This window comes from Amphiura filiformis, chromosome 9 (assembly GCF_039555335.1).
Source record: "Amphiura filiformis chromosome 9, Afil_fr2py, whole genome shotgun sequence".
Lineage (NCBI taxonomy): Eukaryota > Metazoa > Echinodermata > Ophiuroidea > Amphilepidida > Amphiuridae > Amphiura > Amphiura filiformis.
In genome coordinates, this window is record NC_092636.1 from 668450 (window position 1) to 929580 (window position 261131).

At 37.1% G+C, this 261131-nt stretch overlaps 2 protein-coding genes, 3 long non-coding RNA genes and 1 pseudogene across 6 annotated transcripts; 2 read left to right on the plus strand and 4 right to left on the minus strand.

Annotated features, from left to right (window-relative positions):
• Positions 1-7665: 7665 nt before the first annotated feature.
• On the minus strand, positions 7666-117853 carry LOC140160496 (TBC1 domain family member 1-like). Its single transcript, XM_072183730.1, is given in 21 exon segments — positions 7666-8492; positions 11546-11773; positions 12979-13148; positions 14935-15094; positions 15791-15823; positions 15825-15884; positions 17105-17256; positions 18489-18647; positions 19810-19971; positions 20817-20993; positions 22205-22338; positions 26540-26847; positions 32721-32789; positions 43609-43725; positions 47408-47506; positions 51568-51639; positions 51797-51928; positions 71507-71598; positions 95406-95529; positions 99206-99304; positions 117689-117853. Coding segments are annotated over 21 exon segments (3009 nt in total). The 5' UTR covers positions 117791-117853; the 3' UTR covers positions 7666-8132.
• Positions 22980-26029, plus strand: LOC140160499 (uncharacterized). Of its 2 annotated transcripts, XR_011859986.1 has the most exons (4): positions 22980-23114; positions 24583-24658; positions 24758-24834; positions 24993-26029. It is a non-coding gene; the product is annotated as an uncharacterized lncRNA (long non-coding RNA). The 2 variants fall into 2 exon arrangements; XR_011859985.1 differs by lacking the exon at positions 22980-23114 and having other exon boundaries at positions 24362-24658.
• LOC140160493 (uncharacterized) lies at positions 105414-109353 on the plus strand. Its single transcript, XR_011859983.1, has 3 exons — positions 105414-105427; positions 108121-108179; positions 108860-109353. It is a non-coding gene; the product is annotated as an uncharacterized lncRNA (long non-coding RNA).
• A 20-nt stretch (positions 117854-117873) lies between the features above and the next one.
• On the minus strand, positions 117874-134389 carry LOC140160498 (TBC1 domain family member 4-like; annotated as a pseudogene).
• A 7434-nt stretch (positions 134390-141823) lies between these two features.
• Positions 141824-157634, minus strand: LOC140160494 (uncharacterized). Its single transcript, XR_011859984.1, has 10 exons — positions 157513-157634; positions 152640-152727; positions 150488-150660; positions 147574-149367; positions 146469-146638; positions 145408-145461; positions 144512-144751; positions 144089-144182; positions 143314-143378; positions 141824-142566 (listed from the first exon to the last, which is right to left on the minus strand). It is a non-coding gene; the product is annotated as an uncharacterized lncRNA (long non-coding RNA).
• A 62316-nt stretch (positions 157635-219950) lies between these two features.
• Positions 219951-237667, minus strand: LOC140160449 (uncharacterized). Its single transcript, XM_072183684.1, has 19 exons — positions 237663-237667; positions 237252-237404; positions 236841-236993; positions 236567-236719; positions 236156-236308; positions 235745-235897; positions 235471-235623; positions 235060-235212; positions 234510-234653; positions 234236-234388; positions 233424-233669; positions 231042-231265; positions 230250-230451; positions 227630-227721; positions 225993-226165; positions 225145-225296; positions 223196-223276; positions 222055-222294; positions 219951-220422 (listed from the first exon to the last, which is right to left on the minus strand). The coding sequence occupies exons 1-19, from the start codon at positions 237665-237667 to the stop codon at positions 220179-220181; spliced, it is 3027 nt and encodes a 1008-aa protein (XP_072039785.1). The 3' UTR covers positions 219951-220178.
• Between the last annotated feature and the right edge of the window lie 23464 nt (positions 237668-261131).

A 261131-nucleotide genomic window follows, 5' to 3' on the forward strand; every position in this document is an offset into this window, starting at 1 on the left:
ATTACACTAGCTTACAGAGAAGTACAGCAATCTTTTGCTCTGATTGATGCGAGCGCCCTGGTAATGAGCGACATATGCCGAGCTTTTATGAGCGCCGCTCTGCGCCAACCAATGCTTTGATGTGTAATTGCCCAATCATTCAGATTATCGCTTTGTTTTAATGAGTGTCCGGTGTTTGAATCGGCCAATCAAAACCCCACTTCCGTGGTTTACGCTGTGTTCCATCTAATAATGTAAACAAGTGTCGTTCTTCTCTGCCAGCAAGTGTATTACACTTTGTATGTAAGTGAAAATTATGCAATACCCCTACCACAGCTGTACCAGTCAATAATACATTGGGCTAATATACAGCCTCTGTATCTTCCCCCATCTTATAATATGATATTTACTTGTCTCAGCCTACATCAAAAGTTCTCTTTTTTCTAACCTGGAAGTACACTTGATCAATTGTTGATAATTTTCTCTTTCCTTTGTACAAATATATATATAATTGGTTACTCCTATACATAAAAATACACAAGGTCACTCATTGCTGTAACGGGATGACACTAATATGGGGTTTTTTTTATACAAAAGTTTGAAGTTGCTTTTCTCTTTTTGTTTATTTTCTTAGTCTTCCATAATAGAGAAGTAGGTAAATCATTCATTTAAAATACAGGATAATAAACATTTAACTTTCACAGAAAATGGTCCCAGCAGGCTAACAAAACTTTGGTCTGAGTGGATCATAACAGGTCACAAAATGATGTTTGATTATATTTGTGGTTACATTTAGGCCAAATAATATGCCAACATTTTTATCTTGCAACGTCCAGCACCTGTGTCACTTGTTTTTTATTCCCATAGCACTGAACCTTTGGACTACTGTTTAAACTAATAATAAAATAAATAATAATAAATCCTTTGTTAGCCTAAAGGCTTCTCTACAAGTGGCTTTGACAATCTATGTCTGCACAAAATCATTTCAGTTTGTTTCACATGGACATAATCATATCACACAGGCTTGTCATAACATAAGAAAACAAATATTACTCAATTCTTATACAATAATTACCTACCAGTACTGAACTTTAAGTACAAGTCACTTAAATGTATTGAATCCATAATGGATCAAACTTGTCGAAATAAGTATTATCAAAATATACAAAAATCATGCCTTGGTCTTTATTTAACAGGATGCTTGGCATCAACACACATAACATCCTAATTTTGAAATAGGTACTGCTACTCATTCATTGGTTTCATTCCTTAATTCACATTATGAACAGTTCAATATCATTTCCAACATGGTACATCTTCACCGGCAACATTGTGTTATATCAAAAGATACTGGATCAACATTCCATGCCAGAAACATTATAGAATAGAAACACTTTTGTTATAACAATAAATTAAAATAAAGAACACTATCAGAAGACAAAATAATGAAGCATTTGTTTCACCTAATTTGGGTGTACTGAATTTCCCGGTAACCAAATGTAATTGATAGTGTGGACCTCAAAATGACCATTGGGTTATAGAAATTAGGCCTAAACATTAATTTCACTCAAAAATAAATATATTTCTGCTGCTACAGATTACACTGAAAGGTCAATTTTCAGGTATATAATAAGCGAGGTCAACATTAAGTTTCTTCGATTGTTTTGGTCATTCTTAAGGTCACAGGGTCAAAACAGCTTGGGAAATTTGAGATTGAATTCGGTACACCTAAGTTAGGAAATATAGGGTGGTTCACAACTAGTATGCAAACCACATAACCTCTTTATCCAAGAAGAAGCTACTGGCTCAATACCTTATTGTCGACTAGAAAACCAAATTCATAAATTGTGACCAAACATGATTTCATGCCCAATTTAATATCAGAGTGAATAAATGATTTGCTAACATATATATATTGAAACTAAAATACAATAGATAATAATATTTTATAATAATAATAATAATAATGATACACAAATATACACTAGTTTACACAAAATGTACACAATTGCTTATAACAAGACCTACAATTAATACCAGTTTTGATCTACTATTATACGATAGACAAGACAAACAGCTTTCAAATATTGGGCTGTCTTAGAAATTCCTACGATCCTCCCATACAAAATAGTACATCCGCCAACTGAGATGTCCCGTATCATACTAGTAGTCGCAGCAAGTGACAGAAAAAAAACCTGCTAGTGATTAAACGCCAGTAGGGAGTGTACAAAGCCCAGCAATTCAGTCCTGGCTAGGGGTGACTGCGAGCTGCATGGCTAGAAAGCTGCCTAGAAGTCAACTGGGTCAAGCAATTTGGCGCTGGGCATGCTAGACTTCTCCATATACCGCAATAGGTTTTTCCAATCATGCAACAGATATTTTAAAAAATGTCTTCTGCGTCTGCTTAGTATGATTTGGGATATATACAGGAAAGAGGACTTCAGAACAATATCGGCATCTTTTGCTAGATTTGCATTTTGTTCAGAGAACCATTCACATAAGTTCCTTTGAAATCAAATTCCTGTGAAATGAAGTATTTCACCTTGTGATTAACCAACGGTATATGGTACCATGCACTGTACAAGTATTACATATCAGTTAGTACTGATAAAGTACTTTCAACATTTGGTTTACTATAGTTACTTTTTAAATTAGTACTTCTGTATATTTTTGAGGACACAATTTTCACCTATTTTTCTTGACACAAGACATGAAACATTAACATCACACACACAAAAAAAACATTAACATTCAGACAACATTGCAGCAAACAATGTAGTGATTTGAGATGTCATTCCAACTTTGGATCAAGAGCAGGGACAATACCTACTACTACCAGAAATATTTGATTTGGTCTTGCACACCACAAGACAAATAATGGGCTATTCCAGTTGAAATCAATACACCCCGTATGGACGACATGATCTTAATCTCCCACACAGGGGGTGTGAATTTTAAATGGAGCCACCCATTCAGTGTTGTCTGCTCCAATATGGGATGTTCCATTTGATATCCATACACCCCGTATGGAAGACATGACCTTAATCTCCCATACAGGGCGGTGTAGATTTCAAACGGAGTCATCCATCAGGTAACCCCATTTGAAATTCACACCCCTTGTATAGAATATTAAGGTCATATCTTCCATACAGGGTGTATGGAATTTAAATGGAACAGCCCAATCCCAATGACCAGCATCAATGTAAAAACACCACTCGCATTCTGTGGTTGTATTTAAACATTATGTGTTATCCACTTCTCACACAAATATAGTTACTCTTTAGAACCAAACATGAGCAACATATACAACACTGGATACAAAAACACCTTAATGTTGCAACAGAATTACAACTCATAATAACCTTGTGACAATTTACAGTACATTATTACCTATCCTTTCTTATCAATATAGTCACACTTTTTCCAAAAAGCACACACTTGACTTTCTTCCAAGGCAATGCGGTGCAAAATTTAGCCAGGACACTTGATTATTGTGAAGCTGCAGCACACTCTTATCAGCACCCATTTTATTGACCTTTGACCTCTTATACTTTACACATGAATTAGTTTGTAAATGGACTAATTTCACTTATGAATGCCCATCTTGTATATTCACATCGCCACCAAATATACGCATATATAACAACATAATGAAACACCAAAGAAACACAAGACAAATTGATGTTGTGTCTAAGGTCATGACATGACATGCCACAAAAGGGGGCGCTAGTCTTGTGTAGCTACTATCTTCAAACCTGTGATGTTGTCAAAACTGCAAATCCCTGGGAAGTTATCCACTTTCCGCGCAATACCTGCAAAATATGCTATTTTTTCGCTATTTTTAATGCAAATCATTGGGCCCTGGACCATATGAGTGGATACACTGTCAAATGTGCCCTTTTCCAATGGGTATTCAATGGGTATACATCTACATGAAATTCCCCGCTGAAATTATAACAAGTGGCACTGGATGCTATTGTATTATTGCTTGTAATAAGGCGCTCATGGTTTATACTCAAATCATAACTAATGCTAATACTAATAGTTATAAATGGAAATGGATTGGAAACTAAGGCAAACTGACATATAATAAATTGAAAGAGTAATCAATCAGAACTAGTCACATAGAACCAAAGCACTAGCAATATCCCAGTAAAGAACTATTCCACTAGGGCAGCGGTTCTCAACAACAAGCAGCCCACAGGCCAAATCCAGCCTGCCAGAAACACCTATATTTGGCCCTTGACCAACACTAAATTTTGAAGAATAACATAGAAAACAGGGGCATATATGGCCCTCAATCATGTGTTTGAAATGTGTCTGGCCTCCTTTTGGCCCTCGAACAAAATCGTTAGGATCCCGTGCACTACCTAGGAATTACAGCAAATTACCATGAAAGATTTTTCAAAGTAGACTCTTCTAGTGACTCTTCTACTGATTCTTCTTCTGCCACTTTGTTACTTTTCTGTGTTCCAAGCAGCCTTAGCAGTTAACCTTTTGGCTCTAAGCAGTCAAATTGTGAACTGACCAAAAATATCTCGAAAAATATTTTTCTGCAAGTAATAATTAGAGAATAAAGGTATTGTTTTTAGCTGCTGTCGTGCATCTATCGTCTTATAAAACACGGGAGACATCATTATTATCATCAACTCGGCTTCGCCTCATTGTTTTACGCCAAAAATAATGATGTCAGGTGTTGTATGAGACGATAGATGCACAACAGCGGCTAAAAACAATACCTTTATTCTCATTCTTAAACACTTCATAAGTATACTAACTTTTAATCAAATTAAATCCTACATTTTTCAAGGAATTACCTAGGGCTTAGAATCGATCAGTCCCGTTGTTGCTATGCACCTCCGATTGGTTCAAATAGCGTGTATGAGTATTGCTTCGACACGCACACGCTTAAGTGTATGATATTGTGTCATATCACACAACTAAGAACCAATAAGATTGCAGGAACTTTCCTTAAGTGTTTAAGAATTATTGTATATTTGCATCAATCTAAATCGAGCACCACATCAAGCACCAATACTACTACAAGGCTTTGACTATGACAATTACAGACAAATGTTACCATTAAAAATGACATAATTACTTACTATGCATTATTATGTAAAGTAGATGCAAGCACGAAAAAAGATACAAAAATTTTAAAGTTTTCCTTACAAAATTAATGGCCATTTTCGGTATTACCTTCATGTAAGCTTACTCTGAGTAAACCTATTATTATTATTAAAACTCATTTTCTTGATTACATCTCTGCACTACTGCCCCCACCTTATATACTTTGTTCAATCTATATATGGCAAGACTCATAACATCATGGATTGATATAGAATGGTATGCACCCAGTTGGGTGCAGTACCTGGGTGCAGATCCAACACTAAATGCTCTTTGCATAATGCATGATTGCACTGGAATGCTTTTATGTGAATTTACACTTCTCGGTATAACAAAAGTATACACATGTCATATCAGGTAGATACTGTATTTGTGAGGCAGATTCAATGCCTAATATGCAAAGAATTTCTGAAGTGAGTAGAATTAAGGTCGGTCTTAACCCTGGAATTGCGGACACTTTTGGGCCTCATAACAGACCAACAATTTAGCAGTTATGAGGACCAAAAGTTTCCATAATTCCAGGGTTAAGACCCACCTTAATTGGGCTATTCCATTTGAAATCCACACACCCCCTGTGGAAGATTTTACTAGCACCATCTCAATTCCAATTGTACCTTAGGCCAAAAAAAAAAAAATTGTTGTGTTGCCCTTAACCGCCCGACCCTAAATCCTGAAAAATCAGGGTCGGCATTATTTTTTTTATTTTTTTTAATGATGATTTTTACAGATTTGTTCAAAAAATCAATGTTTTTCACACATGTGAAAATTATATTTAAGTCGACCTGGCAAGTTCTGAGAAATAGACAAAGCTTGAAAATGTACGGAAAATATTGGCTAAATTCATCGTAACTTCAAAACCAAACCTTCAATTTGCAGAAGGAAGGTATCATTAGGGAGCTAATTTTTGTTCCTTCTTACATAATACTTATGACAAATACACATAAGTTATCTTTCGCTGGAACAAATCACATGTTGTGTCCTTTTATGCTTGTAGCATGTAACTATTTCCTTTCAAAAGGTAAGCATTATATGGGCAATTCCAAGCGCATCATTTCGCAACGGGAAGTTTGCGTATGAATTTCTATTTAATGCAGCAGCCAAATATGTAGGTGAATAGCATAATAGAAACTATTTTTGGTAAGTGAATGATTAAGGTAGGAGAAACTTTTCCAAACCACCCTAATTTCCTAATTTGCATATGCAAACTTCACGTTGCGGAATGATGCGCTTGGAATTGCCATGGACAAATGGCAAGAAAGAGTGGTATGTTATTCAATTAAAAATAACATCTTCTAATGCCACTTTAAATCAGGACACATTAATTGTTACTACTACATTTCAGTTTCTTCTTTGATCTACAACTTTTATAGTCAAAAGGACTATTCCAGTTGAAATCTATACATCCCCTATAGAAAATGTGGCCTTAATCATCCAGCTAATGTGAATTTCAAATGGGGTTACCTGAATGGGCGACTCCATTTGCTATCTATACACCCTGTGTGGGAGATTAAGTTCATGTCATCCACAGGGGGTGTATGGATTTCAAGTGGAATATGCCAATACCAGTATCCTTTTACCAGATAGATGCACTTCATCAGTGTTCGAAATATGCCTCAAAAAGTTACAGGCCAGCCGGGCTTGACCTTAAAAAGTTACCGGCCAGCCAGGCCGGCAACTAGATGCCAGTCAGAAAAGTTACCAGCCAGGCCAAAACCGGCCCTATTTCGAACGCTGCACTTCACCTATAGTGCAGATCACAGATTGGCTGCTATGGAGTCTACATACACCTTTTAATCATAGGACATGATGAAACAAAACTGATTGTTTTTGCACATTATCAACTTTCATTTTTTCACTTCATGTACTGTATCCGACCTAATTAACACCCCCCTAATACGCGCCCCTACATTATTTTCTAGTGATACCATCTCAGCGCCCTCTTTTCAATGCACCAATACAATGCAAAAAATGTGTAAATAAAATTATCTTGCCATATATCCTCGAATAGTCGCCCCTATGGGCTTTGCATTTTCCAAAAGGGGGCGTTTATTAGGTCATTTTTAGAACGATAATTCCTGTTAAAAGCCTGCTAAAATCGTTAGGTAAGCTTAAAACTCATGCTGAAACTATGAACTTAGGAACGATGGCTTCCGGTTCACTTCTGGGTTTACGATCAGACTTTCGCCAACTACCAGTGTCATTAGTGATCATGTGTGCACCTTAGCTTACTACACAAGACAGCATGGAAATATCGAAGGGCGGATATTCGAGGATATACTGTATAAACCTTCCGGATAATGAGGAATTTTATATCAAAGAAACAAATACTGTATTTTGAAGTATAAATTCCCATTTGTAACTTTCCATTCTTAATTTAAAAAACAAATAAATGATTGACTTAAGCACCCTGAATGCTAATTATATCAAACACAGCCAAGTTTCAGATGTCTTTCAAACACAAGCCAAGTTTCAGATGTCTTTCAACTGTATCTCAAAATCCAAATTGATTTAGCTGCAAACATTTCATCCAGCTTGATCCTGTCACATGTGTAATCGTACGCATCTCTGAAAAGCCACAGGGGGCTATTCCAGTTGAAATCCATACACCACCTGGTAGACATGACCTTAATTTTCCACACAAGGAGTGTGAATCTCAAATTTGCACAAACTGATTATAATGCAAGGTTGAAAAGGACATTTTGTTACCAGTGTGTCAGGTAAAACATTTCTCATTAGATAAAGGAATGGTTACATTTTTTCTTCATAAAGTCACATGTAAGCTTGAATCGCTGATTATAAATCCAACAAATAGTAGGTTGCTGACAGTGTTTTAAACAACTTATTTCTCATTACATTTAGGAATGGATGGTTCATGAAGTCGAATATTAGCTTAAATTGCCGATATCACATCCAACAAATAGCAGGTTGACTATTAAATCACATTAGATAAAACAAGGTAACGATAACACTGGTACAAATAATATTGCTTATCATATCCTAGTTGTTCCTCTTCATGTAATATCCTCTCAGTTTTTGTTGCCAAAGATCGGCGATTCTATATCACTACTAATATTGCTTATACTGCTATCACTACTCCTCTGTGATGCACGTTTACTGCTTCCGTTTACATCATCACCATCATGTTCATCACCTTTAGCCTCTTTGTTCAGCCGTTTTAAGTCGTCTAGGCCTATTCTATTATTGGAGTTGGTGGATGAAGTACTACTGGACGTTTTCTTGTGGTAGATGGGTGCCGTGAAGTTGATACCAGCTTCTTGGAGGACATTCTCCGGGATGAGAGTCCGTAATTTGCTCACAGTATTCAGCAGTGCATCTCGTTCAAGGTTAAGGTTACGAATTTCGCTCTTCAAGCTGCTCTCATTTTCCTGTACAGAAAGTAAACCATATCAATATCTGGTTAAATTAGGTAATGCTAGATATTATAATCCTCACTCAGAAACTTCCTTCAAATACTTGATTATCTAAATGGTCAAAATTTACTCTCCTCACACTTCAAATTTTTTGAATTTTTATTTTTTCAAATTATGCTATCTGTTGTAAATTTACCATAATGACTTTCATACCTAGAAAGTTTCAGTAAATTAAATGTGCACGATCAGGGAAAGCTTTATCAGTAGATACATGTCAAAGGGTATCCACAGGGTTGTTTTAGAATGCTGGGTTAGTGGGCCACATGCATAAAATATATATCCTGTCAACATATTTGAAAATAATATATTTAATTTCATATCATGCAGATGGTTGCATGGTATGAGCAGTTGGTCACATGGTATGAGCAGCGTACAGCCACTGGCGGTATAAAGGGGTGGCAATGGAGGCATTTACCCTTTATCCTCCCCCACCCCCACCCCAAGAAAAAACCCTTTGGCAAACCCCCTGTCAAAATAAAGCAACCATGGAAAATTTTGGGTAACATTGAGATTTGTGCCCTCCCACCTGTTTCAATAAAACACTACTGGCAAGAGGGTGTTGTTTGGATCAATTCTGTAGGAAGCTATTTCCATGTCCTGTAATGATGCAATATTTGGCATAACATTCATCAGCAAATGAGTCACATTAATAATGAGATGAATGACAAATGTACAGAATACTACCTCTACTACTACTAGTACTACAAGACAAAAAGATACAAAACAAGAACATGGATAATAATGAGATTGAAACAAATATTTTAAAAAGTTTATCCAACAGCTGGGCATATTTGGGCAATAATCATACAAGCGCTAGTACATAAAATAGCAATGATATAAAAACAGACATCTTCCCTGTGAAAGAAAACAATACCTTACTGGACTTTTATGTACATAAGGATATTGCAAATATTCATACAGTGCTTGTTTTTTGCATCTGTGCATACTGTACAAAATATAATGAATATAATATGTCATGCTTGGAATAAGTACATTCTTTCTGAAAGTTAAAGTTTACGTCAATAAGTTCTGATTTTCATATATAGGTGCCGATATGCATGGTTTTCAAAGTGATTTATAACATGATGGTAAATTTTATTGGTTGTGTACAAAAAAATCGATTAGTACATGAGTAAGTAAATAGATGACAAGCTTTCTCAAGGGCTTTGATGAATGAATGGCTGCAGTACAGGGAGAGCCAAAGCAGTACTGATTAAAAAAGTTGTACTTGACTGGTGATGAAATCACATCGTGACCTGCTTGGTAAGTGGTGGACGTGATACATGATGACCACGGATCACACGCACACGCAGACTTGATACCCGCTTGTGTTTAAGAAGACTGTCGCATTGACCGTTACCAACCATTTTGGACACAGGTCCTGTCTGAAAGTTTCAAGTGCAAGTATTAGATGTTATGGCTGGTGTTTTATGAGGAAGGATGATTCCCAGAGCCTTTCTCTTTTCGGTAAAACAAGAACAATCAGAGAGCTACTGCAGCTGACAGAGCAAAACAGCACTCTCTTGCACTGGTTGATGTGTGCGCTTGTTAATGAGCAACAGACGGGGCTGTGCTCCGTTTAGTACCCTTCATGAGCACAAATAGAAACTTTGGCGCGTAATTGCACTGGCCAATCAAATTACCAGTCTGTTGTTATGATTATGGGGTGATTGCTTTGAACACACACCATGGGCAAGAGAGTGCTGTTCTCCTGTAGCTGAATCCACGAACTCCAACCAAAAACGTCATCATGATAGACACACCCATTATTTGCTTCCAAATAACATAACGCAAGTTGTGATTTATGATGTATGGTATAAGAATTTCATTTGCTAAAGATCTGTTCAAATATAACATAAGACTTGTAGAATAAATTTATATTTGTGAGTGAGCAGTATGAACTTGCAAATTCCCTACTTTGTGTGTGTGGGAAAAAATCACATTTTTGAAAGATTTTGTTAACCATAAAAGAAACATGAATGATAAAAATCTCTTGAAAATTAGGGTATGGGAAAAATAAGCACTCCTGTAAAAATACAACAGCCTAAGGCCATCTTAATTAAATCCTGTGTCTGAAAGCTTATAAGAAATTCAAAACCTAATGCGAAATACGGTGTTTTTACTGTATTTTTATTTTTTTTTATTTTATTATATGTCAGTACAGGATAAGCATTTTGTGCCAATAATATCCAATATTGTAAAATGTTGGAATAGCAGACAAAAAAGTCACTGCTACAAACTACTATTCTTCTAGAGATAAAAAAATGAATTTCTTGATTTTCAAAGAGGACTACGCGCACGATTTTACTAACGCGCGCGGCAGCTTTGAGACACAGGATTTAATTAAGATGGCTTAATCTAATAAAATGTAATCTAATTTTACAGGGCTTTCATAGCACCATTACATGAGATCATCATGCTTTACAATAACAAGACAGTTCTCGTATCACAAGTCAGGTCAATTTCCCAATCACTTTGAGTAACTGAAATAGAATAAGGGTTTCTCAGGAAAATGCTGGTCCCTGGGGCTTTCTTGGTTTGTAAAAAAAAATTAAATATTGAAACAAACAAAAATTTGAAACAATTTTTATACAATTTTACCCACCATACACCACTTGGCCCACCCTATACCATTTGACCCACCCATACATACACAACTTGACCTACCCCGACACTCCCGAGACTCATTCTGACACCCCTTAACCTACCCTGACACCTCTTAATCCATCCTGACACCCCTTGTCCTACATTGACAATACCTGACCCACCTGACACTCCATTCACCCATCCTCACACCCCTTAACCCACTTGATACCACTTGACCCAACCTGACACCATTTGACCCACCCTGACACCACTTGATCCACCCTGACACCCCTTGCCCCACCCTGACACCCTTTGTCCCACCCTGACACCCCTTGCCCCACCCTGACACCCTTTGTCCCACCCCGACACCACTTGACCCAACATGACACCACTTGTTACAATTTTTTTTAAATAGGCCTTACCCGTAAGCTACTGATGGTTTCCTCATGGTTGTGTACAGTGTTATGTGCCGCCTGTAACTGCTCCAGCAATTGATTGTTATGTCTACGTAGATTGCGATTAGCTTTCTCCATACTATCCATATCTGCCGTTGCATTGTGTTGCATGGGAGTAGGGATCATCTCCTCTTGGAAGATGTGGTATTCTACCTCGTAAGAATGCAGCTCCTTAGAGATGTCCATGCTGCAAGCCTGTTGGAGATCAATGCAAGCAAAATATAATGGTGAGACATATGGTATGTAGGCCTATACTGTAAAGAATGAAATTTTGTGTGCATGAAAATTTCAAATTTTGCAAGTGACATGGATTTGTGAAATTTATACTCCTGCTAATATAACTATTTCCAAAAGGCCTATAAGAAAATGTATTAATTTTGTGACAATTACATGCCACAAAAATGAGTTCTTTCAAATTGCGAAAATTACGTGCCACAAAAATATTTAGCTTTACAGTGATTCATAGCATTTGATGTAATGATTAACCTCTCAACCACTTCAAATAGTAAACATATGGCCATCCCCACAAATGTGTAGGTTTATTTGCATAACCTTGCATAACTGGCAGCATACTCATGTCCAGACATCTATATTTAGACTATGTCAAGCAACTAGTGTATATATAACATGGACTGGACAGCCAAGAGTACCAACATGCAGAGTAGACAAGTTTAAGGAGTCATCTCAGGAGTCCCACTTGTAAGGTCACTCTAAAAGCAACAAGCCTAAAGCTGAATTTATACTCAATCACTTTGCAAAAAAGCCATTCTCAAGCATGCTCAGTGTTTTCTTTGGGTTTCAGAGCATCAAGCCAATCAATCGATACAATCACTGTGGCAAAAAACGATGACGCTTTTGCCAGTTGAAGAAATCTCAACTTCGAGCGATATCCCTTGACACGTGAATGCAACAACCAGTCATTTACAACCAACTAGAATTGTTCTTTTGCTAATTAATTTACCTTTCTCATCAAATATTAACTTTCGTTGATGAATTAATTCAAACCAATAATTATTGACAGCAAAGGATGTTCTAAAAATGTATTTTGTGGCATTTAAATATTTTAATTGTCATCTGCAATCACTATCGCCGTGAAAAGTATAAATGCAAAAATGATGAGCGATGTGTGAGGAAATTATAGCCTTATTGAATATTACACACAACAACCCTGCAGTTAAAGGTAGTATTAACATTGGAATTATTGAAAACATCTGGGCCTCATTACTGCTAAATTGTTAGTTTAAAGTATATATAACTATACATATCAGAATGAAAATAATCTGCACAATTCAACTGTGATGTCAAATTTATAAAAAAAATGTTCTGTTTTTTGGACAAAATTACAAAAGATCGTGATTTAGACGCACTCCACTACACAGCAGTATATTTTCTAATCTTACCTGATTAATGACTTTTTCCATCTGGACCACTCCAAAGGTTGGTAGGTTATTCTTCAGAAATTCAATGGTGGCCTCAAACCCATTGCAAGCTAGTAGAAGCTCCTCATGGATGCCAAGGATGAGAAGAGCTACTTTGAAGATGACATCAAAGCCTTGAAGGAAGATGAGGTCTGTCCGTGTGTAGATGATATTAAGAAAGTATTAGTATTATCAAGACAAAGTTTCTCGTCATATTAAACTTTCCAAACTTCTTTCAAAAATAAGGTGTTATAAAAAATATCACTCATCAATTCTAAACAACTGATTGGATGATTGCTTTCTCAATGTGTCATGTTAATTAGCAATAATGTACCTCTATTGCATCTGCAATGCAATTAAAGCGCGACACAGTCTACGCCATACCCGAGTATTATGCACGGCCATGCATCCAATTTTGCTGCAACACACGCTGTCACTAACGCTGTGCATGTGTACATACTCCACCTTGATGTAAACAACTTAAATATTTGGGCACTATGGTAATATATTCTCTTTAAATCCCAGTATAGTGTAATAAACTTAAATAAGCTTCAAAAACTTAAATAAGCTTCAAAAACTCCAAAACACGGCAATGCGAATTATACTAAGTGTACCATACAGAACTCATATAAGCGACATATTACGTACTTTAGGCTTCATGAATATAAGAGACCGTATTATTTTCTTAACTGGATGTATGATGTTTAAAGTTAAAAATGAAATTGCACCCTCCTACCTCAATGATCTGTTTTCGTCCAGTTAATATCATTCATTCTGTTAACACTAGAGGTAGTGTAAATGGCGATCTATATGTTCCAAAGTGCAATACAAATTATGGTAAAAGCTCTTTCCAATACAAAGGTAGCGTATTATGGAATGTTATTTGAAAGATATTAGTCAAGTCAACTCATTAATGCAATTCAAAAAGAAACTCAAAGAAGACCTGAAATTGTAGCACAACTAATTCTGCAGCTCATACATGTCATATGTTTTAAATACTTCGTGTAGCTCTTTGAATTATTTTTAATTACAAAACTTGGTTTTCATGCTGTATAATATTTATATAAGGTATTTTAATGCTGTGTAATATTTATGTAAGCTCAATTTTTATGGTTTTTAATAATGTATAATCTACGTGTATTTAATGCTTTTATATGTTTGTCTCAGGGCCCTACTGAAAATCAACATTGTAATATTTGTTGAGTAGGTTACCCTGTTTAAATATGGTTAATAAATAAATAAATAAATAAATAAATAAGTATTTGCAGTAATAGATCAGGAGTTTTCATCAGACGGCTTCTTGGCCAAATTCAGCCCACCGACTACTGATAATTGACACTTGTCCAACTCTAAAATGTAAAGGAATATGTATTTGACCCTTGTGGGCTGCAAATAAATACAGTTGCGAATCCATGGAATGCATATAAAAGAGTGTTGCAGCATCTTTTACACCCAAATGTGTCCTCAGGAGTAAAAACATATAATGTGTTTGGCTACGCCTCGTACATCATTTATGTTTTTACTGCCTCGGTCAAATTTTGATGCAAAAGATACTGCAGTACCCTTTATTTCTTGAAGATGGGTGACCTGATCGACAGCATCATTGCCCCCCCCACTTTTTCTTATCAAAATGGCATTAGCATTAGAAGAAATATATTCTGTTTAGATGTTATGAACGAAAAAGTGACAGCCTCATCCCCAATTGTGGTATACCACACAAACCATTCTATGGGCTGTTGCGAAACACGTTTTTACTTAACTAACATCAAACAAGGTAATGCAATTTACCTCAAAACTTGGGAACTAGATTATTGTGGTACAGGCCTCAATGTGTGGTACAAAACACAACACAAAAAATTCTGATCACCTACCTTTAACTGCCTAAAATTATTCTACCATTGAAAAGGCAACTATGCCTGTGTTTGTTTATTTACTCACCAAATACTTTGGATACAAAACCCAACGGGAATTGTGATGCGAATATGGTAAGAAACCATGGAGCTGCATAAAGAGAGGGCGCTATGTCGTTGATCTGTAGGTGATCGTGAAGGCGTCGGTGATGGTCGTGAAGAAGACGCTCTAATTGGTACATCTGGATCTGATGGAAAGAATCACGGTACTTGGTTGGTTAAAAGTCATTTTTATGATAAGTCACACATGTTTCTGTTTTGTTTTTATAAAGATGTTCTTGTCAAATTACTGTGTCAAGTAAAAATGTTCACAAGATTTTTATTTTTGCCCTTTTTCGCTGGTTAATTTCAGAACTGTGAATTTAACAGCCCAAGAAAATATTTTTGACCTATATACTTTAATGTGTACCTGTTTGAAACAGCGAGTAAAATATATGTGCAAACTGTTTGGAACAGTGGAAATCTCGAAAAATGAATACAACAAAATGTATTGTATCGTATTCCTGATAACATGTGCAAAGTAAGCATTTCAATAGCAAATTCACCAAAGTATATACAAGGTTTATGCTAAAAATGGCAAAGTTGCCTAAAGTGATGACACATCAAAACTACTGTAACATATGAAATATTTGCATACAAATATGTTCTGCATATCTTGAGAGTGACATGGATTTGGCAACATTTTCATGCTGGCATATATTTCTTTTTCCTACAGACACTTTGAAAATGTATCAAATTTGCAAAAATTACATGATGCAAAATGTCAGTGTTGGCCCTCATCAAATCATGAAAATTGTGTGACCCACAAATATTGTTCTTTATGGTATCAACAACTGGAAAAATAAAAATCTTGTTTTTTTGAATAAAATTTGAAGTGTAGTTACCTGTAATGAAGTCATATCTGGTCTATACTGTCTCACGGAAGCCCAAACCAAACATAAGGTATACTAGCATCTCAAAGGCATCCTCCTCATCCAACTAGAGCAACAAAAAAAGTATGACTCATTAAAACATAATGTGAGAGAAAGAGAGCAAAAGGGGTAGAACACAGATGGGACAGAATGAGGGGATAGAAAGGGGAAATCAAAGAGGGGGTAAGAGATAGGGGAAGGACTCAGGGCAAGGAACTAGAGAAGAGGGACAGAAAAGAACAGAAGACAGACACTGGACAAATATTAGTGTGCTTAGGCACAGCAGCTGAAACGAGTATACCATCATGCATTGCAGCATATCTGCATGCCTCATATAGCAAATGTATAAACAAGAGTCGCTTAGATATTGCGAGCTATGGCTAGTTTCACAATACTTTAGGGGTCATATTTTTTGCAAACAAAAGTCTAAGCTCCCCTGATTTAAGTGAGTTATTGAAAGTTGAAGAGAGGGATTCTGTGTGTACATTTTCTATGGCACATTCAGTTCTATTATGGTACCGCAAAGCATAATGGGACACTTCCTTCAGCTGTTGTGGTGCTTAAGTATGTGTGCATAGAGGTGTGGGCTGTGTTTGGCCATGCACATGTTTCCACACCCATAAAAGTTTTTGTTTTTCAGCTTATGGGAAAAGTACCAGTAATAATAAAAACAAATTAAAAAGTCCCAAGGGTTCATAAAGAGCATGCAACAAAAATGCTTTTCCAAAAGATATCTCTTGGCTCAATTCAAGCTTCATGCATAATGTTATAAATTTTGCAGTTCTAATAATTATCTTCAACATTGATAAAAGCTGCATCAAAATGATCATTACTCATCAGTTGTGATATAAAAACCTAAATTCTTCTAATTGCAGCATTAGGATCCTCCTGAACAAATTATGTGGATCTTATGTTACATTTTGATGTGGGAGTCTTTTACAAAAATCACTTGTAACTGTTGGGTAACAATCACGTTGATACATCCTGTATAAAGGCAGCTATTAGAGTTTCTTGCACTGCAATGGCAGTAACTGGCATGGAACAGCTGCCGCATGGAAAATGCCAGGGCATAGATTTTGTCTTGGTTTGCAAGAATCAAAATCCATCAAGTTGATTCTTGTAACCGAATCTTACGAGAATCTCTATGAGAATCGATTCTGTGATTCTTGTCGAAATCTAGGCCCTGAATGCCATAATGGCATCTGCAACTCTGGTTCAAAAGTATTCAATCCCGTAACAAAAAGATCTGTAAGGGAAATCATTGATAGAATTGAGGAGGCAACTTACATGCATAAGTAAGACCCCAGCAACAAAGCTGAGCCCCTGACAGTATCCGACCTCTTCATCCAGTAGTGAGAAAGCCTTGAGTAGATTAAACAAGGATAGCTGCCCTCTCCCTAATGGATTGGCAAAGTATGCATGCGTAGGAAACGTGCGACCTGTTGACATAATCAGAATGCACAAACTCTCAAACCTTGTCATGTGAGAATGGTAATAAACTTAAATGAAACATTCATTGAAATTGCTTTTAGTTGCAAGAGTAAATTGTGATCCATAGACAATCATGCACATAATATCATGTTGGGGATGAAAACAAAACTCGACCGACGTGGTTCCGGGTGGTTCCGTCCGGTTGGAGCTGGTTTCTATTGTTCTAAACAATGGAACACGGTTTAACCACCAGTAACCGCTGGTCAATGGGTGGTCAAGTTTTGATTTCATCCCTTACATTGTCATAAGTAGCTTTTTAGCAGAACTTTGGATTCTGCATCTTTTTTTTTCATGCAAAATGTCAGCAAGGCAATTGTAAGGCTATCGCCACACATGTGGTATTAAAATATTGAATTGGGCTTCTTTTTGCTATTCCATGATGAAAATTTGCCACACAGGTTTTGAGTTAAATGGTCTTCAAAAAAGGGGAGTTACTTTTGACGTATTTAGATGAGGATTATAACATTTTTTTTAAATAAGTCTGTGCAACATTCTATACCTCGCAATCAGTTTAATATCTACATGATACAGATATAACTTGTATTGTTTGATGTGGTAATCAAATTTTGACAATTTCATAACCAAGAACCATTCACATTCACAATCCGCTTGAACAAGATGCACCAACATACCTTGACATGGGAAATTCCAATTGAAATCCATACACCCCCTATGGCAGACATGACCTTAATCTTCCACACAAGGAGTGTGAATTTCTAATGGGGTCACCTGAATGGGTGACTCCATTTGAAATATACATACCTGTGTGGGAAATTAATGTCATGTCTTCCATAGGGGGTGTGTATGGATTTCAACTGGAAATGCCAAATATACATCTCAAATATATAACGTTCGTACAATTTTTTTGTGTTGTTGCTATCTTCAAAATACCGTAAAAACTTGATAGTTAGCATATGCGCTTACTATCGAGCGCTTTTGAAAACATGAAATTGTACCAAAGTCTGGCGCTTTACCAACTGAGCTAAAGGGGTTGAGACACACATTTGCAGGTTTACTTGTTCGTATATATATCCATGTGTATCGATGATTTGCTCAAACCCTGTACACTTTTGTGAATGGGGCACTTCATGTTTGCATGTTTTAAAAGCGCTCAATAGTAAGCACATACATGTATGCTAACTATTGAGTTTTTATTTACTGTAAATATTCCATATCTTACCTAAATCGATAAGAATAGAATGTTGATGTGTGGTGAGTCTCTTGAGGAGTTCTACGTATGAATCATGATGAGGTATTGCCATGGTAATAGATTGCTTTCTTAGCTTGTGTTGATCCACCAGGAATGTCCAGATCTCTCCTCGTTTGCTCCTTGGTATACCTGAATAACATAATATTACACAAGATGAGAATTGTTACAAATTCACATTATTATTGTTATGACCTGCAGTTAAAGGCATGAGGATGACAAAACAGGAACATTCTGAAAAAACAGGAAAAAGCGTGTAAAATGTGGCTAAAAATAAATAAAAATGCAGAAATTTGGACAACAAAAAGCAGGAATTCCTGCTTGGGCAGGAAAATTCTCATGCCTAAAAGGGTGAACTTGGGTATGGGCACAGAGTTGTAACTAGTCTTGACTTTTGGATGTAAATCAGATGACTGACTCAAGTTACATTCAGGGAGTCATGATGATGACTAGCTATGGTTTAGCAAAAAACTTCTCTTCAAAATGCATATAAGTGTTGTAAATAGAACTTGTTTTGCCAACAATCAACCCTTATGTAGCGATTTCACATGAAGGATAATGCATCTACTATGCATCCAATCATAGGTGGTTACCAGATCCGAGTCTGGTACACATGAATCGAGATCACTCTACATTCATAATGGAACATCTGAAATCTCTCAACATTGTGGGAGAGGTCCAGTTTCAATTTCCGACGCGACGGTGGCAACTTGCTGGGGTATTGACTAATGCGGCCCATACATGATCAATTTGATTGGGGACCCTAGATGCAGGACTGGATACAAAATAATATTTCTCTTCAATATTATTGAAGAGATCTAATCTAGTTTTATTGACGGTTGGACAATAAAATCACTATTATGTTCATGTGTACAGCGCACAATGGTAGATTTTGTATCCACTCTTGTATCTAGGGTCTTTGATATTGATTAATCAAATTGATCGTGTATGGGCCGCATTAGTAAAAAAGTTTTAATTTATTGACAAAATCTGTAGATTTAAATCACAGACTTCCGTTCTACCCAAATCAAAAGAGTATGCCATCCTTCGGAGGGGACATTATGCTGTGTGGTCCCATGTATAGAGAGTCATACCTATTATAATTATACAAATATATGACAGTCAGTTTAGAAAACAGTAGGATATCCCCTGTCTGTCCCAAATCCTTCATAGAGCTGTTTGAATATTCACAATTTCAGAACAGATCAGATGAGCGTTGATAGGTGGCGCTCTGTGCTTTGTAGAGCACCATATAAATGCTTGTAATAAATAAATAAATAAAGTTGAATCGTACCTTGCTTGAATAGGCGATTGATTTCATCCTCATCAACCTTGGCAGTAGACTTGTTAGGTTGTATTAGTAATCTCTCCCACTCCTTGGTGGCATGGATCAGACATGGGTTCAGCTCCTCGTAATTGAGTTTGATGCGTTTCTCATGAGCTGCATCTTGACGAGCTATGCAAACATACAAACCAAAGTCATTATGGCAAAATACAAGAAATATTAGATTTAAGCATATGCAATGAGTTTATTACTTGTAATGTTTCAATACATAGACTTTTCAAATGCGGAGACAACATTTTTATATTTCTTGGGTACAAATAAAATCGGAAATAAAAGTTTGAGTCTGACAATTCTGTCAACCAAACTCCAGCACAGTTTGTGATTGGATAGTATGGAACAACTCTGCGGTGCTTTACTTAGGTATGTGATACTAACAATCATGGCCTGTGAGTTATTTGGTACACAGGATCATCAGACATAAAATAGTATCTTTATTTCTGGTTTTTATTATAGCTATAATTGTCCATCTAATGTATCTTATTTCAAGCAGTTCCATAAAGCATTTAGCCACAACACAGGAACTTTGCAGCTTCAAGAGCGCACACCCTAGACATTCCACAATGACTATCACAACCAGGATCAGCTCCCGAGTTTTGTACAGGTTACAACGAGACAAGTAGCAGTAAGTTCCTTATCCAGGGGAATTTCAAGCTAACTCAATTTTTCCACGAGAGCGTACTAAACCACCGCCAGGGTTCGAACCCGCAACCTCTCGCACCATAGTCAAACGCCTTATCGACTGAGGTAACTTGACTGTTGACTTACCAAATCCCAGGCATCAAATAGTGAACTAATGCCACAGAAGTCGTCAACCTAGAATGTTGACAACTGAGAAATTCCAGGCAAATTTTGAGTCAGACTCAGAACCAGAATCTGGAGGAAAGATTCTGCGCAGTTGTGTCCCCGATAACCTTTTGACCTGCGTTTGAATTATTTGTCATGTTCTTAAAACCTACCTTTTAGATTAATGTTTTCCCTCTCCATTCGTATCAGTAGAATCTGCTCCATGATGGCTTTCCTCCACATTGCACGTATGGAGTTTTTCGATGTGAAGCGAGGAGGGGTCAAAACTCCCTTGGAACTTCCTTCTAATTGGTTTGGAAATACTCCTTCCTCTTCCTCTTCAACAATGCCTGGTGATTGAAACATATTCAAGTAAACTTAAAGCCATATTATAACATTTGCTGAGGAGAACACCCTCAAAAAATTTTTTAATTCTGGTTTTTACACGATTGTAATGTACTTTAGTCAATAAAGATACACTCTGCAAAAATCAAGACTTTAGGTGCTGTAGTTTTGTTAAAATCCGAGATTTTGAATAAAACGATGGAACCGGCGTTTTATTATTACGATGGAAATATTAATCGAAGACGTATGCACAGTACGTACACGGCGTGCGGGATACACATACACACACACCCCGAGGATCGTACCATATTACAACCGCGGAAGTAACATGCATAGGCGCTAGTAGTAAATTCCAATTTTCTATGCTTTACCTCACTTGTTCGGCTCAAAATTAAAAGGGGACATTATCTGACAGTAAAAGATAACATTTTATGGAAAATAAATACTAATCTATTTTTACAGAAATGTTATAATATGGCTTTAATCTTCATGTTTTACATTCTTGGTGAAACAACCTGGAAGTCAACAGAATTGACGTGAATAGACCTTCAAATTGTATGATACCTATTAAAATTAACTTACACAATACTTGAATCACTATAGGATAAATGTGCGAGTTAAGGGTAGACGAGGTATTGTTGGTCGAAGCAACCTAAAAATCGATTTTCATTATCTAGATCAATATATTATTGAAAATTAACACCTTGATGTTTTGCAACAGTTCATTCTACAAATCGTATACTCTGCAAACTTGCTTAATTTATAGTTGTTAATTAGTTATGTACGTTTTACAAAAGTGTTGTTGTTTCAGCCCTCTTCACAACGTAACTCAAGAACCGCAGCAGCTATAAAAGTATATCTGTGATATTTTAATTCTTCTACACGCTCGCTATGAATTGAGCAATGCAATTTTTGCCAAAGCTCACTACCATTCGTAAGATGCTGTGAACTACCAAATCACAACAATTTAAAATAATTAATAACCTTAATACAAGGAAAAGAAATAAAACCTAACCAAAATCCAAAAACCTAACCAAAAGGAACCCACATCATCTACACTATTGTATTATCTCATTTTTTACTTCAGCCAGGGGAATATGTGTGTTGTGATATCCTTTATCTTCATATAATTTGTTCTCGGCAGTTAAAATATTAAATAATGGGCAAGGCGGGATTGCCACAGTAAAGGATACTTCACAATTTCATAAATTCTTACCTGGAACTGGTTTGGATTCAGCCATCGGGGTGACGACTCGCTGAAAAATTGCTTGTCTCCATGACGACCTGCGAGATGGTGTCATAAAAGGAGTCCTGGGTGAACGAGGTGACCTCTCATCAAAACTCATGGCCCTGTATTGTGAGAAAACAACAAGAAGGGTGAATAGATGGATACCAAAAGATATGGAATTTCAAGGAATTGATTTGGTACTGAAATTTCAGAAAGGTACCTAGCAAAACTGATGATTCAGCAAAACATAGAATCGTTGGAATGTAAATTTGGGTACAATCACAGAATTCACTTGAACATTCAAAGTATACTACACAAATAGTACTGGATTTAAAATAACAATTCATTTTTACCTTAACATTTTCAGTTTACTACAAAAGCTATAACCTGGAACTGAATTTTAATCAAAATTCTAATCATTCATTTTCTGGAAGACTTGAACCTTTTCAACTTGGACATGTTCTGTTGTTTCATTTTCTCATGATTTTTTCTTCTGATGTTCAAACTGGCCATACAGTTCCAAGGGGATTTTTGAGCATTTGCCAATGGCCATTCAATTTTTATGAGTATACATCTACACCTTAGAATTAGACCATGGTCTAAGATCAAGACTGGGTTTGATCTTGATCACCTCTCAAAAATCCTTTTTTAAAACCTTAAGTATACATAAGGTAAAGGAGACGATCCTGTATAGACAGTGATCGGAGTGCCCAACTCTCTTTCATTGGCGATTGGGCCAGACTCCTCCATGTAATGTTGCTATAGGTAGACACGATCGCATCTCGAACGTTAGAGGGCTCACTGCCGCTTTCGTGAAGTGAGCATGAAGGGTCGACAAACTTTTCAACGAGTCACATTTCCGATCGCCGTGGGAAAATTGCTTGTGAATAAATTCAAGGTAAGTCATTTATTTCATCATAAATTTCGTATCCGATGCTTGTTTGTAGTAAAGTAGTAATCGAATGAGGTATAAATACTCACGTTTTGGTTATAACTTGCGTGTAAAAATCAAAATTCGGCGGCATTGGTACACGTTAATGCACGGCCGAAACTTCGATGATACAGCTTGATTTCGCCATTCTAAATTCATTAAAACATTCATTTAAGTCACTTGTAGCAGAAATTTTTTTAAACATGCACTTGCTTTGATGTTTTCTGAACTTGAAAATCGATATTGGTTGTTTGTTAGTGAGTGCGATCAGTGCGAAAACATGTGCGGTATGGACGTAGTGCAAAACGTAAATAACAAAATCATGAGGCTTGGGTGCTATATTGCATGTGTGTATGCTTTCAGCGTTGACCTGAATAACTGGCAACGTGAATGGCTTGCCTGGGAAATTACAATGCAACACGCATGCGCATCAAATCTGAACCAGCATTCAGGGGGTGTTAGTTGGGCGTTTAATTAGATTGCTTTTCTTTCCCACTTAAAAAAAAAATTTGATCCATGATTATTTTGATTATTTTATTTTTTATATGATATTTATTTATTCTTGCAATTTTCTGACTGATAGATTTATTATTTTTTCATGATATTTGGTTCTGGAGGATTTTTTTAGTTTTAGGCCTATTCTCAGGGTTGTAGCTAGAGTAGACCAGTTGAATGCCAGATTATTTTACTATCAAATTTCTGGCTCGGGGCACAATCTTTTTAGCGAACATGAGGGATCGGGGAATGGGATAGGGGTATGCCCAAAATTTTTTTTGGTTTTTACTCTTTTATAATTAATTTAAATTTTTTTAAATTTTTTTTAAAATTTTTTTTTTTTTTTTTTTTTTTTTTTTTTTTTTTTTAGCGAGTCGCCGCCGGTCCGTGCTAGCTACCCCCGACCGGTAGCGGCTACAACAACCCTGCCTATTATTTTTAATCTCATTTTATTTATAGACTGATGAAAGCCAGGTCTATTTGCAGATCAGTATGTTTATTTATTTATTTAAATATTTTCCAACATATTTATTTTGTGATTTATATTATTTTGTGATATTGATGAAAGGACTTTTTGTTTGCATATATTAGTTTTATTTATTTATTTTCCAACAAATTTATTTTGTGATTTATACTATTTTGTGATTTTTAATTTCAGTTTTATACTTATAAATTTGATGAAAGGACTGTTTGTTTGCAGTTTAATTTTATAAAATTAATTTATTCATTTAATTATTTTCCAACAAATTTATTTTGTAATGTATTTTATATATATTATTTTGTTACTAGATTCCTTAACTTAATAATTTATTTACGGTACATCTTTATTTATTTATTAGAGGTATGTAATATTTCATTTTTCATTTGTTATCTATATTAATCACATCTTATTGAAGAAGAAATAAAGCAGTAACTTTTTTGTACCAACTTACCATTTCAGTTTGCATATAGCACCTGACACTTGCCTGCCTGCCTGTTCCTCCCTCCCCCTTGATGATGATTGTAGACTCCAAGAGGTATGTAATATTTCATTTATCATTTGTTATCTATATTAATCACATCTTATTGAAGAAGAAATAAAGCAGTAACTTTTTTGTACCAACTTACCATTTCAGTTTGCATACAGCACCTGACACTTGCCTGCCTGCCTGTCCCCTCCCCTCCCCTTGATGATGATTGTAGACTCCAAGAGGTATGTAATATTTCATTGTTACAATTTAATTAAGAGTTCTCTACATGTTATTGTAAATGATAATTAAGTGCATTTCCAGTTTATATAATAAAGAATTACATTATTACATAATATGTATAACTTGTATAAGGTATCTCTTTTTCCCCTTCCAATCCCAGGATCTCTTCGTGAAATGGCATGATGCTGAAGTTAACGAATTGCAACATTTAATTATGCGCCTGTATACTGTGAAGCCTCTGTGACACATGGCAACATGGAACTTAGTTAAAGTAAATTAAATGCTTTTTAAGATATAAACAAGGTTAAAAGCCATCTTGCTTCTCACATAAAGTTCCAGGAGGAAAAAGGAATGGAATCGACAGTGATTTTCATAGAAAGTACATGGTAAAATGATACTGCATCTGTATTATTGTGTTAAATAATAAGTGACACATGGCAACATGGAAATGATTAAGCAGTATTTATACTAAATTAAATGTTATTTGAAGGTAAAAACCAGGTTAAAAGGTTTGTGGTATCTCCCATAAAATTCTGACAGAAAAAAAAAATGGGGGAAAAGTCATTTTAATGCGCATTCTACGCATTTTAACGGGATTTTGGGCGGAAAATTTCAGAAATTTGGGTGTTTTTCCTTGAGATTGGGTGCTTTTTGGGTGCCAAATTAGTATTTATACAAAATGAGACCCTCCGACTCCTAAAAATATCAAATTATCACAAGCAAATACCTCTTTGTCATATAGTTCCATTAAATATGTACTTTTTTCCTCAACAAATGATCATTTTGATAAATTACACTCAATTTTATGTGAGTATTATGTCCCTTATTGTACATTTTGGGCGGAAAATAATGGCGTTTTGGGTGCTAAATGACCTTTATACCAATAAAATACATATATTTGCCTTAAAAACGTGTTTTTGAGGTAAATATTGCACTGAAATCTACTGAAATAAATTGAATGACAATTGTTTGTGTGTATTTGTCTATATTTGTCAATATTTATCAGTATATTTGGTTTAAAATGGGATTTAATGACCAAAATTTATGTTAAAATGACTCAATTGTTGACACTTCCAGCCAAAATGGGTGTGGCATAAATGGGCGTGGTACGCATCTGGACATCTAGAGCTTTGATTGTCACAGTCAATCTAATGAACATGGTAGCTATTATTATATATAACCTGTTTTGAACCAATTATAAGTGATATTTAAGTAATAATTAGGTCCAATAAGTTGTAAAAACACCCATAACTTCATAAGGGCTTAAATTTGCCATAATATGTGCACATTTTTTAATACGAAGCCTGTGTTAAAGTATAGGGCTATTCCACGACACTAAATTTAAGATAACTCAGCTATTTTTAACCCTGGGAGGGTGGTTGACCCCTCATTTTAAAAGGAATTTCAATATCTTTCCAAATATAGTAGTTATGTAATAATCAAACAAAGTTGAAATTTTTGTGAACATGCCTACTATAGGGGGATCGCTACACCTCCTCTACAGCGAGTCTGTTACCTTCCCAGCATTTCAGAATGCCGGTACCCATTTCAACACCTGGGTGGAGAGGAGTAATCGAGATAAAGTGCCTTACTCAAGGGCACAACACGATGGCGTCACCGGGGCTCGAACCCGCAACCTTCCGATTATGAGTCAGTGCCCGTTCCGCTAGGCCACCGTGCTCCCGTAAAATTACATAAATATCTCACCTAGCCAAGGGTTTGTGTTTTGGTCCAACATCCGGCCTTCTAATTGGTGTCTTGAATATTTGGTCTACCACTGGTCCTTCCCGTGGAGATGGAAGATCTCCCAAGGTTTTACTCCTTGGTCTTGTCACAGGTGGACTTCCATGACCCATGGATGGGGATACCTCAGTAGACATTCGCAGCGGTCTTGGCGGCTTGGTGGTGTTGTTGGAGTTATGATTGTCGGTCAGACTGGACGGGCTGGTTGCTATTGAAGATGGAGTACTGGTGATGGGAACAGGGGAGTCACTGCGGCTAGGTCCTGGCGAGTCCTATGAGTAGATGGTACAGTGACTTGATTAATGCAAAAGGAAAACATCTCTGAATGATGAAGTTTGTTACTGACGAAAACTATAAAAATAGCTCAAATTTCTTGATTTATGAACCAAAATTGTTCTATATCTTTAGCAAAGTTCCCAATGTCCCCTTACCATGGAAACACCTTTGCCACTTTTATGTGAGAAAAGAAGTAATGCTGTAACAGCAAAATAAATTATACGGTTAGATTCGGTCAAATCCAACTACAATATTTCATAAAAATATGTGAACTTTGGTTTGCAAATTACATCACATCTATAATCAGATAAAGTTGTTACATGCAAATGCCATAAAGAGAATTTAGAAAATTTGAAAATTGATGTAACATTGCAACAATACAGAATAAAGTTAAGCATGTGCAAATACAAACTCATTTCTGCATTAATTATCCATTCTACATTATTCAAAGCTCGTTATTTCAAACATATAACCAGTTAAAGATCCAAGAAAGAAGCAAATTATGCAACATCAGTTATTAGTATATACCACTTGTTATATTAACAATCAAAGCTGTTTTGTTAATAATTAACCGGTATTATTATTATTATTTATAAGTAACAATTAGTGCTCCCAATTAAAAGGACTTCATCAAACAATTCAGAAAATCATGGTCACATGTAAGTTAAAAATATGTGGCATGCAATGAACCTCCTTCCAAGGCACTTTAACATTTTGATCATGGTTAAGGTTAGTGATACATTGCTGAGGACACAAGGGATAGCTCACTTGTGTTGGCTCACTTCCCTGGGGCTCACTTGGGTCACTTTTACTGGAAATGTTATTTGATCAAATAAAAGCCACTTATTATTCATGAAAGTTTTTTTATAGTTTTTATGTTGTTGTGGGTGTGTGTGTGTGTTTCTATATTATGTTTTGTCTTTTGACCCTTCAAAGGCAACTTTGATTTTAAATCATTTCATTTCCAATCATTATGTTTGAAAAGTTTTACTTCCAAACATGTAATTTGTCAGTAAGAGCAAGTCTGCACCAGGGTCGCAACCTTGCAACCTTTGACCTCATACAAGACCTGTTCATAAATGTTTGCAATACATCCAAAATAAATTGTGTGATCATGTAAGATAGCCAGGCTCACATCTCACACTATAGGTGGCGCTATTCGTCCATAGGGAAGTGGAATGTGCCTGTACGGTCCAAAAATGGCTTTACTGTGGGGGTCAATGGAAAAAATTACTAACAATTAATTTGGACAACCAAAACCTAAGTGATGTTGACTTATGTTGGTACTGGGATAATAATGGATTCATAAACTATCACATAGTGCAATCCATGTTCCACCAAGTCGACACTCGATTTAGCTCAAAAGCAATTTGTGTGTAAATCAAGACCATCCAAAACAGTTTTCTTACAGTAAAGAATAGGAGGTCATCTGGGGTCACATACAGTAGTGTACATTGTACATGTGCCTGATGTCACAATTTCACACACACAATTTTGGACAATTTGGTGACACTATTTTTGTCTGTAACTTCAAAAGTATATGCACTAGAAACATGATTGACCCCTTATTGTTTAGGTAATTTGATTCTCATTCAAATGAAAGAACTTTCAGCTAAAATATTGAACTTCAAAATTTTATGAACATACCTACGTAAGATTCTATCTCTTTCTAATTTTAAAGGGTTCATGTTATGAGAACTATATATATGTGGAGGTTCCGTAAGTCATTTACACAATTCCATTATTTGTCACCCACATTAAAGAGAGCAACTCATCACCCTTGTAAAGAATTTAAGGTGAGCCTGTTAAGGTGAGACACAAAGATTTCACATTGCCAAATAATGTTCCAATATGGCCTACCATCCCAATCAGCAGTGTTTTTACATTCTGATACTCTGACCTATAAATCAACATTAAAAACCAAACATATTTGACAAATGTTGTGAAACGTATTGTACCAGGTATTAAATATAGGCTTGAATCTAGGCACCTGCACAAGACTGAGGAAGATTCTGGGTTTTTTTTATTCAGATTTTTAACATGTTTCTCAAGCTGTCTGCTGCTTTGTTAAATCATGAGTGCTGCTATTCTGAAAATGAGGAGAACAAACTTTATAGTTTTTGCAGTCAGTAATTCAAAAAATAAATGGTCACCAATATATTTGTTTACCAGTTTGATTGTTTGTCTTTAACATGTTACTTTGAAAAACGGGGTCATTTTGTAAAATAGGTCATTTTGCACGCAGAGTATAGGGGAATTTATTACTATTGTGTTATCTAAAGTGCTCTTCTTAGAACTCAATTATCCAACATGACAATGTGTTGAGAGATTAGTCATGGACGAGGACAACAAAAAATCATTAATTGCGATTGCTGGGTATTGGGTTTTTTTGTGGGGGTGGGCATAGAAACCCCTATTAGAAACCCCTGTCATATGAAATCAGGGGTGTGATTCAATGCTTGTGAAATAGGCTAAAAGTAGTAGAAAATCCTGAAGAACAGTGTGAAACTGGACTAAAATACCCCAAAATGGACTGAAAATCAACACAATCTGGTAAATTTGGCCACAAAAAATCTTGAAATCAAGAAAATCTTGAAGAATCACACCCCTGATGAAATGCATGTTAACCACCTCATCCAATGACCTTTGTATAATTCAAGATTGATGGCTCATATTTCCTGCCACTATATATTGATTTTGTAGCAATTTTGCAATGATGTAAATGGACGGGATTTATCTGAAGAGTTCATCAACAAAATGCGACATATACAAAGCTGCCATGTGTACTTGTTTTGTTAATATTGTAATTTAGAATTACTAATTAAGATTTTGGATTAAAAAGTTTTGCGAAATGAAACTAAATCCTAATCCTTTAGTTGGTACAGACTGGCAATAAAAGTCAATTTTTAAATTTGAACATTTCACTAATTTGAGGGGAAAAGAACCAAAACTGTACAATTTTGCATTTTTCTTACAATTGCAGTCACAAAATTCAAAGACTTGGAACAATAAGCTTTGATCTGATTTGAAAATGTGTTTTCCAAAAATTAAAATATATAACCTGCAATTAGTCTTTGGGCTCAATTGTTACAGCATATAAAAAACACTTGTTTTTGTCCCTTATTTTCACAAATTAACCACATATTAACAATTTTTCCAAAAAAAAATGAAAACTAAAATATAAAATAACACTATGACACCTTTTCAAGTCAAAGTTTTCGAACACATCTGCCATATGGATATGGATGACCCAGTTTATAATTCCCGGTCATCAACGCTTAAACAAAGAAAACTAATCGAAAGACACAATCGAGCGCTGGGTATGTCTTGTGTAAGAGATTGCTGTTTATGTTACCACAAATCAATTTTTCCAAATCTAAAGTACCAAAATATGACGAACAAGTGCACTTTTCTTTCCATTAATGTCATATCGTAAAGTGCCAAATGGTGTTAGTTCAATACGTAACCTGATGACCACATGTTGACATTGGCTATAAGCTGTATTTTCGCTCAAAAGGGTACTGTGATTCATGACATTTCTTGTCCGCTATTTTGACTCCATAGCTTACTGAATAAATACCGCTCACTGCACCTAGTTTTCCGAACTTTTGCGATCTATATTAGACTTTATTTCAACACAGAAAGCCCAATTCAACAAAAGTTGTTCTTCCTTGGGGCCGTGATATGGTCTCTAACAATATTGATTTTAAGAAATAACAAATGGGGTAACAAGGCAGCAACAGAGTATATCATGTATTTTGTCTACACTCTTTCTCTCTTTCTGTCACACTCAATCCATTTAGTGTGACAAAATAAATATGCACAGAGATAAATCATCAACTACCTAAATCATTACACTCTACAAGAGTGTACATGCAGGTTTAATGGAAAGCATCAACCTATATTGAAAGTCTGATTTGATCACTACTTTCTGTATCATGCTTATTATACTCAAGCAAAATGAGTTTGATACTGACCAAGGCGATTTTTATATAAATTATACAAAGATTCTTGTTTGATTATTGAGCATTTTTGCTATTTTTAACAGCAGCTGCAGAAAACTACTGCACTCTGAGCAAGTGTAATAGTCAATTTTCCATTGGACTCTACTAATCTACCTTGGCAATGCTGACAAACGTGAAGGTCAGTGGTAACCACCTCAACTCGCCAGTTATTACACCAAATCTACTGTTTATAATTTATATCAATCAACTCTTTTCCTTTCGAAAAATGTATGCTATATATTTGACAGTCACATGAAGGGATCATATGTGTGTGAACTTTTTTTTTAAATTGTAGCTCTCTCAAGTGTCCTCAAAATGACAAACATTTGTAAGTTTAGAGCAGAAAGACTTTCAACCAAATAACAACAGGATTTATGATTTATGAGATATGCAATTCAAACATATCATCGCTTTGATTTTAAAAAAATGATTACATTATAATTGAGTTACTGTTTTTTGTGTTATGTTCTATAGCAGAATACAGACATGTGCAAAAATTAATTTTCACCAAACCCACGTCAACACCTCCAGCATTCATTTCTCTGACAGAAATCCAATTTCATTAGACCTTATTAGTAGTCCCAGTACATAATTTGCTTGTTAACATCGCATCCTAACTACATATAAGCCTAGATCTATTTTGCACATTTTCAATAAGTAACTGGGTGACCTAGATACAACAAAGAGCGTTTCTGGGTTTAGTGCTATACACAAGTTAAAGCATATTGATAAGTAGCTGAAATAAAAATGGGCTGTACTGCTAATATTTCCGCTCCAGTCCAAAATCACAATTTTTTATTTTAGCTGAAATAAAATTTGCAAGTTTTGTTAATATTAAGGATACACTCAATTATCAGAAATTGCTTTCTTATAATTTATGAATTTATCCTGAAAGCAACACTCGTTTTCAATAAAACCAAGTGGCTTAAATGTCATCCATGGTCAGAGATCTTTTGTAATGTGGGTACAAATTGAAATTGGGACTATTCCACATGAAATCCATAAACCCCTATGGAAGACATGACCTACATAGGGGGTATATATCTCTAATGGAATCACCCATTTAGGTAACCCCATTTGAAATTCACACTCCCTGTGAGATATTAAGGTCATGCCTTTCATAGAGGGTGTATGGATTTAAACTGGAATAGCCTAATTTGATACACCTAAGAAGTTATAAAAACAATCTGCTGAAAAATGTGATACTTTAACACAACACAGCTACAACTTTTTTAAGTGACACCGATCCACAATGACTTTAAATTTCAAGAAGCCAAGCACATCAGAAGGATCATGTTCTAAATCAATACAAGCAGGTCGCACACATGAGCTGTGGGTCTCAATTTGAAGAATTAATATTCGATATTTGTACCTGTTTTACTCAAGAATAAAAACTACAACACTTTTGATATGGAAACAAATTTCTGTTGTTCCATATTGTGTACAGTGTGCATAGAATCATTGCAAATAATGTTATTATTTGATAAAATAATCATAACTTTAACAGCAAAACCTTTCTTCCCCCAAATAATAACCTTTTTGAAAATGACATATTTGAAGAACTAAAATTTGAGACCTTTGCAAATAAATTTGACAATTTTTGCACTGTTAGAAGTCTTAAAAGGTGATGTGCCACATCACTTGTTCCCCCTTCTCTATTTCCCCTCATATAATTCACCACCACGTGTACACATATTTACTACACCTCTAAAGAAACCAAATACCCTTGGAAATTGAATTAACAATACTGAGTGTATCCTTAGTTATGTTCATGCATAATTCCCACCCATCACCACTATCTCCCTGCACCATCTTTTATACTGCTTTCATTATTTTGCTTGGACAATAGATTGACTCATACTCACTCCTACAGATTTCTCAGCAGATTTCTTAAGGAATTCTTTATTGAGTGCCTCTTTCAATAAATCTGCATCCTGGGGGAAGGATAAAATATACTATGGTATATTATCAATTCAAAGGTAGATGGGGACTCTTACTTTGAAAATGATTTTGACATATAAAAATGTAATCGTGTATGTGATCATATGCGTGATGGTATGTGATCATATATGAACGTATGATCATATGTGCGCCGTATGATCATATGTGCGCCGTTCGGCAGCAACCTAGTTGATGTGATCTGATTGTGATGATTCACCATTGCAGCGAAATTACAGCGCTTTGAGTCCTCTTTATAAATCCAAAATGTATTTATTTATTTATATGTGTGATCGTATATGATCATGTGTGATCATAATTTATGTGATCATATGTGGATCATATCTGAATATATGTGAACATGGGTGATCAAATGTGACCATCCACGACGAACCCAGTGTAAAGTTGCAATTTTGAATTTCTAAGATTAAACAGTTGAAATCTCTTCAAAACATCACTGTCATAATCACTTGAGAAATAGGTGTTCAAAAAGCCTAGTTTGCTCTTGAAATTCCTTTGTTTCCTATTGATTTTTGTAAGCTTTATTTGTCAATATATCTGAATACGCACTGGCTACTTTATACTGGGTTCGTGGTGGATGGTCACATATGTTTTATGAACGTGTTAACATTTGTGATCATATGTGATCTCATGTGTGATCATTATGTGATCGTATGTGATCGTATGTGTGATCATACAATGTATGTGATCATATGTGTAAACTCTATATATCTATTCACCACTTGATATATGCCGATCACTTGCATGATAGAAGAGGCGAGGCATCAAACCACATGTCTATGACCTCATGTGATTATATATAGCATGATTCTTGACTTAATAAATCAGTCAATTGGCTGGTTCAAAATGTTCTGGTAAAAAAATGAACAAATGTATATCACCACCATGGAAACAATGCTTTAAATTAAATTAATTAATTAATCAATTAAGGGGGTACTACACCCCTGGCCAATTTTGTGCCTATTTTTGCATTTTTCTCAAAAATTATGGTGCATTGGTGACAAGTAAGATATGTATATTATAGGGGCAAGGACTACAATAACTGCACCGAAAATTCAGCAACTCAAGGCAAGTAGTTATTGATTTATTGATCAAATAGTGGTTTTCCCTTATTTTTTACTGTAACCCCACAACTGTTGTCTGTGTTGAAATAAACATTTCCAGTGCAGTAATTGTAGTCCTTGCCCCTATAATATACATATCTTACTTGTCACCAATGCGCTATAATTTTTGAGAAAACTGCAAAAATAAGCACAAAATTGGGCAGGGTGTTAGTACCCCCTTAAATTAAACAAAATTAATTTTGTGCACACAATGCAATTTGAAAACATGTGAAAAGCAAATTGAAAGAATTGACAAAAATGATCAACTATTATAACATCAACATTAAGGGGGTACTACACCCCAGTGTTAAATTTGTGACTATCTTTGCATTTTTCTCAAAACATAATAACACAGCTGGTAACAAAAGTTATGTATATTATAGGGGCATGGAATCCAGTTACTACACTAAAATTGCAGTGAACCAAGATAAGCGGTTCATTTTATATGATAGGAAATGAGGTACATCCTAGGCGTACCTCATTTCTTATCACAAATAACAAACAACTTGTCTTGGGTCACTGAAATTCCAGTGTAGTAATTGGATTCCTTGCCCCTATGATATACATATCTTTTGTTATCAGTGTATAATTAGTTTTTGAGAAAAATGCAAAAATAGTCACAAATTTATCGAGGGGTGTAGTACCCCCTTAAAAGAACATAACATTTCAAAATCAAATTGAACAGAAAATGAACTGCTAGTTATTTTGATTTATTTATTACTTTGTTTTAAAAAACAAATAATTCAATATGTCACCATTGAAATGTATGAAAGTGAGTAAACCTAAATGAAAGGCAATACATGTGTTGATTTTTTTTTCTTGAATAATTATAATAATTACTGTCTCACCTTGGAAAATGTTCGGGGTCGAATATGCTAAAATGAAATGTGATTGTATATTTCATTCAATTAATATCACAAAATTATTGCATTCATGATCAAAAATAGTCCCAAACAAAAATGTTTGGTAGACTCATAACCGGTGCGATCTTACCTTTCCGATGTTGATTAAGATACTTCTTGCATCGATCCCGAGATGCGGAAAAAACCAATAGTCATTTTGTCCCACATAAATGAATAAATAACAAAAACCCCGATCCCCGGTGGACTCACCCAAAAGGTGACGTCACACCATATGATAAATCCCTTATCCGACTTGGGATCCCCTACTCGGACCAAACTTGTAGGGGTGGCGGGGTCGGGATAATCAACATCGGAAAGGTAAGATCGCACGGTTATGAGTCTACCAAACATTTTTGTTTGGGACTAGACTCAGTACACCGGTCGATCTCACCGTTCGATGTTGATTAAGATACTTCTTGCATCAACATCTGAAAGATCGATCTAGCAAGTAACCGACGGATGGAGGTACAAGATTGGTCAGCATCTGATCAGGGATCGGGAGCGGTAGCGATGGTTTTCGCGAGGTCAGAAAATATTTTCCCCAGCGGTCGGGAAACAAAAAGACCACGCGATCACAGACATAAACCTCCTTACTTAATAAGTTTGGTGGTTAAGAATAGCGACACTGGTTCTTACCATGCTGAGTATTCTGTATAGTCTGAAAACCTGGTACCCGTACACCACCGTATTATGATCGCCGAACAATGTCCCGGTAAACCTCCGCCCGTCTCTGATTACTAACGTAAGCGGAAGTATCGTAGAGAAGGCGAAGGTGGCTTCGGGACACCGCCTGCTAGATCTCCTCAAGGGACAACCGAGCGGTATACCCAAGATGATGAGATAGCTCGTGTCGAGTGGGTCGTGGGACGCGAAACCTTCGCGATCCCCGGACCCCACCAACACCTGGACCAGCCATTGCGACAGCGGCTGGACCGAAAGGCTCTGTAAGGGTGATGAATGCGGTCGTGAGTCCCTCGCAAGGCTTGTGTTCGGAAGAAATAGTGCTGCAGCGCCTTATCGGACACCCCAGCCTATCTTTGGCTTCAGCGAACCTTGCCCAACCCTGGGGATTGGAGAGGGACGAATGTCGGTATGCACCGCGCCCGTTCAGTAGTCACGAGAACAGAGCGCCCGAAACAGTGTCGCTCCAGTGTTTGTGAACACGGAAGCTAACCTCGAGACCGTGTGCAACTCAGCACCGCCGGCCCGAAGCCAACGCCAAACCGGAAAGCCATCTTGAGAGTTACGTATTTAAGCGGCGCTTTTGGCGGAAGGTCAAAAGGGTGACCCTTAAAGTAATCTAAGACTGTGTTGGGATCCCTAGGAGGATCACTTTCCGTTTTAGTAGACACTCGTTGAACATACCGTCGGCGTAGACTAATAAGGTAACCATCGGCTATGATAGTCGACCCGTCTCGAAACCTCGGTGAATGGAGAGGACAGCTGACTTATAGCTGGCCCCAGTGGCCCGCTGAAGTCTTGCTTGGAACTTTTCTGTCAGAAACTCCGGAACTAGCAGCACAGAGGCTCTAGCGGGAGAGCTATTTGTCTCATTGCACCAAGCGTAGTATGGAGCCAGACTCTGGCTATATCGTGCGGAGGGTAGACTTCCGTCTAGCCCGGCGATGAGAAAAACAGCTTCTGATGAAAAGTATCCCTCCGCTGCGTGTTCCCTGGTAAGGGCCATGCAGCTGCAGGTGCTCTAGTGATAGACTGGTACCTCCGCTCCGGGCATCCGGAGTAGATCTGGTACCTCGGGGAGTGCCAGCGGCCTTGCCGCTAGCAGAATGACAATGCAGTCTTCCCACCCGATCTTGGCCACCACCCTCATGAGTAGTGAGATCGGAGGGACTGCATAAGCTGTCATCCCTCCCCAGTCTATGGACAGAGCGTCCACGGTGAATGCTTGGGGGTCCGCGACCCTTGAGCAGTACACCGGCAGTGGATGATTGCGATGAGATGCGAACAGATCTTTCGAGGGGTGGTACATACCCTTGAAGATCGTCTGAGCGAACCGCGGAGCAAGGCACCATTCTGCTGGTCCCGACACCCTTCCTCGTGACAGATTGTGCGCGAGGATGCTGGTGACGCCAGCGATGTGTATCGCTCTCATCGTAATCTGCCTGAACTTGCACCACCCTATCAGGTGTCGTGCATGCAGGCTCAATCGTGGTGGCCCGGAGTCCCCTTGTCTGTTGGGGTAGGCTACCACGGTTGTGTTATCCGTCAGGACAACGGTATGTGATTCCACGATCACCTCCTCGTAAGCGAGGAGGTTGATGTGAAACTCTGTCTCTATGGCCCCCATAGGCCCGAGACGGAGTCTCCGTGGCTGTGGCCCCCCAGCCCCGTTTTGACGCCATGGTAGTCACTACGTGACATACCGGGGGTGCAGGAACCTGACACCCTGGGTCAAATTGGGCTGATGGGTCCACCACCAGAGATCCTCCCGCGCGATCTCCGACAACGGAACCGCGAGGGATATTGGTGACGACTGGGCCTGCAAGCAGGCTAGAAGGTGTAGTTGGGTAAGCCCTAACGTAGAAGCGGCAGTACAGTACGAGGTCTACCATACTGGCCATTAGGCCTACCACCTTCATCCATGCCACAGCGGGTTTTGCCGAGACTCGGCCAAGAGTCAGGCACACCGCACCATGTTAAATCACCCGCTCGGGTGAGAGCACGCCGAACCCCTCCGTGAGGGTGATCTGGGCCCCTACAAATAGTGGTGTCTGCGTCGGGACCACGCTGGACTTTTTTTGAGCTGATCAAAAATCCAGGGTCCCGCACCCACGGACTATCAACCCCATGAGACCCGTAGTCTTCAGTGGAGTGCGTCCGTATATGAGCCAAGCGTCCAGGTAGCAACTGATGTTGACACCCCTGTGCTTCAGGTACGCTGCCACCGCTCTGACCAAGAGTGTTAAACACCCTGGGAGAGATGGACAGGCCGGATGGCCGGTATCAAAACTGGTAATTTTGATCCTGTACCTAGAAGCGCAGATGCCTCCGATCTTGAGAGGCGATTGGCATATGCAGATAGGCGTCCGAGAGATCTAGCGATGCTGTTCCCATGCCCCTGATGGGGCAGGCTAGCACCGAGGCGAGAGTCCCCATTCTGAACCTCTTGGGCCTGAAGAACGTGTTCAACGGCCTGCGGTTCCGGATGGGGCTCCCGTCGCCAGTCTTCCTTGGAGCCAATTGCTTCTAGATCCCCCGTAGAACGGGTGGGTAGACCGGGACAATCGCCCGCCGTGAGAAGCTGTGTGATCCCTGTCAGTAGTGCCCGGACGCTGGGGGCCGTCTGACGGCACTACTGTGGACCTCTGAAATGTGCAGGCGAATGTGGGGAGACTGGGTTGCCAGTCTGTAACCCCCACTCACCACTGACCATACCCAGGCGCTCAAAGAGATGGTTTCCCACCTCTGGGTGAAAGCCATAAGCGGTCGCCCACTGGGAGATCCCCTGTGGAAAAACCGCTGAGCCCCCAGGAATGCTCTGCCTAGCTTCCCTTGGAAGAGCGCTTGCTCTTCTTCGGGCTTGCCAGCTGTTCCTGTGCTACCCTTGCGCCTCCCAGAAATGGGTGCTGCAGAGGTAGTGGGCTCGGGTACTGTTGGTGGTGCACGGCCTGCTGAAGTCGGAGCTCCTACCCATGGTAAGGGCAGTTTCCGACCTCTTCAGAGTGCTCCGTTGGTAGCTTCTTTGCACGGTCCTCCACCGTAGCGCAGAAGCATCCAAAGAGAAAAAGGACCCTGCCTTTCCATCGCGTTGAGCGATTGGAGTGGCAGGCCCCATCCCCGGCGCTGAGTGGACACCCTATGGGCTAGGCCCATGGAGCTCTCGTTGAGGCTAGCTGTTAGCACCGCTAATAGGCTCACCTCGCGGAAGAGCTCAGATGTTGTCTGGCGTGATACGCCAGCGACATCTGGGTCCTCTCGGATCCCCTCAGGTAGGTCTCGTGGTCCTCCGCGTTACACGCAGAGGAAGCGTGCAAGCACGCGGCGTCATAGCTCTACTGAGCTCGACAGCCCACGATATCTACCCGTGAGGTTTGCCGGGAATGAGAGTGCAGGCGCCCCTGTGAGGAAGCAGCAGCTGAGCATCCTACTGAAAGGATCCCTGGTCCTCCTCCATGGACTCCCCCTTAGGGGTGTCCGGAGGAAGATCAGTGCTGTTGCTCCCCTCGCGGGGCAGCGGGGAAGGAGACTGTAGTGATGTCACTACCGGACTCAGCTTCCGACTCCTTTCCTCGCCCACAGTATCCGTATCATGCTCTGATGATGACGGTAACTGAGGACGGGCATCTGAAAGCGGGTAAGAAGGCATAACCACTGTGTGGCTCGCCGACTACCTGCCAGCAGAAGAGGGAGTACTCCCGCAAGACCCTGAGGTATCCGCCATGGCACCACTGGGTCCGCATGCTCTCGCAGCCGTCGTCCTAGCGCTAGCAGCACGGGGCCTACCCTGATCAAGATCTGGGTTAGCCCCATGCCGGCTGGCCTGGTCAACAGCTGATGATGGTACTGCGTGGCCATCGCTGGCGACACTTGCCACGGTGCTGGGCCGTGGAAGAAACACCCTGCGGCGGGTACCACGGGCATACCCGCCGGCAGCTGACCCTGAAAGGATCCGCCACCAGGGTAACCCCCTGGGACTGCAGGACCAGGCCCCGCCCCCCCCCTTGTTGCCACAGAGACTGTGGCGACTAAAGCGAGTGCTGCGGTACCGGTCGCGGTATCAGCGTGGGTACCGTGAGGGTTCCCAACTGTGGACCGCTGTACCCTCGCCACACTGCGTTCCCTGTTTGGGGATCAAGCTGTGTGCTGGCGTGGTACCGGGCGCGGTACTAGCGTAGGTGCCCGTGAGGGCTCCCGGCTGTGTACCACTGTACCCATGCCTCACTGCGTTCCCCGCAAAGGATCAAGCCGTGTGTATGGGTACCCGCTTATACCGGCTGTCCCTTGGCTAGAGGGAGCTTGCCTAGTACCACGGGTAGCTGAGCGTGGATACCCCCGGTCGATCACATCGCCACCTGAATAGGCAGCGTCAATCAATGGAGCTATGCCCTGTTGATTTGACAGTGATCGATCAAGAGAGGGTAATTGACCCATTGACGGTAATGGATCACCCACGCTCCGCTGGCTCTCGAGGACATAAGTGGGTTGTTGATCAGCTAGGCTGTTCAAGCTACTTACTGTACCCTCTAGAGCTTCGCCCAATGTCGCTGTGTGTGGCGGACCACTCACGGCAGCTATGGGCGGGTGCATAGCGGCTACCACTGAAGTCAAGCCGTAGCTCGTCTTTGTAGCTGCCACCGAATGCACCTGGGTCGCTGTCCCGTGAGAGACTGCGAGCCCAACCCCTGAATAATCGCCAGCCAGTCCCTGTGGACAGCCAGCAGCTATTCTAGGGCCCAGGGTATCACTCGGCGGTCCCGCCATGGAACGCTGCCGTGTGACAACCCCAGTTGGTTCTGCTAAGACTACACCCACAGCGTTAGCAGCGGTATCGTCTCTGCTGAACCCATGCATGCTAGGGTTCAACCCAGGCAAGCCCGGGTACCCTTGCATGCTGCCCGTCGCTGGCTACTACTGTGGCTGTTTGAGCCCGTAGACAGGCCTGCAACAGACGGGTGTCCTCCTGCTAAAAACCCGTGAGGATTTTCGCTAGAGGGCTGGTATCCTCCTGCTACAAAACCGCTAGGGTTTTCGCTGGTGGTTACCGCTCTGCTGCCTGCTACTTTGCTCCGACGTATAGTCAGTGCTTTCGCTGGCTGCTGAGCCTTTGGACGCGCTTAGCAGTCCCGAAGGAACCGCCTGCTTGTCCGGGACCGGAGCCCCTTAAGCAGACCTGCCATGACCCATAGGGGCTGTCACAGCAGAATCTACCGTGATCGACTGGTATCCTCCTGCTGCAAAACCCGCTAGGGTTTCCGCTGGTGGTTACCGCTCTGCTGCCTGCTACTTTGCTCCGACGTATAGTCAGTGCTTTCGCTGGCTGCTGAGCCTTTGGACGCGCTTAGCAGTCCCGAAGGAACCGCCTGCTTGTCCGGGGACCGGAGCCCCTTAAGCAGACCTGCCATGACACATAGGGGCTGTCACAGCAGAATCCACGGTATCGACCTTACCAGTGCCCTTGGTAGATTTCTTCTTCGTCTTATGGCGATGACGGAGCCTATCCCAATCGTCAAGCTGGAACTCGGAGAGTCCTAAGCAAAAGAAAGACATCTAGAAGAGCGTGGGCACTCCCTGTGGGTGAAACCGTGCGGGTGTGGGTCCCGCTCCGTCACCAGGGAAGGGCAAGCCCGACAGGGCGAGGCGAGCGAGGAGAAAAAGGGAGGGGGGCTACCCCCCAACACGCGACTCAAGCCCAGTAAGCAAACCTGAGCACGGAGGCTGGTCGCTAACGTTAGTGGTAAAAGTAAGGACTGGCTAACTTTATTACTAAAATGTCAGGCGGGTCCCTACCAATCCCCACCGTATGAATATCTGATTAACTCGTCTTTATTGGACGGTAATGAAGACATAACGATAGAGTAATCACCCTAACATAGCAACAATAACCTACCGTACATGAAATACAATGTGTATGTACAAACATCTATTGTAACTTACAGGCTGCAATGGTTGTTTTACGTGGGAAACAAAATGAATGGCGTCAACGAGCGGCCATTTTGAATTGCTTTCGTGTGTCCCGTATATAAGCGGAGGCACGATATGTAGCTAAGTTTTGGATCGTTTTTTGTCACTTTTTCGCCAGAAAATGCCGTCAAAACTATCCTCAGCCGAACAATACCGGTTTGGTTTTACCTAAGGTGTGAAACTACAACCGTATATCTCGCCTTGGTCGAGAAATTGATACACAGTGCTATGAACAATCGATAGGCACGTCTGTGTCAGTCGGAGACCAAGGAGGATAAGGGACGATCATATGGTGTGACGTCACCTTTTGGGTGAGTCCACCGGGGATCGGGGTTTTTGTTATTTATTCATTTATGTGGGACAAAATGACTATTGGTTTTTTCCGCATCTCGGGATCGATGCAAGAAGTATCTTAATCAACATCGGAAACGGTGAGATCGACCGGTGTACTGAGTCTACTACATATTTCAAATGGAGTCACCCATTCAGGTAACCCCATTGAAATTCACACTCCCTGTGGAAGATTAAGGTGATGACTTCCTGAGTGGGAAATGGATTCCATGGATGCACCAGGAAATCAATCCTTTACTGTGGGAGACCTCTGTTTCATTTCAAATAGGCATGGTCAATATTTTAAAGCATTATCCAAATCCAAGAGGAGAGCCAACTCGAGTCATTTGGATCCAAAATATTGACTGTTGTCTTGCTGATATAAATGTCTTGATGTGTACAGTTTCCCATCGGATCACCAGATGCTGTTTTACAACCAAGGTCAAATGTCTTACTCTCCATATTTGGTGTCGTTCTGGACTGAATAAAAAGTGCCATAGACTATAATTCAAGACCGAATTAAAAAGACTAGTTTGCGTCCTGTCAATCAGACCAAAAATGCTGTACTGCACAGGTTAGCAACCAATCATGTCACGTCTTTGCCCTGACGTCAGACGCAAACTAGTCTTTTTAATTCGGTCTTAAATTATAGTACAGACCATTTTCCAACAGTCGAAGTCCCTGTGCATTGTATGCTGTGAATTCTCGCATATTCATGAGGGCCGATCATTCGTGTCTTATAATCATGCCAGCGTTGCATGCCTTCGCATACACGCAATAGAGCTTTGCGTGCCATCGTGATTATGCAATAGACCGTAAAAATATGTGATTTAGGGATTCAATCATGTTTCACCGTTGTTCATCACCGTTTAACAACGATGCGGGACGCGTCGTCTGCGTGGTTTACTTCGCGAGGGTAGCTTAAGTAAACCACGCAGACGCGCCGGACGCGAGTTGTTAAACGGTGATGAACAACGATGAAACATGATTGAACTTTCAACAACGAAAAGAAGCTAAATATCGTATAATTCACGATTATTTTACGAAGAATGTCAGTTAATCATTGCCACTCAGCCTTACAAAAACTTCGATGATTTTTCTTTTGATATCAGCAATAAAACTACAGAATAAAACGGCAATGTTTAGCCGCTACCTGAAAAATACTGAATTCAAATTGTAAGCTGGCATACGCACAAAGGTTCCAGGCATGACGAATTTCTGGCGCTCTCGCGTAACGCGTAGTCTCGCTTCGCGTCAGCGTATACGCTTACAGTAAAAGTGTGGGTTCATCACGGTTTAACAACGGTTGGCTCCTGTACAAAGGTATAGGAAGAGTTGTTGAAAAGTGCATAGCAGTTTTGTCTGTCACACCTCATGGAAAGATCGGCCCTCATTATCGGGTGATGCTGAGACTTTGTCTGTTTGGAGTTAAAGATCGGCCCTCATTATCGGGTGATGCTGAGACTTTGTCTGTTTGGAGTTCATCTGTTTCTCTTTAGTCCATGAAAAGAGCCATGATTTTGACAAACCCCCATACATAAGACCACACTCTGTTTCAGATTTTCAGGAAATGAAAATACCTGCGTTCACTTTCATAGTACAGCAAACACCACCAATTCAAGTCACACAACACAGTCCAATTGAAATGTACAGAGTGGAGGGTGCAAATGATGTTTTAAACACTCATACCGTAGTCAGTTACTGACACTCACTATGGCTAAATAGACACTTCAATTTTACATTCACAAATTTGACAAGCAACATCAACACATACTGTAATGTCACTTGTTTCAAGGTGAAGTGATGACGTAACCTACCGATTCTGTCATTGTGTTTCTTCTGCTGGTGTATCCTGTGTTGGCAAAGCCTGTCTCCTCTGGTATCGTCTCATCTTCTTCATCTAGGCTCTTCTCTGTGCTGGTCCGACTTTTACTCTACATATAAAAGAAAAGTTTGGTAGGCATGTGTTAAAACAGTAGTTGAATTTTCACATTTTGCATTCTTGGAACAGTCATCTTGCAAAGCTAAAAATTATAATCATGCTGTTGTAAGAATAAATTAAACATTGGGTCAAGTTATCTGAAAATGGACCTAAGACAGGGGGAAAGGAATACTTTACAGATTATGATTTCTTACAACAACACAGTGGAAACTTCTACCCAAACACCAGTAAAATCTGTTGAAATTCAGTCACAGTAGTGTGATTTTGAATTGAGTTGGCACCTGTGGCAGGGTCAAGATAGCATGGGGCATTTACCCTATAAACTTGGTATTTTCTTCTCCATCAGAACCAAAAATCACAGAATAGTCCACTATTTTTGGCAAAAATGCCAAATTTTAGGTAAATTTCAGATTTTTGCCCTCCCCCACTTCACTTTGCCCCTCCCCCACCATTGCCCAAAACCCTGGGGAAAATCCTCATGCCACCACTGGTTAGCATTGTCATGAGAAATTGCAATCTCTGAATCAACTCAACTCCATCCTCCCTCCCTGACACAATGAAGAGACAATTTAGACAAGCAGCACAGCAATGTGTTGTCCTACATAGATACATGGTCATGTACCTTATACAGCAGCTATCCACAGAAATTATTGGATGCACTCAGCTGATAAAATGAATCCAATCAGAAAGATTACTCACCCAATTTCACAATGCTAACCACTGTCTCGCTGATTTCTAATAAGTACCTTCTCCAAGCAATATGCATGGAATAATACAGAATTACACCAACAAACCGCTTTTTGCGTTGTTGTCTTCCATATCGCATTGGACATGCTTAACTAGGGCAATATGTGTTTTCCTGGCTTAAATGGAATTATGTCGCAATGCACATCCACTACTTAATCTGTATAAACTGTCTGTGCATGATTAGAATTTTAATTACTTTCTGATGCTTACCCAGGATCACGACCCCTATAGGGAATATATTATTAGCCATGACACTATGAGCCAAAATGAACTCATCCCCAGTCGCACAGTTCAATAACCCCATTCATCAATCATAGCTCAAGAGTTGAACTCATGTTGTCCAGTATGAATTTTTGTACCCATCACATTCAGAGGTCATTCTAGGAGTGTATAAGTATATTGGAGTTGTAGAACAGTGCCCTGACATATGAGCATATGGTCGAATCCAACCAAAAGTGTCCACGGGCCAAAAATAAAAGTCCGAAATAAAAATGTCTCCACAATTTTTTCCTTAAGCCCATTGATTGATGACATATTGGCCTTATAGGAACCAAAAGTGCCATTACTAATCTTGAAAAATAAATCCAGGACGTGTGATAGTAAATGTGATATCAAAACCCAATGTTACCTACGAATACCACTAGGATGCTTTCACTATCGCAATACTAATCAACCTAAAACAAATGGAATATTCCCATTAACGCTTTTTTTCGTGTAATGTAGACCACAGGGTGTCAGGAAAATGCTAACTCAACCAGAAAATATTTGTTTTTATTTTTATAACGTGATCAATATGATCTTAGTCAATTTATGCTAGTTTATTTTTGAAAATGAAGTTTAGGTCAGTTTCTGTATTTTATTTATCAAATGAGGATGAATCAATTTACACATTGTATAAGAACGAGTATGATATATGTTTTCAAGAATATTAGGAATTATACGCATACACCTAACGCTTTATACAATGAAAAGGTGAATAAACCCGGTATTCGTAGGTAACATGAGCGATTTAACAATATCTATATTGAGTTTATAGGTTTAAATTTTGCTATTATGGTAATGAATTAATAAAATGGTAGTTTTAGATCCCTTTCAGATGGTACGTCCAAATGAATAAATGCTATTACCTTGGATCAAAAATTTTTTGATGCTTTTAGCAAGATTTTGACCACTTCATTTTGATATATAAGTAGTTAATCAGCAATTTTACATAATAAATAATTGTTGAATGAATCCGTATATGGGTAATAATAGTGTCCTGGGGTACCGCTTAAAGTTTTTGACAATTAATTTCCATTGGTAGGGACACTTCATTACACATGTCATGTATTATGCTGTATTCGTAAGTAACATTTCAGTATTTGTAGGTAAGAATTAGACTTTTGGTGGATATCACAATCAAAACTTCATTTTATAAAGCACTTTGAATGTATTATTTTCTTTATGTGCGTTTATTGATACTTTAAACCCTATCATGTATTAATAATGTCGGTTCACAACGGTTGAAAGAGGATTGAAGTAAGAAACAAAGGCACTAAAGTGACTTTAATTTGCTTAATTGCACACAAATCGCTTAAAACCGTTATTGCAGACTTGTGAAGTCCATCTTGGAGTCAGTTACGTCTTGTGGCCTTTCGTTTGAGGGCAACTACAATTAGCTTTATACCAGGGTCCATCAATGTGTTGTCTAGATCATGAGACAATGAGAACAGTCGTTTTTTCCATGGTATTCAGTAGGTAACCTTAGCGAAACGCGTCAAAAGTTACCTTCGAATAAATCAATTTGGACACAAATTACTAAGAAACCAGAAGGTCGGTAACCATTTAAAATGAAGCACACATGACAGCTGTCAAATCTTAGTTTTTATCCCCTTCTAATCTTCTTTGAATCTGATTTTTCTTTCAAATGAGCAGACCGTCGTCTATTTCAGTACATATTTTTCACCAATTAAGCCGTATTCAGTTTTGCATGGTGGGCATGTATGTGAATTCGCAACTTTCATTGACATATGATTTGATAGCAAACATACAGGCCTTCGTTATGTACCAATATGGGCATTGGCATGAATGGCGGTGTTTCACAATACTGTCATGATGTCAAACTGTATTCGTAGGTAACATTCGGTTACCGAAATTTACCTACGAATACTTGCTTTTATTGTTGACATCTCAGAAATATTTAAACGCAGGTGATTGAAACTTGGTAGAAATAAAGAGTGTATTACCCTGCACCTATTGCTTAACTATTGTTTACTATTCTCTCACTTTGTGGAAATGGCACAGCTTTTAACATGTATTCGGAGGTAATGCATATTTTTACCAAACCTACCTTTGTGCCATTTAGAATTTCTGGCAGCTAAACACAATAATAAAGATGTCCGAATGCAATGCATTTCAGTATTGGACATATCAAAGCTTGTATCAATTGCGCATTTATTAGTGATTTCCATTTTTAAAGATATATCTAGTGCTATGAAAAATTGTATTCAGTAGGTAATGTAAAAAATACCACTCAAAGAATTATCACAAAAAATTCATAATTATGTACAAATATGTGAAAAATTGAACAGGCAATCTTTGAATACACACCTTTCAGGAAATCAATTTAGATTCAATCCAATGACTTCTTTTCATAACTGATTTAGATGTTTTTAAAAATACTTTAAGAAATATTTTGAAAAAATGGGTAAAAATAGCATGTTTTGGGGTCTCTGTGTCTAAGTTTTTCACAGAAGGGGTCTTATTATATATGGCGCTAAGCGTATGATCAAAGCGAATAAACACAATACAAAAACTAATGCCAATTGATTAATACTTTTAAGTTATGGCCCTGAACATGCCGTGTACACTTTTCGTTGGATTCGACCATATATACGACCCTAGTGTAATATTCTGTTTTGTCCAGGAGCACCGCACACACAACTTACTCTGTTCAGCAGATTTTCAAATGATGTTGTTAGCGATTTCTTTGCCTTCTTGAATCTTGATTCAGGTTCCTTGGCTGCTTTCTCTCCACTCTTTCTTCCCTGGTTAATAAAAAAACCCCATTAAAGTGTTACTTGATCACATATTAAACTATATTATTCCTAGATAAACCAAAAAAACATGTCTAGCATGGGCTAGACAGTTCTTGATGTTAAAGGGGCAGTTTGTGATTCTAGTATCCTCTTTTTAGGATATAAGAATAAAGCTGATTTCCAAAATTTCAGTTGATTTGGACATTGAATTTGCCAGTTAGGCATAATTACATGTATCACAGTGCCCCATTATTCGCTGATCACACGGTCATCTCAAAATACGGTTTTACCCGCGCAAAGTGTGTGCTGTTAGTGCGACGCCTGACAAGCGTGTGCTTTAACTGTCGCGTATGCTTTGCAAAAGCCTTCTAGTGCGTTGCCAGAAAAGCACGAAAAACAAAAATGCACTTTTTGCACATGCGTTTGCAGGGATAACCTCGTTTTGGTAGCAAAATGGCGGATCTGTGCAAAGGGCGAATAGGCCACTGTGTTGTAATTTCTGTCTGTAGAAACACAGAAAATACAAATTGGATAATGTCTTTGTCAAACAACTGAATCTGTAAAAGAGGTTATGCACAAAAACAACAGTCATAAACAAACAAGTCATAGATTTCTGACCAAATCTGCAAAAGAGGTTATGCACACAAACAGTCATAAACAAAACAAAACACGGTTTCTGATGGCATCAAAATGTAAACTATTTTGGAATAAGTGTGGGGGAGATGAGGCTGTGGATCATGAAGTGCCTCTTTATGAATTGTTTTCTTTATCACCATTTACTACAATCCTGTTACAATTGTATTGCAACATAAGTAGCGTATGTCTGCTCTATCTCTAGACTATGGCATGTCATCATTTGTGAGTTTCATCATTCAGTCAATTCGGAGCATAATAAAAATAAATAAATAAATGTCGGTGATTTAACGTGCGCTACACCTAAGTACCAGCACACTTCAACAATTATTCCGCTGCCATTAGGGTATATCAGAATCATTTCCGCTTCCACAAGTCCGCAACTGATGCGCAGGTACTCTCAGCGACTTAGATTGTGATTACCCCCAGCAGCTCCCCAATTTACACCTGGGTGGAGTGAAGCAGTTGGGAATTAAGCCGTCTTGCTTAAGGACGCAACACACTGGCCGTGGTGGGGCTCGAACCCGCAACCTTTCGATTATGAAGCTCGCGCTCTAACCATTAGGCCACCGTGCTTCCCTGTTATTCAAGTGTACATGAAATTACTGAATTACTGTACGACCCAATTTCAGCATTATCAAGTTTACTCAATGAATGATGTTGGCAGTGATGAACTTATATAAGCCTTTTTGAAGAATGTCGGACATAATAGGAAGGCGATGTTCAGTTTAATAGGCTACATGTACAGCATTTTGAATTTTGCTTATGGTTTGTGTGACCAGAAATATTCACAACATAATGATGACATATACAATGTAACAGCTACCTTCTTTTATTTGTTGCAATGGGTAATTCAATTTAAAATCCAAACATCCCAGTAGAAGCACTTACACAGCCATTTCAACTCACAGTTGCAGCTGATGTTCATCCAGCCAGATATATTTGTTAAATTGCAGTAACTGCTGAAATTGATCAAATTCAGTTGGATTTGACACAATTTGGCCTCAAATGAGACATTTTTGTTTGCAATTCCAAAATCTGCCATACCTTTTCTACTATTTTGTGCATAAAAATTGTTGGATCTAGAAATAGTTCAAATGGATTCACCACACTGTGTCAGCTTGGCATTATACATATTGATTGTGCTGATGGGTTATTACAGATAGTGGTTAACCTCATCTTTGAAGATGTGTCTGGAATGTTTTGATAAAGTATCCAAAATATCTACCAGAGATATTTAAAAATTACAAGAAATGCATGGTGAGCTTCAATTTTCTATACCATTTTTCGTCCCGATGTGGTAGTGACGTCAACGCGTTGAGGCAGCTGTTTTGTTCACGCATCTTTGCAGCGTCTTTGAGCATGTGCGTGTGTATACAGTACTTTGAGCGAACACTAGCTATTGGAAGCTGCGCCCAATGAAATGCGCACCAACATCACTGCCATGTCAGGGTGAAAATGGTACAGTGCACATTTATATATATGATCATAAAATACATGCATAGAGCAAATATCTTTTTATTATCATGATTATTTAATATCATATTATTCCGATTCTATTATACCCTGTTAATGAATACCTTTTCCATTATTCTATATTAATAAAACCATATACTATAAAATAATTAGTTATCTTATATGCGTAAGTTTGGGATATGCTTTATTTGACCACTTTCTCACATTATTATGTTTTGATGAAATCCCTGTGTGAAAATATGATAATGATAAAATTGGATGCCTTAAGCCCAATATTTATTGGTTTCAAAACGCTTGGACCTGACTACATCTCGCCCAATTTTTTCAAACTCATAGCTAAATAAATATGGGTTAAATCGACCCGATTTTATATCAAAATTGTACTAGTTTTTGTTTAATAGAAGCACCCAACCATTAACATGAAGCAAAGTAATGTGCAAGAATAATTCAAGAGAGAGAGAGAGATTAAAAAAGTCCAAGAATCTTCAAAGTAAAGTCTAAAATAGATTGACATTTCAGGATGCTAGCCTCTCTATTGATAGTCTCACCCTTCATGCTGACCCCATCAAACTTTGGTACAAATCATGCAATATCATTGACATGTTCAGGATGCATTACATATCCTGTTTCTGTTCACAGAAAACAAGCAGTCTTGGAAGCAACTATATAGAACATCAGATATTCTTTAGGATTTTTTCATCAAATTTACCAAAATATGTGTTAGCCAAAATATTAGAATGTGTGAAATTGGAGGAGGGTGGATAAATTAAGCCAAATCTTGCCAGTGCATTAGATAGAAAACAACAAATTTGTTTGTTGCTTAATTGTTAAGTACAAAAACTTACTCATCATGTTTTGGGACACTTTGAATATAGTAATGTAAATAAGCCTCCTTCCTCCATATCACTGATAAATCGTGCAATTTTGCTCATGTACCCATAGGAAGCGGGAGGTCTGCGAGGTTAGGGAAGGGTTTAGGGTTGACACTCAAAAATAACAAAAACAAGGGCATAGTATTGTACAACCTTTCCATAGGTGTTCCAACATTGTAGCATGAAAACTACTGCTCTCAGGGATGGTCCTTAGTGTTGCTCAGAATCCTGCCTGAAATTCCTTTATAATGCTGAACATGATCTATCTATATATTTCTCACATAATAAACCTTGAAATTATCATACAATCAGATATTTCCGGAAATCTCCAAGGGTCTTTCCAATAAACATTCAATTTCTTCTTAGATTTCATAACCAATGACTGTGAAAATCTATAATACTAGTAGTATTCTTATATGCTACAAATAAACAGATGCTGCAAGCGGTAGCTAGAGAAAACATCTTCCTCCCTCAGGTACACACATTTCCATACAAAATCCCTAGATTTTAACCAAATAAATATTTGCAATCTTTCCAAAGTGAGTGAATCAGTCTGCAAAACACAGCAAGTGAGGTAAAAAGCCATTCCAAATTCCCTTTTAGATCAAATAGCAATCATAAAAATACAAAGAGGAAAGCGAAAAATACACCACAAACCCAAAGCCATAAACAGGCAAAGAAGCTGCTTAGAGTAAATTTCCCAATTGTTCAGAGTTCCAGGTACGCAATGGTGATCATGGAGCGTGTAGAACAGGTGTAGTATCCGCCCCCTCTACACGCACGGTGATCACCATTAACCAATTTCTTGTTGTCAGAATTGTTGATCAGCCAGTAAATGTTGATTAGTTTGCTATCTGCATTCAGGTTTATAAACGCTTGAACCACACATAACTCTGAAGAAGCAGGATACTTACTTTTGTAAAAACATGAATTGAACTTAAATGATTACTTAGGAAAGAAGTGGATTTTGACACGAATCGAGTCAGAAAGTGCATAATTTTGCTCCTTGTATGTTAATTTAAGTTACGTGTTCCATCACCAACCAATCTGCTCTATAAGTACCAACAATTGTTTATGCATAATACTCACTCCTGCCGGTTTGTCAGGCAATTTCTTAACAAGCAATTCTTTATTGAGTTCCAATTTCAATTTATTTGCTTCCTGTGTGAGTGCATGTGGACAAAAGCATGGGGAAAATAAAATATTGGTAGTAGCATCAATTTATGAGAACTCAGACTTGAAGATTTCATCTTTTTTACTTTAAACCATGCAATTATAATTATATATGAAATTTTGCATTTCACATCAAAACACTTACAGAATTAGGACTGTTACTGGCGCTGTCACCTTCTCCAATATGTCTGTGTGTTTTCTGTTGTTCTTCGCAGACAGCTCGTAGCATACTCATCACCAACTCGTTCATTTCTTGCTGTGAAGTCGGCTTCAGAAGCTGTATGGAAAATAAAACAAAATAGGGGCAATATTAAAACTAATGTATGCAATTAGCAATTTTCTAAAGTTGCAACCTAGCATTTTGCATTAATCTAAATATATAAACAACACAAAATTTATGTAAAAACAACCATTTTGAATAAAATCACACACAAAAACGTTATTGGCCCATTTTTGTTTGGTTTACCACTTAACATACATATGAATAAGTTATTTTATCAAATTCTAAGTCAAAACAACCTGATTGGGAGACAGGTACAGTTGTATACATTCAGTATGAAATATTAAAGAGCATATATTTCCCTTGATACATCAAGTATTACTATCTATCTTTCTGTACATGGATTGCTTGGTATTCAGATAAACATCTCCAAAAAAGTATCTAACCCCCCTTAAATAATGGCCATTATTAAAAAATGGGCTATTGTATTACAAATCTGTAAAATGTGTTGGAAGCAGAATTTATTTCTCCGCATTTTGACACCTCATTAGACACGATAGCCCAGAAAGAAATAAAACACCGGTCAATTTAATGTAGTGAGGTCCAGATTTGAAAGTTGCACTAACAACAATACAAAAACACTCAGATAACATTACACAGATTTCCTTCCATTCTTCTGAATACAAATCAATAGAATTTACTGAAACTTTCAAATCTTGGGTTACATTGATTTAAATGTACGCTGCGGCATCAATATTTAGACAATTGCTACAAATGAGGTGTCAAAATGCGCAGAAATAAATTCTACTTTCAACGCATTTTACAGATTTGTAATACAATCGCCCGTTTTTTTTGAATAATGGCCATTATTTATGGGGGGTTAGTTACTTTTTTTGAGATGTTTATATTATCATATATTAAAGGTGAAAAAGTTTTCCAAAAACAGGTGCCGTTTGTTTTTGATGGCCCTGTTTATAATAAAATTCCAGGTTATCACGCAGCTATTGGGCGCAGGACTTAAGCTAGTTGCACTTTGCATAATATGTGTCACAGACGAGTGCTTAAATGTGAATTTACGCGAGGGTAAGGATGCTCATGTACGCTTAATATTAAAGTGCGTAAGCATCTGCTGCTCGTGACCTGGTTTTCCAAATGTTTCTGATGTTGATTTGAAAAGTTCAATTGAAATGTGAATTGCTATCAAGTAAAATGGGTTAACACTATGCTATATATTGCTGAAAATCCTGAATCATTGTCTCTGAAAAAACATTGCTTTAAAACAATAGCAAATGAAAGAAAGTTCAACAGTATAAATTTATTGCAAACATTTTATTCCCATTCCATACTTAAGAAATTGTTAAAGTTAGAAAGATCAATATCATTCAAAATAATTAAACCAAGCAACAATATGCACACTTATGTGGAAAGAAATCAGTCACTCATCACTGTGGAGTTGAATTAACACCTGTTCGCATTCGCATGCACCAGTACATATTACATTTTCTTGGGTCTTTATAACATTTCCTCTGTGCATTACAAATTGTATCTTTCAGTCCTTCTCTATCATAGAAGTAGAAAAATATCTTAGGACTTAAAATTTTACTGGGGTAATGAAAAAAAATAGGAGCTTTCTTCATTTGCAGAAATCACATTTTTGATGAAATAAAAGTTTTTGGGCTGAGGTTTTTTACAGGATTTCAATGGATAACAGATATCCATTTCCTGAAAATTGATCTGGCCCTTAGCCAGGTAGCTGTCCGCTTGTGTGCACTGTGCAGCATTGAACATTCATGAGGACTCATCTGGAGAATAGGCTATGGCAGGGTTTAAAGAGTTATCACCCCATTTAACAAATAAAAATTGTTCTTGTAATGCTGAAATACAATACCAATTTCATCATCCAATTCCAGAAATTTAAAAAAAAAACCTTTTATGATCCCATTTCCAGAATCCAGAAATTTCCAGAAGATGTACATCCCTATTTCAATCGGGTCACGTACCTTTAATAGTAAATAAATATTGTGATCTACTTCACACTGCCCATTAAGCACCGACAAAATTGATTCCTGTGTTTCTTAACATACATTATGTACACACAGGCTACATAAAAAGATGCCTAGATTTGAATTCTTTAAGAGCATGTAAGATAGCGCAAGCACTCATCATCCATCGCAATTGCCTATTACGGTATACTGACTTTACTTAAAAGCAAGAACCTTTGAGCGAAACCATTACTTAAATGTCACATAGCCTTTTGGATAAAGGTTGTATTTACAGAGGAATGAAATGCAATTACAATAACATGATAGACTGTGTTAATTAAAGCAAGATCTAATGTTAGCTTTATTGTCGGCACATACTGAGGATTACATTGAGCACATACTCTTCATCCTGGCTTTACCATGGCATTTTCTAACCCGCTACAGCTATTAAAATATCAACCTGTGTAATGAGCCTGACCTAATGTGACTGAATAATGTTCTCTCAGCAGTAGTCAAGTTAGCTCAATGGATAAGGTGTTCGACTATGGTGCGAGAGGTTGCGGGTTCGAACAGTGGTGGTGGTTAGTATACACTCACATGTAATATTTGTGTTTGTCTACTTATTGCCGGGACTAAAATTCTTGTTGTAATAATTATAATCGATCAATCAATCGATTATAACATAACTTTTGAAGAAATCAATAAAAATGTTGAACTTAATAACTACCAATTTACCTGTCTGTAAACATGGTTCATTTTGAACAATTCCAGTGAAAATGATATTGACTACTCACATTTTTAGTGATGTTTCACCACTACACTAGTGGTTTCATCAGACTGGCAACTCATCATACCTGACTGCTTCCTTTTATAGGCAACAGGAACCGTTGAGGGCGTGATGAGTTGGTCAAAGATGTTGTTGAGTTAATAGGCCCCCTCGTCCTTGTTTAGAGTGTCTTTTCCTTTTCGGCGTATCCTGATGGCTTCTTTTAGCCATCTAGTGGTCTTGTCAGCTTCTCTGTCAATAACTTTTTAGTCCTCCCAATTGAGTTGCCAGTCGGATGAAACCACTAGTGTAGTGGTGAAACGTCACAAATAATGTGAGTAGTCAACATCATTTTTCACTGGAATTGTTCAAAATAACCATGTTTACAGTTGAATCCAACATTCCAAATGAACTACCTCATTACCCATCTAAGGTTGCCAGACTACTGGTCTCAAGCATGCAATCGGTCATCAGTTTATTTTGAACAATGCCCTCGCCTTATATTATGTTGGCCTCAATAACCTATTCGTCCTATTGTAACATGAAATATTGTATTTAGGGTGCAAGGAAACCGTCATTGTCATCCACACCAGGTAAAATTATACAACATAGAAACAGCATGTGATGATATTGGATACATTTTACAAAACAGTAATTTTTGTTTTCACCCAAACCTCAGATTCATCAAAAGATAGGACACATATAATAACAATGCAGTATTATTGTGGTATAACTGCCCGTAAGTGAGACAGATGTAAAAACCACTAAAATACACACGTTGGGAAACATTTGTTGCACCACAAAACACAACATGATACGTCATCATCAAAGTTCATGATTCAACCGGTCAAAAGTTGAATTATAAATGCAAAAGCTGTTTGTTAACAAGCTGTCAATAATTACTCAGAAAACATTGCAAAACACAACATGTATACAACTGTAGGGTATGATGTACATCCACATAAAGACAGTAAGCTAGTGGATAGTGCATTAATAGGCCATAAGGTGACGAAAAAAGAAAACCCTGTTCTACGGGCCTGACCGACCCAGATTTTGAACAAATTGGGAAAAAAAAATTCCTGTACAAATGAATGCCGAAGCAAATTTCGAAAATTTCAGAAACAAAATTTTTTTTTTTTGTATTTTCCCAAATCGCAAAATATTTCAGAGTTTGGGTGCTTTTTTTGGGTCATTTAAAAAAAAAAATTTTTAAAGAGCCCGACCGACCGACCCTACTTGAAAGGTCCATCCGCCCGTAGAACAGGGTTTCTTTTTTTCTTCACCTAATGGCTAATTGTCAATTAATGAACTATATGACATATCTTGTTTGTCAATAAAAATTGATTTTGAGTAATGCCAAAACAAGTCATGAAATATTCCTATACTTTCAGCATTGTGAAAGGTGGCCATATCTCAATTTCAATATTGATGGAATCTGCAGCATTTTGTCATGTATCAACTGGGCATGTAACATGATGAAATGAAATTCATTATGTGTCGATCACAAAATGACATCATTTTTATTTGGATTGCTTGGTTGGCTATTACACAATCAGTACAAGTAAATTTAGTTTAACTTTTTACCTCTTTTGCCTTTGCTAGCATCTACTTCTCACAATGGGCAATTTCAGTTGAAATCCATACACCCCATATGGAAGAAATGACCTTAAGGGTGGTCTTAACCCTGGAATTATGGAAACTTTCGGGCTTCATAACTGCTAAATTATTAGGCTAAAGAATATAAAAGTATACCTTTTTAGACTGGAAATGACTTGCTGAATTCATCTGTGAGGGCCGATTTGGGCCAAGATGCTCATTTTTGGAGAAAAGCCCAGAAAGCGGGTTTTTTGGCCCAAATTTTAGTAATTGCAACGTAACAAAAAAATTGTTTGGCCAAATTTTTTTTTTTATTAATTTTTAAAAACTAGATAAAAATATCTAGGAAGGTTTTTTATTTTTTGAATTTTGACCAACTTTGAGAAATTTGCACCAAAAATGGTCAAAAATGCAAAATTTTCAAAAAATCATAAAAAGCCTGATTTTCTACCCAAATTTCAAATATTTTTGGTGAAGTTGGTCAAAATTTAAAAAATGAAAAAACGGTCCCTAGATATTTTTATCTAGTTTTTAAAATTAATAAAAAAAATTTTGGCCAAACAATTTTTTTGTTACGCTGTACTAAAATTTGGGCCAAAAACCCGCTTTTTGGGATTTTTCCAAAATGAGCATTTTGGCCCAAATTGGACCTCACAGATGAATTCATCAAGTCATTTCCATTCTAAAAATGTATACTTTTATATTCATTAGACTAGTAATTTAGCAGTTATGAGGCCCGAAAGTTTTCATAATTCCAGGGTTCAGACCAACCTTAATCTCCCACACAGGGGATGTAGATTTAAAATAGAGCCACCCAGTCAGCTAACCCCATTTGAAATTCACACTCCCTGTGGAAGATTAAGGTCTTGTCTTCCATATTATGTTATGTATGTTATGTTATATAGGGAGTGTGGATTTCATCTAGAATAGCCCAAATATTGGAGCTGCCTATCTTCTAAAACCTAATATTGGATAATCAAAACAAAAAGTCCTCTCTTCCCTCAAAGTGATAGTTCACAACTGGTCATGTTTTTTAAACTGGGACCCTAAAAAAGGTGGTGCTGTCACATTTTGCTAAATCATTTTGTCTTCTTATTCCTATATTTTTGCTAAAATTCATCATGAACAAATGGTTTTGGTCTTATTTTGAAGATAAATTATTAATCTAATGAATTAATAACAAATATAATTAAACAAATGTATTAATTAATTACAACAGCTTATTTAAGTTAATTAGTCAGGGGTGGTTCCGAAGTGGAGGAGCCGAAGCGGAGGAGCTCTGTGTAATTCCAATGGGAAGTTGGTGTTCATTAATAAAATTTATGCACTTTGTTGCCTTGTAGAAGTGAAAATGCATTTGCATAATGTTAATCTTATTTTTTAACTTTCTATAACTATAATTGCCTAGTTAATCTTAATAAACTTAGTAATTACGGATTTAATAAGCTTTTAATTAATGCAGTGGAATGTGGGTCATGCAATAGAATGGGCTTTAAATTTTGCATGCATATGAAATAAATTTCAATATGTTTTATATTTGAAATATAAAATAAATCTTCTCAAAGGAGATTATTACAGTCAAAGGATTTAATCTGATGACATATTGATCTCTGGTTATTGTTAAAAGTTTATTGATGTAGGCTATTTGTGCATGTATATGCCTACATGTACATGTACCTTTGTTACTAATTATTCACTGTATATTGATTTTTGGAACACCCTATATAGGAATTGGATATTTAAATTTGATATTATAGCAATTCTTTAAACTATATTGAATATATTTTCCAAATTTAATGGCACTTAGTGAAATTTTACATAAATTAACAAATTTAAAATACAACTTTTTTCACACCCTGTATAACACAATGGGCTTAACAAATATAGTGCAAACTATATATTTAATGAAAGGACTAACTGTGTACATTGCAAATATCAAGTTCATTTTCCAATTTAATATACTATGTAGAAATATTGAAGTGGTAAAGAAATTTAATTTTTTTCGGTATTTTTCAATGGAATCACCCTGTATATTTTTTGGTACACCTTGTATATATCCACTCAAACTTTACAGATTTGCAATCATGACAATATATGCTTTCTAAAAATGTATACTTTTACTAGTTTGGGTGAAAAGTTTTTGAAATATAATCAGAAATACAAAAAAGGAGTTCATTTTTGACAAATTGCAAGATGTGACACAATTGGGTCCCACCTCAAAAAACATGACCAACTATCAATGTCACAATGTTCATACTCTCTAAATGTAAAAGAGTGAAAAACCACTCTGAATTACAGAGTGAATTTAAGTTAGCTCTAAAAGAGTGGGTTTTAGCTCTAAAAGAGTGAAAACAGTACACATAATTTCACTCACGATTTCGAGTGAGCCTCACTCGCTCAAAAGTGGCGCAAAATCTCACTCTTTCTTGGAGTGAACTGTCAATAATCAGAAGCGCCGAAAATCGGCCAATGTTTGTTGAACTTGTGTAACAAAATGGCGAACAGTGTGTGAATGAATGGCGAAAAGAAAGCGGATTTGATGAAGAAATAGACAGCATACTCAATAGTGATTACATTTATGTGTAGGTCATAACTCGTAGCAAGTATACACTTGGTCTGGAGACAACGGCGGCAGTAAGCTTAAGTCATATGTGAGCAGTTTGTTACCGGCCCAGTGCCGGTTTACATGTACGCATATGTAAGCTTATGTAGGTTACGCCGCATCACGCTTCTCCAGACTGTGACCGTAAACATGGTATTTGCCAAGTGTTATGTCCTACACCTAAGTGTACTCACCATTGAACAGTTTGACTATTAGCTTCACTAAATCCATAGTTTTTCATCATTCATCCCACACTGAAGTTCGACACATTGTAATGCGTGCTTAAGCTTTAGACCAGTTCAATATTCCTAGACCGGCCCTACCCTAACCTGGGGCCTAGCCTCACAACAATTTAAAGCACATAGTAGCTGTTATGAACTGCTGTGATATTCTTGTATATAAAATAGGCCTAAATGAATAAATAAATAAATAAATGCTCTTTTCTGATTCACTCTTTTCCGGAGTGAATTTTTTCACTCTTTCTTGAGAGTGAGCTTCACTCTAAAAGAGTTGTCACTCAGATGGCTCTTTGAAAGAGTGAGATTTCACTCTTTTTGAGTGATTTTTCACTCTGTCACATTTAGAGAGTAACTAGTTCGCAACAAGCACGTACATGTAAATATGCACATAATTTTCATATAAGGGATGCTTTATGACATGGCCATGAGTGTGAATGTATGATATTCATACTTGATTTTCACCCTTATGTTCCTTATTCAGTAGATATTGCACCTACAAGATGACACGTGTAGATCAGTAAAGATCACACCCGGGATCACACCCCTAAGTATGTCAGAAGTCATGTACATGAATCAACACTACAGGCTATCTCAAAATAGTTCATGCCACTGAACATCACGAGACACTGTTTTGAAAGAAAGAATACTCTACGTAATATAGCATTTAAAGAATTTCCATTTTCTGTAACCTGATTGGCACTGAAGTATTACATATTTAATGGCCTGCCCGGGTCTTGAAATAAACAATTTTAACACCTTCCTCTTTTTCAAAGATGTTTATTGTTTATCAAGTTTCAATAACAGGATGAAGAAACGATAGATGTTGATGGGCGGGGTTTTCAAATAACGAAACAAAAGCGTGTGTAGATTGAAGAGGAGTTCATTATGAAATACATCAAGTGATGAGTACTACATTGTTTTGAATCTGTTACCAAAATCTATTTCTGCAATTGATATCATTATTTTTATCGTATGGTCAAGTAAAACCAACAAAAAAGAGGCACAACCACTACTCCACAAGCAATCTGACGCAGTTAGCCGAAACAAGTGCCTCATGCTGACTGCTCGCTGTTCGGGCATCACAATCTGAGGGAACCGAGTAAGTTGTAAAATGGAAACTGTCACAAGGATGAGTACTATTTGGGGACACCCCCTCATTCAATATACTTCCTATATGGAAGTGATTTACAAGAAAGGTTATTGTACAATGTAACAACATGCATAGCACAAATGCCAGAGGATATTTGCACTACCTGGTGGAATCATTAAATTTGGTAGCATGCTTCTATGGTGCAAACTACATGTATGATATATTGGTAAAGATTATCCAGTAAATTATAATTTTAAGACCGAATTAAAAAGACAAGTTTGCGTATGACTTCATGTCAACCAATCACACCGTGCCTTTGCCCTGATGTTAGACGCAAACTAGTCTTTTTAATTTAATTTGGTCTTAGATTTAGGGAAGGTGACCAATCAGATGGCTGACAAAGTTTGGAGCTACCAGACGCAACTGTATTACAGGTAAATTAAGTCATTCTTGGCAGATTCCATTTAGGTGCAAGTTGGGACATGTGTAAACATTACAAATATAAAAAAAAATCAAGTTTGAAAAAAAATGAACCAATTTCATATTATAAGATCGTACATTATTGTTATAGGATCAGATATTGCCCAGTCCTGATAGTTGAGTATCGTATTAATAAAAGTACCGCCCATCCTTGGGTCTCATAATGGCGATATATCAGACAACATACAACTGAGTTTGCCTCCTTAATTAATGTATAATTAAGCCAGTAGTCAGCTTGCAACATGGTGTCAGAAGTGAAAGTCTGATACTCGAGAGACCCCCGCCCGTTTTGAGATGACTCCGATCGCCGTGGAAGTCGAAAGCAGAGAGATATGATCATTTTTAGTTTGGTCACCGGGCGTAAAACAACGACATTGAAAATGTGAACAGAAAACTTTCCACGAATCCGAAATAGCTAATGGGTGACGTGCTGTGTTGCCTAATGGACTGCAAGCTGAAATTAGCAGAACAGTGGATGGAAAAGAAAGAAAAATCGGCGAGATCGCGAGATGCTTTGAACTGAGGAACTTTGAAAGAATCTGATAAAACTAGTTTGCAGAATATTAATCAAGAAAGCTGAGCAGAGTCAGATATGACAGCAAGAATACAAAACTGGCAAACTAAGACTAAGTGAATTGACAGTGAATGATCCAAATGATAGCAAGTCATGCAAGTACAACTACAAGTTGACAAAGCTTAAAAAGGACTTGTGACTTTTGCTGATACACAATGAGATATGTGTTTACAATGTGATGCCATTGGACGCGATTATAAAATGATTATGAACCATGTTAGCAATGTAGAAGCCATTCGCATGCAGGATGCAAGTCATTTGTCATAGAGATGATTCCAGAAGAGAATCACCATGAGGATGTTTGCAAGCAATAATCTGAGGTGAAGTGGACTGCAACGTTGCACCTCACCGGGTGTAAGCCATTCAACATGCGACGCAGATGTGATGCCATCGGTGTGTTCAGGATGTAAGGCACCCAACTTTGTGTATTATCGAGATTGACAGATCAAAATGACAAGAAGATCTGCAGAAAGAAAACTGGAACTCACTGGTCAAGACTGAATCCTCAACGCGATTACTTGTTCACAGTTTAACAACAACAATACCTTTAAACCATTTTGAATTATAAAGTTTCTTGAAATTAACCTCATTTAAAATAAAAAAATGCTGTATGTCGCGAAAAGACTTTGGACATTTTCGTCAATTGGTGCATCTGGACAATCGTAGTTTCCAGCAATTTTCTTCACATTTACAGAGAGGAAGAGAAGACAGCACAGCAACTTAGTAATTTTAGGCACTTGTGTTAATAGGTTTTTCTTAGGCCATTCATACTGGGCAACCAAAATTTAAACTTTCCAAATTAACTAATTATGTTCACAGATAAATGACTTTTGAAATCTGTCAAGTCAAGACTCGAGTAAACTTTCATGGAATTGACAATGGTCAATGGACACTAACATTCTTGTTTAAATAAAGAAAGGGAGATGTTATAGGATCAGATATTGCCCAGTCCTGATAGTTGAGTATCGTATTAATAAAAGTACCGCCCATCCTTGGGTCTCATAATGGCGATATATCAGACAACATACAACTGAGTTTGCCTCCTTAATTAATGTATAATTAAGCCAGTAGTCAGCTTGCAACAATTATATGGCTTTAATTTACCTGTTGGTAGCTCTGAAAGTTGTGAACTCATTTCCAGTATTCAATTTAACCAGATACAGCAAAAATCAGACCAATTTGAAAATTATCAATTTGAAAAGATATGCAACCTATTTCAGTACAGTATAGCTTTCTTAGTCAACAACCAAGTTTTGCTTTTTGTATGCACAAGCAATGAATATTGGGTTTCAGTTGATACGAAACCTAATGTAAATGAAATCCTATCCTTTTATCAGAATAACATACAAATAGACTTGATTATAAGGTAGAATGGTCAGTTTTCAAATATTGGTAAATTAGGTGAGATGTAACAAGATCAGGCAAACAGGACTGTAGACTACTCCGTAGTCCACTTGCCCATTGTGTATACTCTGGATATTGTATTTAAGCTTAAAACTCTGATTTAATTAATGTGTGCACAATTGATAGATTTTCACAACCTCTGTTTGTTAGCTTCCCAAGTGGACTACTGACTTTGACTTGCGGTTAACATTTTTAACACAGGACTCTGTGGAGAGTTAGGCCAATTTCTGGCCTAACTAAAATTGGCCATGATGTAATGCATCTTTAATTGGATCTGGCTTGTGATTGGTCGCCCAGATCTTGTTATGGTTTAAATCCTCCGGGCACCTGCCTTTACCATTAATAACTACATGGTACACAACTATGCGGCCTTTGTGTTGGCGGGAACATTGAGCTCTAAGTAAGTACATGAGTGTGTCTTATATTTGCTTGCGGTTTAATTGGATTGATAAACAAGTATGATTGACAGTGCATGTGTTAGGGACTTTGCCCGTTCAAAGTCCCGTTTTAAAATCATGAAAATGCAATGTCCATAGTCGATTTTTAACTCGTAGATTCTAAAATCAGAATTGTTCAGTATCAATCAATCAATCAATCAATCTTTATTTCATTCAAAATACAACAATACAATAACAGCAAAACAACACATTTGAATGAGGAGATGCTCAGAAGGCCAAAAAGGCCCGAACAAGCACCCCCTTAACCTTAGCCTAAGTTGAAGTGCCAATATAATTATGACATTATGATATGTTGCATTCAATAATATAAGCCTACGTACACTTTACTTTTACTGTTACTAATATAATTATATAAACTTTTTCTTCACAATTTTATACTAGTATTTTGATGTAATAAATATCAGTATAATTTCGAGTTCAACTGAATGCTTTCATCATGATTAATAACATGCTTTTATTTATCAAAAATCGACAATGGCATAGTCTAACAGGGCTGTAGCAAGTTGAAAAATGTGAGGCAGCCATCATAATTATGGGCGGCAAAAATACAAATTGGCGCCAAAATTAGAATAAAGGTGTGAAGAAAAACGTAGCAAATTTCTCATAGAGTGGGGTGGCCATGGCCTACTTGGTCGCCCGCTTTGCTACGGCCCTGCAGGCGAAAAGTGTGCCGAATATTACAAAATAAATTGATTTATCCAAACCTAGATGGGGCTGATGGCGCTTAGTTACAGCAGAGAAGATGAGAAGCTGGTTACAGCGTTTTATTAAGGCCAATGGCAGTAGGGTCTATTGTTTGTGGTAGCTAATGGAAGGTATCAAGAAATTTCCAGCATGGACCAAATTTTTGGGCATTGAGCACATTGCAATATATAGCTCAAGAGAAGTAGGTGGATTTTAGTAGCAACACACATGGGTGTCAAACCTGGGGGCATCGGGGGGCATAGGGATGTGTCCACACACACACACACAGTTTGGGAGTACCTTTAATATCAGTGCATAATACACATGAATTCAAACATGGAAACACTTCAGTTGAACAATCATAAGATCAAATGTTAAATAGGAGTTGAAAGCTTTTAAGGGGTGGGGTATGAACGTTTGGACAGTATTTATTTTGGGACATTAGAGCACATCAGACATATCGAATTGCTTTCTGAATACGAAGAATGTCCTTCTGATATCAAATAATTTTGATTTTTTGAAATTCGCAACGTAATACACATTTTATGGGAAATCATTAAAAATTGATATTTAACAGTACTCGAAGTCAACTTTATAAATCTGATGATTTATACTTAAAGTGTATGTAGGTGGGATGAAAAGCCGACGATCAATTGAAAATTTGGACCTTTCGTATTGAAGATATGGATTTTTTTCCCAAAACACCAAAATATATTAGGTCTTTTTGGGAAAAAAATCCATATTTTCAATATGAAATATCAAAATTTTCAATTGATCGTCGGCTTTTCCTCCCAGCTACATGCACTTTAAGAATATATCATTAGATTTATAAAATTTACTTCAAGGACTGTTATATATCAAAAATGTAAAAAATATCAAATTTTAATAATTTGTCATAAAATTTGTATTATATCGTGAATTTCAAAAATGAAAATTATTTGATATCAGAAAGACATTCTTCGTATTCAGAATGCAATTCGATATGTCTGATGTGCTCTCATGTCCCACTAAAAAATCATGTCGAAACGCTCAAAACGCTCATTCTAGATCCCTTAAGCTTTCAAAAAATTGAGACTGTAGGAAAAGACAATGACTTTCATGTTTGTAGACACAACACTTGTGCTGACTTGCACTTCAAATCATAAACTGTGTACAAAATACAATCTTGGTTTGACATTTTATATTGTTTTGTTTTTTGATGTGAAATTTACCAATTAAACACTGGGCCCCGTGTTGGCTGAGTACTGCAAACACTCAACAAACAGGTGAAAATATACGGGCTACAGGCCTGTCTACAGTAGACTGTTGAAAATAAAAATCACAATACCGAACTACATTTTTTATCCTGTCCCCATTATAACAGCCTATAGCCTACATATTCAGATTCACAGGAAATAGTGAAGTAACATGGAGTTTCTCTGCAATTTGAGCTATTTTTGTTGAAAGGAAGCTATTTAACTAATGCCATTACATATTAGACCATTTTGGCTTTTAAAAATACAGAATGTTTCTAAAAAACTGAGTCCTGTTTAGAGCTTAAAATGAGTCATGGTCTAGACTGCATGTAAATTCAGGTGAACTAGGCCTCACTTTTTTCTCAAACTGTACATGTCCTGGTAGAAAAGCTCTTATTATCACCCTTGACTATCATGCAGAAAACAGGATCAGGTAGATAACAGCACTTCACATCCTAAATAAGCTACATGCTAGTATGCTATATATTGCAAATGCCAAATTGAAGCAGGAACAAGATGATGCTGACAGTTTTGTAGTCTTGTCAACAATTTTTGACATTTTTTTCCAATTCACAATACTTAGGGAACTGCAAAGTAACAAATTGACTTCTTTGCTGATATCGCAAATATTGGGCTATTGTAGCTTAAATCCATATCCCTTACAGAAGACATGGCCTTAATCTTCCACACAGTGAGTGTGAATTTCAAATGGGGTTACTTGACTGGGCAATTTCATTTCAAATCTACACCTCCTGTGTAAGAGATTAAAGTCATTCTAAGGGTGTGTATGGATTTTAAACTGGAATAGCCCAACTCTCTTAACTCATCTATAAAGAGTCAATCCCGGTGGGGTCACTCCCTGGCAGGGGGGACACGTAGGACCGTTACCACAAGTACAAATTACCCCCTTTCGCAGTCGATTTCAAGGACAAATCATGAAATTTTACCCCCTTTTTTACTCTAAAACAAGGACAAAATGGTACTCTGAAACACCCCTATTTTTTAGATTTCGAGGACACATTTCCTATTTTGACCCTATTTCAACATTTCAAGGACAAGGACAATGTTTTTTTTCAGTAATTAACAGGGCATCACTGAATTCAAGTACATGTAGTACCCCTTGCATATAAATTGGCTATTGCAAAATTTCTGTGAATCTATGCTAAGGCTACGCACGAACCGAGAACAATATTGATCATGGGATGAGTACGAAGTAGGAAACCAAATTATTCCTTATTTATCTGGCCAGCTATCCACGGGATCGGGAGAAAATAATAAGAACCCCTTTTTTCAATTTCGTGGAGATTTGTGCGATAAAACATCCCTATTTTTCCAATTTCACGGACAATTTTGTCCGCGGGCAAGCCCTAAAAATTACCCCTTTTTCCGTGATTTTGGTAACGATCGTGCGGTCAGTATTGCAAGTTGAGTGACCCCACCGGGGAGTCAATATGCACACTGACATGATTATTGCCGATCAGTTGATTTTGCTCTCAAAATATCTGAAAATGTTTGTATTTAAGTCCTGCCTGGAGTTTTGCAAATATGAACTGTTCAATATCTGAAAGTTTATGTAGGGCCCTCTTGATTTAGTTTGCATTTCAGTGAGCTTGCCGGTTCCATGTGTACATAATTAAAAATCTGTGCCTAGGATACCAGTAATCTTCCCATAAAGATGTCACATTATATGATAAAATTAATATGCTCCATAATGAACCATTATTGGTAATAGTAGAACCTATATGTGTGTATCTAATGGGTGTACCTTTAACTGCTCAATTGACTTTCAAGAAGGTCTGTATTTATATCAGTGTACATAGTAAAAGAAAACACTCAAAACAGACAACTATGGAAAATTGAATATAAGTAATGTACAAACTGCACACTTCTCGATGACATAAGTATTATGTTATTATATGAATTATTTGTACATAATTTTTGCAAGGCTTTACTGCTAATCAGCACACATCTAGGTTGAGTAGTCTAGTCTAGTCTTGTTCTCTGCTTAACCCTCTTATTATAAACACTCTTGAATCTAGCCTATCAAGTACCGCTACATCGCACATCATCATCTAAATGCATCTCATGAAAACTGGGATTTCAACTAAAGCTGCCCCAGTTCATTTTGATTACTTCAAGTTCACTAATAAAAGACTTGTGAGTGCATCTGAATTTGCTTGTTTATTGAACATGTTTTTCCTAGATTTAGGCCTTGTTAACCCTAACCCAACCAGAGCTCACTAAAGCTCACTATTAAAACCACTGCTTGGGCATGCATTCCACGTGATGCGATGATGCAATCAGCCTAATCATATATACCCAGGGAATTGCTGGCCGGGCCAGCATAACCCCAGTGGCTAGAGGCCTGTGATCTTCTGCGTGGCATTCGAGGTTTGAATCCCGGGGGTACCAAGTGACTTCTTTGTTCATCTTCTCTCTTACTTAGTTTCTTCTTTCTCTTCCAATAGCAAAAACAAAACTATGGACACGGTTAGGGTTAATACATTTACAGTAAGAATTTCAAACACCCAGGTTCCCACAACTCAACCACAACAACGCACCCACAGGAAGTTACTGGACGCAGCTGACGATGCAAATTATATGCACATCTAAAATGGCAAACATGATCAAGTAAAGCAAAGATTTCATTCTACTTGAATGGCGATATCCTAGGAATATACCATACATCCTACAAACAAGCTGGCATCTATGATGTCGCATACAAATGTGATGGATAAACACATATAATGCCACTAAGCAGCTATTACCTGTTACAACCACCATTGCAACTTGAAAATAAACCCATTTCCCAGTAGCTCAGGTCTGCAAGCTATTCACAATACCCAGTCTGTTGAGCATGAATATGTGGAATAAAAATTGAACAGCTAATGAAGCCCAAGCTCAACGCAGGTGAAGTACTCACAGTATTTTTTTTTTTTTATCGTCTGCTGTAACGGAAGTTGTCGGGGTTGTGAATTTTTTATTGCTCAAATACTACTACGAGTTTGGTGGTATTTTTTTGTGAAATTACTTTACTAATATAATCAAACTAGAAGGAGTGTGTGGATTGTAATGGATCTTGAAAGTTACCAGACACCATTAGAATACTCATCCCATGATAAAAGAACTAAAAGCCACTCACAGAAAACGAATAAGTTTCTCTTTCACATGAAAAGCAAAAGGTGGGGAAATCTACCTTTGCGGTAGTGTGCAATACTGAATAGCCTATCCACTAGTTCAAATATATTTTCAGAGTTAATAAATAATAATGATAATACACTCCTCAAAAGAATTAAAGGATCAGTTGAAAATAATCAGCATTTTTGAAAACATTGGATATGATGATAATATTATTGATAATTGTGCTTGATCTTTCATCACATAACTTGTTCCCTAAGTTGTAAACAAAATTCACTCATTATAAATATCCGCTATCAACCACATCTTGAGGGAGGGGGAAATGGAGGCTAAAATTTGATTTTGAAGCCATTTTTCAAAAGCGTCACCAGTCAAGGTCAAGTCACATATTGAGATGGGTTTGTGTATGTGATGTGTGTTTGGGTCTATACGTCACATTAGACAGCATAAGATGCCCTCAATGTATCCCGGGGTGGGAAAAGTCATTAATGTAACCGCACAAAAGATGATCTCCCGGCCCCCTCCTCACATTATCTGAGGGTAGGGGTCAAAATTGAGCTGCCTTAACAGTGCAACGTAATGCATAAATGAATACTCTATATCTTCTGTCATTCTGTACCATTTAATGATCACGATTAAGACCCCTACCCTCAGAGAAATGAGGAGGGGGGCCGGGTGGTCATCTTTTGTACAGTTACATTGATGAGTTTCCCCACCCCCAGGGATACATTGAAGACATCTTATACCCACTAATGTGACGTATAGACCCACACACACGTCACATACACACCCCTACCCCAATATGTGACTTGACCTTGACCGTGGTGATGTTTGAAAAATGGCTTCAAAATCCCATTTTCCTCCCTCCCCCTCACGATGTTGGTGATAGCGGATATTTGTAATGAGTGAATTTTGTTTGCAGCTTAGGGAATAAGTGATGTAATGAAAGATCAAGTACTATTATCAATAATATTATCATCATATCCAATGTTTTCAAAAATGCTGATTATATTCAACTGATCCTTTAATTCTTTTGAGGAGTGTAGGAGCACAGTGGCAGTGATCAGACTCATGGTCATAAGATTGTGGGTTTGAGTCACATCGTGGCCAACATGTTGTGTCCTTGCGCAAGGCACTTAATCCTGCTTGCTTCCAGTGGGGGGGCATGAGGGGCAAATCCCCCAGTCATAACTCTTTCCCCCAGTAAAAACCCGAAATGAGTTCCACTTTTGTTGATTTTGCCCCCCCCCTGAAATTCACTTTGCCCCCTCAATGGCCCCGAAAAAAATTTCCTGGCGCCGCCACTGCTTGCTTCACTTTATTTACCCAGGAGTGTATTTCACTAAACTTGTGTCCCTTCGTAACTCAAGTAATAACCATTCATAAGTTTGAATACCTTGGTAGCAAATCCCTATTACTTATGAAGCGTAACAATCATAAGTCACTTTAGTGAATTGGATTTTACGATGTCTCGTTAAGTTACAAACAATTTTGTCTTGTCTCAAGTTGAGAGTGTCGTCAGTGCTTTTAGATGGTTGCGTATGGAGACACAGCACTTCTATGTGTGTGTAAACTGTGTATACGCCCCATGAGATTAGGTTAGCACGCACAATTCAAAACTACCACTAAGACATTCAACATGACATTACTCTCAACTTGAGACAAGACACACTATACCCCCCAGTAGGAGATAATAACTCAAAATCTATGCATCAAATGTTTAAAACTGAACTAGAAAAATAGAAGCCCAGTTATGTTCTGCAAATCTCATTTGTTTTAATACCCCAAACTATGTTGCAATGGTGACCCTTTAAATGAAAAAGATGCATTTTCTGAAGTTGTGCTGATGAAATGTTGCTCAAGCCAGTGTAACATTGTATCCTCTACATGACTGGCCAAGGAGAGCACTCTCTAGCAAGGCTGACCAGTGATGACCAAGCACTCTAGCAACAAAAGCAACATTTTCAATGGGTAGGCCTATAGGTGCAACTTTTGAATCAGCATCTTTTTCAGTCAAAGGTTCACCATGGCAATATTTCAAGGGGCTAATGACACAATATGGTATCAAAATATAGGGCTTCTTTATGCTGCTCAGTTTTACATTTGATGCATATATTGGAGCTCAAATCTACTACTCTGCTCTTTCCTGAATGGTTACTGGGCTTCCGTAGCCTGTGCATTAAGTTTAGCTCCATTTCATTCTATTATAGAAACTTCTTTGCATGACATATGTGACCCCTCAGCACAACTGAGCCCGGATGTCGCCAGTGCCACTATTGAGATATGCTCCATCGAACTTAACAATAAACAATAGGAAACAAAGGATTTATTGACTGTTTTATTGATTTTTCACTACTTAAATGTCAAGTACTATAGACATGATATACATCATTTTAAAGCTAATTTCAAGCAGAATATTTTGGTTGAATATCTCAAAAATGATGATTGGCAACTTCAGGGCTCAGTTGTGCTGAGGGGTCACATATGGGTTTTTTTTTGACAAGATAGCCATTATAAACCTCATGCTTAAAGCTATGCCAATCCTGATTTGAAGCTATACACTGTGCACAACTTCTAAGTTCCCCCTAATACTTTTATGAATAATATTTTATGAAATGTAAAAATGTAAAAAGATATGAATAGCCCTATTTGTTTTACCCCTGTGGACCAATTTTTAGCGTCACACATCATTGCGTTCAGTCACAACAGTCAATTATTAACAAAAGAGGCTGTTTTAAAAGTTGCACCTGAGCCCATAGCAGTCAGGTTTTCTTTAACAAACACATGAATACCCCTGGCCTGCTGTATTGTTTGAGAATTGACTCCTATGGACTCAGATGCAACTTTTAACACAGTTTAAAACGGTATCTTTTTTTACATAATGAACTATTGTGACTGAACGCAATGACGCGTGACGCTATAATTTGTTCCATAGGTGTAAAACAAATAAGGCTACACATGTTTTTTTACAAGTTTGCATTTCGTCACATATCTTTTATTTATTTAAAAAAGTATTTAGGGGGAACTTATAAGTTGTGCACCCTGTATGTGCTGGTAGGGCATTCCACATGCCTGCAAAGAGCAATGCAGAGTATTGGAGAAATGATCTTCTGTGAAAAACTTAAGTTGGAGACTTGCTCAATGGCCTTTAAAAATAAGTGCCTTTATAATTTGGTTCACCTCAAGTTCGGTATAGTACAGTGACATCAATGCTTTTTCGCGGTTGTGCCGACAAACCACCCCTGTATGCGTGAGTGTACACTCAGCGCGTTTAACCTTACGCGTGCGATTCGATACTGCGGAGAGTGTAATACGCACATACATCACTATCGAACTTGAGGTGAACCAAATTATAGATGTTCAAGCCACCGTTCCCATTCATCTTACCTTGAGCTTGTTGTGAATCATGTCTCTCTGAATCTCTGTTAGCGTCTGAAGCTGCTTGTTGAGTATGATGTGAACTTTGTCGGGAGGTTGACCTGTGTCACAAAAAATAATGAAAAACAGGTAGATAGAAAAAAAGAAAAGAATGTCAATTAGTATAGTAAACATTTCAATGAACATGCCAGAAAAAATATGGAAATCAAGAAGCTCCTTCCAGAGAAATTTTGGTGTTTGGACAGAAATTTCGCCTTTTAAGGGAAATATGCTTCCTCAAAATTAAGAAATACATAGAAATTATGGTTAATATTGCACTCTGTTCACGAGAAATTTGATTTATCTTCCATGGAAATAAACATTTTTATCGAGGCCCAGTAATGAACCAGGGTAGTGGATGAAGACCATTTCCCCCATCAATCAATTATGTTACAACATATGTAGCCTTGTGACTGCTCTTACTGCAGTTGGTCATTGTAAAATGATAGCTCCATGAAGTGCATTATACAATTAAAGATGACAGCCAGCTTTTTAATATGAAAGATAGATGTAAGTTTGGGAGCTGAGTACCTGTGTATAGAACTAGTCAAGTAATAATCGATAAGGTGTTCAACTATGCTGTGAGAGGTTGTAGGTCCGAAAAATTGAGTTAGCTTGAAATTCCCCTGGACTAGGAACTTACTGCTTATTGTCTTGTAACCTGTATGAAACTTGGGGAGCTGATCCTGGTTGGTTCCGATGGTCATTTGTGATGTGTCTAGGGTGTGCGCTCTTGAAGCTGCTAACTCCCTGTGTTGTTGTTAAATTGTTTATGGAATTATGTAGGGCCATAGTGGTCATCAGCGACAACCTGTAAAGTGTGCCGAGGCTTGAAGATCAACATCTAGGCATTGTGCCTGTACGTAGCAGTAGCACACTATAAATCACTGTGCTTTTTTTTAATATCTTTGCAATTTCTAGTTATCCTGACATGACCATAACAAACTTCCCCTCCCCCAACCTTCTCCTGACACTTCAGAACATCTCTGATGCAATGTTGTTTCAATGGTTACCATTATATCCATCATCATCATCATAAAGGCATTTAGATAAAATTGATAATTGCAGAAATATCCTTGAAAAATCACAATAAAATAAAATCAGGATGATAAAAAAAATAATCGACCAAAGTGACAGAAATATCAATCGACCTTGACCATCATGATACAATCTGTTGAAGATGATTTTTTAACATACACATTGTATGGCTTAAAACACATCCAAATGTCATGCATTTCTGGAATTAAAATCATTTCACCATGAATACAGAATCTGTTATAGAGGCCAGAGGTGTATATTTTTCTATAAATAACAATCTAGTCTTCACTAGATGAAAGATTGCTCGCTTCAATCAAAATTTGCAAAAACAAGATTACGCATTTTTATCTAGTTTTCTTCTTTAAAATTTATTCATACGTGAGAGGAAAGGCAGATGGTGCCACACAAACAAGTTTTCACTGGTTTCTGATTAAAATTTGGCATTTCATGACATTTATTTGCAAAGGGCATCACTACATTTTTGACAGGCAATGTTGACATAAATGACACAGAATTAATTTTATCATGTCATCTTTACGAACATTTAACCCTTCTGCCTTTGTAGCTTTGTAGGTAAAACTCTGACAGTGTTTCACCATTCACAGTTCCTCCCTCTTAGAAAAAGTTCATCATTGTAATATCCAATGTCAAATTTACTTATAATCTGAAAAACGCAACTGCTACATTTCAGTAGAAACATGCTCAAAGCATCTTTCAAACATTAGAGGGACTATAGAGGCCTTGCATGTGACGTATCATCCCGTAAATATGGCGGACTACTCAAATGCATTCAACAAAAGCATGATTGCAATCTACCGTGACAGTTCGTCTCACACACATAACCCTGCACTACGATCAAATAGGTTGATAACAACATTTGATTGAATGGACTGCACTCCACCATAACTACGGTGAAGGACACTGGCAATCTACCGTGACAGTTCGTCTCACACACATAACCCTGCACTACGATCAAATAGGTTGATAACAACATTTGATTGAATGGACTGCACTCCACCATAACTACGGTGAAGGACACTGGCTCAAATCCTTTGTTTGGAGCCAATCGATAATTTCATGTAGGGCCTCTATAAGTGGCTTGCCCAAGCAGATCACCCTAAAATTCATCAAAATACAGATGTTTGCAGTTTCAAGGATGCAAGTAGCTGTTGAAAAGCAATAAACCCTGAAATGGTCGCAGCACTATATTTTCAGTGAATATTAGGGATTGGGGAATAGGCTATGAGGTATCACCCCCTCCCCTAATTTTTTTTTATTTTTCGCTCTTTTTATGATGAAATATCATCATCCAATTCTGGAAATATACAAAAATCCAGGAAAATCCGGACCAGAAAAAGAATGGAAATCTGTTTAAAAACTAGAGCGATAACCGCACCATAGCTGAACCATGTGGCTTCGGCAGTATATTGTGGTAGGCCTATACCTACAATTGAAGCATTTTGAAAACTTGACCTTTGACCCCTTTATTGCCCCTTAATGACCTTAAATGAATTTTAAAATATTTGCAACATGTTTAGAATGTCATAAGAATCATTGCGTTTAAATTTCAGCTCAATCGGAGCATTTTGTAAAACTTGACCTTTGACCCTTTATGACCCCTCAATGACCTTAAATGATTCTTAAAATGTTTTTAAAATGTTTAGCATGTCATAAGGATCATTGCATATAAATTTCAGCTCAATTGGAGCATTTTGAAAAACTTGACCTTTGACCCCTTAATGACCTTAAATGAATTTTACAATATTTGCAACATGTTTAGAATGTCATAAGGATCATTGCGTTTAAATTTCAGCTCAATTTGAGCATTTTGAACAACTTGACCTTTGACCCCTTTATGACCCCTTAATGACCTTAAATGAATTTTACACTATTTGCAACATGTTTAGGATGTCATAAGGATCATTGCATTTAAATTTAAGCTCAATCGGAGCATTTTTGGTTTAAATGACCTTTTTTGACCCCTGTGACCCCTGGATGACCTCAGACGTTTGGAAATATTTTTATTATATTCCTTATGTTTTCCTCTTTCATATGACACCACTCATGGGGTCATACCTTCGTGGCATTTAGAGATATGTCCATTTCAGACCAAATGGTTAGTTAGTAACCTAGTAACATACACACTTATAGGCTGATACCATTTCATGGTTCAGCAAAAACCAGAAAACTTTCATCCCTGATTTTAGAACGAGCATTAATAAAATGTGCTACTGAAGCGGACAAATGGCAACCCTGAAAACAATCTGATTAAGATAAAATTGGAGATGAAAAATGAAGATAGAATAAAAGTATACATTCATTTTTTTCTAAACTTCCATATTTTTCTTATCACATGCATTCAGTGACACTGATAAATTCAGCATGTTCCAGCACAGACATTTATGCTAGCAATTTACATACATTACAGAATGGGTTATGAAATAGACAAATGATATATAATCAAACCAGCCTGTATGTATATAATGATATACATAATTGTTTGTCAGTTGGTGGTGCAGTAAGTCAAAATAAATTTGGCACCGCACGCAAAATCTCTGAAAAAAATTCCTTTAAAGTTTCTTCTGGTCAATGTGACCAACTATATTGATTATCCATACATGTGACATAGAGGAGGGAGGTCAATAACTCGCTCTCGGGACATATTCGCCCACAAACAAACAAACCCTACTACTAACTTGATAAGGCACTTTATTTTACAATTTACATTGATTTCCCATTCGGATTAGCTCCCAAGGTAGAGTATTGAGACAGCATCACTAAGGTATACCAATACTAACAGAGTCAGGCAAGTATTGCAAATTGATGAAAAAAAGACTTGAATATTTGAAAAGCTTGATTTAATAAAACAGCTTCAAACAAGACTATACTTGAAGATTCTTTTAAATTGTTGATATGTTATACAAGGTAATGCTATCTAGGAATAGAATAATGGAATAAAGAAGTTGTTAGATTCAATTCAAAGGTGTTACACATCTATACATATTCCTATGTAAGGACACAAGAAACATGATTAGATGTTCACCTCTTCTTTGAATGCATGTGAACAACCACTGTACTGCAACCATTCTTGAGGCCTCAAAATAAACCAGAATTTCTGAACACCATTCGGGCCCATGATCTTAAATATTTTTGGGCCCTCGCAAATTTTGACAAGCCCAAATATATAATCCACATCAAGCTGTTGAATGGTGTACTCCAGGCCTCGAAATAAGCCAGAATCATTTCTGAGGGCTATTCAGGCCCTTGCTCTTAAATTTTTAGAGCTCTCACAAACTTATTTTGAGCCCTGAGCATTCACATACTACAATCTATGTGCAAAAATCTAATCCTGTCGAATGATCACAATTCACAGCAAAAATATGCAACAAGGTCTACTCTTATCATGCATTATAATAACTCAACACATTCTGTGTGCCAAATAATTGATCCTGAGATTTGTGTGCCTATTTATTTCATCCAAAACAGTCCTGTCATACACCTTCCCCAATCAAACACATTTCTCTTGCATTTGATCATCTTCTACTCTTCCCTAGAAAAAATCATTATAAAGCTGGTTTCATACTTTCTGCCGTTTGCCGCTTCATCATCCCGCTTGTACTTTTATGCAAGCGGAGCGGCACACCGCTAAGCGGCAGCGGCATGACTCTGAAAGCTACTCTTGCCGCTCAGCACCGCTCCAAAATCGTAGTTTGTTCTCATACGTCAGAGCGGCACCGCTCCAAGTTGACTTGAATTCAACTCCCAGCGGTGCTGCCGCCGCGGCAAAGCGGTGGAGTAATCGATATATCGGCTTGCCGCTGGTCACCGCTAGCGTTTTTGGCGAGATTGCGCAGTGAAGTAAAATCATCTTCACAGCGGCAAAGCGGCAAGCGGCAGAAAAGTATGAAACCAGCATAATACCAAATCTAAACACCATGGAATTCACCATATCACGTCCAAGCTCACATTGGGCGCCCCATTCCTTTTTAAAGGAATTTTTTATCACACCAGATTATAGCATTGAGCAAAGCGGTCATCACTTTGATGTTGCCTGGCCAGTAACCAATTAGAAATATTCCTCATTCATAAGCAAATTACGTCTCGATTGGAATGGGCAAATCTATATTGTGATATGTTTTCTCTGTTGCTGTGATCTTGACATTAATTTTGCTCAAGGTCTAGTGCAGCTAAATGTTTATATGTTTGTAGTGATCATTCATCATCCTCATTGTCATCCATATCAATACATGTACTACAATTTTACACAAAAGTGGAAATTTATGAGTTCTGTCTACCTTAATTCAAAACCATGTACAAATGTAGGTTGTGTATATTAAACTCCTCTACTGATACAAACTGGAAACCTTCAAATTATCCCTGGCCCCCAACTCAACACAAAAATTGACAACCATGAGAGTTACTAAATAGCGCGGAAAAGGGGTAATTTTTTTGCCAATAGCAAGGACCGCGAAATTGCAAAAATAAGGGGTATTTAATTAGGGGTATTTAATTTTATTTTAATAAAATAAGGGGTATTTAATTTGGACAGTCCGCAAAATTTGACCATGACATCAGCAAAATAGGGGTATTTAATTTGCACTGTCCATGAAATTTGGATAAAAGGGATACTTGGGAAAATCCGGTTATTTTGTGTCAATATTTAGTGTCATTGAAAAGGGGTATTGGAAATTCTAGTCATTGAAAACCACAATGTTGTTTTTGGCCAAATTTTGTCCTCGATTTTGCATGAAAAAGGGGGGTAAATTTGATGAAAAATCATTGCAAAGGGGGTCTTTGAAAGATTTGGTAACTCTCATGGTTGCCAACTTTTGTGCTGAGTTGGGGGGGGGGGGTCTGGGAAATTATCCTGCAGGTCCTACATGCAGTTATTTGAAAAACAAACAAATCTCATTTCTGCATTTCTATTTTATTTTCCTTCAACCCAAATTTTGTAATTGAAGTACCGTAATTATATTTTCTCTTGAAGATTGGCTGATAACCTATTTTTTTCTCGCTAAGTCTCCCAATTTTATGCTTGCCTAGTATGTAGTTAAGGTTCTGATACATGAAAAGTTGCACATAGAGGTGTGTAAAATCATCTCCAGGTGTATTCTAACCATTGAGCAGTATGGTATTCAAACTGCTGTTTAAACAACTACCCAGCAAACACAAAACGTGTTTTTAAATGTCTGGTTATATAAACGGTATATAAAGGATATAAAACGTAGAACTTGATTATTTCCCTCAGATCGTGATAGCCAAACAATAGAGGCGCGTAGCGACGACACCGAGGCGCGCAGCACCGAGACGAGAAGAGGCGCTACCGACTCAAGATTGCTTGTGGATATGGTAGACCTTGCTTGTTATTATAGGTAGTGGCAGAGGCTCTATACACCAATCCGAGAAGCGTTTACTGTATTTGGCCCTCTATTGACGGCAACACAGATGTACCAGAGCGGGAGATTTAATTCGTAATTCAATACTCATGATTGTGTATTGAATATCACTGTTGTGTACAATTCCGGGTACAATTCTGTATAGCACACAATAAATAATGGATGGAACCCCCGACCTCGGGAAACCGCAGTTTTACATCGGGGACACCGCAGTAATGGCGAAGTCGGATAGGTGTATACTAGAGCTACATAAAACCTGGAAAGAAGTCCAAAACATTTTTGAAACTTGCTACTAAATAATCTAACACAATTACATTTTGACATTTTCAAATGTTAACGTATTGTTTTTTAATATAAAACATTTTTAAAACATATTCACTGATTTCATGACCTTTAACTGACATTTAGAGTAGACTTTATTAAAATGCTTTTATCAAAACCAAAACAGGTACATTGTATATAACCTGTTTATAGCATTTTAAAGAAGAGACATATTTTTATGTCTTTCTGAAATGAACAATTGCCGGAATGAATCTAAATTGACAATACAATACAATATACAATAATATTTTATGCTATTTTCCCTTAGTACATAAAGCCACTGACTAGACACAATGACACTGAATATGTAGGCATGCATCTCTTAACCATAAACCAGGAAATACCTGGAAACCAATATTACGAGCAAAAGGACAATGACCTCAAATGTGAAGACTGCCAATTTGTTAGGTTATTCATAGAGTACATTATTTGCCACTTGTCTCTTCCCATTTGTAAAATAAACATTAGGTTTTAGGACATGGTAAGGGTAGGGTTAGGACAAAGAAAACGAAGTGGATCATGGGTGCAATGGCAAAGGATGAAGTAGGCCTACAGCTGTTTTGGGCAGAGAAGTCCTTTACACTAACTTACCCAAAAGCCACAAATAACAGGACCAAGCAACTGCGAGAGCAAGTATTCCACGTGATGTGATTGCATCATCATGCGAAAGCACATAGGGGCACGGAAAGCATGACCGGCCAAGGTATTCCCCAGCGGCGCGCTATGGAAGTTCATGTGTATCTAGCACACAAAGGGTCGCGGGTTCAAAACCATACCTGAGAAAAATTTTCTCTTCATCTTCTTTATTTTTTCCTTGTTTCCTTCCACTCCACCAAAAAGCCACCAGTAAGTTAGGGTTAATGTACAAGTTGTCAGCATCCCCTTTGTTTTTCACATGAAGTGACCAGTAGTAATGACAGGGTCAGGTGTTGCGATTTCGCTTGTTCAGCCAAGTTTTAACAAGCAATATTGACTTCAGCCAATCTTAGACTAGAGCAATGTTTTATCTCAATGTCCATCAAATTCATTACAGGATATGGAGCAGGGTATGTGACAATGTAGGTGCATTCACATCCAATTCAGTATAAAGGGGTGCACAGGGGCATTTGGGACATGGTGGTGCAGTGGGCCAAGACTCATAATAGCAAGGTAGCTTGAGGTCATGGGTTTGAGCCCCTCATGCATTAACATATTGTACATTAGGCAAGGCTCTTCAAACCTATATTGCCTCTCCCAACCCAGGGCAGTCAATGCTGGGAAGGTAACAGACTCACTGTGGAGGAGGTGTAGTGACCCCTTGCAGCAACATTTCATGGAGCAGTCTGTTTAGAGATGAGCACTCAGGCCTGTGATGACAGGTTTGTCCCTTTACCTTTACCCATACCGTGGAATGTGCACATGTTGCCTGTGGGGGTCGACGCTAAGTTAGGTTTGCATGAGCGAACTCAAAAATAGCGCAAATAGCGCGAGGCGTACACAAAAGAAACTTGGCACGTAAGATGAGCGATGTCGCCATGTCTGTACGCTGTACCGGCGTTAGCTGAATTCAAGTATGCTTCTAAGAGAGCACAGGGATGGAACATTCAAATCTATGTGTTATTAATGTCTTTACCGCTCTACTCAGTACAAGGCTTCAACGTCATAGCAGCCTATAATATAATCAAGCTCTGTTAGTTCCTTAAACTCAAGGGCCTGTGGATTAGCATTCGATGAAGTGGTCCATGGTTTAACTCAAAATTCTATGGGCACTTCATGCAAGCATTGATAACATGTACAGAAATGCAAATCTGAGACATATTCCCAGGATATATTTCCCTATGTGTGAGATAAATTCAAACAGTATAAAAATCCATAAATTTTAAGAGAGAATACTTCAAATATAAATTATAAAATCCTACTATGTTCCTTATAATTCATGCGGTATGAATACCTACAAAAAAGTTGCCCTCTGTGGGTGTTAGTAGGAATTTTATACAATTTTTCAAGGAAAACCCACAGGTATCACAAGTGGCTCATTTGGATAATGAGTTCACTCACTGAAAATGCCTTTGTTCTATTGCTGATGATGCATAATGTACCAGCAGAGGTAAACATGAAAATAGCCCGGAAAATAGCAGAGCTATGTTCTTGCTATTCATATGATGGTGAGTATGCACACTGAGACTCTCATTTCACCCTCTCTCACTTACCCATCCACCCACACGAACACAAATACAATCTTTTACTGGGAATCTGTAGTGTTGTGATAATCATAGTAATGGCATTAGTTACCATGCCTACAGGTCTTTATCAGAGCAATCACGGTTTACCCATCATGATCTACTAGTCTGCATTATCATCATCTTTCTAGAAACATAAAAATTTCTTATTTCACAAGAGCATATTAGTTTCATGACATTTTGAGACTTGGTATTCTATTACTGTCACTACAATTTGTCTACACATGTAATGTATTATGGCAGTTTACAGCAGAGAGTTAAAATGTTCAAAATCTTTCCTCTGATATAGCAAGTTTCATACTTTTCACAAAAATGACTAACTGCAAAGAAAGTATATCGCTACAGAACAGGAATCCTCAATAGGCAGCCTACCCCGGGCAGCCTACAAACCAACAGTTATTTCTATCATTTGCAAGTTGTTATAAAACACTTAAAATAGGAAGAGGAAGAGCAGAAAGATGAGGAAAAGAAGCAGTGGGAAAGAAGAGGAGCAGGATGAAGAGGGGGAGCAGCTGTTGGAGGAAGAGGAGGTGGTGGCGGTTGGCTGTGATGGTGGTGGTAGTGGTAGAGGCAGTGCAGCAACATGGGCAGTAGCTGCGCTAGTGTATTTAATGACCAGAGAAGGTTAATTAAAACTGTTATTTAAATTAAATCTTCGCTATTGAACAGATTCCTCTGCCTTCCTTCCTATCTATATGCTGTACCTCCATGTATTGAGTATACTATTAACACACAGGCTCCATGCACAAATACCTATGCACGATCCTGGAACCTTGTCCAATTTGTTCATCATCCTAATCAGTAAATCAATTAATCAGTCATGAATCATCCATCATCTTGGGCAATACCTTCCTAAAACCACAAAACAAACTTCATGAATTTTCTTAGAGGCAAGTACAAAGTCTACTACTAGGATAGGAATTACACATCCAATGACTCACATTAAATCACAGTGCATCAAATCAAATACTTGCACAAACACTGTTTGAAACTCTTGCCAGCCATAGGGCGCGTTTATGGATCTTCAACTTTGGAAGTGTCAAGGGCATGCAAGCGGATTGCAATTCAAACTATGTTTATCAGGTTTTTCTGATGACACTTTTTGGCGTAATGGTAAAAGCTTTTAAGCTTTAAAAACAATTCCTGCTAATTAAGAGTTGAATAAACTATTCGCCAGCGAAGTGATTACATAACTCCTTAGTAACTGGATCACACACCTTTTGGAATTGGTAGTACATGCCATAGACTTTGTGTTGCGATCATTTTGATCGTGGTGCAGAACTCAAAAGCGTGATCCAGTTGACATAGTGATAACCAGATTACACGTAACACTTCACTGGCGAAAAGCTGAAGATGCTGACCCAAAAACAAACAAGTGCACATAACATTCCTGTACTCTTGCTTGTCCCACTCCTCATCACAAATATATCAGGTCAGTGACCTACCCACTATTTCACCCAAAACAAACAAGTGCACATAACATTCCTGAACCATTGTTTGTCCCACTCCTCATCATATATCTATCAGGTCAGTGACCTACCCACTAGGTCACCCAGAAATAAACAAGTGCACATACCATTCCTGTACCCTTGTTTGTCCCACCCTCATCACATATCTATCAGGTCAGTGACCTACCCACTAGGTCACCCAGAAATAAACAAGTGCACATACCATTCTTGTACCCTTGTTTGTCTCACCCCTCATCATATATCTATCAGGTCAGTGACCTATACCTACTAGCTCTCCCAGAAACAAACAAGTGCACATACCATTCTTGTACCCTTGCTTGTCCCACCCCTCATCATATATCTATCAGGTCAGTGACCTACCCACTAGGTCAGTGACCTGCCCACTAGGTCACCCCAAAAAAACAAGTGCACATAACATTCTTGTACCCTTGCTTGTCCCACCCCTCATCATATATCTATCAGGTCAGTGACCTACCCACTAGGTCAGTGACCTACCCACTAGGTCACCCCAAAACAAACAAGTGCACATAACATTCTTGTACCCTTGCTTGTCCCACCCCTCATCATATATCTATCAGGTTAGTGACCTATACCTACTAGCTCTCCCAGAAACAAACAAGTGCACATACCATTCCTGTACCCTTGTATGTCCCACCCCTCATCACATACCTATCAGGTCAGTGACCTATACCTACCAGCTCTCCCATAAACAAACAAGTGCACATAACATTCCTGTACCCTTGTTTGTCCCACCCCTCATCATGTATCTATCAGGTCAGTGACCTACCCACTAGCTCACCCAGAAACAAACAAGTGCACATACCATTCTTGTACCCTTGTTTGTCCCACCCCTCATCACATATATATCAGGTCAGTGACCTACCCACTAGCTCTCCCAGAAACAAACAAGTGCACATAAAGGTGGGCTTACACGATGAAATTTCCATTGCAAGGCCCATTACTTAGTGGGTGAGATTATGTGCTAACTGACCATGAAGCTGTGCAATTGATCAAAATAGACAAAGCAATGTTCGGCCTTGCAATTCCTTGAGCGTGGCCATAGGTTTGGGATATACTCAAAACATAAGTAGTGGTTAATGATTTTCGTAGTAATATCATGTGTTGTCCTGAAAGCAAAAGATTGCCATCCTCTCCTGTATATCTATACAATTTTCCATAAATAAAAGGCTAAGGAAAACTAAGATCAAAAGGGCTAAACACCACCACCAACAACAACATAGGCCTACAAGTGTATTATAATGTAGCATGTGCACACATTTATCATGTTGTGGATGGTGAATCAAGCTGGTCCCTACACATTCCCAAATGAATGCAGTGAGCAGCCGGTGTTCACTCAGCTGATTGGCTGGATGAGGTTAAATTGCATGCAACAACTTTGAAAGTAGAGCATGTCTCTACTGTTTTGCCTGTTGCTCGGGGGATTAATTTGCCTGATGCTTGGGGGATTAATTCCTTGTAAATCCAAAATACACGGAGCAATATTTTTCCAAGGTCTGTGCAACAGGCAATTGCATGGAAAATTGCATCGTGTAAGCCGGCCTTAACATTCCTGTACCCTTGTTTGTCCCACCCCTCATCACATATCTATCAGGTCAGTGACCTACCCACTAGCTCTCCCAGAAACAAACAAGTGCACATAACATTCCTGTACCCTTGTTTGTCCCATCCTTCACCCTACATCTATCAGGTCAGTGACCTATATCCACTAGCTCAGGTCAGTGACCCAGAATAGCAGGTGCAGATAACATTCCTCTGCCCTTGCTTGTCATGAAGGAATGTAGCAAACATAATCATTGAAATGTCACAGGTATTTGCAGACAGGGTCTAATTCTGCATAAAACCGGGCAACGTTATTTCTATAGATCTGCTGCGCATTCAAATTGCATTGTATTGCATCGTAATTTCATTTGTGTCTATGCTAATTATGTTTACACAACATGAACTCACGTGTTTTCAAGCAAATTCGCCGATAATAGGTGATCAAAAGCGATCGGAATGTTACAAAAGTACAGATCGCATTCAGCTTACTTCATATTAGATGATCTTTGGAAAAATACGGCATAATTTGTCTTGGTGTTTGCGGAATGCCATGCAGTAAAATATTAATACGTTATGCACTTCATGATTGACAACTAACAATCGGCGTGTCCTTCGTATCCTCCACTGTCAATTTCTTATCCACTCACTAATCCTCACAAAAGCTTTGTGTTGATTACGTAATGTGTGGAGGCAAATTGCAATAAGTACAATGAAATAATGAGTAGGGCGGGCTCCGAGCCCGGCTCCGAGGCGGGTTTCTTCTTCATCTTACGTAACAGTATTGTTCTCCAAAAAAACCCGGAAGCTTGTCGTTTGGAGCTCTAGCTGAAATACAGCAAGATAATGTAAGATAGTAAATGTAAACCTGTATTTTAGCTAGAGTATCTCGAGCTAGGTATTTGTAACATTTATAAGTTATTGAAGGCATATTACTTGTTGGGAGAGAAATTAGACAAAATAATGTGCGTTGATGTTGATGCGTCTAATGCACAAGCCCCGAAGGGGGGGGGGGTAATTTTGGTGTTTTTATAATGTTCAAAATTATCACTAAATGTGTTGGAAAATACAAGCAAATAATTATATAAATACATCCACCTGCAAGAAAATGAACGCGTCCAAAAGCACTGCGCGTAGTACACTGAGTGCGCACCTGTGCATATACACAATCAATGCACGATTTGGATTTTTAAGCGCTTGTTCTGACTCGTTCTCACTATCTATAAGTGTATGAAACTTGAACAACTGCCAACATTACAACAAATGAAATGTCATAAGGGAGCTGTTTGTATTGTTTGCAAAATGATGTAGCAAACATTACATTTTAGGGGTGGTACATCAGGCATGTACCACTTTTTGACTTCTACCTTTAAAAGCATGTAAGCTACATTGATACCGATGCCACCAATAGAGCGAGAAGATTTGCCCCTTCATTTTGCATACCACTTTGTCCAATTTTTTTCTCGTTTCTTCACAAAATGCAAAAAAAAAAAAAAATGTAATAAAGTGCAAGGGACATAATAGACTATGCCATAGTCGATTTTTGATAAATAAAAATGTTATTAATCATGATGAACGCATTCAGTTGAACTCAATTTATACTGATATTTAGTAGGCCTACATCAAAATACTAGTATAAAATGGTTATGAAAAAGTTTAGGCTATATAATTATATTTGTGACAGTAAAAGTAAAGTGTAGGTCCTACGTAGGCTTATATTATGCAACATATCATAATGGCATAATTATAATGACACTTCAATACTGAACAATTCTAATTTTAGAATCTGCCAGTTTATTATCCGAAAAACCGACTATGGACTTTCACTTTTAAGCAGAACTTTACCCCGGGACTCACACACTGTCAATCATACTTGTTTATCAATAAAATCTAACCACAAGACTAAGCATGGTGGACTGGTGGTACAATACGCGCTAGATGCATACGTTCATCCACCCGCACAAAAGCGCCGCATTCCCTAGATAGTTGTGTACCATGTATAGTTATAATGGTACCAGTGCGCGTCGGGAGGATTTAAACAATAATCGAGATCTGGGCGACCAATCACAAGCCAGATTCATTTTTAAAGATGCATTACATCATCACCAATTTTAGTTAGGCCAGAAATTGGCCTAACTCTCAAGGCAAAGTCAGTAGTCCACTTGGGAAGCTAACAAACAGAGGGCGACGGTGACTGAAAAGATCAGTTGTGAAAATCTATCAATTGTGCACTCATTAATTAAATCAGAGTTTTTAAGCTTAAATGTAATAGCCAGAGTAGTGCACAATTGGCAAGTGGACTACGGAGAAGTCTAGGGACATAACCACTACAACAACTATTCTAAAAAACAACAGATGGGCTAATAGAGATTTTGCATTAGTTTGTTACACATGGAAATGTTGGAAGTTTTAGATGGTGCAACAAGTAACCATGGATGGATTCTCTCTCAGCAACCAGTTCAAACTTTAGATTAACCTCATAAATATTGACATTTCAGCAAATACAGCAACCCAGACAAAAGAAAAAAACAATTCTCTGTCTCAAAGCTCTTCTGATGCCGAGAATCTGATGCGGTCTTTCTTGTCATTTTTACCATAGAACTTCCATTGCAAGGATTTCAACACATACATCTAAATGCTAATATCCAATGACAGTTTGATACAGGGATTACTATACGAGCTAATAATAGTGGTTTTATGCTTCAGAAAGAGTAATAGATTTACTGCACAGCCATTTGAGAACACTTGTATTTCTTTTTTCAAAAAAATAATGATCAATTTTGTAAGGAATTTAAAAAAGAATCTATGTGTTCAGGATGTTTTAACAATGAGTATGGGAGCTTTGAGACAGAAGATTTGTAAGGTAGTCCCTCCAAACATGACATCTGGTATCACAGACTCTGTTCCCCACTCTGATCCATCTTAACACAAAAGAGATGCACGATAGTACATCTATCAAACATGACTTATTGCAACAGCCCCTATGGACATTATTAGATTAGCACATTAGAGATGAATTAAATGAATCAATGAAAGATAGAACCGGGTACCCTGTACATGTTGTATAAGTGTCAGTTTTGTTCGCTTTAAATCATGGCCAATCAAATCGATATTGACGCTAGCTTTTATTTATTGAGTGGGTGGGTAGGTGCGTGTTGATGAACATATTCATGATATGATTTTATGCAAGGAAAGCATGGTATACCATTCAAGTCCATGTTTTATAACTTGTCTTTCAAATCAACCACTTATAATATAACAAATCTAAATGTACAGCTTGGTATTCTTATTTATGAGTGCATTGCTCTTCACAAAGCCAAGTCTATTTATAATCAAGTGTTGTTTCCCAATTGAAGTGATAGTTTGAATCTATCAGAGGGTATTAGTATCACATATAAATGCTCTGTAAATGTCAACATGGAATGAAATTACAATCATTTAAAGTTACGTGGAATACAAAGTGGGGAATGACCAAACGTTTAATAGTCATAGACAATGTACATCATTCTTGATATATTGCAACATCAGTCTTCAAATTACAGCAAATAGGTTTGTCTTGAAGCTCTTCTGATGTTTAGAATCTGAAGCGGTTTTTCTTGTCTTTTTATTACCATAGAATTTCAATTGCACGGATTTCAACACATATCTAAATGCTAATATCCAAATTTTTATAGACAGTGAGGAATGACCAAACGTTTCAATAGTCATAGACAGCATCATTCTTGATATATTGCAACATCAGTCTTCAAATTTACAGGAAATAGGCTACTATCAGTAAATGTAAGGGGGAAACCCATTTAAAACAGAATGTGTAATCTTATCTATTACCTACTAGATAATACGATCCAAGTTCAACAACAACAACACCAAATATAGGTCTTTACCATTGGACTTTTGAACAGGCAATCAGGCATACAGTTTGTCATTCAAATTAATTTGTAATCGATATACAGGCTGTATCAAAATAATTGGTACCCATCAGTTTTCATTGATAATGGATGAGTTTGACACATCAAAATTCAACATGAGATCAAAATTACTTGTAGGATTTATTGTATAACAAGTCATAAGCTATACATTCTTGGCATTTAAGGATTACCCAATGTTGCATTTGGAAGAGAAGGGCTTTTCAATAAACATGGGTACCAATCATTTTGATACAGCTTGTATTAACCCTAACCCAGCTGAAAGCCACAATATGATACAATTGTATCAGCAGATAATGGGCACAGAAAAGCTGGCCGGCCAAGGTACTCCCCTGTTGTGCTCTAACGCCATTCAAGTATCAAGCACTCAACGGGTCGGGGGTTCAAACCGCACCCAATAAAAAATATTCTCTTCATCTTCTTCCTTCTTTCCTTCCTTCCTTCCTTCCTTCCTTCTTTCCTCCCCATGACAGGAGCAAACCAAACTTTAGAACAATAAAGCCTACACACAAGGTTGACTCCTCAATCTCTATCTGTAAGAAAACCATGAATGAAAATAACATTGATGTTCTGCTATTAAGAATACCCAAGAAATGTAATCAACATTTTTAACCTTCAATAATATAACTAAATACACACCAGACTAAACTGTTGATCTATAAATACCTCACTGAAATTGATCTATTAGTCTCTATTAATGCAATGTGTCAAATCCCACAGGTTTCAGCCCTAGCAGCTAATAAGTCCGTTCAGAGACCTGACAATACACTGTCCCCTGCAGCAAGCATTATGCCTTCGCAAATGTAACACATTCAAGCAAAGACGAGTCGTTTATCGCTAAAATCGATTCTGAAATACAATTGAAAGAAAGTGTTGAACCTTTTGTGTTTCAATGCTTTTTACAACACATATTCATCTCATGAACTGAAGATCCAATTTAGATGGAATTTTCAGCATAGCATACAAAATGAAGAAAATTGTGATTGTTATCGCATAAGAAATGACTCTGTTTAGCGTGATAGTGTTACTAATGTATTGCAATGGTGAATTGTCTCGTCAACCTGCTGCACCTTGTCTCTTTGTCAATTGATCCACATCAGTCATTTGTAAAGATATACATTTTGAGGCGTTAGCCCAAGAAAGCCCATCTGTGATAGCTGCCCTATAGACATTTGACAATGTCTGCATTCTTATATTGTCCACAACTAACAATATGAAATATAGCAGCTATTGCAAGTGATGCCTCCTTGCACTAACCCCTCCAATAATTACGGTTCAGGTTTAGGCCAATAAAAAGATTGTTTGCTTGTCCTCCACAACTTTTTCAGAATTGGGTCGGTGGTGGTCGGTCAGGATTTTTTTTTTTTAAAAAAAAAAATTTAAAGGTCATAGCCAAAACATGACTGTATGCCTTTAATTACCTTAATAAATAGCCCAAATTGTTGTGAATTGGGATCATTCTCTACTGTATACCACTTCATTAATGTTTTTAAAACAGTTTAGAAGTGTGTAGAAACTGTACAAAAAACTTTCCAGGATGTCAAAAATGTTGAAAGAAAAGAAAAACTTTCTGGAATTTCCACAATTTGGTATTCATTTGTAGAGTAAAACAAAAAAAACCTTTTTTCCAGAGTTTCCAGATTAGGGCCGGTCGGTGGAGGTTAAGCAAGCAATCTTTTTTTTTTTGTGGCCTTAGGATAGAATTGGTAATGGGAGTCTTCTGGATTAGGGTTTAATTTATACCTCCGTATGCACCTAACTATACAACTGTGTTTTCCATTCGGATGCGAGTCTTGGGCTATGACCAAGAATGACAAGAAAAGAGTTGATGCTTTTGAGATGTGGTGTTACAGGAGGCTTCTGCAAGTGACATGGAGAGACAGGAGAACAAATTCCTGGATCCTAGACAAGATAGGTACATGTTTAACCATCAGAAATTGCATAATGGAGAGAAAGCTTAAGTACTTGGCCATATTGCCAGGAAACATGGATGTGTAGAAAAACAAATATTGCAAGGGGCTATGGAAGGCCAACAAGGAAGGGGACGTCCACCAACATCTTTAACTAATGATGTGAAGCTGGTTTCTAACCAAGGAATGCAAGGTGCAACGCACTTGGCATCAGATCGAATAAGATGACGTACTCTTGTGAAGACCACAGCAACGCTACAGAGTGCCACCTGACATAGAGAGTGAGAGAGATGTACCTAACTACCTACCAGTCAACTTCATATTACACCTGATGCATGTGAAGCATAAATGGTAGCTAGCTATTTATGTAATTTGCAAAGTATTATGAACTATTTGCACAATAATTTAGCCCTGATGTATGCATAAATTGCAACTATGACTTATTGAATAAGCCTTCAGTGGCAGTGGCAGAAAGAACAGCAATTATGATCATCAAACTGCAAAATATCATTGCTTGTGCAATTTCTTTGAAGTTAGCTTTGATGACTGTTTGTGCAATTAATATTTTCAATTTGCACATATCAAAACCTTCTGGCGGTTATTTGTGCAATTTATGTTCTTTGCTGCTACTTTTTACAAATTGCGCTATTCACAATATTAATTGATGTTCTTACAAGCTACTTGAGCAAATTGCAGTTTCAGCACCTTGATGTCATCAACATTAGTCTACCATGGACTTTGATACAATTATTGTACCCAGTATTTATTTACAAGAGATAAAATAGATTGAATACAAAACACACAATTGTTTGCCCATGTGCAGATGTTGACAGTGCACTGCCGTTTGTGTTATATTATTTTACATGCAACAAATAATACTTGCATCTTCCACGGCATAACCCAGTCATGTACCCAGGGTCTTAGCCAGGATTTGAAAGTTACCCGTCCAAAAATTATAATTATGTAAAAATACAAACTTTAATGTTTTAAGTCCTAGTGCACGCGAAGCGGGCATCGCGAGCGCCTTGGCTTGAAGCCGGGGTGGGGTCCAGGGGCCCGCCTTAGGGCCCCTGGTGGGGTACAGGTGGCAAAGCCCCCGGACGCTCTGAGGATTTAAGCTAATTTAGGACGAAATTTTGATGTATCTGGGACCAATTTTTCTGTTCATAAATCAAAATGTTACATACAAAAATTAGATACGATCGTGAAACACATTGCAACATCAAACATTTACATAAAATCTCAAAGTTTCAAACTATTCAAGTTGCCGTACATGTCAAGGTTTATCTTAATTGCTTACCTTTTAAATTAAATCACTCATTTCTCACGAAAATAGAGCTGTTTGTAGCGTCTCAATCGCCAGGCTCAATCGGTCCCTGGGAAACCCCCTCATCGTGAGCATCGAGTTTAAGCCACGTGGTGCAATTTACTACATGCAAAATAATGCTTTAGACGAGCGAATGAATTTTAAACAAGGCGGTTCTCGAACCACGAGTCTCGCCTGCTTTCTCAACCGCCTGCTTTTGTGATTACTTTTGGTCGAGGTAAATGAATTTAGCGGTTATCGGCTAGGCACGATTATCTGGCTGATGGTGACTGTGCCCACCAAGTTTCATGCCCATGCAACAGTTTTTACTAATTTGACCCCTGGTGACCCTGAAATGACCTTCCAAAACGTTGGCTCTAAATGTTGACTGTATCCACTAAGTTTCATACCCACACAACAGTTTTTACTAATTTGACCTCAGATGACCCCTGGTGGCCTCAAAATGATCTTCCAAAAAGTTGGCTTTAAATGTTGACGGTACCCACCAAGTTTCATGTCCATGGACAGTTTTTTCTTTTTTTACCTCAGATGACCCCTGGTGACCTCGAAATGACCTTCCAAAATTTGGCTTTAAATGTTGACTGTACCCACCAAGTTTCATGCACATCCGATAGTTTTTACTAATTTGACCTCAGATGACCCCTGGTGACCCCGAAATGACCTTCCAAAAATTTGGCTTTAAATGTTGACTGTACCCATTAAGTTTCATGCCCATCCGACAGTTTATACTTATTTGACCTCAGATGACCCCTGGTGACCTTGAAATGACCTTCAAAAAATTTGGCTTGAAATGTTGACTGTACCTACCAAGTTTCATGCTCATCCGACAGTTTATACTAATTTGACCTCAGATGACCCCTGGTGACCTTGAAATGACCTTCAAAAAATTTGGCTTGAAATGTTGACTGTACCTACCAAGTTTCATGCCCATACGACAGTTTTTACTAATTTGACCTCAGATGACCTCTAGAGGTCCTCAGTGACCTTGACCCACTAACCAATACAAACCGGTTTTGTCTCGGGTCAAGATGCACCCACCCACCAAGTTTGAGAAACGTGCGACGCCTAGTCTCCGAGAAAAAGCAAAACTTTAATCAAATTTGTCACACACGCACACACGCACACACCCCCACACACACACCCCCACACCCCTACATACGGAAAAGTGATTATATAGTCTCCTGCCTTATCAGGCGAGACAAAAATTAATTACAAAGTAATAAAGGCCTGTGCAATAATTACGAGCCCCCGGATGGGGATTGCAAATGCAAACGACTCGCCAAAAATTGCTCCCCCCTTGGCCCGCCAAAACTCCCCTTCTTGGCCTGCCAAAAAATCTTTCCCTCCCCCCTCTGCACATGCCAATATGTGGGTTCCCAATTTGAAGAAAAGTTTGCATATATTGACCGTTCCTGTAGCGTTTCCCTAAGCCATTTTAGAGCGTGCGTGTTATTTAAAAGGTGGTCCGTAAAATGTGTGCCAAAATTTACTTCCCCCTCCCTCTCGGTTTGCCAAAAGATCTTTGACCCCCCCAAAAAAAAACCTCTCCCCCGGGCTCATAATTATTTCATTGGTTGACACTAAAATCGGTCAATGTTTGAGATGTCATTTATACCTGTGGATTTTGTGATCGTGCGTGGGGCAATAATCCAGGCTTCACCCAGGTGCATAATTCCCTACATAAATTAACAAGCACGTGGAGATATAGAGACTTGATTCTTTTACCCAGTGGCGATTTTGTGATCGTAGTGCGCATGGGCAGTAACACAGATGCATAAAATTAAAAAGCATGTGGTGATCGAGGCTAGGCGTGAATGACTGAATACATGGTGTACAATGTATGTACAATGACCAGGTTATACCTGGGGATTTTCTGGGGAGCAGTTACCCAGGTACTAGGTGCATAATTCCCTGCATAAATTAACAAGTACGTGGCGTGGTGAGGTATACAAAATGTAAATAGAAATAAAAATTCAAACATCACGAAAGTGTGCATAAGAGACGCACCATTAGACTTCAAGGGGGGGTATAGGAAGTTTTGAAAAAAAAAGTTTTGAAACTACATGAGCATGCTGGATATAAATGTTATTAACCGGGCGGGCGCGATGTCGGTGTGCCCCACACACACACACACACTATTTAAATTGGATTTTTGAGGAGCGCACTGGGCAAAACAAATTTGGGTCAACAATTCACAACTTCAGTCGGCAAATTTTTTTTTTTTCTGTCGGTAGAGTTACAAGTTGTGCCCCCCTTCACCCAGGTTCTAAAACCTGGCTACGCCACTGCCGATTCGTACATTTCTTTTTAAAATTCATAAACATTCCCAGTTTCCCACGTAATTGAGAACATGGCTAAACTCACACCTTCGGCCTTGGTACCGTACGCTGAGTATGGAGTTGAGCGGCAAACATCTAAAGCAATGGTGTGGTACAATAATGGTACAACTTAACCGCGCTATAACAGCTCTGTTTGTTTACATCAGAAAAAGGTTCAGGGCCTGGCGAACTGTGATCTTTGCCGCGCGATAAGAACGGAGCTTAGTTTGATCCTGACCGGGGTTTGATCATTTTATTTTGATGGTCTGATTACATCAAAAGAAAAGATTGACATTATAAATTTTTTTTAAATTTTATTTTCGTCAAAATTCTCCACAAATATCAAAACTTTCGAAATGTCATTTTTTTACAGCAACTTTGTGCGCAGGATGATCAGCATGCAGCATTGAAGAGCTTTAATCTGGTTCATGTTATATAATATACTTTGTTTACGACATGCTTCACGCAATACATGCGCCTCGACTTTGTACTGCATAATACAGGGTCTGGCATAGTAGTAGTAGTAGTATTGACTGTTGTTGACACTTCATCATTAAATCCTCTGCATTATAATCGCATCGGTGGTGTTAAAAATAGATCACAACTTTTCCCAGGAACTTCACGAAAATCTTTGCTGCATGCGCCCAAACTGGGCGTAAACATAGCGTAACAGTTAGAAAGCTTTGTGGAAGGGGCGGATTTATGGGTGCTTTTGTGCACTCTCGAAAATAATGTGAATGTTGCCGTTTCTGTGCCCATCAGCCCCGCCCAATACACGATGACGCTGATAATTTGGGCGTGATATGTAGATATACGTACACCGCAGACTCTGGTAAAAATAACTTTCCCAGGGATTTCATCGATGTTTGCGAAAAAAATAAATAAATAGGACTGCATAACGATGATTTGGGGGGTTTCTTAATAGAAATTGGTTGACAATGATTTTTTTTTGTGAAGCAGAGACATAACATACGGAGTTTGTTGCATCATTTGTGAAAGCCTTTATTTTATTTTTCTTTGGTTGTGTCTTTTAGACGGCTTGAGAATTTTTCTATCCGTCCACTTTTTTTAAACCCGTCTTGAAGACGTGTGGACGTATCGCTGGCTAAGACCTTGCATGTACCTGTGCTTTTGGTCAATAAGCCGAAGTTGCAGGAAGTCCGCACTTGTATCCAGTATTAGTATACATGTATGATGGAATATACCAAATCAACATCTGTTCCCTCCCCCTCCCCAAGATTAACTGGATCCCTTCAAATGGATATCACCTAAGAAAAATACACAGGGGTTACAAAATAATCCCTATGAACAAATATTTTGCATTGGCATAAAGTAGTATGTGAAGGCTAGTTTGAGTAGAATTTGTTCCAAATAACCCTCGTAATGCAAAAAGTGATTTTGAGCCTAGACTGCAGGACTCTGTCTTCAATGACAGTCTGTCATTTATCTGTTGACCATATGATGGTTATCATTTGAAGACTGAGGTTGAATCATATATTATCCATTTTAGCAGTTTAAGACAATAGAGGGCTTACTGGGAAAGAGGTTATCTTTTGAGTCTTTTCACAACCACTGAAGCATAGTCAAAGACACTCTCACAAATTGAAAGACTTGTGTATCATGATAATGGAATGTCGCAAATTTTGTGTACTTCTGCTACATCACATATGCCTCTTTAGAGCAATGTCTATTTTGAACCCTGCACCTACATGTACATGTAGGCATAGGATGCTGGTACACAGTGATGCCAATAACATGATTAGCCTTGCTACCTGCTGACGAACCTTATAATTGGGCTATCTACAGATCACTTGTCTTGGCTCAGGAAACTGTTGTGTGCCTTGCCTAAGATTTAGATTGAGGACTTTGTTTATAAGTGACAGGTTGTGGCTGTACTTTTTAATGAATAGCAAGGTTATTCTCTGTGTACTACTATATATTATAACAAATTTTCCTGTATCTTACCTGTAAGTACCATAGTTATAGACCTATTCTATGGGTACTTCATTCAGTAGAAGAACCAAAGGAATAACCAACAAAGTGCTAAAATTCCACCTATTTGGAGGATTGATTTCTTTGCAGAGTTCACAAAAATTGCCAAATTTAAATAACTTTTGGGTGCTTTCTGGACACCATGAAAAATTGGGTATATAATTTGGTTCACCTCAAGTTTGGTAGTGACGTCAATGCTTTTTCCCGGTTGGGCTGCATTTGCATGCCGACAAACCGCCCCATGTACGCATGCATGTATACTCAGCGCGTTTAACTTTACATATGCGCGATTCGATACTGCATTGAGTGAAATACGCACATACATCACTAATGAACTTGAGGTGAACCAAATTATAGCAGCTCCGCAGTTTTGGCACCATTGCTGGCACCTCTTACCTTGGACTTGTTCGCAGAGTTTATGCAGCTGGTGCATAGGACATGTTTCACAAATCACATGGAGTCTACTGTTGGCTAATGCTGTGTTGAATGCCTGTCTTAGTGTCCCCATAATGCTCTCCACCTGTAGATACACACAAATATATTGAAAAAATTGAAACTGGCTTCTGATTCTGAATCGATGCTAAAGTTTCACATAAATAATATAAATTGTATACAAATAATATAAATTTTTAACTACACACACACACATAAAACATTACACTACTTTGTAACTGAGGACCCGTATTTAAATTAGATCCTATATTTTAATTGTACAGTATAACCTTCCATATCCATTATCCATACCTCTTTAAATACAGATCTCTCCCTTATTCAGCTATATAAGGTCTTCAGAAGAAAACATACTTTTAAAGCTTCAATCCCTTGATTTCATGATCTGAAGCATACATGTATAGCAGGACACATATCTATTTCAATGTTATTACACCATATTACACCAGAGGGACATCTTTAGGGTGTCAAATTACCTTATTCTACCTTATTCTACAAAATCAGGGTGTCCACTTCTTATTCACTCCATTATAAAAATCAGAATTTTAGGGTGTCCAAATTGAAAACAGCTAGGGCATCCAAATGACACCTGGACACCCATCTGGCTAAAGCATTGTTGAGATGCCTAATTGCCTAGATATCTTTTGCTTGTCCTAAAATAAGCACTTAGGCCAGCCAATGCAGAATTATTCATTTCTCCCGATTTTTACTTATCCGGCCAATTCTTGGTACATTCCAGTAGCGTGTCCAGGGGGGGGGGCTTTGGGTGCTGAAGCCCCCCGCACTTTGTTAAAAATCATGTAAAATCAGCCGTTTTTTGGCGATTTTAGCCATTAAGCCCCTGCATAAATCTGAAAAAGGGGCTGAGCCCCCCCGCAGGAAAAGATCCTGGACACGCCGGTGCATTCCATCATTTAAGAGAGGAAGGCTGTACTTACAATAATCTATCAAGTACCTTTAAATTCATTGAGCTAAACTGGTTAGCAATAGCTGTGCATGTTAGCCACTGGGCAGCATATCATGGCTGTTTTTCTTTTATTGCATTGCAACCAATATTAAAACAGTGAGAACAGAAAGAAAAGCTTGCTTCAAACATTTATTAAACACACATTTGAATTTATTCATGGAAAGAAATTAGTTGCAAATCAGCTGGATAAAAATTAAATGTTTTTAACTTATTTCTTCAATCCTAAAACAGGCATATCTTCAAGGGTGGTTGCAGGTTGGAGCCACTATATAGCCTAGCAGCACATATTATTACTAGTTACACTCATTATTCATACCTTATGATAATTTCTTTCTGTAACACATGGTGTGTATACATGTATATGACCTATTTTCCCCTCATTGTTATTTGTACTTAACAGATTTGCCTGACATTTGACTAGATTTTTCACAAATAATTGTTTGCATTTGCTATAACAACTATATAATTCATTGTTACAGCTCCAACGATTGTACAATGAAAATACTGTTGGAGCACAATAATGTTACTGTCAACATATTTTTGTGATTTGAAAAGAACTACCAATTTTGGTAGTAAACAATTTCAGAAAATTTATACATTTGGTAAAAGGCTGATACATTTCTTAAACTGACCAGGGGAAGAGGAATATTTGAGAGCATACTGTGAACTGTTTCACTTGTTTTTAATGTTATGATTCTAAGCTTATTTTCACCATACATGTAGGTGCTTGCAAAAAGCACAAAAGAACATGTATGATTTTCTTTCAATTTTACAGTATGTGCAAGAGCAACTTGAGCAACCCTAATGTCCGATCCTGACTCCACTTCGCAGTGCGATGCGATGCTCTTCAAACATCGCAGCATCGCGCATGTGGGGTCTGCATCTCCTTTTAAGTAGCACTTGTTCAGTGCCTGTATGAGACCATGACAACCCCTCTCTGACATTACAAAATCCACCAGTCCTAGGGCAGCTGCTGGCTCGCTTCTCGGCGCGCGCGCCTACCGCTGCGATCTCGGCGCCACGCCTCGATCCTAGCCGAGGAACTAGAGCTAGTTCTACTTTTAAGGTCATTCTACCGACCTTGATTTTCCAGCAGCCAATCACAAGCACTCTGATTAAATGTGGATGGAACTAGTGGCGACTTTTTAATTGGCTGTGCTTACTACTATTCAACATATTAATTTATATATTTTTATACAAGCACCAGCAAAGATCAAAGTTAAGTTTCTTACATATGAATTTGTGCAAGATGAACATACCCAATTTGATACTCACCTCACAAAACATGATAAAAGTATGCACTGTATGTGTTTCTAGTTTTTCAGATTTTTATTAATTTTCAAAAATCTAATTGTCTGAAAAATAATCAATTGCGAAGCTGAAGATTCATATTCTTTGTTCTTTCATTCCAAGGTTATCACGCTCAGATTATTTTTTTAAGTCAATATTTTTTATTTAATTAATATGCTAAGCCGCTGCATCAGATGCATAAAGCAACAACCACACTAATTAAGTACCTGTGTAATAATCACTCAGATCTTGAAATTGAATCAAAGCTTGTGTACATACAAACACTATAAAGTGCATTCCAATTGAATATACTGATATTAACCTTCAGGGTTACTTGTGACGTACGTAGTCAACTTCCATCAGATAAACAAATCTCTTGTTTTCCAATTGTCATCTATCTGTATCACTGTACTCTTTGAGATGGACACCGCTAATTCATCAAGCAAGATGGTTGAATAACAGTTCAGTGTGTCTGTTGTGTGTGGCGTGTGGGGGGGGCATATAAAAGGGTGAACTTTTTGTGTATGTGTAATTCATTAGTTTTACTCAAACCCGAGGACTTCATAACAATTGGGGACATCTCAAATTGTACAATTTATACTTCCCTAATCCATATGTCCCCAATTTACACAAAACATGTACTCAGTTTGGTGCCAATGAAAATATGTGATAATGTCCCCATTTGTCAGTGTTTGGCTGTGTTTCCCTGGTTGACATAAAACACAAGTCACAGGGTGCGTCATGTGCGTGTGTAGAGTCCTGGCTCTAAATTTCTTACAATACATGTAAATGAAATGAATTATTTTAACTTATTACCCCATCCCATGAAATTTCCAAATTCAATTTAATTTGATACAAACTCCCTTGTCATTCTGTAATGACGTCAAAGCACCACGTTGCTATCAGCCGCCCACTTCTTCGCTTGTTTAGGTTTTAAAATAAAGTCCATCAATTGTTTGAAAGAAAGCGTGGTCTTAGAATGACCATCAATAGACAGGGTTATCTCTAAACCTTAGTTACAATATGACAAAACAGGAAACAATTGAGTCTGGATCCAAATACAACTGACCAGGTAGGAAGGTGGTGATATGCACAAAATAACCCAATTGTTAGTATGCACGTTGAACTCTACAATAACTGAATCTTTCTTACTATAATTCAGCTAATGTTGTATATATACATGCATGTGTGTAAAAGGTTCCGTCAGTTTTAATCTAAATATCACCAAATTCATACATTTGTAGGAGATCGAGTATTTATAAAAACTGTACAAATTCTAACTATGGTACAATTATTTCCGTTCAGTTACGAGTTGATTTGCTGTGTTTTTGTTAATTTTCGATAAGAAATAAATTACAATCAATCAAATAACCTACAACAACAGCAACAACAATAATGACAACAACAACAACAACAACAACAACAACAACAACAACAACAACAACAACAACAACAACAACAACAATGATAAAAATAACAATAAACTTACCACAGCTTCGGATTCACACTTGAAGACATAACACATATAATTGGAATTATGTGATTTCTCTCGGCAAATGAACCCAAAATATTCCGGTTGCTGAATGCCCTGGATGCAAAAAACAAAACACATAGAAACTGTTATTAGCTAATTCTTATCAATAGCTTGTACTCTCTTCATATCTATATAGCTTAAAGTGTATTTATATAGTGCAGCTTGATATGTTTGGTTATTATTAAAGGTAAAGTGCTCAAACATGTATCGTATGATACCCACATGTAATTAGAGCCCCTCCCCTAATAAGTGCCCTCTACATAATTGTTTCGAGATACAGCTGTATGAGCGTCCTTTTCAATGCACCTGTGTCACATCTGAATAAAATTACTTCTAAACATTCCACTTAGTTATTATTTTGACTTCATACACACACTGTATTTTGAATGCTTTATATGTATGAAAATTCCCATTTCTAATGTTCATTTCATAATTTAAATAAGCGCCCATGGAAAAAGATTTAAGTGCCTGGGGCGCTGAATAGGTAGTAAGGTACTCAGGCAGTTTAATACAATACTTCAAAATGTTGATGTCAGTATAAGAATATTTTGAGGGGGCACAAATTGTGTGCAACAAAAAATGCAGCAATTTTTCAAGTTATTTTTTAATTATTGAAGTATGAAATATCATCAACACAAAAATTATCTGTTTCTAATAATTAAATAGAATATGGTAGTTGTCAACACACCAAATAAAAACAGATAAATTACTGTCTAGATCATGATGCAATAATTACAATTTTATTAAGTACTGAAATGCAGTTCCGTTTTTCTTTTCTGCTGTACAATATTCTGCCAATACCATCATACAATTCTCTATGTTACTCTTTGCAATTTGGTTTTATTAAATTATGGTAATATATAAGTCTCTACTAGTAATTTATCAAAAAATATTCCAATTACAAGCTCAATTAATTTCACTTTCATGTTGAAGCGGCACATGCACCTATGTGGTGTGATCAAGCAAAATCAGTCTGAAGTCCGGCATATTCAATTTTCATTTTTCTACTTTATTTCTAAAACAATCTTAGGAAAGAGAAAAAATTATTTCCTTTGTTTGACTAAATCTCAAAATCAATATTTCCGACTTCCTACTGATTTTGCTTGATTAAATCACATATATATATATAATAAGATCAAATCAAATGAGTCTGATGGAGCGGAGCATTGATTTTATTTGGGGTATAAAGCTAAAACAAGTATGTCATTTCTTTTGTTTGCATGGAGGGCATAGAAAAGGGCAGGAATAAAGTAATGTAGGATAAATTGGGATGACTTGTAAAATGCAATAAATTGTCACCAAAATTACTGCATTTGTGAATTTGTTTTATATGATGCACAAATTAATGCATCAAAGGCTATTTTTGTATGATGCACAAATTAATGCATCCAAAGGCTATTTTTGTAGCTAGAAAAGCTTCAACCACCCCTAGAAATATTTTAAACAAAATTTCTTACATTTGCTGAAATTGGCTCATTAGTTCCCAAAGAGGGAACATTATTTCCATGGCCTGTATGCAGCATAGCTTGCATAATGTTGATGCTGGCTTCATTCAAATCTAACATTCAAAATTCATAATTTAACATTGTGTAATTCACAATGTAGAAATCATAGCTTGACATGCGAGACTCATTTTCTCTTATTATTTTATTACATTGATAGCACTACATGTGTCTTCCTTTTAATATAAATTTTATTGGGCAAAATAATAACGGAGAGTATTAATTATATTAATGTAGACAGTACACCAACATTTTATGTTTTTTCTTATGGCCGAGAACTTTTTCTCTAATTACTAATTACATCAACTTCCACTTAACGACAAATTAGAAACCTCCATGATCGTGCAATACTGGAACAATCAAAAACATTTCCAACTCCCTTTGGCGATGCAATTATCAAACTTATGTAAATACTGTAATTCTAGCTTTTACAACATGCCATTTACAGGTACACACTTGTAGCCTAATGATGTGATTTTGAATTGCAAAGTATCGCTCATTTCTCATGGGCGGGCTAAAAGGCTTTGAAATTCAAGCCGGCATAATTTTGAAGTTGGTGAGAAAAATGCTGTGTAATGAATGAAGCAATTTATGCCAATACATGTTTTTCGTGTTAAAAAAATTTGGCGTACATTGATTATGCTTACCTGGAATAAATTTGATACCAACCTTTGTAATTAAGTTAGATTAGAGAAAAAATGAAGTGATGCAGAAATGGAATCACCTTGGGTTATAGGCCTACATGTATACATATATGCCCCGGTTATCTGGAGTATTATCTGGAATACTAATTTCATTATTTTACATACTTTTCTTTGGCAAATACGCAGTGTTTCAAAGGATTCATTTGGGATGATGTTGAACTTTTGGAATGATGAGCTGATGGTTAGCATTGAGATTAGCAAAAAGATTGAAAGACATTGGTTTTGATTAGCATTAGGTTTATAGGCCACACAAAGGTTTGTCTGAGCAGAAACATGCGCACTATATGCTAGTAGTAATAAAGTATTGCGTTTTACCGATTTTTAACTATTCTGCTTATTTTAAATTCATAATTTTAAGTTTTCTTGGAAATAGACCTACATGTATAAAAGAAAATTTTATTTTCAGAACAGCTGTTTGTAATGCAGAAAAAACACAACAATAAATGTAGCATGGAATCCCCCGCTAGAGCAGTTCTTTTGGGGTGAACCATACCTGCCTGGTTATCAAATTAATCAGTGACAAGGTTACAAAGGTGTAGCAAGCGGGTGGACAGGGTGGCCGGAAGTCCATGGGCCGAGGGGTTCAGGGACTCAGAGTAATAGCAAAAATGAAATGGGTTAGGGATAGGGTTAATATTAAAGCAGATGTTAAAATGACCCCACTCTGCTCCTTGTCCATGGGCCCCTGAGGCACTTGCTACACCCCTGCAAGGTTATCTCTGAATTTGACAGGTGCTAATTGATGCAATAACATTAAAACATCACCTGTCAAATTCAGAGATAACCTTGTCACTGATTAATTTGATAACCAGGCAGGTTTGGATCACCCCAGAAGAACTGCTGTGGCAGGGCTTCCTCTTTAACAGTACTTACACACTAGAGTATTATTGCATTAGGGTGGATTCCAAAACTGTCTTTCTAAAAAAGAATGAGTTGTGTTTGTGGTCTTAAAATAATGTCTCCCTATATTAATGCTGTATAAAGGTAAATATTATTGTGTTCATACTCATGAACCTGCCCCTGGTACTTACTTTGTGTCATAAATATCATGAGGTGGTTGTATTGGTGACATGACATACAATAACCAAAATGGTCTCATTTTAAATAGCACATCCATTAACTCCATTCAAAAATCATTGATCAAAATTTGACCTCAACCTGTGGAGGATGATATTTAGTACCCAATACATTCAAAGGTCAATCCATGACTGAATAGACATTGGGGTCAAAGAACTGCGGCACGACAGATGAGCATGTTCGAGATCCTCACAGGTATGTTTATATTCTGCTAAAGGTCACATGATGTATGGATTTCCAAACTGCTGCTAGCATCAAACACATACTGAATATTATTTTTATAAACCAGTTCCTTAAAATATTTCCTATGCTGTAAAAATAAAGAATTTTCACTTTGAATCTACATTTTTGTAACTTCGGAATTATTTTACATCAGTAAACAAACAACGTTTTTACCACAAATGTCAACTGGATGTTTAAATTTAGTTCTGCGAGCAAAATTTGATATTTTATATTCCTGGATTTACAGAGTGGCTGCACTCCCATAATAGTGCAATTTATTGTTCAAATACACCTACATATTTAGAGGCCTATAAGTCATTTCAAGCAAATTTGGTCAGACTATATAGTTCTTCAAGGGGTTCATGTTCGTCTTCCTTCCCAAAACCACAAGATTGACAAATGTTCTACACACTATGATATTAGGAGCACTATGAATTGAGCCTGGGGGCGGGGTGGGGGTGGCACTCACTAAAAATGGGTGATGGGGATGTGTGGCCCAATGACCCCTTTTGTTTGACTAAACTCCCTCTCACCTAATTACCCCCTTTTTGTTTTCCTATCACCAAAAGACCCTTTTTTTTTTTTTAAATTCTGGGAAAATTCCTGATAATCTCTCACTGAATTTTGTATCAACTTTTATATTTTGACCCAAAAATTTCCCCATTCTCACTGAATGACCCCCTTTTTTTTGGTAAGATTTTAGTCTCAGGGAAAGACCCCTTTTTTTTTTTTTTTTCACTGAAAGACCCTCCTTTTTTTGTTGTCTAGGCTATCACCGAAAGACCCCTAGTTTGAACTGCTGTCCGCACATCCCGTCACTTCCAAAGTCAAGTGCCCAGCCCCCGAATTGAGCTTATATAATTTGGTTCACCACCTCAAGTTCGGTAGTGATGTTGATGCTTTTTCGCGGTTGCGCTGCAAGCGTGCCAACAAACCGCCTCTGTACCAGGGCGTGTACACTCAGCGCGTTTAACTTTATGCACGCGATGCGATACTCCAGCAAGCTGTGTTTTTTTTTTCTTTTGTGTAATAAGTTCAACCATGTAACTAGAGCGATAACCCCACCATAGCTGAACCATGTGGCTTCGGCAGTATATTGTGGTAGGCCTATACCACTGTCACCTGGAGTCTGTAATGAACATAATCTCGAAATGCTACGAAGGTATGACGGCCAAGTGGTGTTAATGAAAGGAAAAGTAATAAACTAGAGCAACTGTGCCCTTTGCAAGGGCACAAGGTAAGTTAGGCAGATGACTGTGACGATCTGATCAAGCAGCAATACTGTGCTGGATAGTATTAATTTTAATAAGACTGTTTCATTAATTGCCGTTTTAATATACCTTGATCGTGGAAAGCTAGCATTTTGAAAACTTGAATTTTGACCTCTGTATGACCCCCTTAATGACCTTAAATGAATTTTAAAATATTTAAAACATGTTAAGAATGTCATAAGGATCATTATTTAAATTTCAGCTCAACCAGAGCATTTTGGAAAACTTGACCTTTGACCCCTTAATGACCTTAAATGAATCTTAAAATGTTTTTAAAATGTTTAGAATGTCATAAGGATCATAGCATTTAAATTTCAGCTCAATTGGAGCATTAAAAAAAAACTTGACCTTTGACCCCTTTATGACCCCTTAATGACCTTAAATAAATTTTAAAATGTTTTAAACATGTTTAGAATGTCATACGGATCATTGCATTTAAGTTTAAGCTCAATCGGAGCATTTTCGGTTAAAATGACCTTTTTTGACCCCTGTGACCCCTGGACAACCTCTGACGTTTGGAAATATTATTATTGTATTCTTTATGTTTTCCTCTTTCATATGACACCACTCATGGGCTCATACCTTCGTGGCATTTAGAGATATGTCCATTTCAGACCAAAAGGTTGCCGAGTAAGGAAGTAAGGAAGTAAGGAAGTAACATAGACTACTATAGGCTGAGACCATTTCATGGTTCAGCAAAAATATGTCCAGTGGGTCACTTTTGCACGGAAATGCCCATATATTGTTCATATGGGTCTGGTGGATAGATTATGAAAGTTACTTTTATGGATAGTGTAAATTCATAGACTTTTAAACAGATATCTTTGCTGTATAGAATAATTAAGTTCTTAGTTCTCGCATTATGTTTAACATGAACGCATTATCGCTTGCGATCATTGAGGATCTGCAAGGGTGCCGCTGTTGCATGTGGATGTGCACACTGTCTTATATGACTATCCACTATCGTGTCATAAATAGAGCGGTTACCGCACCATAGCTGAACCATGGGGCTTTGGCAGTATATTGTGGTACATGTATATATATCACCCCTTTATGACCCCTTAATGACCTTAAATGAATATTAAATTATTTTAAACATGTTTAGAATGTCATAAGTAGTACGACGTCCAACTCGCGATTTGACCGTTAAAGGTCAAGTTTTTACGATGCGAACTTCGCATTGACGAACTGAGCCCTCGTGGGTATCAAGATCGATATATTTTCGCGTCATAAGCGGGTTTACTTCTCTAATCGATTCTAAAAGGTCAGATTGATTGTTTTAAACCGGGTTTGGTTTAAAATAAACCTAGTTATAGGAACTTTCTTAATATATATCTGGGATTAACCTTGCTAATCCGGTTAGGAAAATATCATCCCCAGCAGCGGCCCTTGACTGTACTGGTAAGTGGTATTTTACGATTGTTTACGCTAAGTTGATTAGAATATTTCTTGTCTTATCCCTGTGAGCCTAAATTACATGCATGCATTTGTTTCATTAGTATTTTAGGCAACTTTTGATTGTAAAACCGTTAATGAGCAAGATACGGATTGTAGAGAAAAAGTGTCTCAAAATTGGAGCAAAATTCGCACACGCGTGCATGACATGTGCGCTATGATATGCTCTTTCACATGTGTTGTCAGTGCACGAATATGGCGATTCGCCGAACAACGATTGTACTGTAACATGATTGGTAAGCTTATACATGTATTAAATAAATAGCCATAAACTCACTGCTGCATTACATCAGGTATTGTCATGATTGTTTATTCGTAATTTACAATGCTGATCCTGATGGCCATTATGTCAATTTTTCGATAATTCTGTCGGGTCAATGACAAGTTCTGAATGTCGAATGTCAATCAAACTCAAACAAATTCAACATATTTATACCAATTCATGAATTACCATGTCCATGTATTATGATACGAGACAAGATCCCAGCATAGCATTCAGCTGCTATGACCTAAATCCTAATTTTACTGACTTTTCATTTGGTTTGCTCTTGCCGTCTTGGACTTCATGACTTGGTACAATATTCGAGAAATCTACAATGTATCTACATGTACTGTCAAGTGACGTGTGTACAACTCCTGTTACTTTCGTGATTCGGTGACCGTTTGTAATACAAGTAGACAATTCAATTCATTCAATCGTCACCAATTTTCAAATATATTAAATTTAAAACAATTCTTTGTGAAGTTATCGAAATAACGTTTTTGACTGTTTTAATTATGTTTTCATTATAAATGTCACAAAGTATTAAAGGCCTATTCAGTGATCCCAGCGAAAGTGTAAAAAATTAAAATTGTTTATAAATTGCTTTAAAAGTGAAGGATAAGGCATTCAAATTGTCATTTGGTATTTTTGAAATGAAAAATTTTGCAAAAAACAAAAAGCAAACAGCAATATTGAAGAAGTTGAAGCCCCATTCAAATACATGTAGCTAATTTCTGTACTGAGAGTACAGAAATTACAGATTCATGTAAATGCCTTTATTTTGTCGTAAATACACAGCTTTCGGTTGAACCACTAGCAGGCTATGTCACTATGTCAGCACATCTATGACAATGACAAAGGTACCAAAATCTGAATTTTGATGATTTTTACTATCGTCCGGATGAGCAAATCACTGAATAGGCCTTTAATATTGATAATTTACAACCTGTTTAACCTCTCCATATATTCATACATTGCTCACCTGTGTTTTCATATCATATTTTGTTATGAAAATGATTATAATTTATGGAGCAACAATTTCTTTTATTCGGTTGAACTTCAGTAATAATGTAGTAAAACAACTTCTCGGTTGGACTAATTGAAGAGGGCGTGTTGGTTACTTTGCCGTCGCATTCAAGTGTGCTTCATTTTTATTCTAAAATGCTATTGTGGTCGCGTGTATCAGATGAAATTGATACACAATTTGCTGGCGCAAGTTATCAACGTACACTGTATGTATGGCTACTGACGCAAGTTATGGTTACCGATGCATACCAACGCAAACATTTTTTTATTTTTTATTTCGTTCCTAATTTTTGTTTCTTGCGCCAACAATTTTTTTCTTGACAACTTTTAGTTAAAGGAGTCTCGGGCAATCATAACATTCAGGGCTCCCACGGTCCTTGAAAGTCCTTGAATTTGAAAACGCTTTTCAAGGCCTTTAAAGTCCTGAAAACTGCACACAGTCCTTGAAAGTCCTTGCAAATTGGAATTTAAAATATAATTTTGACAAAATTTGGGGAGGAGCTGTCACTTTGTTAATATGTGCCGCATGGAGAGCGATCATGATTTTTGTGTTGTGGTAAGTCCTTGAAAATCGTGCTTTTGGACCTTGAAAGTCCTTGAATTTTAAAAAGGTGCTGGAACCCTGAACATTATTCCTATGTTACAAAAACAATTATCAAGCACGAATCACATGGTTTTATTTAAAACAAACTCAAATTGACCATAAAAGCGAATAAAACAGTCGGCTCTCATCAACATTACGATATTCAAAATTCCCGCTACCGAAATTGTGTAAGTGCAATGACGTAATGGTTATTTGTGTCGTCAGCCTTCATTGTATTTAACTGGGACGTCATTGCACTCGACAATTTCAAGCGCCCGCAGCTCAACTTCTTTATTAGGCAAAACATTTTTTTTTTTTGTTGTGTTGCCCTCAAGTGGGAAAAATTGAAATTTGGGTCGGTCGGTCGATTATCCTTCTTTTTTTTTTTTTTATTGTTTTCTGTTTTTAAAAATCCCCACATATTAAATAATTCTTTTTCCATTAGGGAGATTTGTCAATTTTGACTAATCTGGATACTTGTTAGATTATCAATTTAAGACTAGTCTTTCAATAAAATATAATTCTGTAACTTTATTAAATTTAGGCCTGTTTTTGGTACTTTTTGCCCAATTTCACACGCATTGTCAGTTTGTTTTTAGGAAAGTGCAGTCTCATGCCTGATGTATGTAGCCAAATGTTATGAATTTAACAAGTCATCAAGAGGAGCTATAAATCACTCTTGCAAATGCAACTGAAGAGGAGCTGTACTGTAGAAAATGCTGTTCCTGATTGTGCCTGATTAATTTATTTGTTGCATTATGCTTTCAGACTTCAGAGGAACTGTTGTTGAATAACGGGGTGTGCCCAACTGAGAAGTGCCGGAGAAGGTATGTATACTTTACAATGCAATATATTTTTCTAATGTTTGCTGCATGTATACATTGACTGTCAAAATTCTGTCCTGATAATTGATTCACACCAACATTGCAACAGCAACTTGCTTTCTTCAGCTGTTGAAATTTAAAATATAAAACTGCATTAAATTGTGTTTTGTTATATTGCAAGTCCATATAATACTGAAAACTTTTCATACAAGTATGATATTGTAATGTAATTTGTAATATTGTAATGTAATTTGTGTAAGGTAAGTATGTAAAGTAAGGTAATGTAAATATTGTAAGGTAAATTGTAGGTCAAGACTTCTACTAATGCACAGCTGTTTCAATTTAAATTCCCTTTAAATCATGGCACCAAAATCTTCCTGTGACAAAAGCCACCCCGACCGTACAGATTTGCTACAGAAGACCATTTGTTTGATAATGGCAACCATTTTCTTTGTTGTATAACTGCAAGCTTTAATCATTGTTGAATAACTGCAAGCAAGTGCATGCGGTAGGAGATAGATTCTAGTCACTCGGATCTTCACAAGTTGCATTGATTTGTGGAAGCCCCACAAGAAACAAACTGGGAAGTTGGTATGCATGGAGAAAAATGTATCACTGTTAAAAAATAAAAGGTGCAAGGTACTATATTAACCATCTATCTCTGTTTTGTTTTTGTCTTGCAGATGGAAAGGTTTGTACATATGGAGTTCATTTGACTCAACACAATTTAAGGCATAGTGCCATGCTTACAACCTACACATTCGTGGAAACTCATGTTGTGAAGCTGGAGGAATACTGCCTTCCTTTTTATTGATTTGATTTACGGTGGCATGATGACCAATGCTTGCAACCAATGACGTGTGGTGTGAAGCTGGATCAAATGTGCCACCTTTTTATTTGATTCACAATGGTATAAACTATGCCCAATGCTTGCAACCAATAAAGTGATGTGAAGCTTGAGATACAACTATGCCACCTTATTATACTAACCAGTGATTGGAAAATAGCTGCCACACTAGTGAGATGTTTGCAACCAATCACCAATGGTGTGAAGCTGGATACAAATATATCATGATCAAGGAATATGAGTCTAAAGTTAATTTTTTATTAGTTCCGCAGTCCAGGAAATGCAGATACGCACTGGTGAATTGCGATCGCGTAGAAGGGACAACTTGACAAGGTCTGTTGATATCAGAATGACATTCTTCGTACTCAGAATTCAATTTGATATGTCTGATGTGCTCTCATATCCCACAAAAAATACTGTCCAAACGCTCATTCCAGAGCCCTTAAGGTCCATATACTCCAAATATTTGATATAGAAGATTCCTTCAACAAGTATTTGTTATGCAATCTATTTCAATTCCCCGGTACATGTAATTCTATCTTTTAACAAAATAATGTTAGTTGACCGAAAATCAAAATTTATGTTGGTTGATTGATATATATTATTGATTTTACATAATCAAACATTCATTATAAATTAAACCTTTGGCTGCAATAGAATAGGATTTTATTAAATAACAAATACAATGTTGCATCAAATATTCTATGTCAAATAAAAAGTAATTGTTAAATTTATTGTTTGTCTTTCAAAATTTATTTAGTGATAATTACAAATATTTATTATTATTTTTGTGTATAATGTACTTTATGAGATTATATACCGTACTGACTGGTATAGTCCCACCCCGTTTTGGGGTGAACATTTTTCAAAATTGGGGTGGGACTATACTCAATTTCGATTTTTTTTTTTTTTTTTTTTTTGGTTTTGGAGTGTCCCTGGACCTAAACCTAAATGGTAAAGATCATTAATGGTTGATAAAAAAAAAAAAATTCAAAATTTAAAAATTTTAATTGTAGGCCTATGTGTTTTGAATAAATTTGTATACAAATTCAATGCATTTTGAATTCATAATAGAGTATGACATGAGTACAAATTTATTCAAAACATATAGGCCTAAATTTTTTTTTAATCAACCATGAATGATCCTAACATTTAGCTCCAGGTCCAGGTACACTCCAAAACCGAAAATATTTCTCAGAATTTTTTGAAACTTTGGGGTGGGACTTTACTCGAAGGTGGGACTATACTCGCGTCAGTACGGTAATTTATGTTGCAAAATACAGGAAACTTGTTAACACGAAATTGCTGGGGCTAATGAATTAAGTTTGTGGCATCATGAGTTTATTTATAAACTTGAGACTCTAAAATCACTGTTATCAGACATTTTGGTTAAGAGTGTGTTAACAAGTTTCCACTGTATAAAAACTTTTCAGATCTATTGTTTTATATATTATTAGAATTAATTTCACTTGCACATTAGTCTTGTTATTACTAATATATAATTTACACTAACAAATCATAAAGAATCATACGTGCCAAATTAAGTTATATGATTTGAAAGCTCTCAATTTTTGGTTTGATTTATTTCAGAAATTCATTAAACAAAATTAATTTAATACCTTATTATACATGTATATAGCTAATTTCTTTAGGCAAATGCATTTTTTAAATTTCAGAATCCAAAATCCATTCCATATAAGAATTTTTTAAATCAATTTGAAGTGCTGGAATACAATACAATGTTTACACCAAATTGTGGTTTCATCAAATTACAAATCCCTAAATATCTAAATGAGAGCAAGGAGTAATTTAGAAATGGAGAGGGGTGGGATGGTAAAACAGGAATGGGAAGGAATGGTAAGACTAGAGGGGGATCAATGGGTAGGGATGGTAAGACAGGAAAATAGTGAGGAATGGTACGACGAATGGGGAGGGATGCTGCAACAGGAATGGGGAGGGATGGTGTGACAGGAATGGGTAGGGATGGTACGACAGGGATGGTACGATAGGAATGGGGAGGGATGGTGTGACAGGAATGGGTAGGGATGGTACGACAGGGATGGGTAGGGATGGTACGACAGGAATGGGGAGGGATGGTGTGACAGGAATGGGTAGGGATGGTACGACAGGGATGGGTAGGGATGGTACGACAGGGATGGTACGACAGGAATGGGGAGGGATGGTAAGACAGTAATCAATGGAAATGGATTGTAAGATAGAAATGGAGAAGGGTAATATAGAAATGGAGAGGGGGTAAGACACAATTCACCTTTCGGGAAATACCATAAGCCTTTGTGGGTAGACCTCTGATGTTGTCATGCCGATGTACACATTGTTACTGCGCACTTCATGGCTTTCAAATGCACAGTAACGATGTTCGCTAAATGATGTACACATTGGCGTGGTGTCAAAGGACCACATCTCAGGTCTACATGCAAAGGCTTATGGGATTGACCAAAAATGTGAATTGGATAGGTGTACATGGAGGGTATGACAATGAAGACTCATTTCAGAAAAAGTGTTTGTTTTATATGTGGTGCATAATTGTGGTATTAAATGGCATGTGTATGCAATCTAAAGAATTGAAATGTATTGTTACATAAATAATGATGACTTGTGTAACCCTTATCTTCAGATATGGTACTTGAATTTGTGCTTTTTTTGTAGTACAAACTTTTGTTGATACAATGTGGTGCATAATGGTGCATGGTGGTATGAAAAATGGTGAATGGCTTGTAGATGATATGACGATTTATGATACCGTCATCTTCAGTAAAATGGTACTTGAATTTGTGCTGTTATGTCGTACAGACTGTTTGTTTACAATGTGGTGCATGGTGGTATTAAAATGGTGAATGGCTTGTGTATTATGCAAATGCAAAGAATTGTAATGTATTGTTAATACAAAGTGAAATGTAAATGTATAAGAACATGTCCCTGGCATAGCGGGTGGTCAAGAGCATGAACCATTGATATGAATGATACAATTACCTCAAAGAATTGGAATGGTATTAGTCATCAAATGGAGACATGCTAAAACCCAAAATACATTTGTATTTTTGAAAATGTGCTACTTGAATTCAAATGACATAAACTGTCATGATAGAGTGAATTTTAAGTGATAAGTGTAATGTTTAATGTAGGTGACTGACCCATGTTGTGGTAAATAAAATGGCTGTGAAGAACTCATATAGTTGTTAAGAAATTTGTGACAAATTTCTGTTTGATACTAAAATAAAATGTGATTAGAAAATATTTGAACCAATGTGTGTTTTGTTAGCTGTAGTTGTGATTGACCAAGAGCAGGAGATGTAATTCCGATCCAGCAAATGTCCTGATGAGGCTAAACTATAAAAAAAAAAGCTATGTCTCAAAGCAATTGGCAGTTCCAAACACGAATGCGGTTGTTTTTTTAAGATTTTTTTTTAAAGATTTAAAAAAAAAATTTGAATTAATTAATATGTCATTTGCTAGTGTTCTTTTTACTTAAAAGTACACAGCATAAAATTTAGGTTCTTTTACACAAAAAAAAACGGCAAAAAACTATAAAAAAAGGAAACAAAAAATTATTTTGTCATTTCAACCGAAATGGACATGCTAAGAAAAACAAAATTTGCATGGGCGCTTTGAGACGGGACTTTTTTTAACCTATGTATGAACCAAAAGTGAGTCATCAAATTTTTTTTGGTGAGGGCTCATTCCAGGCCTTGGGACTCGCTGGATATGATTGAGGGGGGGGCACTATTTTTAAATAGAATTTGTCAAATTTTGATTCCAATGAGGAGGGGCATGCCACGCCCTATAAGACTGTGCCACAGAGTCCATCTCAATCTCATCCGAGCAAGCACAGGCCATTTGTGTATTCTTCTATCTGCAATCCAGTCCCAGTCGGTCCAGAGGCCGAAAACTAGAGTACAACCGGAGGCCCGCGAGACTGTATACAGCAAAAGTATAATGACATGTTGATCATCCAAATTCAAAATCACTGTAAAAAAGGCCACCAAATTTTAGGATCCGATCGGACTCATTATGTTTTGATGAATCCAAGTGTGTGAAAATATCGGAGCCAAAACATAATAATGATAAAATTAGATGCTTTCGCCCAATATTTATTGGTCTTGCTATGATTTTTAAAATATTGTACTCGACCATAGCTCTACCAATAGATATGGGCTCAATCGATCAATTTTATATCATTACTTGCCGGGTTCATCAAGTACCATCCCCCGAGTCCAATATGCTTCCTCCCAGCTATTCCCCAAGTGGGTTCATATCTGTCCTTCATAGAAATAGTGGGTACTCGTTATGAAGGGGCTTTTGGCATGATAGGCCTATTATCACTTCTACTAAATGCTGCTACTCATCAAAGCCTGTTCAGCATCCGTAGGCTACCTGTGAATGTCATCTGATAGGCATATTTGAGTTAATAGTGAAAACGAGGAATTTTAATTTTGCGGATATTGAAAACAGCATTCAGCGGAAATTCACTAAACTGTAATTTAGAAGTCTCTTCATAATAAATAAATACTTCAAATCTAACATTTCTGCTCGGGATACGTTTTGTTTATTTACATAGTTTGGGAATCCCGAATCGGTATTCCCCATAACGTAGCCAACCTCGCTGATTTGACTGTTTTAAGTTATTTACGAAAATGTGAAATAAACAATGATTTTGATAGGTAAAATAAAAAATAAATATTTTTCATGTAAAAATATTTAATTCTATCATTTCTTTATGAACGTAAGTGAGAATTTGAATTTATTGGAACATTTAAGATGGGGATGCGTGACCAAGGTCATAGAGGCTACGCCGCAACTCAAACTTCCGCGAATCTCCGTCTGGCGCACGGGTTTCCGAATTTTGCACTGCTTAATCTTCGCACGTTGATATGATTTATGGCTGTCTTATCCCTGGAGAGTACTTGGAAACTTCATTATAGTGTTTATAATGACAGTGGCTACCTCTGGATTTACTTCAAATTTTTGAGCAAATACGGGAAATATTTAAAAAAAAATTATTAACGCCACGAACATCCAGATTTTAGTGATTTCATGACATGACTTGCAGCCAAAACACGGCGATTTTTTCCGATATAATCATCTCGAAATTCCTCCTGAATACATTTAAGACAAGCATTGGAATGATATTTCACAATATAGGTAAGCAGTTTTGTAACAGGTCTTCCGATTTTGAAAGGAATTCACTGTGTTTGTGCCTTGGTGCATTATAAAATTTGCGACAGTAAAATTTAAACAATTTAAAAATGTGAAGGGCGCCATCATAGCTAATAAATCGCCGAGGTCACTCAATGGACGTCGTACTATAAGGAACATTGCATTTAAATTTCAGCTCAATTGGAGCATTTTGAAAACTTGACCTTTGACCCCTTTATTGACCCCTTAATGACCTTAAATGAATTTTAAAATATTTTAAACATGTTTAGAATGTCTTAAAGATCATTGCATTTAAATATCAGTTCAATTGGAGCATTTCTGGAAACTTGACCTTTGACCCCTTTATGACCCCTTAATGACCTTAAATGAATATTTTAAACATGTTTAGAATGTCATAAGGATCATTGCATATAAATATCAGCTTAATTGGAGCATTTTTGGTTAAAATTACCTTTTTTGACCCCTGTGACCCCTTGGATGACCTCTGACGTTAGGAAATATTTTTATCATATTCTTTACTTCTTTCTCTTTCATATGACACCACTTGGGGGTTCATACCTTCGTGGCATTTAAAGATATGTCCATTTTAGACCAAATGGTTGGTAAGTAAGTAAGTAAGTAAGCAAGTAAGTAAGTAAGTAAGCAAGTAAGTAAGTAAGGGACATACACTAATATAGGCTGATACCATTTCATGGTTCAGCAAAAATAAGAGAAAAAGAAAATGTAATTTAAAGGAAAAATGTGAAAACAAAGGTGTGGGTTTTTTAAACGTTATCTTAAACTTTTGTTGTGTGATAGTTTGATGGTTAGTCACTCTTGACACCCCTGGCCCTGCGTATATATGTTAGTTAAAAGTTGCTTTTAAGATACATAGTTGGAACTTGGTTTGTGTTCACACTATGCCTGTTTTGCCCCGGGTCCCAAGTACAACCCAGGTCAGAACAGTTTTTGATAATAAGGGTGAACAGAAAATAACCTAAAAGAAAGACACCTATTGATTGCTCTTGGGTCCATTTTCTACAGGTAACAATTTTTGAGATACCCTGTATATATTAAGAGAAGCAAGAGCTATATGCAAACCACTGCTAACATTTGTGGTAGTAAGGTAATATGTAAGATAGTAAGCCACATAAGTAAGGTATGTTACTATTTTCAGCCTTTTCAATCACATCGTATAATAGTAACTTTAATAAGAATTCTATTTTACTTGAAGCGCTGCACATATCCCTCGCAACCTTTTAGTAAATTTACCCTGAACATTTGCGCATATATCTGTAGAATGGTGTACACCCACAGACCGGAGATTGAAGACAATGTATCTATAGAACTTAATACCGAGGAGACATTTCTCCATTAATACTGCCTGTGTATAACAAGGAGAGACTGTATAAACTGTGTGGATTTCATTCTCTTATTATGTAGGCAGCGAGTATAGAGACAGTAATTAAACACTGACTGATATGCAATGAACCAGGGAGAGTATATTATCCATGACAATGTCCTCCATCTCTCATTTAAAGTAATTTTCACAAAGATGCATTGATTGGTTAGGATATTCTAGTTGAAATACATACACCCCCTATTGGAAGACATGACTTTTAACAGGGGGTGTAGATTTCAAATGGAGTCACCCATTCAGGTAACCCCATTTAGATGAAATTCACACTCCCTGAATGGGAGATTAAGGTCATGTCTTCCAAAAGGGGTTGTATTTCAACTCAACAGCCCATTGATTGCTCGTGATTACACGCATGTTCCTGTAAGTTTAAGCTTTTCGTTTCATTTCTAAATTGTGACATTGCAAAACTTTGACCTATATTCTCACATCCTACATATATCACAATATTTTTGTGAAAAATATATCAAATAACAGTATGTTAGCACAGATATTGGAACATTAGTGTCACTCGGTGATGCAAACTTTTATTTAAAAAATATCATATTTAAAAACTATGAATTAGATAAATCTGCACCACTAAATGATATAGTTATTTTTAATATTTTACAGTAACAACTGACTAAACCTAAATTCTAATCAAATGCTAATTATTACGCTCATTATTACTAAGTACAAGATCCTAACATGTTCATAGTTCATTCATATCTAAGTGGGAAAAGCATCAGCTGATCCAGTAAAGTGCTGCTCCAACCACAAAAAACACTTGTTAAAAAACCCTACCCCCTTAACCTAAATGCCGATGTACTTGTAGTCATGAAAAAATTTTGTCCCAAAAATCAAATGTGTTCAATATACTGTTCATATTACCTGTTGGCCCTACATTTTAACTCCAGATTAATTTTAGTTATTTTCAAACCTTTTTCAAAATATGTTTGCACAAAAATCATCAAATTTTTGCCAAATGTTGGTGATATTTTAGGGTCATTTTAGCCTCCAGAAAAAAAATTTTAAAAAAAATCCTGACCGACCATACTTGAAAGCAGGTTGTTGTTTTTTGGCGCCTAACAGACAATTTTTTTCTTTAATTCAGGAAGCTCATCTTTGGCTCTGCATTGACCTTCAAAACCCAGCCACCTGCTACAGGATACACCAGCAGCCGCAACAGAACTTGCAGATATCTTACAAAAGCGATTGTTACAAAGCCTGAATTACATCTACACAGGTTGTTTCTTTGAAATATTAGCTTATTTCTTCATCCACACAAGACAGATACATGTAGGATTAGTTTTGCTTATCGGATGATGCACTGTGCATACAAGGCACTGTAATGCCAGAGATATTCCTTGCTTATTCCTAGCCGTAACCTTTCTCCAATGTTAACATTTTACACATGGGTGGGGAGAATTCCACAATACAGGTCTTTTTGGCAGCAGAAAAATACCCAAACGAAAGGGGGTCGTAAATGAAATCTAGACAATTTTGACACCTTTTATACAAAATTATAGAATATTTGACAATTGTTAAAAATGAAAACATAAAAGGTCTTAAATTGTTCAGACAGTGATCAAATTCCGATCTCAGTTTTATTTAGAAATGTAGAAAATTTGGGTGATGAACCTAACATATTATTTTGCGTTTGGGCGTGAAGGACCAAATGCTGGACTCAATATTGATTGATCAGTAGTGTCTGGGAAAACTGTGTATAGATACACAACACCATGTGTATATCTATCTCTAGAGAGACCTTTTTCCCAGAGAGCACAGCAACTTTTGCTGTCTACAATGTAAACAATGGGCTATTCCATTAAAGATCCACACTACCCCTGTGGAAGATTTAGCCAAAGTCTTCCACAGGGGAGTCTGAATTTGATAGACAGTTGGGTAACTACTATTTGAAATACTCACTCCAGTTATCGTAGATATAGGTAAGGCCATAATACAGAGGAGAATGGGTGTCAAAATAATTAACCTGGACAAATTACATTTGAAAAACATACTCCCCCTGTAGAAGATATTTCCAAAATCTTCCACAGGGGTAGTATGGATTTTAAATGGAATAGCCCAATGGATGCTATTTAAAACTGAACTCACCTGAGAACAAAATGAAATATCTCGAAACTTCTTGGTCAGCATAAATGACTTCTGATCTGGACTGATCAACGTCAACATAGCCTTGCCAATCTGAAACAACATAGTCCGGTTATGTCCCGTTTCTGCTGATATCGTGTCACGAGTTGCACTGTCCGACTCGCACCGTGTTTTCTTGCGCGCCCGGTGCTACCCGTTGAACCTGTTCTTGCTCTCATCTCTTCCCTCACTACATTATAGAAGGCATCTTTGCCCATGAAGACGTTTTGTGAGATAGCTGAGGAAGAGTCTGAACTAATTGACGAGGATTCGTCTGATAATCCATCTATAGACTGAGATGTTATAAGAGTGGTTTTTCTTCTGAACGAGAACTCACTGGTGGTTTAGGCCTATCTGTATGGTCAATGTCAGGAGCATCCTGATCACCAGCGGAATAGTGTCTCTTTCTCAAATGCCCAAGTCTTTTTTTTCTGCAAATCCACTTCGTGTTGCTTAAAAGCGTTCTATTGTGTCGTCGATCAAACTCGGTGGGGCTCGTTTGTGAGACACAGCCACACGTCCGCAGTATAGAACTTCCAATATGGTGGCGGTGTTCTCTCGTAGACTTTCGATAAGCGGCCGTTGTCGTTGCTTGTTGATTCCTCCATGAGGGCATCTCTAGTTGCATCACGGACAGCCGTGACAACATTCTGAATCTGCAATGGCAACAAGAAAATACGAGAGTTTTTAATTTTTACTTCACAAATATTAAGCATTATTTTTCACTCTAGGTCTTTCAACTAATTTGTGTCCATCATAGATCACTCAGTACACATGCAGCTTCACGGGCAGCAACAATACAAAAGCTCAGCTAGTACCTTTGCAGAACTGACAGCTAACCATGCTCCCGGATAGACTGCGCAAGGGGTTAAGCAGTGTACATGCTACTGTCACTACTTGTACGTGATGGTTACATTCCAAGATGCCCAAATATTATTTGAAAGGCATGTACATCTGCATCTTCATAGTTAAACCTTGCACCAATTAACATCCAACCAACACCGTGCTAGACTCCTTGAAAATCTTTTAAAAAACTATAGCAAAACTTCTTGGATTCACACGAAGACTGAAGTGTACATTATGTGAACAGCACAAGATACTCATGTACAACCATACCAAAATGACATGATTTAAAGAACTTTCCCCTCCCTCTCTCTCTCTTGCTAGAACTTCAGAGCGGGCTTCAGAGCAGGTACATGCAAGTTCACATTGTGACCCGGACCCGGATCCCTACACATAATACACTGAAGTGACCTCAAGTCTCTGATTTCAAGTAGCCTCATGAGGTATAATTAGACCATCACAGACCTGATTAGAACCAAATTTGTTTTGATTGTAAACATTACTATGCGCAAAGTCCACTTGTATCTAGATAGTAGACCCTGCGTAGTAAGCATGGTCATCAGGGCCGTAGCAAGCGGGCGGCCGGGGAGGCTATGGTCTCCACTTTTTGAGAAATATTTTGTTTTTCTTTATATTTTCTTTTGTATTTTGGCAGCCCCACATTTTAATAGTTGCCTTACATTTTTCCACCATGCTACAGCCAGGATGATCATTGTTTTATCTATAGTAAACAATTAGTTATAATCTCTCAAGTAAGTAATAATTATAAATAAGTACGGCAAGCAATGTTGTGATTCTTCTTCTCTGTTATCACTTAAAAATGGAAGCATGCTTCTGTCATTTTCTTTGGAGGAGGGGTCCCAAATTTGTGTGTAGGGGATAAAATGTGTTTCAAAACAAATACAGTGAATGAGTGATCATAAAATTATCAAAATTCATAAAATTATATACATGCAAGCCAAAATGTGCTACGTTCACATTCTAATTTCTGAGCTCCTTTTAGGCCTTTAAACCTGATCTTTTTGAAGTACTATGTTTTTGGAGTCCAATGCCAAGGAATTCTTACAGGACTACTGTAAACGGGCCTTCTCCCCGATGTGAGGAGCAGAATCAATTTAATCTTTTAAAGATCCACCACAGACTACCCCATTAGCAATGTTGATGAACTCTGCCGTTAATATAGTAGTACAATATAATTGCCTAGTTCAAACAGATAAAACAATTATTATTTCAATTACCAAACGTTTCCTGACAGTCATTACGTCATGTACCATCGAGATAAGCCCATTAATATTACCACTTAAAACCAAATAAACAAAACGTGCAGAAAATAGCGAAATCTGAAGCAGTCCATTTACTGGAGGCTTTAAGATAGTCGGGACAATTGTATCAACTTACCCACTAACAACGTCATAGCGCAATCCTATTATGAATCACACCATGCAATCGCTATAAATAGTCAGAGCGGTCTCAAACAAGCCCTATAGGCCACTGACTCAAGGAGTCATTTTAGCCATATTAGGCTTGTTGTTCATCTTGCATCATCACAATGAAACCATTGAAGGAGTATAAAGCCTTTTGAATGTCACTCAAGTCAAATCTCATTAATATCAATCGGTTTATATTTTATAATTCAAGCACTAAGTGAAATCTCATCTACAACTACAATATCATCCATGCTGTCATTGTCCTCTTTGCCAAAATTATAGCATAGCACCATGGAAATGATAGCACACAGAGTTGCAAGTGATATGCTATGCAATTGCGAACCCTAAAATGGGGCAATCTCCTTGCCGGGGAAATTTGGTCATTTGGAGGGAAGTTTTGCTTTTCTGGATAAAGAAATACATAAGAAATGGTGGGAAATAAGTTGTTATCTCTCTTGCTGGGAAATAAACATATTTTCCAGGCCTGCTCAGACTCAAAGTCCATATCATTTGTAATCATAGTCATTGATTTATATAAAAAATAAATATTGGAGGAAAAATTTGATTTTTGATGGTAAAAATTGCACCCTGATTTTTCAAAAAGTGCACCCCCTCCCTGCAATTTCACATGAAAGTACAAAACCATTATCATTTAGATACCCCTAAAATACAATTCCAAAAGATTTAGTGCAATCAGCATAGTTTTCTTATCATGTTTTCATGGGCCCCTCCTACACATTTCAGAAAATGCCATTTTGAACTACGCTAATTTGTTTAGTTTTTTCAACATTTTAGAATAAAGTTTCTCTTGCTGGAATTTTAATATACTGGTACTGACAATAACAAGAATTTTACCACAATAGTTCAAAAAGCATGTTATTTTGGGCTAAGGTTGCCTTAGGACCTGCAATACACTCAGGAGCTTTGCAAAATAATTTTGCTTGCCAATGCAAACAACTTGAAAGAATATCCACAGGTATCTTTGGATTTGAGCTACATGTACATGTACATGAAGTACTGTAGAAGTATGTGTAAATGGTCATATTTGCTCAATGTTACAACGCATTATTATTTCATTTTTTATTTTGTCAGTTTCAAATGCTCTACTAGTACTAGCTTCATGTACAGATCATGGTAGCCTTTCAAAATGTAGCATACACATTTTTGCACAATTTGTCTTATTTTATTTAAAGGAGTATTTCATGATCCGAGCATCCTCTTTTTATGACATTTTTGTGTGACCCTTAAGGGTATCCGTAGGGAGAACACTTTGTTTTACGGCCAGGTCTGGCCAGGTGCATGTTTGTTCGCAGTCTACAGGTGTAACTAGGTTGTTGTATATTCTATAATTTTCCTGGTGTGTTAACTGTGATTACATCTAGACACCAGTTTATTTTTTATTTGAGCGGGACCCTAATTTAATGATAAAAGCGCCGAAAAGAGAGGCCCGGCAAAAGCCGATTTGCAGACAATTTTGTAGCTACAGACAGCTCGTATTCCATATAACAACTACGGAAACCAATCAGTGCCAGAAGTGTTGATTTATATTTCATCCACTTAGGTTTGGCTTTACCCACTAAAAGGTAAAACTTTAAGGCTGATCATTTTAATTATAAATGTAGTGTGTGTGTAAAAGTATATTTCTCAAAATGGAGGAGAGCGCCTATGACTATTGTCCGTTCTGTCTACATGGTCTATGATAATTATTTTCTTACCGAAATATATTCACTTAACACAGACCACGGTTGCCAAACAAATGAGGGCAAACCGCTGGGTCAAATCATTGAAAAATCGCCCAATATTTTTTTTATCAACCGTTGGTTTCTATGAGATAAAAACTACCAGAAGTCGCGTAAGCCAATGTTGAGAAGTCATGCCATATTTTTCTTAACCATCAATTGGTGTCTATAGGACAGGAAATTGTCGCGAGGAAAATCTTCAAAACTCATCCTATTGACCTAGGCCTATTACATCGCGGGTTTGGCAACCCTGCAATATATACAGTTATATAACATCGCACCGCATTGTGAGGTGAACGAACTGAATGTTGACATTGTATTCAGGATTTAAAACAAGAACTGTCTTTAACCAGACAATGCGGTTGGTATAAAACATAGCGTGTGATATCATGATATCAACTTCAAAATCTAAAAACAAAAGTAAAGAAATAATTTAGGCGAAATAAATAAACAGCGTACAGCAGGTGCTATCTTGTCAATAATGATAAGAGGAACATGAAAAAAACCAGCAGAGAGCATGCACCCCAGTAAAGAGTTAAATAAAGCAAGGAAAAATCATAATGTGCAGAAGGCCTACTTTTCGGATGATATTCACAGAAACAAAAATAAAGAACTAAAGATCTAAAAACAAAAGTAAAGAAAATGAGGCGAAATAAATAAACAGCGTACAGAATGTGATTATAATTATACACTTCGACCAAAAATTAAAAAAATACTTAACGCGACATAAATAAACAGCCATCTATCAAGAATGACAAGAGAGGAACATGAAAAAAAAACACCTAATATATGAGAGCATGCACCCCAATAAAGAATTGCTTTAAAATAAAACAATGAAAAATCATGACATGTGAAATGTATGTTGATACACTTATAAATAATACACAAGGACGAAAAAAAAAACACCTTATCTACCGATATTTCCACAGTTAAACATACTCAGTGATCACTTGTACTAAAACAAAAATAAAGAAATACTTCACAAATGATTAGAGGAACACATAAAAAATAAATAAGCGAGCATGTCCCAAAAAAAATTAGTAAAAGATAAAATAATGATAAAAGCGTACAAGAAGGGGCAAAATATTTGTCGCATAAAAACTTATTAAATGCTCATTTGCTCTAAGATATTTAATGTTTGCAATTTACTCCTAGTTTATCATTTATTTATTATTTATCTAGGCTTATATATCTTTTATTTATTTATTTATTAATTTATCTATTTATCAATTTATTTCAATATCATTATTATTAAGTGCCTATTTATAATGATATTTAAATCTATCAACATTATGCTTACGTCATCCAGGAGTTATTATCCCACTTGAAATCGCCATATAAACACAAATTAATAAAGAAATACCCAATGGGTGAAATAAAAGCATGATCTATCTTTTCAAGAATGAAAAGAGGATATAAAAATATAACAGAGCATGTCCTATAAACATGATAAAGAATTATTTAAAATCGTACAAATGTGAAACATGTAATATGACATATACTTAAGGGATCTGGAATGAGCGTTTTGAGCGTTTCGACAGTATTTTTTGTGGGAAATGAGAGCACATCAGACATGTCGAATTGCATTCTGAATACTAAAAATGTCTTTCTCATATCAAATAATTTTCATTTTTTGAAATTCACGATATAATGCAAATTTTATGACAAATTATTAAAATTTGATATTTTTCAAATGTTTGATATATAACAGTCCTCGAAGTAAATTTTATAAATCTAATGACATATTCTTAAAGTGTATGTAGCTGGGAGGAAAAGCCGACGATCAATTGAAAATTTTGACCTTTCATATTGAAGATATGGATTTTATTTCCCAAAAATACCTTTTTTGGGGGGGGGAAATCCATATCTTCAATACGAAAGGTCAAAATTTTCAATTGATCGTCGGCCTTTCCTCCCAGCTACATATACTTAAAGAATGTATCATTAAATTTATAAAATTTACTTCGAGGACTGTTATATATCAAAAATATCAATTTTTAATGATTTGTCATAAAATGTGTATTAAATTGCGAATTTCAAAAAATCTAAATTATTTGATATCAGGACATTCTTAGTATTCAGAATGCAATTCGATATGTCTGATGTGCTCTAATGTCCCACAATAAATACTGTCCAAACGTTCATACCCCAGCCCTTAACATAAAACAAAATAAAGCGGTCATGATAATATGACATTAAGGGCGAACACCACTAATGAAGCGTCTTGGTTGAAATGCACGTGAAAATTACTGTCTTTCGTTGCTGAATTTGAGGCCTTTTTGGCTCTCATAGTTGCCTGATGTACCCGTTACATTTTATTAAGAAACAAGGTAGTATAGTTTCTCTCCATTGATTTTGCAATAGCGTCTCCAGGAGGGGGGCTCAGAGGGGCTTTCAGATTTATTCGGGGCTTAATGGCTAAAATCGCCCAAAACCGCCTGATTTTACATATCCCTCTAGCGTTGGTTGTCAGTAGATTGCAGTCACTCCTCATCAAGTGTTGACAAAGACAACAGTGGTTGTTGAAACGTACACAGTAAGTGCATTTTCTTGGATCAGATACTACGAACTCTGGTTTACTAGTTTACTCTACCGATCCTGATGAATCTGTTCAATCAATAACGATATCTGGGGGACCAATCACAAGCCAGATTCATTTAAAGATGCATTACATCATGACCAATTTTAGTTAGGCCAGAAATTGGCCTAACTCTCCATAGAATCCCGTGTTAAAAAGTTATCCAATCCAAAGTCAGTAGTCCACTTGGGAAGCTAACAAACAGAGGCGACGGTGACTGAAAAGATTAGATGTGAAAATCTATCAATTGTGCACAAATAATAATCAGAGTTTTAAGCTTAAATGCAATAGCCAGAAGCACAATTGGCAAGTGGAGTACGGAGAAGTCTAGCTACACCCTGGAAGGGAAAAAAACAGTATTTGAAACGAGGAAATGTGCAATATGACTTAATGTAATACATTAGAAAAGGCTTAAAAGGCAACTATTAGGCCCTGATTCATATTTAATCATCATTTAGGCCTGTAAATTAGATTGTCTGTGTAAATTTAGCAGGATCCGACTTTTTATGACGACTTTCAAAATGTGTTACATTTCAGAAACACCAAGCTGTTTGTGAGGTGGCGTTAGCTGTATGGGTTATAGGTTGAACTTTTTACAATATTTCTGGAAAAAAAATCCTGAAATCCATATATTAATTTTTACAATGGATGTGGTCATCTGACCTTCTGCTTGCAGAAAGGGAAGTTTTGAAGAACTGAGTTGTTTTCCGGCCCCTGTCTGTACAGAAAGTCAGTGGGGTTATTTACTGTTGTGCACCCTAAAAGGCCCTTGTCATAACCAATGGTGGCGGCATGATTTTTCCCGTGCATGAGGGTTTAGGGAAAATTAAATTATATGTCTAAACTTGAGGTTGCATGTGTAAAACATGGTCTTTTTTTAACGCATGTTTGGGGTATTGAAATGATATTTTTTTGGCTTGCACAATCATGGTAAAGATCCATGTCATACATAAGAGATTATAGGACATACAATACTTGGTAGGCCTAATGATAATGCGTAAACTTTGTACCTGTTAGGGAACTGAAATCAGACTGAAAACACAAACGTCATTCGAGGCTCTGTCTCACCAGTTGCATTTACAAGGCCCTTGTTATAACCAGTGGTGGCGGATGATTTGTTTCTGGGGGGGGTCACACAAGGTTCTGAACAGAAACGTCACATACGGACCAACCCACACTACCGAGAACCGCGAAAGCCGAGAACCGCTCTAGTTCAGTATGTATTCACGAAAAAAGCTTATTCCCAAAGTTTCAATTTTGCATTTGCGAGTTAGGCATGATTTATGTGTATATTACACTAGTTACTCCATAAGCCAGTGTTGTAATTTTGTTCTGGTATACCAGAACGAAATTCAAATTTGACAATATTTTTGCTAAACGAAGTAATCTGCAAGAAATTTTTGGTACATGAACATAATGTAGCCAGAGGTTTCCAGTGGTATAAAAAGTGGGGGAATGAGGCTCCCGGTGGGTTCAGTCTTCACTGACAATGTGTACGCATGATGGTTCCAATTAGGGGTACTTTTCAAGAAATGTCCATGAATTTTCAAGGACAAAATTGTTCATGATTGTCCAAATTAGGGGTGTTTTGGATCAAAATTGTAATAAAAATAAAAAATAGGGTGTATTTCTAGGACTTTCGTCCGCGTTTTACCGCTACAGTTTTCGTTATTGTCCTCATTTCCCCGTGAAATATAGGGGGAAAATTCAAAAGCGTCCTTGAAATTGTAAAAATAGGGGTATTTATTTCGGAAAAATGTCATTGATTCCTTGTGATAAGGGGGTGAAATGAAAATGCGTCCTCAAAATGATAAAAATAGGGGAGGTTTTTGGGGGCAAATTTTCCTTGATTTCATGCAAAATAGAGGGTAAAATTGCTGCAAATGTCCTCGATTCCCCGTGAAATAGGGGTCATTTTCAAATCCTGGAACGGTCATACGTCCTACCTTTAAATACAAACTGAACCCACCGGGATGAGGCTGTGGATCACGAAATGCCATTTTAAATGTCAACTTGTAAGAGCACAAAAAGCACTTGTAAGTTTCATAAATGCAGCACATACATGCAGGTAAACAAATGGTTGAATGAGGTACATGCTCTACCAAGACCTTGTAACCTTTCAGCTGTGACTTGGATCACATCAAATGCTACAGAGACTGCCTATACCTGATAATCCTGGTAGACAATGAGAGCTTCATTTGTAACATTTGAACAATGGACTTTCTTGGCTGTCAATAAAAGTTGTCTACATGTACATGATCCTACTGGGGCTGGTACCCAGGAGGGCACTCACCTTCTTTCTTATTTCTTTATTGAAAAAAGCATAATTTCCCTCAGGACTGATTACCAAATTTTCCAGGAATGAGATTCCTGTATTACCCTTTTTCCCAAGTCCTTATAATATATTTTTAACCATGTAAAGTTTCTCTGGTTTATAAGGCAGAAAAAATAAGACTAATTTTTATAACACCATGTATTGATATAGAATGGCGTGCACGTTGTTGGGCGCAGTTTACGCTAGTTGTGCATTGTGTAATGCGTGATTGGCGCACACTTATGTGAATTTACGCGAGCGTGAGTTGGCACTTTATTGATGCACGCATTAACAAAAGCCGAATAATTTCCGCCTTATATAAGGTCAACAAACTTTACTAGCGTACAGTACAAGTATTTTACTGTATTCTATAATATTATCTAAATCTTGTTATTGTTGTACCAGTACTCATCAAATGTTTGTTGTACCAGTAACTTAAATATGCTCACTTTTGGTATTGTAAAGCGTCCACAGGCTTTATGCATTGAGCGCTATAGAAATCTTTCTTAATACTTAGTAAATTATTATTATTATCAACGCAATTTGCGTGTACCAATGTACTGGCCAATTATTCCATTTACACTGAAAATGTTCTTGTTTTTTTACATGGATGCATAAAGGGGATGATATTGAACATTTTTGTACATGTTTGAAGAAAATGCAACGCAACCTATTTAAGTGGGTACTACACCCCTGGCCAATTATGTGCCTATTTTTGCATTTTTCTCAAAAATTATAGCGCATTGGTGACAAGTAAGATATATATATTATAGGGGCAAGGACTACAAGTTAACTACTGTACTGAAAATTCAGCTACTCAAGGCAAGTAGTTATTGATTTATTGATCAAATATTGGTTTTCCCTCATTTTTGACTGTAACTCCACAACTGTTGTCTGTGGTGAAATAAAATTTTCAGTGCAGTAGTTGTAGTCCTTGCCCCTATAATATACATCTTACTTGTCACCAATGCGCTATAATTTTTGAGAAAAATGCAAAAATAGGCACAAAATTGGCCAGGGTGTAGTACCCCTTAAACCATATAGTAGTGCTCTAAGCATAACATGTAGCAACATCATGTTTATAAATAGCATCAAGTCCTGGCACAAGTTTACATTGAAAGTCAGAATTGGGTAAAATGCCAGCTATTAAATCTATAAATACATGTAGCAACAAAAAAGTCTCTGAAAGACCATTCTCGAATCTCATAACCAATTTAAATATGATTATCTTTGTAGTAGATATCCTTTCGGATTCTCAATCTGGTTTTAGATCCAATCATTACACAACAACAACTTTACTAGATGTTCAAGAATATATTCTTTTATGGACAATGGTTTTGCAACAGGGGTTATATTTTTGGATTTAAAAAAAGGCTCTTGATACAGTAAATCATGAAATTCTAATTAATAAACTTGCTGAATATGGTATTAGGGTAATGAACTTGGTTGGTTTAAATCATACCTGAAGTAATAGGGCTCAAACTGTGCATGTTAATTATTTTCTGTCAGATTTCAAAACTTATATTTGGAAGTCTCAATCTTAGGTCCTCTGCTATTTATAATTTTTGTTAATTATTTACCTGATGTTGTAACTTGTAAGCAGGGTTCGCGTTTTAATGCGTCATTGCGTTCTGGATGCAAAATTTTGAAAATGGGTAAATATGGACGCACTGAATTTCTAAATCCAAGGAGGTTAAGGGGTCCAAAAAATCTCAACTGGACGCATCCAAATCGCAGCCGGATTTACTGTGTAGAAATAAAAAATCCTCCCATTTAACAATGTTACTGTTTATCTACATAAATGTGTCATTAATTTTCAAAATCGCCACAAAAAGTCGTTGTTTTTAGGAATATCCAAGGCTGGGCGCCGTCAATTTTCAGTTCATATCGTCGCCGGTCATTATTTTAGCCTTCCAAAACTTTCAGAAAGTCCGGCATTCTAGACCCCAAATTGCATAATATGCACATCATTTTCCAAGCAACTGAACCCCTAAAATGGTGAATTATGGACTAATTTACTTCAATAATTGATATATCACACAGTAATACTGATTTGTGAAGTAGAATTTACAGTAACTTCAGCCGTTTTTGGCCGTATCGCGAACTTTATGAGATCGAGTCCACCATCTTGGTTTCTGGTTTTAAGATAAACAAAAATATACTGCCCTCTATAGGCAGTATAAAATTAATTATTGACCAGCCTCAGCAGGCTGTAGACATGGAATATATACTTATATAGATAATATAAAATGAAATAAAATAATTAAATTAAATTAGATTAAATTGGATTAAATTAGATTTTAAAAATTAGATTAGATTAAATTAAATTAAATTAAATTAAATTAAATTAAATTAAATTAAATTAAATTAAATTGTTAAAAAATTAACTTTTTTGGTATTTTTCAATTTTTTTTATTTTGAAAGATTTTGGCGTTTTGAACCCTTTGTTTTTAGGTTTGGACGCCCTATTTTCAGACTAAAGGTGGGGTTAAGGGGTCCAAATAGCTTCCACTGGACCCCCTGTTTTAACCAGGCACCACTAACCCTGCTTGTAAGACAGTAATGTATCTGCAGATGACACTTCTCTTATGTGTGAAGCAAAAAATGCTGATGACCTAAAAATGCAACTTGAATCTAACCTACAAACTGTTGCTAACTGGTTTTAAGGGGGTACTACACCCCTGCCCAATTGTGTGCCTATTTTTGCAATATTTCCTTTTGTTTCCTGTTGTTTTGGAAACTCTTTTAATTGCTCATATCGTTGGAACTAGTTGTTCAATTTCAATGGGGTTTTCTGCAAAATGCAGCTTTGTAAATGCTGTTTACTATCCTATAAGAAACTGAAAATTTAATATTTCAGTGTTCCGACTGATTTTGCTTGATCGCATCACCAATGTATATATGTCCTTTCCACAACATAATCTATGTACCCTCTACTAGTACCCCTGTGAATGTCAAGTTCACAAATGGCATACTTAGTCTGCATTCCATGCATTCCTGAGCAGTCTGTTTACATGACATAATACAACAAGAGGTTCATTATCCCTATACATTTGGTGGGACATTTGAGTAGGCCCAGCCGTAGCATGGCAGATGCAGCATTTTAATCCGATGAACAGAAAATAAAACTTGTTCAGTTTTAAACACATTTTTATTTTAAGATCAAAAATGGACAACACAGCAGCGATTTCAACTCAAGAAAACCCAAAACCAGTCTAAAAGATTGTTATAAAAAATATTAATTTCATGTTGATGACAGGAGATACAGCATTGTTTACTGATGTACACTATTTAATTTGTCAATTGTTTCTTTTGTACACCATACATGTCTTCTAAGGCTATACCATGGATTCAAATTGATTAGCACCCTTTCAAGTACCGGTACGCTACATCTAAGTGAATTCATTTTTACATTCCAAGCAAATTATGATATATGACAGTTACAATGGAAATTTACATGCATTCAAAATACTGTGCTTTGAAGGTAATTTTATTCTGATGTTTGATGGAATATAATAATTTTTGTACAGGTGCATTACTGGGTGAAAAAATCTGCAAGAGAGATTTATGGAGGGCCGCTTATGGTAGGTTGCATTTTTAAGGGTTTACCGTCGTAACTAAACTTATCGACCAAATTTTTTTTAATTGACATATTTTGTACACTAATAGTGTAGATAATAAATCGGTAAAAAAACCAGGGGGTGCCGGACCTCACTTTTGAGCTACAGCCGTTTTAAAAGAGGTGTACATTTCCAAAAATCTCTGTACACTTCAATGGCAAAATCAGCAATTTTCCCAAAATATGCCACCTTTTGCGTTGTAGAAAAAAATTGTATCGATCAAATTTTTTTAATTTTATAATATATGTTATGAGAAAGAAAAAGCTCTTTAAATCACGCAAAAAAAATTGGGGGTACCGGACCTTGTTTTCGCGTAAATTGACCAAAATAGGTCAAAAATGCATTTTTTTTCTGCGACACCATGCGTAGTTAATTGCGTACATGGATATTTTGGTGCGTACCAACGCACTGGTATACACACGCGATCTGATGCCGGATAAGCGTTCGTTTACGCATATGGCCACAAAAAAGGAATTGTCTGTTTACGCAGGAAAGTTTTCACTGTAAAAAAAAGTTACATAAGAAGTTACCATATTAAATAGGAACAATTATTCTAATGATGTCGATTATTAAGACTTCATGCCTTAATATTCTTCCTAATTTGGTGTATTTTGGTCATAAACGGGTGTAAGAAAGACTCCCGTTCTGCAATCTGCAAAGATATTGGACCAAAGAGTTATCAAGTTACACAAAGTGAGGGATCGACCAAAAAGAGGATTTATTAAACATGTTAAAGCGAAGCGTTTGACACCATGGCCGGAAGTGTTTGACTATAATAGGCCTAATTATTATAGGCATAGGCCTACTTGCTTAGTGCCGTTTACCGAGAGGAAAACTTTTTTGGTCACAAAAACAATATAATACGGAATTATCTCGAAGTGGATTCATATCACATAGCAGTTCAATTAAAGCAAAGTTAAACACTGGGTTACCTATAGCTGTAGAAAAACATTTCGCCTATTAGGCCATTTATTTTGACACATTTATTTGAAATTGAATAGTTTTGATGGTGTTGTCTATATCGCATGCATTATGAATTCAGTGCACGTACATGTAGTAGGCCTAGGTCTTTACCCAATAACACAAAATGCTTTAAAGATTTAAATGTTGGATTATAAACTTGCCGTGTTGCGTTTCATTTTGAAACGTTTTACCAACGTATAACCTTTAATAATAGGCCTATAATATATCGGTAGTGGTTACCCAACATTTAGGCCAAAATATTATTTAAAACTAAAGAATTAACCAATTTATCCAACACTCGTTTAGGCCTAATGTTAAAAAAAACCTTGATTCTGTGTTTGTTGGGTAGGCATATTACTTCATACCATCTATTGGACCCTACTGTCGTAAGCCTACTTTCGGGGAGGGGTCCAGGTCCGTATCAGTGGAAGCACGCTGGCAAAATTTGGTTTGTAGGCCTACATGTTATACTTCAGCGGCCATCTTTCTTGCGCTCAGCAAACATTATTTTCTTTATTTTGTGGCCCTGGTTATCGCCGGTGCGCAAAAATTGCATTGACACGCACCACACGCATCGTTCTCTGATATGTCTGCAACGCAGCGCAAAACACGACGCGGCGTACGCACGCCTTGAAAACAGGCGCAATAGTCAAGTCGAATCGGGTGACGACGGAAAACCCTTAACCATTGTTGACATACAATGTACTTGGGAATCAGGGCCGGCGCAACCTATGTGACAGGTCAAGTGATCGCCACACCAGTTTTGAGCAAAGCGGAAAAAAGTACCGGTGAATTAAAGAAAAAAGTATTATTTCTCCTATTATCCTATGAGCAATTTGAACACTAAGCCTCTAAGCGCATCCAGAAACAAACTTTTCAAGGGGACCCCACACCGTTGGACGCTCCACTCAAATTGGATCCAAGGGCTTACATGTAGGCAGCCAGCCGTGTAGGGAGCGTTTTACACACCCAAATTTGTAACACATCCAGTTTTTGCCCACAAGGCCTATACTTTGTACACAAATCTTAAATTTACACACCCAGTTTTTTTAATTTACACACCCAAACCTTCAAATCCTGCCTAAGACCCTGATTGGATCTTACTGTATATTGGGAACGCCGCACCACTTTTAAATTCCTTGCACCAGGCCTGGGAATTCCTTTTACAATAGTACTAAGTAGGTTTTCAATGCAGCTCTTTAAGAATGCTATCAAAGAAATTTAACAATATCGATCAGGGTATATTCGCCAGCGAAGTTACATAAGGCTAATGAAAGTCAATTCCGAGTTTATCGTCCCTTTTTTTTCCCAGGTTGGTGAGGTGACTTTTTCATTTTCATTATTTCATCAGATTTCATTATTGACCTAAAGTGCGTGTTGATTTAAAGCCACACTCATACATGTTATTTATAAACATGTTTTTGTATGGGTAGGGACTAGAAAAGTTAGAAAAGAGCCTGGTTTTGGTTCCAAGTTATAAATTTATATGTTTTACAAACAAAAATATATGTTTCCAATTGCTAAAACTGGTGAAAACACTGATACTTTGAAAATAATGAATTATTTTGACATTTTTTTAATTTGACACGGGTGTTTTTGGTGTCCAAAAAGTGACGCGGGCGGGGGACGATAAACTCGGAATCGACTTTCACTCGCCTAATGTTAATGTCAACGGGATCACACACTTGAGTTATGAAAAATGATCGATCAAAACAATCACCACTAAGTATGGCACTCGAAGGCATACCAACATAGTGATCCAGTAACCAAGAGAATTATGTACGGTTACCGGTAACCACTTTGATGCTGAATTCCAAAGGATACCCCATCAAGTTGATAGCCATTCATTGGAGACGAGGAGAAAATGGCACTTTTTTCTAGGCATGTTTCACTAAAATTTCATGCCACAAAAATTATGATTTCAAATTGCAAATACTTCATGACACACAAATATTTTGCTTTACTTGTACTACGGTACTATACTACGGTAAGTACTTCTTCTTCTTGTAGGATATTGGCCAACATCCCTATAATTGAATCAAGCGGTCAGGGTGAAATTACAATTTTTGTTGCATTAAATTTTAGTGAAACATGCCTAGAAAAAAGTGCCATTTTCAATTTTCTCCTCATCTCCAATGAATGGCTATCAACTTGATGGGGTATCCTACTAAAGCTGTATGATTTTGGTTTCTTTGCCCAAAATTATGAAATAAAGTACCCGGTAGTAAAAAGTAGTCAGATGTCAACAAGATTGTGTGTTTTTAATGCTGTATTTTTCTATACTCCACATTTCAAAGATACGTACCATTTCAGCATCTGCAGCAGCAAAAATAAAGCATTTGAAATTTGCATCACTGTCAGGTCTCCACAAATAACCAAAGCTCTTCTTGTCATGTCCTCGACAAAATCGGGATATAAAAGTGGGTGTATGATGAAACAGTATCAGGCCATTAGATTCTGATATGGCAATGGTACCTTTACCAGAAATCTGTAAGAAAACTCTTTGATCACGCTTTCTTATCCCTACGCTTTTTCTGCAATTATCCAAGGTAACATAGGTTGTGTGATGCGTTTGTCTATCGCAATATCACCGCAGTAAGTCAGTTTGAAGTTGTAGATACACATGCCATCTTTACAGATGGAATCCATTGCTATCCCTCTCATCCCTGATGATGGGGATGTTGTTTGGCACTTTCCCTCATCTCATCCTCCTCTTTGAATTTAAAGTTTCTCTGTGAGTGTAACAAAGCTTCCGAATTCTCATCTTGGATATCAGTCAGCTTTGCGATCAGCGGATCCAATGGAATGGAATTTGGCCGTCTAATGGGTGACACAAATGCTGAATTTGAAGAATCATCATTGTTATTGTGTACATTTCCTTCCGATTGCATAATACTCGGTGGACTACCGATTGTGGTATCTGAATGTTCACAATCCGCTAATCCTAAACCACTGTCAACAGAGGCGTGTTTTTTCGATTTGGTTCTCTCACCCATGTTTCCATCTGAAGCTTACTCCGACACTTGTTTCTGTTTTAATAATCTCACCGGTCAGTTATGAATAGACCAAAGTTGTTGTAAAGCCCACCACAACGGGGTTTTCCGATGATTCATAGGACCACCAGCCGCACTTTGACGTTTGGAAACTACTGTACATCGCCATTCGCTGATATTCCTGCATATCAAGGAGCACCCAATCAATTATCGATTTGCGCAGGCGAGGCTATTCTTGCACACCGTTGAGTGAGTGCGCTAGACCAAAACAATGGACGTGACACTGTTTTCATCTATTTTCCATAGGCCTAATAATTATTATTAAACTGTATGGTCGACTTCCTTTTCCTGTTATTTATAATAGCTTATAATAAGAATTATTGTGTTATCTTTATTCTCCAGACAGTGAGTCTATTTTTATTTATTTTCTGTATAAAAAGAAACTTTTTTTTACATTATTTAAAGTCCCATTCAGTGATCCCAGCGCAAGTGTAACTTAAAAGGTTAATTGTTTAGGCCTATAAATTGCTTACAAGTGAAGAATAAGTCATTCAATTATTGTCAATGGGTATTTTTGAAATGAAAAAGTTGGCAAAAAAAACCGAAGAAAACAGCAGTATTGATAGGCCTATATAAATATTATTACAAATTCATGTAAATGCCTTATTATTTTTGTCTTTTTACACAGTTTTCGGCTGAACTACTACTAGCAGGCTATATTAGCACTTCTATGACAATGACAAAGGTACCAAAATCTGAATTTTTACAATAATTGTCCGGATGAGCAAATCACTGAATGGCCCTTTAAAAGGCCTGAGCCCTGCATATAGGCCTAATTATAAAACTCGCGATAACAATATCACCCTGCATAGTGCCAAATGTCTTGGTGTAAAGATAGATTCTAAATTACTTTGGCACGATCATGTTAAGGGGGTATTACACCCCTGTCCAATTTTGTGCCTATTTTTGCATTTTTCTCAAAAATTATAGCGCATTGGTAACAAGTAAGATATGTATATTATAGGGGCAAGGACTACAACTACTGCACTGGAAATCTTATTTCAGCACAGACAACAGTTGTGGAGTTACAGTCAAAAATGAGGGAAAACCAATATTTGAACAATAAATCAATAACTACTTGCCTTGAGTTGCTGAATTTTCAGTGCAGTAGTTGTAGTCATTGCCCCTATAATATACATAACTTACTTGTTACCAATTCGCTATAATTTTTGAGAACAAAAGCGATGTGCTAGAATAATATTGCGTGCCAACTAACTTACGTCTTCTGATATAATGTTTCCTATATTAGGATGGGAATCACTCCCAACTCGTGCAATGTACTTCAAATCACTGTTAATGTTTAAATGTCTTAACGATATATCACCACAGTACATACATGAAAAGCATAATGTGAACACCAGACAAGCTGCGTCCAATTTATTGGCTCTACCGCCTTGCACAAATGGTTATGACACTGTGTACCGTACTTTAAATCATCTTTTTCATACAGTGGGGTTGAGGTTTGGAATAAACTGAGTAATGATGTAAGAAGTTCAATAAATGTGCAGACTTTCAAGCAAAGATTCAAAAATTGAGCATGTACTTGTTAATGATGTAGGCCTATTTCTATTTTACTTTGAAAATTGTATATATTTCTGTATTTTAATTTTGTATCTAATAGTTGTGTAGTTTATATAAATTGCATGTTGAAAATTGTTGCCTTTTAATGTTATGTAAATGTATTGCAGGGCCCCATGTAAGACCAGCTATCGGCTGAATTGGGCTACCCTGGATATGAATAAAATAAATAAATAAATAAATAAACTTACCTCTACTCTATAAACAACATCATTGTCGTTGAGCACATACCTAAAGAAGAGCTTAAAGATTCCATTAAAAATCCATGAGACCATTCGATGACACAATTCGATGTTAGTTCCGGGTTAATAGCTGCCAATGTCATGGCCAACTATACAAGCAAAACGACTGAACCTGAACTCATCGAAAGTTCGTAAAACACGTTCAAAAGCTATTCACAAGTCTGAACAGTAGGCCCCCCTAGGCCTAACATAATATATAAACTTTGATTTGCCAATGAAATAATTCTGAACACACTTAATTTCAAAATATGATTAATTTTCGAGCATTGTATAATTTTTGTTTTGTTTTTGCTGTCATTTTAGTGTTTCTTTGTTTTTTGTTAAGGGCTGTGCCTTATTACTATTAGCCTTTCGGCCACATCCATTCCTTTGATGGCATTTTGATGCATTGGTATGTAGTACATATTTTTCTAATTTTTATGTGAATTGTGGGAATAAAATAAATTAATGAATGAAAAAAAATGTTGTTGAAGAAAACTATCTTGAGTAGACAGCAAAACACGTATAGCAAGTTGTGAAAATATCTTCAGTAGATAGCGAGATGTACTACACTGTATAGCCCCATTATGTAGCAATGTGCGAGTCCCGGGCCGAGAATGAACTATCTCAGTATACGTATAACTTAGTATTTAGAGTGAATTGCTATAATTTGTAATTAGGAGGGAAATCTGCTATCTTCAGTAGATAGCATTGTTTCGTTGGATGGCAATTTATATAAAATATTCCGTAGATAGCATTATTTAGTTTCAGGGCAATATACTCTCTTCAGTAGATTACATTATTTCATGAGAATAAAATACTTTTTTCAGTAGATAGCATTTGTAATTTGTAATTATAGAGGGAAATGTGCTATCTTCAGTAGATAGCATTGTTTCATGCAAGTAAATTGCTCAGTATTCAGTAGATAGCATTGTTTCATTGGTAGGCAACATAAATAAAATCTTCAGTAAATGGCATTATTTAGTTAGAGGGCAATCTCTTCAGTAGATAGCATTGTTTCATGAGAGTAAATTGCTATTTTCAGTAGATAGCATTATTTCATTAGAGTAAATTGCTATATTCGGTAGATAGCATTTGTAATAGAGGGAATTGTGCTATCTTCAGTAGATAGAATTGTTTCATTCGAGTAAATGGCTATATTCAGTAGATAGCATTGTTTCAAAGGAAGGCAATACTATATTCAGTAGATTAGCATTGTTTCATTAGAGGTCAATATGAGAATAAAATGCTATCTTCAGTATTTTCAGCTATCTTCAGTAGATAGCATTATTTAGTTTGAGGGCAATGTACTCTCTTCAGTATACAGTGATACCATTATTTCATGAGAGTAAATTGATATTCAGTAGATAGCATTTGTAATTAGAGGGGAAAATGCTATATTCAGTAGATGCCATTGTTTCATTGGGAGGCAATGAATAAAATCTTCAGTAGATAGCATTATTTAGTTAGAGGGCAACATACTCTCTTCAGTAGATACCATTATTTCATGAGTAAATTGCTATTTTCAGTAGATAGCATTTGTTATTAGAGGGAAATATGCTATCTTCAGTAGATAGCATTGTTTCATGTGGAGGCAATATGCTATTTTCAGTACATAGCATTATTTAATTAGAGGGCAATGCTATTCAGTAGATAACATTGTTTCATTGGAAGGCAGTATACTATATTCAGTAGATAGCATTGTTTCATTGGAGGACAATGATATCTTCAGTAGATATCATTATTTAGAGGGTAATATACTCTCTTCAGTAGATAGCATTGTTTCATGAGAGTAAATTGTTATTTTCAGTAGATAGCATTATTTAATTAGAGGGCAATATGCTATATTCAGTAGATATCATTGTTTCAATAGAGGGCGATATACTCTCTTCAGTAGATAGCAACAATGCTATTTTCAGTACATAGCATTATTTAATTTAGAGGGCAATATGCCATTAACTTGGAATGAGCCAGGGCCTGGAATGAGCAAATCAATAATGTACGTAAAAAAAGCCTAAAAGGTATGTTCATGCTAAAACAATGCAGGGCAAATTGTCTTCCTATAAGGATATTTTATGTACTGTGTATAATGCTATTGTTCTGCCACACTTAGATTATTGTAATGTTGTATGGGGAAATTGTGGTGTTACTGTTTCAAAGAAACTATTCAAAACAGGGCTGCAAGAACTATCTGTGGTGCAAATAGATAGTTCTGAACTTAATTGGAAACCATTAATTGATAGACAAAATGCAAATTGTTTAATTTTAACCTACAAAATCTTGCACCTCCTTATTTAAGTTATATTTTCAGTCATGTAAACAATAGCTATAATTTTCGTCAAAGCCAAAGTAATGTAACTATTCCCCTGCCAAGAACAGAGTACAAAAAGCGCAGTCTGTCATTATAGAGGTGCTGTAAACTGGAATGAACTAGAAAATAATATCCAAAACTCTCCAACATTGTATACTTTCAAAAATAATCTGAAAAAAACATAATGTCATGTAAGCATAGTAATATGTAACCATAAAAGTATCATTTTGGCTTTTGACAATTAATAATTTTTGTAATACGTGTAAGTCTAGATAATAAGCTTTTGTAATTGTTTGTTATTTTGTACATGTATGTTTGTTTATGCACGGCCCCAAGGAAGAACAACAAAAATTGGGCTTTCAGTGTTCAGTAGATAGCATTATTTAATTAAAGGTTATAATCAAGTTTCGATTTGTGCCGAAATCGCTTGGAGGTGGTGCAGAATCAATGCTGAATTGATCAATTCAGCACCAATTCTCCCCCAGTGACGTAACTTTGGGTCAGGGTGCCTGGGGCGAAAGTAGATCGGGTGCCCCTGACCAAGGGTGTGCATGGTGCAGAACAAATTTAGCCATAGACCTACCGAGTAACTTACAAAGTGTTTCAGATCAAATTTATTTCATGTTTCAATGAACTTCATATTAATTTAAAAAATTCATCTTCTCAGTCCAACGTCTTTACATTTGAAGATTTGTACGTAGCTATTGGTTGTGGCACCAGGGGGCAAGAATACAAAATGCCCCCTCTCCCTAAAACACTTGCGCGCGGGTGCTTGAAAATATGCACAAATACCACTAATTTGGTATAACCAAGTTGAATTTCAGTCTCAAATGACAATTTATGTTGCAATTCGTGCGAAGCGCGAAAATTTTGTGCTGAAGGGGGCACCAAAATGAAGAGTAATTCTATGCATGGTGAGTAAAGGTTTCCACTTCCTATAACAAAGTATTATCGTGTCGAAAGGATATCCAGGCCTACAATCAACGAAAAAAGTCTTGGAACGCTTGCGTGTAAATAACGGAAAACTGTCACCCCCTCTCCCCCGTGCAATGTTGAGAAATACCAAAGTCTTCAGCAGTTTCCCAATGTGTTCCAACATTGATTGATGGGGAGAGGGGAAGGGTAAATCATTGTTGTAGATGTCATGCTTGTTCTCAGGGAAAATATACGTCATTTTCATGATCATATGAGATTCTGCACGGAATTTCGACAGAGTGTACCAAGCGTTCCAATGACTTTTTTCGTAGATTGTAGATCCCCCCTTACTTCCTTCCTTACTTCAGAGCACATAGGAGTTACGCCACTGTCCCCCCCCCCCACATTCCCTCCCTTGCTCTCCCCTAGCTATGCCACTTGAAAAATCACCAAAATCTATAAATCTTTTATAGTATATTACAATTGTGTAAAAAATTATTTTTGAAAATGGCTTTAACATGTTTAAATGAGGGTTTACCAAAGTGTGAATTTCATTTTCTAATTTAAAAAACTTGTTAAGCTTTCAAAACAAAGCAAAGCAAACACACACACACTAAATTTATTTTATTTTATTGCAAACGAATTCAACAAAAGCAATTTTCATGTAGTGTTCATATAACTATGATAATGGATTGATCTTGAGATAGGCGAAAAAACAGATCAATTCAATGAGAAAAAAATTCCTATCCGACCCCCGAAAGCGATCGAGCGATATAGCTCCAAGGTCACATAAAATGGTAACAATTTCAATAAAAATTAATAAAACCATGTACATTTATACAGACATCTATATAAAAATCTGGACTTGTGTCGCTAATTGCCAATGGAGGTACATTATTCTTTATTGCACATACTTTTCTAACAATTTAAACACGTAAAGCCTATGTACGATCTTTTTCAGAATATACCTTTAGTTTTTTCAAAACCGATTTTTGTTGGCATATTTATTAAATCTATGAGCTAACTGTCAAATTCGCCCTATTTATAGTAAAACAGGATGATTTTCTGTTGGTCCGACATATCATAATTTTTCATATTATGATATGTCGGAACGATCGCAAATCATAGTCTCCTACAAAGCCAGTTTGGTTACGCTCCCTCCACACTGGCTGTGTACTCGCCGTCCTATGTGTGAAATATTTCAAGTGAAGTTTATGTTGTTTTTTGCAAATTTCCAATGTTTTTCAACTATTTTATCATTTTGGAAGAAAAAAGAAACGAAAAATCTAAAAATTTAAAAAGATCATACATTAAGGCAAAAACAAGATCCTGTTCTACAGGCTGACACTTGCCAATTAATATACAATACAAAGAGCATTTGCGCCAGGGGGGCACTCCAACTTCGGAGGTGATGCGTATGTAGGGCTGTTAAGACCCCCCTTTTCAGGGTCGCTGTCACCCAAAGACCCCATATTTTTCCATTTGATCTGGCACTCAAAGACCCTTACAAGTTCAATTGGAACAGCAACTTTCATTTATCGCTGATTTTGTTACTTATTTTGAAAAAACAAACAATTTGAAGCCATTTAGAACTAGAAATTCAATATTCGAGGTTTCTGTGACGCTGTTTCTGCTCTCACCTAATGGTCATGTTCTTACCCCATATTTTTTACATTTTGCTCTCACCGAATGCCCCTTACTGCGAAAGTGCCAGCCTACACCCATATCCATTTCATATTGAAGTGCCCCCGGGCCATTTCCAAAAGACTCAGAGCACTTACAAAACTACATTTGAAAGTGCATCTTAAACATATAAATATACAATATCAATTAAAACAGGTTAAGGAAACAAATAAGCTGAGCGGCTTGGCCAGGATTATTTTTCTGTTAGAGGCTAAATGGTCCTAAATATGTTTTTCAAACATATTTTGAAACTTTTCAAAAAATTCATTCAAAATCAATCCACATCGGCCAAAAACGGCTGCTTTTAATTTCATATACTTAAAATATATCCTCAAAAGCTCCCAAAATGCAAATTCTGGGTAGGCATATTAGAACATATTTTTGGTCACTTTACATCAAATCAGTTTTGAGCATACATTAGATTAGAATGCATTTACTACTAGACAATGAAATTATTAAATACAGTCAAATATATTTTTAATGCCAAATATCAGAGGATGATTTAAGGAAGCCCCATCATGCACTGTAAAAGTGTTATCACTAGAGTTTCAACTGCCACTTTACTTTTCAAATCCCATTGAACTCTGTGCAAAAGATGTTGTTTTAGAATTACCCGTGTGTCATTATTATTTGGTCGATTTCAGATCTAAAGTGATGTATGCATGAAGGATAATTCACACCTTCTGTAGATAACATAAAATGTGAAATCGTCCAACTTTTTGAAGGTGTTTTTATTGTAAATATATCTGTCCAAATTCAAATTTAACCATGCACGTGTGTAAGCAGAAGGCGGGCAGTGGTGTCATGTTCACTCACACAGCTGTGCTGACCGCAAGACTCATCCTCTGGCCAAATATACAAGCCTGCATAATTATTAGGCTGTAATAGTTTTGGACTGAAGAAATAATCTCAAAGAGACACTTGATATATCTCATAATAACAAAATGCACTTTACAAATTAAACAAAAATTATACATTTGCAGTAATTTTGAACCAAAGTTACATTTGATGCAACACATGAAAAGTCAGAACTTCGCAGGTGAGGTCAATTTTGAGTTCAGTATTTCTGCTTTGAAAGCATTTTGCAAGCTTTAAAATAACACCTCATTTGCTAAAATTGATCAAGGCATTCATATAAAGTGAAAAGGCATTCCAAATTCTTACTATGTTCCTTATTTTTTTTATGTCTTTTGCCACAAAGTCCTCCCTTTTCATGTATCACATACAACAAGATAAAATACAATCAGTTTTCAAATTACAGTGGCAGCAAAAGTACTGGATGACCAGCATCCATGCCCCAAACAGCAGCCGCTATTTATATATCTCAGCAGCATTGTTCACAGAATTGCATGTGAAGTTATTTAATCATGCAAGTTACTCTAATTGATGAAGGTGACTGGATACTGCTATTTTTTTCCCAAATGCTTTCCTGTTCTGTATGTTGATTACGGTACTTCCAGTGTTCCAAGGGGACAATGTTCTTGGATGTTTTTGAAGCAGTCTTTTGTTTGCTTGGAACATTTGATAGGTTTTGCTGTGACAGGTGGGTGCATGGTTGAAGTACAGATGGACCAGGGCACAATCAGATACCAAAACACTGAAAAAGAAAGTAAACAAGTGATTAACTAAAAGGACATAATATTATACCCAGTAAACAATGTTCATTGTATCCGATCCAGAAAATGCACTTACTTGTCGAGTCATCGTATGGGCAGGAAAAACCTCATGTGTCATTGGCCCCTGAACATGCTTAAAGTAAAACCTCCTATGTAACTGGTTGGCAGTTTTGTTTTAAACATGTTCAGGGGCCACAAACACATAGGTTTTTTCCTGCCCAACAACGTTGTGTACGTTTCAGCAAACACCATTACCTTTGTCAACACTTGATGAACACTTGTTCAATCATAATATTATATTAAGACATATTTTGTGTGCAAAATTCCAGTCATGTGGTCACTTTGGATGAGAGAACCCACTAGTTATTTAGGGAATGAATCAACAGTTCTTTAAACGAAAGACGTTTAGTTAGGGACCCTAGGGTGTCAAAATTCTGATTACTTTGCCTTTGATAAAGATCCTGCAAGGATCGAAAGCTCGGGCCATTAACCAAATTTGTACAAAAACTAGTTAAAATATCAGTCAAAGTTGATCTTCCTGTTTTGAATTGTCAACATTTCACGCTTGGTTTAAATTTTGGGGGTTGGTCTCCAAACAAAAGGAATTTTGTTTATGGGACATCATCATTGAACTTTCTGTTTGTTCCCTTATGTGGATCCAAATTATTTCTACTAGGGCAATTTTTTGATTAATGCTGTCTGTGGAAATCTTGTAAAATGATACTTACCTCTGCAAGTATCAACATGTAGGCAACTCCAACTTCCTTGGATACTTCCTCATATCATGAAAATACTATAACAAAGAAAATACAGACAATTAATTTACTGGTCACAAAGTTGCTGTTTCTTATCAGACTTTAGTGTGATTTAAGGGGACATTAGCAGATTTATCAGTATTTGAAACAATTTGGTTAAATTCACAGCAATTTCCTCATATTTTTCAAAAGTATGTAGTGATGTAGAGGATGTAGTGATCAGTAAAAATTTAGCAAGATTTGCAGTTATTGAATTTATCACCATAAAAATAAAGCACCATTTTATCAATCACAATTTGATGCAATTTCAAAATATTTACCGCAATTCAGCGATTTAGCCACCATTCAGCGTAATTGTATGCAAGTTAAAGCTATTTTTCACTAAACTGCAACTAACAGTATTTGTTTTAAATTTGTTTGATTATGATGAGTGATTTACCATTTCCCCTTGTGACATAGAGCTACAATTTTGGTTGTTTTAAGGTCCACATATTGGCCGGGCATATTGGTTAACTTCTTAAAATGTGCCCAAAAAGGATCTAATTTGGAAGTCTGAAACATCACATAGGATTTGATTTTTTAATGAAAATATTTCCATAGTTAACATTCCCAGTTGTATGAGCAGATTTGTTTTTTTAAAACAAGGCCCAAATTGAAGTTGAGCAATAATTAATCTTAGCTACAGGCAGAATTGTCCCAAGTGGATCACTGTAAAATAAACATCCCATTTTCTGTTAACTGTACTTACATGGTTCAGGGACCCAAACTTCATTAATTGAAATAGGAAGACATCTAAAAATCGTTAACATCTAAACCATCTTATCAAATGCAGGCATCAATATCTGCAAAATGCAACAATCAAATTTAAAATATGAATACATTGATTTTCTAAATCATGTCATCTCACCAAGCACACAAAATCCAAAGAATGTGACAACACACAGAACATTTTACCTTGATCACATAACCCTCTGCAAAAACAAAGACATACACAACATGCATACGTACAAACAATGCACATCACAATAGGTAGCAGAATAATAGGAAAATATTCTAAGTTTTATGGGTAAAATTATCCAAGAGTGTGATAAGGAATCCTTGTTAAGACGTCGGGGTAAATTCTCCGCATGAAATTTGAGGTTTTGAACTCCATATCATAGGTGATGCTTACCTGGTAATCATTCTGTAAATTCCGAAGATGCCTATCATGGTAAACATGGTAACATCCCGAGGGCTCATCCTGAAGTATGTGGCCAATCCAACTACTTTTCTTGAATGGTCCTGGTTAGTGGTCTTTGCTGTACAGCTCATCACTGTTTGTTACTCATTTAATGACATTGATGATACATAGGCAGTTGGTAAAATAAGCTTCACCAATTTAGCAAATCCATGACCTGACAGAATAAAATCACTTACAAACAAAAAAGGGTGTCAGTAAAAAAATGCAATGAAAACAGGAACAGAATGCTCCAATCACCAAGCATTGGGCCCACTTTCTGAAGACAACCGAAGACAGTCCAGACAAGTACAAAATGAAAACAACACTCATACTGCCCACCTTGTTTGAACTAAATGCTTCTCATGAGTAGGTTTTTATGTACTGATGCAAAAAATGCAGGCTGGTATCTCTAACCTAACCCCAAACCCTGGCCCTAATCCTAGTTCTAACCCTCCCCTACCTCTAACCCTAGCCCTAACCCCACTTCTAACCTGATCCCCTGGTCCTAACCCTATCTCTAACCCTAGCCTAACCAGATACCAGACACTGAACTCCCGATCAATATATAGATCTACTCACTTCAGTATTTCTTACAAGCATGATGAACAGCAAGGATGTTATCTACACATTATGCAGGCTGAAAGGCTCAGGAAGTCGACATGGAGTGGGCTTCATACTCAGCAATTCAAATCAAATGCTCCGGCTATCCTTCACTTCCTCATCCTCCTTCACTTCCTCATCCTCCTCCACTCCTCATCCTCCTCCACCACTCGTCATCCTTCTCATCATCCTTCTCCTCAGGGACAACACAAACACATACAAAAACGTACAGAAAGCAAAATACTGACCATTTATTGCCTCCTCTTCTTTCCTAACTCCAATTCCCGTCTCCACAAAGCCATCTGAAACACAAAAACAAAAACAAAATAGAATAGAAATGTTAGTACATAAAATAATACAGCTATGCGCACCCTCTCCCCCCTGCCCTTCCCTATACCTTGCACTTGAACACAACATGAACAAAACAAGATAGACACAAACACAAAACATACATAAAAACATGACATAAAACATGAAACAAAAAAAACAGTGACATAAACAGACAAAGACAGACACAGACTGGCACGATCTCGGGAGCAACCCCTGAGACGTGGAAGTCAGGAGGAAAAAGCCAGCTCGATCTCGGGAGGTACCTGAGACGAGTTAGCTGGGAGGGAGGAAGCCGGCTCAAACTCGGGGAGCCACCCCGAGACGAGTAAGCCGGCTAGATCTTGAGGAGCCACCCTGGGATGGGGAGACGCCCCAAGATGGGGAAGGGGCACCAGTCGCCGACAGTACTGTCTTGGTGATATACAATAGCAATTGTACTGTACAATTGGTCGGACAGGAATACATACATAAAAACATGACATAAACAAAAAACATAAAACAGACAAAGACTACAAAGTGCACAAACAAGACAAGAAAGACAAACATACAGCTAGACAGTACAGACAAACACAAAAGAAAAAGAAGACCTGACAGACAAAGACAAAAGACAGACAAAGACTGGCACGATCTCGGGAGTCACCCCGAGACGTGGAAGTCGGGAGAAAGATCTTGAGGAGCCACCCTGGATGGACTCCCAAGATGGGTTAGGGCACCGGTCGCCGACAGTACTGTCTTGGTGATACAATAGCATTTGTACTGTACAATTAGTTGCAATTTTACAGTACAATCGGTCGGACAGGAATTTATTTCTGCAAGAGCGGTCAGAGACATACAAGACACATAGAATCAGGAAGGAAGGAGTTAGGAAGGAGTAAAGACATGACAATGAAACCGAACAAACATGAGTACATAATTAAAAGCCTATTCAAGAATTTCAATTTCTAGATTTTGACTGCAAAACAGCAAATCAATTACTTACCAAACTCTAGTAAAATTTGCTTAAATTTAAAAGCCACTTTCTGTGCCATTCATGTTTTTACATACTTGGAACCCTTCACCATTGTCCCCAAGTGGTCACCACCTATATAGTACCATTCACCATTGTCATCCATTCCATAACTGATATATTCATCTGCATGCATTGATCTTCTGAAATGTTAAGTGTCAAATCATTCGTATTGAAATGTTAATGTTTCATTTTGAACAAATACTATACGATCAATCTAAGTCTAAATAACTTTGTCCAAACCGAGCACCTTACAATTTTGCAATTCTAAAATACCACATCCTCATAGTCATTATAAAAGTTAAATATAATATATGATTGTCAGTGATAAAACCTGTCCTGTTTCCTTCCCTTTATTAATGACTGCTTTGACATATCTCTGACACCAGTGGTGTAACCAGTGGGGGCCGAGGGAAAGCTGCTGCCCCCTCCCCCGGGTACAAAACTGGGAAGAGTAAAAAATTGGGAAAAGACATTTGTTAAATCTGACACCCCCCCCCCCGGCCCCCCAGGTCAGGTCTGGTTACACCACTGTCTGACACACATTTTCTAAGGAACTTAATATAAAATTAATCACAAAATAGAATCATTTATATACCTCTTAGTCCAATAAATGAATTGCTATAACAATTGTGCAAATCCTGTTAAATTTGCTGCATTTGGCAGAGATACAATACTTAATAGTCCTATAGCGCCTTTCAACAGCACCCTTATTTGGTGGGAAAAGGTCACTGAACTTTACACAGAGGTCAAGTTCACGGTGGAATGGGGAAAAGTGAATTTCAGAGGGTGCAAAATCAACAAATTTTGCGCACAATTGCAACATAAGGTGGAAAAATGCATCCTGATTGGTAAGGATGATGGATTGCAGGAAAATATAAGTTTCAGGGGTTAAATTATACACTGTAAAGTGTGCTGAGGCTTGTGGATCAACGGCTAGACATTGTGCCTGTGCGTAGCGAACTATCAATCGCTGTGCTTCTTTTTTTTTTAAAGAAAGTGGTAAGAAAGAGTCCTTTTTATGAAGTTGGGGCAAATTAATGAAAGTTGGGGTTTTGTCAGTGCTGCAAGTACTTACCTGGTAGTGGTGTGCTCTCTCATTAAATCCAGTTGACCTCCGTTACAGTGGCCTAGTGGGTTGGGTTGAATGCACAGATGTTAAGTGGTTCGTCATGACGGCTCTTCCTGATCTAAGTATGTATCCAATCCAACTACTTTTCTTGAATAGTCCTGGTTAGTGGTCTTTGCTTTACAGCTCGTCACCGTTTGTTACTCGATTAACATAGGCAGTTGGTAAGTAAGCTTCACTGATTTAGCAAAACCATGACCTGACACAATAAAAGCACTTAAGAAAAAAAAGTGTCAGTAAAAATGCAATGAAAACAGAACAGAATGCTCCAATCACCAAGCATTCTGTGCCATTTTTATGTTTTTACATACTATTGTCCCCAAGTGGTCACCTCCTGTCATATAGTACCATTCACATCCATTCCATAACTGATATATTAAATTGCATGCATTGATCTTCTGAAATCATCAAATGATTCATTTTGAACAACAAATTATCAATCCAAGTTCGGCAAGAACCCCCCAAGTCGTAATAACTGTTCTTTATCCAAACTGAGCACCTTACATTTTGTGCAATTAATACCACCTAATATATCATTGTCAGTGATAAATTTCCCCCAAACACCTGTCCTGTTTCCTTCCCTATATTAATGCAGTGACAATAACACTTTGCTTTGACACATCTGACACAAACTTTTACCAATTTGCTAAGAAGCTTAATATCAAATTGATCACAAAATAGAATCATTTATAAACCTCTAGTCGTTACAATGCTTACCTGGTAACCATTCGTTAAAATTTGGAAGATATGCCTATCATGGTAACCATGCTTGCTTCACCAATAATCTGCATAAATTGTGATAGTGGTGTCCTCTCATTGGCCCAGTGGGTTGGGTTGAATGCATAGATGTTACGTGGTTCGTCCTGAGGGCTCATCCTGAAGTATGTATCCAATCCAACTACTTTTCTTGAATGGTCCTGGTTTTAAAATAGTGGTCTTTGGTGTACAGCTCATCACTGTTTGTTACTCATTCATTGACATTGATGATACATAGGCAGTTGGTAAGTAAGCTTCACTGATTTAGCAAATCCATGACCTGACAGAATAAAATCACTTAAGAAAAAAAAAAAAGTGTCAGTAAAAATGCAATGAAAACAGGAACAGAATGCTCCAATTACCAAGCATTGGGCCCACTTTCTGAAGACAAACAAAAGACAATCCAGGCAAGCACAACATAATAGACAACACCCATACTGCTCACCGTGTTTGCACTAAATGCTTCTCATGAGTAGGTTCTATGTACTGATGCAAAAATGCAGGCTGGTATCTCTAACCTAACCCCAACCCTGGCCCTAATCCTAGTTCTAACCCTCCCCTACCTCTAACTCTAGCCCTAACCCCACTTCTAACCCTATCCCCTGGCCCTAACCCTATCTCTAACCCTAGCCTAACCAGATACCAGACACTGAACTCCCGATCAATATATAGATCTACTCACTTCAGTATTTCTTACAAGCATGATGAACAGCAAGGATGTTATCTACACATTATGCAGGCTGAAAGGCTCAGGAAGTCGACATGGAGTGGGCTTCATACTCAGCAATTCAAGTAAAATGCTCCGGCTATCCTTCACTTCCTCATCCTCCTCCACTCCTCATCCTCCTCCACCACTCATCATCCTTCTCATCATCCTTCTCCTCAGGGACAACACAAACACATACAAAAACGTACAGAAAGCAAAATACTGACCATTTATTGCCTCCTCTTCTTTCCTAACTCCAATTCCCGTCTCCACAAAGCCATCTGAAACACAAAAACAAAAACAAAATAGAATAGAAATGTTAGTACATAAAATAATACAGCTATGCGCACCCTCTCCCCCTGTCCCTTCCCTATATCTTGCACTTGAACACAACATGAACAAAACAAGATAGACACAAACACAAAACATACATAAAAACATGACATAAAACATGAAACAAAAAAACAGTGACATAAACAGACAAAGACAGACACAGACTGGCACGATCTCGGGAGCAACCCCGGGACGTGGAAGTCAGGAGGAAGGAAGCCAGCTCGATCTCGGGGAGTCACCACGAGACGAGTTAGCTGGGAGGAGGAAGCCTGGCTCAAACTCGGGGAGCCACCCCGAGACGAGTAAGCTGGCTAGATCTTGAGGAGCCACCCTGGGATGGGGAGACGCCCCAAGATGGGGAAGGGGCACCAGTCGCCGACAGTACTGTCTTGGTGATATACAATAGCAATTGTACTGTACAATTGGTCGGACAGGAATACATACATAAAAACATGACATAAACAAAAAACATAAAACAGACAAAGACTACAAAGTGCACAAACAAGACAAGAAAGACAAACATACAGCTAGACAGTACAGACAAACACAAAAGAAAAAGAAGACCTGGACAGACAAAGACAAAGACAAAAGACAGACAAAGACTGGCACGATCTCGGAGCAACCCCTGAGACGTGGAAGTCAGGAGGAAGGAAGCCAGCTCGATCTCGGGAGTCACCACGAGACGAGTTAGCTGGGAGGGGGGAAGCCGGCTCAAACTCGGGGAGCCACCCCGAGACGAGTAAGCCGGCTAGATCTTGAGGAGCCACCCTGGGATGGGGAGACGCCCCAAGATGGGGAAGTGGCACCAGTCGCCGACAGTACTGTCTTGGTGATATACAATAGCATTTGTACTGTACAATTAGTTGCAATTTTACAGTACAATCGGTCGGACAGGAATTTATTTCTGCAAGAGCGGTCAGAGACATACAAGACGCATAGAATCAGGAAGGAAGGAGTTAGGAAGGAGCAAAGACATGACAATGAAACAGAACAAACATGAGTACATAATTAAAAGGTTATTCAAGAATTTCTAGATTTTGACTGCAAAACAGCAAATCAATTACTTACCAAACTCTAGTGAAATTTGCTTAAATTTAAAAGCCACTTTCTGTGCCATTCATGTTTTTACATACTTGGAACCCTTCACCATTGTCCCCAAGTGGTCACCACCTGTCATATAGTACCATTCACCATTGTCATCCATTCCATAACTGATATATTCATCTGCATGCATTGATCTTCTGAAATGTTAAGTGTCAAATCATTCGTATTGAAATGATTCATTTTGAACAACAAATATTATAAGATCAATCCAAGTCGAATAAACTTTGTCAAAACCGAGCACCTTACAGTTTTGCAATTCTAAAATAGAGTCATTATAAAAATATAATATATCATTGTCAGTGATTAATTTTCTCAAACACCTGTCCTGTTTCCTTCCCTTTATTAATGCAGTGACAATAACACTTTGCTTTGACATATCTCTGACACCAGTGGTGTAACCAGTGCAGGCCCGATACAAAAAAAAAACTGGGAAGAAAAGCAAAAAATTGGGAAAAGATACTCAAAAAATTAGGCTTGCACATAAATACTACAACTTTTGATCAGAAGTTTTTAAATCTTACCCCCCCCCCCAGCCCTCGAATTAAGGATCTGAAGGGGCACAGCAACTTTTTTAGGGCAAGTTGATAATTGCCTTGGATTTTCACTGAAAAGGCAAGGCAGCACAGCAGTTTGTAATATTTCAAGAGGGCATCATGGCAACTGTTGAAAATTTGAGAAGGGCATCACCAAGGCAATTTCTCAAAAGTGAAGAAAACACACACAAACATACTATATATTTTTATAATGAAGGGGCAGGGCTGGGGCACCGACGGCAACTTCATTAGAGGGCACGGCAAGTGACTGCCTTGGGTAAAGGACATATTTTGAGGGCATTACGGCAGTGGGGATGGGCAGTTGGGCACCCACAGCAAAATGCCATGGGTGCCGTGGGTTAATTCGAGGGCTGCCCCCCCCCCCCCCGAAGGTCAGGTCCGGTTACACCACTGTCTGACACACATTTACCAACTTTCTAAGAAACTTTATATTTAAATTGATCACAAAATAGAATCATTTATAAACCTCTTAGTCCAATAAAGGAATTCCCATAACAATTGTGCAAATCATGTTAAATTTGCTGCATTTGGCAGAGATACCGTATTTAGTCTTATAGCGTTTTTCAACAGTACCCTTATTTGGTGGGAAAAGGTCACACAGAGGTCAAGTTCAAAATTGCCTGGACCTGGTCGAAAATACAAGTAATGTGTTCCTCTAGTCATAAAGAATTACAAAAAAAGTATAGTTTGACCTATCTATGATGCACTGGAGTTACAAGCAAAAATGTAACATTGTGATATCATAGTCCTGTTTAATTTTGGCACAACAGGAAACAAAATTGAAAAATTTTGTGGAAAATGGTCCTTTTCATGATAAATCAGAAAAATAATACTTTGGGCTATGTAGGATGTGTCATTACGTCAGTAACACATCAAAATCGACAATACCCATTGAGTGGCATTGCTATTGAATCAATTTGAGGGATTTGACCTTGACAAATTGTTATGAAAGCACCCACGATATAGTTTCTTCTAGTTTCTTGCAACAAGACAAATAATTTGAGACCAGTTTCATCAAAATCAGAGCAAATTTCATTTTTCTCCCCAGTGGGGCAAAATTGGACCTATGATATCATAAATATGTTACTCTTTTGCTCATAACTCCATAACCATACGGCTATGTCAAAGTATACTTTATCTGAATCCTTATTACCAGAGGATCACAATGGTGTGAGTTTTGAACAGGTCTGAGTAATTTTGAACTTGCCCCTCTGTGCATTGGCGGCACTACGGGGACAAGGGGGCATTCCCCCCCCCCAAATATTTTTCTTTCTCCCCTAGGCAATTTTTTTTTGCATTTTTTTTTTTTGATTCCCCACCCAGAAATTCACTCCCCCATGCCCCCTCCATCCCCGAAAAAATCCTGGGGCTGCCACTGCCTCTGTGCAAAGTTCAATGACCTTTTCTCTACTAAAATGAGGGTACTGTTAAAATGCCTCCATAGCCTAGATTAGCAGTATAAATACTATTCATCTGCCAAATATGACAACTTTAACATGATTTGCATGATTGTAGTGCATGTAAACTGAAATCAATTGCACTATCTTGTCGTTAATGCTTACCTGGTAACCATTCTTTAAAATTTGGTGGAAGATGCCCATCATGGTAACCATGGTAACATTGACATCCCATGCTTGCTTCACCAATAACCTGCAAGATGGAAAATATGTATTGTTATAGGTTAGTGATAGATTGTACTGAGGTCAAACAAAATACCCGGTACATCAAAACTACAAATATAATTTTTTAAACATTCCATATTCATTCCATAAACCGCTCAGGTTGCTTTACAACATCATTTTGGGTGGGCGCTTATTTTTTACATTGTTTACGATTATGTAAACAATGTCCCAAAATATTGATTTTACCATGATGGTTCCATTATTGGTAAATTGTGCTTTACAAATCCACTTGATTACTCACATTTTTAGACATTTCATCTTCCTTCAGAAGACTTTATCAGTAATGTGATGAACCAACAACACTCCTACTCTCATCTCCAAGTAATAAATCGACAAAGACTCATGCAAGCAAACCAGATGGATTAGAGAAGCAATGTGGACCAACGTTATCAACCGCGATGAAGGGACATACTCACTCAATCATGTATACATATGACCAGCTACTACAAAGAACTACACCCTCTGGAGATGAGAGTAGGAGTGTTGCTGGTTCATCACATTACTGATGAAGTCTTCCGAAGGAAGATAAAACGTCTAAAAACGTGAGTAATCAAGTGGATTTGTAAAGCACAATTTACCAATAATTGATATCTAACAATCCTGATGAACTTATTCAAAGATGATGGTTCCATAGTGTTTGATGTAGTTGGTTCCTGCACATAATAATGGGGAATGTAGTAAAGTCGCTTGTTGGACAAAAAATGTTTGTTCCCCCTCTCGGCCCGGGCCTCTCGGCTTGCCAAAAATTGCTTCCACCCTCTCTTTCGATCGGCCAAAACATTCTTACCCCCAATTTTACCTCCCCCAATGCTCATAATTTGTTTTTGCTCAGCCCTTAGGTAGCATACGGAACCTTGGAAACATAGTATAATCACATAAGTGTGTTTAAAGAGGCAAAATATGCAATATGACAATCAAAATATGACGTCACTACCAAACTTCAGGTGCCAAACGAAGGGGTGTTGGATCTGGCTGTAGGCCTATGCAGTATTATTCCGGAGGCGGGGGTCACTCACATGTAAAGGTGGTACGAGTATGTGCGGCGGTCAAGGGTCCCTTTTTCAGACTCTCCGGCCTTTCGAAGACCCACATTTGCATCATGCTCCAGTTCATTGAGCCTAACACTCAAAAAAGTGTCGCTCTTTAGCTCAAATTTAGAAACATTTTGAATTTGTTAGCTCCAAAACCTATAATTTGGCCCAATTTTAGTTCACAGACCTCCACAAAAATGTTGAAATTCAGTTCTTAGTTCCCGGATCCCAAAGTTTGGCGCCGCACAATCCTACCAAAATTTAACTTGAATGCCCCATCGTATTATTATTCATGTACATTCTAGACTTGCGTCTAAGGCTAGCTTCAGACTCCGTATTGTACGTACAATATTGTATGTACAATACTTTTCGTGACGTCAAAAAGTATTACACGTGCAATAAATATACGTGCCACGACGAGTTGAATCAGATTAAATAACGCGCTATAACCCTTACGGTTCATTGTTTGCTAAATCCAAGCGAGGTCACCAGAAAATCTATGCAAGAGAAATTTCTACTGCTGCTGATGAAAAATCCTAGAGTGCGTTTGGAGGTTTTTTCTGCACTTTACCAGTAGCCCTAATAAATTCATAAAACAATAAAAATCAAATAAAGATTTAGGGCAAATGTTTTTACAAAAGATATCGATTAGAGAATTACAGCAAGAGGCTTTGAGGATGCCGTAATCCTCTTGACCATCAACCAATCAGAGAGACATATTTCAGAAATATATTCGTAGGGATGAAACTCTTTCAACTCTGAAATATATATTTCAAGTAATCTCGTTTCACACTTTGGCTTGCAATAAAGCCACGAAGGGCGATAATGTTAATATACGATTTCAGTCAAATATTGGTGCAAATATACGATTTCGGTCAACTATTTGGCTATCCTTTGCCCAAAATTATGAAATGTTTATTAGTAACAACAACTCTTAGGAGGGTTTTCGAGTAATTTTAGCGAAATAATGAGGTTAAATAAAAGAAAACCCACTTACAATTTTGGACGCTTAACTGTGGTGTTCTAGGGGAATTAAAATATCACAATTAACATGTTTAATTCAAAATCGTTGTCCTACAAGCACATGTTCAGATTGTGTGAACATTACAAATACAAACAATAAGGTTGAAAAATAAATAGCCATTTAAAAATGATTTTAAAAGATCGTCTATTTTGTAGCTTTATGACACTTAATAGGCCAAATATCTGCCTCTGACGAAAAAAAAAAATGTTTTCCATGCTGATTTGTTTTTGTAACAAGTACCGTATGTCATTTCAAAAGAAAGAAAAAAGGCGGATATTACTTTTAAAAACTCAACGCATTACTATTAATACGACTATAATTAATGAATGAAAAAAAGTATAGAAGGCGTTGCATCCGGTTCTGATGAGGGGGGGGCACAAGCCGTTTTCGGCAGTTTTCCTAGATCAATGGGGGGGGGGGGCTTCCGTGCCCCTAACGCTACGGTTACTGCATTAACACGTTTATGGATGTATTGTGATGATCATAAGTAGGCCTATCATAACATGCCTCAACGATATCAATATGTAAAAAGGTGTTGTAAATTCATAACACGGCGTGTTATAATGTAACGAAAGCTATGCCAAAACTTTAAAAATTAACAAAAATATCAGTATCAATAAAATCAGAACCAGAATAAATACAAAGGCCTACAAATAATACTTTTAAACTTTCTAAATCAATATATGACTAAATATCATAAAATACATAAAACAGCGTAATATTTATATGACTAAATATCAGTATAAATGAATCTCTAAATCAATTAATCAATCAATAAATAAATAAATAAATAAATAAATAAATAAATAAATAAATAAATAAATAAATAAATAAATAAATAAATAAATAAATAAATAAATAATAAATAAATAAATAAATAGGTCTAAATAGATAAATCTATAAATAAATAAATAAGATCTGAATGTGCCATTTATATTATTATTACAATTTTAATATTATTAATATTAGTATTAATACGACGTATTATTAACTTTAAAAAGGTGCCCATTGATTATATAATAATTCAAGTACAGTTGAATCATGGTAGGTATTATGATACCTACCATGGTTGAATACAAGAAGACATTAAAAGATATTCATCATTCCGTGCACTCACTAAATTTAGAACTCCTAGAAATTCGGCAACTCCGTATCAATTAAGCAACCAATGATTGTAGCAAAATATATATTTCCCCGGTACATACTATTTATTGCACGTGTAATACTTTTTGACGTCACGAAAAGTATTGTACATACAATATTGTACGTACAATACGGAGTCTGAAGCGCGCTTTAACAAAGCAGTCATGTTAACAACAAACGATCATGATTAAAATCCATTTAATCAATTAAAGATATAACTGAATTTCGTGAAAGCAATCTTGCTTTTTGGTTGTAGGCCTACTTTTATTTACAAACTGAATTTATTTGCATACAAAATTACTTAAATTAATCACGTGATGTGATCATTGATCAAGCATTATATAAGTATACACACAGTGATGAACGAAAATAAAAGACCTAAAAAGACCCTATTTTGCTGGACTCGAGGAGGACTCGAAGCCGAGTCCCCGAGTCCTGCATGGGGTCCGAGTCCGAGTCCGAGTCCTTAGCTTCCGAGTCCAAGTCCGAGTCCGAGTCCTTGAAAATTTAATCTGATGACATATTGATCGTTTATTGATGTAGGCTAATTGTGCATGTATATGCCTACATGTACATGTACCATTGTTACAAATTATTCACTGTATATTGATTTTTGGAACACCCTAATGAGAATTGGATATTTATGTGATATTATAGCAATTCTTTTCAAGAAATGTAAATTTTTTATGTATTTTTCAGTGGAATCACCCTGTATATTTTTGGCACACCCTGTATATCCACTCAAACTTTACATATTTGCAATCCTGACAATATATGCTTTCTAAAAATGTATAATTTTACATATTTTGGGTGAAAACTTTTTGAAATACAAAAAAGGAGTTGATTTTTGGCAAATTGCAAGATGTGACGCAATTGGGTCCCACCTCAAAAAACATGACCATACAATAGAGTAATTAAAAAATTAAAATTAAAATCTTTTTTTTTTTTGGCCTTAGGAAGATTTTCAACATGGGGGGGGGGGCTGAAATTGAAACATTTTTGGTGTCAGAAAATGTGCAAAATATAGGCCTAGGTCACAAACACCCATTTTATCATAATTGTATTAACGTCACCTAGGATTATTGGGGCTTGGGGTGAAAGGTATTCCACCCCCCAGCCCCACGGTATTGTATAATTATGATGAAAAGTGTTATCACCAGAGTTTCAACTGCCACTTTACTTTTCCAATCCCATTGAATTCTGTACAAAAGTTGTTGTTTTAAAATTGTGTCTCACAGCAGTGTCTGTTTTAATACTTGGACGTCGATTTCAGAACAAAAGTAATACTTCTAATTCACAGTGGGCCGATGCTATGCTAGTCATATCAGATATAACGACCAATAGATAAATGACTGGCTAGTGACTATCATTGAAGACTGATCGAGTTCCGCAATTTTAACCCTTGATCCGAATATTGATTGACAAAATTGCAGCGAAGTTGTGAGTAATTCATTGTAGGCCTATATATAATATTATCAACAATTATAAAGTAACAATTTTTTTATGTTATAGGGCCCTGTTCCCGGTCCTATTATTAAGCTGATCATAAGCTTACCGTTTTATAAAAGTAGTTTTTATCCTGGCCGGTAATCTTGTATCATCACCTATCAGCTCCTATCTGTCACACACGTCCGTCCTGTTCTGTTGTATACGCAATCAGATGGCCTTTAAAGATTCGCGCGAATTCAGTGAGTTCAGCCAGCCTTCATGGTTCAGCTGGTTCTGACGTTATGCTGGATATTCCATTCAGTCACAGAGGGGGTTCAAATTCACTGCTAGATCCAATGATGTACTGCGCATCACATTTGGCGTATAAACACATGCAACGCCACCACTGAATTTACACAAATTATTGATGTCTCTCATTATTTTTCATGTAGGCCTACCTCTTTAAAAATTACTCCAACCGGTTGAGATGAGAAAAATATTATTACGCCAAAACTGTTCCCTCACGTGATAAAAGTCACTTATGTTATGTGTTATGCTTATGTATCAATCCGCAAAAGAAACTAACATATAAGTTTAGCCTCAAGTTGTGTGACCAGTTTAAATTTACCTCAACAAGTTTAGCCTTGTCAAATGTCCAAGGCCTTTAAGGCCAAAAAATTGTTGTTTGATTGGCGTAACCCGATCGACTGAGACCCGACCCTAGACTTTTTTTTTTCTTATTTTTTTTTGCCTATTGTTTTTAATTTTAAAAACTAAATTAAAAAAAGAAGTTACAAGGCCTTTACCATACGCAATTTACCGTGCGTGTACAAAAATAATTTTTAATCTTTTTTATGTTACGCCAATCAAACCCAATTATCCAGATATCCAATAGCGGGGGGGTGCTGGATAGTTTGAAAAAAAAATTGTCTCGACATCTGCCAGCAAAAAAATTGCTCCCACGGTTTTTTTCACATGATTCCCATCTGTTCCTTAAATTTTTGATTTTTTTGATAAATAAAAATATGTTATTATTAATCATGATGAACGCATCCTGTTGGAAATTATACTGATGTAAAATGGTCATAAAGAGTTTATATAATTAGTGACAGTAAAAGTAGAGTAATAAACCTACTTACGAGGGGGTATCAACAAGTTTTAGAAATCGCCCAGAAGTGAAAGAGCTATATCAATGAAATTTTGTCAGTGCAATCACTGATCGGGTGCGAGTTGCTTACAACGAGTACCTAGAGACAGAAATGCATCACTTTCCAATATAAAATTGATGGTAAAAAGAATGCAAATAGAGGTTTGATCCAAATAAAGATGATGTAAATTGGAGAATTATAAGAAATGCAAAAACATGATTCCATTTTGAAAGAGAATGTAGTAAACCGTAGTCGAAACAGTCAAAAGTAATCATGTAAAAAGTCAAAGCCAGTATAGCTAGCTAAATATTGGAAGTAATAAATATTCAGATATAATATGAGACATAAGATAGATGCGGTGGTGAGTGAATTTTATCATTAAAAAGTTTTTAAAGTAAGCGCAAATGAATCGCGTAGAGTACAAAGGATGGTAGTGCAGGAAGTGGCTAGCGCACGTTATTAGCGTGGTAAAATTGCACTACATTGCTGTATATGGAATTGCTCGTGATAAAAAATCGGAGAAAGAATGATCAAAAATCAAATTAAATATATGTAAAAGAGCTTTAAGACGTATGGCAGCATTCAATATGGATTGTGTATGTATAAATAAGATAGGTATTGAGTAAACAATTGTCAGTTAATGTAAATAAAAGACAGACCTGATGACAGGAATGCAAAGACATGGTGCAAAATGTATTTGTTTGTGTTATTTCGGGGTAAGAGTAGTACTTATTAATGGAAAAATTATTAAATTATCTAACCAAATTACGGAAATTGGGTTAAAATAATCATAATAGAGGAGACTAGTACTACTAAAGTGCATACAGCATAATGAAACAAAGCATCATTATCTCTTTTTTAACATATGGTGGCTCTGAAAAGAGCCGTTTAAAAATTGATCTCAAAGTGAGATTGATGTCTACAGGCTTGGTGGTTGTCTTTCTCCCCATGAATTGCGGGGACGTCTTGCAGGGAAGGTTGGCTGCTCCGTCCTGTTGACGAAACGAAGGAAAAGCAGTTCAGCTCTGCGCCTCTGGGAAAGATCGGTGATCGCTTCTTTCAGATTTTGAAGTCTCGATTCACGCTCGATGTGGATTTTTTCTTCCATACAGTCAATCACATTTGGAAGATTCTTGATTACCTTCTTGTGCAGTTTCTTCTCATACTTTCTAATGGTAGTTTTACCGTCCTCATGCAAGGCATGAGGGAAAGGTGTAGACCCTGGAAGAAGAGGAAGGCTTGGTGCCGCTGGCATCCATTTCGGACAGATTTCTTGCTGATGAAGGCGAATATTATAATCAAGAAAAGCCTTAGCTTATCCCGGTTGATCATAATTTGACGTCTAGTGAAAATGTGGAGTTAGTAGCCCGTTTTTCTTTCGATTTTGTGAAGAAATCGAGAGTTGGCTATGTTGCTATGTTTTACAGTTTGACAATGTTTTTTGAAACATTATCATTTTGCATGCTTTTTGCTTTGCTTACTATCTTCTGAAGATAGCATTTTGGGCATACAAAGAAAATAATAAATGTTTTTTGGAACATTATTATTTTGCATGTTTTTTTATTTGCTTGCTATCTTCTGAAGATAGCATTTTGGGCATACAAGGAAAATAATTAGTACCTCTTTTTTTTTTATCTTTAATGATTTTTTTGTTGTGGTTATTATTTTGACTATCTACTACTGAAGATAGCAATTACGGCGGGTTTATATAAGACAAAAGGTAAAAAAAATTCTTGCGTACTGAATCATCATTGGGGTTTTTTTTGTCTTGTTTTGTTTTGATTTTTTAATACCAGCCATGTTTTTGGCATATTTATTCCACATTTTTTCCTTTATGTTCCTGATAATCTTTACTATATAAGTGTCGTTGTAAATTGTGGTATGCTTCGGCATTTTAACATTTTTTATAGCTTTGCATTCGATCTATTGTTTTTTTTTCTGAGCGCGTGGCCAATTACAGCCGTTTTGCCCAGGGGTTTTGCGTACTGAATCATCATCTAGAACGCGTGTTAGGCAATGTTTTTTTGAAACATTATTATTTTGCATGTGTTTTGCTTTGCTTGCTATCTTCTGAAGATAGTATTTTGGGCCTACAAAGCAAATAATTAATACCTCTATTTTTTCTTTATCTTTACTGATTTTTTTTGTGATTATTATTTTGACTATCTTCTGAAGATATATAGCAATTACGGCTGGTTTATATAAGACAAAATGTAATTTCTTGCGTTCTGAATCATCATTGGTTTTTTGGTGTGTTTTTTTTTTTTTTTTTTTTTTTCTTTTTTTTTCTGCTTAACCTCTGCTATATAAGTGCCGTTTTAAATTTTGGCCAGCTTCGCCATTTTAACATTTCTTTATAGCTTTGCATTCAGCCTATTGGCTTTTTTTCAGCGCGCGGTCAATTATAGCCGTTTTGCTCTTGGATTTTGCGTACTGAATCATCATCTAGAACGCGGGTGTTAGGCAATGTTTTTTGGAACATTATTATTTTGCATGTTTTTTGCTTTGCTTGCTATCTTTTGAAGAAAGCATTTTGGGCCTACAAAGAATATAATTAATACCTCTATTTTTTCTTTATCTATAATGATGATTTCGTTTATAATTATCATTTTGACTCTCTACTGAAGATAGCAATTACGGCGGGTTTATATAAGACAAAAGTAGTCATCATTGTTTGGGTGGTTTTTTTTTTTTTTTTTTTTAAATACCAGCCATTTTTGGCATATTTATTCCACATTTTTTCCTTCATGTTCCTGATAATCTCTCTAATATAAGTGCCGTTTTAAATTTTGTTCAGCTTCGTCATTTTATCATTTCTTTATAGCTTTGCATTCGGCCTATTGGATTTTTTTAAAGCTCGCGGCCAATTATAGCCGTTTTGCCCCGGGAGTTTGCGTACTGAATCATCATCTAGAACGCGTGTTAGGCAATGTTTTTTGAAACATTTTTATTTTGCATATTTTTTTATTAGCTTGCTTTCTTCTGAAGATAGCATTTTGGGGCTTCAAAGAAAATAATTAATACCTCTATTTTTATCTTTAATGATTTTTTGGTTTGCTTGCTATCTTCTGACGATAGCATTTTTGATCAATACCTATATTTTATTTCTTTATCTTTAATAATTTTTACAGTTTGACAATGTTTTTTGAAACATTATCATTTTGTATGTTTTTTGCTTTGCTTACTATCTTCTGAAGATAGCATTTTGGGTATACAAAGAAAATAATTAATAACTCTATTTTTTATCTTTAATGATTTTGTTTTTGTGATTATTATTTTGACTATCTACTGACGATAGCAATTACGGCGGGTTTATATAAGACAAAAGGTACTTTCTTGCGTACTGAATCATCATTTTTTTGTCTTGTTTTGTTTTGCTTTTTTAATACCAGTTATGTTTTGCATTTTTGTTTCTTATTTTTTCCTTCATGTTCCTGATAATCTCTGCTATATAAGTGCCGATTTAAATTTTGGTCAGCTTCGCCATTTTAACATTTTTATAGCTTTGCATTCTACCTATTGGCTAATTTTTCTGAATCATCATCTAGAACGCGTGTTAGGCAATGTTTTTTGGAACATTTTCATTTTGCATGTTTTTTGCTTTGCCTGCTATCTTCTGAAGATACCATTTTGGGCCTACAAAAAATATAATTAATACCTCTATTTTTTCTTTATCTATATATGATGATTTCGTTTATGATTATCATTTTGACTATCTACTGAAGATAGCAATTACGGCGGGTTTATATAAGACAAAAGTAGTCATCATTGTTTTTTGTTTTATTTTTTTTTTTTAATACCAGCCATGTTTGGTATTTTTATTCCATATTTTTTCCTTCATCTTCCTGAAAATCTTTGCTATACAGGGTGTCCCAGAAAAAATTACCGGGCGAATACATTTGAACGTAAGTCGAGAAATAGACATCAAAATCCAAATATCAAAACATCAGCGTATAGCCCATCTTATTCTGCATCTTATACGCCAATTTGACTGGAATCGGTTGACTGAGTGCGAAGAAATGCGCGATTACATAATGCATGCATCAAATCACTCCATTCCAAGTTTGAAAGAAAGATCATTTAACACAATATGCACCAGCGGTTAACTGTCAATGGGCTTCAAATTTTGTTCTGTGAACTCCTTTTCGTTCTTTTTAAACAATCTGTTTCTTGCAAAACATTTATTAGGTTTTGTTCAAATTTGAAAACCTACATATTGAAAATGAAAGCTTGCATGTAAGATGCTCGGTACATGTAAATATCTTTTTGCGGTAATGTTGATATAAATGTTGCATACAGAACTATTGCATATTCCAGCTGGCTTAAAAAATACTCACACACATTAATGTTTTTGGAATTTTTCCAAGGAATTGTAATGCAAAGTTAAAATCTTTTAAAACTTCAACATTAATGTTGCAGCTATCAAAAATCACACGTAAAGCTGTAAGCACTTGATCATTGTCATTCCTGGCTCAAATGTTCTTCGAAAAAGTTAAAATATAACATAAAGAATTAAAGATGGAAAGCTTCAAATTGCAGAAATCAAAGTTTTCTCGGACAAACTGATATTCATCTTCAGTGAGAGCATGAATAACATAACACCGTCGGATTATAAAATAGATAATGTGGACTATAAAGTTATTGAGATACATAAACTTTAGGCAAGCAGTAAGCGAGTATGAAAATAGCGCTTTTGATCAAACTTGGAATGAACTGCATTAATGCGCGCATTATGTAATCGTTAATTTCTTCGCAACCAGTCAACCGAATCAAATAAAATTTTCATATGTGATGCACAATAACATAGGCTATGCGTTACATTTTAAACGTTTGGATTCTGATGTCTATTTCTCGACTTACGTTCAATTTTATTCACTCGGTAATTTTTTGCTTTGCTTGCTATCTTCTAAAAATAGCATTTTGGGCATGCAAAGAATATAATTAATACCTCTATTTTTTCTTTATCTATAATGATGATTTCGTTTATAATTATCATTTTGACTCTCTACTGAAGATAGCAATTACGGCGGGTTTAAAAGTAGTTATCATTGTTTTTGTTTGTTTTTTGTTTTTTTAATACCAGTCATTTTTGGCATTTTTATTCCACATTTTTTCCTTCATGTTCCTGATAATCTCTGCTATATAAGTGCCGTTTAAAATTTGTTCAGCTTCGTCATTTTAACATTTCTTTATAGCTTTGCATTCGGTCTATTGGATTTTTTCTAAGCGCGCGGCCAATTATAGCCGTTTTGCCCCGGGATTTTGAGTACTGAATCATCATCTAGAACGCGTGTTAGGCAATGTTTTTTGAAACATAATTATTTTGTATATTTTTTGATTAGCTTGCTTTCTTCTGAAGATAGCATTTTGGGGCTTCAAAGAAAATAATTAATACCTCTATTTTTATCTTTAATGATTTTTTTTGTGATTATTATTTTGCGTACTGAATCATCATTGTTTTGGGTTTTTTTTGTCTTGTTTTGTTTTGCATTTTTTAATACCAGCCATGTTTTGCATATTGCTATTTTTTAACCCCAGACAAAATAATGAAATTGGAAGCAATGATTTGCGTCTTTGTCAGACGTTCAAGAGACATATATGATTTATTTGCAATAAGTATGTAACACAAATATATAGCATGCATATAAGGAATCAGCACCCAAAACCTGGACTTATTAGCAAAACGATATTTAGATTTACAAAGGACCCTGATGAACTATCAAAAGTCACCACCCCAATGTTTTTTGAAACATTATCATTTTGTATGTTTTTTTTATCTGATAAAAGGTCATTTTATAAGATAAAAGGTCATTTCTTGTGTACTGAATTATCATTTTTTTTTTCTCTTGTTTTGTTTTGCTTTTTTAATACCAGCCATGTTTTGCATTTTTGTTTCTTATTTTTTTCCTTCATGTTCCTGATAATCTCTGCTATATAAGTGCCGTTTTAAATTTTGGTCAGCTTCGCCATTTTAACATTTTTTATAGCTTTGCATTCGACCTATTGGCTTTTTCTCATTATCATTTTGCATGTTTTGCATCTTCTGAAGATAGAATTTTGGGCCTACAAAGAATATAATTAATACCTCTATTTTTTCTTTATCTATAATGATGTATTTTATGATTATCATATTGACTATCTACTGAAGATAGCAATTACGGCGGGTTTATATAAGACAAAAGGTAATTTCTTGCGTACTGAATCATCATTTTTTTTGTCTTGTTTTGTTTTGCTTTTTAATACCAGCCATGTTTTGCAATTTTGTTTCTTATTTTTTCCTTCATGTGCCTAATAATCTCCGCTTTATAAGTGCCGTTTTAAATGTTGGTCAGCTTCGCCATTTCAACATTTTTTATAGCTTTGCATTCGACCTACTGGCGTTTCCTCTGAGCGCGCGGCCAATTACAGCCGTTTTGCCCAGGGATTTTGCGTACTGAATCATCATCTAGAACGCGTGTTCGGCAATGTTTTTGGAACATTATTATTTTGCATGTTTTTTGCTTTGCTTGCTATCTTTTGAAGATAGCATTTTGGCCTACAAAGAATATAATTAATACCTCTATTTTTTCTTTATCTATAATGATGATTTCGTTTATGATTATCATTTTGACTATCTACTGAAGATAGCAATTACGGCGGGTTTATATAAGACAAAAGTAGTCATCATTGTTTTGTTTTGTTTTTTGTTTTTTAATACCAGCCATTTTTGGCATTTTCATTCCACATTTTTTCCTTCATGTTCCTGATAATCTCTGCTATATAAGTGCCGTTTTAATTTTTGTTCAGCTTCGTCATGCGTACTGAATCATCATCTAGAACGCGTGTTAGGCAATGTTTTTTGAAACATTATTATTTTGCATATTTTTTATTAGCTTGCTTTCTTCTGAAGATAGCATTTTGGGGCTTCAAAGAAAATAATTAATACTTCTATTTTTTATCTTTAATGATTTTGTTTTGTGATTATTATTTTGAATATCTACTAAAGATAGCAATTACGGCGGGTTTATGTAACACAAAAGGCAACTTCTTGCGTACTGAATCATAGTTGTTGTTTTTTTTGTCTTCTTTTTTTTTGCCTTTTTAATACCAGTCATGTCTTGCATGTTTTTTCTTTTTTTTTCCTTCATGTTCCTGAAAATCTTTGCTATAACTGCCGTTTTAAATTTTGGTCAGCTTCGCCATTTTAACATTTTTTATAGCTTTGCATTCGACCTATTGGCTTTTTTTTTTTTTTTCTGAGCGCGCGGCCAATTACAGCCGTTTGGCCAGTGATTTTGCGTACTGAATCATCATCTTGAACGCGTGTTAGACAATAACATTATTATTTTGAATGTTTTTTGCTTTGCTTGCTATCTTCTGAAGATAGCATTTTGGGCATACAAAGAAAATAATAACTTTGTTTTGCTTTTTTAATACCAGCCATGTTTTGCATTTTTGTTTCTTATTTTTTCCTTCATGTGTCCTGATAATCTCTGCTATGTAAGTGCCGTTTTCAAATTTTGGTCAGCTTCGCCATTTTAACATTTTTTTTTATAGCTTTGCATTCGACCTATTGGCTAATTTTTGCTGAGCGCGCGGCCAATTACAGCCGTTTTGCCCAAGGATTATGCGTACTGAATCATCATCTAGAACGCGTGTTAGGCAATTTTTTTGGAACATTATTATTTTGCATGTTTTTTGCTTTGCTTGCTATCTTCTGAAGATAGCATTTTGGGCCTACAAAGAATATAATTAATACCTCTATTTATCTATGATGATTTCGTTTATGATTATCATTTTGACTATCTACTGAAGATAGCAATTACGGCGGGTTTATCTTACTATAAATAGGGGAATGTTGTGGGTGTGTGAACGGAAAAGCTCCGTCAGTTTCGACCCAAATGTCGCCAAATTCATACGGGAGATCGAGGAATTTACGGGAACGTGTTTAAACTTTATTTGGTTGAAAACGGTCAAGAATTGGCTGCCAAAACAGTGAAAATAGGGGTAAAAACGGGTTTTTTTGTTATGAAAATCGGCTGCCAGCTTACGCGCCACTGCAGCTCGCCGGCAGCGCGTCGGCGCCGCGTGCGTAATGCGCACTACGCCAATGTGCGCGTAAACGGCGCAAAGCCACGCGACTTGCGAGCCAGAGACCAGTGGACACAGTCAGTCGTGAGCCCAGACAAACGAGAACCTAGACCAATAACTTTGACTCGCGTAGTGAAGCCGACACTGCTTAGCAACAAATTTGACAAGGACGCATACCCGGACGCAAACAAGCAGACATGTTCGCGTCTATGGAACATGTTGCATTTGACGCGGCGATAACGACGCAGTAATCACGCAAACGAGCGTGTCAAACATGTATGCGATATTTCTCCGCGCCTAGTAACCCCGTCAATCCGTCAATATCACCTTGGATACGGGGCTTCACGTCCCGCTGTGGTAAAGGATGGGCAGTAATAGGTCTAGGTGGTATGTCTATGGTCGTGAGCACGCTCAAACGCTGCTCTGTGTGAAAGTAAATATGCATAACAACCAGTGCGCGTAATGCTCCGTGGCCAATTATGCATACAAATTAGCTCATGACATTCCCCTGTTTGAAGAGCTCTCATTTCTTTGTTTTAACACGAAAAATTACGAAACTTTCAAATTATCATGCCAACCCAATGAACTAGCACGTTGCGAAAAAAAAAGTAGATCCAAGTTTATTTGGATGAATAAATAGCGTGTGTTTCGAACTAACACATTTCAGTACAAATGTCGAAAAAAAAACAGTATTAAATTCCATTTTTCTGCAGTAATTGAAATAACACATTCGTATAATTCAAAAATCTGACCGATACAAAGATTTTGAATACAAATACCTCAAAAAATCCGTACGAATTGGCGTAAATCGACCAGGAGGTAGACACTTTTTTGCGAAGGCAAAATGAGATTCGAGAACAATCAGCCCATGACATTTCCCTGTTTGAAGAGCTCTAATTTCTTTATTTTAACACGAAAAGGTATCACTCTCTCAAATTAGCATTCCAAACTAGTGAACTTGCATGTCACAAAAAAAGAAGGAAATCAAAGATTATTTAGATGAAAAATAAACGTGTGTTTTGAACTAAACAATTTCAGTAAAAAGTTGGGAAAAAAAGCATCATACTTAAACTTAATTTTGTATTTGTAATTTAAATAACACAATCGTAAGAATCACAAATATGAAAGATGAAACGGTTTTGTACACAAATGCCACGAAAATGTTGCACAAATTGACGTAAATCACCCGGGAGGTAGACAGTTATCGGCGAAGATGAAATGAGCTTTGAAAATATTCAGGTTTTTTAAAACTTTTTGTTTACTTATTTATGCTGTGGCGAACTTAAACGCGTATCACACTGTACACCACTTGCATAGCGCGAGCGTCACGCAAAGTTAACCGCGCGCCGGCGCGGTATTTGTGTTAGGGCGCGTACAACCCGAATGTTGATTGATAGCTGACGCAAAAAATACCACGAGAAAGGCCTGCAATTCGGTAAAATTCGCATTTTTCCATCATTTTTGAAAGAACAATTTAGACACTTAATCTAAATAACACATACCTATAAATTTACCAAACGAAGCGGAATTATGTGAACTATGTGAAAATGAAGTCAAAAAAGTTCATGATTAGGTAAATCGGAGGGGAGGTAGACGAATGTCGCCTAAGGTTTTCAATTTGGAAAAATTGAACAAAAAGTTAGTGTCATTTAAACGATCAAAAACAACAAAAATAAAGCAAACTTGGTCTCGTTTTTTGTCACAGAATTAAATGTACATCCTCCTTAGCAATTTGAAATGTTTTTCAGAAAACAGATGACAGTATATACCTTATCTTTCAGGTCAGCCAGTGCTGAGCGTGTTTTTGTCTAAATTATTGTACACGGATTGCGAGCGAGAAACCATGAGATTCTTCGAGATCCTCATTTCACAACTAGCCGATTCAGCTCATTAGCGACCGTGCTCACGACTGACTGGACATGATAATACGGAAAGAAGCAAAAATAAATGACTAAAAGGTACATGGATGGGTCACGGGATTATGATAACGTTTGGACACGTCCGCAGACACGCTATGAGAGGACGTAATAAATACGGGAAAAAGATATATAAACAACATGAAACGGTACTATAAAGAAAAATTAAATTAAAATGAGGACAAAAAGGTACGAGTAATTATAGGCTAACGGGTTAAAGTGAAACGGGAACCAAACAGAGAAGGAAATAAACTAATCAGGAAATAATAAGAAAAAAGAAGCTAAAAAGAGAAGAGATGGGAACGGGGTTAAATAAATAAACAACATGGAAACTGAAAATCACAAGCATGACAAGCTAAGCAGAAGAAACTTTAAAAAAAAAAATGTAAGAAGAGACAGATTTATATAAATAAAATGTACCTTTTCAATGATTCCACCTGTTCAGAAATTATTCCTGTTATAGTGAACGCTTCCATTTACTCATCTTACTATAAATAGGGAAATGTTGTATCTATATATCTATCTATGTATCTATGTATGCCTATAAAGGCTCCGTCAGTTTCGATCCAAATGTCGCCAAATTCATACGGGAGATCGAGGAATATACGGGAACGTGTTTAAACTTTATTTGGTTGAAAACGGTCAAGAATTGGCTGCAAAAACAGTGAAAATATGGGTAAACACGGGTTTTTTGTTATGAAAATCGGTCACCAGCCTACGCGTCACTGCAGCTGGCCGGCAGCGCGTCGGCGTCGCGTGCGTAATGCGCATTACGCCAATGCGCGCGTAAACGGCGCAGAGCCACACGATTTGCGAGCCAGAGACCAGTGGACATGATAATAGGGAAAGAAGGAAAAATAATAAAGGACAAAAAGGTACATGGACGGGTCACGGGATGAAGCGGTACTATAAAGAAAAATTAAATTAAAATGAGGACAAAAAGGTACGAGTAATTAGACCAACGGGTTAAAGTAACTAAATGAAACGGGAACGAAACAAAGAAGGAAAGAAACTATTCAGGAAATGTAAGAAAAAAAGAAGCTAAAATAATGAGAACAGAATTTAATAAAAAAAACCATGGAAACGGGAAATCACAAGCAGCAAATAAAAAAAAAAAGATGCTAAAAAGGAAATATAAGAAAGAACAGATTTAGAAAATAATGGGAACTGGGTTAAATAAATAAATAACATGGAAACGGAAAATCACAAGCTAAGCAGAGGAAACTAAAAAAGAAAATGTTAGAAGAGACAGATTTAGATAAATAAAATGTACGTTTTCAATGATTCTACCTGTTCAGTAATTTTTCCTGTTATAGTGAACGCTCCCATTTACTCATCTAGCGGGGACCCGCGCGAAGCGCGGGTATCCCGCTAGTCTTACTATAAATAGGGAAATGTTGTATGTATCTATGTATCTATCTATGTATCATGGAAAGGCTCCGTCAGTTTCGATCCAAATGTCGCCAAATTCATACGGGAGATCGATGAATATACGGGAACGTGTTTAAACTTTATTTGGTTGAAAACGGTCAAGAATTGGCCTCAAAATCAGTGAAAATGTGGTACGTTGCTATGCTGGGTAAACAAAAAGGGAGTCAGTTGTCAAGCTAGCCCGTGCGCGTCGTACGGGCGTATCTAATGCCAAGCCGCTCGCGTAGCGCAGCGATAGCGCGCGGGTAACGCAGCACTACGCCATGTCGCGCGTAAACGACGCAGAGTCGCGCAATGAATGATAATACGGGTGAACGACCATAGACATACCACCTAGACCTATTACTGCCCATCCTTTACCACAGCGGGAGGTGAAGCCCCGTATCCAAGGTGATATTGACGGATTGACGGGGTTACTAGGCGCGGAGAAATATCGCATACATGTTTGACGCGCTCGTTTGCGTGATTACTGCGCCGTTATCGCCGCGTCAAATGCAACATGTTCCATAGACGCGAACATGTCTGCTTGTTTGCGTCCGGGTATGCGTCCTTGTCAAATTCGTTGCTAAGCAGTGTCGGCTTCACTACGCGAGTAAAAGTCATTGGTCTAGGTTCTCGTTTGTCTGGGTGAACGACCGACCGTAGGCGTAATAAATACGGGGAAAAGATGTGTGTTAAAAAGTACAAACAACATGAAGAGGTAGGCCTACTGTAATTTAAAAAGAAAACAAAATGAGGACAAACAGGTAGGCCTACGAGTATGTGGGTTAGCCTATAGTTAGTCACAGTAAGAAAATTAAAACGGGAATAAAATAGGCTAAAGAAGGAAAGAATAATAAAATCTAATAAAATTAGATGATTTAAATAAAAAAGGCTATTAAACTGAGGACAGAACTAAATAAATAACATGAAAACGGGAAATCACAAGCTAAGCAGCAAATAAAAAATGAAGTCAACAGCGAACTGTAAGAAAGGACAGATTTAGAAAATAATGGGAACGGGATTGAGTAAATAAAAAACATGGTAACGGAAATTTGCAAGCTTAGCAGCAAAATGTTTTTAAAAAATGGAACAAAATTGGCCCATGTAGAAGAAACTAAAAAGAAAGAAAGAAACTAAAATGGAAACTTAGGCTTAACGAGGGTCAGACTCAGATAAATGAAATTTACCTTTTCAATGATTCTACCTGTTCAGTAATTCCTCCCGTTTTACTGAACGCTCCCATTTACTCACCTAGCGGGGACCCGCGCGTAGCGCGGGTGTCCCGCTAGTCTTACTATAAATAGGCTAATGTTGTGTGCCCAGACAAACAAGTGGTATGTCTATGGTTGTGTGTGTGTATGTATGTATGTATGTGGTTTATGTAAAAGGCTCGACCGTCAGTTTCGATCCAAATGTCGCCAAATTCATACGGGAGATCGAGGAATATACGGGAAATTGCCTCGACTTTATTTGGTTGAAATCGGTCAAGAATTGGCTGCAAAAACAGTGAAAATATGGGTAAAAACGGGGTTTTTGTTATGAAAATCAGTTACCAGCCTGCGCGTCACGCGAGTGTATTGCGAACTACGCCAATGCGCGCGTAAACGGCACAGCGCCACGCGGCTTGCGAGCCAGAGACCAGTGGACATGATAATACAGAAAGAAGGAAAAATAAATTAAAATTAAAGGACAAAAAGGTACATGGACGGGTCACGGGATTATGATAAAGATGAACACGTCCTCATACACGCTCTGAGAGGACGTATACGGGAAAAATATGTGTGTTGTATAAACAAAATGAAGCGGTAGACCTATACTATAAAGAAAAATGAAATTAAAATGACAAAAGAGGTACGAGTAATTAGGCCAACGGGTTAAATTAACTAAATGAAACGGGAACGAAACAAAGAAGGAAAGAAACTAATCAGGAAATGTAAGAAAAAAAAGAAGCTATAATAATGATAACAGAATTAAATAAAAAACATGGAAACGGGAAATCACAAGCAGCAAATAAAAATGAAGCTAAAAGGAAATGTAACAAATAAAAGATTTAAAAAAAAATGGGAACGGATTTAATAAATAAATAACATGGAAACGAAAAATGTATCTTTTCGATGATTCTACCTGTCCAGTAATTCTTCCTGTTATAGTGAACGCTCCCATTTACTCATCTAGCGGGGACCCGCGCGAAGCGCGGGTATCCCGCTAGTATAAGACAAAAGTAGTCATCATTGTTTTGTTTTGTTTTTTGTTTTTTTAATACCAGCCATTTTTGGCATTTTCATTCCACATTTTTGCCTTCATGCTCCTGATAATCTCTGCTATATAAGTGCCGTTTTAAATTTTGTTCAGCTTCGCCATTTTAACATTTCTTTATAGCTTTGCATTCAGCCTATTGGATTTTTTCTAATTTAGCATGTCATTTATAAAAATCAGAAAAAGTAAGGGACCAAGAATAGATCCTTGTGGAACTCCGGATCTAATTAAATTTGGATTTGAAATTTTGCCATTAACCAATACATGCTGTGTTCGATTTTCAAGATAAGATTTGAACCAGCTACCTTCAACTCCTGAAATACCAAGTGACTGTAATTTGTGCACAAGAAATTCATGATTAACCATGTCAAATGCTTTACTGAGATCAACAAAACAGCACCAACATAATTTCCATTATCTATTTCCATGTTCCATTTATCAATTGTTTTAATAAGAGCTGTGCATGTAGAGTGGTGTTTTCTGAAACCAGATTGAGCAGTATACAAAATATTATTGTCAGTAACATATTTATACAGTTGCTTATGAACGAGCTTTTCCAAAATCTTTGAACAAACCGGAAGAATGGAGATGGGCCTATAATTTGAAAAATAATCTTTATCACCACTCTTGAAAATTGGGGAAACCTTGGCAATTTGGAGATCAGTAGGAACTTTACCTTGTTTAATACATAGGTTAAAAATATTACACAACACAGGAGCAATTTCATTCGTGGCATACTTCAATAACTTGGTATATATATTATCTATACCACTAGCCTTATTCTGTGAAATATCATTTAATTCATTAATAACACTTATTTCACTGAATGTAAACTTACTATCAACATTGATTTTCTATCTTCTGAAGATAGCATTTTGGGCATACAAAGAAAATAATTAATAACTCTATTTTTTATCTTTAATAATTTTGTTTTTGTGATTATTATTTTGACTATCTACTGAAGATAGCAATTACGGCGGGTTTATAACACAAAAGGTAATTTCTTGCGTACTGAATCATCATTTTTTTTTGTCTTGTTTTGTTTTGCTTTTTTAATACCAGCCATGTTTTGCATTTTTGTTTCTTATTTTTTCCTTCATGTTCCTGATAATCTCTGCTTTATAAGTGCCGTTTTAAATTTTTTCTGAGCGCGCGGCCAATTACAGCCGTTTTGCCCAGGGGTTTTGCGTACTGAATCATCATCTATATAGAACGCGTGTTAGGCAATGTTTTGTCGAACATTATCATTTTGCATGTTTTTTGCTTTGCTTGTTATCTTTTGAAGATAGCATTTTGGGCCTACATAGAATATAATTAATACCTCTATTTTTTCTTTATCTATAATGATGATTTCGTTTATGATTATCATTTTGACTATCTACTGAAGATAGCAATTACGGCGGGTTTATATAAGACAAAAGTAGTCATCATTGTTTTGTTTTGTTTTTTGTTTTTTTAATACCAGCCATTTTTGGCATTTTCATTCCACATTTTTTCCTTCATGTTCCTGATAATCTCTGCTATATAAGTGCCGTTTTAAATTTTGTTCAGCTTCGTCATTTTAACATTTCTTTATAGCTTTGCATTCGGCCTATTGGATTTTTTTAAGCGCGCGGCCAATTATAGCCGTTTTGCCCCGGGATTTTGCGTGCTGAATCATCATCTAGAACGCGTGTTAGACAATGTTTTTTGAAACATTATTTTGCATATTTTGTGATTAGCTTGCTTTCTTCCTAAGATAGCTTTTTGGGCATACAAAGAAAATAATTAATAACTCTATTTTTTATCTTTAATAATTTTGTTTTTGTGATTATTATTTTGACTATCTACTGAATCGTACCGACTCAAGGCCAAAATCACCTTTGACCCGAGCTCACACGAATGCACAACACATTAATACACTGTTTGATTAAGCTAACATAATCTAAGTCTTTAATTGAAAACAAAGTATGCTTGGTACATATAACAACAATTACAATAAAATCACACAATCAGTTTTATTCTATCGGTACTTAACCAGCGGTCTTCTTGTTGGTGATTCTAGAGTTCTTGCAATGTTCTGGACGACTGATGTAATATATCCTTATTCACTTATCCTGCGAAAATCAGCGAAGTCCATTGTACACTTGCATTTATAAATCCTTGCGTATAAAATCCTCATACGAAAATGATGATGCTTCTTCCAATCTCCTTTGCGCTGCTATCTCCACAAATATATCTCCTTGCGCTGCTTTCTCCACAAATATATCTCCTTGCGTTGCTTTCTCCAAAAATGGTGTTTCTTTCACCAATCACTCTTTTTCCAGGGAACAGGTTTCTTTAACACAGCTCCGCTGTTTTTGACAGATGCGTGGCCTTCACAAACCCAGCAAACTCCAGCAATTCGACAGAAGAACTTTAATCCTTTGATGAGGAAGAGCACATTTGTTTGCTCGCTATCTCCTTCGTTGCTGTATTAAAATAGCTCAATTATTGGCTATATAAACTGGTTAAATGTACTTCTTTTTTGAAGCACAAAGACCATCACACACATGTGGAGTTTCTCAATCTCCCATGGCATTCTGTAAGTCCCAACAAAAGCCTCCAGCTTTTTATATCAGTACTCATGCAAAAACCCATCATCTATTAATAAACCATTACTTCAATCACATTTTCACAACATTGCTGCAATCTTAGGATTTCCCAATATTAATTATACACATTCACCTTTCACATTACATCACTTCCTGGGGGGTTTTCCTGATGGTGCAATAATGAACTGGTGATTTCCAAGTTCCAAACATAGCTCTGACTTTGTTTACAATAATTTTGCGGGAATTCCATAATGACTTTCCACACCATCATCTTGCACATACAAGGGGCTTTCCCATCGCATGAAATACTTTCAGCTTGTAAACAAAGTTAAATAATTAAATTAAATTACTCAGGGCACATCACACCCCCCCCTTAAAAGAAGAAAGTTCGAATGTAATGAAAACTTTCTTTAATGTTTTCCTCTTTTACATCAACTTCAACATATTATTAACTTAATTAATTATTTAAAACTCATCATACACAGTGACTATTGTCACACAAGTTCCCTTTTTAAAGGAATTTTTGTTTATCAGCCCTTTTTATGCAATTCTGGACAAGGCATCAGCCATTACATTGTCTTTTCCCTTAATATGTTTGATGTCCAGATTGTACTCTTGCAAGGTGAAACTCCACCTCACCAGTCTTTGGTTTTTGTTCTTCATCCCGTTGATGAAGGTGAGGGGATTGTGATCTGTGAAAACAAGCACAGGGTATACTGTGGTACCCAAATACACATCAAAATGTAGCAATGCTAATAGCAATGCTAGACACTCCTTCTCAATTGTGGAGTAATTTCTCTGGTGCTTGTTGAACTTCCTTGAAAGGTAACAAATGGGGTGATCTATTTGATCTTCACCCTCTTGCATCACAACACCTCCACAGCCTATGTCACTGGCATCAACAGTCAACTTGAACTGCTTCTGAAAATCAGGTGCAGTAAGTACTGGTGAACTCATGAGTATTGATTTGACTTTGTGAAAAGCATTTTCACACTGTTCTGACCAAAAGAATTTTGCATCTTTCTTCAACAAATCAGTCAAAGGACTTGCTATCTCCGAAAAGTTTGGACAGAACTTTCTATAATAGCCAACCATTCCTAGAAATCTCATGAGTGCCTTCTTGTTTACAGGTGTGGGGTATTGCTCAATTGCTTCAACTTTGGCTTTGATAGGTTTCACCTGACATAGGGCCTGCACTTTGGCTCGTTTTTTGCAGGTTTACATGGTCCAATAATCACAAGATGACTGACATGTGGTAACAAAGGAAGCAGTCACTGCAATTTGATTATGTCCCATATGATTGGCCATTCAAGACACCCCTGTGAATATACTATAGCGGCCTTTTCAAAATATAATACCTGTTTGCTTGACTGTATTGACAATACCCGGGAACAATACACACAGTATATGCATTGGACAAACTTTTTACAATAAGCATGATAAGTGATGATGTGACCTCCAGATTTATACATCGTTCGTCTCGCACACTGACAACATTTGATTGAATGGACTGTAGGCTACTGCGCCGTGATTACGGTGAAGGACACCGGTTCAAATCCTTTGTTTGGAGCCAATCGATAAAAGCATGCAGGGCTTCTATACCCATGTACAGTTTATCCCTACATAACCTATGTCTTGAATACGCTGGCAAAGTTATGTAATAATCGGATTAATACTATATAGCAGTAGGTAAAAACAAGTTTTGAATAATCCGCGCTATAAAGTCCCATTCAGTGATCCCAGCGAAAGTGAAAAAAAATCAAATTGTTACGTTTATAAATTTTTTGATGAAAACAAATGGCAAAAAAACAAAACAGGAAAACGACAGTATTGACGAAGTTGAAGCCCCATTCAAATACATGTAGCTAATTTATATACTGTCAGTACCGGTATATAAATTACAGACTCACGTAAATGCATTATTTTTTGTCTTAGACACACGGTTTTCGGCTGAACCACTGCACTAGCAAGCTATGTTAGCACATCTATGACAATGACGAAAGGTACAAAATCAGCCATAGGCCTTTAGATAGCAGAAGACACAAAAGTGGTGTTTTATGACCTTTGACATTCTTTTGTGGCGAGTGACATGGTCTTTCAATTCACGCCGAGTGTCCTTGACAGGTTTGACTATGCTTCAGTGGTCATGAAAGAATTCAAAAGATAACCTCTGCCCCAATAATCCCAAGCAATTGTCTGAAACTGCTCCTCGGATCATAAGAACTCAGTCCTCAAATGATAGTCATAATAATGTCCAAAATATAAAAATTACTGACTATCATTGAAGACTGAGTTCCGCAATCTAGTATCCAAAATCTGAATTTTGATGATTTTTACGATCGTCGGGATGAAAAAAATCAAAAATCACTGAATGGGCCTTTAGTTCCCTCTCCTTACCCTGGCAATATAAATCAAAGAAAAATAAAGAAAGAAAACAAGAAAAGAAAATTAACCATTAATTAAGCGTTTCGATAGTATTTTTTGTGGGACATGAGAGCACATCAGACATATCGAATTGCATTCTGAATACGAAGAATGTCTTTCTGATATCAAATAAATTTCATTGTTTGAAATTCACGATATAATACAAATTTTATGACAAATTATTAACATTTGATATTTTTCACATTTTTGATAAATAACAGTCCTCGAAGTAAATATCATAAATCTAATGTTATATTCTTAAACAGTCCCTGGCATGATACCATACATGTATAGGCCTATGTGTAGTAACTTTGTCTGCTTTATCTGTTTTGTGATGTTTAAGCAAATAGTTAAACATAATTTCCATCAAATGTAAGCTTTTACTGTCAGCTAGATATGTCCCCTTTTAATTTTGAGCAGAACAAGTGAGGTAAAGTAAAGAAAATTGAAATTTACTACTACTAGCGCCAATGAATGTTATAAGATTGTAAAACGGTACGATCCTCTGGGTGGGGGTGTGTGTGCGTATGTGTGTCCTGCACGCGTATTTTTTTTCTGCAACTATAACGGGACGCAATACGATACCGGTATGTTATAAGAATCAAACTTACAAGAAAGATGGCTCTTGTCAAATCCTACAATTCTGTCAGAGAAAATATGCATATTTGCATTAAATTTTTAATTAATTGACATAATTGATTAATTAATAAACATTTAATTTAATGATTTACCATAATTCCAAATATGTCAAACAATATGTCAAATTAAAGCTAATGAAATGCTTTATAAATTGGTCAGAGCGCATTTTGCAGAATGCATTTAGTACTTTAGTTACATGATTCCAAACATTCTATTCCAATTTTTTGCTATACACGCATAGGAGCTGTACTTTTAAAATCCGCGCCTAATCAATAATAATAGTCTTTCACTCCATTGTCAAAGTACTGTGCTCCCTGTAGCTGTAGCATTATGGAGTGACCAGGTCCTAGAGTGTGATGGTTTTGTAGCAGATGACAGTGCTCATTCAAGCCTGTCAAGGTCAGTTAGTAGCCATTTGCTGAATGGATGGCCATGATCAGCTATCAAAGAGATGCCTTGTGCAGCTGCCAATCACAGTAGAGGTTTGATAACATTTTGTTACAACCCAAATGTGATATAAGGACAAAGCTGTGCATGTTGGTACTTAATTAGTGTATAGTGGTCATAAATTATATAGCTTTTAAATTTTGGGCATTTTTGCTCTGTTGCACTGTACCATTATGGAATTTGAGCAAATCAATTACCGACACAAGCAGGTATACAGTGTATTATTTTATTTTTATTTCGTATCTCAGGAGCACAGCTCACTTGGTAAGGCATCAGAATTTGGTACACTAGCGCTTCGAACTTTAAATCGGAAGGTGGTGAGTTCGAGCCTCATCACGGTCACATTAATTTTATAAACCAAATATTGTTCGAACTTTTCATATTTGTTTTTCTTTTATTGTTTCTTTTCTTTGTCTTTTTTTTTCTCTTGTTTTCTTTATTTTTTTCTTTATTTTTCTTTGATCCATATTGCCAGTGTAAGGAGAGGAGGGAACTAACGGCCCATTCAGTGATTTTTTTTCATCCGGACGATCGTAAAAATCATCAAAATTCAGATTTTGTATTAAGATGCGGAACTCAGTCTTCAATGATATAGTCAGTAATAATCTTTTGGTCATTATATGACTATCATCATTTGACGACTGAGTTCTTATGATACATCATCCGAAGAGCAGTTTCAGACAATTGCTTGGGATTGTTGGGGCAGAGGTTATCTTTTGAATTCTTTCATGACCACCGAAGCAGAGTTAAACCTGTCAAGGACACTCGGCGTGAATTGAACTGACCATGTCACTCGCCACAAAAGAATGTCAAAGGTCATAAAACATCAACTTGGTGTCTTCTGCTAGTGGTTCAGCCCTAAGCCGTGTAGGCCTATTTAAGACAAAAATAATGCATTTACGTGAATCTGTAATTTATATACTGACAGTATATATAAATTAGCTACATGTATTTGAATGGGGCTTCAACTTCGTCAATACTGCCGTTTTCTTGGGTTTTGTGCCAATTTTTTTCATTAAAATTTTTTATAAAAGTAACAATTTGATTTTTTTTTCACTTTCGCTGGGATCACTGAATGAGGCTTTGCAACGCGATATATTCAAAACTTGTATTCACCTACTGTTATAGCATTAATCCGATTATTACACAACCTCACCAGCGTATTCAAGATATCCAATGCAAATAATCACCTAGATTATGACGTATCATACCGTAAATATGGCGGAGTACTCAAATTCATTCAACAAAAGCATGATTACAAGCTATTGCAATTTACCGCGACAGCTCGTCTCACACACATAACAAATGCACAAATACGATCAAATAGGTTGACGACAACGTTTGATTGAATGCACTGCATTGTGCCATGATAACGGTGAAGGACACCGGTTCAATTCCTTTGTATGGAGCCAATCAATAATTTCACGCACATCCTCTACTATTGCCCAATTATTGCCCGGGATGATTGCACACTGTAAAAGAGCTATTGTTATAATGTTTGATGATATCGTGTTTAACTACCGTATTTGCTTAAGAAGGGGCACAATACAGATAAAGCAGACAGATTGACTACATGTGGTACATGTATATACATATTAATATAGGGAATGTGTGTGAGTCGAGTATGACCTAATTATAATAGGGGCGTATCCAAAAATGAATTCACGCCCCTTTCAAATGTCGAGCCAAAGTGCAGGCCCTATGACCTTGACATACAACATATCTCAAGTATGTGACTGTGGCATGGCAAAACTCACTTTTTACCAGATTGACTGTCAAGTGTACTTCAGACAGCTTCTTAAACAATTGATGGAGTTGTTCCATGTGTTGTTCCCAAGTTTGACTGTAAACAATCAAATCATCTACATACGCTTCACATCCCTCTATGTCTGCCACAATTTGATTTACCATTCTCTGAAAGGTTGCGTGTGCATTTTTCAACCCAAATGGCATAACTTTGTATTGGTAAAGACCAAATGGTGTACAAAAGGCAGAAATCTCTTTGGCACGGTCTGTGAGTGGAACCTGCCAGTACCCTTTCAAAAGATCAAATTTGCTAACAAATTTTGCATTCCCAATTTTGTCAATGCAATCATCAATTCTTGGAATTGGGTACGAGTCTGTCTTTGAATGAACATTTGCAGCTCTCATGTATGCGACCAATCGGTATGAACCATCAGGCTTGGGAACAAGAATACATGGTGAACTCCACTCACTACTACTTGGTTCTATGATATCATTGTCTAGCATATAATTAATCTCATTTTTGAGATGTTCCATTTTCAATGGATTGACTCTGTAAGGATGCTGCTTGATTGGGTTTTGTATCACCAACATCTATATCATGAAATGCAGCATTAATTTGTTCTACTTGGCGTATCAGGAAATATATTGTCAAATTTGTAAATCAAATTTGCAATTTGACTTTGTTGATCTTGAGAAAGATGACCTAACTTTGAGTCCAAATTAGTGAGCACATCAGAATTGTCATCTTTACTCTTGTCTACATTGGCGATTTTGTCTACATCGGCATGTTTGTCTACATTATCAGCATGTTTTACTGTACACACAGGTTTTGGAATGCCACTGTCACTTCTTTTAACATACTCTTTGAGCATATTTATGTGGCATAACTGCCTGCTCTTGCGTCTACCAGGAGTCTTGATAATATAATCTACTTTACCCACTTTTGACTCTACTTCACATGGGCCATGATATCTGGCTTGTCACCTGGTTTGAACACTCTTTCTTTGGCATGTTTATCATACCACTGTTTCATTTTGGCCTGACCCTGTTTCAAGTTGTCTTTGGCGATATCAGTTGCTCTGTTAAGCCTATGCTTAAAATTGGAGACATAATCCAGTAAATTGATATCTGATTTCTCATTGAGCCACTTTTCTTTCAACAACTTTAAGGGCCCACGCACTGTGTGTCCAAACACTAACTCAAAAGGACTAAATCCTAAGGTTTCCTGAACAGCTTCCCTAGCAGCAAACAACAACAAGTGTACTCCCTCATCCCAGTCCCTCTGAAATTCCAAACAATATGTTCTGATCATGTTTTTCAATGTTTGGTGGAACCTTTCTAGTGCACCTTGTGATTCTGGATGGTAAGCACTGGAGGTATACTGTTCTATACCTAATTGATACATGACCTGCTGAAATACTCCAGAAGTAAAGTTTGATCCTTGGTCTGACTGTATGGACTTGGGGAGCCCCACAAATGTGAAGAACTTGGTTAAAGCTTTCACTATAGTCACTGCTTTAATATTTCTCAAGGGTATGGCTTCAGGAAAGCGTGTTGACGCGCACATAATTGTCATAGAAGGTACTGATTACCTGACTTACGCTGTAGGGGCCTACACAATCAATAATAACCCTACTAAATGGTTCATCAAAGGCTGGAATTGGCTTCAATGGAGCAGGAGGTATTTTCTGATTTGGCTTCCCTACTACTTGGCATATGTGACATGTTTTGCAATATTCAGAAACATCTTTTCTGAGAGTGGGCCACCAGAAATGTCTCAGAATTCTTTCATGAGTTTTCTTAACACCCAAATGCCCTGCCATGGGACTATCATGTGCTATGTTAATTACTTCAGTGTGGTATACTTTTGGTACCACAATTTGGTGCACTACCTTCCACTCTTCATCGGCAGGTACATCAGGGGGGCGCCATTTTCTCATTAGCACACCATCTTGTTTGTAAAAACAGACAGAATTTTGTTCTGCTTCTTCTAGGGTCAATGCCCTTTGATTGATCTCTTTGAGTTCTGGCTCATTTTGTTGCTCCAGAATCAGCTTGTCATGACTTAATGGGTCTTTCATGTTTTCCCTAATTTGTTCATGCTTAGAGGCTGTGTTATTTTTAGAGGCATTTTTATCCCCAGGAGAAGGAAGCTTATCTTCTTTCTCATTCAACTTTGACACAAATGTGTCTTCCAAATTGTACCTTAAGTCATCAATTTGGTTGTCCTCAATTGACAATTGTTTCTAATGAGGCCTTCTTACTCATTGCCCGTGTAACTGCACATGCAGGAAATATCTCCTTTTCCTCACTATTATCTTCCTGTATACAGGGCTTATCTGTGACTATTGGGTCAGGAAAAACCTTCCCCCCTGCCAAATCATTTCCTAGCAACATGGACACTTCCTTGACTGGCAATTCATGTCTAACTCCTATGGTTGCCGGACCAGAAACCAAGTCAGATGTCAAGTTAACTTTGTGGAGAGGTACATTAAGTATTTCCATCCCAATACCCTGGATCAAAGCATCACCAGCTGAACTATCCTCATTAAAGGGCAAAGTTCCTCCCAGAATCATAGACCGTGCACAACACGTATCTCGCACAATCTTAATGGGCTTTGGACTACCATTATCACCAAGTGATACTACTCCCTCTATAACACAAATGGTTCAAATTCTTCACACACCTTGTCTGTCTCACCTCCCTTTTGTGGGAATTCTTGTTTCTTGATTTCACTGACTTGTTTCTTTGATCCAAATGACACTGCACAACCTACAGTATTACTAGCAGTTTGCTGCTGTTTTTGTGAGTCTTGTCTGCCTATTAAGAAATAACACTGGGTCATTGTATGCCCTGGTCTCTTACAGTGAGTACAAGTCACTTTGGATTTAAATTCAGTCCCAAATTTTGATTTGTTACTTGAACTTCCTGAGGTCCCTCTCACCTCCAGCACTATACTGTGAATTAGACTGAGGTTTCACTTCTTGTGTGCCACCCTGATTTGCTCTAGGTTGATTATGGCTGAACCTGTTTGAATAACTTCTGTTATGACTAAATTTACTCCCATTCAAATTCAATTTGTGAGTTAAGCCATAGTCGTCCGCCATTGTCGCCGCTTCGTTTAGCGCTTTCATCCAAATGAGTTTTTATGTCAACGTGGACACATTTCTTGAACTCTTCTATAAGAACTAATTGCTTAAGTTGGACGAAATTATCTTTGACTTCTTTTGAACCAAGCCACCTGTCAAACATTTGTTCTTTTACTCTAGCAACTTCTACATGGGTTTGATCTGCTTGCTTTCTTGAATCTCTGAACTTTTGTATGCTTCAGGCACCAGTTCGTAGGCCTTGAGAACTGCCTGTTTGACTTCTTCATAATTATTACACTTCTCTATTGGTAGAGCTGAATAAGTCTCCCTGGCCTTCCCCACAAAACTACTTTGTAACAGTAGGGTCCAATGCTCTGGAGGCCATCTCAAATTTGTAGCTACCTTTTCAAAATGTTGAAAATACTCGTCAACTTCTTTTTCTTTGAATTTAGGCACAAGCTTTACGTACTTTGTAACATCAAACCCTGAGAAACTTGATGAGTATTTGTCACCTAAGCTTTGCCAACTTCTCTTGTTCAAACTTGTACTTTTCTTCAATTTCTCTTTCTTTCAAATGTGCTTCCAAATTGAGCTTTGCTTGCCTTTCCTTTTCTTCCATTTTTTAGTTTTTGGTGCTCAAGCGCCATCTTTTCTTGGCGTGCTTTTTCTTCCATTTCTAGTTTTTGTTTCTCCATATCTAATCTTTCTTGTTTTTCTTTATTTCTAGCTTTTGCATGTCCAACTGCAATTGTATTTTCATTTTTTCCATTTCCACCTGAACTTCTAGTTCTTTCAACTTTACTGCATCCCCGATTTCAGTTTTGACCTCTTTTCTCTTGTCCAAAATGGATTCTTCAAAATACTCTTCATCAACCAAAACATCAATTAAGGCATTTTTGATTATTTGTTTTCTGTTGGCTTGCTTTACATCCAATTCATAGTATTTTGCAAATGCTAATAAATCAGTTTCTTCAACTTATCAAACTTCTCCCAATCTATAGTTTCAAGAAACTCTTCTGCTTTGAACTCTGCCATACTGTACTTTCACTTTTAAGACTCAGTAAATTAATGTCAACTTTTTTTACAGTGTATTTCCCGGACGAGCCCCCAATTTTTGTTACGAGTCGTACCGACTCAAGGCCAAAATCACCTTTACCCGAACTCACACGAATGCACAACACAAATACACTGTTTGATTAAGCTAACATAATCTAAGTCTTTAATTGAAAACAAAGTATGCTTGGTACATATAACAACAATTCACACACTCAGTTTTATTCTATCGGTACTTAACCAGCGGTCTTCTTGTTGGTGATTCTAGAGTTCTTGCAAAGTTCTGGACGACTGATGTAATATATCCTTATTCACTTATCCAGCGAAAATCAGCGAAGTCCATTGTACACTTGCATTTATAAATCCTGCGTATAAAATCCTCATACGAAAATGATGATGCTTCCTCCAATCTCCTTTGCGCTGGTTTCTTTAACACAGCTCCGCTTTTTTTGACAGATGCGTGGCCTTCACAAACCCAGCAAACTCCAACAATTCGACAGAAGAACTTTAATCCTTTGATGAGGAAGAGCACATTTGTTTGTTCGCTATCTCCTTCGTTGCTGTATTAAAATAGCTAAATTATTGGCTATATAAACTGGTTAAATGTACTTCTTTTTTGAAGCACAAAGACCATCACACACATGTGGAGTTTCTCAATCTCCCATGGCATTCTGTAAAGTCCCAACAAAAGCCTCCAGCTTTTTATATCAGTACTCATGCAAAAAACCCATCATCTATTAATAAACCATTACTTCAATCACATTTTCACAACATTGCTGCAATCTTGGGATTTCCCAATATTAATTATACACATTCACCTTCACATTACATCACTTCCTGGGGGGTTTTCCTGATGGTGCAATAATGAACTGGTGATTTCTAAGTTCCAAACATAGCTCTGACTTTGTTTACAATAATTTTGGGGGGATTCCATAATGACTTTCCACACCATCATCTTGCACATACAAGGGGCTTTCCCATCTCATGAAATACTTTCAGCTTAACAAAGTTAAATAATTAAATTAAATTACTCAGGGCACATCACAATAGCAATTACGGCGGGTTTATTTAAGACAAAGGGTCATTTCTTGCGTACAGAATCATAATTTTTGTGTCTTGTTTTGTTTTGCTTTTTTAATACAGCCATGTTTTGCATTTTTGTTTCTTATTTTTTCCTACATGTTCCTGATAATCTCTGCTATATAAGTGCCGTTTTAAATTTTGGTCAGCTTCACCATTTTAACATTTTTTTATAGCTTTGCATTCCACCTATTGACTAATTTTTCTGAGCGCGCGGCCAATTACAGCCGTTTTGCCCAGGGGTTTTGCGTACTGAATCATCATCTAGAACGCGTGTTAGGCAATGTTTTTTCGAACATTATTATTTTGCATGTGTTTTGCTTGCTTGCTATCTTTTGAAGATAGCATTTTGGGCCTACAAAGAATATAATTAATACCTTTTTTTTCTTTATCTATAATGATGATTTCGTTTATGATTATCATTTTGACTATCTACTGAAGATAGCAATTACGGCGGGTTTATATAAGACAAAAGTAGTCATCATTGTTTTGTTTTGTTTTTTGTTTTTTTAATACCAGCCATTTTTGGCATTTTCATTCCACATTTTTTCCTTCATGTTCCCGATAATCTCTGCTATATAAGTGCCGTTTTAAATTTTCTTCAGCTTCGTCATTTTAACATTTCTTTATAGCTTTGCATTAGGCCTATTGGATTTTTTTAAGCGCGCGGCCAATTATAGCCGTTTTGCCCCGGGATTTTGCGTGCTGAATCATCATCTAGAACGCGTATTAGACAATGTTTTTTGAAACATTATTATTTTGCATATTTTATTAGCTTGCTTTCTTCTGAAGATAGCATTTTGGGGCTTCAAAGAAAATAATTAATACCTCTATTTTTATCTTTAATGATTTTTTTTTTTTTGTGATTATTATTTTGACTATCTACTGAAGATAGCAATTACGGCGGGTTTATGTAAGACAAAAGGCAATTTCTTGCGTACTGAATCATCATTGTTTTTTTGGGTTTTTTTGTATTGTTTTGTTTTGCTTTTTTTAATACCAGCCATGTTTTGTTTTGTTTTTTTCCTTCATGTTCCTGAAAATCTTTGCTATATAAGTGCCGTTTTAAATTTTGGTCAGCTTCGCCATTTTACTATTTTTTATAGCTTTGCATTCGACCTATTGGCTTTTTTTCTGAGCGCGCCGCCAATTTCAAAAACTAGAAACACTAAAACAGCAAGAGGACAGAGAAAAATAGAGCCTAGGGGAAGGAGGAATAAGAGAAAGTAGCTTACTCATAACTACCACATAATGAATTGTATTGTATATTTAAGACTTGTATTATAAATTGTTGATATGTCTAGTAATTCTATTGATGTTTGTTTATCTTGCTCAAAGAAGGGCCATGTTAATCACAACATAACTAAATGTACGAAATGTAAAGATACTGTTAACAAAGGTATTGGTGCCAATTGTACAACTGATCTAAACCTATCAAGATTTGATAAGATGATATTTGACCCTCTTAAATATCAAAACGATGTTATTGATGATTCAGATGGGGATGAATTTAAATGTAGAACGTGTACTTATATGATGCCTGATCAATTTAGCACAAGTACCCTAGCATCTAAAGATAATAACTTCTCTATATTAAACGTCAATACTAGAAGTCTAAGTAAAAATTTTGAAAAGCTAAAAGAGTGTATTAAATCAACTAAACACGATTTCACGATAATTGGATTATCAGAAACCCATTTTAAAAACAAACCACATGATTATTATAAGTTAACTGGTTACAATACAGAATATGTTAACAGAATAGATCGTGAAAAAGGTGGTGTTTGTTTATACGTATCTGAAAATGTAAAATATAAGCTGCGAAAAGATCTGTCAAATGCAACTTCCAACTATGAAGCTTGCTTCATAGAAATTGATCAAGAAAATGACAAAAATATTATTGTTGGAGTTTTGTACAGAGCGCATACGTCAATCGACAGTTTTATTCAAAACATAAATCCAACTTTTGAGAAAATTGCAAATGAGAATAAAACATGCTATGTGATGGGAGATTTTAATATAGATTTATTGAAAGAAGACACTTGTAGGCCTACACGTGATTATATCAATATGGTGTTTTCCTATTCATTCATCCCCACAATTTTTAAGCCAACCAGAATAACAAATGAAACCGCAACAATAATTGACAATATCTTAACTAACAATCAAGATGCGGTCAATTCAGCTATTCTTATAACGGACATAAGTGACCATTTTCCCACTGTTTTAGTTTCGAAATTCAATCAAAAAACTAATCACAAGAAACAGTCAAGTACAACTTATAAGAGAATATTCAGTGACGGAAATATTAGATTGTTTAAACATAAACTGTCTCTAGTGAAGACCGCCAATTTCAAAAACTAGAAACACTAAAACAGCAAGAGGACAGAGAAAAATAGAGCCTAGGGGAAGGAGGAATAAGAGAAAGTAGCTTACTCATAACTACCATCGTTATGTATTCTTCTCCCGTGCATTATTTTCGCGATCTACCCTTCACAGCCCAAATTATATAAACCTGCACGCTAAACAATGCATTATCTAAAACCTGCACGCTAAACAATAGATTCTAGATAATACGTGCACGCTCAAATACTAGAAATACTACTTTCACATAACCATATAGTAGAGTTAGGTGGCGCTTTAGACACAGAGATCACATAACTATATAATTGTCTGTTCGATATATATACCAACAAAAAGTACGAATATACATTCTGTGGTGTTAAAATGGTATAGTTACAAACGGTGTTCTATAATATACAATTACCGAATAAGGTGCAACTCGCTAGACTTGAGTCCAGTCCTCGTTTACGGAGTTTAGGATTAGGGTTTAGGGTTGGGATAGGGCAGTCTTGTAATATATCATTGTCATAAATTATGATTAATGACCTCAAATAAATCAAACATCAAATGAGAATAATCGAGCTTCTATTAATTAAAAAGGGCCAAAAACAGGTGGATCATAATTATACAAGATGACACCATTGCAAAATATTCAGCATTTTACAAATGAAATACATGTAGGCCTATATCTAAAATAACATAGCCGGGCCCCGGAAACCCCCACTAGCGCCTTATATCGTGATCATGCTTTATAATACCATAGGCCTTCAAACACATGTGTTTGAAGGCCTATGATAATACTGAACAAATTGTTAAATCCCAATGTCGTGTGTTTTAATATAAGTAGTTCAAATTATAGAGCTATAAAGTCCAGTTGATATTCACCGTAGTACTAGTCTGACATCTAAATCGATCGTTTCCAACTGGTTCAGTGCTCTCTGTGTTCGAAACCACGATATTAAATGATCACAACATAAAGTCAAGTCAATTAAACCATGCGTGAATAAGTTACCTAAGTATGACGTATGGCGCAATCGATACCATTGATTACAGGGATTGATTTTCTTTACCAGTTAAATGCTACGTAGCTGGTCAATGTCCTGACGGTGTTTTTAAAATGTAAGATATTTTCCTAATATTAAAACTAATATAATGAATGCAGCAATTAATATTGCCTATTGTTTGAATAGGCCTACACTCAAAGTGTATGACGGATAATGTACTCGTGCAAATGCATTCGTCAAGATAATTGCACTTGCCATGGAGTTATTGCATTTAGCTTTCGAGCCTATCGGCTCTCAAGCTAAATGCAATAACTCCACGGCGCGTGCGATTATCTTGACGAATGCATTGCACTCAGTTCATTATCCTTATCATAATGAATTGTATTGTATATTTAAGACTTGTATTATAAATTGTTGATATGTCTAGTAATTCTATTGATGTTTGTTTATCTTGCTCAAAGAAGGGCCATGTTAATCACAACATAACTAAATGTACGAAATGTAAAGATACTGTTAACAAAGGTATTGGTGCCAATTGTACAACTGATCTAAACCTATCAAGATTTGATAAGATGATATTTGACCCTCTTAAATATCAAAACGATGTTATTGATGATTCAGATGGGGATGAATTTAAATGTAGAACGTGTACTTATATGATGCCTGATCAATTTAGCACAAGTACCCTAGCATCTAAAGATAATAACTTCTCTATATTAAACGTCAATACTAGAAGTCTAAGTAAAAATTTTGAAAAGCTAAAAGAGTGTATTAAATCAACTAAACACGATTTCACGATAATTGGATTATCAGAAACCCATTTTAAAAACAAACCACATGATTATTATAAGTTAACTGGTTACAATACAGAATATGTTAACAGAATAGATCGTGAAAAAGGTGGTGTTTGTTTATACGTATCTGAAAATGTAAAATATAAGCTGCGAAAAGATCTGTCAAATGCAACTTCCAACTATGAAGCTTGCTTCATAGAAATTGATCAAGAAAATGACAAAAATATTATTGTTGGAGTTTTGTACAGAGCGCATACGTCAATCGACAGTTTTATTCAAAACATAAATCCAACTTTTGAGAAAATTGCAAATGAGAATAAAACATGCTATGTGATGGGAGATTTTAATATAGATTTATTGAAAGAAGACACTTGTAGGCCTACACGTGATTATATCAATATGGTGTTTTCCTATTCATTCATCCCCACAATTTTTAGCCAACCAGAATAACAAATGAAACCGCAACAATAATTGACAATATCTTAACTAACAATCAAGATGCGGTCAATTCAGCTATTCTTATAACGGACATAAGTGACCATTTTCCCACTGTTTTAGTTTCGAAATTCAATAAAAAAACTAATCACAAGAAACAGTCAAGTACAACTTATAAGAGAATATTCAGTGACGGAAATATTAGATTGTTTAAACATAAACTGTCTCTAGTGAAGACCGCCAATTTCAAAACTAGAAACACTAAAACAGCAAGAGGACAGAGAAAAATAGAGCCTAGGGAAGGAGGAATAAGAGAAAGTAGCTTACTCATAACTACCATCGTTATGTATTCTTCTCCCGTGCATTATTTTCGCGATCTACCCTTCACAGCCCAAATTATATAAACCTGCACGCTAAACAATGCATTATCTAAAACCTGCACGCTAAACAATAGATTCTAGATAATACGTGCACGCTCAAATACTAGAAATACTACTTTCACATAACCATAAAGTAGAGTTAGGTGGCGCTTTAGACACAGAGATCACATAACTATATAATTGTCTGTTCGATATATATACCAACAAAAAGTACGAATATACATTCTGTGGTGTTAAAATGGTATAGTTACAAACGGTGTTCTATAATATACAATTACCGAATAAGGTGCAACTCGCTAGACTTGAGTCCAGTCCTCGTTTACGGAGTTTAGGATTAGGGTTTAGGGTTGGGATAGGGCAGTCTTGTAATATATCATTGTCATAAATTATGATTAATGACCTCAAATAAATCAAACATCAAATGAGAATAATCGAGCTTCTATTAATTAAAAAGGGCCAAAAACAGGTGGATCATAATTATACAAGATGACACCATTGCAAAATATTCAGCATTTTACAAATGAAATACATGTAGGCCTATATCTAAAATAACATAGCCGGGCCAGGAAACACACACTAGCGCATAATATCATGATCATGCTTTATAATACCATAGGCCTTCAAACACATGTGTTTGAAGGCCTATGATAATACTGAACAAATTGTTAAATCCCAATGTCGTGTGTTTTAATATAAGTAGTTCAAATTATAGAGCTATAAAGTCCAGTTGATATTCACCGTAGTACTAGTCTGACATCTAAATCGATCGTTTCCAACTGGTTCAGTGCTCTCTGTGTTCGAAACCACGATATTAAATGATCACAACATAAAGTCAAGTCAATTAAACCATGCGTGAATAAGTTACCTAAGTATGACGTATGGCGCAATCGATACCATTGATTACAGGGATTGATTTTCTTTACCAGTTAAATGCTACGTAGCTGGTCAATGTCCTGACGGTGTTTTTAAAATGTAAGATATTTTCCCTAATATTAAAACTAATATAATGAATGCAGCAATTAATATTGCCTATTGTTTGAATAGGCCTACACTCAAAGTGTATGACGGATAATGTACTCGTGCAAATGCATTCGTCAAGATAATTGCACTTGCCATGGAGTTATTGCATTTAGCTTTCGAGCCTATCGGCTCTCAAGCTAAATGCAATAACTCCACGGCGCGTGCGATTATCTTGACGAATGCATTGCACTCAGTTCATTATCCTTATCATAATGAATTGTATTGTATATTTAAGACTTGTATTATAAATTGTTGATATGTCTAGTAATTCTATTGATGTTTGTTTATCTTGCTCAAAGAAGGGCCATGTTAATCACAACATAACTAAATGTACGAAATGTAAAGATACTGTTAACAAAGGTATTGGTGCCAATTGTACAACTGATCTAAACCTATCAAGATTTGATAAGATGATATTTGACCCTCTTAAATATCAAAACGATGTTATTGATGATTCAGATGGGGATGAATTTAAATGTAGAACGTGTACTTATATGATGCCTGATCAATTTAGCACAAGTACCCTAGCATCTAAAGATAATAACTTCTCTATATTAAACGTCAATACTAGAAGTCTAAGTAAAAATTTTGAAAAGCTAAAAGAGTGTATTAAATCAACTAAACACGATTTCACGATAATTGGATTATCAGAAACCCATTTTAAAAACAAACCACATGATTATTATAAGTTAACTGGTTACAATACAGAATATGTTAACAGAATAGATCGTGAAAAAGGTGGTGTTTGTTTATACGTATCTGAAAATGTAAAATATAAGCTGCGAAAAGATCTGTCAAATGCAACTTCCAACTATGAAGCTTGCTTCATAGAAATTGATCAAGAAAATGACAAAAATATTATTGTTGGAGTTTTGTACAGAGCGCATACGTCAATCGACAGTTTTATTCAAAACATAAATCCAACTTTTGAGAAAATTGCAAATGAGAATAAAACATGCTATGTGATGGGAGATTTTAATATAGATTTATTGAAAGAAGACACTTGTAGGCCTACACGTGATTATATCAATATGGTGTTTTCCTATTCATTCATCCCCACAATTTTTAAGCCAACCAGAATAACAAATGAAACCGCAACAATAATTGACAATATCTTAACTAACAATCAAGATGCGGTCAATTCAGCTATTCTTATAACGGACATAAGTGACCATTTTCCCACTGTTTTAGTTTCGAAATTCAATCAAAAAACTAATCACAAGAAACAGTCAAGTACAACTTATAAGAGAATATTCAGTGACGGAAATATTAGATTGTTTAAACATAAACTGTCTCTAGTGAAATGGCATGAAGAATTTAACGGTATTGATGTAAATGATGATTATGACAAATGTATTAATATTTTTAAAACTTATATGATGAGTGTCTTCCTCTTACGAAATACACTCCAAATAGGAGGAAGGATCCATTGTCCCCATGGATAACAAAAGGATTATTAAAGAGTATAAATGTTAAAAACAAACTGTATAAAGAATACAAGAGGTGTCCTAATGAGAGAAAGTTCACCAAATTTAAAGAATACAGAAATAAATTGCATACCTTGGTAAGGAAATCTAAGAGAAATTATTATGATGATAAGTTTCTGAAGGCGAAAGACAATATTAAAAAAACTTGGGACAACTATTAATAGTATACTAGGTCGAAAAAAGGTCTCTAAAGTTCAGTCATGCTTCAAAAACTGCTCAAACGATATAACGACTGACCCCAAAACCATAGCTAATAAATTTAATGATTTTTTTGTTAATATTGGACCAGAACTTGCGTCTGATATAAAACATTGTGATGTGCCCTGAGTAATTTAATTTAATTTGATTATTTAACTTTGTTTACAAGCTGAAAGTATGTCATGAGATGGGAAAGCCCCTTGTACGTGCAAGATAATGGTGTGGAAAGTCATTTTGGAATTCCCCCAAATTATTGTAAACAAAGTCAGAGCTATGTTTGGAACTTGGAAAGCCCCAGTTCATTATTGCACCATCAGGAAAACCCCAGGAAGTGATGTAATGTGAAAGGTGAATGTGTATTATTAATATTGGGAAATCCCAAGATTGCAGCAATGTTGTGAAAATGTGATTGAAGTAATGGTTTATTAATAGATGATGGGTTTTTTGCATGAGTACTGATATAAAAAGCTGCAGGCTTTTGTTGGGACTTGACAGAATGTCATGGGAGATTGAAAACTCCACATGTGTGTGATGGTCTTCGTGCTTCAAAAAGAAGTACATTTTAACCAGTTTATATAGCCAATAATTGAGCTAATTTTAATACAGCAACGAAGAAGACAGCGAGCACACAAAAGTGCTCTTCCTCATCAAAGGATTAAAAGTTCTTCTGTCAAATTGCTGGGTTTGTGAAGGCCACGCATCTGTCAAAAAACAGCGGAGCTGTGTTAAAGAAACCTGTTCCCTGGAAAAGAGTGATTGGTGAAAGAAACACCATTTTTGGAGAAAGCAGCGCAAGGAGATATATTTGTAGAGATAGCAGCGCAAAGGAGATTGGAGGAAGCATCATCATTTTCGTATGAGGATTTTATACGCAAGGATTTATAAATGCAAGTGTACTATGGACTTCGCTGATTTTCGCAGGACAAGTGAATAAGGATATATTACATCAGTCGTCCAGAACATTGCAAGAACTCTAGGATCACCAACAAGAAGACAGCTGGTTAAGTACTGATATAGTAAAACTGTCATTGTGTGATTTTATTGTATATGCGATATTGTTATTATATGTACCAATCATACTCTGTTTTCAATTAAAGACTTAGATTTTGTTAGCTTAAACAAACAGTGTATTTGTGTTGTGCATTCGTGTGAGTTCGGGAAAAAGGTGATTTTGGCCTTGAGTCAAGTGGGACTCGTAACAAAATTGGGGGCTTGTCGTCCGGGAAATACACTGTAAAAAAGTTGACATTATTATACTGAGTCTTGAGAGTGAAAGTACAGTATGGCAGAGTTCAAAGCAGAAGAGTTTCTTGAAACTATAGATTGGGAGAAGTTTGATAAGTTGAAGAAACCTGATTTATTAGCATTTGCAAAATACTATGAATTGGATGTAAAGCAAGCCAACAGAAAACAAATAATCAAAAATGCCTTGATTGAAGTTTTGGTTGATGAAGAGTATTTTGAGGAATCCATTTTGGACAAGAGAAAAGAGGTCAAAACTGAAATCGGGGATGCAGTTAAGTTGAAAGAACTAGAAGTTCAGGTGGAAATGGAAAAAATGAAAATGCAATTGCAGTTGGACATGCAAAAGCTAGATATGCAAAATAAAGAGAAACAAGAAAGATTAGATATGGAAAATAAAGAAAGACAAGAAAGACTAGACATGGAAAACAAAAAACTAGAAATGGAAGAAAAAGCACGCCAAGAAAAGATGGCGCTTGAGCACCACAAATTAGAAACAGAAGAAAAGGAAAAGGTAGCAAAATTGGAACTTGAAAAACAAAAATTGGATATGGAAGAAAAGGAAAAACTAGCTAAGATTCAAATGGAAACACATTTGAAAGAAAAAGAAATTGAGTTTGAACAAGAGAAGTTAGCAAAACTAGGTGACAAATACTCATCAAGTTTCTCCTCAAAGTCAAAGTCAGGGTTTGATGTTACAAAGTATGTAAAGCTTGTGCCTAAATTCAAAGAGAAAGAAGTTGACGAGTACTTTCAACATTTTGAAAAGGTAGCTACAAACTTGAAATGGCCTCCAGAGCATTGGACCCTACTGTTACAAAGTAGTTTTGTGGGGAAGGCCAGGGAGACTTACTCAGCTCTACCAATAGAGAAGTGTAATAATTATGAAGAAGTCAAACAGGCAGTCCTTAAGGCCTATGAACTGGTGCCTGAAGCATACAGACAAAAGTTCAGAGATTCAAGAAAGCAAGCAGATCAAACCCATGTAGAATTTGCTAGAGTAAAAGAACAAATGTTTGACAGGTGGCTTGGGTCGAAAGAAGTCAAAGATGATTTCGGCCAACTTAAGCAATTAGTTCTTATAGAAGAGTTCAAGAAATGTGTCCACGTTGACATTAAAACCCATTTGGATGAAAGCGCTAACAAAATTAAGACGCTAAACGAAGCGGCGACAATGGCGGACGACTATGGTTTAACTCACAAATTGAATGCGAGTAGATTTAGTCATAACAGAAGTTATTCAAACAGGTTCAGCCATAATCAACCTAGAGCAAATCAGGGTGGTACACAAGAAGTGAAACCTCAGTCTAATTCACAGCATAGTGCTGGTGGTAGAGGGACCCCAGGGAGTTCGGGTAACAGAGCAAAATTTGGGACTGAATTTAAAGCCAAAGTAACTTGTACTCATTGTAAGAGACCAGGGCATACGATGACCCAGTGTTATTTCTTAAAAGGCAGACAAGATGCACAAAAACAGCAGCAAACTGCTAGTAATACTGTAGGATGTGCAGTGTCACTTGAGTCAAAGAAACAAGTCAGTCAAATCAAGAAACAAGAATTCCCACAAAAGGGAAGTGAGACAGACAAGGTGTGTGAAGAATTTGAACCATTTGTGTTAGAGGGAGTGGTATCACTTGGTGAGAATGGTAGTCCAAAGCCCATTAAGATTGTGCGAGATACGTGTTGTGCACGGTCTATGATTCTGGAAGGAACTTTGCCCTTTAATGAGGATAGTTCAGCAGGTAATGCTTTGATCCAGGGTATTGGGATGGAAATAATTAGTGTACCTCTCCACAAAATTAACTTGACATCTGACTTGGTTTCTGGTCCTGTAACCATAGGAGTTAGACATGAATTACCAGTCAAGGGAGTGTCCATGTTGCTAGGAAATGATCTGGCAGGGGGGAAGGTTTTTCCTGACCCAATAGTCACAGATAAGCCCTGTATACAGGATGATAATAGTGAGGAAGAGGAGATATTTCCTGCATGTGCAGTGACACGGGCAATGAGTAAGAAGGCCTCATTAGAAACAATTGAGGACAACCAAATTGATGACTTAGGCTACAATTTGGAAGACACATTTGTGTCAAAGTTGAATGAGAAAGAAGATCAACTTCCTTCTCCTGGGGATAAAAATACCCCTAAAAATGACACAGCCTCTGAGCATGAACAAATTGGGGAAACCATGAGAGACCCATTAAGTCATGACAAGCTAATTCTGGAGCAACAAAATGACCCAGAACTCAAAGAGATCAATCAAAGGGCAGTGACCCTAGAAGAAGCAGAACAAAATTCTGTCTGTTTTTATAAACAAGATGGTGTGCTAATGAGAAAATGGCGCCCCCTTGATGTACCTGCCGATGAAGAGTGGAAGGTAGTGCACCAAATTGTGGTACCAAAAGTATACCACACTGAAGTAATTAACATAGCACATGATAGTCCCATGGCAGGGCATTTGGGTGTTAAGAAAACTCATGAAAGAATTCTGAGACATTTCTGGTGGCCCACTCTCAGAAAAGATGTTTCTGAATATTGCAAAACATGTCACATATGCCAAGTAGTAGGGAAGCCAAATCAGAAAATACCTCCTGCTCCATTAAAGCCAATTCCAGCCTTTGATGAACCATTTAGTAGGGTTATTATTGATTCTGTAGGCCCCCTACCAAAGACTAAGTCAGGTAATCAATACCTTCTGACAATTATGTGCGCGTCAACACGCTTTCCTGAAGCCATACCATTGAGAAATATTAAAGCAGTGACCATAGTGAAAGCTTTAACCAAGTTCTTCACATTTGTGGGGCTCCCCAAGTCCATACAGTCAGACCAAGGATCAAACTTTACTTCTGGAGTATTTCAGCAGGTCATGTATCAATTAGGTATAGAACAGTATACCTCAAGTGCTTACCATCCAGAATCACAAGGTGCACTAGAAAGGTTCCACCAAACTTTGAAAAACATGATCAGAACATACTGTTTGGAATTTCAGAGGGACTGGGATGAGGGAGTGCACTTGTTGTTGTTTGCTGCTAGGGAAGCTGTTCAGGAAACTTTGGGATTTAGTCCTTTTGAGTTAGTGTTTGGACACACAGTGCGCGGACCCTTAAAGTTGTTGAAAGAAAAGTGGCTCAATGAGAAATCAGATATCAATTTATTGGATTATGTCTCCAATTTTAAGCATAGGCTTAACAGAGTAACTGATATTGCCAAAGAAAACTTGAAACAGGGTCAGGCCAAAATGAAACAATGGTATGATAAACATGCCAAAGAGAGAGTGTTCAAACCAGGTGACAAAGTTCTAGTACTGTTTCCAATTCCAGGACACCCATTACAAGCCAGATATCATGGCCCATGTGAAGTAGAGTCAAAAGTGGGTGAAGTAGATTATATTATCAAGACTCCTGGTAGACGCAAGAGCAGGCAGTTATGCCACATAAATATGCTCAAAGAGTATGTTGAAAGAAGTGACAGTGGCATTCCAAAACCTGTGTGTACAGTAAAACATGCTGATAATGTAGACAAACATGCCGATGTAGACAAAATCGCCAATGTAGACAAGAGTAAAGATGACAATTCTGATGTCACATTTGACCAGGATAAAGAGCTGGAGCACAAAGAGTATAATGTAAAATCGAACAATTCTGATGTGCTCACTAATTTGGACTCAAAGTTAGGTCATCTTTCTCAAGATCAACAAAGTCAAATTGCAAATTTGATTCACAAATTTGACAATATATTTCCTGATACGCCAAGTAGAACAAATGCTGCATTTCATGATGTAGATGTTGGTGATACAAAACCAATCAAGCAGCATCCTTACAGAGTCAATCCATTGAAAATGGAACATCTCAAAAATGAGATCAATTATATGCTAGACAATGATATCATAGAACCAAGTAGTAGTGAATGGAGTTCACCGTGTATACTTGTTCCCAAGCCTGATGGTTCATACCGATTGGTCGCAGACATGAGAGCTGCAAATGTACATTCAAAGACAGACTCGTACCCAATTCCAAGAATTGATGATTGCATAGACAAAATTGGGAATGCAAAATTTGTTAGCAAATTTAATCTTTTGAAAGGGTACTGGCAGGTTCCACTCACAGACCGTGCCAAAGAGATTTCTGCTTTTTGTACACCATTTGGTCTTTACCAGTACAAAGTTATGCCATTCGGTTTGAAAAACGCCCCAGCAACATTTCAGAGAATGGTGAACCAAATTGTGGCAGACATAGAGGGATGTGAAGCGTATGTAGATGATTTGATTGTTTACAGTCAAACTTGGGAACAACACATGGAACAACTCCATCAATTGTTTGAGAAGCTGTCTGAAGTACAATTGACAGTCAATCTGGTAAAAAGTGAGTTTTGCCATGCCACAGTCACATACTTAGGATATGTTGTAGGTCAAGGTCAGGTGAAACCTATCAAAGCCAAAGTGGAAGCAATTGAGCAATACCCCACACCTGTAAACAAGAAGGCACTCATGAGATTTCTAGGAATGGTTGGCTATTATAGAAAGTTCTGTCCAAACTTTTCAGAGATAGCAAGTCCTTTGACTGATTTGTTGAAGAAAGATGCAAAATTCATTTGGTCAGAACAGTGTGAAAATGCTTTTCACAAAGTCAAATCAATACTCATGAGTTCACCAGTGCTTACTGCACCTGATTTTCAGAAGCAGTTCAAGTTGACTGTTGATGCCAGTGACATAGGCTGTGGAGGTGTTGTGATGCAAGAGGGTGAAGATCAAATAGATCACCCCATTTGTTACTTTTCAAGGAAATTCAACAAGCACCAGAGAAATTACTCCACAATTGAGAAGGAGTGTCTAGCATGTGTATTTGGGTACCACAGTATACCCTGTGCTTGTTTTCACAGATCACAATCCCCTCACCTTCATCAACAGGATGAAGAACAAAAACCAAAGACTGGTGAGGTGGAGTTTGACCTTGCAAGAGTACAATCTGGACATCAAACATATTAAGGAAAAGACAATGTAATGGCTGATGCCCTGTCCAGAATTGCATAAAAAGGGCTGATAAACAAAAATTTCCTTTAAAAGGGAAGTTGTGTGTGACAAGTAGTCACTGTGTATGATGAGTTAAATACTCAAAGTTGATAATATGTTGAAGTTGATGTAAAAGAAGAAAACATTTAAGAAAGTTTTCATTACATTCGAACTTTCTTCTTTTAAGGGGAGGTGTGATGTGCCCTGAGTAATTTAATTTAATTTGATTATTTAACTTTGTTTACAAGCTGAAAGTATGTCATGAGATGGGAAAGCCCTTGTACGTGCAAGATAATGGTGTGGAAAGTCATTTTGGAATTCCCCAAATTATTGTAAACAAAGTCAGAGCTATGTTTGGAACTTGGAAAGCCCCAGTTCATTATTGCACCATCAGGAAAACCCCCCAGGAAGTGATGTAATGTGAAAGGTGAATGTGTATTATTAATATTGGGAAATCCCAAGATTGCAGCAATGTTGTGAAAATGTGATTGAAGTAATGGTTTATTAATAGATGATGGGTTTTTTGCATGAGTACTGATATAAAAAGCTGCAGGCTTTTGTTGGGACTTGACAGAATGTCATGGGAGATTGAAAACTCCACATGTGTGTGATGGTCTTCGTGCTTCAAAAAAAAGAAGTACATTTTAACCAGTTTATATAGCCAATAATTGAGCTAATTTTAATACAGCAACGAAGAAGACAGCGAGCACACAAAAGTGCTCTTCCTCATCAAAGGATTAAAAGTTCTTCTGTCAAATTGCTGGGTTTGTGAAGGCCACGCATCTGTCAAAAACAGCGGAGCTGTGTTAAAGAAACCTGTTCCCTGGAAAAGAGTGATTGGTGAAAGAAACACCATTTTTGGAGAAAGCAGCGCAAGGAGATATATTTGTGGAGATAGCAGCGCAAAGGAGATTGGAGGAAGCATCATCATTTTCGTATGAGGATTTTATACGCAAGGATTTATAAATGCAAGTGTACTATGGACTTCGCTGATTTTCGCAGGACAAGTGAATAAGGATATATTACATCAGTCGTCCAGAACATTGCAAGAACTCTAGGATCACCAACAAGAAGACAGCTGGTTAAGTACTGATATAGTAAAACTGTCATTGTGTGATTTTATTGTATATGCGATATTGTTATTATATGTACCAATCATACTCTGTTTTCAATTAAAGACTTAGATTTTGTTAGCTTAAACAAACAGTGTATTTGTGTTGTGCATTCGTGTGAGTTCGGGAAAAAGGTGATTTTGGCCTTGAGTCAAGTACGACTCGTAACAACATGATGGTAAACATTTCTATGAATATCTAGAGAATCCAGAACAAAACAGCGTATACTTACCTCCTGTACTAGAGGAAGAAATTATCAAAATCATCAACCAATTTGATCAATCAAAAAGTCCTGGCTATGATGACATTGGAAATTTTATTATAAAGAAGGTTGCAAAGGAAGTTAGTACCCCTCTTGCTATGATTATGAACTTATCAATAACCACTGGTATAGTCCCTGATCATTTAAAGATTGCAAAGGTAATACCCATTTATAAAAAAGAAGACCCAGAATTATATTCAAATTATCGACCTGTGTCAATTCTTCCGTGTTTTTCCAAAATTTTGGAAAGAGTTATTTTTAATAGATGTGTCAATTATATGGATAAAAACAATATACTAAATGACAAACAATTTGGTTTTAGAAAAAACCATTCAACTGGTATGGCTATTACTGAACTTGTTGACAAAATAAACAGTGCAGTAGAAAGCTCCAAAACTACAGTTGGTATTTATTTAGATTTGTCAAAAGCATTTGACACGATAGACCATCATATATTACTTTATAAGCTGGAACATTATGGCTTCAGAGGAATTGTACTTGATTGGTTTAGAAGCTATTTGTCAAATAGGAAACAATTTGTCAATTACAACGCTCATAGCTCCGAACTCAAACAAATAAGGTGCGGTGTTCCTCAAGGGTCAATATTGGGGCCATTGTTATTTATCTTGTACATCAATGATATTATTTATACTTCATCAATTTTGGATTTCGTACTTTTTGCGGATGACACTACTATTCTTTTTTCACATAAAAATATTAACTCCAAAGTAAATCTGATCAATTCCGAATTAAGGGAAGTTACAAATTGGTTTCGAGCTAATAAGCTCTCGCTGAATGCGAACAAAACAAACTATATGGTACTCGGAACTCAACACCAAACAAATAGACCATTTGAAGCACTAAATATTGAACTGGATGGAACAAGCTTAACAAGAGTAAATAAAACCAAATTTCTTGGAGTTCAAATTGATGAAAACTTAACATGGAAGGACCAAATAGGGGGAGTTTCAATGACAATATCCAGAAATATTGGAATTATTAATAAACTGAAACATTTTGTACCAAGACATGTATTGTATACCCTTTATTGCACACTTGTTCTACCATATGTAAACTATGGCATTATAGCGTGGGGAAACGCATGTAAAACACATTTGGATCGAATTTTTAAACTTCAAAAACGTGCTGTTAGGAATATATGTAAAACTAGTTTTAGGCACCATAGCAGACCATTATTCATTGATCTAAATATATTGAATGTATATGAATCTTATAAATTGGAACTTGGTGTACTATGTACAAACATATTAATGATGACTTGCCAAACATATTTAAGGAATACTTTTGTAAAAGACATGAAATTCATAGCCACAAAACTAGGAAAAACGATGATTATGATATCCAGAAAAGAAAAACAAACTTTGCGAGCAAAGGTGTCAGGACATCAGGGCCGTCCCTTTGGAATGACCTTCCTCTCGAATTAAAAATGCTATGAATGTTAAAACTTTCAGAAATCAATTTAAGAAATATTTATTGCATCAAACTTGGTTATAATTTCATGTACATGCTTCTTTAGAGTGATTAATGTCTTAATTTATCTACAAATTGTGTATGCTAATTCTATATTTATACATTAATGCTTATGTCATTTCAATGATGTTATATTCATTGTGGTGACATAAACATTATTTAAATCATGTTTGTTTATATTATGTCTTAGGGGATGATCACTTCTGGCCTTCATGGCCTTTTGATCATCTCCTCCATGTCATTTTACTCGTTTTTTCGTGTTTTTTTTTTTATATATTCTTGCTTGTTGTTTAATGTTGTTGTTAATGTAGATGATGCGGAAAATAAAGACTTATTATTATTACTTATTATTATTACAGCCGTTTTGCCCATGGATTTTGCGTACTGAATCATCATCTTGAACGCGTGTTAGACAATAACATTATTATTTTGAATGTTTTTTGGTTTGCTTGCTATCTTCTGAAGATAGCATTTTGGGCATACAAAGAAAATAGTTAATACCTCTTTTTTATCTTTAATGATTTTTTTGTTGTGGTTATTATTTTGACTATCTACTGAAGATAGCAATTACGGCGGGTTTATATGAGACAAAGGGTAATTTCTTGCGTACTGAATCATCATTTTTGTTTCTCTTGTTTTGTTTTGCTTTTTAAATACCAGCCATGTTTTGCATTTTTGTTTCTTATTTTTTCCTTCATGTTCCTGATAATCTCTGCTATATAAGTGCCGATTGAAATTTTGGTCAGCTTCGCCATTTTAACATTTTTTTATAGCTTTGCATTCCACCTATTGGCTCATTTTTCTAAGCGCGCGGACAATATTACAGCCGTTTTGCCCAGGGATTATGCATACTGAATCATCATTGTTTTGCTTTTTTAATACCAGCCATGTTTTGCATTTTTGTTTCTTATTTTTTTCCTTCATGTTCCTGATAATCTCTGCTATATACGTGCCGTTTTAAATTTTGGTCATCTTCGCCATTTTATCATTTTTTATAGCTATTTTTTCTGAGCGCGCGGCCAATTACAGCCATCTAGAACGCGTGTTAGGCAATGTATTTTGGAACATTATTATTTTACATGTTTTTTGCTTTGCTTCCTATCTTCTGAAGATAGCATTTTGGACAGTTTGACAATGTTTTTTTTGAATAATTATGAAAAAAAAAAAAGATGTTTCTTGCCCTCAACCGACCGGCCCTGTAAATTTTGGAAATCAGAAAAAAATAGTTGTTTTTGCTATTTACTGTACAAAAGAATACCGACCCTATTTTTGGAAATTCCTGCAATTTTTTTTTTCAAATTGTTGCATTCTGAAGATGTAAAAAAAACGTATTTTTATAACTTGTGTTCAGCATTTTAGTTGTTTTGTAATGTTAGGTGATTCATTTTGATACCAAAATTGTCTGATTTTGCATATTTTAGCCTTAATTAATACAAACAGTAGAGTTTGCTTTGCTAGTAATGAAAAAAAAAGAAAAAGAAAAGAAATCCCGACCGACAATTTTGAAAATTCATTTGAGGGCAAGCAAACAATTTTTTTTATTGGCCTTAGTCTCCTCTCACTGAGCTCAAGGTCGTTTTGAGTGCGCAGGCGTGTTGTGACGTGTGCGTACACGGTAATTGATCTTGACCAGCGATGCATATTTTTACCGCGAACATTTAAATACATAGACATTGAGACGTGTTTTTCTAGTTGTCGATTGTCCCTGCCTTAAAATTTGACTCCTCCATTATAGCAATTGTCGTCAATTTACATATGTGTGTGCTTATACGGTGTATCATAGCTGAATTGAAGAAGATGAAGATTGGCCAGATCAATCTAAATGGTAAGCTTATAGCCTAACGTAGGCCTACCGTATTGTATTATTATAGAAATTAATTGAATTGTTATGCAATTTTGTCGATCACACACATTCGATGAGTGTATCTATCCGGTTAGACTGCGGAACTCAGTCCTCAATGATAGTCAGTCATTTATCTTTTGGTCGTTATATGACTATCCGGTAAGGTTGACATCTTGGTTCCGGCTGTTTGCTATTGAAATCTTTATAGTATATAAATTGATGAAGCATAACATGACACCTTATAAAAAGCAATGGAAGTTCGGCGATCGCATCAAAAATGGTGTTAAAATTGCACTTCAGCTCAATTTGGACTGTTCAAAATAGGCAACAAAATAACTGTCATCCAAATTGAAACATATCAACAAAAATATTTAACAGGGAAAAATGACAATGCTAATCTACCGGGAAATGTTACATTCTAAATTACAAGGATTTAAAATGAATCCTTTAGGATTGTAATTAGGGACCAATCAATTATAGATTTAAAATTAATCTTAAAGATTTGAATCACGAGAAACTACAAAATCGGGAATTAACTGAAATTTTGGGAATAATCTTTTGTTGTGGATATCTACTCATGCACATACCATAAAATTAAAAGGACGATGCTAGAATTGGAAAATATTCCTTTAAATTGCTGGGAATTTTACTCGGGTTGGGATTTTTTATTTTAAGAAATCAATTTATTTGCTTTTTAATCAGATTTTAACCCCATAGTAGTCAAAAGAGACCAGTGGAATACTAGACATAATCGCAATCCTATCAGGTACTTACAAAAAATCAAAGCATAATTTTGGTAAAATCATTGGACAAAACCTGTTGAATTCAGCACCTTGAAAATGAATTTTTAGCAATAGATAAAATAACATCATTGAGTATTTTAATTTTGTCCAAAAGTTATAGTTATAGAAGCATTAGGAATGAAGTAAAACAGTCAATTTATGAAAAAAATTAACTTACATTTATCCAAAAAAGTTGATTTAAATCAGTGATTTAAACAATTTTTAAATTGTTTAAATCACGATTTAAAAATCGTGATTTAAATGAATTGAGTTCAATCGTGCCAACCCTGATTTTACTCCAAATTTAGATCGAACATCTTCATCTCCGGGCCAAAATTGTGGTCAGTGATTTGTAGGGTTGGTACATGAATGTAATCATAATGTATGAGTAGGCCTATTAAATCAAGGTTTAAATACTGAAGAACCACTGCTTAAAAATAAAGCAGCATACTTGAGTAGTCAGTACTCAGGAGTATGCATTATGCAGTAGGGGAGATTGGGGTTAGTTGGAACGCGGGGTAAGTTGAAACATTGTATTTTTTTCTGACACAAAAAATTAATTTGGTAAAATACTGGCACCTAGTAATAGGTATTAGTAAGGGTCATCCACCAAATTAGCAACAGCACTGATGCCCCACCAGTGTTGGCTTGGGAAAGGAATATCTGTTTTTTGACTTGCTGCCTAATTTTTATACCCATCAGAAAAGATGTGTTATCTCCATGTTGTTTGAAGATTCAGGGGATTATCTTTTGAGTATCATAAGCACTAGTAGTAAGTCCCAGAATAATGTTAAATAAAAGTTTTATTGTATTTCTTATTTTGTGTAATGAACTTTGAAATCTAAAAATAGGCATCGGGGTTAGTTGAAACTTTTGAGGTGGGGTTAGTTGACACGTGAAAATCGCATAGAAAAATATGGTTAAAAATTGGACTTTTTAAAAATTTGTAACATGTTTACCATTTCTTCAATATTGCTTTAATATGATTAAAAAGCAATAATACAAGCAAAAAGTGCACACAGAAAGTAAATTTTATAATATTTCAGGCTTCTCATATTTTGGTCCATGGTGACACTCGTCACCTTGTGTACAAAGTATTGACCCGCACTCCCACATATTTATTTATTCATTTTTTCACACTGATTGTATGTTAAAGGGTGCCTTCAAGGGAAGTATAACCCTAACAACATAATAATTATTATTTTGAAATTTTTCCAAGCCGTGTTTCAACTAACCCCACCCTATGTTTCAACTTACCCCAGGGGTGGGGTTAGTTGAAACACTTTTTTTCAAATTTTCAAATTGGATTATATGAATAATCATAAGCAGGTCCAATAAAGTTTAAGGCTGTATTTGTAGCATGTATGTATATGTTTATACTGATATGGTTAGTGTTTCTTGAAAGTAATCGGTTTTGCGTTAAAAGGCGATTTTGTGAAAAATGTTTCAACTAACCCCAATCTCCCCTATAATAGAGACTGAAATGTTAAAACAATTGTCTTAATTGTTACAGTAAATGATGTGGACCTGGGATGTGGACAGTCAGGATGGCCTTACACATACTCTAGTGATGGGACTCGGATTCATAAAGTGGATTATGGATGCATAGGTAAGTTATCAAATTCTAAATTATCAATACTATTAATAGGCCCAATATGAAAAACTACATCGGGGTTCTAAATAGGAGGCCGCTGATCACTTTGGTTAGCCCTTTAAGGGAGACGGGCTTTACTTGGAAGGGGGTCCCAAATATGTCGGTGACGGAGTCAATTTTTGTATGACCCCTCTATCGCGGGCAAAAAATTCGACCCCTATCTTGGGTGAACATTTTTATGACCCCCTTCCACTTACACAAACGCATAAGACAAAGCGGTCGCATAAAAAAGTGAAGAAAGTGCGGAGGCGGGAATTTTTTAATCGTAAGTGTAAAAGGCTGCGTAAAGATTGTGCATAGATTGTACGCACATTTCGATTGTGAAGTTAAAGAATGCGCGCGCGTGCGAAAATTTTAAGTCACCAGCCCTCAATAATTCTATAACCCCCTATTTTCCTATTTTGGGTGTTAAAATTATAACCCCTCCCCTATTTCTGGTCTGAAAATTCTACGACCCCCCTGTATTTTTGGGACCCCCCCCTTTCGAAGAAAATGCCAGCCCCTAACAGCTCTGAATGTACAGTAAACATGGTAAACATAGCAAAACAAGGTGTATCTAGCCTAGAGTCGAAGTTTTCTGTTTTACGGAAAACTGAAGAAAATCACGGAATCGGAGGTAACACGGAAAATGACATTTTTGTATAATGTGACAAAAATTGTTAAAAGATAAGAGAAATAAATGTTATAAACAAGCATGAGTTGTGTATGTCAATTTTTATGATAAAAATACTGTTTAATAATACCGAAATAAAGGTATATTACCAAGGCATGAACCCCCTATATCCCTCCAAACATCGTAATAGTATTGATCGCGATATTGAACACTTTATTGTGACATTATATATCATTGTTTATACATTTTAAGCTTTATTCATGACACGGATTTACAACACGGATTACAACACGGAAAATGGATTTTAGAAAACGGTAAACTTCGGACTCTATAATCTAGCCCTCAAACACAGATCTAGATCTACATGATCTAGGTAGCTGAAACTAATCACATTGTTCTAAAAAATAATTTCAAATATTGGAAAAATTTGCAAAGTGACCGGGTACAAATTGTACAACTAATAATTCTAACAAATAATTGAGGTTTGCATTAATATGTGCTCCCTGTTATTGTTTGCTTCCTCCATACCCCATCACTGTTCCTATTTACCCCTCAAAACAATGACCAAAAGTCTCCTTGAAGATAATTGTTCAATAGCCATGTTGGCGACCTAAAAATGTAAAAAATAAATAGATAGATAGCAATGTTGGCCAACCTAGTAACAGCTATCTAGCTAGCACATGTTTTTGCTCTTTTCAGACAGCTGCAGTAACACAATTACACCAATTTGCATTGCACTCAGTATCATACTCAATTTGTATATGACAAAGTGCCATTGCCCATCTCTCCCTCCCTATAGGACATGGAGAGGGCAAGAGGGATGGTTTGTGCATGGTTTCTTTTAAATGTACTAACATTATTTTCTTCTTTTTTTTAAATCTCAGATTCCTGGCGGAGAGTTTCTACCAAACCAGCAGATGACTCCAGATTATTTTGTCCAATCAATTATTGCTTCCAGATTATTTTGTCCAATCAATTATTGCTTCCAGATTATTTTGTCCAATCAATTATTGCCACCATGCAGTACATTGAGATTCTTTGTCTGATCAATCACCAGTATAGTGAGACGCTTGTCCGATCAATTGTACACGTGTACACGCACTGCGTGTACAATTGCCACTGGATGCCGTGACAGTGCTATCGGCTTCGGCTTCTGGAATACTCCTACTGGCCTAGCCTCCTTAGTGAGATTCCACCCTACCCTATCCACTCCTACTGGTCTAGCCCCCAGTTAGTGAGAGGCTTGTCCGATCAATTGTACACGTGTACAATTGCCACTGGATGCCGTGACAGTGCTATCGGCTTCGGCTTCTGGAATACTCCTACTGGTCTAGCCCCCCAGTTAGTGAGATTCCACCCCTCCCCTATCCACTCCTACTGGTCTAGCCCCCAGTTAGTGAGATTCCACCCTCCCTATCCACTCCTACTGGTCTAGCCCCCAGTTAGTGAGATTCCACCCTCCCTATCCACTCCTACTGGTCTAGCCCCCAGTTAGTGAGATTCCACCCCTCCCAGCCCCTCTTGCCCCCCCCATTGTACTAACATTCTCTTTTGTGTGTTTTTTTTTTTCTTTTTTGTATCTCAGATAGATGGTGCAGATGAGGATTGGGGTTACTACCAGACCAGACCAAACCAAACCAAACCAGTCCAAACCAAACCAGACCAGACCAAACCAAACCAGACCAGACCATTGGTATAGCGAGCAGAAGGCGGATGATGCTTGATGATTGTTTGTTTGTTTGTGTCTTTGTTTATTGTTATGCGATTCTTGGAATCACCCGATTCTTGGAATCCCCCATTGTACTAACATTCTCTTTTGTGTGTTTTTTTTTCTTTTTCTTTTTGTATCTCAGATGGATGGTGCAGATGAGGATTGGGGTTACTACCAGACCAGACCAGACCAGACCAAACCAAACCAGACCAGACCAAACCAAACCAGACCAAACCAAACCAGACCAGACCAGACCAGACCAGACCATTGGTATAGCGAGCAGAAGACGGGATGATGCTTGATGATTGTTTGTTTGTTTGTGTCTTTGTTTATTGTTATGCAAGATTCTTGGAATCACCCGATTCTTCGAATCACCCGATTCTTCGGAATCATGGTTGGATAGCATGCGTGTGGTTGGATAGAAATGGGAACCCTGTGTCCTGTGCCGTCCTGTAACGAGAATTTTAGTGGGCTATATTGTGTGGGCTCAGATGTCATAGTTTCCTTGAACCACATTTTTGGTGTAATCTGCTACTATTCTCAGTGAAAATGCTCAGCGCTGCAGGCTTAGTCGGCATTAAGGTGGGGTTGAACTGGATTTGCGTGTCCGGTTGTAGTTGTTTCCCTTATGAGGCACAGCCAGCTCTGTCTCATGTTGTGGCTTCTCTACCCAAAAGAAACATAACCAAAAGGGGCCTACCTTGACGTGGTGGTTATGCTTTAAACTAGACGGCTACCAACTGGCATATGTATAACAAACAAACACAGATCCCTAAAACATCCCACCAACAACAAACAGTTTGAACAGTTTTTGCTCATTTGACCTTAGATGACCTGTAATGACCCCGAGATGACGTTTTGGATCTAAATGTTGACTGTACCCTCAACGTTTTATGCCCATATCAGTTTTTACTAATTTGACCTCAGATGACCCTTGGTGACCCCCCCAAATGACCTTCCCAAAATTTGCCTCTAAATGTTGACTGTACCCATCTGTCAGTTTTTGCTAATATGACCTTAGACGACCTGTGGTGACCCCGAAATGACCTTCCCAAAATTTGGCTCTAAATGTTGACTGTACCCTCAGTTTCATGCCCATATCACAGTTTTTACTAATTTGACCTAAGATGACCCCTGGTGACCCCTAAATGACCTTCCAAAAATTTGGCTCTAAATGTTGACTGTGCCCACCAAGTTTCATACCCATACGACAGTTTTTATTAATTTGACCTCAGATGACCCCTGGTGACCCCGAAATGACCTTCCTAAAATTTGGCTCTTAATGTTGACTGTACCCTCAAAGTTTCATGCCCATCTGACAGTTTTTACTTATTTGACCTCAAATGACCCCAGGTGACCCCGAAATGACCTTCCAAAATTTTGACAAATGTTGAATGTATCCACCAAGTTTCATGCCCATACGACATTTTTTTACCAATTTGACCGCAGATGACCCCTGGTGATCCCCCCATGACCTTCCCAAAATTTGCCTCTAAATGTTGACTGTACGCATCTGTCAGTTTTTGCTTATATGACCTTAGATGACCCGTGGTGACCCCAATTGACCTTCCCAAAATTTGGCTCTAAATGTTGACTGTACCCTCAAAGTTTCATGCCCATCTGACAGTTTTTACCAATTTGACCTCAGATGACCCCTTTGTGACCCCCAAAATACCTTCCAAAAAATTTGCTCTAAATGTTGACTGTACCCTCAACGTTTCATGCCCATATCAGTTTTTACTAATTTGACCTCAGATGACCCTTGGTGACCCCCCAAACGACCTTCCCAAAATTTGCCTCTAAATGTTGACTGTACCCATCTGTCAGTTTTTGCTAATATGACCTTAGACGACCCGTGGTGACCCCAATTGACCTTCCCAAAATTTGGCTCTAACTGTTGACTGTACCCTCAAAGTTTCATGCCCATCTGACAGTTTTTACCAATTTGACCTCAGATGACCCCTGGTGACCCCCAAATAACCTTCCAAAAATTTTGCTCTAAATGTTGACTGTACCCTCAACGTTTCATGCCCATATCACAGTTTTTACTAATTTGACCTCAGATGACCCCTGGTGACCCTCCAAATGACCTTCCCAAAATTTGCCTTTAAATGTTGACTGTACGCATCTGTCAGTTTTTGCTTATATGACCTTAGATGACCCGTGGTAACCCCAATTGACCTTCCCAAAATTTGGCTCTAAATGTTGACTGTACCCTCAAAGTTTCATGCCCATCTGACAGTTTTGACCAATTTGACCTCAGATGACCCCTTTGTGACCCCCAAAATACCTTCCAAAAATTTTGCTCTAAATGTTGACTGTACCCTCAACGTTTCATGCCCATATCAGTTTTTACTAATTTGACCTCAGATGACCCTTGGTGACCCCCCCAAATGACCTTCCCAAAATTTGCCTCTAAATGTTGACTGTACCCATCTGTCAGTTTTTGCTAATATGACCTTAGACGACCCGTGGTGACCCCAATTGACCTTCCCAAAATTTGGCTATAAATGTTGACTGTACCCTAAAAGTTTCTTGCCCATCTGACAGTTTTTACTAATTTGATCCCTGGTGACCCCTAAATGACCTTCCAAAAATGTTGCTCTAAATGTTGACTGTACCCTCAAAGTTTCATGCCCATATCACAGTTTTTACTAATTTGACCTCAGATGACCCCCCATGACCTTCCCAAAATTTGCCTCTAAATGTTGACTGTACCCATCTGTCAGTTTTTGCTAATATGACCTAAGGTGACCCCAATTGACCTTCCCAAAATTTGGCTCTAAATGTTGACTGTACCCTCAAGTTTCATGCCTATCTGACAGTTTTTACCAATTTGACCTCAGATGACCCCTTTGTGACCCCCAAATAACCTTCCAAAAATTTTGCTCGAAATGTTGACTGTACCCTCAAAGCTTCATGCCCATATCACAGTTTTTACTAATTTGACCTAAGATGACCCTGGTGACCCTTAAATGACCTTCCAAAAATTTGGCTCTAAATGTTGACTGTACCCACCAAGTTTCATACCCGTACGACAGTTTTTACTAATTTGACCTCAGATGACCCCTGGTGACCCCTAAATGACCTTCCAAAAATGTGGCTCTAAATGTTGACTGTACCCACCAAGTTTCATACCCATACGACAGTTTTTACTAATTTGACCCCTGGTGACCCCCCAAATGACCGTCCCAAAATTTGCTTCTAAATGTTGACTACCCACCAAGTCTTATGCCCATCTGTTAGTTTTTGCTAAGATGACCCGTGGTGACCCCGAAATGACCTTCCCAAAATTTGGCTCTAAATGTTGACTGTACCCTCAGTTTCATGCCCATCTGACAGTTTTTACCAATTTGACCTCAGATGACCCCTTTGTGACCCCCCAAAACACCTTCCAAAAATTTTGCTCTAAATGTTGACTGTACCCTCAACGTTTCATGCCAATATCAGTTTTTACTAATTTGACCTCAGATGACCCTTGGTGACCCCCCCCCCAAATGACCTTCCCAAAATTTGCCTCTAAATGTTGACTGTACCCATCTGTCAGTTTTTGCTAATATGACCTTAGACGACCCGTGGTGACCCCAATTGACCTTCCCAAAATTTGGCTATAAATGTTGACTACCCCCAAAGTTTCTTGCCCATCTGACAGTTTTTACTAATTTGATGTGATCCCTGGTGACCCCTAAATGACCTTCCAAAAATTTTGCTCTAAATGTTGACTGTACCCATAGTTTCATGCCCATATCACAGTTTTTACTAATTTGACCTCAGATGACCCCTGGTGACCCCCCCCCCATGACCTTCCCAAAATTTGCCTCTAAATGTTGACTGTACCCATCTGTCAGTTTTTGCTAATATGACCTAAGGTGACCCCAATTGACCTCAAAATTTGGCTCTAAATGTTGACTGTACCCTCAAAGTTTCATGCCCATCTGACAGCTTTTACTAATTTGACTTCAAATGACCCCAGGTGACCCAGAAATGACCTTCCAAAATGTTGGCTCCAAATGTTGACTGTATCCACCAAGTTTCATGTCCATACGACAGTTTTTTACCAATTTGACTTCAGATTGACCACTGGTGATCCCCAAATGACCTTCCAAAACTGAGCTCTAAATGTGGACTGTCCCTGCCAAGTTTCTTGCTCTGATGACCCCAAAATGACCTTCCCAACAATTGGCTTTAAATGTTAACTGTACCCACCAAGTTTTATGCCCATCTGTCAGTTTTTGCTAATTTGACCTTAGATGTCACATGGTGACCCCGAAATGACCTTCCCAAAACTGGGCTCTAAATGTTGACTGTACCTGCCAAGTTTCTTGCTCATATGACCCCTGGTGACCCCCTCAACAATTGGCTTTAACTGTTAACTGTACCCACCAAGTTTCATGCTCATCTGACAGCTTTATTAATTTGACCTCAGATGACACCTGGTGACCCCCAAATGACCTCAAAATTTGCCTCTAAATGTCAATCTAACAATTGGCCATTTTTGCCCCAAAAGTGCACACTTCGCACGATTATATTCCACTTTTGCTCCATATGTTATCATTTTAGCTTCAATATGGCAAAATGTTTTTTGCGCTTCGCGCACGTTTGTACCATAAACCTATTTGGTCGGCAGAAGGATGGAATGGAATGCAATGGAACTAAACTATATTGCAAAAAATGTAAAACATGATTTATATAATAGAGAGAGATAAGATTCAGAACGCTTTGGCACCAATAATTCACCCATGAAAATTATAAATCTAAATGTATAAATAAATGATGTAGGCCGTATAACGGGCTGCACGCGTTCAGAAAATAAGAACTTATATAGTGAAAGGAGATGACGATTAGGGGACGTGAAACTAATTGTTATCTTCAGTAGATAGCGAAAATTCATGAAACGCCAAAATATACCCAAAGACTTTCCTAACACGCAGAAAAGTCGGCTTTTTCAATTTTTTTCAACACCAAAACATGTAGGCTAATTGTATGTAACACGGTGCTACTATAAAACTATCTTCAGCCAAAGACATGAGTATTAAAACTATCTGCGGTAGATAGCATGGTATGAATACAAAGCTATCGCTGTACATAGCAAGATTTATTACACTATAGTATATAGCAAGGTGTGAATATTAAAATATCTTCGGTAGATAGCAAATTGTGAGAACAAATCTATCTTTAGTAGCAGGGGAGTGGCGTGGTTTAAATCAATTGATTTAATAAATCAAATGATTTTTTTAAATCACCGATTTAAATCAACTTTTTTACCATTTTCGATCAATGTAAGTTAATTTCTTCCTTAAATTGATATATTTCTACAACTTTTGGATACAATTAAAGTACCTCTATTATATAATTTTATCTTGCTTAAAAATTCATCTTCAAGGTGCAGAATTCAACAGGTTTTTTACCTTATGATTTTACCAAATTTTTCTTTGAAATTTTCACATGTAAAAACATGTTTTGATTTTTTGTAAATACCTGATAGGATTGCACATTATGTGATGCGATCAAGCAAAATCAGTCGGAACTCGGAAATATTGATTTTGAGATGTAGCAAAACAAAGGAAATATTTCCTTTTGTTTCTTGTTTTGGAAACTCTTTAATTGCTCATATATTTCGAACTGGTTGTTCAATTTCAATGGGGTTTTCTGCAAAATCCAGATTTGTAAATGCTTCTTGCTATCATATAAGAAACTGAAATTTTTTGCTTGATCATGCGATCATATATCTAGCATTCCACTGGTCTCTTTTGATTTAATCATGGGGTATAGCAGGTCTTGGAATGGGAAAAAAATCTGAAATTAAATAAAAAAAATGGGTTTTTAAAAATTGATTTAATCATCGTACTTGCGTATCGCCCTCACATAAAGCGTAAATAAATATGCACTCATATTTACGCTTTACCTCCGCTAACTTCTATCCAGTTAGCGGTGTTTTTTGATGTTTCCCTTACTGGTATGATAAAAGGCTATCTTTAGTAGACAGTGATACGAGTAAAAATATATTTAGTAGATAGCAGGGTGCGAGTAAAAAATAAGGTTATCGTCAGGAGACTATACATGAAATGAACAAAAATGTTCTCGAGCAATATTTTGATCAATTTGTTTTTTCATTACATTTATTTGTCCGATAACTCAGTCATTCATGGACGTAATTCTATTTCAGAAAAATATTTCCAAAAATGTATACTTTTGCTAGTTTAGGGTTGATAATTGTGGAGATAATCTAATTAGAAACTCGATTGGTGTAACGCTAAGGGTGGTGAGTTCAGGACACATGGCCATACCTAAATACCCTACAGTAATATGGATTCATGTCCAGGCAATTTCAAAACATTGATCTTACTACCTCGATCTTCAAAAGTAAATGTTGCAGATTTGATGCAACCAGTCATTTCATACCTTAGAAAACTGCATTTTAATATGTTTTTATCCCATAGTTCCAATCTATAACAATGGTATGGCACCTGACCCAGACTTTAATAAGAAAATCACTTTTAACAATCACATAAGTTTCATTATAATTGGACGGTTTAATTGTTTATAAGCGGACGGAATGTACAAAATAAATGCTTTTCTTATGTACAATTAATTACAATTTGCATACAATTCTTATATTACTATTATGGATTAAAATCTTGTGTTTTATAACAATATACATTATATACAATGATAATTGGTAATACAAACATATAATACATATTAAATAAATAATATTATTAACCCTCCGCAACATACCTGTGTGTGTGTGTGTGCACAGAGGGGAACATAATTACCCATTTTTATTGGGAAAAACTCTTCAATTGTTACATATTGGTTCTTCGTTACACATGACTACATAAATAAGAATTGTCAGGTAAAGAAAATAACTGCTGGCTATAGACCTTTTCTCCGATACCACCAATCAATCAATATTAGGTCTAGTGTGTGCGACTTGTTACACCCAAATGCAAAATACAGCTCTGGCGTGTGTGATTACAGAGCCACTATGCCCTGCCAGAATGGTCCACTGCAGATCCGTCAGATAACGCTTTTTCAATGGGAAATGAACTTTGCTGCTTGGATGATGCCACGATGAGGATATTCCGTATTGAAAAGCGTGTTCCGACGGATCTGCACTCGACCGGCCTCGCCCTGCACATGGCTAGTGATTGATCCATGTTGCACTCAACCGGCCTCGCCCTGCACATGGCTAGTGATTGATCTGCACTCAACCGGCCTCGCCCTGCACATGGCTAGTGATTGATCCATGTTGCACTCAACCGGCCTCGCCCTGCACATGGCTAGTGATTGATCTGCACTCAACCGGCCTCGCCCTGCACATGGCTAGTGATTGATCCATGTTGCATTGGCCTCGCCCTGCACATGGCTAGTGATTGATCCATGTTGCATTTGTCATAAATGATGATCCACCTGTTTTTACACAAGACTTCTCATCCCTAGGGTGCAAAGCTCTCAACAGGGATCATATATGTCAGGGCCGTAGCAATTAGTGGGGATGCCATGGCCGCCCCACTTTTTATGTATGTTTGTTTTGTTTTTCTTTGTATCTTTATTTCAATATGGGCATAGATTTGCAATTTGGCCGCCCCATATTTGTGATGCCGCCCCACATTTTTGGACCTTGCTACGGCCCTGATATATGTGATTTAGAGACTGTATACCTTCTTCCTATATACGTGCATACCTCAATTTGAGTATTGTCGTGCACAGTTCCCCTTCTCTTTTCGAACAGCTCTGACACTTAACATGCCATTTAGCATCTCCTTCCCCCTCTTTCTGATCCATAAAATCTCGCATATCAATTAAACACACAAGATAGATACGCAAGACATTATGGAAATATATTTTGCTTCGCTAAAAAAAAAAAAAAAGTGCCACAAATATCGCCTAGTGACATCCCTGATCAAGGGTTTAGAGCCAGAATGGGTGATGTATAAAATGTATGTTTTGAATTCCCAATAGAAATGATAATTCTCCTATAATTTGTCCTTGATATTAACTTGAAGCATAAGGACATTATCTTTAAAGTTCATACTAATACAAATGGTGAACCAAGTACAAATACCCTTAAGGCCGTATAAAATTAATGTTTTGGTTCTTGTCCCTCCTCCTCAATTTTTTGGGTTTTTTATTTATAGATTTTTCAATTTTTTTTAGACTTTCAAATGATTTATGATATCTTCATATTAGGTTGTGTTCTCACTACAAACATGGGGTCTCGTACCTAGGTCTGAGTCCACATACAAGTGGACTCAGTCCACATTGATTTCGCGTTCTCACTAACACCAAAATGCTGATGTAGGATCGACTCCACTTACCCGGATGTTATATATCAATCAATGCATGACGTCACTAATTCTGTTGCAATGCATGTTTTGAGCGAACTCACAGCACAAATCAAACTTAACTAGACTATCAATTTTGAAAGATCATTTTTTATTTCCAGGCCCCCTGATATATTTCTGCAATCTATGGATATGTTATTTTGTGATATATGTATAATTTGGAAAGATCTGAAATAAAACGCTCTAATAACTATTATTTTATATTAGGCCTATACGTGTAAAATGAGAGAAATACATCGGGTTGTTATTTCTGATTTTGGTCAAGCACGCCAATTTACTACGCAACACAACCTCTAAATACTATTTTTGATTGGTAATTTTGACTCAGTCTAGCAAAATGTACACCTCAAAAACGAATATATTACACCTGAATAATATCCTTTTGTACTGACTATCCTGTAAAGTTCAATGTCGTTTTGTTTAATTCTGAAACTGGATAAAATCTGTATTGCCGCGATGCCGTTGTTTTCACACTGCACGAGAAGCATGCTGCTCATCAAACTACGGCAAGCATCTCAAACGAACTTCCGTGAATAGCCACTTTCCCGAGCTTTTTCCACATAAAAATAAATGTTGTAAATTACTACATGAAATAAAGCCTGTAGAAATTTGTTCTATAATACCAGCTATGAATTTTTAAGTTGAAAATGCATATGTTTAAATTTTATAATGGAAAATTATATAATGTAGACTGTATATTGTATAGGCCTATAGTACAACGACGGCCATCAAGGTCGTGCATATAGAGCATTTCCGGTATAAGTGGACCGAGTCCACTTGTAAACGTGTTCTCACTATGTTGTTTGATACCACGTCCTAGGTACGAGACTACCTCAATGAGGTGGTCTCGATGCTACATCCTGGATGTAGGATCGAGACCACTTATTTTCAGCTTCTCACTATGCTTGGAAGTGGACTCGATGTAGGATCGAGTCCACGTCCTGGTATCAAACAGGCATAGTGAGAACGCGCCCTTATATAAACAAGTTTATTAGAGAACAAGGATCACTTCCAAGTCTTTTTTTGTTTTTCCAGGGGGTTTATCCCTCAGAATCTCACATTTGAAAAAGTAAAGCCTCATCCTTTCCTCGAGCACTGTTGGAAAAGACCGAAAACTACTGACAATGCTAATTTTACAATGGGGAAAAAACCTCCCTCCCTCATCAATTCTTGAAAATTCTGGACGAAAACCAAAACATTAATTTTATATGGCCTAATGTTGACAGGACCAAATTCTGGCTCCAAGTCCCTTTATATAAATTCTATGGTGGCACTACACCATAGACGAATGGCAACAAATCTAGACAAAACCAAACAAATAATTTCAGGTAAAATCCAAGCCAAACCTTAGCTAAGCTTTAGTTTACCCTTCTGATTAATCAAATGAAATGCCTGATCCCAAGGCTGCATGCAACTTTATACTTATCTGTTGGGCTGATGGTGAACCTCATTAGCTAAGATGCCCAAATTTTGGATTACTGGCACTTTTCTAGATTGCTGAAATGATGACTTTGCACAAAATAAGCGGAAAGTTTCAATTTGGTAGTTTTCATACCTCTTTGTTATCCAATTGATGTTCTCTGTTTGGTGAGGTTGCTGGTTTGCAACAAATAACGAACTCAGCAGCCATAAGGTCTCCAATCTACCAACTTGCAACTTAACACTCATTTTGTGGGAGCAGGTCACATAATTTGAGTCTACATTCAATCAACCCGTAAAATTATTACCAATGTTGAACACACTCACAAGTCTGGCATATTGATAGAAACTTATCACATAACACATCTTCTCATCTTTTTGCTTCCTGAATTCATAATTTTGCCTTAAAAGGGCATTTCGTGATCCACAGCATCATCCCCCCACTTTTCTAAAAAAAAGTTGAGATTTTTATATCACTGGAAACCTCTGGCTACATGTTTATGTACAAAAAATTTCTTGCAGATTCATTCGTTTAGCAAATATATCGTGAAATTTGAATTTCATTCTGGTATACCAGAACGAAATTACAACACATTGTCTATGGAGCAGTGTAATACACATGATCATGCATAACTCAAACGCAAAATCGGAATCAACTGAAATTTTGGGAATAAGCTTTTTTCGTGGATATCTACTGAAAAATGTCATAAAAAGAGGATGCTAGGATCACAAAATACTCCTTTAATTCATAACGCAGTATCAAAATTCAAAGTGTTCAAACGGAATGGGTTATTCTTTCATTTGAAATCCATATACACCCCTATTGAAGACATGATCTTAATCTCCCAGAGAGGTCGAAATGATAATTTGAAATGTGGTTACTTGAATGGGTGACTTCATTTAAAATCACCCCACGTGTGGGAGATTGATGGCATGTCTTCCATAGGAAGTGTATGGATTACAACTGAAATAGCCCACTGGCAAAGTGTTCTGAAGGAGCAAACAGCAAAATGTTGTCATTTAGAAATATCTTGCCCGGCATCACTTAAAGTGACACAGTTGACATATTAAATTCAATGATGCAACTTTCTAAAAAATATTACTGTAAAAATTGTTTATGTGGTGTGATCAAGCAAAATCAATCTGAAGTCGGACATGTTCAACCAATTTCTTATAGGATTGTAAACAGCATTTGCATAGCTAAATTTTGCAGAAAACCCAATTGAATTTGGACAATAAGTTCAAAAGATATGAGCAGTTAAAGAGTTTTCAAAACAATAGGAAACAAAAAAAAATAATTCCTTTGTTTGGCTATATCTCAAAATCAATATTTCAAACTTCCAACTGATTTTGCTTGATCACGTCACTTATTTCCTTCATAATCCATTCATAATCCAAAAAATTGCTGGCTTATTTTAAGTGAAGCAGTATTTTCAGTGAACCAAGTGTGTGACACAATCAAGCAATATTGTAAATTCATACTGCATTATAGCCTAGATTGTGCTATTCCAGCTGAAATCCATACACCCCCTATAGAAGGCATGACCTTAATCTTCCATGGTGTAGATTTCAAATGGAGTCACCCATTCAGGCGGGCATTCAGGTAACCCCATTTAAAATTTGCACTCCCTGTGTGGAAGATTAAGGGCATGTCTTTCATAGGGGGTGTAAGGATTTCAACTAGAATAGTCCATTACAGCCAATTCAATGAGCAAGAATGTTCAATGAACACTGAGGAATTGATTTTACTATACAAAATACTAATTTTTGCTTAAGTGTCACACATGTCCCTGCCTCATATTGTTGGTGTCCCAGCATCTCTTAACACCAGCTCTCCTCCTCCATCCTCGTCACCATCCTCCTCATACAGAATACTAGTCAGAGATTCCACACTCTCCATAAACCAATCCCTACAATGAGGAGAGCAACAGGTGAACAGGAATGGCAGTTTCTTGACACCAAAGGCCTGGCTACATGGACGGATGATGCGTAGACCAGGACCGAACACAGCACCTTGGCAACAGTCACAGGTGGTATAGCTGTAAGTGGATAAAAATGGGAAACATTTGTAAGCATAAGATGTGTTTGTTTCCTATCTGGTTCAAGTGTCAACATTTAAAAAAACTGCATATTGAACAGCTGGAACCTTTTTACCAATCACCCTCATGGATAACATTATCGAGTAGGCTGTGTACACTATATCTTAGCGATGGGTATGTCTAATGATGGCCACAAATTATTTGAAAGCCATGTAGTTATGCAGACATACATCTTAACCCCCTGGACACTACTGGTCATCTAACAGCATTTCTGATTGGTTGTTAACTTGAAATGCTCATTTCAATTGCCAATTATGACTAGGCTTTAAACTATTTATGGTCAAACTTGCATTTGCAGATGATCTTATTAATTACCCTCCTTGATTGGTTCAAAATTGGACACAATATTCATTTTGGCCAATCGGCAGGTATATAGTTCTCATTATTGTTATTTCACTCCAGAAAATTGATTTCAATTCTATTCAAATCTTTCTACACCTGGAGTCTTGCTATTCAATTCCAATTCAATCCGCCTTGCTTTAGAATTAATTCAATTCGTTTCCAATTCAATTTTTCAATTTCATTTTTCAATTCCAATCCAATGCAGTGAAATTAACAGCTAATCAATTTCAATTCAATTCTGAGCATTCATTTAAATTCAAATTCCAATACAGTTGCAGTTTGTGTTAATTGACCAAAGGCACACTGCAAAACTGTGTCTAGAGATTAAACACTTTTTTTTTTTTTTTTTGTAAATACATGTAAAATCTAAACACAAATGTCAAACTTCAAAACATCACATGTTTAATATCTAAACACAAGGCATCAAATTACTAAACATGCTTAGCATTTAGACATGTTTACAAAACAAGGACAAGATGGTGTCTAGAATGGCGTTAACAAACACCTTGAGGGACTAGCATGTTGTTTGTCTTTCAGATTATCAATTTACAATCATCATGATTTCATATGACAGTGGCTAGTGGTACCTTATTACCTTCAAGCTTTGTCATACACAACATATATAATATAGAATCATTCTGTTTCTAAGCATTCTCTACATATCAATTGTGATTATTTTCTGGAGATCAATAATGCTTAGGTGCAGTTTTAGAGCTTTAATTTCCAGACTTGTAGTCAAATCACCCAGATCAGTTAAACCAAGCCATTGTGTCTAGATGTGTCACCGGGGTTTCAGACCTGGAGTCTTAAAATCTTGACTCAACTCTTGAGTTGAGTTGAATTCATTCTATAGGGCATGTCTTTTCAAGTTGAGAACAATGCCATATGTGTATTTCGCAGTGGTAGTATTGAAATAATGCACTAACCTACTCCAATGGAGCATACACAGCGTAGATGGTGGATTTGTCTGCATGCTAGTGACGCAACCCTGTAAACACACTGACAGCACTCTCAACCAGTGGCGTAGCCAAGGGGGGAAGCTATCTCCCTGTGAGAAGTCCCCCCCAGTGAGAGGCCTTTTTTGAAATTTTTAGCCCATTTTTGACCATTTTCGTCAAAGTCTGCCCCTGGAAATTTGCCTTGCCCCCCTGAAAAAGTCCTGGCTACGCCACTGTTCTCAACTTGAGACGATACACAGTATAGTCAAATCATTAGGACTGATAATCTCACCTTTGCAGTAGCTTAGTTACATCCTGTGATAACTGATACCTTGTCTCCAACTCATTCTCTGTGAACACTACTGCTGATAGATCAGTTAGCCTCTGAGGCTCATTGTGGGAATTATCCTTCCAAAATAATGGATGCATGAAGTTGTTGAACACTCTAAGATAGCGTAGCCTTCTTAATTTGAGGGCTCCGGATGGCATAGCAGGAATCTGGTTGCCCTCTACGTTGAGAGCTCTCACTTTTCTGATAAAAAAAAATCATACTCAATAATCATCATACAAACACAAAATAGGCAGGTAATATTTTCTGCATTACGTGCGTACGGTACTCCTCATATGCGCACATATGCATAACGTAACACGCAAGATATCTTAAGACATGCAAGTACTTTACGCACGGCATGGTTGCAGTGTTATTACTTTACAGTAAGATTACAAAACTAAAATCGTTTTCCAAGCCAGAAGATACAGAATTAATATTCACTGAAGGATAAAATGTAACTCCTGCTTGTTCTCAGAAAATATGGGAAAATATCTTGAGGCTGGTACCGTATTTCCATTCAGCCTTCCGCTACATACTCCTGAACAAACATAGGGTAACGAATAATATTTGGTGACCACAACACATTTTGCTCCATATCTCTGAGTTTAAGTCTATTTAAATTTCAATAGTTAAAGACAAAAATATGTTTTTTCTACTAAAACTCAACAGTGGCATATTATTTCTGGGCAAGCCAACTTGATCTATCCGGCAGAATTTAACCACCAAAATCAGTGTAGATATTGTCTTTGGTCTGTTTAACACCAAAAATTCACCTTGATTACAGCCCAAAATAGTGCCAATTGCACATTTTTGCAGACTTTGCATGGAATAGCTGCCCTGGCAAAGTCATTTTGGAAACATTACCATGAACACCTCTACAAATATTTTTCCTGGTAAATGCTTACTGAGCAGATCTGGTTAAAATGATACACACCAAGAAAATATTTTTCTTTCCCAATCCTCCCCCTTATACACCTTACAGGCTCAAGCTCCTCTCCCCAGGTTTTCTGTAAATGAAAATAAGTGTATTTACCGGGGTATTTACACTTGTTATGTATATGAGTGAAAAGAGTGAAAAGAGCAGTTGTATCATAATACTTACTTGAGATTTTTAATCTCATTAGGCAGATAGGTCAGCTTGTTGAAGGATACATCTAGAAATTGCAGTGGTAACTGAAACATCCTGTTAAAAGTAGAAAAAATTGTGATTAGAACTGTAGCTCAATACAGAAACTTCTTTTACCTATATTTTGAGAGAATCAATGGGTACTATAATGAAAACTCAGATGACAATGCCTAGCTGATGAATGATAGGATATGATGACTAAATATACCTCACACTCCAAATCAAAGTACAATTAGCCTTTTTTGCATTCTCATGGAGATAAACCAGTATTTCAATGATGGTGAACTGAACACTTTGTAACAAATGATTTGCACTTGTGTTTTGTATATTCTTTGATAGTAATGTCTTCACAGCACTTGCATATATAACTATAGAAAAATTATCAAATTCGTGTACATCGTGGAACATTCAACTACGCTTGTTACTCGCGACTAATCATCCTAATACACGAGCGTACAGCGCTATTCTGCACGTCCATATATGCGATGCTATCTGCGTACAACAGCTTACTACGCACAGCCACGCAAAGAGTATGTTCCACGATGTACACGAATTAAATATTTTTTCTATAGCAAAGTTACAACTGCCAATGTTGTAATTGAACTTTGGATCAACTATCAGGGGCTCCTAACAAGTAACAGGTTATTTATATGGCCATCAATGGAAAAGATTGCGTTGTTTTTCTCACTTTCATGTACTGGTTTTGATGTCCGAACATGCACACCTGCTATTTGCAGAGATTGCGATCAGGCTTATTAAAGTTCTCCCTAATGCTGCGGACATATAATGAACAATTTGTAATATTGATTGATAGCTCTCCTGAAAGAGCCCTCCTAAATATCACTAGGAGAGCTAGCAATTTATACCACACCTACTTTTCAAAACTCAAGCCCTAGACTATAATGGTGTGGAGCAATGTTGAGGGCTTGCACCACATACATATGCTACATCCTTCTTTCTGCTCTTCTGCTGATGTGAATGTTATAAGGAAGTGGGGTCGTCATTGTTTTATTTACTCATGATATAAATTGTTGGCAACTCATAAACTGAACAAGCATAATTGCATAATGAGAAGACCTGAGCGCAAGAAGACCGTAAGTCCACTTGGCCCCTCACTGTATACACTCAAGTTGCGTATGGTTTCGTATAGTTTGGTAACGTTTTATACATGTTCAGGGGCCAAAACAAATCTTTCACAACCTTTTCACCTGGAACATGTATTAAACATTATAAAACCCTAAGAAACTATACGTAACTTTAGTGTATACATGTTGAGGGGCCAAGTGGACTTACGGTCTTCTTGCGCTCAGGTCTTAAATATCAACCTGGTAAGACCTGTTTCTTTTCAAGCAATAATCAGTGTACCAAGGGATTCACAGAATGTATCCTTTCATCTCAACTATTGCACTGCACATACTGTAAATGTGTTACGCTTGTTAACTAGTAGCGATGACTGAAAAACATAGTGTCCGGCTCAAGAAAATATTTATACAATAGCATGATTTTCTTTGTACACCAGTAACATGATTGCTGAATTTTCTAAATATATTATGTGTCAAATAACACAGGCATGAAAATGATCATCCATGAAGTGTTTTTTTTAAATAAAAGCCTGAAAAAGTGGGTGAAATTGGGCTAAAAAGTCAAGAAACAGGCTGAAATTAAAAGAAAGTGCGGAAATTTGGACAACAAAAAAGCCTGAATTCATGTTTAAACCTGAAAATTCTCATGCCTGATAACAAATGCAGGTCAAATGGTTAACTTGGCACACAACTGCACAGAAACATTCCTCCAGATTATGGTTCTTCTAGATTGAGGTTCTGAGTCAAAACAAAATGTGCCCGAAAGTTTCTACCCAGAACATTGACGACTGAGGGCGTCAGTCTAAGGACTTCTGCAGTGCATGGACAGCAGCACTTACTTACCCAAGAGGCAATGATGAAAGCAAACAGAAAGACACAACAAATGTCTTTAATCGACTCAGATTGCTAATGCTGTCAGGGATTTCTTTCAGTGGATTATTACGCATTTTCAGCACTGTTAGATTCTTCAATGACAGCACTTCTGATGGGAAAATCTGCAGTAATAAAAGTTTGAAATGAATAATGAATGAAATAGGTAGATGAAACAATCTCATTTGCTAAACTACATTTACAGGCCCACACATGCCCATGGGGCGGAATGTTGGGTAGAGAAACAATTAGCCCTTTCTGTAAATTCCAAAAGCCTTGCAAAAGACACTGAGAGTATGACACATCAATGTATGTATACATCGTCATTGCCCGCATTTGACAGACTGTCAATAATGTACAGTGACGATACACACCTCAACGTCACACTCTTCATTTCTTTTCAATGGCTTTCAGGATTTAACGAAATGGTCCATTTTGCAAAACAGACACCTTGTGAGAGAGGGTTAAATGTGAACAATTTGTAATGCACTCCACTTTTACTAAACTCAAGATGAATTTAAGCCTGAAACTGGTCCATTGAAGACACACATGGCAATTCCCTGTCAATATGTCTGGTAAACCAATCTGGCTTTTCAAATACTTCCAAGCATCAAAAGTTGTTTTGCCAAAAAATCTGAGAAATCCATGGCAGTTGAATGGGTTGAAATAAGTGTACAACTCATAGGGCAGCAATTCTCAAACAATTTCCCATATCAGGATCATGGTTTTATAGATCTATAACACTAATTCTGATGTCATGATGTCTTAAAATGTGAAAAAAAGGGTTTCCCAATTAGATCTATTATATAAGAGAAACTTACCATAAAATCATTAAAAGACAAGTTGAGGTATGTGATTGTTTTTACAAGTGGAGACATCTCAGGTATACTAGCAATGAAATGAGCCTTCAGACTCAGTGCTAATCCACCATTGACAAGACAATCTAAGATGGCCAACTCCGATGGGTTGATGGTTGCTGAGGATTCAACATCACCTGCAGATTGAAAAGAACATTGATTGGAAGTAATTTTATGGTTATGAATATATTTTTTTAATCTTTCCCCCGACAGCCCTGTAGTACACATAAACATTAAAAAACAGTGCATGTCAAACAGGCAACATTTGTATGACAAGCATGTTGCTCTAACCAATCAATGCCACTAAAGTTGTGCACTTTGTCTCATTTGTTTTGAATCATTGGAACTCTACACTGCCTAAATAAGTAGACATTCACTCATTTATACAAATGGAGAACTACTTGATATAAATTGAGAGTTGTCAACCAGACACCTACTAATTCACCTTGTTGGTAAATGTCACAAGCCTTTGTGGGTAGACCTGAGATATCCTCATTTGATGTCACAACAATGTCATTTAGCCAACATTGTTACTGTGCATTTAAAAGACATGAAGTGTGCAGTAACGATGTGCTTATCAATGTGACGACATCAGAGGTCTATAGGTTATATGATTTACCGGAAAGGTGAATGGAGAATCAACAATGGAACTAAAACCTACAGAAGCGCCTTTAGAATCATGATGTTGCCACTAAAATCGTCCAACTTTGTCTGACTAATGACCCAGTCTCAGTGGCAATGTTTCAGTGGCAACATAAATAATTATTGTCTATCTCAGTAGTGTATCTAAAATCTTCCATAATGGGCCTCGGGGTTTAACATGATATTGGCAGATATCTAACCAGTTGACCTACTGTATGCAATTGGTTTTTCTTATGCATTATATTCGGCCGTGTTGTGCATGTACACCGTGCTTGAGGCACTCGTAATTCACAGATGTCACTGATATCAAATACTCTTGAAGTGCCGAGTCATGTGACAGGGACATCTCATAAATCACATACTGCCTAGTCTCAAAACCCAGTCACAAACGATATTAGTAATGTTGGTGAACGTGAACCGGTGTAGCAGGAATAATAATTTTGCAAGTAGGCCTAATCAGGGTTGTAGCTAGCCCAAGTTGAGTGCCTGCAGGCCAGGGTCTGTTGTGACATTCTATCTGAAAATGCCTTTTTTTTTACTTCAAAATGTTGCATTTTGGCCATAAATAGATATGATTTTTGCACAGGTAAATATTTGCTAAATGTAGGAATAATTCTAATACACACGGCTTCATTCCGATGTGCTGCATCAAGTGCCCAGCTGTCAAAAAAGCTTGCCGTATGTGATATCACAGACTCTCCGTATGTGAAAACACCGGGGAAATCACAGACCTGTATTTGATATTAGAGGCGTCAATCATCACATGCAGCTAGCTAGCAGCTATGGTCACTATTTTATTCCATTTAAAAACAATTCAATTTGTTCAACTGGTCTTTGTAACTTAAGGTACAGCTTCAAAATGCAACCACCATTCCCGGCGCGGCATAACCAGTAATTAAAACGTTGATTATGTCAGGTTGCCGGTGGTTGATACTACTATTGCCATTTCATTTACTTACTGAATGGTGAATCTGTCCTTCTGGATCCCTGGAAGTGTTTGGCTGTAGGCACATTGAATATTGCCTGCTCCTTGCAGCTTGGATAATCACTCCTACAAAATTTAAAAAAATGAAATGTTATCACTGGTGTATTCAGATCTATTTTAGGGAGCACGAGCCCCTGGGATTGTGTTTATGCAAAAACATGCCAAAATCAGCCTATTTTAATTATTAGGAGTCACTCCTCCCCCTCCTGTCTGGATCACCCAGTCCAGTTCAGTTCAGTTCAGTTTATTTCATCCATTCAAAATACATGTTAACATAATACAGAATAATATTTTCTTGTATAAAACAGTGTGGAACATTTTAAATTATATGACAAAAGTATGAGAAACAGAGGATGAGGATGCCACCAAACGCACAGCGTGATGACGTGGCACCCTATACATGTTTCAATTTTACAATAAGCAAAACAAAATTTAATACATTAGGAAAAAAAACGAACAAAGACAAACAAGCCTTGTAAGTAGAGAAAATACAAGATTTACCAATGCAAAATTCAAAGTATACAATGCATATTAAATAAGAAATAATTTTATAACCAGTAGGCATATCTAGAATATTAAGTCATTTTAGGCAATTTCCAAAATATTACATGAAAAAGATGTATTGTAAATGTAACAAATATTGGATATAGGCCTACAACCTTGAAAACAAAACATGCATGCATGAGCAAATCAGAGGCCTAAATCCAACATTTACATGTGAAATTGTAAAAAGGCTAGTACCTACAAAGTAAATGATAAATATAGCAAATGATAATGATATTCAATATTGGAGTTACATACACAAAAAAAATTGTTGGAAAATAATTTATTGGGGACAAACTCCAACCAAGATATCAGATCAAGTCCAATCTGATATATATTTTAATATAATAATAGTCCTGGGTATGTCTCTAGTTGTTTTACATGGCAAAAGGTTTCAGTAATCTTACTCTTCTGTCTTTAGCCAGGCTGGGGTGGGCTACTATTCTTAAAGAGTCATACCATCATAACGCTTCCTATTGAAATACATGCATGGATGCCTCTTGGATATCAATTATCAATTATAATTAATTCCCTGCAATAGATAGGGCAGTGAGACAGCTCAGGGTTGTAGGAGGATTACTACCTAAGTACCTTTAATATATCTTTTTTTAACATATGTGACCCATCACATCGAAAGAGACCACCTTGCGGCAGAAATGAAAATGGAGATTTAAACACTCGGAAAAACTGCTGCTTTTTAGCTTGAAAATGACACCTTGCTTGTTGAAATCAGATACAGTAAAAATGTTTTATGAGACAAAACAAGCTCAGAATTCTTTTTATTTTCTTTATATTTTTTCATCTTCTTTCATTGTTATCTGCTAATGAAGCTAGCCGTGAAGTGGTCTGTTTCGATGTGATGGGTCACATATATAGATTTAAAAAAAAAAATTTTTGTTGCAAATTTGACATTTTTACCCCATGCATCCTGTAATTTGTACACTGTTAGAAACTCAATTCTAGGGAGTTACTTGATGTTTGCCACAACAGATTTGAAAACACTTTTTCTGCAGGTAATTTCATCAAAACCATCCCATTTTTAACATGGCATCAAAGAAACGTATCTCAGACACATATTTGCTAAAAAAATACAACAAATGAACTAATTTTCTACATTTTTACAGGTTGTACATTTGGCAGTGGAAGCTTATGGTACTGTGCCCCTGTATAGTGCTCTATTATGTCACACTTCGCAGTAGAAGTGACGTAATAAGTGGATTAACTACCACAGCAATAGATGAATACAATTTTTGAATATATCACCACTCTGCACTACAACGTTCACACGGTACATATGCATTGAACCATAGATGTCACAGAACAGTAATAAAGACCTGGATCGTAATTCTATAGAATATTCATATCATGTTCATATCTTGCACCTGTAAGCTTAGTATCTTTGAAAAGAGCGGTATTGTATCTATAATTGCAGATATTTAGGGATTCAGTCATGTTTCACCGTTGTTCATCACCGATTAACAATGATGCGTCCGCGTCGTCTGCGTGGTAAACCACGCAGACGCGCCGGCCGCGAGTTGTTAATCGGTAATGAACAACGGTGAAACATGATTGAATCCCTTTCAACAACGAAAAGAAGCTAAAGATCGTATAATTCACGATTATTTCCCAAGGAATGTCAGTTAATCATTGCCACTCAGCCTTACAAAAACTTCGATGATTTCTCTGTTGATATCAGCAATAAAACTACAGAATAAAACAGCAATGTTTAGCCGCTACCTGAAAAATACTGAATTAAACTTGTAAGCTTGCATACGCACAAAGGTTCCAGACATGACGAATTTTACGCGCTCTCGCGTAATGCGTATTCTCGCTCGCGTTCTCATATACGCTACAGTAAAAGTGTGGGTTCATCACGGATTAACAACGATTGGCTCCTGTACAGGTATAGGAAGATTTGTTGAAACACAGGTGATGAGTGCAACCTGCTTAGGCTGCTTGTAGTGCATGGTGATATATTTGAAAATTGTATTCATCTATTGCTATGATAGTTAATCCTCTTATTACGTCACTTATTCCAAAGCCCTACTTACCCATTTTCAGCAGCAGGCATGAGCTGTCTAACGGGTGATGAGTCAGGTACCATCATCAACTGTCCTGGTGTAGCATTATATGGCATCACAGATAAGATCTCATCATTGGCTATCTGTCTCATTTGAGTTCTGATGATAAAGGCCATCTCAAGAAGCAGCTGTTGCTGGGGTACTCGAGGTATCACTTCTGGTATGTCTTCACCTGCAACAGATCAATGTTACATGGGGTTAGCTTCATTCTATATCTGGGGTGATTTGTGGAACTTCTGAAAGGGTCAGTATATTTATCGTTCAGCATTTCTACTGTGGATTATTGTTGAGCAGAGGAAATTTGTAAGGGATAGTTTCAAAACTCAACTGCCGGCACCAACAGGGTACTTTTGTTCCAAACATTGGAAATCAGGCCCAACCACCGGTTCTGTCAGGGTGCCAGCAGTTGGGGTTTGAAGTCACATCACTGTCTACCATACAATTTTTCACCCTGATGTGGCAGTGACGTCAACCTGTTTCGCTCGCACATCTATGCAGCATCTTTAAGCATGTGCGTGTGTGTTCCAGCAATTGCAAGCTGCACCCAATGAAATGCGTACTAGCGTCACTGCACATCAGGGAGAAAATGGTATAATACAGGCAAAAAAATTGTTTGCTTGTCCTCCACCAACCGACCCAAAATTGGCCAAAATCAGGGTGGCCCTTTATAAATAATGTAAATTGTGAATTAAACTTTTACTCCCTGACTTGCTCAGGCTTCAATAACCCATAGGCTATTTGTAAACAGGGTCTAATACATACCTTTGAGTTGTACTGTATGAACATGATCTTGTGTTGGCTTATCAGCAAATGACGCAAATAATGTGGTCATTTTCTTGTAGTTATGTTTAGAGAATATAGCCTGTTTTAACCGTTCTCTTGGATATGTTCTGACATCTTTGAGATCTATGGTGAAATCCTCCAGGGTAAATTCTGGCCTTTCATGGTATCTTGGATCATCTACATCCATATACAGGAATTCATGTCTGTAGACAAAGGAAATCACATCGCAATTATTATAATATGACAAGAGGTATAATGAGTGTTGCTTCTAAAATAAACATATTTTAGATACTTTAATTTATTTCATTGTCCTGGTGAGTCATTAAAATTAAGTGGAAGAAAAGAATTTACATACAAGTTAGGAAACAAACCAAAAGTTTACGTTCATGAAAGTCCATCTGTGTTGGTATAAATCAAACGTTTGATGTCATCCTATCAATGAAAGTGCTTTTATCAGAAAGATCAAATTAGACTAATATTGTAACTAGTTTTTTACAAACAATTGTTTGACCCCCTTAAGGGGTGGGGTATGAACGTTTGGACAGTATTTATTGTGGGACATTAGAGCACATCAGACATATAAAATTGCATTCTGAATCTGAAGAATGTCCTTCTGATATCAAATAATTTTGATTTTTTTTAAATTAGCAATGTAATACACATTTTATGGCAAATGATTAAAAATTGATATTTTGATATTTAACCGTACTCGAAGTAAACTTTATAAATCTGATGATTTATACTTGAGGTGTATGTAAGTGGGATGAAAAGCGGACGATCAATTAAAAATTTTGACCTTTCGTATTGAAGATATGGATTTTTTTCCCCAAAACACCAAAAAAAATTAGGTCTTTTTGGGAAAAAAATGCATATCTTCAATATGAAAGTTCAAAATTTTCTATTGATCGTCAGCTTTTCCTCCCAGCTACATACACTTTAAGAATATGTCATTAGATTTATAAAATTTACTTTGAGGACTGTTATATATCAAAATGTGAACAATATTAAATTTTAATCATTTGTCATAAAATTTGTATTATATCGTGAATTTCAAAAAATGAAAATTATTTGACATCAGAAAGACATTCTTCGTATTCAGAATGCAATTCGATATGTCTGATGTGCTCTCATGTCCCACAAAAAATACTGTCGAAACGCTCAAAACGCTCATTCCAGATCCCTTAACGAAAGGACTTTCATGTGTAAGACGGTATTAAAGTATGACATGTATGAATGTTTTACGCATACAAGAATATTTTTATTTGGTGAAATTTAGGCTGTTCCATTCAACAAGCACATATTTCAAGATCACCTCATGAGAATATTCTATATTCTTAGAGTTGTACTCATAAATAAACATTCAATATCTACATACAGCTTGATAATTTGCATTACTCAAATGTTCTCTGTATTTCTAAACCATGTGACTTGCGGATGATATGACGTGACCTCCACTTGAGATTAGTATGGTATTTATTCCTAGCTATTATGTAAAAAGAGACACATGCAGCAGCCGACAAGTGCATCATTTTGATATGGATGTACACAAATTTAAAATTACTACCGGTACATGTCTGCAAGATTGTTGGATTTTGTTGACAATGACATAATGTCTGTCAGGTCTTTGTTTAAGGGGTACTACACCCCTGTGGTAAATTTATGACTATTTTTGCATTTTTCTCAAAAATTAATAACACACTGGTAACAAAAGTTATGTATATTATTGGGGCAAGGAATCCAATTACTACACTGAAATTTCAGTGACTCAAGACAAGCGGTTCAGTAAATATGATAGGAAATGAGGTACATCCTAGCGGTACCTCATTTTCTATCATAAGCATCGAACCGCTTGTCTTGGGTCACTGAAATTCCAGTTCAGTAATTGGATTCCTTGCCCCTATAATATACATAACTTTTTTTACCAGTGTGTTATTAGTTTTTGAGAAAAATGCAAAAATAGTCACAAATTCATTGAGGGGTGTAGTACCCCCTTAAAAGTGTCAAAGACAACTGGAAAGAGACCAAGGTGTAATTTCACCTGGTTTCCTTCAGTTTGAGCATTACCAACGTTTGCACACGTAGCGTATGTATTAACATATTATCAACACAATGCACTACTCGCAAAATACAAGCACTAACTTCCAAATAGAAGTTTACCGGAGCATGGTGAAATAATCCAAAGGTACACTATTCTCCATGCGCAACATGCACAAATGGCACAGTTGGGTCGATCCTTCATGTAATTATTTCGTGTAAGCTAATCCTAACCCTAATCCTAATTTCATGTATAATTACATGAAGGAGTAACCCATAGTGAGCTCTATTTGGGTCTAAACCCAAGGGACATTTCACAACACTTACCTTATTTTTGGAAGAGTCTTTGGTTCACGTAACGGGAAAGAATCTGGTCCTCTAGTTTTAAATGGCTTTACTAATGATTTAGCTTCAAATGTTTTTGGCCGCTCATTTAAGGCAATTTTGTATCTTGATTCTAAGATGTATCCAAGATCTGGTTGATGTGCCGACAGTGCAGTTTCTGGAGTTGGATGGATTTTATTGAGCGGAGCTTTCAATGGGCTTCTTGGTGTGTTTTGAGGTGTTGGGTATCTGTGAAAAAAAAAAGCAGAATTCAATATTAAATACATTGCAATATTAAAGAAGAGACAGATTTAGATAAATAAAATGTACTTTTTCAATGATTCTACCTGTTTAGAAATTCTTCCTGTTATAGTGAACGTTTACTCATCTAGCGGGGACCCGCGTGAAGCACGGGTATCCCGCTAGTTTTTTAAATGGTCATATTTTCGTACAGAATGGAGAATTTTGAAGCTTGCACAGGTTTACCAATTTGTGGCTACGGATTTTCCACAGCAAAAGACACCAAACAAATTTGATTTTTTGCACTCACAAATACGACACATTTTGGGGACAAGCAAAATGTTTTGAGGACAAGCAAAATTTATGCTTAAGTTGTCCTCGGGACAACCTCCATATTTTCATAATTTCGGACACTGCTTGTATATGAGACAGAATTACCTTATATCTAGTTGTCCATGTATATCAGACTCAAATGATGGTGTAGGAGATAAGTATGTATGGACATCTACTTGGCTATCCACAAGGCTAGCTGCAGATGGTACGCATCTTGTCTGTGGTGATCCAGTGTGTCTTACCTTATATCTAGTTGTCCTTGTATATCCGACTCAAATGATGGTGTAGGAGATAAGTATGTATGGAAATCTACTTGGCTATCCACAAGGCTAGCTGCAGATGGTACGCATCTTGTCTGCGGAGATCCAGTGTGTCTTACCTTATATCTAGTTGTCCTTGTATATCAGACTCAAATGATGGTGTAGGAGATAAGTATGTATGGACATCTACTTGGCTATCCACAAGGCTAGCTGCAGATGGTACGCATCTTGTCTGCGGTGATCCAGTGTGTCTTACCTCATATCTAGTTGTCCATGTATATCAGACTCAAATGATGGTGTAGGAGATAAGTATGTATGGACATCTACTTGGCTATCCACAAGGCTAGCTGCAGATGGTACGCATCTTGTCTGTGGTGATCCAGTGTGTCTTACCTCATATCTAGTTGTCCATGTATATCAGACTCAAATGATGGTGTAGGAGATAAGTATGTATGGACATCTACTTGGCTATCCACAAGGCTAGCTGCAGATGGTACGCATCTTGTCTGCGGTGATCCAGTGTGTCTTACCTTATATCTAGTTGTCCTTGTATATCAGACTCAAATGATGGTGTAGGAGATAAGTATGTATGGAAATCTACTTGGCTATCCACAAGGCTAGCTGCAGATGGTACGCATCTTGTCTGTGGTGATCCAGTGTGTCTTACCTTATATCTAGTTGTCCTTGTATATCAGACTCAAATGATGGTGTAGGAGATAAGTATGTATGGACATCTACTTGGCTATCCACAAGGCTAGCTGCAGATGGTACGCATCTTGTCTCTGCGGTGATCCAGTGTGTCTTACCTCATATCTAGTTGTCCATGTATATCAGACTCAAATGATGGTGTAGGAGATAAGTATGTATGGACATCTACTTGGCTATCCACAAGGCTAGCTGCAGATGGTACACCTCTTGTCTGGGGTGATCCAGTGTGTCTTACCTTATATCTAGTTGTCCTTGTATATCAGACTCAAATGATGGTGTAGGAGATAAGTATGTATGGACATCTACTTGGCTATCCACAAGGCTAGCTGCAGATGGTACGTATCTTGTCTGTGGTGATCCAGTGTGTCTTACCTTATATCTAGTTGTCCTTGTATATCAGACTCAAATGATGGTGTAGGAGATAAGTATGTATGGACATCTACTTGGCTATCCACAAGGCTAGCTGCAGATGGTACGCATCTTGTCTGTGGTGATCCAGTGTGTCTTACCTTATATCTAGTTGTCCTTGTATATCAGACTCAAATGATGGTGTAGGAGATAAGTATGTATGGACATCTACTTGGCTATCCACAAGGCTAGCTGCAGATGGTACACATCTTGTCTGCGGTGATCCAGTGTGTCTTACCTTATATCTAGTTGTCCTTGTATATCAGACTCAAATGATGGTGTAGGAGATAAGTATGTATGGACATCTACTTGGCTATCCACAAGTCTAGCTGCAGATGGTACGCATCTTGTCTGCGGTGATCCAGTGTGTCTTACCTTATATCTAGTTGTCCTTGTATATCAGACTCAAATGATGGTGTAGGAGATAAGTATGTATGGACATCTACTTGGCTATCCACAAGGCTAGCTGCAGCTGGGTCGCATCTTGTCTGCGGTGATCCAGTGTGTCTTACCTTATATCTAGTTGTCCTTGTATATCAGACTCAAATGATGGTGTAGGAGATAAGTATGTATGGACATCTACTTGGCTATCCACAAGGCTAGCTGCAGATGGTACACATCTTGTCTGTGGTGATCCAGTGTGTCTTACCTCATATCTAGTTGTCCTTGTATATCAGACTCAAATGATGGTGTAGGAGATAAGTATGTATGGACATCTACTTGGCTATCCACAAGGCTAGCTGCAGATGGTACGCATCTTGTCTGCGGTGATCCAGTGTGTCTTACCTTATATCTAGTTGTCCTTGTATATCCGACTCAAATGATGGTGTAGGAGATAAGTATGTATGGACATCTACTTGGCTATCCACAAGGCTAGCTGCAGATGGTACACATATAGTCTGTGGTGATCCAGTGTGTCTTACCTTATATCTAGTTGTCCTTGTATATCAGACTCAAATGATGGTGTAGGAGATAAGTATGTATGGACATCTACTTGGCTATCCACAAGGCTAGCTGCAGATGGTACGCATCTTGTCTGTGGTGATCCAGTGTGTCTTACCTTATATCTAGTTGTCCTTGTATATCAGACTCAAATGATGGTGTAGGAGATAAGTATGTATGGACATCTACTTGGCTATCCACAAGGCTAGCTGCAGATGGTACGCATCTTGTCTGCGGTGATCCAGTGTGTCTTACCTTATATCTAGTTGTCCTTGTATATCAGACTCAAATGATGGTGTTGGAGATAAGTATGTATGGACATCTACTTGGCTATCCACAAGGCTAGCTGCAGATGGTACGCATCTTGTCTGCGGTGATCCAGTGTGTCTTACCTTATATCTAGTTGTCCTTGTATATCAGACTCAAATGATGGTGTAGGAGATAAGTATGTATGGACATCTACTTGGCTATCCACAAGGCTAGCTGCAGATGGTACGCATCTTGTCTGCGGTGATCCAGTGTGTCTTACCTTATATCTAGTTGTCCTTGTATATCAGACTCAAATGATGGTGTTGGAGATAAGTATGTATGGACATCTACTTGGCTATCCACAAGGCTAGCTGCAGATGGTGCATATCTTGTCTGTGGTGATCCAGTGTGTCTTACCTTATATCTAGTTGTCCTTGTATATCAGACTCAAATGATGGTGTAGGAGATAAGTATGTATGGACATCTACTTGGCTATCCACAAGGCTAGCTGCAGATGGTACGCATCTTGTCTGTGGTGATCCAGTGTGTCTTACCTCATATCTAGTTGTCCTTGTATATCAGACTCAAATGATGGTGTAGGAGATAAGTATGTATGGACATCTACTTGGCTATCCACAAGGCTAGCTGCAGATGGTACACATCTTGTCTGTGGTGATCCAGTGTGTCTTACCTTATATCTAGTTGTCCTTGTATATCAGACTCAAATGATGGTGTAGGAGATAAGTATGTATGGACATCTACTTGGCTATCCACAAGGCTAGCTGCAGATGGTACACATCTTGTCTGTGGTGATCCAGTGTGTCTTACCTTATATCTAGTTGTCCTTGTATATCAGACTCAAATGATGGTGTAGGAGATAAGTATGTATGGACATCTACTTGGCTATCCACAAGGCTAGCTGCAGATGGTACGCATCTTGTCTGTGGTGATCCAGTGTGTCTTACCTTATATCTAGTTGTCCTTGTATATCAGACTCAAATGATGGTGTAGGAGATAAGTATGTATGGACATCTACTTGGCTATCCACAAGGCTAGCTGCAGATGGTACACATCTTGTCTGCGGTGATCCAGTGTGTCTTACCTCATATCTAGTTGTCCTTGTATATCAGACTCAAATGATGGTGTAGGAGATAAGTATGTATGGACATCTACTTGGCTATCCACAAGGCTAGCTGCAGATGGTACGCATCTTGTCTGTGGTGATCCAGTGTGTCTTACCTTATATCTAGTTGTCCTTGTATATCAGACTCAAATGATGGTGTTGGAGATAAGTATGTATGGACATCTACTTGGCTATCCACAAGGCTAGCTGCAGATGGTACACATCTTGTCTGCGGTGATCCAGTGTGTCTTACCTTATATCTAGTTGTCCTTGTATATCAGACTCAAATGATGGTGTAGGAGATAAGTATGTATGGACATCTACTTGGCTATCCACAAGGCTAGCTGCAGATGGTACACATCTTGTCTGTGGTGATCCAGTGTGTCTTACCTTATATCTAGTTGTCCTTGTATATCAGACTCAAATGATGGTGTAGGAGATAAGTATGTATGGACATCTACTTGGCTATCCACAAGGCTAGCTGCAGATGGTACGCATCTTGTCTGTGGTGATCCAGTGTGTCTAGGAGCTACTTTTGTTCTTGATGGTTTAGATGGCTTGGGTGGAGGGGGTGCTGGTGGTGGAGGTGGCGCTATCGGCCGTCGTAAAAGCTTGGACGGTTTTTGTTTTTTGTGAATCTGTAAAGAAAAGAACACAGGATAATTAAATTAAGATATAGTTACTCAGAACTGGAGTTGACGATAGTAAAACAAAAATCTTGTATTGCACAGTGTATGCAAGTGGTACTTCTTAATCCTCCTTATTGACTTGTCTAGGAATTAAGTAAATATTATGTAACACAGTGAACAAGCTCCATAAAATCTCAGAAGTGGCCATCTGATGGGCTGTTATTTTCTTTTGAAGGGGGGGCTCACCAATATTTCAAACGTTACCAGAGTAAATTTGTTTATTCTCCTGCGAAACTATCTCTGTTTTCTTTCTTTGTTTATCTCCATTTTCTCAGGTTTTCTTTCTTTCTTCCATGAAATTAAGTCCTACATAAACTTCACGTTTTACCAGCTCTCTTTACTCAATCAAGTTGAGATCGCAACAAATATTTGTACAGTGATCATGTGCGCGATTCGGTTCTCTGCAAAAGCAATTGACTATAAATGCATCTTTATGACTTTAGAAATGACCGATGATTGTGTGTTCTCAACTCAAGTGGGTTTTATTAGCGACCTGCCACACATTGTACTGGTGCGATCAAGCATTGAAGTGCTTTCAACTTTTGTACTGAATTGTTAAAGTATTCTCTCCCAGACCCAGTTACTAAGGCCAGAGTTCTAGGCTTATATTTCGCAGAAAGCCGAATATTGGACGAGTTGCAAAGATACCGCAATAGAATTGCTTTATTCTGTGTGGTAGTAACTGGTCCAAGATTCTGCTTGCTGCTGCCTATATTTAAGTATCAAAGTCAAATTCAAATTTGTCATCAAACCACAATAATTGTTTTAAAGCCCTTAAGTAACACGAGCCAAGAAAGCCAAAACTTAAACCGTTTATAGCACTTTCCGCGACAAAGTTACATCTTGTCAAAGATTGACTTTTGTCAAAGATGTTCAGCCAACATTTGATGCATCAATTGCAAAACAAAACAGCATAGTCTTATGATAGAGCAGCTTTCAATATGGAACTGTTATTAAAATCCCACTAAAATTCTATGTGCGATTCTCCCATGACAAAAATTAATTATTTGATTGGGTCAAGTGAAGTATATATAACATATTTCTGGTTCTGGTTCTTCAACAAAGCGGGATCCTGCATCGCGTCAGAGGTGACTTGTCAGGTCGGTGTCATCAAAAAAGTCATGGAGCCTTGCTTTAAATATTTTTGGATTTGGGGAATCGAAAATGTGGTGGAGTAGATCGTTCCAATGCTTTACTGTCCACGGAACAAATCTGTCGGAGTAGATGGTCATTCTACTATATAGTTCTTGGTTGTTAAAAGGAAGAAGGATGAGTGCATTTCAGTTGTCGTGTAGGTCGAGTCAAATGAGGTTCCCATTCATTCATTCAACATCCACTAAGCCACCATTGATTTTGAACATCATGGCAAGTCTAACGATGAGCTGCCTGGTTTTTAAATTAGTCCATTAATGGGATGAGCCTGGGGGGATGAGATCATGGCTGTCACACTGGAATCAATCCTTTTTGTTTTGAGTTGTCATGATTTAAAATTAAAAGAACTCCTAAGGAAGGCACATTCTTGCAGCCAATTGCTGAACCATGTTACTATAGTTTTCAGCAGAGAACTTCAGCAGTCTCCCAATTTGGCGACAAAAAGGTTTTCAGTTTTGGCTTTGTTTACTCAAGGGCTTTAATTTGATATATAAAATGATGCAGTTTGATGGCAAATTTGAATTCACCTAGCATACCTATAGTATAGACTGGTGTCACTGCACCCCGGCCATCATGGATGGCGGTGAACATGTGAAGTAATTTGCTGAATGGTACTCTTAATTTATGTAGGTTTCCCCTGACTATCTTTTCCATGTAAAATATGGTATTGTGTTTGGGCCAATTTGGCTGACTAGCAAATGTGTTAAAGGTTTGCCTTTTGTAGTTTGTACCTACTGCATTTCATCAATTTCACTGTAAACTGTTATTCAGATTTCCTTTTACAAATTAAGCGTACTGCTTGCCGTCCAGCGCGTATTATTTTGCACATGGTTCAATGCACACGCTTGACGTCACGCACGTATACGCGATGGTTAAGGGTACATGCCACCAAATAGCTTTCCATAGACTTTACGTGCAAAACAGGGGTCACGTTTTAGGCTATAAGTCGAGTTACGTCTTACTTTGAAATATATATTTGATATCATTTTAATCAGAACAAAATTCTGCATAACATATCTGAAAATGACACCATATTTTAGGTCTACTTTTTGAGAAAAATAGCGCTATATAAAAAGACCTGATTTTCCGTGTTTACGTCTGACTGCTAACCGCGTTTTGACCTCGTGTGTTCATGCGCTCATCATCGTAAACATCACTCAAATTTTCGCGTTTTCTGTTCAAATTAGTAGAGATCACATTCACAAGTTCTAGCAAAACACGATTTGCAACACTAAAATTGTTAATATTGTACCGATTTTGCACATTTTTTATGCAAAGTTGGGCCTATAGGCGTGATAAACTTTTACCGGAACCCGCTTCACACACGGATTTAGTGGTATGAACCCTTGAAGAGGCTAAAACATCGTTTTTAGGCCTTGAAAATGATTTTGTTATCTTTTTCACTACATTTTGAATTACTTGTAAGAAATTTTGGGTTATTTTCTTTCATACTTTAGACAGGATGCCGATTTCAAGCACAAGCATGATAGCCGACAATTGCCATTTTTCGTCATTTTGATGCACATGAATGCACAATGGTTGCTGATTTGCTATTTTCATGAAGATATTAATTGATGTTAATAGTAAGCGTTCTTTGAACATCTTTTGCAAGTGCATAACTTCAAAATTAAAACATTCTCAGTACCTGCAGAATATTTAAAAAGACAAGAAATGTCAATCAAGTAGGCCTACCCCCCCCTCCATCGTCACTTTTAACCCGTTTTGTCCAAAAAGCAAATGTAATGAATGGCTATTTGAAATTAAATATTAATATAAATTAAACTTTGAATGTTATAGCAATTTAAAATACTGGACAGTGGTATAAATAAAGCAAACTAGAAACTTAAATATCTTAAATCTAATTTTTATGTAATTTTATTAAAATTGAAGGCCAAAACTTGAGTTTAAATGACAAAAAATTGGTTAAAAAATAACAATGAAATTGAAAAACTTCTTTGTAATTTAAACACCAATAAACAATGTTTTCAATATTTTGAAACTCTTCTTTATTCATATCAAAAGGTTTCAAACTTCTACCAAAATCGGAACTTTTATTAAATTGGAAATAAAAGCAGGCCTATTCGCTGCAAGCGCACAAACAGCGAAAAACCTGGCGGCGTCCATGAGCAGCGCTTGTTGATGTCCTCCTCTTTTCTTCGCGTGCATTTTAAATAGATAAAGATGCTGTGAAAACGCATGGAATTGCTCCTTAAAGGGTACATGCCACCAAATAGCTTTCCATAGACTTTACGTGCAAAACAGGGGTCACATTTTAGGCTATAAGTCGAGTTACGTCTTACTTTGAAATATATATTTGATATCATTTTAATCAGAACAAAATTCTGCATAACATATCTGAAAATGACACCATATTTTAGGTCTACTTTTTGAGAAAAATAGCGCTATATAAAAAGATCCGATTTTCCCGTGTTTACGTCTGACTGCTAACCGCGTTTTGACCACGTGTGTTCATGCGCTCATCATCGTAAACATCACTCAAATTTTCGCGTTTTCTGTTCAAATTAGTAGAGATCACATTCACAAGTTCTAGCAAAACACGATTTGCAGCACTAAAATTGTTAATATTTTACCGATTTTGCACATTTTTTATGCAAAGTTGGGACTATAGTCGTGATAAACTTTTACCGGAAACCGCTTCACACACGGATTTAGTGGTATGAACCCTTAATTTGTAAAAGGGAATCTGAATAATACCCACAGAGGTCGGTATACACAAGAGCCGAACTACTGTACATGTTCTCGTAACCGCCTGAACTCATTTGCATATAAGTTTGGAGGTGGGCTGATCGTATTCTGATTCGTCGAACACCTAATTTGCATAGGTTTGGAGGTTTCGATATTTGGGTTTACCTAATTAATTATTAATGACCCGGACGTTGTTTACATCATGACATCATATTTAGAGCTGGTCACCGTCAAACATCCAATGAACGAGCGTTTGCAGTTTTCTTTTTATTACTGTTATATCGTGAAATACCATAGTCCATACAGCTGACGTGTTAGTCCAATATGATAGGAAAATATTATAACCGATGACCCCATGTTCACATTGGCTAAATAAGCTGTATTTTAGCTGGAAAGGGGCGGGACGAAGTCGGCCATTTTGTTTGCAAAAGCATGTTCTTCTCCGCGTTACCGGAAGTGGCAGCACCAGAACAAATGCGTCATTTCTGGATTTCAGCCGGAACGGTTACGTTCACTGCTTCTTCTTCTTCTTCTTTGTTGATACTGTCCAACACCCTTTTTATTTCAAAAGAGTCAACCGGACAGGACTGTGCGCATGTGGTTTATTTGTTACTTTCTTGCTGTTGTTGATTTGTAGTATTCTTTCACCGCCTCTGAGAAGTTTTCCTTGTCCGGGATTGTAGTTAAGTTGCTGGGTAGAGAGTTCCAGTCAACCAAAGTTCTGGGAATAAAACTGTACTTAAAACAGTCTTTATTGGTGGCGATAGGAATAAAATTGTTTGCTGTTGTTGATGTGTGCCTTAAATTCCGTTTGACCGGACGCAGGGCATTTTGCACTGGAATTGCGAGGTGACCCGCGATTGCCTGATGAAAAATTGTCAATCTTGTGGCTTTCCTTCTATCGTTGAGGTTCTCCCACTCTAGTTCTTTCTTCATTGCTGTAACGCTTGATCTCCTCTTGTAGTTACCAGTGACGAATCGTGCTACGGTTTTGAATTGCTTCAATTTGCTTTATTTGAGTTTGTGTATGGGGATCCACACAGGGGAACAATACTCTACCATGGGACGGACAAGTATTTTGTAACACATGTCCTTAATGTGCCTGGAGACACGAATATAGGTTCCGTCTTAAAAACCCAAGAGATCTGTTTGCTTTAACTGAAATTCTATCTATGTGTGAGTTCCAAGTTAATTTGTCGCTGAGGTCTACCCCTAAATAAGTATGTGTTGATGTTTCTTGAAGAACTGTGTTGTTTAGTGTGTAAGAAAATATATGGGGTGATCTGGCATGTGTGAAACGCATGGTGAAACATTTTTGGGCATTGAAGTCCATTTGCCATGTATTCTGCCAGGTTGTTAATGTGTCCAAATCCCTCTGTAATCTGCTAGCGTCCTCTGGCCCAGCAATCTTGGTGTACAAAATACAATCGTCAGCAAATAGACGAACATGGCTTTCAATGCCCTCTGGTAGGTCATTAATGAAGAGTAAAAAATCTAGTGGTCCAGTGACCGTGCCTTGTGGCACACTAGATTCTACTTCAACCCATTCAGAACACTCTCCATCTATCACAACACGTTGTTTTCTTTGGGTGAGAAACGATTCCATCCACTTATGGATTTTGCCTCTAATTCCATACCTCCAAAGCTTTAAAAGCATTCTCCTGTGTGGCACCTTATCAAATGCTTTCTGGAAGTCCATCACTATCAGGTCGACTTGATTTTTGTTATCGTGCTCCATAGCTATGTCATGTATGGCGAGATCAGTTGTGTCTCACATGAATGTCCTTTACGGAATCCATGTTGTTGCTTGCAAAGTATACTGTGTGTGTCCAGATGATTCATTATATTTGTATGGAGTATGTGTTCAAAAACTTTGCTACACACTGATGTCAGATTGACTGACCGATAATTTGAGGGTTTAGATTTATCCCCTTTTTAAATATCGGTGTTATGTTTGCACAAAGCCAATCTTGGGGCACTACCCTGTATCCAAAGACAGCTGGAACATTTTGGTGAGAAGCGGACTAATCTCATGAGCAGTTGTTTTTAGAACCCACGGCGTCATCTCATCTGGTCCTGCTGCTTTGAATGGACTAAGTCCAGTCAGTAGTTTAACAACTCCATCCTCCCTGATTATTATATCAGGCATGTCAGGATATTACTTTCTGACTCAACTGGGATGTCATTTAGTCTCTCCTGTGTGAATTGCTTTTGATACTGTATGTTCAATAACTCTGCTTTGGTTTTGCTGTCTACTACCAGATCACCTGTGTTTGAGTCTAATAATGCTGGAATACCTGTAGACTCTTTTTTCAGAGTCTTTATAAAACTCCACAGCTGTTTGTTTGAGTCAAGAACCTTGTTGTTTATGTAGTTTTTGTATGCTTTTCTTGATGCTTTTTTAATTTGTTTTCTTAGTTGCCGGAATTTTTCCCAATCTTCTTGGGTACCTGTCTTTTTTGCTCTATTGTATGCTCTCTGTTTGCGTTTATGTAAACGCTTTAGGTTATGGCTTATCCATGGTGTACTCTGTCTTTTACGCACCATTTTGGCGGGTACATGTTTGTCAACCGCTGAGCTCAAATTTACTTTAAACTCGTTCCACAGACCATTGACATCAACTTCAAGACCATCACAATCAATACGGTCTATGAGTTCATTACTGATCACTTGAGCTTCATTTTTAAGCTCTGTGGTATTGGCTTTGTTAAACAAGTACACCTTTCTTGGTTTCTCTGATTGGTAGTAGAAGGTTTGGAGTTTATGAGGAGCAACGGGATCCCGTCATGATCACTTATGCCGGGTAATATGGTGGATTTAATCACCAGAGACGGGTTTTGATAAAAACAGATCTAACGTGTTGTCTCCCCTCGTGGGACCCACCACGACTTGCTCGAGACCAAAGTCGTTGGACATGTCTATGAGATCTTTACACAGCGTGACCTTGTTTGAACCTGCACGCACCGTCTGGTTCTCCCACAGCACATCCCCCAGATTGAAGTCTCCAGCAAGCCATATGTTGCTAAACTGACTCATGTTAATTTTGGCTAACGAATCTCTGAGATTACTTAGATAATCTCTGTTTGAACTAGGTGGTCTGTAATATGATCCCACTAGTACAGGCTTTGTGCCTGTTATACTTATTTCGATCCACACTATTTCACAGTTTGTATCAAGATCAAAACGCTGTGAGCAAGTAAAGGTGCTTTTAACAGCAATCATTACGCCCCCGCGCATGTATCCTGGTTTAGTTGTTATTCTATCCTTCCTGAACACTGTGTAGGAGTTTGGGAAAATCTCACTACTACTGACAGTATCGTCAATCCAAGTTTCACAACCTACCAAAACATCTGGGTTGTCAACCTCCAAAGACACATTCAGTTTGGCCGTCTTACCTCTAATGCTTTGGAAGTTGATTACCATTGCTTTAGGTTTATAAGAATTGTTTTTGGTTTTGGTATTTTTTCTTCTCCTGTGTGTGTCCCTTATTACCATTATCAATACTTACATTTTGTTTACCTTGGTTTCTGTTTCTTTTTTGTGGTGATGAGGTTGCGAGTGGTGATGCCAGAGGATGGTTTTCCTCGTCAACTGTGTCTAGACTACTAAATAGTTACTATAGGCATCAGCGTATCTAGGTTTTACTTAAGTAAAACATCTTTGATAATACTAGTTCGCAACACAAACTTAAATAACGGGCAAAACAGACACATCATTTATCGGTATGACATTTTCGTATTGGTGCTGCCCTATCTAAGTTTGCACTGAAGTGCCATCTCAGTTTTGGTGCGCCGATGTGGATCATGTGTTAATGAATTTTTATTTATTCTGGATAAATAATGGGGTATTAATTACAATTACAATACAAGCATTAAGAGTTTAGACAAGAAGTACAAGAAGCTGTGTAATTAATATTATGACTAACATGCAACTATTTAAGCTACACTAGTGAGCCTTGTATTTTTTAGTGCAACGTTGCACTAGGTTTTTGTATACACTTCATCCCATACCGTATTTTGTTGTGCAGAGCTACTACGGTATTAGTTCTAGTAACTATAACTCAGGTCCGTAGATGTCATTATGTTTATGATAAAGACTGAAGTCTTGCTGGCAAGACTACTGGTCGTCTTGATTTTAAGGTCGCCTCCTTTCGCGTTACATGGTGATTTTTGCATTCGCGACATGATTTTACCTTTACAAATTCATATTTGCTGAAATATACCCCCTATGGTAGTAAAAGTATACATTTTCTGAAAGGAAATTGCCCAAGGAATCCAAATATGCACTCAGAATTGACACTAGGTGTAAGATAAAAAGGTAACATTGACTGAAATGTGAATTTTATATATTTTAGTCATTCAATGTTTTTTACAATAACATTTTCTGTGGTAACCCTATAGCAAAAATAATGCTATTTTCTTGCAGTGCACACTTGGGCCCTTACAACAATATCAAATTGCATGGGGTTCACGATTCACCCAAAATAAATATTTCCATCCCAATTTGGTGCAAATTTATAATCGGAAATTTAATCTTCTCACAGATTCCATGTATGTAAGTGTCTTTAGTTGCCCATTATCACCCCAAAAACCTATCTATTTATATCAGACTAACTAAACACATTCCAACATGCTTTTGTGGCAGGAAGAATCACTGAAACAAGTCATCATAATTTACTTAAAAAACATTATTATACCTGATAAACAACTTGCGTTTACCGAGTAATTAAATATGTCGATGGGAATGCATCTTAAAGATAGTACATGAAATTTATCTATGTCCCATGAAAACAGGCTGATTCTTTCAAACATACATACACAAATATTAGGATTTTAACTTCATAGACTGTAAAAAGTATCTAAAGAGTGCAATTGCACACATTTACATCCACATAGTCCATGCAGGTTGTGTCCGATGGCATGTTTTGATGCCAAAATATGATACACAGTCTGTACGTATGATAGCATCAATTGGCTTTAGGATTGGCTTTGTAGTGATCTGGATTGCCTGAATGTTGTGCAGATTGTACATTTTAGTAGTATCCATTGATGACCTTAGTTCCTGGAGGATACTGATCTTGATGTCCAAATTCATCTGCATTTTCATGGATTTTCCGATTTATTGGATGCAAAAAGGTCTTTAGCATCATGCTGACATTAATTGACTTAAAATAAACAAAAAAGTGCACTCTTAATTACTGGAAAGTATATAGGCCCAACAGTTAACATTATTTGGCTTTTTAAAATAAAATAAATCAATGGACATGAAATATTATTTTAAAAATAGTTATTTTCCTACCGATTTGCAAGTTTATAATTGTCACAAAATCACTATGTTATTATTATTTTCTTTATTATCACCCGGTTTGTCCATACTATACATTCATTTACCTACTTGTCAATCCTAAAACAATAAAGTAGAATATGTTAGCTTTCTTTTGGTACCAAATTTATAGCCATACACAAAGATTTGACAAAAATATCATCGTTTCTGCAAAAATTGTACTAAAATGTCAATTTCCCATATAGTTTGTACAGGCGGCGCCGCCTCCGCGCGGCGCCGCCTCCGCCTCCACCCCTGTACTTCAAGCTACAAAAAGGTATATCTTCACTTCTGGATGGACTATGGCAATGCCACTTTGCAGGAATATGACATAATAATACAGCTTTCAAATGAGACCACATGCATTGATCTAGCTTTTGTAATTATGAAAAAATATGAGATTAACTGCAGCTTGATACCAAAAAGCGTAACATCTCCACCCTTTTTGGGTGGCGAGTTTAAAACGCGTGACCTACTACGGTATGGGTTCCTCGTACTATGTCTATGATAATACCACAACTTTTGCAAGTCTGTCGAATTCAACAACACACTATTCACGAGCTCAGCTAGAGGCGAATTTACATACGAGAATAAGCCCTGAAACCACTAGAAATGTCTAATTTGTTTAATCTGCTTTCACTTGTTATATCAGAATCCCTTGTACGATGTTGCAGCAGGTATCAATGCAACTAAAAGAAGTTCACAATAACTTACCGATGATTTTGGCAAAACAAGAGTCGCCATTTTTATATCCCAATATATCGATTGATTTGTTAATCCAGTTGTCGTAGCGACGTATTGATTAGGGGTTCCGCACATAATTGTCGGCGGGTACAGGGCGCAGTCAGAGGATGATTTAAGCACTTCCCACCAAGCCACTGTGTTGACTTGCGGTTAGCACAGCTGTGTGAGTGAACATGACACCACTGCGCGCACATTGCATTGACGGACATGGTTAAATTTGAATTTGGACTGATATATTTACAATAAAAACGCATTCACAATGCTAGTCGATTTCACATTTTATGTTACCTACAGCAGGTGTGAATTATCCTTTATGCATAGGCCTACATCACTTTAGATCTGAAATCGACCAAGTAATAATGACACACGCACAATTCTTAAACAACATCTTTTGCACATAATTCAATGGGATTGAAAAGTAAAGTGGCAGTTGAAACTCTGGTGATAACACGTTTGCAGTGCATGATGGGGCTTCCTTAAATCATCCTCTGGGGCGCAGTGGCGTAGCCAGAATTTTGGAACCGAGGGGGCACAACTTGTAAATGTACCGACGGAAATATTTTTGCCGACGAAGTTGTGATTTGTTGACCCAAAATTTGTTTGCATGGTTTAAAAAAGTGAAGAGCAACAAGAAATGTCTTTAAAAAGACGACGCAATGGATGCAGATCAACTTCATAACTTTGAATTTGAAGTAGGCCTATACTTGGAATGCTAGTAAATTTGAATGTTTGGCACAACTAACCGGGTGTGGAATATTGGCATTTATTGGTAGGTATATTCGTCTCAGCCACCAATGACATACTAGGAAATACTCAGAATTTTCATGTTGAAAGCCGAATTGAAAAATGTGTGCGAAATAGGTCTACATTTAAAAGGGCATTTCGTGATCCACAGCCTCACCCCCCCACTTTTCTCAAAAAACTGAGTTGAGATTTTTATAGGCCTAGGCCTACCACTGGAAACCTCTGGCTCCATAATGTTTATTTACAAAATATTTCTTGCAGATTAATTCGTTTTGCAAAGATATCGTGAAAAAGAGGATGCTAGGATCACAATTCATACCTGTAACAAACTGCTCAATTGAAATCACATCATCCGAGTTATACAACAATCTAGACAACCTTAAGAATGTTTGCTGCTTAAGGGATTTCATAATAATTCATAACTCTGTTCTTTACCTCTTCTGTGTTTTACCATTATTTTTACCATTTACCAATGTTTGGTAAATTACAGTTAAAATCCATTAACAACATGGTATTTTATTTGAGATATTTATTCGCAATGTATAGTTTATTGGTAGGTTACACTGATCACATTATAATCAAAAAGACTGATTACTCAATCCCAGGGATTCCTGGGCTCAAACCAATGTTTATTTTCTGAATGTGTTGACTATATTGTTACTACTATAAACTGTCCAGTTGCTATACCAACAATGCGTAAAACCGAAGCCACTATCTTCCCCCAATTACTGGTATTTACCCCCCCACCACCACCACCACCACCACCACCATCATCATCACCAGTGTCACTCCCAACATCAATTAGTGATGGTAGTAGCCTTCTGCACTGTTTATACCCAGCTTGGTTCCTGTCTGGTCATTATTATCGTTGAATTAGTGATCATACTTGTCCAAATCTTGCTAATATTTACATTGTTATAGTCAAAAACAATACTTTGTCCTGGTAGTCCCTGGCAACCCAGTCTGCATGTAGCTCATTCGTAAACATACACGACAGAAACCGGCTGTGAAGGAGCCTACATGCACGTAAACAACTTTCTTGTATAATAAAATCCGTTTTTGAGTATAATAAAGAAAGTCATGCATTGGCAACATGAAGGAAATACCTATTGCCCACTTGGTATAATGCATACTCGTAGCCCAATCTTGTACATCATAGCACCCAGTTTAGGTTTGTGGTTTCGAAATGTTGCAATTAAACATTAGTTCTTTCAAATATGAGACGCTAAAACACAAATCTAGAACAAACACTCATTATATTTAGAAAGATATAGCAAATTTTCAATGATAGAGATTGGACCCAAGACAAAGTACACCCGAATTAGGTGACAATTCAGAATTAAGCCATGGCTGGAAAAATCAAGAATATAAAAGAATTTTTCCAAAAAAAGTTGCATAAACCCCCCTGTACATGCCCCTTGAAAGTTTTAATGACAAGGTTTCCGAATTCGGCAGGTTTCAGGCAGCAGACGACATAAATTGGTGTTGTTCGTGTATATACCTGTATATCAAGCAATTTACTACTGTGATTTGGGATTTATTAGTACTAGCAGCTTATTGTCTATGGTTTTGCAAGTTGACTGATCGATTAGTAATCAATTAATCAATAAATTGATTGGTTAATGGATCAATTAAAGCCATATTCAGCGCTCCAAAGTCTGGGTGGTGGCAAAATCTAAATTTTATGCATCAAATAGTGGCTAAGCTTTTTTTTTTAATTTTCCCATTTTTCCAAAAGGGTTTAGGTTGAATTGTTTGGAAATTATAGCAACTTTTGCATAAAAATAATATTATCGGATGTGATATTTTATTTCACATACTGGTAGTGTTCTTAGGAGCATTGCAGATGCACATTAATTAAATTGTGTCTAATTTGAAAATGCAAATTGGAATGACTTGAAATGTTGGGAGTAAGGGTATTTTTGAAAATAAACTGATTTACAACATTTATAAAGAGGATTGCTAGAATCACCGAATATGCCTTTAAGGTAACCCGCGCTACATCAGAATAACGTAACATAACATCGGATCGTCCAATCAGACAGTTCACAACTTTGGTGTCGAAGAGTTTGTGGCGAGAAGCTGCAATCGGAACGCTATTAAAAGCTAGGCCTATTGAACATCCACCGCTGATGTTCAACAGAATTCTCACTAGACATTGGGCTGAGATAACATTGGCAGGGATAAGATTTATTCTAGATTTTTAGTGAATGCTACCACATCTTCCAGCTCAAGCACGACAGAACAAGTCATTGATTGCATTATTGATATTATGATTTCGACCAAATAAGGCCAGATAATTTTAAGTTTACATGGCGCCAAAGCAGAATATTATCATGATTATTAGTCAGTGAGCTTGAAGAAAGAGCAGTCTAACAGACTAACTCTGACATGTGCCATTACTTTATACCATCAAAACAGAAAATGAAGCAATGTTCTTGCAGAAGTTAAACATGTTTAGCATGCATTGTGAGATGTTTTATGACATTTGCTTTTTGAAAGTCTTGTACTGTGTAGGAGCTTTGCCGGGCTGCATCTTGTTGTCTTCCAATATAGGGCCTATTCCAAATCCCATCCTTCCAATGTCTATATATAGATCTTCTTACAGCTGACCCTGAGACCCTTCTGAATGTGAATGAACCAGCATTGCAATTTGTTTCTGAGGAGGAGCAGAAAGGAAATATGAATGCTCTCATACTGCAGTTACTGTCCGTTTTCCTATACACAATACACAGTGCTCTCACCATTGACGCGTGACCTTTACAAATGATCTACGTTGGAAGAATGGGCACTTGCCTAGTTAACATCACTGTGTGAAAAATAACCAGCCAATATGTTAGCTATTCTCCAAACTTCTAGCAAATATATTTCTCTAACATGACCTAAAATTACAGCTAGGTTAGATGTTCAGAAATAGTCGCACTTTTGTAAAATATGAGTGAGGGCAAGGCATAGCTAGCCAACTCCCCGTGTTAATTGAATGGAGATTTGACCGAAAATATTGGTATCGGACCGCTCACTTCTGAAGGATGCCACAAAAAAACGGTACAAGCTACATTTTAACTATTCTCTGGCAATCATCATGATGAGTTTCTTATATAGTATGCCGAAATTGGGTACTGTAGGTGATTGACAAATGGTCGCACTTTTCTGATAAATAAGTGACAGTGAACATGAAATATCAGCGCCCATAAACCCAAGTTAGTAGCTAGTTAGTGGAGGCCGTCACGGGACTGATTATTGATTATTGAAGTGCCTTATTAATAGATACGCACGATTTAGGGCAAGAAAAACAAACCGGGACACTTTTGGAGACATCATCATCATCATCATCATCATCATCATCATCATCATCATCATCATCATCATCATCATCATCATCATCATCATCGACATCATCATCATCATCACTTTCTACATTTTTTCTAAACAACATAGGGCCTACCGTTTTAATAAGATTTTTTTCTTGAAATGCATGTAACTATAATTATTGTTTAGAGCGTGATGAAATAAAACATCACGATTTTCATCACAAAACAAATATAATGCATAAGAAATCGTTTGTTTTAGAGCGTGATGATGAAATAAAACATCACGATTTTCATCCCGAAACAAAGTAATACATAAGAAATCAATTTTTCGTGAGTGATGAAATAAAACATCAAAATTGTCATCACGAAACAAAGTAATACATGAGAAATCGTTTGTTTTAAAGCGTGATGAAATAAAACATCACGATTTTCATCACAAAACAAAGTAATAGGCCTACAAAAGAAATACATTTTTCAAGAGTGATTGAATAAAACATCACGATTTTCATCACGGAACAAAGTAATACATAAGACATCGTTTGTTTGATTGCAATCAACCGCGACAGTTCGTCTCACACACATAACAATGCACTGCGATCAAATAGGTTGATGACAACATTTGATTGAATAGACTGCACTGCGCCATGATTACGTACACCGGTTCAAATCCTTTGTTTGGAGCCAATCAATAATTTCACGTACAGCCTCTATGCAAATTAGAGTTTACACACGCTGCAGCTGGGGTAATCGACCGAAGCTTGTTGCCGTTAGTGATCGAATGCATGAGCTTATTTGCTTTACTGAATCGATTTACTGGATTAATTTCCTGTTAACTGGGTTTAATGCCACAAAGGTCGAATCGCCTTTGCCATGGACCATGACTGCATCATGTTTCTCAAATGGACATAAAGAAGCTGGATAGAGCACTGTTAATAGTTCACAATCTTGATGCTGATGCTTGGGACACCTCATTATCACTTCCAAAAAATATTGACCTTTTCAGGCTTCAAGGATCACAAAAAACTTCCTGCAGAAGCCTATACTAAAACATTAAAGCTCTATCTCAGCAATTTGACATCAAAAGGAAACGTGTCTATGAGTGAATTCAATGAAGCTGCGAATTCACTATTCCGGATCATTGTAACTGCATTTCCCGCCTATCCAGGTCTCACACATGTGAAGTTGTCATATTTGGAGATTGATCTGTCCAAAAGGGCCCTAATTGTTTCCCGCTATTCATGACAAAGTAACCACGGTAATTGGAAACAATTTAAAAATGTTAATTTTGATATAGTATTCAGCAAGCAATGAAAATAATTACATTTGATGAGCTAGTATTTTGCTTTTCATAACTTGTCAATATATCCCTATAGTAATACACTGTGTAAATCTTCCGAATTCGGCAACCTTATTTAAAAACTTTCAGAGGGTATGTACAGGGGGGTTACCCTTCTCAAATTTAATTTTGATTGTTATATTCTTGTTTAGGAGGGTCTACTACATATTTTCAGGGGGCCCAGAAAAATTTTGAATTATCACACCCCCTATTATAAGTGCTGCATCAGATGGCTGAGGAAAACGCACTGCGTGTGAGCATGTGCAGGAACCTGTTAACATGAAGATGTAGACAGGTGCAGAAATATATACAGTGCTGATTAAAAAGCCGGATGTGGAGCTACACCAGGAGACGATCCCTCAGCGCTAGCTTGAAGGCGTCGAGGGATGTGTACTCAGCCGGGTCCTTCTGCAAGATGTTCCAATCTTTGATGGTGCGTGGAAAGAAGGAGTAGGCGTAAACTGATGAGCTGGTCTGAGGATATCTGAAGCGAGATTTGTGGCCTCTGGTTTGAGATGTTGATTGGCTCAGGTACTTCACTCACTCACTCGGTCGACTTCTGTCGGACTCCTACGATGGCTCTCCAGATGTGTCTGTCCTGCATGCAGCTCCGGATTTCGTTTGGTTCCTGTCCAGTGTCCTCACACAGAAGATCTACATAGGTCTTGCTCGGCCGCCCCACACTTCTTTTGCCGTGACTGGGTCTCCACAACACTAGGTCTGACACCACCTGCCCTGTACTTCTTAAACAGTGACCAGCAAATTGTAGTCTCCTTTTCCTGATTTTATCAGTTACCTTTGGGAGTTCTCCATACAGTTCTTTATTTGTGGTATGTGTCCTCCAGCTTATATCAAGAGCTGATCTAAGTAGCCTGGTGTAACAGCCATCCAACAACTTGCGGATCTTGGTTGTCACTGTCCATGTTTCTGAACCATAGAGCAGGATGCTTATACTGTTGCTTGGAATAGCTTGACTTTAATCTGCCTTGGAAGATGGGATTTCCAGATTTTAGTGAGCTTGTTACATGCCCTCCATGTCAGTGCTTTCCTTGTTTTGATGTCCTGCTCGCTGCTTTTGATCCAAGCTCCAAGATATTTGAAGTCTTTTACAACTTCCAAACTGGTTCCATCTGCAGTTCTTACATCCACTTCAGTCTGTTGATTGAATACCATGCATTTAGTCTTTTTGGTATTCATGTGCAGACCTACTCGTAAAGCAGCCTTCTCTATCCTTTCCAGTAGCTCCTGAGTTTGACTGGCAGTATCAGATATTAATGCTATATCGTCAGCAAAGCCCAAGTCAGTAACACATAGCGGTCCAACCCTTCTACTGCGTCTGGGATTTGCTGTAAAGCCTAGATTCTCTTCTCTACCATCTATAGCAGATCTCATGCAATAGTCTAACACAATTATAAAAAGATAAGGAGCAAGAGTGTCCCCTTGAAGAACTCCTGCAAGGATGTTGAATTCCTCTGTTTCTCCATCAGGAGTCACAACTTTTGCTCTTGTGTTCTGGTAGGTGTCTTCTATGGCTTTCACAATTATGGTGGGTAGTCCATATGACTTTAGTATTTTGACCATTTTCCCTCTATGTATTGTATCGAATGCTTTCTTAAAATCGATAAATGTCATTACTGCTGTGAGATTTTTGTCCTGAATTCCTTCTATTATTTTTCTAAGTACAAGAATCTGGCATACAGTAGATCTGTTCTCTCTAAATCCGCATTGATTTGGTCTGAGTTTGTTGTCCATATGTGGTCTTATCCTTTCAAGCAGCATGCGATTGTAGGTTTTTGCTACAATAGAGCTAAGGCTTAATACCTCTGTAGTTTGCAGTGTTGCTGAGATCTCCACTTTTTGGTACAGGGATTCATTATGGACCACTGATCAGGTTTTTCGTTGCTAACAAATGCTTTGTTGCAGAAGTCAAGGATAATTTCATCCAGGTTGCATCTTTTTATGACTTCTGGAGGAATTCAACAACGACAAAACGGAATTCTTGGTTATATCATCACCTCACTTCAAACGCCAGATGCCTGATATACGCCTTCACATTGGAGATGACATCGTCCTCCCCTCCACTAGTGTCAGAAACCTGGGCGTTATCTTTGATGATGTTATGAGTATGTTGCCACAGATAACTTCACTGTCAAAGAACATCACATATCACTTACGCAATATTACTCGGATCCGTCGTTTTCTTGATAATGAAACATGCACCCATGTTGTTCGATCTCTTGTGCTATCACGTCTAGACTATGGGAATGCACTATTAGCAGGAACTAATGCAACTTACATCATGAAATTACAACGCTTGCAGAACTGGAGTGCAAAATTAATTTTCTCTGCTTCTAAGTATGACCATGCCAGCCAGTATTTGCAAGAACTTCATTGGCTCCCTGTGAAGCAGAGAATTTTATATAAGATCATGCTCTATGTGTTCAAATGCCTGCATGGATATGGACCAAATTATCTCACTGAATCAATTTCATTGTACAACCAAACTCGTCTCGGCTTGCGTTCTGCAACAGACACTACACGTCTCTCTGTACCAAAATTCAACCCTAAAGGCCTGCAATCAGCTTTCGACAAGAGTTTTTCTCTCACCGCACCTGCACTCTGGAACTCACTTCCATCTGAACTCCGTACTGCTGTTTCTCTGCCAAGTTTCAAGAAAGGTATCAAAACCTTCCTGTTCCCACAATAATCTGGTGGCTTTGTTTCAGTTTGCTGTTTTATTTTGCCTTTCAAATATTTTGTGTTCCATCTTGGCGCCGTGATCTTTATGAAATGGCGCCCTATAAATGCCTTGTATGTAATGTAATGTAATGTAATTCCATCTTCACCAAAACTTTTCCCTTCCTTAATGGCCTCCTTTGCCTTTTGATATTCTTCTTTGTCAAAGGGATCAGTACTGATTGTATAGTTCTTCGAAGATTGTGGGTATATCTTCATCTTCATCAGTCACAACTGGAGGATCTCCAAGAAGTTGCTGAAAGTGATTGAACCAGCTTTGGACCCTGTCTTCTTTAGTATCCCTCTTTAACCTTCCATTTCTTGACTTTTTTTTACCACTGATCTCGTTTACAAGGTCCCACGCCATCCGGTGCTTATGACTGAGGTTGGCCTCTTCAAAGTCATTGAGCTTCTTCTCTAGATAATCGGAATTTGCCTCTTCATATGCATCATCAAGGGCTCTTTTGCTCTGCTCAAATGCATAACAGCTTGTTTTGTCATTCTCTATGACATGTTTGTCATGTGCCTCCTTCAGATGATGTCTTGCTTTCTCGACTCAGAATTGATCACGCTATTCCTCCATTTCTTCCTGACTAGTACATAGTCAAGCTATGCTCTATACCCACTTGCAGCTCACATGTCCATAATTTTGTTGTCCTCTTCTGAAATGTGGTATTGGTAAACAACAAGGTTGTTTTCTAGAGTATAATCTAGCATAAGTTCACCATTTCTGTTTGTAGTTTTGTGATAAGAAAACTTTGCTATGTCCTGTCCAACTCTTGCATTGAAATCTCCAATTACTATAAGAAAGTTGTGTGCAGGTACTTCCCTGGTTGCTTTAGACAGTTGATTGTAAAAGTCTGTAACATCATTTTCATCAGCGACATTTGTTGGAGAGTATGTCACTATGATTGTAGTCTGTGGGTTGCCATTAAGTGTGACTATAAGTATTCTTGGTGATATGTAGCATACAGATACTAAAACCTTTCTGGCAAAATTACTCAGTAGAACTCCAACTCCACCAACTGCTGCACCCATGCTGTTTCTCCATGCAGAGCTAGTTATAAGCTGGTATCCTTCAAAGAGATTTTCGTATTGAAGTTGGTCATCATGGACTGTTCTGTGCTCTTGGATACCAATAACATCTATTTTGTAGTCCTGGGCCAGTGCACATAATTCGATTTGTTTATGTGGGCTTCGTAGTGTCCTAGTATTCATGTTCACAGCTCTCTTGCATTTCAGAAAGCTTGATAAACTTGTTTTCCCTCCGCTTCCACCACCATCAATTGGTACCCTTCCGTTCGGCTTTGAGGTAGCAACGTCATCTCTTTCACCACACAGTGGTGAAGTGGCTTCTCCTTCAGGACAGTTAGCACATGATGCAGTCATGTCTACAGTAGAATTCACCACGACCTTTGCAGGACTTAAACCCCATTAAAAGCTATTAAACCAAGATAACACTCATTGAAAACAGCTCAACTGATTAAATCAAATCTTCTCTGGTTGTGCACATGTGTCTGTTTTATATGTGCGGTATCGCAATGAGCTGGTATTATAGCTTCAGTTGGGTAACCGATTATAAAGGAAACGCAAGGAAACAATGGTATGTGGACCTTTGTTCACGAAATGAGACAATGGTCTGCTTTTTGTTAACCAGCATTCTTGAAAATGAGCAACATAATGATTGTTGACTTCCACGGTTTGGAAATAATTTCTTCATATTTTTGGTGTTATCTGTCGTTTACATATCCTTCCTAAAACACCAAAGTACGAATATTTCCAAACATCTAAATTAGCTAAAAATTTAGGACATGTTACAAAACTATATTTTCTAGAATTTTAGAAGAGTACTTTTAATATTAGCCGGTTATTTTTCACACAGCGACGTTAACTAGGCAATGTACTATTACCTATAACATACACTAAAACACCAAAGTACGAATATTTCCAAACATCTAAATTAGCTAAAAACGTAGGACATGTTACAAAACTATATTTTCTAGAATTTTAGAAGAATACTTTTAATATTGGCCGGTTATTTTTCACACAGCGACGTTAACTAGGCAAATCCCCATACTTCTAACGTATACGCTATTTGTCACGCGTCAATGGTAAGAGCACTGTGTATTGTGTATAGGAAAACGGACAGTAACTGCAGTATGAGGGACTTTAACCCTGGTGTTAATAGTTTTTGCCATCATATTATATTTGTCTTTCAATTGCTAGATATTGATGGTGGTCGCAACTCCTACCATCAGTTGGCCGTTGGGTCAGGTACTTGGTCCATTCTATGTCTACAAGATCTTGGTGTATTTTGTACAACATAGCTATAGGCGACTCTCCTGTAGTGATGGCCAGTTGAGTAGGTTTAACATAGCAGACACACTGTTCTCACGGCGATAGTCGCTGACATTACAAAGCGCGCTGAGTAACGTTGTACCTGCTCGACCTTACGGGTGTTATGCTGGGTATGAGGGTCCCAGGAGGTCAAAGCAAACTCAATAGAAGGTCTGACAAAGGTGGTATATGCAGCTTCCTTGATCTTGCGGCTACAGTGGCTTAGGTTACGGCTTAGGAAGGCCTGGGTGGAGTTAGCCTTCCTGGTGATGGCATCGACATGGGCGTTGAAGTTTAGCCGTGGGTCCAGATGCACGCCAAGATATTTAGCAGACTCCACGACCTCCAGGGTGTGTCCATGGACAGTGTAGGTTGCTTTGATTGCCTTACGCTTATTAGTGATCTGCAGGACTTGGCATTTGGTTGAATTGAACCTCATTAACCACTTGTCTTCCCATGCCTGGAGCGAGTTCAGGTCTTCTTGGAGACAGGCAGTGTCGGATGGAGTAGAGATGCGCTTATAGACCACACTGTCATCTGCGAACAACCTCGTGGTTGAGCTGGTGACACAGTCGGGCATATCGTTTATATAGATGAGGAACAATAGTGGCCCAAGCACACTGCCTTGTGGGACTCCGGAGGAGACTGCTGATTCACTGCTATTTGCCATCAATGAGGACTTGTTGGGTGAGTAGAAAATCTCGGATCCATTGCAGAGTAGAACCACATATGCCATACTGTTTGACTTTCAGCAGGAGGTGACGATGGGAGACTTTGTCAAAGGCTTTCTCGAAGTCCAACAGTATAACATCAGGCCTACCAACATAAAAACACAAATAAAAGTTTTCATGTAAAATTCAATTTCATTCACAATTTTTCATAATTTTTTATAATTCTCCCCTTTTTTCTGTCAACCTGGGTAAAAAATAGTCTATTGTTAACCCAATTTTTTTTCACCAACACCTTCCGTCTACCGACGGCCTTACTTGAACCGACGGCCATGACGAGCGGGGGGGTTTGGCAGATTGAGAGTATAATCTGAGACTATTATAGTCTCAGGAATAATTATAGGCCTATTAGAGGGGAGGTATTTGGATTATTTTTCGACGGGGATGTGCGGCCCGAGCTTCCGAACCCATACCCATTTCTAAGGGTAATTTTACAGAAAATAGGGACTGAAGATTTTCAGGCAATCCCATATCTAAGGATTTGAGCTTGAAAATAGTAAAAGCCCGGGGGTGGCACCTAACACAAATGACCGCACGGATATGTTACCCGGAAAGACCCCTTTTGGATTTCGCATCTCCAAAAGATATTTGACCAAAATAGAGCTCCGAAAGACGGTCAGACCTTTGATTTTGATAATTTCAGCTCAAAAGACCCCACTAAAAGTCTAGGCCTACCGTAAAATGGGGTAATTTTGGGCACTTTTCAGAGTTTTTAAACCACTGCTTCCAAACAAAACCAATTATATTTCTAATTAACTCTTTTTTATGACATTAGGGTTCCCTTCTACACCTTGAAGTCGAAATTTTTTTTTTTTTAATCATTTTGTAGGGGTGGCCTAGGGGTTAAAAATAGCCTGACCAAAGTTACCCCGCATTCGGGGCAACTTTGGTCAAAGTTACCCCGCATTCGGGGCAACTTTGGTCAGAGTATTACATTCCATGAAGCTGTATATGGGCAAGTTGTTGTTTTTTGTGACATTTTTCCCCTTGCAAAATTAATAAGCATATATCCTTGCTCACAAATATCGATTTGTATTTTTTTCTGAAAAAAATGTAAAAAAATGCTCACTTTTGGTCAAAAATCCAGATTTTTTCGCAAATTTCGAGGAAATTGGACATGAGCGCCTATTATTTCTTCCAAATATATTTCTTAACAAATTGACACCAAATATGACTAAAAACAATATTGCTGTACGAAAATATGACCATTAAAAAAAAAAAATTTGACCGACCAAAGTTACCCCGCTGACCAAAGTTACCCCATTTTACGGTACCGGTTGGCCTACTCATATTTCTGGTGTTGGTTTTGTTTTTGTTTTTGTTTGTTTTTTCAGGCGATTTTCAACCAGAAACCCAAGAAAGACCCATAATTTCTCTCCAAGTCCCCATTTTACTTGTTCGCAGGCGCCGCAGCTGCGAAGGCCCTTTTAATACCGGTAAAACAGCAGCTCTAAGACCACCACCTCAAAATTCCGGGAAACATTCCCACCAAATTGGGACCTTTCACGTCAGGGGTGAAGCTGAATGTCCTTAATATCAAAAATACCATTTTTCGAGTACTTGACTAGTTTTTTTCATTTTCAATTTTTTCGTAATAAAGGTTCTTTAAGATTAATGCCGATACCTTTCAAACAATGAAGTTG

Bases quoted from the DNA above. Each gene is read 5' to 3' on its own strand.
- LOC140160449 (XM_072183684.1), bottom strand. The intron at 225,297-225,992 runs GTAAGTTTCTCT...TTATTACTGCAG, and splicing joins TGTCTTTTAATGATTTTATG to ATTTTCCCATCAGAAGTGCT. The intron at 220,423-222,054 runs GTGAGATTATCA...ATCCACTTACAG, and splicing joins GTAACTAAGCTACTGCAAAG to CTATACCACCTGTGACTGTT.